Source organism: Procambarus clarkii, chromosome 55 (assembly GCF_040958095.1).
Source record: "Procambarus clarkii isolate CNS0578487 chromosome 55, FALCON_Pclarkii_2.0, whole genome shotgun sequence".
Classification (NCBI taxonomy): domain Eukaryota; kingdom Metazoa; phylum Arthropoda; class Malacostraca; order Decapoda; family Cambaridae; genus Procambarus; species Procambarus clarkii.
Window position 1 is genome coordinate 8,889,144 of NC_091204.1, and position 288,358 is coordinate 9,177,501.

Genomic DNA, 288,358 nt, shown 5'->3' on the forward strand with positions numbered 1-288,358 from the left:
TATATTCGTTTTTACCAATATTTTGATACTACTTCATGTTATCTCAGGATATGTGATTTGGCCGTCATATCTCAGAATTTCGCAAATTTTGCATTTTAAGCAAGTTTTCTTGCATTTTGTTTCGTACTAAAAATCATCGAATTTAGCAATATTTTGACGTTGATCAACCCCTTTTCCTTTATGTGATTTAAACAAAATATCATCGAATTAGGTAATACTTTGCCGTTTTTCCACGTTTTTGTGAATTTTCAGTTTATTGGTATTAATTCATTAAATGTACGATAAAAATGATGCAAACACATAATTGATTAGATAATATCCTTAACTACTTCATTTTCAATCATCTATTTGTTTCTCATTAAAATACTGAGTAAGATATTGTAAAGGGAAGAAGTTCGGTTTTTATTGCATATATCGACGTTTCAGCCGGAATAGAGCAGTTTTACGTGTACATCTTCCATCTGTATTATAAACGGAAAATCAGGAACATTTTAGTTAATTCTAATGAAAACGCATTGGTTTTTATCATTTGTATTCGAAACAACATTGTCATATGTCTTTTCTTGGATCTAAATAATACGAAACCTCGCACTATGATTTGATGTTAAAATCCTCATATATAGTAAAATAGTGACTTTTTTCCCGTTTTTCATGTAGTGTGATTTTACGTAAATATATTCGTTTTTACCAATATTTCGATACTACTTCATGTTATCTCAGGATATGTGATTTGGCCGTCATATCTCAGAATTTTGCAAATTTTGCATTTTTAAGCCAGTTTCTTGCATTTTGTTTTATACTAAAAATCATCGAATTTAGCAATATTTTGACTTTTATCATCCCCCTTTTCCTCTATGTGATTTAAACAAAATTTCATCGAATTAGGCAATATTTTGCCGTTTTTCCACGTTTTTGTGAATTTTCAGTTTATTGGTATTAATTCATTAAATATACGATAAAAATGATGCAAACACATAATTGATTAGATAATATCCCTAAATACTTCATTTTCAATCATCTATTTGTTTCTCGTTAAAATACTGAGTAAGATATTGTAAAGGGAAGAAGTTCGGTTTTTATTGCATATATCGACGTTTCAGGCGCAATAGAGCGGTTTTACATGTACATCTTCCATCGGTAATATAAACGGAAAATCAGGAACATTTTAGTTAATTCTAATAAAAACACATTGATTTTTATCATCTGTATCGGGAACAACATGGACATATGTCTTTTCTTGGATCTAAATAATACGAAACCTCGCTTTATGATTTATAGTTAAAATCCTCAAATTTGGTATAATAGTGACTTTTTTCACGCTTTTCATATTGTTTGATATTACGTATATATTTTCATTTTTACCAATATTTCGATACTATTTCATTTAATATCACGATATGTGATTTGGCCTTCAAATCTCAGAATTTCGCATAATATTGCATTTTAAGGAAGTTTTCTTGCATTTTGTTTCGTACTAAAAATCATCGAATTTAGCAATATTTTGTCGTTTATCATCCCCTTTTCCTTTATGTGATTTAAGCAAAATATCATCGAATTAGGCAATTTTTTGCCGTTTCTCACGTTTTTGTGAATTTTCAGTTTATTGTTATTAATTCATTATATATACGATAAAAATGATGCAAACCCATAATTGATTAGAAATTAACCTTAAATACTTCATTTTCAATCATCTATTAGTTTCTCGTTAAAATACTGAGTAAGATATTGTAAAGGGGAGAAGTTCTGTTTTTATTGCATATATCGACGTTTCAGCCGGAATAGAGCGGTTTTACGTGTTTTTGAGCGGGTTTTCCATCGGTAATATAAACGGAAAATCAGGAACATTTTAGTTAATTCTAATGAAAACACATTGATTTTTATCATTTGTGTCGGGAACAACATTTTCATATGTCTTTTCTTGGATCTAAATAATACGAAACCTCGCTTTATGATTTGAAGTTAAAATCCTCAAATATGGTAAAATAGTGACTTTTTTCACGTTTTTCATGTAGTGTGATTTTACGTAAATATATTCGTTTTTACCAATATTTTGATACTACTTCATGTTATCTCAGGATATGTGATTTGGCCGTCATATCTCAGAATTTCGCAAATTTTGCATTTTAAGCAAGTTTTCTTGCATTTTGTTTCGTACTAAAAATCATCGAATTTAGCAATATTTTGACGTTGATCAACCCCTTTTCCTTTATGTGATTTAAACAAAATATCATCGAATTAGGTAATACTTTGCCGTTTTTCCACGTTTTTGTGAATTTTCAGTTTATTGGTATTAATTCATTAAATGTACGATAAAAATGATGCAAACACATAATTGATTAGATAATATCCTTAACTACTTCATTTTCAATCATCTATTTGTTTCTCATTAAAATACTGAGTAAGATATTGTAAAGGGAAGAAGTTCGGTTTTTATTGCATATATCGACGTTTCAGCCGGAATAGAGCAGTTTTACGTGTACATCTTCCATCTGTATTATAAACGGAAAATCAGGAACATTTTAGTTAATTCTAATGAAAACGCATTGGTTTTTATCATTTGTATTCGAAACAACATTGTCATATGTCTTTTCTTGGATCTAAATAATACGAAACCTCGCACTATGATTTGATGTTAAAATCCTCATATATAGTAAAATAGTGACTTTTTTCCCGTTTTTCATGTAGTGTGATTTTACGTAAATATATTCGTTTTTACCAATATTTCGATACTACTTCATGTTATCTCAGGATATGTGATTTGGCCGTCATATCTCAGAATTTTGCAAATTTTGCATTTTTAAGCCAGTTTCTTGCATTTTGTTTTATACTAAAAATCATCGAATTTAGCAATATTTTGACTTTTATCATCCCCCTTTTCCTCTATGTGATTTAAACAAAATTTCATCGAATTAGGCAATATTTTGCCGTTTTTCCACGTTTTTGTGAATTTTCAGTTTATTGGTATTAATTCATTAAATATACGATAAAAATGATGCAAACACATAATTGATTAGATAATATCCCTAAATACTTCATTTTCAATCATCTATTTGTTTCTCGTTAAAATACTGAGTAAGATATTGTAAAGGGAAGAAGTTCGGTTTTTATTGCATATATCGACGTTTCAGGCGCAATAGAGCGGTTTTACATGTACATCTTCCATCGGTAATATAAACGGAAAATCAGGAACATTTTAGTTAATTCTAATAAAAACACATTGATTTTTATCATCTGTATCGGGAACAACATGGACATATGTCTTTTCTTGGATCTAAATAATACGAAACCTCGCTTTATGATTTATAGTTAAAATCCTCAAATTTGGTATAATAGTGACTTTTTTCACGCTTTTCATATTGTTTGATATTACGTATATATATTCATTTTTACCAATATTTCAATACGTTTTCATGTTTTCTCACGATATGTGATTTAGCCATCATATCTCAGAGTTTCGCATAATATTGCATTTTAAGCAAGTTTTCTTGCATTTTGTTTCGTACTAAAAATCATCGAATTTAGCAATATTTTGACGTTTATCATCCCCTTTTCCTTTATGTGATTTAAACAAAATATCATCGAATTAGGCAATATTTTGCCGTTTTTCCACGTTTTTGTGAATTTTCAGTTTATTGGTATTAATTCATTAAATATACGATAAAAATGATGCAAACACATAATTGATTAGATAATATCCTTAAATACTTCATTTTCAATCATCTATTTGTTTCTCGTTAAAATACTGAGTAAGATATTGTAAAGGGAAGAAGTTCGGTTTTTATTGCATATATCGACGTTTCAGCCGGAATAGAGCGGTTTTACGAGTACATCTTCCATCGGTAATATAAACGGAAAATCAGGAACATTTTAGTAAATTCTAATGAAAACACATTGGTTTTTTATCATTTGTATTGGAAACAACATTTTCAAATGTCTTTTCTTGGATCTAAATAATACGAAACCTCGCTCTATGATTTGAAGTTAAAATCCTCAAATATGGTAAAATAGTGACTTTTTCACGTTTTTCATGTAGTGTTATTTTACGTAAATATATTCGTTTTTACCAATATTTCGATACAACTCCATGTTTTCTCACGATATGTGATTTGGCCGTGATATCTCAGAATTTCGTAAATTTTGCATTTTTAAGCAAGTTTCTTTCATTTTGTTTTATACTAAAAATCATCGAATTTAGCAATATTTTGACGTTTATCATCCGCTTTTCCCTTATGTGATTTAAACAAAATATCATGGAATTAGGCAATTTTTTGCCGTTTTTCCACGTTTTTGTGAATTTTCAGTTTATTGTTATTAATTCATTAAATATACAATAAAAATGATGCAAACATATAATTGATTAGAAATTAACCTTAAATACTTTATTTCCAATCATCGTTTTGTTTCTCGTTAAAATAAAGAGTAAGATATTGAAAAGGGGAGAAGTTCTGTTTTTATTGCATATATGGACGTTTCAGCCGGAATTGAGCGGTTTTACGTGTACATCTTCCATCGGTAATATAAACGAAAAATCAGGAACATTTTAGTTAATTCTAATGAAAACACATTGGTTTTTTTCATTTGTATTAGAAACAACTTTGTCATATGTCTTTTCTTGGATCTAAATAATACGTAACCTCGCTCTATGATTTGAAGTTAAAATCCTCAAATATGGGAAAATAGTGATTTTTTTCACGTTTTTCATGTAGTGTGATTTTACGTAAATATATTCGTTTTTACCAATATTTCGATACTACTTCATGTTTCTCACGATTTGTGATTTGGCCGTCATATCTCAGAATTTAGCAAATTTTGCATTTTTAAGCAAGTTTCTTGCATTTTGTTTTATACTAAAAATCATCGAATTTAGCAATATTTTGACGTTTATCATCCCCTTTTCCTTTATGTGATTTAAACAAAATTTAATCGAATTAGGCAATATTTTGCCGTTTTTCCACGTTCTTGGGAATTTTCAGTTTATTGGTATTAATTCATTAAATATACGATAAGAATGATTCAAACACATAATTGATTAGATAATATCCTTAAATACTTCATTTTCAATCATCTATTTGTTTCTCATTCAAATACTGAGTAAGATATTGTAAAGGGAAGAAGTTCGGTTTTTATTGCATATATCGACGTTTCAGCCGGAATAGAGCGGTTTTACGTATACATCTTCCATCGGTATTATAAACGGAAAATCAGGAACATTTTAGTTAATTCTAATGAAAACACATTGATTTTTATCATTTGTATCAGGAACAACATTGTCATATGTCTTTTCTTGGATCTAAATAATACGAAACCTCGCTTTATGATTTATAGTTAAAATCCTTAAATATGGTAAAATAGTGACTTTTTTCACGTTTTTCATGTAGTGTGATTTTACGTAAATATATTCGTTTTTACCAATATTTCGATACTACTTCATGTTTTCTCACGATATGTGATTTGGCCGTCATATCTCAGAATTTCGCAAATTTTGCATTTTAAGCAAGTTTCTTGCATTTTGTTTTATACTAAAAATCATCGAATTTAGCAATATTTTGACGTTTATCATCCCCTTTTCCTTTATGTGATTTAAACAAAATATCATCGAATTAGGCAATATTTTGCCGTTTTTCCACGTTTTTGTGAATTTTCAGTTTATTGGCATTAATTCATTAAATATACGATAAAAATGATGCAAACACATAATTGATTTGAAATTAAACTTAAATATTTCATTTTCAATCAACTATTTGTTTCGTTAAAATACGGTATTTCTTTTATTTATTATTTAAAATTTATTTATTAAAATTTACTTTATTTTATATTTTTATTTTACTTCTATATATTTTACTTTACATTATATTTACATTATACATTATTATATTTACATTATATTTTACTTTCATTTATTATTTAAAATTTCGTTAAAATCGTTAAAATACAGAGTAAGACATTGAAAAGGGGAGAAGTTCTGTTTTTATTGCATATATCGACGTTTCAGCCGGATTAGAGCGGTTTTACGTTTACATCTTCCATCGGTAATATAAACGAAAAATCAGGAACATTTTAGTTAATTCTAATGAAAACACATTGGTTTTTATCATTTGTATTAGAAACAACATTGTCATATGTCTTTTCTTGGATCTAAATAATACGTAACCTCGCTCTATGATTTGAAGTTAAAATCCTCAAATATGGTAAAATAGTGACTTTTTTCACGTTTTTCATGTAGTGTGATTTTACGTAAATATATTCGTGTTTACCAATATTTCGATACTACTTCATGTTTTCTCACGATATGTGATTTGGCCGTCATATCTCAGAATTTCGCAAATTTTGCATTTTAAGCAAGTTTCTTGCATTTTGTTTTATACTAAAAATCATCGAATTTAGCAATATTTTGACGTTTATCATCCCCTTTTCCTCTATGTGATTTAAACAAAATTTCATCGAATTAGGCAATATTTTGCCGTTTTTCCACGTTTTTGTGAATTTTCAGTTTATTGGTATTAATTCATTAAATATACGATAAAAATGATGCAAACACATAATTGATTAGATAATATCCTTAAATACTTCATTTTCAATCATCTATTTGTTTCTCGTTAAAATACTGAGTAAGATATTGTAAAGGGAAGAAGTTCGGTTTTTATTGCATATATCGACGTTTCAGCCGGAATAGAGCGGTTTTACGTGTACATCTTCCATCGGTAATATAAACGGAAAATCAGGAACATTTTAGTAAATTCTAATGAAAACACATTGGTTTTTTATCATTTGTATTGGAAACAACATTTTCAAATGTCTTTTCTTGGATCTAAATAATACGAAACCTCGCTCTATGATTTGAAGTTAAAATCCTCAAATATGGTAAAATAGTGACTTTATCACGTTTTTCATGTAGTGTTATTTTACGTAAATATATTCGTTTTTACCAATATTTCGATACAACTCCATGTTTTCTCACGATATGTGATTTGGCCGTGATATCTCAGAATTTCGTAAATTTTGCATTTTTAAGCAAGTTTCTTTCATTTTGTTTTATACTAAAAATCATCGAATTTAGCAATATTTTGACGTTTATCATCCGTTTTTCCCTTATGTGATTTAAACAAAATATCATGGAATTAGGCAATTTTTTGCCGTTTTTCCACGTTTTTGTGAATTTTCAGTTTATTGTTATTAATTCATTAAATATACAATAAAAATGATGCAAACATATAATTGATTAGAAATTAACCTTAAATACTTTATTTCCAATCATCGTTTTGTTTCTCGTTAAAATAAAGAGTAAGATATTGAAAAGGGGAGAAGTTCTGTTTTTATTGCATATATGGACGTTTCAGCCGGAATTGAGCGGTTTTACGTGTACATCTTCCATCGGTAATATAAACGAAAAATCAGGAACATTTTAGTTAATTCTAATGAAAACACATTGGTTTTTTTCATTTGTATTAGAAACAACATTGTCATATGTCTTTTCTTGGATCTAAATAATACGTAACCTCGCTCTATGATTTGAAGTTAAAATCCTCAAATATGGGAAAATAGTGATTTTTTTCACGTTTTTCATGTAGTGTGATTTTACGTAAATATATTCGTTTTTACCAATATTTCGATACTACTTCATGTTTCTCACGATTTGTGATTTGGCCGTCATATCTCAGAATTTCGCAAATTTTGCATTTTTAAGCAAGTTTCTTGCATTTTGTTTTATACTAAAAATCATCGAATTTAGCAATATTTTGACGTTTATCATCCCCTTTTCCTTTATGTGATTTAAACAAAATTTAATCGAATTAGGCAATATTTTGCCGTTTTTCCACGTTCTTGGGAATTTTCAGTTTATTGGTATTAATTCATTAAATATACGATAAGAATGATTCAAACACATAATTGATTAGATAATATCCTTAAATACTTCATTTTCAATCATCTATTTGTTTCTCATTCAAATACTGAGTAAGATATTGTAAAGGGAAGAAGTTCGGTTTTTATTGCATATATCGACGTTTCAGCCGGAATAGAGCGGTTTTACGTATACATCTTCCATCGGTATTATAAACGGAAAATCAGGAACATTTTAGTTAATTCTAATGAAAACACATTGATTTTTATCATTTGTATCGGGAACAACATTGTCATATGTCTTTTCTTGGATCTAAATAATACGAAACCTCGCTTTATGATTTATAGTTAAAATCCTTAAATATGGTAAAATAGTGAATTTTTTCATGTTTTTCATGTAGTGTGATTTTACGTAAATATATTCGTTTTTACCAATATTTCGATACTACTTCATGTTTTCTCACGATATGTGATTTGGCCGTCATATCTCAGAATTTCGCAAATTTTGCATTTTAAGCAAGTTTCTTGCATTTTGTTTTATACTAAAAATCATCGAATTTAGCAATATTTTGACGTTTATCATCCCCTTTTCCTCTATGTGATTTAAACAAAATTTCATCGAATTAGGCAATATTTTGCCGTTTTTCCACGTTTTTGTGAATTTTCAGTTTATTGGTATTAATTCATTAAATATACGATAAAAATGAAGCAAACACATAATTGATTAGATAATATCCTTAAATACTTCATTTTCAATCATCTATTTGTTTCTCGTTAAAATACTGAGTAAGATATTGTAAAGAGAAGAAGTTCGGTTTTTATTGCATATATCGACGTTTCAGCCGGAATAGAGCGATTTTACGTGTACATCTTCCATCGGTAATATAAACGGAAAATCAGGAACATTTTAGTAAATTCTAATGAAAACACATTGGTTTTTTATCATTTGTATTGGAAACAACATTGTCAAATGTCTTTTCTTGGATCTAAATAATACGAAACCTCGCTCTATGATTTGAAGTTAAAATCCTCAAATATGGTAAAATAGTGACTTTTTCACGTTTTTCATGTAGTGTTATTTTACGTAAATATATTCGTTTTTACCAATATTTCGATACAACTCCATGTTTTCTCACGATATGTGATTTGGCCGTGATATCTCAGAATTTCGTAAATTTTGCATTTTTAAGCAAGTTTCTTGCATTTTGTTTTATACTAAAAATCATCGAATTTAGCAATATTTTGACGTTTATCATTCCCTTTTCCCTTATGTGATTTAAACAAAATATTATCGAATTAGGCAATTTTTTGCCGTTTTTCCACGTTTTTGTGAATTTTCAGTTTATTGTTATTAATTCATTAAATATACAATAAAAATGATGCAAACATATAATTGATTAGAAATTAACCTTAAATACTTCATTTTCAATCATCGTTTTGTTTCTCGTTAAAATAAAGAGTAAGATATTGAAAATGGGAGAAGTTCTGTTTTTATTGCATATATGGATGTTTCAGCCGGAATTGAGCGGTTTTACGTGTACATCTTCCATCGGTATTATAAACGGAAAATCAGGAACATTTTAGTTAATTCTAATGAAAACACATTGATTTTTATCATTTGTATCGGGAACAACATTGTCATATGTCTTTTCTTGGATCTAAATAATACGTAACCTCGCTCTATGATTTGAAGTTAAAATCCTCAAATATGGGAAAATAGTGATTTTTTCACGTTTTTCATGTAGTGTGATTTATTTAAATATATTCGTTTTTACCAATATTTCGATTCTACTTCATGTTTTCTCACGATATGTGATTTGGCCGTCATATCTCAGAATTTCGCAAATTTTGCATTTTTAAGCAAGTTTCTTGCATTTTGTTTTATACTAAAAATCATCGAATTTAGCAATATTTTGACGTTTATCATCCCCTTTTCCTTTATGTGATTTAAACAAAATTTAATCGAATTAGGCAATATTTTGCCGTTTTTCCACGTTCTTGGGAATTTTCAGTTTATTGGTATTAATTCATTAAATATACGATAAGAATGATTCAAACACATAATTGATTAGAAAATATCCTTAAATACTTCATTTTCAATCATCTATTTGTTTCTCATTAAAATACTGAGTAAGATATTGTAAAGGGAAGAAGTTCGGTTTTTATTGCATATATCGACGTTTCAGCCGGAATAGAGCGGTTTTACGTATACATCTTCCATCGGTATTATAAACGGAAAATCAGGAACATTTTAGTTAATTCTAATGAAAACACATTGATTTTTATCATTTGTATCGGGAACAACATTGTCATATGTCTTTTCTTGGATCTAAATAATACGAAACCTCGCTTTATGATTTATAGTTAAAATCCTCAAATATGGTAAAATAGTGACTTTTTTCACGTTTTTCATGTAGTGTGATTTTACGTAAATATATTCGTTTTTACCAATATTTCGATACTACTTCATGTTTTCTCACGATATGTGATTTGGCCGTCATATCTCAGAATTTCGCAAATTTTGCATTTTAAGCAAGTTTCTTGCATTTTGTTTTATACAAAAAATCATCGAATTTAGCAATATTTTGACGTTTATCATCCCCTTTTCCTCTATGTGATTTAAACAAAATTTCATCGAATTAGGCAATATTTTGCCGTTTTTCCACGTTTTTGTGAATTTTCAGTTTATTGGTATTAATTCATTAAATATACGATAAAAATGATGCAAACACATAATTGATTAGATAATATCCTTAAATACTTCATTTTCAATCATCTATTTGTTTCTCGTTAAAATACTGAGTAAGATATTGTAAAGAGAAGAAGTTCGGTTTTTATTGCATATATCGACGTTTCAGCCGGAATAGAGCGGTTTTACGTGTACATCTTCCATCGGTAATATAAACGGAAAATCAGGAACATTTTAGTAAATTCTAATGAAAACACATTGGTTTTTTATCATTTGTATTGGAAACAACATTGTCAAATGTCTTTTCTTGGATCTAAATAATACGAAACCTCGCTCTATGATTTGAAGTTAAAATCCTCAAATATGGTAAAATAGTGACTTTTTCACGTTTTTCATGTAGTGTTATTTTACGTAAATATATTCGTTTTTTCCAATATTTCGATACAACTCCATGTTTTCTCACGATATGTGATTTGGCCGTGATATCTCAGAATTTCGTAAATTTTGCATTTTTAAGCAAGTTTCTTGCATTTTGTTTTATACTAAAAATCATCGAATTTAGCAATATTTTGACGTTTATCATTCCCTTTTCCCTTATGTGATTTAAACAAAATATTATCGAATTAGGCAATTTTTTGCCGTTTTTCCACGTTTTTGTGAATTTTCAGTTTATTGTTATTAATTCATTAAATATACAATAAAAATGATGCAAACATTTAATTGATTAGAAATTAACCTTAAATACTTCATTTTCAATCATCGTTTTGTTTCTCGTTAAAATAAAGAGTAAGATATTGAAAATGGGAGAAGTTCTGTTTTTATTGCATATATGGACGTTTCAGCCGGAATTGAGCGGTTTTACGTGTACATCTTCCATCGGTAATATAAACGAAAAATCAGGAACATTTTAGTTAATTCTAATGAAAACACATTGTTTTTTTTTCATTTGTATTAGAAACAACATTGTCATATGTCTTTTCTTGGATCTAAATAATACGTAACCTCGCTCTATGATTTGAAGTTAAAATCCTCAAATATGGGAAAATAGTGATTTTTTTCACGTTTTTCATGTAGTGTGATTTATTTAAATATATTCGTTTTTACCAATATTTCGATTCTACTTCATGTTTTCTCACGATATGTGATTTGGCCGTCATATCTCAGAATTTCGCAAATTTTGCATTTTTAAGCAAGTTTCTTGCATTTTGTTTTATACTAAAAATCATCGAATTTAGCAATATTTTGACGTTTATCATCCCCTTTTCCTTTATGTGATTTAAACAAAATTTAATCGAATTAGGCAATATTTTGGCGTTTTTCCACGTTCTTGGGAATTTTCAGTTTATTGGTATTAATTCATTAAATATACGATAAAAATGATACAAACACATAATTGATTAGATAATATCCTTAAATACTTCATTTTCAATCATCTATTTTTTCTCGTTAAAATACTGAGTAAGATATTGTAAAGGGAAGAAGTTCGTTTTTTATTGCATATATCGACGTTTCAGCCGGAATAGAGCGGTTTTACGTGTACATCTTCCATCGGTATTATAAACGGAAAATCAGGAACATTTTAGTTAATTCTAATGAAAACACATTGATTTTTATCATTTGTATCGGGAACAACATTGTCATATGTCTTTTCTTGGATCTAAATAATACGAAACCTCGCTTTATGATTCGAAGTTAAAATCCTCAATTTTGGTATAATAGTGACTTTTATCACGTTTTTCATGTTGTTTGATATTACGTATATATTTTCATTTTACCAATATTTCGATACTATTTCATATAATATCACGATATGTGATTTGGCCTTCAAATCTCAGAATTTCGCATAATATTGCATTTTAAGCAAGTTTTCTTGCATTTTGTTTCGTACTAAAAATCATCGAATTTAGCAATATTTTGTCGTTCATCATCCCCTTTTCCTTTATGTGATTTAAACAAAATATAATCGAATTAGGCAATTTTTTGCCGTTTCTCACGTTTTTGTGAATTTTCAGTTTATTGTTATTAATTCATTATATATACCATAAAAATGATGCAAACCCATAATTGATTAGAAATTAACCTTAAATACTTCATTTTCAATCATCTATTAGTTTCTCGTTAAAATACTGAGTAAGATATTGTAAAGGGGAGAAGTTCTGTTTTTATTGTATATATCGACGTTTCAGCCGGAATAGAGCGGTTTTACGTGTTTTTGAGCGGGTTTTCCATCGGTAATATAAACGGAAAATCAGGAACATTTTAGTTAATTCTAATGAAAACACATTGATTTTTATCATTTGTGTCGGGAACAATATTTTCATATGTCTTTTCTTGGATCTAAATAATACGAATTCTCGCTTTATGATTTGAAGTTAAAATCCTCAAATATGGTAAAATAGTGACTTTTTTCACGTTTTTCATGTAGTGTGATTTTACATAAATATATTCGTTTTTACCAATATTTCGATACTACTTCATGTTATCACAGGATATGTGATTTGGCCGTCATATCTCAGAATTTCGCAAATTTTGCATTTTTAAGCAAGTTTCTTGCATTTTGTTTTATACTAAAAATCATCGAATTTAGCAATATTTTGACGTTTATCATCCCCTTTTCATTTATGTGATTTAAACAAAATTTCATCGAATTAGGCAATATTTTGCCGTTTTTCCACTTTTTTGTGAATTTTCAGTTTATTGGTATTAATTCATTAAATATACGATAAAAATGATGCAAACACATAATTGATTAGATAATATCCCTAAATACTTCATTTTCAATCATCTATTTGTTTCTCGTTAAAATACTGAGTAAGATATTGTAAAGGGAAGAAGTTCGGTTTTTATTGCATATATCGACGTTTCAGCCGGAATAGAGCGGTTTTACATGTACATCTTCCATCGGTAATATAAACGGAAAATCAGGAACATTTTTGTTAATTCTAATGAAAACACATTGATTTTTATCATCTGTATCTGGAACAACATGGTCATACGTCTTTTCTTGGATCTAAATAATACGAAATCTCGCTTTATGATTCATAGTTAAAATCCTCAAATTTGGTATAATAGTGACTTTTTTCACGCTTTTCATGTTGTTTGATATTACGTATATATATTCATTTTTACCAATATTTCAATATGTTTTCATGTTTTCTCACGATATGTGATTTGGCCGTCATATCTCAGAATTTTGCATAATATTGCATTTTAAGCAAGTTTTCTTGCATTTTGTTTCGTAATAAAAATCATCGAATTTAGCAATATTTTGACGTTGATCATTCCCTTTTCCTTTATGTGATTTAAAAAAAATATCATCGAATTAGGTAATATTTTCCGTTTTCCACGTTTTTGTGAATTTTCAGTTTATTGGTATTAATTCATTAAATGTACGATAAAAATGATGCAAACACATAATTGATTAGAAATTAACCTTAAATATTTCATTTTCAATCAACTATTTGTTTCGTTAAAATACGGTATTTCTTTTATTTATTATTTAAAATTTATTTATTAAAATTTATTTTATTTCATATTTTTATTTTACTTCTATATATTTTACTTTATATTATATTTACATTATACATTATTATATTTACATTATATTTTACTTTTATTTATTATTTAAAATTTCGTTAAAATCGTTAAAATACAGAGTAAGATATTGAAAAGGGGAGAAGTTCTGTTTTTATTGCATATATCGACGTTTCAGCCGGAATAGAGCGGTTTTACGTGTACATCTTCCATCGGTAATATAAACCGAAAATCAGGAACATTTTAGTAAAATTCTAATGAAAACACATTGATTTTTATCATTTGTATCGTGAACAACATGGTCATATGTCTTTTCTTGGATCTAAATAATACGAAACCTCGCTTTATGATTCATAGTTAAAATCCTCAAATTTGGTATAATAGTGACTTTTTTCACGTTTTTCATGTTGTTTATATTACGTATATATATTCATTTTTACCAATATTTCTATACTATTTCATGTAGTATCACGATATGTGATTTGGCCTTCAAATATCAGAATTTCGCATAATATTGCATTTTTAAGCAAGTTTTATTGCATTTTGTTTCGTACTAAAAATCATCGAATTTAGCAATATTTTGACGTTTATCATCCCCTTTTCCTTTAAGTGATTTAAACAAAATATCATCGAATTAGGCAATTTTATGCCGTTTTTCCACGATTTTGTGAATTTTCAGTATATTGTTATTAATTCATTAAATATACGATAAAAATGATGCAAACACATAATTGATTAGAAATTAACCTTAAATACTTCATTTTCAATCAACTATTTGTTTCTCGTTAAAATACCGAGTAAGATATTGTAAAGGGAAGAAGTTCGGTTTTTATTGCATATATCGACGTTTCAGCCGGAATAGAGCGGTTTTACGTGTACATCTTCCATCGGTAATATAAACGGAAAATCAGGAACATTTTAGTTAATTCTAATGAAAACACATTGGTTTTTTATCATTTGTATTGGAAACAACATTGTCAAATGTCTTTTCTTGGATCTAAATAATACGAAACCTCGCTCTATGATTTGAAGTTAAAATCCTCAAATATGGTAAAATAGTGATTTTTTTAACGTTTTTCATGTAGTGTGATTTTACGTAAATATATTCGTTTTTACCAATATTTCGAAACTACTTCATGTTTTCTCCCGATATGTGATTTGGCCGTCATATCTCAGAATTTCGCAAATTTTGCATTTTTAAGCAAGTTTCTTGCATTTTATTTTATACTAAAAATCATCGAATTTAGCAATATTTTGACGTTATCATCCCCTTTTCCTCTATGTGATTTAAACAAAATTTCATCGAATTAGGCAATATTTTGCCGTTTCTCCACGTTTTTGTGAATTTTCAGTTTATTGGTATTAATTCATTAAATATACGATAAAAATGATGCAAACACATAATTGATTAGATAATATCCTTAAATACTTCATTTTGAATCATCTATTTGTTTCTCGTTAAAATACTGAGTAAGATATTGTAAAGGGAAGAAGTTCGGTTTTTATTGCATATATCGACGTTTCAGCCGGAATAACCGGTTTTACGTGTACATGTTCCATCGGTATTATAAACGGAAAATCAGGAACATTTTAGTTAATTCTAATGAAAACACATTGGTTTTTATCATTTGTATTCGAAACAACATTGTCATATGTCTTTTCTTGGATCTAAATAATACGAAACCTCGCACTATGATTTGAAGTTAAAATCCTCAAATATAGTAAAATAGTGACTTTTTTCACGTTTTTCATGTAGTGTGATTTTACGTAAATATATTCGTTTTTACCAATATTTCGATACTACTTCATGTTTTCTCACGATATGTGATTTGGCCGTCATATCTCAGAATTTCGCAAATTTTGCATTTTTAAGCAAGTTTCTTGCATTTTGTTTTATACTAAAAAACATCGAATTTAACAATATTTTGACGTTTATCATCCCCTTTTCCTGTATATGATTTAAACAAAATTTCATCGAATTAGACAATATTTTGCCGTTTTTTCGCGTTTTTGTGAATTTTCAGTTTATTGTTATTAATTCATTAAATATATGATAAAAATGATGCAAACACATAATTAATTAGATAATAACCTTAAATACTTCATTTTCAATCATCTATTTGTTTCTCGTTAAAATACTGAGTAAGATATTGTAAAGGGAAGAAGTTCGGTTTTTATTGCATATATCGACGTTTCAGCCGCAATAGAGCGGTTATACATGTACATCTTCCATCGGTAATATAAACGGAAAATCAGGAACATTTTAGTTAATTCTAATGAAAACACATTGATTTTTATCATCTGTATCGGGAACAACATGGTTATATGTCTTTTCTTGGATCTAAATAATACGAAACCTCGATTTATGATTCATAGTTAAAATCCTCAAATTTGGTATAATAGTGACTTTTTTCACGCTTTTTATGTTTGATATTACGTATATATATTCATTTTTACCAATATTTAAATACGTTTTCATGTTTTCTCACGATATGTGATTTGGCCGTCATATCTCAGAATTTCGCATAATATTGCATTTTAAGCAAGTTTTCTTGCATTTTGTTTCGTACTAAAAATCATCGAATTTAGCAATATTTTGACGTTTATCATCCCCTTTTCCTTTATGGGATTTAAACAAAATATCATCGAATTAGGCAATATTTTGCCGTTTTTCCACGTTTTTGTGAATTTTCAGTTTATTGGTATTAATTCATTAAATATACGCTAAAAATGATGCAAACACATAATTGATTTGAAATTTACCTTAAATATTTCATTTTCAATCAACTATTTGTTTCGTTAAAATACGTTATTTCTTTTATTTATTATTTAAAATTTATTTATTAAAATTTATTTTATTTTATATTTTTATTTTACTTTTATATTTTTTACTTAATATTATATTTACATTATACATTATTATATTTACATTATATTTTACTTTTACTTATTATTTAAAATTTCGTTAAAATCGTTAAAATACAGAGTAAGACATTGAAAAGGGGAGAAGTTCTGTTTTTATTGCATATATCGACGTTTCAGCCGGATTAGAGCGGTTTTACATGTACATCTTCCATCGGTAATATAAACGAAAAATCAGGAACATTTTAGTTAATTCTAATGAAAACACATTGGTTTTTATCATTTGTATTAGAAACAACATTGTCATATGTCTTTTCTTGGATATAAATAATACGTAACCTCGCTCTATGATTTGAAGTTAAAATCCTCAAATATGGTAAAATAGTGACTTTTTTCACGTTTTTCATATAGTGTGATTTTACGTAAATATATTCGTTTTTACCAATATTTCGATACTACTTCATGTTTTCTCACGATATGTGATTTGGCCGTCATATCTCAGAATTTCGCAAATTTTGTATTTTTAAGCAAGTTTCTTGCATTTTGTTTTATACTAAAAATCATCGAATTTAGCAATATTTTGACGTTTATCATCCCCTTTTCCTGTATGTGATTTAAACAAAATTTCATCGAATTAGACAATATTTTGCCGTTTTTCCGCGTTTTTGTGAATTTTCAGTTTATTGTTATTAATTCATTAATCATATGATAAAAATGATGCAAACACATAATTAATTAGATAATAACCTTAAATACTTCATTTTCAATCATCTATTTGTTTCTCGTTAAAATACTGAGTAAGATATTGTAAAGGGAAGAAGTTCGGTTTTTATTGCATATATCGACGTTTCAGCCGCAATAGATCGGTTATACATGTACATCTTCCATCGGTAATATAAACGGAAAATCAGGAACATTTTAGTTAATTCCAATGAAAACACATTGATTTTTATCATCTGTATCGGGAACAACATGGTTATATGTCTTTTCTTGGATCTAAATAATACGAAACCTCGATTTATGATTCATAGTTAAAATCCTCAAATTTGGTATAATAGTGACTTTTTCACGCTTTTCATGTTTGATATTACGTATATATATTCATTTTTACCAATATTTAAATACGTTTTCATGTTTTCTCACGATATGTGATTTGGCCGTCATATCTCAGAATTTCGCATAATATTGCATTTTAAGCAAGTTTTCTTGCATTTTGTTTCGTACTAAAAATCATCGAATTTAGCAATATTTTGACGTTTATCATCCCCTTTTCCTTTATGGGATTTAAACAAAATATCATCGAATTAGGCAATATTTTGCCGTTTTTCCACGTTTTTGTGAATTTTCAGTTTATTGGTATTAATTCATTAAATATACGATAAAAATGATGCAAACACATAATTGATTAGATAATATCCCTAAATACTTCATTTTCAATCATCTATTTGTTTCTCGTTAAAATACTGAGTAAGATATTGTAAAGGGAAGAAGTTCGGTTTTTATTGCATATATCGACGTTTCAGCCGGAATAGAGCGGTTTTACGTGTACATCTTCCATCGGTAATATAAACGGAAAATCAGGAACATTTTTGTTAATTCTGATGAAAACACATTGATTTTTATCATCTGTATCTGGAACAACATGGTCATACGTCTTTTCTTGGATCTAAATAATACGAAATCTCGCTTTATGATTCATAGTTAAAATCCTCAAATTTGGTATAATAGTGACTTTTTTCACGCTTTTCATGTTGTTTGATATTACGTATATATATTCATTTTTACCAATATTTCAATATGTTTTCATGTTTTCTAAAGATATGTGATTTGGCCGTCATATCTCAGAATTTTGCATAATATTGCATTTTAAGCAAGTTTTCTTGCATTTTGTTTCGTAATAAAAATCATCGAATTTAGCAATATTTTGACGTTGATCATTCCCTTTTCTTTATGTGATTTAAAAAAAATATCATCGAATTAGGTAATATTTTCCGTTTTCCACGTTTTTGTGAATTTTCAGTTTATTGGTATTAATTCATTAAATGTACGATAAAAATGATGCAAACACATAATTGATTAGAAATTAACCTTTAATATTTCATTTTCAATCAACTATTTGTTTCGTTAAAATACGGTATTTCTTTTATTTATTATTTAAAATTTATTTATTAAAATTTATTTTATTTCATATTTTTATTTTACTTCTATATATTTTACTTTATATTATATTTACATTATACATTATTATATTTACATTATATTTTACTTTTATTTATTATTTAAAATTTCGTTAAAATCGTTAAAATACAGAGTAAGATATTGAAAAGGGGAGAAGTTCTGTTTTTATTGCATATATCGACGTTTCAGCCGGAATAGAGCGGTTTTACGTGTACATCTTCCATCGGTAATATAAACCGAAAATCAGGAACATTTTAGTAAAATTCTAATGAAAACACATTGATTTTTATCATTTGTATCGTGAACAACATGGTCATATGTCTTTTCTTGGATCTAAATAATACGAAACCTCGCTTTATGATTCATAGTTAAAATCCTCAAATTTGGTATAATAGTGACTTTTTTCACGTTTTTCATGTTGTTTATATTACGTATATATATTCATTTTTACCAATATTTCTATACTATTTCATGTAGTATCACGATATGTGATTTGGCCTTCAAATATCAGAATTTCGCATAATATTGCATTTTTAAGCAAGTTTTATTGCATTTTGTTTCGTACTAAAAATCATCGAATTTAGCAATATTTTGACGTTTATCATCCCCTTTTCCTTTAAGTGATTTAAACAAAATATCATCGAATTAGGCAATTTTATGCCGTTTTTCCACGATTTTGTGAATTTTCAGTATATTGTTATTAATTCATTAAATATACGATAAAAATGATGCAAACACATAATTGATTAGAAATTAACCTTAAATACTTCATTTTCAATCAACTATTTGTTTCTCGTTAAAATACCGAGTAAGATATTGTAAAGGGAAGAAGTTCGGTTTTTATTGCATATATCGACGTTTCAGCCGGAATAGAGCGGTTTTACGTGTACATCTTCCATCGGTAATATAAACGGAAAATCAGGAACATTTTAGTTAATTCTAATGAAAACACATTGGTTTTTTATCATTTGTATTGGAAACAACATTGTCAAATGTCTTTTCTTGGATCTAAATAATACGAAATCTCGCTCTATGATTTGAAGTTAAAATCCTCAAATATGGTAAAATAGTGATTTTTTTCACGTTTTTCATGTAGTGTGATTTTACGTAAATATATTCGTTTTTACCAATATTTCGAAACTACTTCATGTTTTCTCCCGATATGTGATTTGGCCGTCATATCTCAGAATTTCGCAAATTTTGCATTTTTAAGCAAGTTTCTTGCATTTTATTTTATACTAAAAATCATCGAATTTAGCAATATTTTGACGTTATCATCCCCTTTTCCTCTATGTGATTTAAACAAAATTTCATCGAATTAGGCAATATTTTGCCGTTTCTCCACGTTTTTGTGAATTTTCAGTTTATTGGTATTAATTCATTAAATATACGATAAAAATGATGCAAACACATAATTGATTAGATAATATCCTTAAATACTTCATTTTGAATCATCTATTTGTTTCTCGTTAAAATACTGAGTAAGATATTGTAAAGGGAAGAAGTTCGGTTTTTATTGCATATATCGACGTTTCAGCCGGAATAACCGGTTTTACGTGTACATGTTCCATCGGTATTATAAACGGAAAATCAGGAACATTTTAGTTAATTCTAATGAAAACACATTGGTTTTTATCATTTGTATTCGAAACAACATTGTCATATGTCTTTTCTTGGATCTAAATAATACGAAACCTCGCACTATGATTTGAAGTTAAAATCCTCAAATATAGTAAAATAGTGACTTTTTTCACGTTTTTCATGTAGTGTGATTTTACGTAAATATATTCGTTTTTACCAATATTTCGATACTACTTCATGTTTTCTCACGATATGTGATTTGGCCGTCATATCTGAGAATTTCGCAAATTTTGCATTTTTAAGCAAGTTTCTTGCATTTTGTTTTATACTAAAAAACATCGAATTTAGCAATATTTTGACGTTTATCATCCCCTTTTCCTGTATATGATTTAAACAAAATTTCATCGAATTAGACAATATTTTGCCGTTTTTTCGCGTTTTTGTGAATTTTCAGTTTATTGTTATTAATTCATTAAATATATGATAAAAATGATGCAAACACATAATTAATTAGATAATAACCTTAAATACTTCATTTTCAATCATCTATTTGTTTCTCGTTAAAATACTGAGTAAGATATTGTAAAGGGAAGAAGTTCGGTTTTTATTGCATATATCGACGTTTCAGCCGCAATAGGGCGGTTATACATGTACATCTTCCATCGGTAATATAAACGGAAAATCAGGAACATTTTAGTTAATTCTAATGAAAACACATTGATTTTTATCATCTGTATCGGGAACAACATGGTTATATGTCTTTTCTTGGATCTAAATAATACGAAACCTCGATTTATGATTCATAGTTAAAATCCTCAAATTTGGTATAATAGTGACTTTTTTCACGCTTTTTATGTTTGATATTACGTATATATATTCATTTTTACCAATATTTAAATACGTTTTCATGTTTTCTCACGATATGTGATTTGGCCGTCATATCTCAGAATTTCGCATAATATTGCATTTTAAGCAAGTTTTCTTGCATTTTGTTTCGTACTAAAAATCATCGAATTTAGCAATATTTTGACGTTTATCATCCCCTTTTCCTTTATGGGATTTAAACAAAATATCATCGAATTAGGCAATATTTTGCCGTTTTTCCACGTTTTTGTGAATTTTCAGTTTATTGGTATTAATTCATTAAATATACGCTAAAAATGATGCAAACACATAATTGATTTGAAATTTACCTTAAATATTTAATTTTCAATCAACTATTTGTTTCGTTAAAATACGTTATTTCTTTTATTTTTTATTTAAAATTTATTTATTAAAATTTATTTTATTTTATATTTTTATTTTACTTTTATATTTTTTACTTAATATTATATTTACATTATACATTATTATATTTACATTATATTTAACTTTTACTTATTATTTAAAATTTCGTTAAAATCGTTAAAATACAGAGTAAGACATTGAAAAGGGGAGAAGTTCTGTTTTTATTGCATATATCGACGTTTCAGCCGGATTAGAGCGGTTTTACATGTACATCTTCCATCGGTAATATAAACGAAAAATCAGGAACATTTTAGTTAATTCTAATGAAAACACATTGGTTTTTATCATTTGTATTAGAAACAACATTGTCATATGTCTTTTCTTGGATATAAATAATACGTAACCTCGCTCTATGATTTGAAGTTAAAATCCTCAAATATGGTAAAATAGTGACTTTTTTCACGTTTTTCATATAGTGTGATTTTACGTAAATATATTCGTTTTTACCAATATTTCGATACTACTTCATGTTTTCTCACGATATGTGATTTGGCCGTCATATCTCAGAATTTCGCAAATTTTGTATTTTTAAGCAAGTTTCTTGCATTTTGTTTTATACTAAAAATCATCGAATTTAGCAATATTTTGACGTTTATCATCCCCTTTTCCTGTATGTGATTTAAACAAAATTTCATCGAATTAGACAATATTTTGCCGTTTTTCCGCGTTTTTGTGAATTTTCAGTTTATTGTTATTAATTCATTAATCATATGATAAAAATGATGCAAACACATAATTAATTAGATAATAACCTTAAATACTTCATTTTCAATCATCTATTTGTTTCTCGTTAAAATACTGAGTAAGATATTGTAAAGGGAAGAAGTTCGGTTTTTATTGCATATATCGACGTTTCAGCCGCAATAGATCGGTTATACATGTACATCTTCCATCGGTAATATAAACGGAAAATCAGGAACATTTTAGTTAATTCCAATGAAAACACATTGATTTTTATCATCTGTATCGGGAACAACATGGTTATATGTCTTTTCTTGGATCTAAATAATACGAAACCTCGATTTATGATTCATAGTTAAAATCCTCAAATTTGGTATAATAGTGACTTTTTCACGCTTTTCATGTTTGATATTACGTATATATATTCATTTTTACCAATATTTAAATACGTTTTCATGTTTTCTCACGATATGTGATTTGGCCGTCATATCTCAGAATTTCGCATAATATTGCATTTTAAGCAAGTTTTCTTGCATTTTGTTTCGTACTAAAAATCATCGAATTTAGCAATATTTTGACGTTTATCATCCCCTTTTCCTTTATGGGATTTAAACAAAATATCATCGAATTAGGCAATATTTTGCCGTTTTTCCACGTTTTTGTGAATTTTCAGTTTATTGGTATTAATTCATTAAATATACGATAAAAATGATGCAAACACATAATTGATTAGATAATATCCTTAAATACTTCATTTTCAATCATCTATTTGTTTCTCGTTAAAATACTGAGTAAGATATTGTAAAGGGAAGAAGTTCGGTTTTTATTGCATATATCGACGTTTCAGCCGGAATAGAGCGGTTTTACGTGTACATCTTCCATCGGTAATATAAACGGAAAATCAGGAACATTTTAGTAAATTCTAATGAAAACACATTGGTTTTTTATCATTTGTATTGGAAACAACATTTTCAAATGTCTTTTCTTGGATCTAAATAATACGAAACCTCGCTCTATGATTTGAAGTTAAAATCCTCAAATATGGTAAAATAGTGACTTTTTCACGTTTTTCATGTAGTGTTATTTTACGTAAATATATTCGTTTTACCAATATTTCGATACAACTCCATGTTTTCTCACGATATGTGATTTGGCCGTCATATCTCAGAATTTCGTAAATTTTGCAGTTTTAAGCAAGTTTCTTGCATTTTGTTTTATACTAAAAATCATCGAATTTAGCAATATTTTGACGTTTATCATCCCCTTTTCCCTTATGTGATTTAAACAAAATATCATCGAATTAGGCAATTTTTTGCCGTTTTTCCACGTTTTGTGAATTTTCAGTTTATTGTTATTAATCATTAATATACAATAAAAATGATGCAAACAATATAATTGATTAGAAATTAACCTTAAATACTTTATTTCCAATCATCGTTTGTTTCTCGTTAAAATAAAGAGTAAGATATTGAAAAGGGTGAGAAGTTCTGTTTTTATGCATATATGGACGTTTCAGCCGGAATTGAGCGGTTTCGTGTACATCTTCCATCGGTAATATAAACGAAAAATCAGGAACATTTAGTTAATTCTAATGAAAACACATTGTTTTTTTTCATTTGTATTAGAAACAACATTGTCATATGTCTTTTCTTGGATCTAAATAATACGTAACCTCGCTCCATGATTTGAAGTTAAAATCCTCAAATATGGAAAATAGTGATTTTTTTTCACGTTTTTTCATGTAGTGTGATTTTACGTAAATATATTCGTTTTTACCAATATTTCGATACTACTTCATGTTCTCACGATTTGTGATTTGGCCGTCAATATCTCAGAATTTCGCAAATTTTGCATTTTTAAGCAAGTTTCTTGCATTTTGTTTTATACTAAAAATCATCGAATTTTAGCAATATTTTGACGTTTATCATCCCCTTTTCCTTTATGTGATTTAAACAAATTTAATCTGAATTAGGCAATATTTTGCCGTTTTTCCACGTTCTTGGGAATTTTCAGTTTATTGGTATTAATTCATTAAATATACGATAAAATGATTCAAACACATAATTGATTAGATAATATCCTTAAATACTTCATTTTCAATCATCTATTTGTTTCTCATTAAATACTGAGTAAGATATTGTAAAGGGAAGAAGTTCGGTTTTTATTGCATATATCGACGTTTCAGCCGGAATAGAGCGGTTTACGTGTACATCTTCCATCGGTATATAAACGGAAAATCAGGAACATTTTAGTTAATTCTAATGAAAACACATTGATTTTTATCATTTGTATCGGGAACAACATTGTCATATGTCTTTTCTTGGATCTAAATAATACGAAACCTCGCTTTATGATTTATAGTTAAAATCCTCAAATATGGTAAAATAGTGACTTTTTTTACGTTTTTCATGTAGTGTGATTTTACGTAAATATATTCGTTTTTACCATATATTTCGAACTACTTCATGTTTTCTCCCAGATATGTGATTGGCCGTCATATCTCAGAATTTCGCAAATTTTGCATTTTTAAGCAAGTTTCTTGCATTTTATTTTATACTAAAAATCATCGAATTTAGCAATATTTTTGACGTTTATCTATCCCCTTTTCCTCTATGTGATTTAAACAAATTTCATCGAATTAGGCATATTTTGCCGTTTCTCCACGTTTTTTGTGAATTTTCAGTTTATTGGTATTAATTCATTAAATATACGATAAAAATGATGCAAACACATAATTGATTAGATAATATCCTTAAATACTTAATTTTGAATCATCTATTTGTTTCTCGTTAAAATACTGAGTAAGATATTGTAAAGGGAAGAAGTTCGGTTTTTATTGCATATATCGACGTTTCAGCCGGAATAACCGGTTTTACGTGTACATGTTCCATCGGTATTATAAACGGAAAATCAGGAACATTTTAGTTAATTCTAATGAAAACACATTGGTTTTTATCATTTGTATTCGAAACAACATTGTCATATGTCTTTTCTTGGATCTAAATAATACGAAACCTCGCACTATGATTTGAAGTTAAAATCCTCAAATATAGTAAAATAGTGACTTTTTTCACGTTTTTCATGTAGTGTGATTTTACGTAAATATATTCGTTTTTACCAATATTTCGATACTACTTCATGTTTTCTCACGATATGTGATTTGGCCGTCATATCTCAGAATTTCGCAAATTTTGCATTTTTAAGCAAGTTTCTTTGCATTTTGTTTTTATTACTAAATAAACATCGAATTTAGCAATATTTTGACGTTTATCATCCCTGTTTCCTGTATGATGATTTAAACAAAATTTCATCGATTAGGACAATATTTTGCCGTTTTTCGCGTTTTTGTGAATTTTCAGTTTATTGTTATTAAGTCATTAAATATATGATAAAAAATGATGCAAACACATAATTAATTTAGATAATAACCTTAAATACTTCCATTTTCAATCATCTATTTGTTTCTCGTTAAAATACTGAGTAAGATATTGAAAGGGAAGAAGTTCGGTTTTTATTGCATATATCGACGTTTCAGCCGCATAGAGCGGTTATACATTGTACATCTTCCATCGTTAATATAAACGGAAAATCAGAACATTTAGTTAATTCTAATGAAAACACATTGATTTTTTATCATCTGTATCGGGAACAACAGTGGTTATATGTCTTTTCTTGGATCTAAATAATACGAAACCTCGATTTATGATTCATAGTTAAAATCCTCAAATTTGGTATAATAGTGACTTTTTTCACGCTTTTTATGTTTGATATTACGTATATATTCATTTTTACCAATATTTAAATACGTTTTCATGTTTTCTCACGATATGTGATTTGGCCGTCATATCTCAGAATTTCGCATAATATTGCATTTTAAGCAAGTTTTCTTGCATTTTGTTTCGTACTAAAAATCATCGAATTTAGCAATATTTTGACGTTTATCATCCCCTTTTCCTTTATGGGATTTAAACAAAATATCATCGAATTAGGCAATATTTTGCCGTTTTTCCACGTTTTTGTGAATTTTCAGTTTATTGGTATTAATTCATTAAATATACGCTAAAAATGATGCAAACACATAATTGATTTGAAATTTACCTTAAATATTTCATTTTCAATCAACTATTTGTTTCGTTAAAATACGTTTTTTTTTTTTATTTAAAATTTATTTATTAAAATTTATTTTATTTTATATTTTTTATTTACTATTATATTTTTTAGCTTAATATTATATTTACATTATACATTATTATATTTACATTATATTTTAACTTTTACTTATTATTTTAAAATTTCGTTAAAATCGTTAAATAACAGAGTAAGACATTGAAAAGGGGAGAAGTTCTGTTTTTATTGCATATTATCGAACGTTTCAGCCGGATTAGAGCGGTTTTACATGTACATCTTCCATCGGTAATATAAACGAAAAATCAGGAACATTTTAGTTAATTCTATGAAAACACATTGGTTTTTATCATTTGTATTAGAAACAACATTGTCATATGTCTTTTCTTGGATATAAATAATACGTAACCTCGCTCTATGATTTGAAGTTAAAATCCTCAAATATGGTAAAATAGTGACTTTTTTCACGTTTTTCTATAGTGTGATTTTACGTAAATATATTCGTTTTTACCAATATTTCGATACTACTTCATGGTTTTCTCACGAATATGTGATTTGGCCGTCATATCTCAGAATTTCGCAAATTTTGTATTTTTAAGCAAGTTTCTTGCATTTTGTTTTATACTAAAAATCATCGAATTTAGCAATATTTTGACGTTTATCATCCCCTTTTCCTGTATGTGATTTAAACAAAATTTCATCGAATTAGACAATATTTTGCCGTTTTTCCGCGTTTTTGTGAATTTTCAGTTTATTGTTATTAATTCATTAATCATATGATAAAAATGATGCAAACACATAATTAATTAGATAATAACCTTAAATACTTCATTTTCAATCATCTATTTGTTTCTCGTTAAAATACTGAGTAAGATATTGTAAAGGGAAGAAGTTCGGTTTTTATTGCATATATCGACGTTTCAGCCGCAATAGATCGGTTATACATGTACATCTTCCATCGGTAATATAAACGGAAAATCAGGAACATTTTAGTTAATTCCAATGAAAACACATTGATTTTTATCATCTGTATCGGGAACAACATGGTTATATGTCTTTCTTGGATCTAAATAATACGAAACCTTCGATTTATGATTCATAGTTAAAATCCTCAAATTTGGTATAATAGTGACTTTTTCACGCTTTTCATGTTTGATATTACGTATATATATTCATTTTACCAATATTTAAATACGTTTTCATGTTTTCTCACGATATGTGATTTGCCGTCATATCTCAGAATTTCGCATAATATTGCATTTTAAGCAAGTTTTCTTGCATTTTGTTTCGTACTAAAAATCATCGAATTTTTAGCAATATTTTGACGTTTATCATCCCCTTTTCCTTTATGGGATTTAAACAAAATATCATCGAATTAGGCAATATTTTGCCGTTTTTTCCACGTTTTGTGAATTTCAGTTTATTGGTATTAATTCATTAAATATACGATAAAAATGATGCAAACACATAATTGATTAGATAATATCCTTAAATACTTCACATTTTCCAAGTCATCTATTTTGTTTCTCGTTAAATACTGAGTAAGATATTGTAAAGGGAAGAAGTTCGGTTTTTATGCATATATCGACGTTTCAGCCGGAATAGAGCGGTTTTACGTGTACAATCTTCCATCGGTAATATAAACGGAAAATCAGGAACATTTAGTAAATTCTAATGAAAACACATGGTTTTTTATCATTTGTATTGGAAACAACATTTTCAAATGTCTTTTCTTGGATCTAAATAATACGAAACCTCGCTCTATGATTTGAAGTTAAAATCCTCAAATATGGTCAAATAGTGACTTTTTCACGTTTTCATGTAGTGTTATTTACGTAAATATATTCGTTTTTACCAATATTTCGATACAACTCCATGTTTTCTCACGATATGTGATTTGGCCGTCATATCTCAGAATTTCGTAAATTTGCAGTTTTAAGCAAGTTTCTTGCATTTGTTTTATACTAAAAATCATCGAATTTAGCAATATTTTGACGTTTTATCATCTCCCTTTTCCCTTATGTGATTTAAACAAAATATCATCGAATTAGGCAATTTTTTGCCGTTTTTCCACGTTTTTGTGAATTTTCAGTTTATTGTTATTAATTCATTAATATACAATAAAAATGATGCAAACATATAATTGATTAGAAATTAACCTTAAATACTTTATTTCCAATCATCGTTTTGTTTCTCGTTAAATAAAGAGTAAGATATTGAAAAGGGGAGAAGTTCTGTTTTTATTGCATATATGGACGTTTCAGCCGGAATTGAGCGGTTTCGTGTTCATCTTCCATCGGTAATATAAACGAAAAATCAGGAACATTTTAGTTAATTCTAATGAAAACACTATTGTTTTTTTTTCATTTGTATTAGAAACAACATTGTCATATGTCTTTTCTTGGATCTAAATAATACGTAACCTCGCTCATGATTTGAAGTTAAAATCCTCAAATATGGGAAAATAGTGATTTTTTTCACGTTTTTCATGTAGTGTGATTTTACGTAAATATATCGTTTTTACCAATATTTCGATACTACTTCATGTTTCTCACGATTTGTGATTTGGCCGTCATATCTCAGAATTTCGCAAAATTTTGCATTTTTAAGCAAGTTTCTTGCATTTTGTTTATACTAAAAATCATCGAATTTAGCAATATTTTGACGTTTATCATCCCCTTTTTCCTTTATGTGATTTAAACAAAATTTAATCGAATTAGGCAATATTTTGCCGTTTTCCACGTTCTTGGGAATTTTCAGTTTATTGGTATTAATTCATTAAATATACGATAAAAATGATTCAAACACATAATTGATTAGATAATATCCTTAAATACTTCATTTTCAATCATCTATTTGTTTCTCATTAAAATACTGAGTAAGATATTGTAAAGGGAAGAAGTTCGGTTTTTTATTGCATATATCGACGTTTCAGCCGGAATAGAGCGGTTTTACGTTGTACATCTTCCATCGGTATTATAAACGGAAAATCAGGAACATTTTAGTTAATTCTAATGAAAACAACATTGATTTTTATCATTTGTATCGGGAACAACATTGTCATATGTCTTTTCTTGGATCTAAATAATACGAATACCTCGCTTTATGATTTATAGTTTAAAATCCTCAAATATGGTAAAATAGTGACTTTTTTTACGTTTTTCATGTAGTGTGATTTTACGTAAATATATTCGTTTTTACCATTATTTCGATACTACTTCATGTTTTCTCACGATATGTGATTTGGCCGTCATATCTCAGAATTTCGCAAATTTTGCATTTTAAGCAAGTTCTTGCATTTTGTTTTATACTAAAAATCATCGAATTTAGCAATATTTTGACGTTTATCATCCCCTTTTCCTCTATGTGATTTAAACAAAATTTCATCGAATTAGGCAATATTTTGCCGTTTTTTCCACGTTTTTGTGAATTTTCAGTTTATTGGTATTAATTCATTAAATATTCGATAAAAATGATGCAAACACATAATTGATTAGATAATATCCTTAAATACTTCATTTTCAATCATCTATTTGTTTCTCGTTAAAATACTGAGTAAGATATTGTAAAGGGAAGAAGTTCGGTTTTTATTGCATATATCGACGTTTCAGCCGGAATAGAGCGGTTTTACGTGTACATCTTCCATCGGTAATATAAACGGAAATCAGGAACATTTTAGTAAATTCTAATGAAAACACATTGGTTTTTTATCATTTGTATTGGAAACAACATTGTCAAATGTCTTTTCTTGGAATCTAAATAATACGAAACCTCGCTCTATGATTTGAAGTTAAAATCCTCAAATATGGTAAAATAGTGACTTTTTCACGTTTTTTCATGTAGTGTTATTTTACGTAAATATATTCGTTTTACCAATATTTCGATACAACTCCATGTTTTCTCACGATATGTGATTTGGCCGTGATATCTCAGAATTTCGTAAATTTTGCATTTTTAAGCAAGTTTCTTGCATTTTGTTTTATACTAAAAATCATCGAATTTAGCAATATTTTGACGTTTATCATTCCCTTTTCCCTTATGTGATTTAAACAAAATATTATCGAATTAAGCAATTTTTTGCCGTTTTTTCCACGTTTTTGTGAATTTTCAGTTTATTGTTATTAATTCATTAAATATACAATAAAAATGATGCAAACATATAATTGATTAGAAATTAACCTTAAATACTTCATTTTCAATCATCGTTTTGTTTCTCGTTAAAATAAAGAGTAAGATATTGAAAATGGGAGAAGTTCTGTTTTTATTGCATATATGGACGTTTCAGCCGGAATTGAGCGGTTTTACGTGTACATCTTCCATCGGTAATATAAACGAAAAATCAGGAACATTTTAGTTAATTCTAATGAAAACACATTGGTTTTTTTCATTTGTATTAGAAACAACATTGTCATATATCTTTTCTTGGATCTAAATAATACGTAACCTCGCTCTATGATTTGAAGTTAAAATCCTCAAATATGGGAAAATAGTGATTTTTTTCACGTTTTTCATGTAGTGTGATTTTACGTAAATATATTCGTTTATACCAATATTTCGATTCTACTTCATGTTTTCTCACGATATGTGATTTGGCCGTCATATCTCAGAATTTCGCAAATTTTGCATTTTTAAGCAAGTTTCTTGCATTTTGTTTTATACTAAAAATCATCGAATTTAGCAATATTTTGACGTTTATCATCCCCTTTTCCTTTATGTGATTTAAACAAAATTTAATCGAATTAGGCAATATTTTACCGTTTTTCAACGTTCTTGGGAATTTTCAGTTTATTGGTATTAATTCATTAAATATACGATAAAAATGATACAAACACATAATTGATTAGATAATATCCTTAAATACTTCATTTTCAATCATCTATTTGTTTCTCGTTAAAATACTGAGTAAGATATTGTAAAGGAAGAAGTTCGGTTTTTATTGCATATATCGACGTTTCAGCCGGAATAGAGCGGTTTTACGTGTACATCTTCCATCGGTATTATAAACGGAAAATCAGGAACATTTTAGTTAATTCTAATGAAAACACATTGATTTTTATCATTTGTATCGGGAACAACATTGTCATATGTTTTTTCTTGGATCTAAATAATACGAAACCTCGCTTTATGATTCGAAGTTAAAATCCTCAATTTTGGTATAATAGTGACTTTTTTCACGTTTTTCATGTTGTTTGATATTACGTATATATTTTCATTTTTACCAATATTTCGATACTATTTCATATAATATCACGATATGTGATTTGGCCTTCAAATCTCAGAATTTCGCATAATATTGCATTTTAAGCAAGTTTTCTTGCATTTTGTTTCGTACTAAAAATCATCGAATTTAGCAATATTTTGTCGTTTATCATCCCCTTTTCCTTTACGTGATTTAAGCAAAATATCATCGAATTAGGCAATTTTTTGCCGTTTCTCACGTTTTTGTGAATTTTCAGTTTATTGTTATTAATTCATTATATATACGATAAAAATGATGCAAACCCATAATTGATTAGAAATTAACCTTAAATACTTCATTTTCAATCATCTATTAGTTTCTCGTTAAAATACTGAGTAAGATATTGTAAAGGGGAGAAGTTCTGTTTTTATTGCATATATCGACGTTTCAGCCGGAATAGAGCTATTTTACGTGTTTTTGAGCGGGTTTTCCATCGGTAATATAAACGGAAAATCAGGAACATTTTAGTTAATTCTAATGAAAACACATTGATTTTTATCATTTGTGTCGGGAACAACATTTTCATATGTCTTTTCTTGGATCTAAATAATACGAAACCTCGCTTTATGATTTGAAGTTAAAATCCTCAAATATGGTAAAATAGTGACTTTTTTCACGTTTTTCATGTAGTGTGATTTTACGTAAATATATTCGTTTTTACCAATATTTTGATACTACTTCATGTTATCTCAGGATATGTGATTTGGCCGTCATATCTCAGAATTTCGCAAATTTTGCATTTTAAGCAAGTTTTCTTGCATTTTGTTTCGTACTAAAAATCATCGAATTTAGCAATATTTTGACGTTGATCAACCCCTTTTCCTTTATGTGATTTAAACAAAATATCATCGAATTAGGTAATACTTTGCCGTTTTTCCACGTTTTTGTGAATTTTCAGTTTATTGGTATTAATTCATTAAATGTACGATAAAAATGATGCAAACACATAATTGATTAGATAATATCCTTAACTACTTCATTTTCAATCATCTATTTGTTTCTCATTAAAATACTGAGTAAGATATTGTAAAGGGAAGAAGTTCGGTTTTTATTGCATATATCGACGTTTCAGCCGGAATAGAGCAGTTTTACGTGTACATCTTCCATCTGTATTATAAACGGAAAATCAGGAACATTTTAGTTAATTCTAATGAAAACGCATTGGTTTTTTATCATTTGTATTCGAAACAACATTGTCATATGTCTTTTCTTGGATCTAAATAATACGAAACCTCGCACTATGATTTGAAGTTAAAATCCTCATATATAGTAAAATAGTGACTTTTTTCCCGTTTTTCATGTAGTGTGATTTTACGTAAATATATTCGTTTTTACCAATATTTCGATACTACTTCATGTTATCTCAGGATATGTGATTTGGCCGTCATATCTCAGAATTTTGCAAATTTTGCATTTTTAAGCCAGTTTCTTGCATTTTGTTTTATACTAAAAATCATCGAATTTAGCAATATTTTGACTTTTATCATCCCCCTTTTCCTCTATGTGATTTAAACAAAATTTCATCGAATTAGGCAATATTTTGCCGTTTTTCCACGTTTTTGTGAATTTTCAGTTTATTGGTATTAATTCATTAAATATACGATAAAAATGATGCAAACACATAATTGATTAGATAATATCCCTAAATACTTCATTTTCAATCATCTATTTGTTTCTCGTTAAAATACTGAGTAAGATATTGTAAAGGGAAGAAGTTCGGTTTTTATTGCATATATCGATGTTTCAGGCGCAATAGAGCGGTTTTACATGTACATCTTCCATCGGTAATATAAACGGAAAATCAGGAACATTTTAGTTAATTCTAATAAAAACACATTGATTTTTATCATCTGTATCGGGAACAACATGGACATATGTCTTTTCTTGGATCTAAATAATACGAAACCTCGCTTTATGATTTATAGTTAAAATCCTTAAATTTGGTATAATAGTGACTTTTTTCACGCTTTTCATATTGTTTGATATTACGTATATATATTCATTTTTACCAATATTTCAATACGTTTTCATGTTTTCTCACGATATGTGATTTAGCCATCATATCTCAGAGTTTCGCATAATATTGCATTTTAAGCAAGTTTTCTTGCATTTTGTTTCGTACTAAAAATCATCGAATTTAGCAATATTTTGACGTTTATCATCCCCTTTTCCTTTATGTGATTTAAACAAAATATCATCGAATTAGGCAATATTTTGCCGTTTTTCCACGTTTTTGTGAATTTTCAGTTTATTGGCATTAATTCATTAAATATACGATAAAAATGATGCAAACACATAATTGATTTGAAATTAAACTTAAATATTTCATTTTCAATCAACTATTTGTTTCGTTAAAATACGGTATTTCTTTTATTTATTATTTAAAATTTATTTATTAAAATTTACTTTATTTTATATTTTTATTTTACTTCTATATATTTTACTTTACATTATATTTACATTATACATTATTATATTTACATTATATTTTACTTTCATTTATTATTTAAAATTTCGTTAAAATCGTTAAAATACAGAGTAAGACATTGAAAAGGGGAGAAGTTCTGTTTTTATTGCATATATCGACGTTTCAGCCGGATTAGAGCGGTTTTACGTTTACATCTTCCATCGGTAATATAAACGAGAAATCAGGAACATTTTAGTTAATTCTAATGAAAACACATTGGTTTTTATCATTTGTATTAGAAACAACATTGTCATATGTCTTTTCTTGGATCTAAATAATACGTAACCTCGCTCTATGATTTGAAGTTAAAATCCTCAAATATGGTAAAATAGTGACTTTTTTCACGTTTTTCATGTAGTGTGATTTTACGTAAATATATTCGTGTTTACCAATATTTCGATACTACTTCATGTTTTCTCACGATATGTGATTTGGCCGTCATATCTCAGAATTTCGCAAATTTTGCATTTTAAGCAAGTTTCTTGCATTTTGTTTTATACTAAAAATCATCGAATTTAGCAATATTTTGACGTTTATCATTCCCTTTTCCCTTATGTGATTTAAACAAAATATTATCGAATTAGGCAATTTTTTGCCGTTTTTCCACGTTTTTGTGAATTTTCAGTTTATTGTTATTAATTCATTAAATATACAATAAAAATGATGCAAACATATAATTGATTAGAAATTAACCTTAAATACTTCATTTTCAATCATCGTTTTGTTTCTCGTTAAAATAAAGAGTAAGATATTGAAAATGGGAGAAGTTCTGTTTTTATTGCATATATGGATGTTTCAGCCGGAATTGAGCGGTTTTACGTGTACATCTTCCATCGGTAATATAAACGAAAAATCAGGAACATTTTAGTTAATTCTAATGAAAACACATTGTTTTTTTTTCATTTGTATTAGAAACAACATTGTCATATGTCTTTTCTTGGATCTAAATAATACGTAACCTCGCTCTATGATTTGAAGTTAAAATCCTCAAATATGGGAAAATAGTGATTTTTTCACGTTTTTCATGTAGTGTGATTTATTTAAATATATTCGTTTTTACCAATATTTCGATTCTACTTCATGTTTTCTCACGATATGTGATTTGGCCGTCATATCTCAGAATTTCGTAAATTTTGCATTTTAAGCAAGTTTTCTTGCATTTTGTTTCGTACTAAAAATCATCGAATTTAGCAATATTTTGACGTTTATCATCCCCTTTTCCTTTATGTGATTTAAACAAAATATCATCGAATTAGGCAATATTTTGCCGTTTTTCCACGTTTTTGTGAATTTTCAGTTTATTGGCATTAATTCATTAAATATACGATAAAAATGATGCAAACACATAATTGATTTGAAATTAAACTTAAATATTTCATTTTCAATCAACTATTTGTTTCGTTAAAATACGGTATTTCTTTTATTTATTATTTAAAATTTATTTATTAAAATTTACTTTATTTTATATTTTTATTTTACTTCTATATATTTTACTTTACATCATATTTACATTATACATTATTATATTTACATTATATTTTACTTTCATTTATTATTTAAAATTTCGTTAAAATCGTTAAAATACAGAGTAAGACATTGAAAAGGGGAGAAGTTCTGTTTTTATTGCATATATCGACGTTTCAGCCGGATTAGAGCGGTTTTACGTTTACATCTTCCATCGGTAATATAAACGAAAAATCAGGAACATTTTAGTTAATTCTAATGAAAACACATTGGTTTTTATCATTTGTATTAGAAACAACATTGTCATATGTCTTTTCTTTGATCTAAATAATACGTAACCTCGCTCTATGATTTGAAGTTAAAATCCTCAAATATGGTAAAATAGTGACTTTTTTCACGTTTTTCATGTAGTGTGATTTTACGTAAATATATTCGTGTTTACCAATATTTCGATACTACTTCATGTTTTCTCACGATATGTGATTTGGCCGTCATATCTCAGAATTTCGCAAATTTTGCATTTTAAGCAAGTTTCTTGCATTTTGTTTTATACTAAAAATCATCGAATTTAGCAATATTTTGACGTTTATCATTCCCTTTTCCCTTATGTGATTTAAACAAAATATTATCGAATTAGGCAATTTTTTGCCGTTTTTCCACGTTTTTGTGAATTTTCAGTTTATTGTTATTAATTCATTAAATATACAATAAAAATGATGCAAACATATAATTGATTAGAAATTAACCTTAAATACTTCATTTTCAATCATCGTTTTGTTTCTCGTTAAAATAAAGAGTAAGATATTGAAAATGGGAGAAGTTCTGTTTTTATTGCATATATGGATGTTTCAGCCGGAATTGAGCGGTTTTACGTGTACATCTTCCATCGGTAATATAAACGAAAAATCAGGAACATTTTAGTTAATTCTAATGAAAACACATTGTTTTTTTTTTCATTTGTATTAGAAACAACATTGTCATATGTCTTTTCTTGGATCTAAATAATACGTAACCTCGCTCTATGATTTGAAGTTAAAATCCTCAAATATGGGAAAATAGTGATTTTTTCACGTTTTTCATGTAGTGTGATTTATTTAAATATATTCGTTTTTACCAATATTTCGATTCTACTTCATGTTTTCTCACGATATGTGATTTGGCCGTCATATCTCAGAATTTCGCAAATTTTGCATTTTTAAGCAAGTTTCTTGCATTTTGTTTTATACTAAAAATCATCGAATTTAGCAATATTTTGACGTTTATCATCCCCTTTTCCTTTATGTGATTTAAACAAAATTTAATCGAATTAGGCAATATTTTGCCGTTTTTCCACTTCTTGGGAATTTTCAGTTTATTGGTATTAATTCATTAAATATACGATAAGAATGATTCAAACACATAATTGATTAGATAATATCCTTAAATACTTCATTTTCAATCATCTATTTGTTTCTCATTAAAATACTGAGTAAGATATTGTAAAGGGAAGAAGTTCGGTTTTTATTGCATATATCGACGTTTCAGCCGGAATAGAGCGGTTTTACGTATACATCTTCCATCGGTATTATAAACGGAAAATCAGGAACATTTTAGTTAATTCTAATGAAAACACATTGATTTTTATCATTTGTATCGGGAACAACATTGTCATATGTCTTTTCTTGGATCTAAATAATACGAAACCTCGCTTTATGATTTATAGTTAAAATCCTCAAATATGGTAAAATAGTGACTTTTTTCACGTTTTTCATGTAGTGTGATTTTACGTAAATATATTCGTTTTTACCAATATTTCGATACTACTTCATGTTTTCTCACGATATGTGATTTGGCCGTCATATCTCAGAATTTCGCAAATTTTGCATTTTAAGCAAGTTTCTTGCATTTTGTTTTATACTAAAAATCATCGAATTTAGCAATATTTTGACGTTTATCATCCCCTTTTCCTCTATGTGATTTAAACAAAATTTCATCGAATTAGGCAATATTTTGCCGTTTTTCCACGTTTTTGTGAATTTTCAGTTTATTGGTATTAATTCATTAAATATACGATAAAAATGATGCAAACACATAATTGATTAGATAATATCCTTAAATACTTCATTTTCAATCATCTATTTGTTTCTCGTTAAAATACTGAGTAAGATATTGTAAAGAGAAGAAGTTCGGTTTTTATTGCATATATCGACGTTTCAGCCGGAATAGAGCGGTTTTACGTGTACATCTTCCATCGGTAATATAAACGGAAAATCAGGAACATTTTAGTAAATTCTAATGAAAACACATTGGTTTTTTATCATTTGTATTGGAAACAACATTGTCAAATGTCTTTTCTTGGATCTAAATAATACGAAACCTCGCTCTATGATTTGAAGTTAAAATCCTCAAATATGGTAAAATAGTGACTTTTTCACGTTTTTCATGTAGTGTTATTTTACGTAAATATATTCGTTTTTACCAATATTTCGATACAACTCCATGTTTTCTCACGATATGTGATTTGGCCGTGATATCTCAGAATTTCGTAAATTTTGCATTTTTAAGCAAGTTTCTTGCATTTTGTTTTATACTAAAAATCATCGAATTTAGCAATATTTTGACGTTTATCATTCCCTTTTCCCTTATGTGATTTAAACAAAATATTATCGAATTAGGCAATTTTTTGCCGTTTTTCCACGTTTTTGTGAATTTTCAGTTTATTGTTATTAAGTCATTAAATATACAATAAAAATGATGCAAACATATAATTGATTAGAAATTAACCTTAAATACTTCATTTTCAATCATCGTTTTGTTTCTCGTTAAAATAAAGAGTAAGATATTGAAAATGGGAGAAGTTCTGTTTTTATTGCATATATGGACGTTTCAGCCGGAATTGAGCGGTTTTACGTGTACATCTTCCATCGGTAATATAAACGAAAAATCAGGAACATTTTAGTTAATTCTAATGAAAACACATTGTTTTTTTTTCATTTGTATTAGAAACAACATTGTCATATGTCTTTTCTTGGATCTAAATAATACGTAACCTCGCTCTATGATTTGAAGTTAAAATCCTCAAATATGGGAAAATAGTGATTTTTTTCACGTTTTTCATGTAGTGTGATTTATTTAAATATATTCGTTTTTACCAATATTTCGATTCTACTTCATGTTTTCTCACGATATGTGATTTGGCCGTCATATCTCAGAATTTCGCAAATTTTGCATTTTTAAGCAAGTTTCTTGCATTTTGTTTTATACTAAAAATCATCGAATTTAGCAATATTTTGACGTTTATCATCTCCTTTTCCTTTATGTGATTTAAACAAAATTTAATCGAATTAGGCAATATTTTGGCGTTTTTCCACGTTCTTGGGAATTTTCAGTTTATTGGTATTAATTCATTAAATATACGATAAAAATGATACAAACACATAATTGATTAGATAATATCCTTAAATACTTCATTTTCAATCATCTATTTTTTCTCGTTAAAATACTGAGTAAGATATTGTAAAGGGAAGAAGTTCGGTTTTTATTGCATATATCGACGTTTCAGCCGGAATAGAGCGGTTTTACGTGTACATCTTCCATCGGTATTATAAACGGAAAATCAGGAACATTTTAGTTAATTCTAATGAAAACACATTGATTTTTATCATTTGTATCGGGAACAACATTGTCATATGTCTTTTCTTGGATCTAAATAATACGAAACCTCGCTTTATGATTCGAAGTTAAAATCCTCAATTTTGGTATAATAGTGACTTTATCACGTTTTTCATGTTGTTTGATATTACGTATATATTTTCATTTTACCAATATTTCGATACTATTTCATATAATATCACGATATGTGATTTGGCCTTCAAATCTCAGAATTTCGCATAATATTGCATTTTAAGCAAGTTTTCTTGCATTTTGTTTCGTACTAAAAATCATCGAATTTAGCAATATTTTGACGTTTATCATCCCCTTTTCCTTTATGTGATTTAAACAAAATATCATCGAATTAGGCAATATTTTGCCGTTTTTCCACGTTTTTGTGAATTTTCAGTTTATTGGCATTAATTCATTAAATATACGATAAAAATGATGCAAACACATAATTGATTTGAAATTAAACTTAAATATTTCATTTTCAATCAACTATTTGTTTCGTTAAAATACGGTATTTCTTTTATTTATTATTTAAAATTTATTTATTAAAATTTACTTTATTTTATATTTTTATTTTACTTCTATATATTTTACTTTACATTATATTTACATTATACATTATTATATTTACATTATATTTTACTTTCATTTATTATTTAAAATTTCGTTAAAATCGTTAAAATACAGAGTAAGACATTGAAAAGGGGAGAAGTTCTGTTTTTATTGCATATATCGACGTTTCAGCCGGATTAGAGCGGTTTTACGTTTACATCTTCCATCGGTAATATAAACGAAAAATCAGGAACATTTTAGTTAATTCTAATGAAAACACATTGGTTTTTATCATTTGTATTAGAAACAACATTGTCATATGTCTTTTCTTGGATCTAAATAATACGTAACCTCGCTCTATGATTTGAAGTTAAAATCCTCAAATATGGTAAAATAGTGACTTTTTTCACGTTTTTCATGTAGTGTGATTTTACGTAAATATATTCGTGTTTACCAATATTTCGATACTACTTCATGTTTTCTCACGATATGTGATTTGGCCGTCATATCTCAGAATTTCGCAAATTTTGCATTTTAAGCAAGTTTCTTGCATTTTGTTTTATACTAAAAATCATCGAATTTAGCAATATTTTGACGTTTATCATTCCCTTTTCCCTTATGTGATTTAAACAAAATATTATCGAATTAGGCAATTTTTTGCCGTTTTTCCACGTTTTTGTGAATTTTCAGTTTATTGTTATTAATTCATTAAATATACAATAAAAATGATGCAAACATATAATTGATTAGAAATTAACCTTAAATACTTCATTTTCAATCATCGTTTTGTTTCTCGTTAAAATAAAGAGTAAGATATTGAAAATGGGAGAAGTTCTGTTTTTATTGCATATATGGATGTTTCAGCCGGAATTGAGCGGTTTTACGTGTACATCTTCCATCGGTAATATAAACGAAAAATCAGGAACATTTTAGTTAATTCTAATGAAAACACATTGTTTTTTTTTCATTTGTATTAGAAACAACATTGTCATATGTCTTTTCTTGGATCTAAATAATACGTAACCTCGCTCTATGATTTGAAGTTAAAATCCTCAAATATGGGAAAATAGTGATTTTTTCACGTTTTTCATGTAGTGTGATTTATTTAAATATATTCGTTTTTACCAATATTTCGATTCTACTTCATGTTTTCTCACGATATGTGATTTGGCCGTCATATCTCAGAATTTCGCAAATTTTGCATTTTTAAGCAAGTTTCTTGCATTTTGTTTTATACTAAAAATCATCGAATTTAGCAATATTTTGACGTTTATCATCCCCTTTTCCTTTATGTGATTTAAACAAAATTTAATCGAATTAGGCAATATTTTGCCGTTTTTCCACGTTCTTGGGAATTTTCAGTTTATTGGTATTAATTCATTAAATATACGATAAGAATGATTCAAACACATAATTGATTAGATAATATCCTTAAATACTTCATTTTCAATCATCTATTTGTTTCTCATTAAAATACTGAGTAAGATATTGTAAAGGGAAGAAGTTCGGTTTTTATTGCATATATCGACGTTTCAGCCGGAATAGAGCGGTTTTACGTATACATCTTCCATCGGTATTATAAACGGAAAATCAGGAACATTTTAGTTAATTCTAATGAAAACACATTGATTTTTATCATTTGTATCGGGAACAACATTGTCATATGTCTTTTCTTGGATCTAAATAATACGAAACCTCGCTTTATGATTTATAGTTAAAATCCTCAAATATGGTAAAATAGTGACTTTTTTCACGTTTTTCATGTAGTGTGATTTTACGTAAATATATTCGTTTTTACCAATATTTCGATACTACTTCATGTTTTCTCACGATATGTGATTTGGCCGTCATATCTCAGAATTTCGCAAATTTTGCATTTTAAGCAAGTTTCTTGCATTTTGTTTTATACTAAAAATCATCGAATTTAGCAATATTTTGACGTTTATCATCCCCTTTTCCTCTATGTGATTTAAACAAAATTTCATCGAATTAGGCAATATTTTGCCGTTTTTCCACGTTTTTGTGAATTTTCAGTTTATTGGTATTAATTCATTAAATATACGATAAAAATGATGCAAACACATAATTGATTAGATAATATCCTTAAATACTTCATTTTCAATCATCTATTTGTTTCTCGTTAAAATACTGAGTAAGATATTGTAAAGAGAAGAAGTTCGGTTTTTATTGCATATATCGACGTTTCAGCCGGAATAGAGCGGTTTTACGTGTACATCTTCCATCGGTAATATAAACGGAAAATCAGGAACATTTTAGTAAATTCTAATGAAAACACATTGGTTTTTTATCATTTGTATTGGAAACAACATTGTCAAATGTCTTTTCTTGGATCTAAATAATACGAAACCTCGCTCTATGATTTGAAGTTAAAATCCTCAAATATGGTAAAATAGTGACTTTTTCACGTTTTTCATGTAGTGTTATTTTACGTAAATATATTCGTTTTTACCAATATTTCGATACAACTCCATGTTTTCTCACGATATGTGATTTGGCCGTGATATCTCAGAATTTCGTAAATTTTGCATTTTTAAGCAAGTTTCTTGCATTATGTTTTATACTAAAAATCATCGAATTTAGCAATATTTTGACGTTTATCATTCCCTTTTCCCTTATGTGATTTAAACAAAATATTATCGAATTAGGCAATTTTTTGCCGTTTTTCCACGTTTTTGTGAATTTTCAGTTTATTGTTATTAATTCATTAAATATACAATAAAAATGATGCAAACATATAATTGATTAGAAATTAACCTTAAATACTTCATTTTCAATCATCGTTTTGTTTCTCGTTAAAATAAAGAGTAAGATATTGAAAATGGGAGAAGTTCTGTTTTTATTGCATATATGGACGTTTCAGCCGGAATTGAGCGGTTTTACGTGTACATCTTCCATCGGTAATATAAACGAAAAATCAGGAACATTTTAGTTAATTCTAATGAAAACACATTGTTTTTTTTTCATTTGTATTAGAAACAACATTGTCATATGTCTTTTCTTGGATCTAAATAATACGTAACCTCGCTCTATGATTTGAAGTTAAAATCCTCAAATATGGGAAAATAGTGATTTTTTTCACGTTTTTCATGTAGTGTGATTTATTTAAATATATTCGTTTTTACCAATATTTCGATTCTACTTCATGTTTTCTCACGATATGTGATTTGGCCGTCATATCTCAGAATTTCGCAAATTTTGCATTTTTAAGCAAGTTTCTTGCATTTTGTTTTATACTAAAAATCATCGAATTTAGCAATATTTTGACGTTTATCATCTCCTTTTCCTTTATGTGATTTAAACAAAATTTAATCGAATTAGGCAATATTTTGGCGTTTTTCCACGTTCTTGGGAATTTTCAGTTTATTGGTATTAATTCATTAAATATACGATAAAAATGATACAAACACATAATTGATTAGATAATATCCTTAAATACTTCATTTTCAATCATCTATTTTTTCTCGTTAAAATACTGAGTAAGATATTGTAAAGGGAAGAAGTTCGGTTTTTATTGCATATATCGACGTTTCAGCCGGAATAGAGCGGTTTTACGTGTACATCTTCCATCGGTATTATAAACGGAAAATCAGGAACATTTTAGTTAATTCTAATGAAAACACATTGATTTTTATCATTTGTATCGGGAACAACATTGTCATATGTCTTTTCTTGGATCTAAATAATACGAAACCTCGCTTTATGATTCGAAGTTAAAATCCTCAATTTTGGTATAATAGTGACTTTTATCACGTTTTTCATGTTGTTTGATATTACGTATATATTTTCATTTTACCAATATTTCGATACTATTTCATATAATATCACGATATGTGATTTGGCCTTCAAATCTCAGAATTTCGCATAATATTGCATTTTAAGCAAGTTTTCTTGCATTTTGTTTCGTACTAAAAATCATCGAATTTAGCAATATTTTGACGTTTATCATCCCCTTTTCCTTTATGTGATTTAAACAAAATATCATCGAATTAGGCAATATTTTGCCGTTTTTCCACGTTTTTGTGAATTTTCAGTTTATTGGCATTAATTCATTAAATATACGATAAAAATGATGCAAACACATAATTGATTTGAAATTAAACTTAAATATTTCATTTTCAATCAACTATTTGTTTCGTTAAAATACGGTATTTCTTTTATTTATTATTTAAAATTTATTTATTAAAATTTACTTTATTTTATATTTTTATTTTACTTCTATATATTTTACTTTACATTATATTTACATTATACATTATTATATTTACATTATATTTTACTTTCATTTATTATTTAAAATTTCGTTAAAATCGTTAAAATACAGAGTAAGACATTGAAAAGGGGAGAAGTTCTGTTTTTATTGCATATATCGACGTTTCAGCCGGATTAGAGCGGTTTTACGTTTACATCTTCCATCGGTAATATAAACGAAAAATCAGGAACATTTTAGTTAATTCTAATGAAAACACATTGGTTTTTATCATTTGTATTAGAAACAACATTGTCATATGTCTTTTCTTGGATCTAAATAATACGTAACCTCGCTCTATGATTTGAAGTTAAAATCCTCAAATATGGTAAAATAGTGACTTTTTTCACGTTTTTCATGTAGTGTGATTTTACGTAAATATATTCGTGTTTACCAATATTTCGATACTACTTCATGTTTTCTCACGATATGTGATTTGGCCGTCATATCTCAGAATTTCGCAAATTTTGCATTTTAAGCAAGTTTCTTGCATTTTGTTTTATACTAAAAATCATCGAATTTAGCAATATTTTGACGTTTATCATTCCCTTTTCCCTTATGTGATTTAAACAAAATATTATCGAATTAGGCAATTTTTTGCCGTTTTTCCACGTTTTTGTGAATTTTCAGTTTATTGTTATTAATTCATTAAATATACAATAAAAATGATGCAAACATATAATTGATTAGAAATTAACCTTAAATACTTCATTTTCAATCATCGTTTTGTTTCTCGTTAAAATAAAGAGTAAGATATTGAAAATGGGAGAAGTTCTGTTTTTATTGCATATATGGATGTTTCAGCCGGAATTGAGCGGTTTTACGTGTACATCTTCCATCGGTAATATAAACGAAAAATCAGGAACATTTTAGTTAATTCTAATGAAAACACATTGTTTTTTTTTCATTTGTATTAGAAACAACATTGTCATATGTCTTTTCTTGGATCTAAATAATACGTAACCTCGCTCTATGATTTGAAGTTAAAATCCTCAAATATGGGAAAATAGTGATTTTTTCACGTTTTTCATGTAGTGTGATTTATTTAAATATATTCGTTTTTACCAATATTTCGATTCTACTTCATGTTTTCTCACGATATGTGATTTGGCCGTCATATCTCAGAATTTCGCAAATTTTGCATTTTTAAGCAAGTTTCTTGCATTTTGTTTTATACTAAAAATCATCGAATTTAGCAATATTTTGACGTTTATCATCCCCTTTTCCTTTATGTGATTTAAACAAAATTTAATCGAATTAGGCAATATTTTGGCGTTTTTCCACGTTCTTGGGAATTTTCAGTTTATTGGTATTAATTCATTAAATATACGATAAGAATGATTCAAACACATAATTGATTAGATAATATCCTTAAATACTTCATTTTCAATCATCTATTTGTTTCTCATTAAAATACTGAGTAAGATATTGTAAAGGGAAGAAGTTCGGTTTTTATTGCATATATCGACGTTTCAGCCGGAATAGAGCGGTTTTACGTATACATCTTCCATCGGTATTATAAACGGAAAATCAGGAACATTTTAGTTAATTCTAATGAAAACACATTGATTTTTATCATTTGTATCGGGAACAACATTGTCATATGTCTTTTCTTGGATCTAAATAATACGAAACCTCGCTTTATGATTTTTAGTTAAAATCCTCAAATATGGTAAAATAGTGACTTTTTTCACGTTTTTCATGTAGTGTGATTTACGTAAATATATTCGTTTTTACCAATATTTCGATACTACTTCATGTTTTCTCACGATATGTGATTTGGCCGTCATATCTCAGAATTTCGCAAATTTTGCATTTTAAGCAAGTTTCTTGCATTTTGTTTTATACTAAAAATCATCGAATTTAGCAATATTTTGACGTTTATCATCCCCTTTTCCTCTATGTGATTTAAACAAAATTTCATCGAATTAGGCAATATTTTGCCGTTTTTCCACGTTTTTGTGAATTTTCAGTTTATTGGTATTAATTCATTAAATATACGATAAAAATGATGCAAACACATAATTGATTAGATAATATCCTTAAATACTTCATTTTCAATCATCTATTTGTTTCTCGTTAAAATACTGAGTAAGATATTGTAAAGAGAAGAAGTTCGGTTTTTATTGCATATATCGACGTTTCAGCCGGAATAGAGCGGTTTTACGTGTACATCTTCCATCGGTAATATAAACGGAAAATCAGGAACATTTTAGTAAATTCTAATGAAAACACATTGGTTTTTTATCATTTGTATTGGAAACAACATTGTCAAATGTCTTTTCTTGGATCTAAATAATACGAAACCTCGCTCTATGATTTGAAGTTAAAATCCTCAAATATGGTAAAATAGTGACTTTTTCACGTTTTTCATGTAGTGTTATTTTACGTAAATATATTCGTTTTTACCAATATTTCGATACAACTCCATGTTTTCTCACGATATGTGATTTGGCCGTGATATCTCAGAATTTCGTAAATTTTGCATTTTTAAGCAAGTTTCTTGCATTTTGTTTTATACTAAAAATCATCGAATTTAGCAATATTTTGACGTTTATCATTCCCTTTTCCCTTATGTGATTTAAACAAAATATTATCGAATTAGGCAATTTTTTGCCGTTTTTCCACGTTTTTGTGAATTTTCAGTTTATTGTTATTAATTCATTAAATATACAATAAAAATGATGCAAACATATAATTGATTAGAAATTAACCTTAAATACTTCATTTTCAATCATCGTTTTGTTTCTCGTTAAAATAAAGAGTAAGATATTGAAAATGGGAGAAGTTCTGTTTTTATTGCATATATGGACGTTTCAGCCGGAATTGAGCGGTTTTACGTGTACATCTTCCATCGGTAATATAAACGAAAAATCAGGAACATTTTAGTTAATTCTAATGAAAACACATTGTTTTTTTTCATTTGTATTAGAAACAACATTGTCATATGTCTTTTCTTGGATCTAAATAATACGTAACCTCGCTCTATGATTTGAAGTTAAAATCCTCAAATATGGGAAAATAGTGATTTTTTTCACGTTTTTCATGTAGTGTGATTTATTTAAATATATTCGTTTTTACCAATATTTCGATTCTACTTCATGTTTCTCACGATATGTGATTTGGCCGTCATATCTCAGAATTTCGCAAATTTTGCATTTTTAAGCAAGTTTCTTGCATTTTGTTTTATACTAAAAATCATCGAATTTAGCAATATTTTGACGTTTATCATCTCCTTTTCCTTTATGTGATTTAAACAAAATTTAATCGAATTAGGCAATATTTTGGCGTTTTTCCACGTTCTTGGGAATTTTCAGTTTATTGGTATTAATTCATTAAATATACGATAAAAATGATACAAACACATAATTGATTAGATAATATCCTTAAATACTTCATTTTCAATCATCTATTTTTTCTCGTTAAAATACTGAGTAAGATATTGTAAAGGGAAGAAGTTCGGTTTTTATTGCATATATCGACGTTTCAGCCGGAATAGAGCGGTTTTACGTGTACATCTTCCATCGGTATTATAAACGGAAAATCAGGAACATTTTAGTTAATTCTAATGAAAACACATTGATTTTTATCATTTGTATCGGGAACAACATTGTCATATGTCTTTTCTTGGATCTAAATAATACGAAACCTCGCTTTATGATTCGAAGTTAAAATCCTCAATTTTGGTATAATAGTGACTTTTATCACGTTTTTCATGTGTTTGATATTACGTATATATTTTCATTTTACCAATATTTCGATACTTAATCATATAATATCACGATATGTGATTTGGCCTTCAAATCTCAGAATTTCGCATAATATTGCATTTTAAGCAAGTTTTCTTGCATTTTGTTTCGCACTAAAAATCATCGAATTTAGCAATATTTTGTCGTTTATCATCCCCTTTTCCTTTATGTGATTTAAACAAAATATAATCGAATTAGGCAATTTTTTGCCGTTTCTCACGTTTTTTGTGAATTTTCAGTTTATTGTTATTAATTCATTATATATACCATAAAAATGATGCAAACCCATAATTGATTAGAAACTAACCTTAAATACTTCATTTTCAATCATCTATTAGTTTCTCGTTAAAATACTGAGTAAGATATTGTAAAGGGGAGAAGTTCTGTTTTTATTGCATATATCGACGTTTCAGCCGGAATAGAGCGGTTTTACGTGTTTTTGAGCGGGTTTTCCATCGGTAATATAAACGGAAAATCAGGAACATTTTAGTTAATTCTAATGAAAACACATTGATTTTTATCATTTGTGTCGGGAACAACATTTTCATATGTCTTTTCTTGGATCTAAATAATACGAATTCTCGCTTTATGATTTGAAGTTAAAATCCTCAAATATGGTAAAATAGTGACTTTTTTCACGTTTTTCATGTAGTGTGATTTTACATAAATATATTCGTTTTTACCAATATTTCGATACTACTTCATGTTATCTCTGGATATGTGATTTGGCCGTCATATCTCAGAATTTCGCAAATTTTGCATTTTTAAGCAAGTTTCTTGCATTTTGTTTTATACTAAAAATCATCGAATTTAGCAATATTTTGACGTTTATCATCCCCTTTTCCTCTATGTGCTTTAAACAAAATTTCATCGAATTAGGCAATATTTTGCCGTTTTTCCACGTTTTTGTGAATTTTCAGTTTATTGGTATTAATTCATTAAATATACGATAAAAATGATGCAAACACATAATTGATTAGATAATATCCTTAAATACTTCATTTTCAATCATCTATTTGTTTCTCGTTAAAATACTGAGTAAGATATTGTAAAGGGAAGAAGTTCGGTTTTTATTGCATATATCGACGTTTCAGCCGGAATAGAGCGGTTTTACGTGTACATGTTCCATCGGTATTATCAACGGAAAATCAGGAACATTTTAGTTAATTCTAATGAAAACACATTGATTTTTATCATTTGTATTCGAAACAACATTGTCATATGTCTTTTCTTGGATCTAAATAATACGAAACCTCGCACTATGATTTGAAGTTAAAATCCTCAAATATAGTAAAATAGTGACTTTTTCACGTTTTTCATGTAGTGTGATTTTACGTAAATATATTCGTTTTTACCAATATTTCCATACTACTTCATGTTTTCTCACGATATGTGATTTGGCCGTCATATCTCAGAATTTCGCAAATTTTGCATTTTTAAGCAAGTTTCTTGCATTTTGTTTTATACTAAAAAACATCGAATTTAGCAATATTTTGACGTTTATCATCCCCTTTTCCTGTATGTGATTTAAACAAAATTTCATCGAATTAGACAATATTTTGCCGTTTTTCCGCGTTTTTGTGAATTTTCAGTTTATTGTTATTAATTCATTAAATATATGATAAAAATGATGCAAACACATAATTAATTAGATAATAACCTTAATACTTCATTTTCAATCATCTATTTGTTTCGTTAAAATACGGTATTTCTTTTATTTATTATTTAAAATTTATTTATTAAAATTTATTTTATTTCATATTTTTATTTTACTTCTATATATTTTACTTATATTATATTTACATTATACATTATTATATTTACATTATATTTTACTTTTATTTATTATTTAAAATTTCGTTAAAATCGTTAAAATACAGAGTAAGATATTGAAAAGGGGAGAAGTTCTGTTTTTATTGCATATATCGACGTTTCAGCCGGAATAGAGCGGTTTTACGTGTACATCTTCCATCGGTAATATAAACCGAAAATCAGGAACATTTTAGTAAAATTCTAATGAAAACACATTGATTTTTATCATTTGTATCGTGAACAACATGGTCATATGTCTTTTCTTGGATCTAAATAATACGAAACCTCGCTTTATGATTCATAGTTAAAATCCTCAAATTTGGTATAATAGTGACTTTTTTCACGTTTTTCATGTTGTTTATATTACGTATATATATTCATTTTTACCAATATTTCTATACTATTTCATGTAGTATCACGATATGTGATTTGGCCTTCAAATATCAGAATTTCGCATAATATTGCATTTTTAAGCAAGTTTTATTGCATTTTGTTTCGTACTAAAAAATCATCGAATTTAGCAATATTTTGACGTTTATCATCCCCTTTTCCTTTAAGTGATTTAAACAAAATATCATCGAATTAGGCAATTTTATGCCGTTTTTCCACGATTTTGTGAATTTTCAGTATATTGTTATTAATTCATTAAATATACGATAAAAATGATGCAAACACATAATTGATTAGAAATTAACCTTAAATACTTCATTTTCAATCAACTATTTGTTTCTCGTTAAAATACCGAGTAAGATATTGTAAAGGGAAGAAGTTCGGTTTTATTGCATATATCGACGTTTCAGCCGGAATAGAGCGGTTTTACGTGTACATCTTCCATCGGTAATATAAACGGAAAATCAGGAACATTTTAGTTACTTCTAATGAAAACACATTGGTTTTTATCATTTGTATTAGAAACAACATTGTCAATATGTCTTTTCTTGGATCTAAATAATACGTAACCTCGCTCTATGATTTGAAGTTAAAATCCTCAAATATGGTAAAATAGTGACTTTTTTTCACGTTTTTCATATAGTGTGATTTTACGTAAATATATTCGTTTTTACCAATATTTCGAATGCTACTTCATGTTTTCTCACGATATGTGATTTGGCCGTCATATCTCAGAATTTCGCAAATTTTGTATTTTTAAGCAAGTTTCTTGCATTGTAGTTTTATACTAAAAATCATCGAATTTAGCAATATTTTGACGTTTATCATCCCCTTTTCCTCTATGTGCTTTAAACAAAATTTCATCGAATTAGGCAATATTTTGCCGTTTTTCCACGTTTTTGTGAATTTTCAGTTTATTGGTATTAATTCATTAAATATACGATAAAAATGATGCAAACACATAATTGATTAGATAATATCCTTAAATACTTCATTTTGAATCATCTATTTGTTTCTCGTTAAAATACTGAGTAAGATATTGTAAAGGGAAGAAGTTCGGTTTTTATTGCATATATCGACGTTTCAGCCGGAATAACCGGTTTTACGTGTACATGTTCCATCGGTATTATCAACGGAAAATCAGGAACATTTTAGTTAATTCTAATGAAAACACATTGGTTTTTATCATTTGTATTCGAAACAACATTGTCATATGTCTTTTCTTGGATCTAAATAATACGAAACCTCGCACTATGATTTGAAGTTAAAATCCTCAATATATGGTAAAATAGTGACTTTTTTCACGTTTTTCATGTAGTGTGATTTTACGTAAATATATTCGTTTTTACCAATATTTCGATACTACTTCATGTTTTCTCACGATATGTGATTTGGCCGTCATATCTCAGAATTTCGCAAATTTTGCATTTTTAAGCAAGTTTCTTGCATTTTGTTTTATACTAAAAAACATCGAATTTAGCAATATTTTGACGTTTATCATCCCCTTTTCCTGTATATGATTTAAACAAAATTTCATCGAATTAGACAATATTTTGCCGTTTTTTCGCGTTTTTGTGAATTTTCAGTTTATTGTTATTAATTCATTAAATATATGATAAAAATGATGCAAACACATAATTAATTAGGTAATAACCTTAAATACTTCATTTTCAATCATCTATTTGTTTCTCGTTAAAATACTGAGTAAGATATTGTAAAGGGAAGAAGTTCGGTTTTTATTGCATATATCGACGTTTCAGCCGCAATAGAGCGGTTATACATGTACATCTTCCATCGGTAATATAAACGGAAAATCAGGAACATTTTAGTTAATTCTAATGAAAACACATTGATTTTTATCATCTGTATCGGGAACAACATGGTTATATGTCTTTTCTTGGATCTAAATAATACGAAACCTCGATTTATGATTCATAGTTAAAATCCTCAAATTTGGTATAATAGTGACTTTTTTCACGCTTTTTATGTTTGATATTACGTATATATATTCATTTTTACCAATATTTAAATACGTTTTCATGTTTTCTCACGATATGTGATTTGGCCGTCATATCTCAGAATTTCGCATAATATTGCATTTTAAGCAAGTTTTCTTGCATTTTGTTTCGTACTAAAAATCATCGAATTTAGCAATATTTTGACGTTTATCATCCCCTTTTCCTTTATGGGATTTAAAAAAAATATCATCGAATTAGGCAATATTTTGCCGTTTTTTCCACGTTTTTGTGAATTTTCAGTTTATTGGTATTAATTCATTAAATATACGCTAAAAATGATGCAAACACATAATTGATTTGAAATTTACCTTAAATATTTCATTTTCAAACAACTATTTGTTTCGTTAAAATACGTTATTTCTTTTATTTATTATTTAAAATTTATTTATTAAAATTTATTTTATTTTATATTTTTATTTTACTTTTATATTTTTTACTTAATATTATATTTACATTATACATTATTATATTTACATTATATTTTACTTTTACTTATTATTTAAAATTTCGTTAAAATCGTTAAAATACAGAGTAAGACATTGAAAAGGGGAGAAGTTCTGTTTTTATTGCATATATCGACGTTTCAGCTGGATTAGAGCGGTTTTACATGTACATCTTCCATCGGTAATATAAACGAAAAATCAGGAACATTTTAGTTAATTCTAATGAAAACACATTGGTTTTTATCATTTGTATTAGAAACAACATTGTCATATGTCTTTTCTTGGATATAAATAATACGTAACCTCGCTCTATGATTTGAAGTTAAAATCCTCAAATATGGTAAAATAGTGACTTTTTTCACGTTTTTCATATAGTGTGATTTTACGTAAATATATTCGTTTATACCAATATTTCGATACTACTTCATGTTTTCTCACGATATGTGATTTGGCCGTCATATCTCAGAATTTCGCAAATTTTGTATTTTTAAGCAAGTTTCTTGCATTTTGTTTTATACTAAAAATCATCGAATTTAGCAATATTTTGACGTTTATCATCCCCTTTTCCTCTATGTGCTTTAAACAAAATTTCATCGAATTAGGCAATATTTTGCCGTTTTTCCACGTTTTTGTGAATTTTCAGTTTATTGGTATTAATTCATTAAATATACGATAAAAATGATGCAAACACATAATTGATTAGATAATATCCTTAAATACTTCATTTTGAATCATCTATTTGTTTCTCGTTAAAATACTGAGTAAGATATTGTAAAGGGAAGAAGTTCGGTTTTTATTGCATATATCGACGTTTCAGCCGGAATAACCGGTTTTACGTGTACATGTTCCATCGGTATTATCAACGGAAAATCAGGAACATTTTAGTTAATTCTAATGAAAACACATTGGTTTTTATCATTTGTATTCGAAACAACATTGTCATATGTCTTTTCTTGGATCTAAATAATACGAAACCTCGCACTATGATTTGAAGTTAAAATCCTCAAATATAGTAAAATAGTGACTTTTTTCACGTTTTTCATGTAGTGTGATTTTACGTAAATATATTCGTTTTTACCAATATTTCCATACTACTTCATGTTTTCTCACGATATGTGATTTGGCCGTCATATCTCAGAATTTCGCAAATTTTGCATTTTTAAGCAAGTTTCTTGCATTTTGTTTTATACTAAAAAACATCGAATTTAGCAATATTTTGACGTTTATCATCCCCTTTTCCTGTATGTGATTTAAACAAAATTTCATCGAATTAGACAATATTTTGCCGTTTTTCCGCGTTTTTGTGAATTTTCAGTTTATTGTTATTAATTCATTAAATATATGATAAAAATGATGCAAACACATAATTAATTAGATAATAACCTTAAATACTTCATTTTCAATCATCTATTTGTTTCTCGTTAAAATACTGAGTAAGATATTGTAAAGGGAAGAAGTTCGGTTTTTATTGCATATATCGACGTTTCAGCCGCAATAGATCGGTTATACATGTACATCTTCCATCGGTAATATAAACGGAAAATCAGGAACATTTTAGTTAATTCTAATGAAAACACATTGATTTTTATCATCTGTATCGGGAACAACATGGTTATATGTCTTTTCTTGGATCTAAATAATACGAAACCTCGATTTATGATTCATAGTTAAAATCCTCAAATTTGGTATAATAGTGACTTTTTCACGCTTTTCATGTTTGATATTACGTATATATATTCATTTTTACCAATATTTAAATACGTTTTCATGTTTTCTCACGATATGTGATTTGGCCGTCATATCTCAGAATTTCGCATAATATTGCATTTTAAGCAAGTTTTCTTGCATTTTGTTTCGTACTAAAAATCATCGAATTTAGCAATATTTTGACGTTTATCATATCCTTTTCCTTTATGGGATTTAAACAAAATATCATCGAATTAGGCAATATTTTGCCGTTTTTCCACGTTTTTGTGAATTTTCAGTTTATTGGTATTAATTCATTAAATATACGCTAAAAATGATGCAAACACATAATTGATTTGAAATTTACCTTAAATATTTCATTTTCAATCAACTATTTGTTTCGTTAAAATACGTTATTTCTTTTATTTATTATTTAAAATTTATTTATTAAAATTTATTTTATTTTATATTTTTATTTTACTTTTATATTTTTTACTTAATATTATATTTACATTATACATTATTATATTTACATTATATTTTACTTTTACTTATTATTTAAAATTTCGTTAAAATCGTTAAAATACAGAGTAAGACATTGAAAAGGGGAGAAGTTCTGTTTTTATTGCATATATCGACGTTTCAGCCGGATTAGAGCGGTTTTACATGTACATCTTCCATCGGTAATATAAACGAAAAATCAGGAACATTTTAGTTAATTCTAATGAAAACACATTGGTTTTTATCATTTGTATTAGAAACAACATTGTCATATGTCTTTTCTTGGATATAAATAATACGTAACCTCGCTCTATGATTTGAAGTTAAAATCCTCAAATATGGTAAAATAGTGACTTTTTTCACGTTTTTCATATAGTGTGATTTTACGTAAATATATTCGTTTTTACCAATATTTCGATGCTACTTCATGTTTTCTCACGATATGTGATTTGGCCGTCATATCTCAGAATTTCGCAAATTTTGTATTTTTAAGCAAGTTTCTTGCATTGTGTTTTATACTAAAAATCATCGAATTTAGCAATATTTTGACGTTTATCATCCCCTTTTCCTCTATGTGCTTTAAACAAAATTTCATCGAATTAGGCAATATTTTGCCGTTTTTCCACGTTTTTGTGAATTTTCAGTTTATTGGTATTAATTCATTAAATATACGATAAAAATGATGCAAACACATAATTGATTAGATAATATCCTTAAATACTTCATTTTGAATCATCTATTTGTTTCTCGTTAAAATACTGAGTAAGATATTGTAAAGGGAAGAAGTTCGGTTTTTATTGCATATATCGACGTTTCAGCCGGAATAACCGGTTTTACGTGTACATGTTCCATCGGTATTATCAACGGAAAATCAGGAACATTTTAGTTAATTCTAATGAAAACACATTGGTTTTTATCATTTGTATTCGAAACAACATTGTCATATGTCTTTTCTTGGATCTAAATAATACGAAACCTCGCACTATGATTTGAAGTTAAAATCCTCATATATGGTAAAATAGTGACTTTTTTCACGTTTTTCATGTAGTGTGATTTTACGTAAATATATTCGTTTTTACCAATATTTCGATACTACTTCATGTTTTCTCACGATATGTGATTTGGCCGTCATATCTCAGAATTTCGCAAATTTTGCATTTTTAAGCAAGTTTCTTGCATTTTGTTTTATACTAAAAAAACATCGAATTTAGCAATATTTTGACGTTTATCATCCCCTTTTCCTGTATATGATTTAAACAAAATTTCATCGAATTAGACAATATTTTGCCGTTTTTTCGCGTTTTTGTGAATTTTCAGTTTATTGTTATTAATTCATTAAATATATGATAAAAATGATGCAAACACATAATTAATTAGGTAATAACCTTAAATACTTCATTTTCAATCATCTATTTGTTTCTCGTTAAAATACTGAGTAAGATATTGTAAAGGGAAGAAGTTCGGTTTTTATTGCATATATCGACGTTTCAGCCGCAATAGAGCGGTTATACATGTACATCTTCCATCGGTAATATAAACGGAAAATCAGGAACATTTTAGTTAATTCTAATGAAAACACATTGATTTTTATCATCTGTATCGGGAACAACATGGTTATATGTCTTTTCTTGGATCTAAATAATACGAAACCTCGATTTATGATTCATAGTTAAAATCCTCAAATTTGGTATAATAGTGACTTTTTTCACGCTTTTTATGTTTGATATTACGTATATATATTCATTTTTACCAATATTTAAATACGTTTTCATGTTTTCTCACGATATGTGATTTGGCCGTCATATCTCAGAATTTCGCATAATATTGCATTTTAAGCAAGTTTTCTTGCATTTTGTTTCGTACTAAAAATCATCGAATTTAGCAATATTTTGACGTTTATCATCCCCTTTTCCTTTATGGGATTTAAAAAAAATATCATCGAATTAGGCAATATTTTGCCGTTTTTCCACGTTTTTGTGAATTTTCAGTTTATTGGTATTAATTCATTAAATATACGCTAAAAATGATGCAAACACATAATTGATTTGAAATTTACCTTAAATATTTCATTTTCAAACAACTATTTGTTTCGTTAAAATACGTTATTTATTTTATTTATTATTTAAAATTTATTTATTAAAATTTATTTTATTTTATATTTTTATTTTACTTTTATATTTTTTACTTAATATTATATTTACATTATACATTATTATATTTACATTATATTTTACTTTTACTTATTATTTAAAATTTCGTTAAAATCGTTAAAATACAGAGTAAGACATTGAAAAGGGGAGAAGTTCTGTTTTTATTGCATATATCGACGTTTCAGCTGGATTAGAGCGGTTTTACATGTACATCTTCCATCGGTAATATAAACGAAAAATCAGGAACATTTTAGTTAATTCTAATGAAAACACATTGGTTTTTATCATTTGTATTAGAAACAACATTGTCATATGTCTTTTCTTGGATATAAATAATACGTAACCTCGCTCTATGATTTGAAGTTAAAATCCTCAAATATGGTAAAATAGTGACTTTTTTCTCGTTTTTCATGTAGTGTGATTTTACGTAAATATATTCGTTTTTAACCAATATTTCGATACTACTTCATGTTTTCTCACGATATGTGATTTGGCCGTCATATCTCAGAATTTCGCAAATTTTGTATTTTTAAGCAAGTTTCTTGCATTTTGTTTTATACTAAAAATCATCGAATTTAGCAATATTTTGACGTTTATCATCCCCTTTTCCTCTATGTGCTTTAAACAAAATTTCATCGAATTAGGCAATATTTTGCCTTTTCCACGTTTTTGTGAATTTTCAGTTTATTGGTATTAATTCATTAAATATACGATAAAAATGATGCAAACACATAATTGATTAGATAATATCCTTAAATACTTCATTTTCAATCATCTATTTGTTTCTCGTTAAAATACTGAGTAAGATATTGTAAAGGGAAGAAGTTCGGTTTTTATTGCATATATCGACGTTTCAGCCAGAATAGAGCGGTTTTACGTGTACATCTTCCATCGGTAATATAAACGGAAAATCAGGAACATTTTAGTAAATTCTAATGAAAACACATTGGTTTTTTATCATTTGTATTGGAAACAACATTGTCAAATGTCTTTTCTTGGATCTAAATAATACGAAACCTCCCTCTATGATTTGAAGTTAAAATCCTCAAATATGGTAAAATAGTGACTTTTTTCACGTTTTTCATGTAGTGTTATTTTACGTAAATATATTAGTTTTTACCAATATTTCGATACAACTCCATGTTTTCTCACGATATGTGATTTGGCCGTGATATCTCAGAATTTCGCAAATTTTACATTTTTAAGCAAGTTTCTTGCATTTTGTTTTATACTAAAAATCATCGAATTTAGCAATATTTTGACGTTTATCATCCCCTTTTCCCTTATGTGATTTAAACAAAATATCATCCAATTAGGCAATTTTTTGCCGTTTCTCACGTTTTTGTAAATTTTCAGTTTTTTGTTATTAATTCATCAAATATACGATAAAAATGATGCAAACACATTATTGATTAGAAATTAACCTTAAATACTTCATTTTCAATCATCTATTAGGTTCTCGTTTTAATACTGAGTAAGATATTGTAAAGGGGAGAAGTTCTGTTTTTATTGCATATATCGACGTTTCAGCCGGAATAGAGCGGTTTTACGTGTTTTTGAGCGGGTTTTCCATCGGTAATATAAACGGAAAATCAGGAACATTTTAGTTAATTCTAATGAAAACACATTGATTTTTATCATTTGTGTCGGGAACAACATTTTCATATGTCTTTTCTTGGATCTAAATAATACGAAACCTCGCTTTATGATTTGAAGTTAAAATCCTCAAATATGGTAAAATAGTGACTTTTTTCACGTTTTTCATGTAGTGTGATTTTACGTAAATATATTCGTTTTTACCAATATTTCGATACTACTTCATGTTATCTTAGGATATGTGATTTGGCCGTCATATCTCAGAATTTCGCAAATTTTGCATTTTTAAGCAAGTTTCTTGCATTTTGTTTTATACTAAAAATCATCGAATTTAGCAATATTTTGACGTTTATCATCCCCTTTTCATTTATGTGATTTAAACAAAATTTCATCGAATTAGGCAATATTTTGCCGTTTTTCCACTTTTTTGTGAATTTTCAGTCTATTGGTATTAATTCATTAAATATACGATAAAAATGATGCAAACACATAATTGATTAGATAATATCCCTAAATACTTCATTTTCAATCATCTATTTGTTTCTCGTTAAAATACTGAGTAAGATATTGTAAAGGGAAGAAGTTCGGTTTTTATTGCATATATCGACGTTTCAGCCGGAATAGAGCGGTTTTACGTGTACATCTTCCATCGGTAATATAAACGGAAAATCAGGAACATTTTTGTTAATTCTAATGAAAACACATTGATTTTTATCATCTGTATTGGGAACAACATGGTCATACGTCTTTTCTTGGATCTAAATAATACGAAACCTCGCTTTATGATTCATAGTTAAAATCCTCAAATTTGGTATAATAGTGACTTTTTTCACGCTTTTCATGTTGTTTGATATTACGTTGTGGGAACCGACCTGTGAGATTTATATTTATTTAATTTATATGAATTTATATTTACGTTAATTTATATACTTCGATAGCAATTTGTATAATGATAAGTGGACTGTATTTCTGCAATAATCTCTTAATCTAACAAATCGATCCTCTACTCATTAGGGGGGGTTTATATTTATATATATGCAGCCAATCAAACTACAGTATTAACTACATACATTGAAAAGGTTCCTTATCTTATAGTACAGCAGGTTAGTCCACCAGGTATAACTAGGGTGTAGACACCAAATTATCCTCTTTGAGGTAGCTTCCATCACCCAGTAACTGGTGCACAAAATCTTGCTTCCTCGTCTTGACCTGTCAAAAGGGCGCTAACTGTGAAGCCAGATACCTATATATGACAAGCTATATCAGAGAAAATACTGTACATGGAACATGAAGACCTGGCTTAATTACCTTTAGTTTGAGGCGGCCTCTCGTTCTAAGCGGATCACCCTACCCAATGACATTAATGGCCACTAATGATAGATATACGGGTTTCGGAAAGAACACTTAACTTGATTTGTAGACAGCGTGTTGAAGATGGTACACCCTTTGGTTTCCATAACACTTCGTCCAAGTAAAATTAACAGGAGCCGTATTTGCTCCTGTGAGCCTCTGGTCTAGTATAAACAATGGCTGTCTAACACTCCATACTATTGACGCTACTGGCCGACATTGTCCAGATATGATAGGAGCCGAATTTGCTCCACACGTCTCGGAGGTGACACAACAATGGCTGCCCCTCCTTCCTCACTGACGCCTGGCTTACATTGTCCAGATGACGGAAAGTGATAGAAGGGTCACATTTACTCTACTTTAATATTGATAATTAAGTTAATTTATATAAGATGTTTTTATGATGGTAAAGTCCAAAGACTAATGTATTTAAGAATAATTCCCACCATAATAGGTGGAGAATATAATAGTATGTGGTGATGATATCCCATTTTCTTTAGACGGTAATTCCACTACAAGTTACGTTTTCTATGGGTAACTTGTTTATACAACACAGCTATTATCTGTATGATATATTAAATGGTGTCGGATTTTCTGACATAATTCCCCAGGGGGCTGCTCACGGGTCGAAGTCCTATTTAGAACAGACGAACACCGATACTCCTCCTTCGAATTATTAGATTAATTTGATGTTAGTAGTTAGTAATCACACATTTGTGTGTCTGTTCGTACAGGACGGATGTCCCGTACTAGAGTAGCAGGGGTTAGAAGTCTAATGCGATTTCATTTCCCTGTCAACTCTTGAAAGGCTAATATTCAAGCCTTTTTACATATTATTTAACCCAGAAGACTGGATGTGATCAAGTATTACAGTCAAGTATGATTCAGGGACTGCAGTGAGATCAGTGACATTAGATATAACTTGAAGTTTCTTCAGGTAACTGGTCACTGATATATAAACACTGAGGCCCATGGAATACATCTTGATTAAATAATAAATGTATCAAATCAGTCATCAGATTTATTGGGGTTTAATTTAGTTAATTGATTCAGAAGATTGAATAGCTCATCATTAAAGTAAAGTATGGTTCTGAGACTGCAGTGGGATCAGTGACATTGGTCGCAGTGACTTGTAGCTGTTTTAGGCTACTGTTCACTGATTTGCCACTGAGGCCTCATGAACTCATCTCCAGCTTTAAATGATGATACTAACATCAACCTCTGTTGGTATAGTCAGCTGTAATCTCCTTAGTATAATGCTACTGGAGAAATATAATCAGCTGACAAATTTAGTTTCTATTGGTATTGTTTATCTGCAGGCATAGGTCTCCTCAGGCTTGATACTGGGCCTGAGAGTAATTTACCTCCTGCAGAGTTTAACATGGTTATACCCTGATATTTAGTAGGGCTACCGATGAATCGATGACAATAGTCTGTCCCTACAAGGAGACCGAAGTCAGTGAGGTGATCAGACTTAATATTATCTGCCAATTTTATTCCTCTATTTCTCAGGAATTTGGCTGTTGCTCTCAGACCTTGAACTTGTAGGTCTACTGGTATTTTGTCCACCACAATGGCTTGTACTCGACAGATGTACCTGCCTAAACGTACTGATGGTTGTACCACCTGGTAGACTTGAGGTCCTGCATCTGTTACAAACCCTGAGATGTTGAATGACATCTGGGCTACAGGCCTTAATTGTAGTTCATCTGCCAACTTTTTAGTGATATATGTTCTCTGGGATCCTTGGTCAAACAACCCACGGGTATGGACCTTGGCCCTCTTATTCAGGATGGTAATTTGGGCAGTAGGCAAAGTCGTATTACCTTTAGACTTTGCCGATTGGACACTCTTTGTTGGTTGCACCTTGCAGTACTGTACTGTGGTGGGAATGCTATCTTCCACCTTGGGGTTTGGAGACGTTGTTTTGGTGTCTCTGCACAATGCTGCATGGTGTTGACCTTTGTTACACCTATTACAGGTGTGTAATTGGGTATCACAGTCCTTGATGTTATGTTTCCTGAGGCACCTCGTGCAATGTTGCAAATCTTTGAGTGGCTCAACACGGGCGTCACTATCAGGAAAATTAGGGCAGTGGTACACTGAATGTTTCTCATTGCAGAACAAACATGTTCCATAGCTTCCAGTACCCTTTGGTGTCACGTTCTTGGGTGACACAGTAACTATAGGCTTGGAGGGTCCCACTGCATATACGCCCACACTGCCACTGTTCCACTTTGGTGTTGAATTATATTGTCTAGATTGATTTGGAGTACCTTTGGTACTCTGTGGTTTACTATTATTGGTTTCTGAGGGTTTACTTGGTGGTTTTAATTTGTCATGTGTTCGTAATTGATGAACTACTGACTTTAAACCTTCAGATATTTCATTCATGGATAAGATGCTTTTATTGTAATGAGCACTCATTTGTCTCAATATGTCCCTAGGTATTTTCTCCTGGACAATTATTTTCAAGACCCACTCAGCCCCGTTTGTATCTGCTGTCAGGCTGAGGGCATTGATCAGTGATTCTACCTCCAGCTTGAAGACTTGGAGTGAATCAGCTGAAGCCTCCGGTGGGGGTAAATGCAACAGCTCATGAACTAAATGTGATGTTCTTACTTCTGGATCAGCATAATTATCCTTGAGGAGTTTTACTGCCAGATCATAGCCGTCATTAGTTAATCTCAGATGGGATACTACTGTTTTAGCCTCACCTGATAATTGGCCTTGCAAATAAGAGAATTTACTACTCTTTGGTAAAGATTGTTTTGAGTCTACAAGGTCAACGAATTTGTTCCAAAATTCGTCCCAATCTTCCTCATCTTTTCCTGAGAAAGTGGGTAAATTAATTGGAGGGAGTCGAGATTCTGCTTGACTCGTATTAGATGCAACTGTTGTTGTTGTTGCTGTTGCCTTGTTCTGGGCAATTAATTTGACATAAGGCTGTAACGTGGCCTGAGTGTGATCTTCATAATTCGCAAGATCAACCATAATGTCGTCTATTTCTGTTTCTGATACATTGGTGTTGGCAAGTTCAGCCACATATGTTGCTATTTGACATTTGATTTGCTCAAATTTACCTGCAGCTGCTTGATAATAGCTTTCCAGGTCAGCATAATCAACTGTTGATTGTTGTGACAAATCTTCACATTTCTTGATCTGTCTTGTTAAGTGGCCTTTAAGACCTGCAAGGGTTCTTTTCATTCTCCCTGCATTATCCATACTGGCTAGTTGGTAAAGCCTTGTGGGACTTGTACTTGGGCTGCTCATAATACTGAACAAGCTCTAATGGTAGCCTAGGGTAAATTCTGCACTCACTAGGCAATAATCCTACCTCTACTAGAGGTTAGCACTTAAAATTAATACACATTATATATATACAATCATACACACTAATGATTTGAGTGATAAACCAGTGTCACTGGAAGTACCATTAGGTTAGCTCTTCTATATCACCCTAGGATGGTAGAGACACTAATTAATCACTCAAAGGTGTAATGATCATAAGTAAATTATTATATATACAACTCAACTCGAGTTGATAAAAATTACACCCAAAATAGGGTCTGCACCATTCATTAATGGTGTTAGGTTAATCAATATAGTACAACTGACTATGGTAATAATGGGACTAGGATGAGCAATAATAGTTCAACTAGTCAATGGTAATATCCTACCCTGTTGTGGGTTGGCAATTAGTAAATATTATACTGTGATCACTAGTGCAATATATATTAAATGATTCTCTATTTTGGAGAAATAATATACACAATTATTGATAATAGCCTCTTAATTAGCCTCTATGAAACTTCTAATATTATCTAGAAGTATTAAATATTATTAGTGACTTCGCGAAATAAAGGCCACAAAATTCGTAGATAATCTCTCGCGAAATGTAACATCACGAAATCCGTGAACAATCTTGCGAGGACACAGCCACTAATTTGGTTGGCTTCTATATTAGCGCTGTCATTTCACGAAATAACACGCCACCAAATATCTGTGGGTGTGCATGAAACCGCTGACGAAGCTGAACTCGGCTGAGGGAGGCTCCTGAGCTCCCTCGAGGCTACGCTGCCGTCTTGACTGCTGGCTTTGTTTAAATAACACTGCACTAGTATATTTAATGAATCCACTGGATAACTGGTTCATCCGGTACTAAGATGACCAAATGTGGGTTCAAAGGATCAAATAATCCGTCATCCGGTTCGAAGATGACCAAATAATGTGGGAACCGACCTGTGAGATTTATATTTATTTAATTTATATGAATTTATATTTACGTTAATTTATATACTTCGATAGCAATTTGTATAATGATAAGTGGACTGTATTTCTGCAATAATCTCTTAATCTCACAAATCGATCCTCTACACATTAGGGGGGGTTTATATTTATATATATGCAGCCAATCAAACTACAGTATTAACTACATACATTGAAAAGGTTCCTTATCTTATAGTACAGCAGGTTAGTCCACCAGGTATAACTAGGGTGTAGACACCAAATTATCCTCTTTGAGGTAGCTTCCATCACCCAGTAACTGGTGCACAAAATCTTGCTTCCTCGTCTTGACCTGTCAAAAGGGCGCTAACTGTGAAGCCAGATACCTATATATGACAAGCTATATCAGAGAAAATACTGTACATGGAACATGAAGACCTGGCTTTATTACCTTTAGTTTGAGGCTGCCTCGCGTTCTAACCGGCTCACCCTACCCAATGACATTAATGGCCACTAATGATAGATATACGGGTTTCGGAAAGAACACTTAACTTGATTTGTAGACAGCGTGTTAAAGATGGTACACCCTTTGGTTTCCATAACACTTCGTCCAAGTAAAATTAACAGGAGCCGTATTTGCTCCTGTGAGCCTCTGGTCTAGTATAAACAATGGCTGTCTAACACTCCATACTATTGACGCTACTGGCCGACATTGTCCAGATATGATAGGAGCCGAATTTGCTCCACACGTCTCGGAGGTGACACAACAATGGCTGCCCCTCCTTCCTCACTGACGCCTGGCTTACATTGTCCAGATGACGGAAAGTGATAGAAGGGTCACATTTACTCTACTTTAATATTGATAATTAAGTTAATTTATATAAGATGTTTTTATGATGGTAAAGTCCAAAGACTAATGTATTTAAGAATAATTCCCACCATAATAGGTGGAGAATATAATAGTATGTGGTGATGATATCCCGTTTTCTTTAGACGGTAATTCCACTACAAGTTACGTTTTCTATGGGTAACTTGTTTAAACAACACAGCTATTATCTGTATGATATATTAAATGGTGTCGGATTTTCCGACATACGTATATATATTCATTTTTACCAATATTTTAATGTTTTCATGTTTTCTCACGATATGTGATTTGGCCGTCATATCTCAGAATTTCGCATAATATTGCATTTTAAGCAAGTTTTCTTGCATTTTGTTTCGTAATAAAAATCATCGAATTTAGCAATATTTTGACGTTGATCATTCCCTTTTCCTTTATGTGATTTAAAAAAAAATATCATCGAATTAGGTAATATTTTCCGTTTTTCCACGTTTGTGTGAATTTTCAGTTTATTGATATTAATTCATTAAATGTACAATAAAAATGATGCAAACACATAATTGATTAGAAATTAACCTTAAATATTTCATTTTCAATCAACTATTTGTTTCGTTAAAATACGTTAATTCTTTTATTTATTATTTAAAATTTATTTATTAAAATTTATTTTATTTTATATTTTTATTTTACTTCTATATATTTTACTTTATATTATATTTACATTATACATTATTATATTTACATTATATTTTACTTTTATTTATTATTTAAAATTTCGTTAAAATCGTTAAAATACAGAGTAAGATATTGATAAGGGGAGAAGTTCTGTTTTTATTGCATATATCGACGTTTCAGCCGGATTAGAGCGGTTTTACGTGTACATCTTCCATCGGTAATATAAACCGAAAATCAGGAACATTTTAGTAAAATTCTAATGAAAACACTTTGATTTTTATCATTTGTATCGTGAACAACATGGTCATATGTCTTTTCTTGGATCTAAATAATACGAAACCTCGCTTTATGATTCATAGTTAAAATCCTCAAATTTGGTATAATAGTGACTTTTTTCACGTTTTTCATGTTGTTTATATTACGTATATATATTCATTTTTACCAATATTTCTATACTATTTCATGTAGTATCACGATATGTGATTTAGCCTTCAAATATTAGAATTTCGCATAATATTGTATTTTTAAGCAAGTTTTATTGCATTTTGTTTCGTACTAAAAATCATCGAATTTAGCAATATTTTGACGTTTATCATCCCCTTTTCCTTTATGTGATTTAAACAAAATATCATCGAATTAGGCAATTTTATGCCGTTTTTCCACGTTTTTGTGAATTTTCCGTATATTGTTATTAATTCATTAAATATACGATAAAAATGATGCAAACACATAATTGATTAGAAATTAACCTTAAATACTTCATTTTCAATCAACTATTTGTTTCTCCTTAAAATACCGAGTAAGATATTGTAAAGGGAAGAAGTTCGGTTTTTATTGCATATATCGACGTTTCATCCGGATTAGAGCGGTTTTACGTGTACATCTTCCATCGGTAATATAAACGAAAAATCAGGAACATTTTAGTTAATTCTAATGAAAACACATTGGTTTTTATCATTTGTATTAGAAACAACATTGTCATATGTCTTTTCTTGGATCTAAATAATATGTAACCTCGCTCTTTGATTTGAAGTTAAAAACCTCAAATATAGTAAAATAGTGACTTTTTTCACGTTTTTCATGTAGTGTGATTTTACGTATATATATTCGTTTTTACCAATATTTCGAAACTACTTCATGTTTTCTCCCGATATGTGATTTGGCCGTCATATCTCAGAATTTCGCAAATTTTGCATTTTTAAGCAAGTTTCTTGCATTTTGTTTTATACTAAAAATCATTGAATTTAGCAATATTTTGACGTTTATCATCCCCTTTTCCTCTATGTGATTTAAACAAAATTTCATCGAATAAGGCAATATTTTGCCGTTTCTCCACGTTTTTGTGAATTTTCAGTTTATTGGTATTAATTCATTAAATATACGATAAAAATGATGCAAACACATAATTGATTAGATTATATCCTTAAATACTTCGTTTTGAATCATCTATTTGTTTCTAGTTAAAATACTGAGTAAGATATTGTAAAGGGAAGAAGTTCGGTTTTTATTGCATATATCGACGTTTCAGCCGGAATAACCGGTTTTACGTGTAAATGTTCCATCGGTATTATAAACGGAAAATCAGGAACATTTTAGTTAATTCTAATGAAAACACATTGGTTTTTATCATTTGTATTCGAAACAACATTGTCATATGTCTTTTCTTGGATCTAAATAATACGAAACCTCGCACTATGATTTGAAGTTAAAATCCTCAAATATAGTAAAATAGTGACTTTTTTCACGTTTTTCATGTAGTGTGATTTTACGTAAATATATTCGTTTTTACCAATATTTCGATACTACTTCATGTTTTCTCACGATATGTGATTTGGCCGTCATATCTCAGAATTTCGCAAATTTTGCTTTTTTAAGCAAGTTTCTTGCATTTTGTTTTATACTAAAAAACATCGAATTTAGCAATATTTTGACGTTTATCATCCCCTTTTCCTGTATGTGATTTAAACAAAATTTCATCGAATTAGGCAATATTTTGCCGTTTTTCCGCGTTTTTGTGAATTTTCAGTTTATTGTTATTATTTCATTAAATATACGATAAAAATGATGCAAACACATAATTGATTAGATAATAACCTTAAATACTTCATTTTCAATCATCTATTTGTTTCTCGTTAAAATACTGAGTAAGATATTGTAAAGGGAAGAAGTTCGGTTTTTATTGCATATATCGACGTTTCAGCCGCAATAGAGCGGTTATACATGTACATCTTCCATCGGTAATATAAACGGAAAATCAGGAACATTTTAGTTAATTCTAATGAAAACACATTGATTTTTATCATCTGTATCGGGAACAACATGGTCATATGTCTTTTCTTGGATCTAAATAATACGAAACCTCGATTTATGATTCATAGATAAAATCCTCAAATTTGGTATAATAGTGACTTTTTTCACGCTTTTCATGTTCGATATTACGTATATATATTCATTTTTACCAATATTTCAATACGTTTTCATGTTTTCTCACGATATGTGATTTGGCCGTCATATCTCAGAATTTCGCATAATATTGCATTTTAAGCAAGTTTTCTTGCATTTTGTTTCGTACTAAAAAACATCGAATTTAGCAATATTTTGACGTTTATCATCCCCTTTTCCTCTATGTGATTTAAACAAAATTTCATCGAATAAGGCAATATTTTGCCGTTTCTCCACGTTTTTGTGAATTTTCAGTTTATTGGTATTAATTCATTAAATATACGATAAAAATCATGCAAACACATAATTGATTAGATTATATCCTTAAATACTTCGTTTTGAATCATCTATTTGTTTCTAGTTAAAATACTGAGTAAGATATTGTAAAGGGAAGAAGTTCGGTTTTTATTGCATATATCGACGTTTCAGCCGGAATAACCGGTTTTACGTGTAAATGTTCCATCGGTATTATAAACGGAAAATCAGGAACATTTTAGTTAATTCTAATGAAAACACATTGGTTTTTATCATTTGTATTAGAAACAACATTGTCATATGTCTTTTCTTGGATCTAAATAATACGTAACCTCGCTCTTTGATTTGAAGTTAAAAACCTCAAATATAGTAAAATAGTGACTTTTTTCACGTTTTTCATGTAGTGTGATTTTACGTAAATGTATTCGTTTTTACCAATATTTCGAAACTACTTCATGTTTTCTCCCGATATGTGATTTGGCCGTCATATCTCAGAATTTCGCAAATTTTGCTTTTTTAAGCAAGTTTCTTGCATTTTGTTTTATACTAAAAAACATCGAATTTAGCAATATTTTGACGTTTATCATCCCCTTTTCCTGTATGTGATTTAAACAAAATTTCATCGAATTAGGCAATATTTTGCCGTTTTTCCGCGTTTTTGTGAATTTTCAGTTTATTGTTATTATTTCATTAAATATACGATAAAAATGATGCAAACACATAATTGATTAGATAATAACCTTAAATACTTCATTTTCAATCAACTATTTGTTTCTCGTTAAAATACTGAGTAAGATATTGTAAAGGGAAGAAGTTCGGTTTTTATTGCATATATCGACGTTTCAGCCGCAATAGAGCGGTTATACATGTACATCTTCCATCGGTAATATAAACGGAAAATCAGGAACATTTTAGTTAATTCTAATGAAAACACATTGATTTTTATCATCTGTATCGGGAACAACATGGTCATATGTCTTTTCTTGGATCTAAATAATACGAAACCTCGATTTATGATTCATAGTTAAAATCCTCAAATTTGGTATAATAGTGACTTTTTTCACGCTTTTCATGTTTGATATTACGTATATATATTCATTTTTACCAATATTTCAATACGTTTTCATGTTTTCTCACGATATGTGATTTGGCCGTCATATCTCAGAATTTCGCATAATATTGCATTTTAAGCAAGTTTTCTTGCATTTTGTTTCGTACTAAAAATCATCGAATTTAGCAATATTTTGACGTTTATCATCCCCTTTTCCTTTATGTGATTTAAACAAAATATCATCGAATTAAGCAATATTTTGCCGTTTTTCCACGTTTTTGTGAATTTTCAGTTTATTGGTATTAATTCATTAAATATACGCTAAGAATGATGCAAACACATAATTGATTTGAAATTTACCTTAAATATTTCATTTTCAATCAACTATTTGTTTCGTTAAAATACTTTATTTCTTTTATTTATTATTTAAAATTTATTTATTAAAATTTATTTTATTTTATATTTTTATTTTACTTTTATATTTTTTACTTAATATTATATTTACATTATACATTATTATATTTACATTATATTTTACTTTTACTTATTATTTAAAATTTTGTTAAAATCGTTAAAATACAGAGTAAGACATTGAAAAGGGGAGAAGTTCTGTTTTTATTGCATATATCGACGTTTCAGCCGGATTAGAGCGGTTTTACATGTACATCTTCTATCGGTAATATAAACGAAAAATCAGGAACATTTTAGTTAATTCTAATGAAAACACATTGGTTTTTATCATTTGTATTAGAAACAACATTGTCATATGTCTTTTCTTGGATATAAATAATACGTAACCTCGCTCTATGATTTGAAGTTAAAATCCTCAAATATGGTAAAATAGTGACTTTTTTCACGTTTTTCATGTAGTGTGATTTTACGTAAATATATTCGTTTTTACCAATATTTCGATACTACTTCATGTTTTCTCACGATATGTGATTTGGCCGTGATATCTCAGAATTTCGCAAATTTTGCATTTTTAAGCAAGTTTCTTGCATTTTGTTTTATACTAAAAATCATCGAATTTAGCAATATTTTGACGTTTATCATCCCCTTTTCCCTTATGTGATTTAAACAAAATATCATCGAATTAGGCAATTTTTTGCCGTTTTTCCACGTTTTTGTGAATTTTCAGTTTATTGTTAATAATTCATTAAATATACAATAAAAATGATGCAAACACATAATTGATTAGAAATTACCCTTAAATACTTGATTTTCAATCAACTATTTGTTTCTCGTTAAAATACAGAGTAAGATATTGAAAAGGGGAGAAGTTCTGTTTTTATTGCATATATGGACGTTTCAGCCAGAATTGAGCGGTTTTACGTGTACATCTTCCATCGGTAATATAAACGAAAAATCAGGAACATTTTAGTTAATTCTAATGAAAACACATTTCTTTTTTTCATTTGTATTAGAAACAACATTGTCATATGTCTTTTCTTGGATCTAAATAATACGTAACCTCGCTCTATGATTTGAAGTTAAAATCCTCAAATATGGGAAAATAGTGACTTTTTTCACGTTTTTCATGTAGTGTGATTTTACGTAAATATATTCGTTTTTACCAATATTTCGATACTACTTCTTGTTTTCTCACGATATGTGATTTGGCCGTCATATCTCAGAATTTCGCAAATTTTGCATTTTTAAGCAAGTTTTTTGCATTTTGTTTTATACTAAAAATCATCGAATTTAGGAATATTTTGACGTTTATCATCCCCTTTTCCTTTATGTGATTTAAACAAAATTTAATCGAATTAGGCAATATTTTGCCGTTTTTCCACGTTCTTGGGAATTTTCAGTTTATTGGTATTAATTCATTAAATATACAATAAAAATGATGCAAACACATAATTGATTAGAAATTACCCTTAAATACTTGATTTTCAATCAACTATTTGTTTCTCGTTAAAATACAGAGTAAGATATTGAAAAGGGGAGAAGTTCTGTTTTTATTGCATATATGGACGTTTCAGCCAGAATTGAGCGGTTTTACGTGTACATCTTCCATCGGTATTATAAACGGAAAATCAGGAACATTTTAGTTAATTCTAATGAAAACACATTGATTTTTATCATTTGTATCGGGAACAACATTGTCATATGTCTTTTCTTCGATCTAAATAATACGAAACCTCGCTTTATGATTCGAAGTTAAAATCCTCAATTTTGGTATAATAGTGACTTTTTTCACGTTTTTCATGTTGTTTGATATTACGTATATATTTTCATTTTTACCAATATTTCGATACTATTTCATATAATATCACGATATGTGATTTGGCCTTCAAATCTCAGAATTTCGCATAATATTGCATTTTAAGCAAGTTTTCTTGTATTTTGTTTCGTACTAAAAATCAGCGAATTTAGCAATATTTTGACTTTATCATCCCCTTTTCCTTTATGTGATTTAAACAAAATATCATCGAATTAGGGAATTTTTTGCCGTTTCTCACGTTTTTGTGAATTTTCAGTTTGTTATTAATTCATTAAATATACGATAAAAATGATGCAAACACATAATTGATTAGAAATTAACCTTAAATACTTCATTTTCAATCATCTATTTGTTTCTCGTTAAAATACTGAGTAAGATATTGTAAAGGGGAGAAGTTCTGTTTTTATTGCATATATCGACGTTTCAGCCGGAATAGAGCGGTTTTACGTGTTTTTGAGCGGGTTTTCCATCGGTAATATAAACGGAAAATCAGGAACATTTTAGTTAATTCTATTGAAAACACATTGATTTTTATCATTTGTGTCGGGAACAACATTGTCATATGTCTTTTCTTGGATCTAAATAATACGTAACCTCGCTCTATGATTTGAAGTTAAAATCCTCAAATATGGTAAAATAGTGACTTTTTTCACGTTTTTCATGTAGTGTGATTTTACGTAAATATATTCGTTTTTACCAATATTTCGATACTACTTCATGTTTTCTCACGATATGTGATTTGGCCGTCATATCTCAGAATTTCGCAAATTTTGCATTTTAAGCAAGTTTCTTACATTTTGTTTTATACTAAAAATCATCGAATTTAGCAATATTTTGACGTTTATCATCCCCTTTTCCTTTATGTGATTTAAACAAAATTTAATCGAATTAGGCAATATTTTGCCGTTTTTCCACGTTCTTGGGAATTTTCAGTTTATTGGTATTAATTCATTAAATATACGATAAAAATGATACAAACTCATAATTGATTAGATAATATCCTTAAATACTTGATTTTCAATCATCTATTTGTTTCTCGTTAAAATACTGAGTAAGATATTGTAAAGGCAAGAAGTTCGGTTTTTATTGCATATATCAACGTTTCAGCCGGAATAGAGCGGTTTTACGTGTACATCTTCCATCGGTATTATAAACGGAAAATCAGGAACATTTTAGTTAATTCTAATGAAAACACATTGATTTTTATCATTTGTATCGGGAACAACATTGTCATATGTCTTTTCTTCGATCTAAATAATACGAAACCTCGCTTATGATTCGAAGTTAAAATCCTCAATTTTGGTATAATAGTGACTTTTTTCACGTTTTTCATGTTCTTTGATATTACGTATATATTTTCATTTTTACCAATATTTCGATACTATTTCATATAATATCACGATATGTGATTTGGCCTTCAAATCTCAGAATTTCGCATAATATTGCATTTTAAGCAAGTTTTCTTGTATTTTGTTTCATACTAAAAATCAGCGAATTTAGCAATATTTTGACTTTATCATCCCCTTTTCCTTTATGTGATTTAAACAAAATATCATCGAATTAGGCAATTTTTTGCCGTTTCTCACGTTTTTGTGAATTTTCAGTTTTTTGTTATTAATTCATTAAATATACGATAAAAATGATGCAAACACATAATTGATTAGAAATTAACCTTAAATACTTCATTTTCAATCATCTATTTGTTTCTCGTTAAAATACTGAGTAAGATATTTTAAAGGGGAGAAATTCTGTTTTTATTGCATATATCGACGTTTCAGCCGGAATAGAGCGGTTTTACGTGTTTTTGAGCGGGTTTTCCATCGGTAATATAAACGGAAAATCAGGAACATTTTAGTTAATTCTATTGAAAACACATTGATTTTTATCATTTGTGTCGGGAACAACATTGTCATATGTCTTTTCATGGATCTAAATAATACGAAACCTCGCTTTATGATTTGTAGTTAAAATCCTCAAATATGGTAAAATAGTGACTTTTTTCACGTTTTTCATGTAGTGTGATTTTACGTAAATATATTCGCTTTTACCAATATTTCGATACTACTTCATGTTATCTCAGGAGATGTGATTTGGCCGTCATATCTCAGAATTTCGCAAATTTTGCATTTTTAAGCAAGTTTCTTGCATTTTGTTTTATACTAAAAATCATCGAATTTAGCAATATTTTGACGTTTATCATCCCCTTTTCCTGTATGTGATTTAAACAAAATTTCATCGAATTAGACAATATTTTGCCGTTTTTCCGCGTTTTTGTGAATTTTCAGTTTATTGTTATTAATTCATTAAATATACGATAAAAATGATGCAAACACATAATTGATTAGATAATAACCTTAAATACTTCATTTTCAATCATCTATTTGTTTCTCGTTAAAATACTGAGTAAGATATTGTAAAGGGAAGAAGTTCGGTTTTTATTGCATATATCGACGTTTCAGCCGCAATAGAGCGGTTATACATGTACATCTTCCATCGGTAATATAAACGGAAAATCAGGAACATTTTAGTTAATTCTAATGAAAACACATTGATTTTTATCATCTGTATCGGGAACAACATGGTCATATGTCTTTTCTTGGATCTAAATAATACGAAACCTCGATTTATAATTCATAGTTAAAATCCTCAAATTTGGTATAATAGTGACTTTTTTCACGCTTTTCATGTTTGATATTACGTATATATATTCATTTTTACCAATATTTCAATACGTTTTCATGTTTTCTCACGATATGTGATTTGGCCGTCATATCTCAGAATTTCGCATAATATTGCATTTTAAGCAAGTTTTCTTGCATTTTGTTTCGTACTAAAAATCATCGAATTTAACAATATTTTGACGTTTATCATCCCCTTTTCCTTTATGTGATTTAAACAAAATATCATCGAATTAGGCAATATTTTGCCGTTTTTCCACGTTTTGGTGAATTTTCAGTTTATTGGTATTAATTCATTAAATATACGCTAAAAATGATGCAAACACATAATTGATTTGAAATTTACCTTAAATATTTAATTTTCAATCAACTATTTGTTTCGTTAAAATACGTTATTTCTTTTATCTATAATTTAAAATTTATTTATTAAAATTTATTTTATTTTATATTTTTTATTTTACTTTTATATTTTTTACTTAATATTATATTTACATTATACATTATTATATTTACATTATATTTTACTTTTACTTATTATTTAAAATTTCGTTAAAATCGTTAAAATACAGAGTAAGACATTGAAAAGGGGAGAAGTTCGGTTTTTATTGCATATATCGACGTTTCAGCCGGATTAGAGCGGTTTTACATGTACATCTTCCATCGGTAATATAAACGAAAAATCAGGAACATTTTAGTTAATTCTAATGAAAACACATTGGTTTTTATCATTTGTATTAGAAACAACATTGTCATATGTCTTTTCTTGGATATAAATAATACGTAACCTCGCTCTATGATTTGAAGTTAAAATCCTCAAATATGGTAAAATAGTGACTTTTTTCACGTTTTTCATGTAGTGTGATTTTACGTAAATATATTCGTTTTTACCAATATTTCGATACTACTTCATGTTTTCTCACGATATGTGATTTGGCCGTCATATCTCAGAATTTCGCAAATTTTGCATTTTAAGCAAGTTTCTTACATTTTGTTTTATACTAAAAATCATCGAATTTAGCAATATTTTGACGTTTATCATCCCCTTTTCCTTTATGTGATTTAAACAAAATTTAATCGAATTAGGCAATATTTTGCCGTTTTTCCACGTTCTTGGGAATTTTCAGTTTATTGGTATTAATTCATTAAATATACGATAAAAATGATACAAACTCATAATTGATTAGATAATATCCTTAAATACTTGATTTTCAATCATCTATTTGTTTCTCGTTAAAATACTGAGTAAGATATTGTAAAGGCAAGAAGTTCGGTTTTTATTGCATATATCAACGTTTCAGCCGGAATAGAGCGGTTTTACGTGTACATCTTCCATCGGTATTATAAACGGAAAATCAGGAACATTTTAGTTAATTCTAATGAAAACACATTGATTTTTATCATTTGTATCGGGAACAACATTGTCATATGTCTTTTCTTCGATCTAAATAATACGAAACCTCGCTTATGATTCGAAGTTAAAATCCTCAATTTTGGTATAATAGTGACTTTTTTCACGTTTTTCATGTTCTTTGATATTACGTATATATTTTCATTTATACCAATATTTCGATACTATTTCATATAATATCACGATATGTGATTTGGCCTTCAAATCTCAGAATTTCGCATAATATTGCATTTTAAGCAAGTTTTCTTGTATTTTGTTTCATACTAAAAATCAGCGAATTTAGCAATATTTTGACTTTATCATCCCCTTTTCCTTTATGTGATTTAAACAAAATATCATCGAATTAGGCAATTTTTTGCCGTTTCTCACGTTTTTGTGAATTTTCAGTTTATTGTTATTAATTCATTAAATATACGATAAAAATGATGCAAACACATAATTGATTAGAAATTAACCTTAAATACTTCATTTTCAATCATCTATTTGTTTCTCGTTAAAATACTGAGTAAGATATTGTAAAGGGGAGAAGTTCTGTTTTTATTGCATATATCGACGTTTCAGCCGGAATAGAGCGGTTTTACGTGTTTTTGAGCGGGTTTTCCATCGGTAATATAAACGGAAAATCAGGAACATTTTAGTTAATTCTATTGAAAACACATTGATTTTTATCATTTGTGTCGGGAACAACATTGTCATATGTCTTTTCATGGATCTAAATAATACGAAACCTCGCTTTATGATTTATAGTTAAAATCCTCAAATATGGTAAAATAGTGACTTTTTTCACGTTTTTCATGTAGTGTGATTTTACGTAAATATATTCGCTTTTACCAATATTTCGATACTACTTCATGTTATCTCAGGAGATGTGATTTGGCCGTCATATCTCAGAATTTCGCAAATTTTGCATTTTTAAGCAAGTTTCTTGCATTTTGTTTTATACTAAAAATCATCGAATTTAGCAATATTTTGACGTTTATCATCCCCTTTTCCTGTATGTGATTTAAACAAAATTTCATCGAATTAGACAATATTTTGCCGTTTTTCCGCGTTTTTGTGAATTTTCAGTTTATTGTTATTAATTCATTAAATATACGATAAAAATGATGCAAACACATAATTGATTAGATAATAACCTTAAATACTTCATTTTCAATCATCTATTTGTTTCTCGTTAAAATACTGAGTAAGATATTGTAAAGGGAAGAAGTTCGGTTTTTATTGCATATATCGACGTTTCAGCCGCAATAGAGCGGTTATACATGTACATCTTCCATCGGTAATATAAACGGAAAATCAGGAACATTTTAGTTAATTCTAATGAAAACACATTGATTTTTATCATCTGTATCGGGAACAACATGGTCATATGTCTTTTCTTGGATCTAAATAATACGAAACCTCGATTTATAATTCATAGTTAAAATCCTCAAATTTGGTATAATAGTGAATTTTTTCACGCTTTTCATGTTTGATATTACGTATATATATTCATTTTTACCAATATTTCAATACGTTTTCATGTTTTCTCACGATATGTGATTTGGCCGTCATATCTCAGAATTTCGCATAATATTGCATTTTAAGCAAGTTTTCTTGCATTTTGTTTCGTACTAAAAATCATCGAATTTAACAATATTTTGACGTTTATCATCCCCTTTTCCTTTATGTGATTTAAACAAAATATCATCGAATTAGGCAATATTTTGCCGTTTTTCCACGTTTTGGTGAATTTTCAGTTTATTGGTATTAATTCATTAAATATACGCTAAAAATGATGCAAACACATAATTGATTTGAAATTTACCTTAAATATTTAATTTTCAATCAACTATTTGTTTCGTTAAAATACGTTATTTCTTTTATCTATTATTTAAAATTTATTTATTAAAATTTATTTTATTTTATATTTTTTATTTTACTTTTATATTTTTTACTTAATATTATATTTACATTATACATTATTATATTTACATTATATTTTACTTTTACTTATTATTTAAAATTTCGTTAAAATCGTTAAAATACAGAGTAAGACATTGAAATGGGGAGAAGTTCGGTTTTTATTGCATATATCGACGTTTCAGCCGGATTAGAGCGGTTTTACATGTACATCTTCCATCGGTAATATAAACGAAAAATCAGGAACATTTTAGTTAATTCTAATGAAAACACATTGGTTTTTATCATTTGTATTAGAAACAACATTGTCATATGTCTTTTCTTGGATATAAATAATACGTAACCTCGCTCTATGATTTGAAGTTAAAATCCTCAAATATGGTAAAATAGTGACTTTTTTCACGTTTTTCATGTAGTGTGATTTTACGTAAATATATTCGTTTTTACCAATATTTCGATACTACTTCATGTTTTCTCACGATATGTGATTTGGCCGTCATATCTCAGAATTTCGCAAATTTTGCATTTTTAAGCAAGTTTCTTACATTTTGTTTTATACTAAAAATCATCGAATTTAGCAATATTTTGACGTTTATCATCCCCTTTTCCTTTATGTGATTTAAACAAAATTTAATCGAATTAGGCAATATTTTGCCGTTTTTCCACGTTCTTGGGAATTTTCAGTTTATTGGTATTAATTCATTAAATATACGATAAAAATGATACAAACACATAATTGATTAGATAATATCCTTAAATACTTGATTTTCAATCATCTATTTGTTTCTCGTTAAAATACTGAGTAAGATATTGTAAAGGCAAGAAGTTCGGTTTTTATTGCATATATCAACGTTTCAGCCGGAATAGAGCGGTTTTACGTGTACATCTTCCATCGGTATTATAAACGGAAAATCAGGAACATTTTAGTTAATTCTAATGAAAACACATTGATTGTTATCATTTGTATCGGGAACAACATTGTCATATGTCTTTTCTTCGATCTAAATAATACGAAACCTCGCTTTATGATTCGAAGTTAAAATCCTCAATTTTGGTATAATAGTGACTTTTTTCACGTTTTTCTTGTTCTTTGATATTACGTATATATTTTCATTTTTACCAATATTTCGATACTATTTCATATAATATCACGATATGTGATTTGGCCTTCAAATCTCAGAATTTCGCATAATATTGCATTTTAAGCAAGTTTTCTTGTATTTTGTTTCGTACTAAAAATCAGCGAATTTAGCAATATTTTGACTTTATCATCCCCTTTTCCTTTATGTGATTTAAACAAAATATCATCGAATTAGGCAATTTTTTGCCGTTTCTCACGTTTTTGTGAATTTTCAGTTTATTGTTATTAATTCATTAAATATACGATAAAAATGATGCAAACACATAATTGATTAGAAATTAACCTTAAATACTTCATTTTCAATCATCTATTTGTTTCTCGTTAAAATACTGAGTAAGATATTGTAAAGGGGAGAAGTTCTGTTTTTATTGCATATATCGACGTTTCAGCCGGAATAGAGCGGTTTTACGTGTTTTTGAGCGGGTTTTCCATCGGTAATATAAACGGAAAATCAGGAACATTTTAGTTAATTCTATTGAAAACACATTGATTTTTATCATTTGTGTCGGGAACAACATTGTCATATGTCTTTTCATGGATCTAAATAATACGAAACCTCGCTTTATGATTTGTAGTTAAAATCCTCAAATATGGTAAAATAGTGACTTTTTTCACGTTTTTCATGTAGTGTGATTTTACGTAAATATATTCGCTTTTACCAATATTTCGATACTACTTCATGTTATCTCAGGAGATGTGATTTGGCCGTCATATCTCAGAATTTCGCAAATTTTGCATTTTTAAGCAAGTTTCTTGCATTTTGTTTTATACTAAAAATCATCGAATTTAGCAATATTTTGACGTTTATCATCCCCTTTTCCTGTATGTGATTTAAACAAAATTTCATCGAATTAGACAATATTTTGCCGTTTTTCCGCGTTTTTGTGAATTTTCAGTTTATTGTTATTAATTCATTATATATACGATAAAAATGATGCAAACACATAATTGATTAGATAATAACCTTAAATACTTCATTTTCAATCATCTATTTGTTTCTCGTTAAAATACTGAGTAAGATATTGTAAAGGGAAGAAGTTCGGTTTTTATTGCATATATCGACGTTTCAGCCGCAATAGAGCGGTTATACATGTACATCTTCCATCGGTAATATAAACGGAAAATCAGGAACATTTTAGTTAATTCTAATGAAAACACATTGATTTTTATCATCTGTATCGGGAACAACATGGTCATATGTCTTTTCTTGGATCTAAATAATACGAAACCTCGATTTATAATTCATAGTTAAAATCCTCAAATTTGGTATAATAGTGACTTTTTTCACGCTTTTCATGTTTGATATTACGTATATATATTCATTTTTACCAATATTTCAATACGTTTTCATGTTTTCTCACGATATGTGATTTGGCCGTCATATCTCAGAATTTCGCATAATATTGCATTTTAAGCAAGTTTTCTTGCATTTTGTTTCGTACTAAAAATCATCGAATTTAACAATATTTTGACGTTTATCATCCCCTTTTCCTTTATGTGATTTAAACAAAATATCATCGAATTAGGCAATATTTTGCCGTTTTTCCACGTTTTGGTGAATTTTCAGTTTATTGGTATTAATTCATTAAATATACGCTAAAAATGATGCAAACACATAATTGATTTGAAATTTACCTTAAATATTTAATTTTCAATCAACTATTTGTTTCGTTAAAATACGTTATTTCTTTTATCTATTATTTAAAATTTATTTATTAAAATTTATTTTATTTTATATTTTTTATTTTACTTTTATATTTTTTACTTAATATTATATTTACATTATACATTATTATATTTACATTATATTTTACTTATACTTATTATTTAAAATTTCGTTAAAATCGTTAAAATACAGAGTAAGACATTGAAAAGGGGAGAAGTTCGGTTTTTATTGCATATATCGACGTTTCAGCCGGATTAGAGCGGTTTTACATGTACATCTTCCATCGGTAATATAAACGAAAAATCAGGAACATTTTAGTTAATTCTAATGAAAACACATTGGTTTTTATCATTTGTATTAGAAACAACATTGTCATATGTCTTTTCTTGGATATAAATAATACGTAACCTCGCTCTATGATTTGAAGTTAAAATCCTCAAATATGGTAAAATAGTGACTTTTTTCACGTTTTTCATGTAGTGTGATTTTACGTAAATATATTCCTTTTTACCAATATTTCGATACTACTTCATGTTTTCTCACGATATGTGATTTGGCCGTCATATCTCAGAATTTCGCAAATTTTGCATTTTTAAGCAAGTTTCTTACATTTTGTTTTATACTAAAAATCATCGAATTTAGCAATATTTTGACGTTTATCATCCCCTTTTCCTTTATGTGATTTAAACAAAATTTAATCGAATTAGGCAATATTTTGCCGTTTTTCCACGTTCTTGGGAATTTTCAGTTTATTGGTATTAATTCATTAAATATACGATAAAAATGATACAAACACATAATTGATTAGATAATATCCTTAAATACTTGATTTTCAATCATCTATTTGTTTCTCGTTAAAATACTGAGTAAGATATTGTAAAGGCAAGAAGTTCGGTTTTTATTGCATATATCAACGTTTCAGCCGGAATAGAGCGGTTTTACGTGTACATCTTCCATCGGTATTATAAACGGAAAATCAGGAACATTTTAGTTAATTCTAATGAAAACACATTGATTGTTATCATTTGTATCGGGAACAACATTGTCATATGTCTTTTCTTCGATCTAAATAATACGAAACCTCGCTTTATGATTCGAAGTTAAAATCCTCAATTTTGGTATAATAGTGACTTTTTTCACGTTTTTCATGTTCTTTGATATTACGTATATATTTTCATTTTTACCAATATTTCGATACTATTTCATATAATATCACGATATGTGATTTGGCCTTCAAATCTCAGAATTTCGCATAATATTGCATTTTAAGCAAGTTTTCTTGTATTTTGTTTCGTACTAAAAATCAGCGAATTTAGCAATATTTTGACTTTATCATCCCCTTTTCCTTTATGTGATTTAAACAAAATATCATCGAATTAGGCAATTTTTTGCCGTTTCTCACGTTTTTGTGAATTTTCAGTTTATTGTTATTAATTCATTAAATATACGATAAAAATGATGCAAACACATAATTGATTAGAAATTAACCTTAAATACTTCATTTTCAATCATCTATTTGTTTCTCGTTAAAATACTGAGTAAGATATTGTAAAGGGGAGAAGTTCTGTTTTTATTGCATATATCGACGTTTCAGCCAGAATAGAGCGGTTTTACGTGTTTTTGAGCGGGTTTTCCATCGGTAATATAAACGGAAAATCAGGAACATTTTAGTTAATTCTATTGAAAACACATTGATTTTTATCATTTGTGTCGGGAACAACATTGTCATATGTCTTTTCATGGATCTAAATAATACGAAACCTCGCTTTATGATTTGTAGTTAAAATCCTCAAATATGGTAAAATAGTGACTTTTTTCACGTTTTTCATGTAGTGTGATTTTACGTAAATATATTCGCTTTTACCAATATTTCGATACTACTTCATGTTATCTCAGGAGATGTGATTTGGCCGTCATATCTCAGAATTTCGCAAATTTTGCATTTTTAAGCAAGTTTCTTGCATTTTGTTTTATACTAAAAATCATCGAATTTAGCAATATTTTGACGTTTATCATCCCCTTTTCCTGTATGTGATTTAAACAAAATTTCATCGAATTAGACAATATTTTGCCGTTTTTCCGCGTTTTTGTGAATTTTCAGTTTATTGTTATTAATTCATTATATATACGATAAAAATGATGCAAACACATAATTGATTAGATAATAACCTTAAATACTTCATTTTCAATCATCTATTTGTTTCTCGTTAAAATACTGAGTAAGATATTGTAAAGGGAAGAAGTTCGGTTTTTATTGCATATATCGACGTTTCAGCCGCAATAGAGCGGTTATACATGTACATCTTCCATCGGTAATATAAACGGAAAATCAGGAACATTTTAGTTAATTCTAATGAAAACACATTGATTTTTATCATCTGTATCGGGAACAACATGGTCATATGTCTTTTCTTGGATCTAAATAATACGAAACCTCGATTTATAATTCATAGTTAAAATCCTCAAATTTGGTATAATAGTGACTTTTTTCACGCTTTTCATGTTTGATATTACGTATATATATTCATTTTTACCAATATTTCAATACGTTTTCATGTTTTCTCACGATATGTGATTTGGCCGTCATATCTCAGAATTTCGCATAATATTGCATTTTAAGCAAGTTTTCTTGCATTTTGTTTCGTACTAAAAATCATCGAATTTAACAATATTTTGACGTTTATCATCCCCTTTTCCTTTATGTGATTTAAACAAAATATCATCGAATTAGGCAATATTTTGCCGTTTTTCCACGTTTTGGTGAATTTTCAGTTTATTGGTATTAATTCATTAAATATACGCTAAAAATGATGCAAACACATAATTGATTTGAAATTTACCTTAAATATTTAATTTTCAATCAACTATTTGTTTCGTTAAAATACGTTATTTCTTTTATCTATTATTTAAAATTTATTTATTAAAATTTATTTTATTTTATATTTTTTATTTTACTTTTATATTTTTTACTTAATATTATATTTACATTATACATTATTATATTTACATTATATTTTACTTATACTTATTATTTAAAATTTCGTTAAAATCGTTAAAATACAGAGTAAGACATTGAAAAGGGGAGAAGTTCGGTTTTTATTGCATATATCGACGTTTCAGCCGGATTAGAGCGGTTTTACATGTACATCTTCCATCGGTAATATAAACGAAAAATCAGGAACATTTTAGTTAATTCTAATGAAAACACATTGGTTTTTATCATTTGTATTAGAAACAACATTGTCATATGTCTTTTCTTGGATATAAATAATACGTAACCTCGCTCTATGATTTGAAGTTAAAATCCTCAAATATGGTAAAATAGTGACTTTTTTCACGTTTTTCATGTAGTGTGATTTTACGTAAATATATTCCTTTTTACCAATATTTCGATACTACTTCATGTTTTCTCACGATATGTGATTTGGCCGTCATATCTCAGAATTTCGCAAATTTTGCATTTTTAAGCAAGTTTCTTACATTTTGTTTTATACTAAAAATCATCGAATTTAGCAATATTTTGACGTTTATCATCCCCTTTTCCTTTATGTGATTTAAACAAAATTTAATCGAATTAGGCAATATTTTGCCGTTTTTCCACGTTCTTGGGAATTTTCAGTTTATTGGTATTAATTCATTAAATATACGATAAAAATGATACAAACACATAATTGATTAGATAATATCCTTAAATACTTGATTTTCAATCATCTATTTGTTTCTCGTTAAAATACTGAGTAAGATATTGTAAAGGCAAGAAGTTCGGTTTTTATTGCATATATCAACGTTTCAGCCGGAATAGAGCGGTTTTACGTGTACATCTTCCATCGGTATTATAAACGGAAAATCAGGAACATTTTAGTTAATTCTAATGAAAACACATTGATTGTTATCATTTGTATCGGGAACAACATTGTCATATGTCTTTTCTTCGATCTAAATAATACGAAACCTCGCTTTATGATTCGAAGTTAAAATCCTCAATTTTGGTATAATAGTGACTTTTTTCACGTTTTTCATGTTCTTTGATATTACGTATATATTTTCATTTTTACCAATATTTCGATACTATTTCATATAATATCACGATATGTGATTTGGCCTTCAAATCTCAGAATTTCGCATAATATTGCATTTTAAGCAAGTTTTCTTGTATTTTGTTTCGTACTAAAAATCAGCGAATTTAGCAATATTTTGACTTTATCATCCCCTTTTCCTTTATGTGATTTAAACAAAATATCATCGAATTAGGCAATTTTTTGCCGTTTCTCACGTTTTTGTGAATTTTCAGTTTATTGTTATTAATTCATTAAATATACGATAAAAATGATGCAAACACATAATTGATTAGAAATTAACCTTAAATACTTCATTTTCAATCATCTATTTGTTTCTCGTTAAAATACTGAGTAAGATATTGTAAAGGGGAGAAGTTCTGTTTTTATTGCATATATCGACGTTTCAGCCGGAATAGAGCGGTTTTACGTGTTTTTGAGCGGGTTTTCCATCGGTAATATAAACGGAAAATCAGGAACATTTTAGTTAATTCTATTGAAAACACATTGATTTTTATCATTTGTGTCGGGAACAACATTGTCATATGTCTTTTCTTGGATCTAAATAATACGAAACCTCGCTTTATGATTTGTAGTTAAAATCCTCAAATATGGTAAAATAGTGACTTTTTTCACGTTTTTCATGCAGTGTGATTTTACGTAAATATATTCGCTTTTACCAATATTTCGATACTACTTCATGTTATCTCAGGAGATGTGATTTGGCCGTCATATCTCAGAATTTCGCAAATTTTGCATTTTTAAGCAAGTTTCTTGCATTTTGTTTTATACTAAAAATCATCGAATTTAGCAATATTTTGACGTTTATCATCCCCTTTTCCTGTATGTGATTTAAACAAAATTTCATCGAATTAGACAATATTTTGCCGTTTTTCCGCGTTTTTGTGAATTTTCAGTTTATTGTTATTAATTCATTAAATACACGATAAAAATGATGCAAACACATAATTGATTAGATAATAACCTTAAATACTTCATTTTCAATCATCTATTTGTTTCTCGTTAAAATACTGAGTAAGATATTGTAAAGGGAAGAAGTTCGGTTTTTATTGCATATATCGACGTTTCAGCCGCAATAGAGCGGTTATACATGTACATCTTCCATCGGTAATATAAACGGAAAATCAGGAACATTTTAGTTAATTCTAATGAAAACACATTGATTTTTATCATCTGTATCGGGAACAACATGGTCATATGTCTTTTCTTGGATCTAAATAATACGAAACCTCGATTTATAATTCATAGTTAAAATCCTCAAATTTGGTATAATAGTGACTTTTTTCACGCTTTTCATGTTTGATATTACGTATATATATTCATTTTTACCAATATTTCAATACGTTTTCATGTTTTCTCACGATATGTGATTTGGCCGTCATATCTCAGAATTTCGCATAATATTGCATTTTAAGCAAGTTTTCTTGCATTTTGTTTCGTACTAAAAATCATCGAATTTAACAATATTTTGACGTTTATCATCCCCTTTTCCTTTATGTGATTTAAACAAAATATCATCGAATTAGGCAATATTTTGCCGTTTTTCCACGTTTTGGTGAATTTTCAGTTTATTGGTATTAATTCATTAAATATACGCTAAAAATGATGCAAACACATAATTGATTTGAAATTTACCTTAAATATTTAATTTTCAATCAACTATTTGTTTCGTTAAAATACGTTATTTCTTTTATCTATTATTTAAAATTTATTTATTAAAATTTATTTTATTTTATATTTTTTATTTTACTTTTATATTTTTACTTAATATTATATTTACATTATACATTATTATATTTACATTATATTTTACTTATACTTATTATTTAAAATTTCGTTAAAATCGTTAAAATACAGAGTAAGACATTGAAAAGGGGAGAAGTTCGGTTTTTATTGCATATATCGACGTTTCAGCCGGATTAGAGCGGTTTTACATGTACATCTTCCATCGGTAATATAAACGAAAAATCAGGAACATTTTAGTTAATTCTAATGAAAACACATTGGTTTTTATCATTTGTATTAGAAACAACATTGTCATATGTCTTTTCTTGGATATAAATAATACGTAACCTCGCTCTATGATTTGAAGTTAAAATCCTCAAATATGGTAAAATAGTGACTTTTTTCACGTTTTTCATGTAGTGTGATTTTACGTAAATATATTCCTTTTTACCAATATTTCGATACTACTTCATGTTTTCTCACGATATGTGATTTGGCCGTCATATCTCAGAATTTCGCAAATTTTGCATTTTTAAGCAAGTTTCTTACATTTTGTTTTATACTAAAAATCATCGAATTTAGCAATATTTTGACGTTTATCATCCCCTTTTCCTTTATGTGATTTAAACAAAATTTAATCGAATTAGGCAATATTTTGCCGTTTTTCCACGTTCTTGGGAATTTTCAGTTTATTGGTATTAATTCATTAAATATACGATAAAAATGATACAAACACATAATTGATTAGATAATATCCTTAAATACTTGATTTTCAATCATCTATTTGTTTCTCGTTAAAATACTGAGTAAGATATTGTAAAGGCAAGAAGTTCGGTTTTTATTGCATATATCAACGTTTCAGCCGGAATAGAGCGGTTTTACGTGTACATCTTCCATCGGTATTATAAACGGAAAATCAGGAACATTTTAGTTAATTCTAATGAAAACACATTGATTGTTATCATTTGTATCGGGAACAACATTGTCATATGTCTTTTCTTCGATCTAAATAATACGAAACCTCGCTTTATGATTCGAAGTTAAAATCCTCAATTTTGGTATAATAGTGACTTTTTTCACGTTTTTCATGTTCTTTGATATTACGTATATATTTTCATTTTTACCAATATTTCGATACTATTTCATATAATATCACGATATGTGATTTGGCCTTCAAATCTCAGAATTTCGCATAATATTGCATTTTAAGCAAGTTTTCTTGTATTTTGTTTCGTACTTAAAATCAGCGAATTTAGCAATATTTTGACTTTATCATCCCCTTTTCCTTTATGTGATTTAAACAAAATATCATCGAATTAGGCAATTTTTTGCCGTTTCTCACGTTTTTGTGAATTTTCAGTTTATTGTTATTAATTCATTAAATATACGATAAAAATGATGCAAACACATAATTGATTAGAAATTAACCTTAAATACTTCATTTTCAATCATCTATTTGTTTCTCGTTAAAATACTGAGTAAGATATTGTAAAGGGGAGAAGTTCTGTTTTTATTGCATATATCGACGTTTCAGCCGGAATAGAGCGGTTTTACGTGTTTTTGAGCGGGTTTTCCATCGGTAATATAAACGGAAAATCAGGAACATTTTAGTTAATTCTATTGAAAACACATTGATTTTTATCATTTGTGTCGGGAACAACATTGTCATATGTCTTTTCTTGGATCTAAATAATACGAAACCTCGCTTTATGATTTGTAGTTAAAATCCTCAAATATGGTAAAATAGTGACTTTTTTCACGTTTTTCATGCAGTGTGATTTTACGTAAATATATTCGCTTTTACCAATATTTCGATACTACTTCATGTTATCTCAGGAGATGTGATTTGGCCGTCATATCTCAGAATTTCGCAAATTTTGCATTTTTAAGCAAGTTTCTTGCATTTTGTTTTATACTAAAAATCATCGAATTTAGCAATATTTTGACGTTTATCATCCCCTTTTCCTGTATGTGATTTAAACAAAATTTCATCGAATTAGACAATATTTTGCCGTTTTTCCGCGTTTTTGTGAATTTTCAGTTTATTGTTATTAATTCATTAAATACACGATAAAAATGATGCAAACACATAATTGATTAGATAATAACCTTAAATACTTCATTTTCAATCATCTATTTGTTTCTCGTTAAAATACTGAGTAAGATATTGTAAAGGGAAGAAGTTCGGTTTTTATTGCATATATCGACGTTTCAGCCGCAATAGAGCGGTTATACATGTACATCTTCCATCGGTAATATAAACGGAAAATCAGGAACATTTTAGTTAATTCTAATGAAAACACATTGATTTTTATCATCTGTATCGGGAACAACATGGTCATATGTCTTTTCTTGGATCTAAATAATACGAAACCTCGATTTATAATTCATAGTTAAAATCCTCAAATTTGGTATAATAGTGACTTTTTTCACGCTTTTCATGTTTGATATTACGTATATATATTCATTTTTACCAATATTTCAATACGTTTTCATGTTTTCTCACGATATGTGATTTGGCCGTCATATCTCAGAATTTCGCATAATATTGCATTTTAAGCAAGTTTTCTTGCATTTTGTTTCGTACTAAAAAACATCGAATTTAGCAATATTTTGACGTTTATCATCCCCTTTTCCTTTATGTGATTTAAACAAAATATCATCGAATTAGGCAATATTTTGCCGTTTTTCCACGTTTTGGTGAATTTTCAGTTTATTGGTATTAATTCATTAAATATACGCTAAAAATGATGCAAACACATAATTGATTTGAAATTTACCTTAAATATTTCATTTTCAATCAACTATTTGTTTCGTTAAAATACGTTATTTCTTTTATCTATTATTTAAAATTTATTTATTAAAATTTATTTTATTTTATATTTTTATTTTACTTTTATATTTTTTACTTAATATTATATTTACATTATACATTATTATATTTACATTATATTTTACTTTTACTTATTATTTAAAATTTCGTTAAAATCGTTAAAATACAGAGTAAGACATTGAAAAGGGGAGAAGTTCTGTTTTTATTGCATATATCGACGTTTCAGCCGGATTAGAGCGGTTTTACATGTACATCTTCCATCGGTAATATAAACGAAAAATCAGGAACATTTTAGTTAATTCTAATGAAAACACATTGGTTTTTATCATTTGTATTAGAAACAACATTGTCATATGTCTTTTCTTGGATATAAATAATACGTAACCTCGCTCTATGATTTGAAGTTAAAATCCTCAAATATGGTAAAATAGTGACTTTTTTCACGTTTTTCATGTAGTGTGATTTTACGTAAATATATTCGTTTTTACCAATATTTCGATACTACTTCATGTTTTCTCACGATATGTGATTTGGCCGTGATATCTCAGAATTTCGCAAATTTTGCATTTTTAAGCAAGTTTCTTGCATTTTGTTTTATACTAAAAATCATCGAATTTAGCAATATTTTGACGTTTATCATCCCCTTTTCATTTATGTGGTTTAAACAAAATTTCATCGAATTAGGCAATATTTTGCCGTTTTTCCACTTTTTTGTGAATTTTCAGTTTATTGATATTAATTCATTAAATATACGATAAAAATGATGCAAACACATAATTGATTAGATAATATCCCTAAATACTTCATTTCAATCATCTATTTGTTTCTCGTTAAAATATTGAGTAAGATATTGTAAAGGGAAGAATTTCGGTTTTTATTGCATATATCGACGTTTCAGCCGGAATAGAGCGGTTTTACGTGTATATCTTCCATCGGTAATATAAACCGAAATTCAGGAACATTTTAGTTAATTCTAATGAAAACACATTGATTTTTATCATTTGTATCGGGAACAACATTGTCATATGTCTTTTCTTGGATCTAAATAATACGAAACCTCGCTTAATGATTCGAAGTTAAAATCCTCAAATTTGGTATAATAGTGACTTTTTTCACGTTTTTCATGTTGTTTGATATTACGTATATATATTCATTTTTACCAATATTTCGATACTATTTCATGTAGTATCACGATATGTGATTTGGCCTTCAAATATCAGAATATCGCATAATATTGCATTTTTAAGCAAGTTTTATTGCATTTTGTTTCGAACTAAAAATCATCGAATTTAACAATATTTTGACGTTTATCATCCCCTTTTCCTTTATGTGATTTAAACAAAATTTCATCGATTTAGACAATATTTTGCCGTTTTTCCACGTTTTTGTGAATTTTCAGTTTATTGGTATTAATTCATAAAATATACGATAAAAATTATGCAAACACATAATTGATTAGATAATATCCCCAAATACTTCATTTTCAATCATCTATTTGTTTCTCGTTAAAATACTGAGTAAGATATTGTAAAGGGAAGAAGTTCTGTTTTTATTGCATATATCGACGTTTCAGCCGGAATAGAGCGGTTTTACGTGTACATCTTCAATCGGTAATATAAACGGAAAATCAGGAACATTTTAGTTATTTCTAATGAAAACACATTGATTTTTATCATATGTATCGGGAACAACATGATCATACGTCTTTTCTTGGATCTAAATAATACGAAACCTCGCTTTATGATTCATAGTTAAAATCCTCAAATTTGGTATAATAGTGACATTTTTCACGCTTTTCATGTTGTTTGATATTACGTATATATATGCATTTTTACCAATATTTCAATACGTTTTCATGTTTTCTCACGATATGTGATTTGGCCGTCATATCTCAGAATTTCGCATAATATTGCATTTTAAGCAAGTTTTCTTGCATTTTGTTTCGTACTAAAAATCATCGAATTTAGCAATATTTTGACGTTGATCATCCCCTTTTCCTTTATGTGATTTAAACAAAATATCATCGAATTAGGTAATATTTTACGTTTTTCCACGTTTTTGTGAATTTTCAGTTTATTGGTATTAATTCATTAAATGTACGATAAAAATGATGCAAACACATAATTGATTAGAAATTAACCTTAAATATTTAATTTTCAATCAACTATTTGTTTCGTTAAAATACGTTATTTCTTTTATTTATTATTTAAAATTTATTTATTAAAATTTATTTTATTTTATATTTTTATTTTACTTTCATATATTTTACTTTATATTATATTTACATTATACATTATTATATTTACATTATATTTTACTTTTATTTATTATTTAAAATTTCATTAAAATCGTTAAAATACAGAGTAAGATATTGAAAAGGGGAGAAGTTCGGTTTTTATTGCATATATCGACGTTTCAGCCGGATTAGAGCGGTTTTACATATACATCTTCCATCGGTAATATAAACCGAAAATCAGGAACATTTTAGTTAATTCTAATGAAAACACATTGATTTTTATCATTTGTATCGGGAACAACATTGTCATATGTCTTTTCTTGGATCTAAATAATACGAAACCTCGCTTTATGATTCGAAGTTAAAATCCTCAAATTTGGTATAATAGTGACTTTTTCACGTTTTTCATGTTTATATTACGTATATATATTCATTTTTACCAATATTTCGATACTATTTCATGTAGTATCACGATATGTGATTTGGCCTTCAAATATCAGAATTTCGCATAATATTGCATTTTTAAGCAACTTTTATTGCATTTTGTTTCGTACTAAAAATCATCGAATTTAGCAATATTTTGACGTTTATCATCCCCTTTTCCTTTATGTGATTTAAACAAAATATCATCGAATTTGGCAATTTTTTGCCGTTTTTCCACGTTTTGTGAATTTTCAGTATATTGTTATTAATTCATTATATATACGATAAAAATGATGCAAACACATAATTGATTAGAAATTAACCTTAAATACTTCATTTTCAATCAACTATTTGTTTCTCGTTAAAATAAAGATTAAGATATTGAAAAGGGAAAAAGTTCTGTTGTTATTGCATATATCGACGTTTCAGCCGGATTAGAGCGGTTTTACGTGTACATCTTCCATCGGTAAAATAAACGAAAAATCAGGAACATTTTAGTTAATTCTAATGAAAACACATTGGTTTTTATCATTTGTATTCGAAACAACATTGTCATGTCTTTTCTTGGATCTAAATAATACGAAACCTCGCACTATGATTTGAAGTTAAAATCCTCAAATATGGTAAAATAGTGACTTTTTTCACGTTTTTCATGTAGTGTGATTTTACGTAAATATATTCGTTTTTACCAATATTTCGATACTACTTCATGTTTTCTTACGATATGTGATTTGGCCGTCATATCTCCGAATTTCGCAAATTTTGCATTTTTAAGCAAGTTTCTTGCATTTTGTTTTATACTAAAAATCATCGAATTTAGCAATATTTTGACGTTTATCATCCCCTTTTCCTGTATGTGATTTAAACAAAATTTCATCGAATTAGACAATATTTTGCCGTTTTTCCGCGTTTTTGTGAATTTTCAATTTATTGGTATTAATTCATTAAATATACGATAAAAATGATGCAAACACATAATTGATTAGAAATTAACCTTAAATACTTCATTTTCAATCATCTATTTGTTTCTCGTTAAAATACTGAGTAAGATATTGTAAAGGGGAGAAGTTCTGTTTTTATTGCATATATCGACGTTTCAGCCGGAATAGAGCGGTTTTACGTGTTTTTGAGCGGGTTTTCCATCGGTAATATAAACGGAAAATCAGGAACATTTTAGTTAATTCTATTGAAAACACATTGATTTTTATCATTTGTGTCGGGAACAACATTGTCATATGTCTTTTCTTGGATCTAAATAATACGAAACCTCGCTTTATGATTTGTAGTTAAAATCCTCAAATATGGTAAAATAGTGACTTTTTTCACGTTTTTCATGCAGTGTGATTTTACGTAAATATATTCGCTTTTACCAATATTTCGATACTACTTCATGTTATCTCAGGAGATGTGATTTGGCCGTCATATCTCAGAATTTCGCAAATTTTGCATTTTTAAGCAAGTTTCTTGCATTTTGTTTTATACTAAAAATCATCGAATTTAGCAATATTTTGACGTTTATCATCCCCTTTTCCTGTATGTGATTTAAACAAAATTTCATCGAATTAGACAATATTTTGCCGTTTTTCCGCGTTTTTGTGAATTTTCAGTTTATTGTTATTAATTCATTAAATACACGATAAAAATGATGCAAACACATAATTGATTAGATAATAACCTTAAATACTTCATTTTCAATCATCTATTTGTTTCTCGTTAAAATACTGAGTAAGATATTGTAAAGGGAAGAAGTTCGGTTTTTATTGCATATATCGACGTTTCAGCCGCAATAGAGCGGTTATACATGTACATCTTCCATCGGTAATATAAACGGAAAATCAGGAACATTTTAGTTAATTCTAATGAAAACACATTGATTTTTATCATCTGTATCGGGAACAACATGGTCATATGTCTTTTCTTGGATCTAAATAATACGAAACCTCGATTTATAATTCATAGTTAAAATCCTCAAATTTGGTATAATAGTGACTTTTTTCACGCTTTTCATGTTTGATATTACGTATATATATTCATTTTTACCAATATTTCAATACGTTTTCATGTTTTCTCACGATATGTGATTTGGCCGTCATATCTCAGAATTTCGCATAATATTGCATTTTAAGCAAGTTTTCTTGCATTTTGTTTCGTACTAAAAAACATCGAATTTAGCAATATTTTGACGTTTATCATCCCCTTTTCCTTTATGTGATTTAAACAAAATATCATCGAATTAGGCAATATTTTGCCGTTTTTCCACGTTTTGGTGAATTTTCAGTTTATTGGTATTAATTCATTAAATATACGCTAAAAATGATGCAAACACATAATTGATTTGAAATTTACCTTAAATATTTCATTTTCAATCAACTATTTGTTTCGTTAAAATACGTTATTTCTTTTATCTATTATTTAAAATTTATTTATTAAAATTTATTTTATTTTATATTTTTATTTTACTTTTATATTTTTTACTTAATATTATATTTACATTATACATTATTATATTTACATTATATTTTACTTTTACTTATTATTTAAAATTTCGTTAAAATCGTTAAAATACAGAGTAAGACATTGAAAAGGGGAGAAGTTCTGTTTTTATTGCATATATCGACGTTTCAGCCGGATTAGAGCGGTTTTACATGTACATCTTCCATCGGTAATATAAACGAAAAATCAGGAACATTTTAGTTAATTCTAATGAAAACACATTGGTTTTTATCATTTGTATTAGAAACAACATTGTCATATGTCTTTTCTTGGATATAAATAATACGTAACCTCGCTCTATGATTTGAAGTTAAAATCCTCAAATATGGTAAAATAGTGACTTTTTTCACGTTTTTCATGTAGTGTGATTTTACGTAAATATATTCGTTTTTACCAATATTTCGATACTACTTCATGTTTTCTCACGATATGTGATTTGGCCGTGATATCTCAGAATTTCGCAAATTTTGCATTTTTAAGCAAGTTTCTTGCATTTTGTTTTATACTAAAAATCATCGAATTTAGCAATATTTTGACGTTTATCATCCCCTTTTCATTTATGTGGTTTAAACAAAATTTCATCGAATTAGGCAATATTTTGCCGTTTTTCCACTTTTTTGTGAATTTTCAGTTTATTGATATTAATTCATTAAATATACGATAAAAATGATGCAAACACATAATTGATTAGATAATATCCCTAAATACTTCATTTCAATCATCTATTTGTTTCTCGTTAAAATATTGAGTAAGATATTGTAAAGGGAAGAATTTCGGTTTTTATTGCATATATCGACGTTTCAGCCGGAATAGAGCGGTTTTACGTGTATATCTTCCATCGGTAATATAAACCGAAATTCAGGAACATTTTAGTTAATTCTAATGAAAACACATTGATTTTTATCATTTGTATCGGGAACAACATTGTCATATGTCTTTTCTTGGATCTAAATAATACGAAACCTCGCTTAATGATTCGAAGTTAAAATCCTCAAATTTGGTATAATAGTGACTTTTTTCACGTTTTTCATGTTGTTTGATATTACGTATATATATTCATTTTTACCAATATTTCGATACTATTTCATGTAGTATCACGATATGTGATTTGGCCTTCAAATATCAGAATATCGCATAATATTGCATTTTTAAGCAAGTTTTATTGCATTTTGTTTCGAACTAAAAATCATCGAATTTAACAATATTTTGACGTTTATCATCCCCTTTTCCTTTATGTGATTTAAACAAAATTTCATCGATTTAGACAATATTTTGCCGTTTTTCCACGTTTTTGTGAATTTTCAGTTTATTGGTATTAATTCATAAAATATACGATAAAAATTATGCAAACACATAATTGATTAGATAATATCCCCAAATACTTCATTTTCAATCATCTATTTGTTTCTCGTTAAAATACTGAGTAAGATATTGTAAAGGGAAGAAGTTCTGTTTTTATTGCATATATCGACGTTTCAGCCGGAATAGAGCGGTTTTACGTGTACATCTTCAATCGGTAATATAAACGGAAAATCAGGAACATTTTAGTTATTTCTAATGAAAACACATTGATTTTTATCATATGTATCGGGAACAACATGATCATACGTCTTTTCTTGGATCTAAATAATACGAAACCTCGCTTTATGATTCATAGTTAAAATCCTCAAATTTGGTATAATAGTGACATTTTTCACGCTTTTCATGTTGTTTGATATTACGTATATATATGCATTTTTACCAATATTTCAATACGTTTTCATGTTTTCTCACGATATGTGATTTGGCCGTCATATCTCAGAATTTCGCATAATATTGCATTTTAAGCAAGTTTTCTTGCATTTTGTTTCGTACTAAAAATCATCGAATTTAGCAATATTTTGACGTTGATCATCCCCTTTTCCTTTATGTGATTTAAACAAAATATCATCGAATTAGGTAATATTTTACGTTTTTCCACGTTTTTGTGAATTTTCAGTTTATTGGTATTAATTCATTAAATGTACGATAAAAATGATGCAAACACATAATTGATTAGAAATTAACCTTAAATATTTAATTTTCAATCAACTATTTGTTTCGTTAAAATACGTTATTTCTTTTATTTATTATTTAAAATTTATTTATTAAAATTTATTTTATTTTATATTTTTATTTTACTTTCATATATTTTACTTTATATTATATTTACATTATACATTATTATATTTACATTATATTTTACTTTTATTTATTATTTAAAATTTCATTAAAATCGTTAAAATACAGAGTAAGATATTGAAAAGGGGAGAAGTTCGGTTTTTATTGCATATATCGACGTTTCAGCCGGATTAGAGCGGTTTTACATATACATCTTCCATCGGTAATATAAACCGAAAATCAGGAACATTTTAGTTAATTCTAATGAAAACACATTGATTTTTATCATTTGTATCGGGAACAACATTGTCATATGTCTTTTCTTGGATCTAAATAATACGAAACCTCGCTTTATGATTCGAAGTTAAAATCCTCAAATTTGGTATAATAGTGACTTTTTCACGTTTTTCATGTTTATATTACGTATATATATTCATTTTTACCAATATTTCGATACTATTTCATGTAGTATCACGATATGTGATTTGGCCTTCAAATATCAGAATTTCGCATAATATTGCATTTTTAAGCAACTTTTATTGCATTTTGTTTCGTACTAAAAATCATCGAATTTAGCAATATTTTGACGTTTATCATCCCCTTTTCCTTTATGTGATTTAAACAAAATATCATCGAATTTGGCAATTTTTTGCCGTTTTTCCACGTTTTGTGAATTTTCAGTATATTGTTATTAATTCATTATATATACGATAAAAATGATGCAAACACATAATTGATTAGAAATTAACCTTAAATACTTCATTTTCAATCAACTATTTGTTTCTCGTTAAAATAAAGATTAAGATATTGAAAAGGGAAAAAGTTCTGTTGTTATTGCATATATCGACGTTTCAGCCGGATTAGAGCGGTTTTACGTGTACATCTTCCATCGGTAAAATAAACGAAAAATCAGGAACATTTTAGTTAATTCTAATGAAAACACATTGGTTTTTATCATTTGTATTCGAAACAACATTGTCATGTCTTTTCTTGGATCTAAATAATACGAAACCTCGCACTATGATTTGAAGTTAAAATCCTCAAATATGGTAAAATAGTGACTTTTTTCACGTTTTTCATGTAGTGTGATTTTACGTAAATATATTCGTTTTTACCAATATTTCGATACTACTTCATGTTTTCTTACGATATGTGATTTGGCCGTCATATCTCCGAATTTCGCAAATTTTGCATTTTTAAGCAAGTTTCTTGCATTTTGTTTTATACTAAAAATCATCGAATTTAGCAATATTTTGACGTTTATCATCCCCTTTTCCTGTATGTGATTTAAACAAAATTTCATCGAATTAGACAATATTTTGCCGTTTTTCCGCGTTTTTGTGAATTTTCAATTTATTGGTATTAATTCATTAAATATACGATAAAAATGATGCAAACACATAATTGATTAGAAATTAACCTTAAATACTTCATTTTCAATCATCTATTTGTTTCTCGTTAAAATACTGAGTAAGATATTGTAAAGGGGAGAAGTTCTGTTTTTATTGCATATATCGACGTTTCAGCCGGAATAGAGCGGTTTTACGTGTTTTTGAGCGGGTTTTCCATCGGTAATATAAACGGAAAATCAGGAACATTTTAGTTAATTCTATTGAAAACACATTGATTTTTATCATTTGTGTCGGGAACAACATTGTCATATGTCTTTTCTTGGATCTAAATAATACGAAACCTCGCTTTATGATTTGTAGTTAAAATCCTCAAATATGGTAAAATAGTGACTTTTTTCACGTTTTTCATGCAGTGTGATTTTACGTAAATATATTCGCTTTTACCAATATTTCGATACTACTTCATGTTATCTCAGGAGATGTGATTTGGCCGTCATATCTCAGAATTTCGCAAATTTTGCATTTTTAAGCAAGTTTCTTGCATTTTGTTTTATACTAAAAATCATCGAATTTAGCAATATTTTGACGTTTATCATCCCCTTTTCCTGTATGTGATTTAAACAAAATTTCATCGAATTAGACAATATTTTGCCGTTTTTCCGCGTTTTTGTGAATTTTCAGTTTATTGTTATTAATTCATTAAATACACGATAAAAATGATGCAAACACATAATTGATTAGATAATAACCTTAAATACTTCATTTTCAATCATCTATTTGTTTCTCGTTAAAATACTGAGTAAGATATTGTAAAGGGAAGAAGTTCGGTTTTTATTGCATATATCGACGTTTCAGCCGCAATAGAGCGGTTATACATGTACATCTTCCATCGGTAATATAAACGGAAAATCAGGAACATTTTAGTTAATTCTAATGAAAACACATTGATTTTTATCATCTGTATCGGGAACAACATGGTCATATGTCTTTTCTTGGATCTAAATAATACGAAACCTCGATTTATAATTCATAGTTAAAATCCTCAAATTTGGTATAATAGTGACTTTTTTCACGCTTTTCATGTTTGATATTACGTATATATATTCATTTTTACCAATATTTCAATACGTTTTCATGTTTTCTCACGATATGTGATTTGGCCGTCATATCTCAGAATTTCGCATAATATTGCATTTTAAGCAAGTTTTCTTGCATTTTGTTTCGTACTAAAAAACATCGAATTTAGCAATATTTTGACGTTTATCATCCCCTTTTCCTTTATGTGATTTAAACAAAATATCATCGAATTAGGCAATATTTTGCCGTTTTTCCACGTTTTGGTGAATTTTCAGTTTATTGGTATTAATTCATTAAATATACGCTAAAAATGATGCAAACACATAATTGATTTGAAATTTACCTTAAATATTTCATTTTCAATCAACTATTTGTTTCGTTAAAATACGTTATTTCTTTTATCTATTATTTAAAATTTATTTATTAAAATTTATTTTATTTTATATTTTTATTTTACTTTTATATTTTTTACTTAATATTATATTTACATTATACATTATTATATTTACATTATATTTTACTTTTACTTATTATTTAAAATTTCGTTAAAATCGTTAAAATACAGAGTAAGACATTGAAAAGGGGAGAAGTTCTGTTTTTATTGCATATATCGACGTTTCAGCCGGATTAGAGCGGTTTTACATGTACATCTTCCATCGGTAATATAAACGAAAAATCAGGAACATTTTAGTTAATTCTAATGAAAACACATTGGTTTTTATCATTTGTATTAGAAACAACATTGTCATATGTCTTTTCTTGGATATAAATAATACGTAACCTCGCTCTATGATTTGAAGTTAAAATCCTCAAATATGGTAAAATAGTGACTTTTTTCACGTTTTTCATGTAGTGTGATTTTACGTAAATATATTCGTTTTTACCAATATTTCGATACTACTTCATGTTTTCTCACGATATGTGATTTGGCCGTGATATCTCAGAATTTCGCAAATTTTGCATTTTTAAGCAAGTTTCTTGCATTTTGTTTTATACTAAAAATCATCGAATTTAGCAATATTTTGACGTTTATCATCCCCTTTTCATTTATGTGGTTTAAACAAAATTTCATCGAATTAGGCAATATTTTGCCGTTTTTCCACTTTTTTGTGAATTTTCAGTTTATTGATATTAATTCATTAAATATACGATAAAAATGATGCAAACACATAATTGATTAGATAATATCCCTAAATACTTCATTTCAATCATCTATTTGTTTCTCGTTAAAATATTGAGTAAGATATTGTAAAGGGAAGAATTTCGGTTTTTATTGCATATATCGACGTTTCAGCCGGAATAGAGCGGTTTTACGTGTATATCTTCCATCGGTAATATAAACCGAAATTCAGGAACATTTTAGTTAATTCTAATGAAAACACATTGATTTTTATCATTTGTATCGGGAACAACATTGTCATATGTCTTTTCTTGGATCTAAATAATACGAAACCTCGCTTAATGATTCGAAGTTAAAATCCTCAAATTTGGTATAATAGTGACTTTTTTCACGTTTTTCATGTTGTTTGATATTACGTATATATATTCATTTTTACCAATATTTCGATACTATTTCATGTAGTATCACGATATGTGATTTGGCCTTCAAATATCAGAATATCGCATAATATTGCATTTTTAAGCAAGTTTTATTGCATTTTGTTTCGAACTAAAAATCATCGAATTTAACAATATTTTGACGTTTATCATCCCCTTTTCCTTTATGTGATTTAAACAAAATTTCATCGATTTAGACAATATTTTGCCGTTTTTCCACGTTTTTGTGAATTTTCAGTTTATTGGTATTAATTCATAAAATATACGATAAAAATTATGCAAACACATAATTGATTAGATAATATCCCCAAATACTTCATTTTCAATCATCTATTTGTTTCTCGTTAAAATACTGAGTAAGATATTGTAAAGGGAAGAAGTTCTGTTTTTATTGCATATATCGACGTTTCAGCCGGAATAGAGCGGTTTTACGTGTACATCTTCAATCGGTAATATAAACGGAAAATCAGGAACATTTTAGTTATTTCTAATGAAAACACATTGATTTTTATCATATGTATCGGGAACAACATGATCATACGTCTTTTCTTGGATCTAAATAATACGAAACCTCGCTTTATGATTCATAGTTAAAATCCTCAAATTTGGTATAATAGTGACATTTTTCACGCTTTTCATGTTGTTTGATATTACGTATATATATGCATTTTTACCAATATTTCAATACGTTTTCATGTTTTCTCACGATATGTGATTTGGCCGTCATATCTCAGAATTTCGCATAATATTGCATTTTAAGCAAGTTTTCTTGCATTTTGTTTCGTACTAAAAATCATCGAATTTAGCAATATTTTGACGTTGATCATCCCCTTTTCCTTTATGTGATTTAAACAAAATATCATCGAATTAGGTAATATTTTACGTTTTTCCACGTTTTTGTGAATTTTCAGTTTATTGGTATTAATTCATTAAATGTACGATAAAAATGATGCAAACACATAATTGATTAGAAATTAACCTTAAATATTTAATTTTCAATCAACTATTTGTTTCGTTAAAATACGTTATTTCTTTTATTTATTATTTAAAATTTATTTATTAAAATTTATTTTATTTTATATTTTTATTTTACTTTCATATATTTTACTTTATATTATATTTACATTATACATTATTATATTTACATTATATTTTACTTTTATTTATTATTTAAAATTTCATTAAAATCGTTAAAATACAGAGTAAGATATTGAAAAGGGGAGAAGTTCGGTTTTTATTGCATATATCGACGTTTCAGCCGGATTAGAGCGGTTTTACATATACATCTTCCATCGGTAATATAAACCGAAAATCAGGAACATTTTAGTTAATTCTAATGAAAACACATTGATTTTTATCATTTGTATCGGGAACAACATTGTCATATGTCTTTTCTTGGATCTAAATAATACGAAACCTCGCTTTATGATTCGAAGTTAAAATCCTCAAATTTGGTATAATAGTGACTTTTTCACGTTTTTCATGTTTATATTACGTATATATATTCATTTTTACCAATATTTCGATACTATTTCATGTAGTATCACGATATGTGATTTGGCCTTCAAATATCAGAATTTCGCATAATATTGCATTTTTAAGCAACTTTTATTGCATTTTGTTTCGTACTAAAAATCATCGAATTTAGCAATATTTTGACGTTTATCATCCCCTTTTCCTTTATGTGATTTAAACAAAATATCATCGAATTTGGCAATTTTTTGCCGTTTTTCCACGTTTTGTGAATTTTCAGTATATTGTTATTAATTCATTATATATACGATAAAAATGATGCAAACACATAATTGATTAGAAATTAACCTTAAATACTTCATTTTCAATCAACTATTTGTTTCTCGTTAAAATAAAGATTAAGATATTGAAAAGGGAAAAAGTTCTGTTGTTATTGCATATATCGACGTTTCAGCCGGATTAGAGCGGTTTTACGTGTACATCTTCCATCGGTAAAATAAACGAAAAATCAGGAACATTTTAGTTAATTCTAATGAAAACACATTGGTTTTTATCATTTGTATTCGAAACAACATTGTCATGTCTTTTCTTGGATCTAAATAATACGAAACCTCGCACTATGATTTGAAGTTAAAATCCTCAAATATGGTAAAATAGTGACTTTTTTCACGTTTTTCATGTAGTGTGATTTTACGTAAATATATTCGTTTTTACCAATATTTCGATACTACTTCATGTTTTCTTACGATATGTGATTTGGCCGTCATATCTCCGAATTTCGCAAATTTTGCATTTTTAAGCAAGTTTCTTGCATTTTGTTTTATACTAAAAATCATCGAATTTAGCAATATTTTGACGTTTATCATCCCCTTTTCCTTTATGTGATTTAAACAAAATTTAATCGATTTAGACAATATTTTGCCGTTTTTCCACGTTTTTGTGAATTTTCAGTTTATTGGTATTAATTCATTAAATATACGATAAAAATGATGCAAACACATAATTGATTAGATAATAACCTTAAATACTTCATTTTCAATCATCTATTTGTTTCTCGTAAAATACCGAGTAAGATATTGTAAAGGGAAGAATTTCGGTTTTTATTGCATATATCGACGTTTCAGCCGGAATAGAGCGGTTTTACGTGTACATCTTCCATCAGTAATATAAACGGAAAATCAGGAACATTTTAGTTAATTCTAATGAAAACACATTGCTTTTTTATCATTTGTATTGGAAACAACATTGTCAAATGTCTTTTCTTGGATCTAAATAATACGAAATTTCGCTCTATGATTTGAAATTAAAATCATCAAATATTGTAAAATAGTGACTTTTTTCACGTTTTTCATGTAGTGTTATTTTACGTAAATATATTCGTTTTTACCAATATTTCGATACTACTCCATGTTTTCTCACGATATGTGATTTGGCCGTGATATCTCAGAATTTCGCAAATTTTGCATTTTTAAGCAAGTTTCTTGCATTTTGTTTTATACTAAAAATCATCGAATTTAGCAATATTTTGACGTTTATCATCCCCTTTTCCTTTATGTGATTTAAACAAAATTTCATCGAATTAGGCAATATTTTGCCGTTTTTCCACGTTTTTGTGAATTTTCAATTTATTGGTATTAATTCATTAAATATACGATAAAAATGATGCAAACACATAATTGATTAGATAATATCCTTAAATACTTCATTTTCAATCATCTATTTGTTTCTCGGTAAAATACTGAGTAAGATATTGTAAAGGGAAGAAGTTCTGTTTTCATTGCATATATTGACGTTTCAGCCGGAATAGAGCGGTTTTACGTGTACATTTTCCATCGGTAATATAAACGGAAAATCAGGAACATTTTAGTTAATTCTAATGAAAACACATTGCTTTTTTATCATATGTATTGGAAACAACATTGTCAAATGTTTTTTCTTTGATCTAAATAATACGAAATTTCGCTCTATGATTTGAAATTAAAATCATCAAATATTGTAAAATAGTGACTTTTTTCACGTTTTTCATGTTGTTTGATATTACGTATATATATTCATTTTTACCAATATTTCGATACTATTTCATGTAGTATCACGATATGTGATTTGGCCTTCAAATATCAGAATTTCGCATAATATTGCAATCTTAAGCAAGTTTTATTGCATTTTGTTTCGTACTAAAAATCATCAAATTTAGCAATATTTTGACGTTTATCATCCCCCTTTCCTTTATGTGATTTAAACAAAATATCATCGAATTAGGCAATTTTTTGCCGTTTTTCCACGTTTTTGTGAATTTTCCATATATTGTTATTAATTCATTAAATATATGATAAAAATGATGCAAACACATAATTAATTAGAAATTAACCTTAAATACTTCATTTTCAATCAACTATTTGTTTCTCGTTAAAATATAGACTAAGATATTGAAACGGGAAAAAGTTCTGTGTTTTATTGCATATATCGACGTTTCAGCCGGATTAGAGCGGTTTTACGTGTACATCTTCCATCGGTAATACAAACGAAAAATCATTAACATTTTAGTTAATTCTAATGAAAACACATTGGTTTTTATCATTTGTATTCGAAACAACATTGTCATACGTCTTTTTTTGGATCTAAATAATACGAAACCTCGCACTATGATTTGAAGTTAAAATCCTCAAATATGGTAAAATAGTGACTTTTTCACGTTTTTCATGTAGTGTGATTTTACGTAAATATATTCGTTTTTACCAATATTTCGATACTACTTCATGTTTTCTCACGATATGTAATTTGGCCGTCATATCTCAGAATTTCGCAAATTTTGCATTTTTAAGCAAGTTTCTTGCATTTAGTTTTATACTAAAAATCATTGAATTTAGCAATATTTTGATGTTTATCATCCCCTTTTCCTTTATGTGATTTAAACAAAATATCATCGAATTAGGCAATTTTTTGCCGTTTTTCCACGTTTTTGTGAATTTTCAGTATATTGTTATTAATTCATTAAATATACGATAAAAATGATGCAAACACATAATTGATTAGAAATTAACCTTAAAACTTCATTTTCAATCATCTATTTGTTTCTCGTTAAAATACAGACTAAGATATTGAAAAGGGAAAAAGTTCTGTTTTTATTGCATATATCGACGTTTCAGCCGGAATTGAGTGGTTTTACGTCTACATCTTCCATTGGTAACATCAGGAAAATCAGGAACGTTTTAGTTAGTTCTAATGAAAACACATTGATTTTTATCATTTGTATCGGGGACAACATTGTCATATGTCTTTTCTTGGATCTAAATAATACGAAACCTCGCTTTATGATTCGAAGTTAAAATCCTTTAATTTTGTATAATAGTGACTTTTTTCACTTTTTCATATTGTTTGATATTACGTATATATATTTATTTTTACCAATATTTCGATACTATTTCATGTAGTATCACGATATGTGATTTGGCCTTCATATATCAGAATTTCGCATAATATTGCATTTTAAGCAAGTTTTCTTGCATTTTGTTTCGTACTAAAAATCATCGAATTTAGCAATATTTTGACGTTTAAATTCCTTTTCCTTTATGTGATTTAAACAAAGTATCATCGAATTAGTCGATTTTTTGCCATTTTTCAACGTTTTTGTGAATTTTCAGTTTATTGTTATTAATTCATTATATATACGATAAAAATGATGCAAACACATAATTGATTAGAAATTAACCTTAAATATTTCATTTTCAATCAACTATTTGTTTCGTTAAAATACGTTATTTCTTTTATTTATTATTTAAAAAATAATTCATTAAAATTTATTTTATTTTATATTTTTATTTTACTTTTATATATTTCACTTTATATTATATTTACATTATACATTATTATATTTACCTTATATTTTACTTTTATTTATTATTTAAAATTTCGTTAAAATCGTTAAAATACAGAGTAAGATATTGAAAAGGGGAGAAGTTCTGTTTTTATTGCATATATCGACGTTTCAGCCGGATTAGAGCGGTTTTACGTGTACATCTTCCATCGGTAATATAAACGAAAAATCAGGAACATTTTAGGTAATTCTAATGAAAACACATTGGTTTTTATCATTTGTATTGGAAACAACATTGTCATATGTCTTTTCTTGGATCTAAATAATACGAAATTTCGCTCTATGATTTGAAATTAAAATCATCAAATATTGTAAAATAGTGACTTTTTTCACGTTTTTCATGTTGTTTGATATTACGTATATATATTCATTTTTACCAATATTTCGATACTATTTCATGTAGTATCACGATATGTGATTTGGCCTTCAAATATCAGAATTTCGCATAATATTGCAATCTTAAGCAAGTTTTATTGCATTTTGTTTCGTACTAAAAATCATCAAATTTAGCAATATTTTGACGTTTATCATCCCCCTTTCCTTTATGTGATTTAAACAAAATATCATCGAATTAGGCAATTTTTTGCCGTTTTTCCACGTTTTTGTGAATTTTCCATATATTGTTATTAATTCATTAAATATATGATAAAAATGATGCAAAAACATAATTAATTAGAAATTAACCTTAAATACTTCATTTTCAATCAACTATTTGTTTCTCGTTAAAATATAGACTAAGATATTGAAACGGGAAAAAGTTCTGTGTTTTATTGCATATATCGACGTTTCAGCCGGATTAGAGCGGTTTTACGTGTACATCTTCCATCGGTAATACAAACGAAAAATCATTAACATTTTAGTTAATTCTAATGAAAACACATTGGTTTTTATCATTTGTATTCGAAACAACATTGTCATACGTCTTTTTTTGGATCTAAATAATACGAAACCTCGCACTATGATTTGAAGTTAAAATCCTCAAATATGGTAAAATAGTGACTTTTTCACGTTTTTCATGTAGTGTGATTTTACGTAAATATATTCGTTTTTACCAATATTTCGATACTACTTCATGTTTTCTCACGATATGTAATTTGGCCGTCATATCTCAGAATTTCGCAAATTTTGCATTTTTAAGCAAGTTTCTTGCATTTAGTTTTATACTAAAAATCATTGAATTTAGCAATATTTTGATGTTTATCATCCCCTTTTCCTTTATGTGATTTAAACAAAATATCATCGAATTAGGCAATTTTTTGCCGTTTTTCCACGTTTTTGTGAATTTTCAGTATATTGTTATTAATTCATTAAATATACGATAAAAATGATGCAAACACATAATTGATTAGAAATTAACCTTAAAACTTCATTTTCAATCATCTATTTGTTTCTCGTTAAAATACAGACTAAGATATTGAAAAGGGAAAAAGTTCTGTTTTTATTGCATATATCGACGTTTCAGCCGGAATTGAGTGGTTTTACGTCTACATCTTCCATTGGTAACATCAGGAAAATCAGGAACGTTTTAGTTAGTTCTAATGAAAACACATTGATTTTTATCATTTGTATCGGGGACAACATTGTCATATGTCTTTTCTTGGATCTAAATAATACGAAACCTCGCTTTATGATTCGAAGTTAAAATCCTTTAATTTTGTATAATAGTGACTTTTTTCACTTTTTCATATTGTTTGATATTACGTATATATATTTATTTTTACCAATATTTCGATACTATTTCATGTAGTATCACGATATGTGATTTGGCCTTCATATATCAGAATTTCGCATAATATTGCATTTTAAGCAAGTTTTCTTGCATTTTGTTTCGTACTAAAAATCATCGAATTTAGCAATATTTTGACGTTTAAATTCCTTTTCCTTTATGTGATTTAAACAAAGTATCATCGAATTAGTCGATTTTTTGCCATTTTTCAACGTTTTTGTGAATTTTCAGTTTATTGTTATTAATTCATTATATATACGATAAAAATGATGCAAACACATAATTGATTAGAAATTAACCTTAAATATTTCATTTTCAATCAACTATTTGTTTCGTTAAAATACGTTATTTCTTTTATTTATTATTTAAAAAATAATTCATTAAAATTTATTTTATTTTATATTTTTATTTTACTTTTATATATTTCACTTTATATTATATTTACATTATACATTATTATATTTACCTTATATTTTACTTTTATTTATTATTTAAAATTTCGTTAAAATCGTTAAAATACAGAGTAAGATATTGAAAAGGGGAGAAGTTCTGTTTTTATTGCATATATCGACGTTTCAGCCGGATTAGAGCGGTTTTACGTGTACATCTTCCATCGGTAATATAAACGAAAAATCAGGAACATTTTAGGTAATTCTAATGAAAACACATTGGTTTTTATCATTTGTATTGGAAACAACATTGTCATATGTCTTTTCTTGGATCTAAATAATCCGAAACCTCGCTCTATGATTTGAAATTAAAATCATCAAATATTGTAAAATAGTGACTTTTTTCACGTTTTTCATGTAGTGTGATTTTACGTAAATATATTCGTTTTTACCAATATTTCGATACTACATGTTTTCTCACGATATGTGATTTAGCCGTCATATCTCAGAATTTCGCACATTTTGCATTTTTAGGCAAGTTTCTTGCATTTTGTTTTATACTAAAAATCATCGAATTTAGCAATATTTTGACGTTTATCATCCGCTTTTCCTTTATGTGATTTAAACAAAATATCATCGAATTAGGCAATATTTTGCCGTTTTTCCACGTTTTTGTGAATTTTCAGTTTATTGGTATTAATTCATTAAATATACGATAAAAATGATGCAAACTCATAATTGATTAGATAATAACCTTAAATACTTCATTTTCAATCATCTATTTGTTTCTCGTTAAAAAAACTGAGAAAGATATTGTAAAAAGAAGAAGTTCGGTTTTTATTGCATATATCGACGTTTCAGCCGGAATAGAGCGGTTTTACATGAACATCTTCCATAGGTAATATAAACGGAAAATCAGGAACATTTTAGTTAATTCTAATGAAAATACATTGATTTTTACCATTTGTATTGGGAACAACATTGTCATATGTCTTTTCTTGGATCTAAATAATACGAAACCTCGCTTTATGATTCGAAGTTAAAATCCTCCAATTTTGTATAATAGTGACTTTTTTCACGTTTTTCATGTTGTTTGATATTACGTATATATTTTCATTTTTACCAATATTTCGATACTATTTCATGTAATATCACGATATGTGATTTGGCCTTCAAATCTCAGAATTTCGCATAATATTGCATTTTAAGCAAGTTTTCTTGCATTTTGTTTCGTACTAAAAATCATCGAATTTAGCAATATTTTGACGTTTATCATCCCCTTTTCCTTTATGTGATTTAAACAAAATATCATCGAATTAGGCAATTTTTTGCCGTTTTTCCACGTTTTTGTGAATTTTCAGTTTATTGTTATTAATTCATGAAATAAACGATAAAAATGATGCAAACACATAATTGATTATAAATTAACCTTAAATACTTCATTTTCAATCATCTATTTGTTTCTCGTTAAAATACTGAGTAAGATATTGTATAGGGGAGAAGTTCGGTTTTTATTGCATATATCGACGTTTCAGCCGGATTATAGCGGTTTTACGTGTACATCTTCAATCGGTAATATAAACGAAAAATCAGGAACATTTTAGTTAATTCTAATGAAAACACATTGGTTTTTATCATCTTATGTATTGGAAACCACATTGTCATATGTCTTTTCTTGGATCTAAATAATACGAAACCTCGCTCTATGATTTGAAGTTAAAATCCTCAAATATGGTAAAATAGTGACTTTTTTCACGTTTTTCATGTAGTGTGATTTTACGTATATATTTTCATTTTTACCAATATTTCGATACTATTTCATGTAATATCACGATATGTGATTTGGCCTTCAAATCTCAGAATTTCGCATAATATTGCATTTTAAGCAAGTTTTCTTGCATTTTGTTTCGTACTAAAAATCATCGAATTTAGCAATATTTTGACGTTTATCATCCCCTTTTCCTTTATGTGATTTAAACAAAATATCATCGAATTAGGCAATTTTTTGCCGTTTTTCCACGTTTTTGTGAATTTTCAGTTTATTGTTATTAATTCATGAAATAAACGATAAAAATGATGCAAACACATAATTGATTAAAAATTAACCTTAAATACTTCATTTTCAATCATCTATTTGTTTCTCGTTAAAATACTGAGTAAGATATTGTATAGGGGAGAAGTTCGGTTTTTATTGCATATATCGACGTTTCAGCTGGAATAGAGCGGTTTTACGAGTTTTTGAGCGGGATTTCCATCGGTAATATAAACGGAAAATCAGGAACATTTTAGTTATTTCTAATGAAAACACATTGATTTTTATTATTTGTATCGGGAACAACATGGTCATATGTCTTTTCTTGGATCTAAATAATACGAAACCTCGCTTTATGATTCATAGATAAATCCTCAAATTTGGTATAATAGTGACTTTTTTCACGCTTTTCATGTTGTTTGATATTACGTATATATATTCATTTTTACCAATATTTCAATACTATTTCATGTTTTCTCACGATATGTGATTTGGCCGTCATATCTCAGAATTTCGCATAATATTGCATTTTAAGCAAGTTTTCTTGCATTTTGTTTCGTACTAAAAATCATCGAATTTAGCAATATTTTGACGTTTATCATCCCCTTTTCCTTTATGTGATTTAAACAAAATATCATCGAATTAGGCAATATTTTGCCGTTTTTCCACGTTTTTGTGAATTTTCAGTTTATTGGTATTAATTCATTAAATATACGATAAAAATGATGCAAACACATAATTGATTAGAAATTAACCTTAAATATTTCCTTTTCAATCAACTATTTGTTTCGTTAAAATACGTTATATCTTTTATTTATTATTTAAAATTTATTTATTAAAATTTATTTTATTTTATATTTTTATTTTTTTTTATATATTTTACTTTATATTATATTTACATTATACATTATTATATTTACATTATATTTTACTTTTATTTATTATTTAAAATATCGTTAAAATCGTTAAAATACAGATTAAGATATTGAAAAGGGGAGTAGTTCTGTTTTTATTGCATATATCGACGTTTCAGCCGGATTAGAGCGGTTTTACGTGTACATCTTCCATCGGTAATATAAACGAAAAATCAGGAACATTTTAGTAAAATTCTAATTAAAACACATTGATTTTAATCATTTGTATCGTGAACAACATGGTCATATGTCTTTTCTTGGATCTAAATAATACGAAACCTCGCTTTATGATTTGAAGTTAAAATCCTCAAATATGGTAAAATAGTGACTTTTTCACGTTTTTCATTTAGTGTGATTTTACGTAAATATATTCGTTTTACCAATATTTCGATACTACTTCATGTTTTCTCATGATATGTGATTTGGCTGTCATATCTCAGAATTTCGCAAATTTTGCTTTTTTAATCAAGTTTCTTGCATTTTGTTTTATACTAAAAATCATTGAATTTAGCAATATTTAGATGTTTATCATCCCCTTTTCCTTAATGTGATTTAAACAAAATTTCATCGAATTAGGCAATATTTTGCCGTTTTTCCACGTTTTTGTGAATTTTCAGTTTATTGGTATTAATTCATTAAATATACGATAAAAATGATGCAAACTCATAATTGATTAGATAATAACCTTAAATACTTCATTTTCAATCATCTATTTGTTTCTCGTTAAAAAAACTGAGAAAGATATTGTAAAAAGAAGAAGTTCGGTTTTTATTGCATATATCGACGTTTCAGCCGGAATAGAGCGGTTTTACATGAACATCTTCCATAGGTAATATAAACGGAAAATCAGGAACATTTTAGTTAATTCTAATGAAAATACATTGATTTTTACCATTTGTATTGGGAACAACATTGTCATATGTCTTTTCTTGGATCTAAATAATACGAAACCTCGCTTTATGATTCGAAGTTAAAATCCTCCAATTTTGTATAATAGTGACTTTTTTCACGTTTTTCATGTTGTTTGATATTACGTATATATTTTCATTTTTACCAATATTTCGATACTATTTCATGTAATATCACGATATGTGATTTGGCCTTCAAATCTCAGAATTTCGCATAATATTGCATTTTAAGCAAGTTTTCTTGCATTTTGTTTCGTACTAAAAATCATCGAATTTAGCAATATTTTGACGTTTATCATCCCCTTTTCCTTTATGTGATTTAAACAAAATATCATCGAATTAGGCAATTTTTTGCCGTTTTTCCACGTTTTTGTGAATTTTCAGTTTATTGTTATTAATTCATGAAATAAACGATAAAAATGATGCAAACACATAATTGATTATAAATTAACCTTAAATACTTCATTTTCAATCATCTATTTGTTTCTCGTTAAAATACTGAGTAAGATATTGTATAGGGGAGAAGTTCGGTTTTTATTGCATATATCGACGTTTCAGCCGGATTATAGCGGTTTTACGTGTACATCTTCAATCGGTAATATAAACGAAAAATCAGGAACATTTTAGTTAATTCTAATGAAAACACATTGGTTTTTATCATCTTATGTATTGGAAACCACATTGTCATATGTCTTTTCTTGGATCTAAATAATACGAAACCTCGCTCTATGATTTGAAGTTAAAATCCTCAAATATGGTAAAATAGTGACTTTTTTCACGTTTTTCATGTAGTGTGATTTTACGTATATATTTTCATTTTTACCAATATTTCGATACTATTTCATGTAATATCACGATATGTGATTTGGCCTTCAAATCTCAGAATTTCGCATAATATTGCATTTTAAGCAAGTTTTCTTGCATTTTGTTTCGTACTAAAAATCATCGAATTTAGCAATATTTTGACGTTTATCATCCCCTTTTCCTTTATGTGATTTAAACAAAATATCATCGAATTAGGCAATTTTTTGCCGTTTTTCCACGTTTTTGTGAATTTTCAGTTTATTGTTATTAATTCATGAAATAAACGATAAAAATGATGCAAACACATAATTGATTAAAAATTAACCTTAAATACTTCATTTTCAATCATCTATTTGTTTCTCGTTAAAATACTGAGTAAGATATTGTATAGGGGAGAAGTTCGGTTTTTATTGCATATATCGACGTTTCAGCTGGAATAGAGCGGTTTTACGAGTTTTTGAGCGGGATTTCCATCGGTAATATAAACGGAAAATCAGGAACATTTTAGTTATTTCTAATGAAAACACATTGATTTTTATTATTTGTATCGGGAACAACATGGTCATATGTCTTTTCTTGGATCTAAATAATACGAAACCTCGCTTTATGATTCATAGATAAATCCTCAAATTTGGTATAATAGTGACTTTTTTCACGCTTTTCATGTTGTTTGATATTACGTATATATATTCATTTTTACCAATATTTCAATACTATTTCATGTTTTCTCACGATATGTGATTTGGCCGTCATATCTCAGAATTTCGCATAATATTGCATTTTAAGCAAGTTTTCTTGCATTTTGTTTCGTACTAAAAATCATCGAATTTAGCAATATTTTGACGTTTATCATCCCCTTTTCCTTTATGTGATTTAAACAAAATATCATCGAATTAGGCAATATTTTGCCGTTTTTCCACGTTTTTGTGAATTTTCAGTTTATTGGTATTAATTCATTAAATATACGATAAAAATGATGCAAACACATAATTGATTAGAAATTAACCTTAAATATTTCCTTTTCAATCAACTATTTGTTTCGTTAAAATACGTTATATCTTTTATTTATTATTTAAAATTTATTTATTAAAATTTATTTTATTTTATATTTTTATTTTTTTTTATATATTTTACTTTATATTATATTTACATTATACATTATTATATTTACATTATATTTTACTTTTATTTATTATTTAAAATATCGTTAAAATCGTTAAAATACAGATTAAGATATTGAAAAGGGGAGAAGTTCTGTTTTTATTGCATATATCGACGTTTCAGCCGGATTAGAGCGGTTTTACGTGTACATCTTCCATCGGTAATATAAACGAAAAATCAGGAACATTTTAGTAAAATTCTAATTAAAACACATTGATTTTAATCATTTGTATCGTGAACAACATGGTCATATGTCTTTTCTTGGATCTAAATAATACGAAACCTCGCTTTATGATTTGAAGTTAAAATCCTCAAATATGGTAAAATAGTGACTTTTTCACGTTTTTCATTTAGTGTGATTTTACGTAAATATATTCGTTTTACCAATATTTCGATACTACTTCATGTTTTCTCATGATATGTGATTTGGCTGTCATATCTCAGAATTTCGCAAATTTTGCTTTTTTAATCAAGTTTCTTGCATTTTGTTTTATACTAAAAATCATTGAATTTAGCAATATTTAGATGTTTATCATCCCCTTTTCCTTAATGTGATTTAAACAAAATTTCATCGAATTAGGCAATATTTTGCCGTTTTTCCACGTTTTTGTGAATTTTCAGTTTATTGGTATTAATTCATTAAATATACGATAAAAATTATGAAAACACATAATTGATTAGATTATGATTAGATTAGATTAGATTATGATTGATTAGATTAGGTTATTAGATTATAATTGATTAGATTACCTTAAATACTTCATTTTCAATCATCTCTTTGTTTCTCGTTAAAATACTGAGTAAGATATTGTATAGGGGAGAAGCTCGGTTTTTTTGCATATATCGACTTTTCAGCCGGAATAGAGCGGTTTTACGTGTACATCTTCCATCGGTAATATAAACGGAAAATCAGGAACATTTTAGTTAATTCTAATGAAAACACATTGATTTTTATCATTTTTATCGGGAACAACATTGTCATATGTCTTTTCTTGGATCTAAATAATACGAAACCTCGCTCTATGATTCGGAGTTAAAATCCTCAAATTTCGGATGATAGTGACTTTTTTCACGTTTTTCATGTTGTTTGATATTACGTATATATATTCATTTTTACCAAAATTTCGATACTATTTCATGCAGTATCACGATATGTGATTTGGCCTTCAAATATCAGAATTTCGCATAATATTGCATTTTAAGCAAGTTTTCTTGCATTTTGTTTCGTACGAAAAATCATCGAATTAAGCAATATTTTGACGGTCATCATCCCCTTTTCCTTTATGTGATTATACAAAATATCATCGAATTAGGCAATTTTTTGCCGTTTTTCCACGTTTTTGTGAATTTTCAGTTTATTGTTATTAATTCATTAAATATACGATACAAATGATGCAAACACATAATTGATTAGAAATTAACCTTAAATACTTCATTCTCAATCAACTATTTGTTTCTCGTTAAAATACAGATTAAGATATTGAAAAGGGGAGAAGTACTGTTTTTATTGCATATATCGACGTTTCAGCCGGATTTGAGCGGTTTTACGTGTACATCTTCCATCGGTAATATAAACGGAAAATCAGGAACATTTAAGTTAATTCTAATGAAAACTCATTGATTTTTATCATTTGTATTGGAAACAACATTGTCATATGTCTTTTCTTGTATCTTCTTAATACGAAACCTCGCTCTATGATTTGAAGTTAAAATCCTCAAATATGGTAAAATAGTGACTTTTTTCACGTTTTTCATGTAGTGTGATTTTACGTAAATATATTCATTTTACCAATATTTCGATACTACTTCATGTTTTCTCGCGATATGTGATTTGGCCGTCATATCTCAGAATTTCGCAAATTTTGCATTTTTAAGCAAGATTCTTGCATTTTGATTTGTACTAAAAATCATCGAATTTAGCAATATTTTGACGTTTATCATCCCCTTTTCCTTTACGTGATTTAAACAAAATATCATCGAATTAGGCAATATTTTGCCGTTTTTCCACGTATTTGTGAATTTTCAGTTTATTGGTATTAATTCATTAAATATACAATAAAAATGATGCAAACACATAATTGATTAGATAATACCCTTAAATACTTCATTTTCAATCATCTATTTGTTTCTCGTTAAAATACTGAGTAAAATATTGAAAAGGGGAGAAGTTCGGTTTTTATTGCATATATTGACGTTTCAACCGGAATAGAGCGGTTTTACGTGTACATCTTCCATCGGTAATATAAACGGAAAATCAGGAACATTTTAGTTAATTCTAATGAAAACACATTGATTTTTATCATTTGTATCGGGAACAACATTGTCATATGTCTTTTCTTGGATCTAAATAATACGAAACCTCGCTTTATGATTCGAAGTTAAAATCCTCAAATTTGGTATAATAGTGACTTTTTTCACGTTTTTCATGTTGTTTGATATTACGTATATATATTCATTTTTATCAACATTTCGATACTATTTCATGTAGTATCACGATATGTGATTTGGCCTTCAAATCTCAGAATTTCGCATAATATTGCATTTTAAACAAGTTTTCTTGCATTTTGTTTCGTACTAAAAATCATCGAATTTAGCAATATTTTGACGTTTATCATCCCCTTTTCCTTTATGTGATTTAAACAAAATATCATCGAATTAGGCAATTTTTTGCCGTTTTTCCACGTTTTTGTGAATTTTCAGTTTATTGGTATTAATTCATTAAATATACGATAAAAATGATGCAAACACATAATTGATAAGATAATAACCTTAAATACTTCATTTCCAATCATCTATTTGTTTCTCGTTAAAATACTGAGTAAGATATTAAAAAGGGGAGAAGTTCTGTTTTTATTGCATATATCGATGTTTCAGCCGGTATAGAGCGGTTTTACGTGTACATCTTCCATCGGTAATGTAAACGGAAAATCAGGAACATCTTAGTTAATTCTAATGAAAACACATTGATTTTTATCATTTGTATCGGGAACAACATTGTCATATGTCTTTTCTTGGATCTAAATAATACGAAACCTCGCTTTATGATTCGAAGTTAAAATCCTCAAATTTGGTATAATAGTGACTTTTTTCACGTTTTTCATGTCTTTTGATATTACGTATATATATTCATTTTAACCAATATTTCGATACTATTTCAGGTAGTATCACGATATGTGATTTGGCCTTCAAATCTCAGAATCTCGCATAATATTGCATTTTAAGCAAGTTTTCTTGCATTTTGTTTCGTACTAAAAATCATCGAATTTAGCAATATTTTGACGTTTATCATCCCCTTTTCCTTCATGTGATTAAAACAAAATATAATCGAATTAGTCAATATTTTGCCATTTTTCCACGTTTTTGTGAATTTTCAGTTTATTGGTATTAATTCATTAAATATACGATAAAATTGATGCAAACACATAATTGATTAGAAATTAACCTTAAATCCTTCATTTTCAATCAACTATTTGTTTCTCGTTAAAATACAGAGTAAGATATTAAAAAGATTAAAAGGGGAGAAGTACTGTTTTTATTGCATATATCGACGTTTCAGCCGGATTTGAGCGGTTTTACGTGTACATCTTCCATCGGTAATATAAACGGAAAATCAGGAACATTTAAGTTAATTCTAATGAAAACTCATTGATTTTTATCATTTGTATTGGAAACAACATTGTCATATGTCTTTTCTTGTATCTTCCTAATACGAAACCTCGCTCTATGATTTGAAGTTAAAATCCTCAAATATGGTAAAATAGTGACTTTTTTCACGTTTTTCATGTAGTGTGATTTTACGTAAATATATTCATTTTACCAATATTTCGATACTACTTCATTTTTTCTCGCGATATGTGATTTGGCCGTCATATCTCAGAATTTCGCAAATTTTGCATTTTTAAGCAAGATTCTTGCATTTTGATTTGTACTAAAAATCATCGAATTTAGCAATATTTTGACGTTTATCATCCCCTTTTCCTTTACGTGATTTAAACAAAATATCATCGAATTAGGCAATATTTTGCCGTTTTTCCACGTATTTGTGAATTTTCAGTTTATTGGTATTAATTCATTAAATATACAATAAAAATGATGCAAACACATAATTGATTAGATAATACCCTTAAATACTTCATTTTCAATCATCTATTTGTTTCTCGTTAAAATACTGAGTAAAATATTGAAAAGGGGAGAAGTTCGGTTTTTATTGCATATATTGACGTTTCAACCGGTATAGAGCGGTTTTACGTGTACATCTTCCATCGGTAATATAAACGGAAAATCAGGAACATTTAAGTTAATTCTAATGAAAACTCATTGATTTTTATCATTTGTATTGGAAACAACATTGTCATATGTCTTTTCTTGTATCTTCCTAATACGAAACCTCACTCTATGATTTGAAGTTAAAATCCTCAAATATGGTAAAATAGTGACTTTTTTCACGTTTTTCATGTAGTGTGATTTTACGTAAATATATTCATTTTACCAATATTTCGATACTACTTCATTTTTTCTCGCGATATGTGATTTGGCCGTCATATCTCAGAATTTCGCAAATTTTGCATTTTTAAGCAAGATTCTTGCATTTTGATTTGTACTAAAAATCATCGAATTTAGCAATATTTTGACGTTTATCATCCCCTTTTCCTTTACGTGATTTAAACAAAATATCATCGAATTAGGCAATATTTTGCCGTTTTTCCACGTATTTGTGAATTTTCAGTTTATTGGTATTAATTCATTAAATATACAATAAAAATGATGCAAACACAAAATTGATTAGATAATACCCTTAAATACTTCATTTTCAATCATCTATTTGTTTCTCGTTAAAATACTGAGTAAAATATTGAAAAGGGGAGAAGTTCGGTTTTTATTGCATATATTGACGTTTCAACCGGTATAGAGCGGTTTTACGTGTACATCTTCCATCGGTAATATAAACGGAAAATCAGGAACATTTAAGTTAATTCTAATGAAAACTCATTGATTTTTATCATTTGTATTGGAAACAACATTGTCATATGTCTTTTCTTGTATCTTCCTAATACGAAACCTCGCTCTATGATTTGAAGTTAAAATCCTCAAATATGGTAAAATAGTGACTTTTTTCACGTTTTTCATGTAGTGTGATTTTACGTAAATATATTCATTTTACCAATATTTCGATACTACTTCATTTTTTCTCGCGATATGTGATTTGGCCGTCATATCTCAGAATTTCGCAAATTTTGCATTTTTAAGCAAGATTCTTGCATTTTGATTTGTACTAAAAATCATCGAATTTAGCAATATTTTGACGTTTATCATCCCCTTTTCCTTTACGTGATTTAAACAAAATATCATCGAATTAGGCAATATTTTGCCGTTTTTCCACGTATTTGTGAATTTTCAGTTTATTGGTATTAATTCACTTAAATATACAATAAAAATGATGCAAACACATAATTGATTAGATAATACCCTTAAATACTTCATTTTCAATCATCTATTTGTTTCTCGTTAAAATACTGAGTAAAATATTGAAAAGGGGAGAAGTTCGGTTTTTATTGCATATATTGACGTTTCAACCGGAATAGAGCGGTTTTACGTGTACATCTTCCATCGGTAATATAAACGGAAAATCAGGAACATTTTAGTTAATTCTAATGAAAACACATTGATTTTTATCATTTGTATCGGGAACAACATTGTCATATGTCTTTTCTTGGATCTAAATAATACGAAACCTCGCTTTATGATTCGAAGTTAAAATCCTCAAATTTGGTATAATAGTGACTTTTTTCAAGTTTTTCATGTTGTTTGATATTACGTATATATATTCATATTTACCAACATTTCGATACTATTTCATGTAGTATCACGATATGTGATTTGGCCTTCAAATCTCAGAATTTCGCATAATATTGCATTTTAAGCAAGTTTTCTTGCATTTTGTTTCGTACTAAAAATCATCGAATTTAGCAATATTTTGACGTTTATCATCCCCTTTTCCTTTATGTGATTTAAACAAAATATCATCGAATTAGGCAATTTTTTGCCGTTTTTCCACGTTTTTGTGAATTTTCAGTTTATTGGTAATAATTCATTAAATATACGATAAAAATGATGCAAAAACATAATTGATAAGATAATAACCTTAAATACTTCATTTCCAATCATCTATTTGTTTCTCGTTAAAATACTGAGTAAGATATTAAAAAGGGGAGAAGTTCTGTTTTTATTGCATATATCGACGTTTCAGCCGGAATAGAGCGGTTTTACGTGTACATCTTCCATCGGTAATATAAACGGAAAATCAGGAACATCTTAGTTAATTCTAATGAAAACACATTGATTTTTATCATTTGTATCGGGAACAACATTGTCATATGTCTTTTCTTGGATCTAAATAATACGAAACCTCGCTTTATGATTCGAAGTTAAAATCCTCAAATTTGGTATAATATTTACTTTTTTCACGTTTTTCATGTCTTTTGATATTACGTATATATATTCATTTTAACCAATATTTTGATATTATTTCAGGTAGTATCACGATATGTGATTTGGCCTTCAAATCTCAGAATCTCGCATAATATTGCATTTTAAGCAAGTTTTCTTGCATTTTGTTTCGTACTAAAAATCATCGAATTTAGCAATATTTTGACGTTTATCATCCCCTTTTCCTTCATGTGATTAAAACAAAATATAATCGAATTAGTCAATATTTTGCCATTTTTCCACGTTTTTGTGAATTTTCAGTTTATTGGTATTAATTCATTAAATATACGATAAAAATGATGCAAACACATAATTGATTAGAAATTAACCTTAAATCCTTCATTTTCAATCAACTATTTGTTTCTCGTTAAAATATAGAGTAAGATATTGAAAAGATTGAAAAGGGGAGAAGTACTGTTTTTATTGCATATATCGACGTTTCAGCCGGATTTGAGCGGTTTTACGTGTACATCTTCCATCGGTAATATAAACGGAAAATCAGGAACATTTAAGTTAATTCTAATGAAAACTCATTGATTTTTATCATTTGTATTGGAAACAACATTGTCATATGTCTTTTCTTGTATCTTCTTAATACGAAACCTCGCTCTATGATTTGAAGTTAAAATCCTCAAATATGGTAAAATAGTGACTTTTTTCACGTTTTTCATGTAGTGTGATTTTACGTAAATATATTCATTTTACCAATATTTCGATACTACTTCATGTTTTCTCGCGATATGTGATTTGGCCGTCATATCTCAGAATTTCGCAAATTTTGCATTTTTAAGCAAGATTCTTGCATTTTGATTTGTACTAAAAATCATCGAATTTAGCAATATTTTGACGTTTATCATCCCCTTTTCCTTTATGTGATTTAAACAAAATACATCGAATTAGGCAATATTTTGCCGTTTTTCCACGTATTTGTGAATTTTCAGTTTATTGGTATTAATTCATTAAATATACAATAAAAATGATGCAAACACATAATTGATTAGATAATACCCTTAAATACTTCATTTTCAATCATCTATTTGTTTCTCGTTAAAATACTGAGGAAAATATTGAAAAGGGGAGAAGTTCGGTTTTTATTCCATATATTGACGTTTCAACCGGAATAGAGCGGTTTTACGTGTACATCTTCCATCGGTAATATAAACGAAAAATCAGGAACATTTTAGGTAATTCTAATGAAAACACATTAATTTTTATCATTTGTATTGGAAACAACATTGTCATATGTCTTTTCTTGGATCTAAAAATACGAAACCTCGCTTTATAATTGGTAGTTAAAATCCTCAAGTTTGGTATAATAGTAACTTTTTCACGTTTTTCATGTAGTTTGATATTACGTATATATATTAATTTTTACCAATATTTCGATACTATTTTATGTAGTATCACGATATGTGATTTGGCCTTCAAATCTCAGAATTTTGCATAATATTGCATTTTTAAGCAAGTTTCTTGCATTTTGTTTTGTACTAAAAATCATCGAATTAAGCAATATTTTGACGTTTATCATCCCTTTTTCCTTTATGTGATTTAAACAAAATATCATCGAATTAGGCAATATTTTGCCGTTTTTCCACGTATTTGTGAATTTTCAGTTTATTGGTATTAATTCATTAAATATACGATAAAACTGATGCAAACACATAATTGATTAGATAATACCCTTAAATACTTCATTTTCAATCATCTAATTTTTTCTCGTTAAAATACTGAGTAAAATATTGAAAAGGGGAAAACCTCTGTTCTTATTGCATATATCGACGTTTCAGCCGGATTAGAGCAGTTTTACGTGTACATCTTCCATCGGTAATATAAACGGAAAATCAGGAACATTTTAGTTAATTCTAATGAAAACTCATTGATTTTTATCATTTGTATTGGAAACAACATTGTCATATGTCTTTTCTTGTATCTTCCTAATACGAAACCTCGCTCTATGATTTGAAGTTAAAATCCTCAAATATGGTAAAATAGTGACTTTTTTCACGTTTTTCATGTAGTGTGATTTTACGTAAATATATTCATTTTACCAATATTTCGATACTACTTCATGTTTTCTCGCGATATGTGATTTGGCCGTCATATCTCAGAATTTCGCAAATTTTGCATTTTTAAGCAAGATTCTTGCATTTTGATTTGTACTAAAAATCATCGAATTTAGCAATATTTTGACGTTTATCATCCCCTTTTCCTTTACGTGATTTAAACAAAATATCATCGAATTAGGCAATATTTTGCCGTTTTTCCACGTATTTGTGAATTTTCAGTTTATTGGTATTAATTCATTAAATATACAATAAAAATGATGCAAACACATAATTGATTAGATAATACCCTTAAATACCTCATTTTCAATCATCTATTTGTTTCTCGTTAAAATACTGAGTAAAATATTGAAAAGGGGAGAAGTTCGGTTTTTATTGCATATATTGACGTTTCAACCGGAATAGAGCGGTTTTACGTGTACATCTTCCATCGGTAATATAAACGAAAAATCAGGAACATTTTAGGTAATTCTAATGAAAACACATTGATTTTTATCATTTGTATTGGAAACAACATTGTCATATGTCTTTTCTTGGATCTAAAAATACGAAACCTCGCTTTATGATTGGTAGTTAAAATCCTCAAGTTTGGTATAATAGTGACTTTTTCACGTTTTTCATGTAGTTTGATATAACGTATATATATTCATTTTTACCAATATTTCGATACTATTTTATGTAGTATCACGATATGTGATTTGGCCTTCAAATCTCAGAATTTTGCATAATATTGCATTTTTAAGCAAGTTTCTTGCATTTTGTTTTGTACTAAAAATCATCGAATTAAGCAATATTTTGACGTTTATCATCCCTTTTTCCTTTATGTGATTTAAACAAAATATCATCGAATTAGGCAATATTTTGCCGTTTTTCCACGTATTTGTGAATTTTCAGTTTATTGGTATTAATTCATTAAATATACGATAAAAATGATGCAAACACATAATTGATTAGATAATACCCTTAAATGCTTCATTTCCAATCATCTATTTGTTTCTCGTTAAAATACTGAGTAAGATATTAACAAGGGGAGAAGTTCTGTTTTTATTGCATATATCGACGTTTCAGCCGGAATAGAACGGTTTTACGTGTACATCTTCCATCGGTAATATAAACGAAAAATCAGGAACATTTTAGGTAATTCTAATGAAAACACATTGATTTTTATCATTTGTATTGGAAACAACATTGTCATATGTCTTTTCTTGGATCTAAAAATACGAAACCTCGCTTTATGATTGGTAGTTAAAATCCTCAAATTTGGTATAATAGTGACTTTTTCACGTTTTTCATGTAGTTTGATATTACGTATATATATTCATTTTTACCAATATTTCGATACTATTTCATGTAGTATCTCGATATGTGATTTGGCCATCAATTCTCAGAATTTTGCATAATATTGCATTTTTAAGCAAGTTTCTTGCATTTTGTTTTGTACTAAAAATCATCGAATTAAGCAATATTTTGACGTTTATCATCCCTTTTTCCTTTGTGTGATTTAAACAAAATATCATCGAATTAGGCAATATTTTGCCGTTTTTCCACGTATTTGTGAATTTTCAGTTTATTGGTATTAATTCATTAAATATACGATAAAAATGATGCAAACACATAATTGATTAGATAATACCCTTAAATGCTTCATTTCCAATCATCTATTTGTTTCTCGTTAAAATACTGAGTAAGATATTAACAAGGGGAGAAGTTCTGTTTTTATTGCATATATCGACGTTTCAGCCGGAATAGAACGGTTTTACGTGTACATCTTCCATCGGTAATATAAACGGAAAATCAGGAACATTTTAGTTAATTCTAATGAAAACACATTGATTTTTATCATTTGTATCGGGAACAACATTGTCATATGTCTTTTCTTGGATCTAAATAATACGAAACCTCGCTTTATGATTCGACGTTAAAATCCTCAAATTTGGTATAATAGTGACTTTTTCACGTTTTTCATGTTGTTTGATATTACGTATATATATTCATTTTTACCAATATTTCGGTACTATTTCATGTAGTATCACGATATGGGATTTGGCCTTCAAATCTCAGAATTTCGCATAATATTGCATTTTAAGCAAGTTTTCTTGCATTTTGTTTCGTACTAAAAATCATCGAATTTAGCAATATTTTGACGTTTATCATCCCCTTTTCCTTTATGTGATTTAAACAAAATATCATCGAATTAGGCAATTTTTTGCCGTTTTCCACGTTTTTGTGAATTTTCAGTTTATTGGTATTAATTCATTAAATATACGATAAAAATGATGAAAACACATAAGTGATAAGATAATAACCTTAAATACTTCATTTCCAATCATCTATTTGTTTCTCGTTAAAATACTGAGTAAGATATTAAAAAGGGGAGAAGTTCTGTTTTTATTGCATATAACGACGTTTCAGCCGGATTAGAGCGGTTTTACGTGTACATCTTCCATCGGTAATATAAACGGAAAATCAGGAACATTTTAGTTAATTCTAATGAAAACACATTGATTTTTATCATTTGCATCGGGAACAACATTGTCATATGTCTTTTCTTGGATCTAAATAATACGAAACCTCGCTCTATGATTTGAAGTTAAAATCCTCAAATATGGTAATATAGTGAGTTTTTTCACGTTTTTCATGTAGTGTGATTTTACGTAAATATATTCGTTTTTACCAATATTTCGATACTACTTCATATTTTCTCACAATATGTGATTTGGCCTTCAATTCTCAGAATTTTGCATAATATTGCATTTTTAAGCAAGTTTCTTGCATTTTGTTTTATACTAAAAATCATCGAATTTAGCAATATTTTGACGTTTATTATCCCCTTTTCCTTTATGTGTTTCAAACAAAATATCATTGAATTAGGCAATATTTTGCCGGTTTTCCACGTTTTTGTGAATTTTCAGTTTATTGGTATTAATTCATTAAATATTCGATAAAAATGATGCAAACACATAATTGATTAGATAATAACCTTAAATACTTCATTTTCAATCATCTATTTGTTTCTCGTTAAAATACCGAGAAAGATATTGTAAAGGGAAGAAGTTCGGTTTTTATTGCATATATCGACGTTTCAGCCGGAATAGAGCGGTTTTACGTGTACATCTTCCATCGGTAATATAAACGGAAAATCAGGAACATTTTAGTTAATTCTAATGAAAACACATTGATTTTTATCATTTGCATCGGGAACAACATTGTCATATGTCTTTTCTTGGATCTAAATAATACGAAACCTCGCTCTATGATTTGAAGTTAAAATCCTCAAATATGGTAATATAGTGAGTTTTTTCACGTTTTTCATGTAGTGTGATTTTACGTAAATATATTCGTTTTTACCAATATTTCGATACTACTTCATATTTTCTCACAATATGTGATTTGGCCTTCAATTCTCAGAATTTTGCATAATATTGCATTTTTAAGCAAGTTTCTTGCATTTTGTTTTATACTAAAAATCATCGAATTTAGCAATATTTTGACGTTTATTATCCCCTTTTCCTTTATGTGTTTCAAACAAAATATCATTGAATTAGGCAATATTTTGCCGGTTTTCCACGTTTTTGTGAATTTTCAGTTTATTGGTATTAATTCATTAAATATTCGATAAAAATGATGCAAACACATAATTGATTAGATAATAACCTTAAATACTTCATTTTCAATCATCTATTTGTTTCTCGTTAAAATACCGAGAAAGATATTGTAAAGGGAAGAAGTTCGGTTTTTATTGCATATATCGACGTTTCAGCCGGAATAGAGCGGTTTTACGTGTACATCTTCCATCGGTAATATAAACGGAAAATCAGGAACATTTTAGTTAATTTTAATGAAAACACATTGATTTTTATCATTTGTATCGGGAACAACATTGTCATATGTCTTTTCTTGGATCTAAATAATACGAAACCTCGCTTTATGATTCGAAGTTAAAATCCTCAAATTTGGTATAATAGTGACTTTTTTCACGTTTTTCATGTTTTTTAATATTACGTATATATTTTAATTTTACCAATATTTCGATACTATTTCATGTAGTATCACGATATGTGATTTGGCCTTCAAATCTCAGAATTTCGCATAATATTGCATTTTAAGGAAGTTTTCTTGCATTTTGTTTCGTATTAAAAATCATCGAATTAAGCAATATTTTGACGTTTATCATCCCCTCTTCCTTTATGTGATTATACAAAATATCATCGAATTAGGCAATTTTTTGCCGTTTTTCCACGTTTTTGTGAATTTTCAGTTTATTGTTATTAATTCATTATATATACGATAAAAATGATGCAAACACATAATTGATTAGAAATTAACCTTAAATGCTTCATTTTCAATCAACTATTTGTTTCTCGTTAAAATACAGAGTAAGATATTGAAAAGGGGAGAAGTTCTGTGTTTATTGCATATATCGACGTTTCAGCCGGATTAGAGCGGTTATACGTGTACATCTTCCATCGGTAATATAAACGAAAAATCAGGAACATTTTAGTTAATTCTAATGAAAACACATTGGTTTTTATCATTTGTATTGGAAACAACATTGTCATATGTCTTTTCTTGGATCTAAATAATACGAAACCTCGCTCAATGATTTAAAGGTAAAATCGTCAAATGTGGTAAAATAGTGACTTTTTTCACGTTTTTCATTTAGTGTGATTTTACGTAAATATATTCGTTTTACCAATATTTCGATACTACTTCATGTTTTCTCACAATATGTGATTTGGCCGTCATATCTCAGAATTTCGCAAATTTTGCATTTTAAGCAAGTTTCTTGCATTTTGTTTTATACTAAAAATCATCGAATTTAGCAATATTTTGACGTTTATCATCCCCTTTTCCTTTATGTGATTTAAACAAAATTTCATCGAATTAGGCAATATTTTGCCGTTTTTCCATGTTTTTGTGAATTTTCAGTTTATTGTTATTAATTCATTAAATATACGATAAAAATGTTGCAAACACACAATTGATTAGATAATAACCTTAAATACTTCATTTTCAATCATCTGTTTGTTTCTCGTTAAAATATTAAGTAAGATATTGTAAAGGGAAGAAGTTCGGTTTTTATTGCATATATCGACGTTTCAGCCGGAATAGAGCGGTTTTATGTGTACATCTTCCATCGGTAATATAAACGGAAAATCAGGAACATTTTAGTTAATTCTAATGAAAACACATTGGTTTTGTATCATTTGTATTGGAAACAACATTGTCATATGTCATTTCTTGGAGCTAAATAATACGAAACCTCGCTCTATGATTTGAAGTTAAAATCCTCATATATGGTAATATAGTGACTTTTTTCAAGTTTTTCATGTAGTGTGATTTTACGTAAATATATTCGTTTTTACCAATATTTCGATACTACTTCATGTTTTATCACAATATGTGATTTGGCCGTCATATCTCAGAATTTCGCAAATTTTGCATTTTTAAGCAAGTTTCTTGCATTTTGTTTTATACTAAAAATCATCGAATTTAGCAATATTTTGACGTTTATTATCCCCTTTTCCTTTATGTGATTTAAACAAAATATCATCGAATTAGACAATATTTTGCCGTTTTTCCACGTTTTTGTGATTTTTCAGTTTATTGGTATTAATTCATTAAATATACGATACAAATGTTGCAAACACACAATTGATTAGATAATAACCTTAAATACTTCATTTTCAATCATCTCTTTGTTTCTCGTTAAAATACTGAGTAAGATATTGTAAAGGGAAGAAGTTCGGTTTTTATTGCATATATCGACGTTTCAGCCGGAATAGAGCGGTTTTATGTGTACATCTTCCATCGGTAATTTCAACGGAAAATCAGGAACATTTTAGTTAATTCTAATGAAAACACATTGATTTTTATCATTTGTATCAGGAACAACATTTTCATATATCTTTTCTTGGATCTAAATAATACGAAACTTCGCTTTATGATTCGAAGTTGAAATCCTCAAATTTGGTATAATAGTGACTTTTTTCACGTTTTTCATGTTGTTTGATATTCCGTATATATATTCATTTTACCAATATTTCAATACTATTTCATGTTTTCTCACGATATGTGATTTGGCAGTCATATCTCAGAATTTTGCATAATATTGCATTTTAAGCAAGTTTTCTTGCATTTTGTTTAGTACTAAAAATCATCGAATTTAGCAATATTTTGACGTTTATCATCCCCTTTTCCTTTCTGTGATTATACAAAATATCATCGAATTAGGCAATTTTTTGCCGTTTTTCCACGTTTTTGTGAATTTTCAGTTTATTGTTATTAATTCATTAAATATACGATAAAAACGATGCAAACACATAATTGATTAGAAATTAACCTTAAATACTTCATTTTCAATCAACTATTTGTTTCTCGTTAAAATACAGAGTAAGATTTTCTGTTTTTATTGCATATATCGACGTTTCAGCGGATTAGAGCGGTTTTACGTGTACATCTTCCATCGGTAATATAAACGAAAAATCAGGAACATTTTAGTTAATTCTAATAAAAATACAATGGTTTTTATCATTTGTATTGGAAACAACATTGTCATATGTCTTTTCTTGGATCTAAATAATACGAAACCTCGCTCTATGATTTGAAGTTAAAATCGTCAAATGTGGTAAAATAGTGACTTTTTTCACGTTTTTCATGTAGTGTGATTTTACGTAAATATATTCGTTTTTACCAATATTTCGATACTATTTCATGTTTTCTCACGATATGTGATTTCGCTGTCATATCTCAGAATTTCGCAAATTTTGCACTTTTAAGCAAGTTTCTTGCATTTTGTTTTATACTAAAAATCATCGAATTTGGCAATATTTTGACGTTTATCATCCCTTTTTCCTTTATGTGATTAAAACAAAATATCATCGAATTAGGCAATATTTTGCCGTTTTTCCACGTTTTTGTGAATTTTCAGTTTATTGTTATTAATTCATTAAATATACGATAAAAATGATGCAAACACATAATTGATTAGAAATTAACCTTAAATACTTCATTTTCAATCAACTATTTGTTTCTCGTTAAAATACAGAGTAAGATATTAAAAAGGGGAGATGTTCTGTTTTTATTGCATATATCGACGTTTCAGCCGGATTGGAGCGGTTTTACGTGTACATCTTCCATCGGTAATATAAACGAAAAATCAGGAACATTTTAGTTAATTCTAATGAAAACACATTTGTTTTTATCATTTGTATTAGAAACAACATTGCCATATGTCTTTTCTTGGATCTAAATAATACGAAACCTCGCTCTATGATTTGAAGTTAAAATCCTCAAATATGGTAAAATAGTGACTTTTTTCACGTTTTTCATGTAGTGTGATTTTACGTAAATATATTCGTTTTTACCAATATTTCGATACTACTTCATGTTTTCTCACGATATGTAATTTCGCCGTCATATCTCAGAATTTCGCAAATTTTGCATTTTTAAGCAAGTTTCTTGCATTTTGTTTTGAACTAAAAATCATCAAATTTAGCAATATTTTGGAGTTTATCATCCCCCTTTCCCTTTATGTGATTTAAACAAAATATCATCGAATTAGGCAATATTTTGTCGTTTTTCCACGTTTTGGTGAATTTTCAGTTTATTGGTATTAATTCATTAAATATGCGATAAAAATGATGCAAACACATAGTTGATTAGATAATACCTTAAATACTTCATTTTCAATCATCTATTTTTTTCTCGTTAAAATACTGAGTAAGATATTGTAAAGGGGAGAAGTTCTGTTTTTATTGCATATATCGACGTTTCAGCCGGAATAGAGCGGTTTTACGTGTACATCTTCCATCGGTAATATAAACGGAAAATCAGGAACATTTTAGTTAATTATGATGAAAACACATTGATTTTTATCTTTTGTATCAGGAACAACATTGTCAGATGTCTTTTCTTGGATCTAAATAATACGAAACCTCGCTCTATGATTTGAAGTTAAAATCCTCAAATATGGTAAAATAGTGACTTTTTTCACGTTTTTCATGTAGTGTGATTTTACGTAAATATATTCGTTTTTCCCATATTTCAAAACTACTTCATGTTTTCTCACGATATGTGATTTGGCCGTCATATCTCAGAATTTCGCAAATTTTGCATTTTTAAGCAAGTTTCTTGCATTTTGTTTTGAACTAAAAATCATCGAATTTAGCAATATTTTGACGTTTATCATCCCTTTCTCCTTTATGTGATTTAAACAAAATATCATCGAATTAGGCAATATTTTGCCGTTTTTCCACGTTTTGGTGAATTTTCAGTTTATTGTTGTTAATTCATTAAATATACGATAAAAATGATGCAAACACATAATTGATTAGATAAAAACCTTAAATACTTCATTTTCAATCATCTATTTGTTTCTCGGTAAAATACTGAGTAAGATATTGTAAACGGGGAGAAGTTCGGTTTTTATTGCATATATCCACGTTTCAGCCGGAATTGAGCGGTTTTACGTGTACATCTTCCATCGGTAATATAAACGGAAAATCAGGAACATTTTAGTTAACTTCTAATGAAAACACATTGTTTTTTATCTTTTGTATCAGGAACAACATTGTCATATGTCTTTTCTTGGATCTAAATAATACGAAACCTCGCTTTATGATTCGAAGTAAAAATCCTCAAATTTGGTATGATAGTGACATTTTTCACGTTTTTCATGTTGTTTGATATTACGTATATATTTTCCTTTTTTCCAATATTTCGATACTATTTCATGTAGTATCACGATATGTGATTTGGCCTTGAAATCTCAGAATTTCGCATAATATTGCATTTTAAGCAAGTTTTCTTGCATTTTGTTTCGTACTAAAAATCATCGAATTTAGCAATATTTTAACGTTTTTCATCCCCTTTTCCTTTATGTGATTTAAAAAAATATCATCGAATTAGGCAATATTTTGCCGTTTTTCCACGTTTTTGTGAATTTTCAGTTTATTGGTATTAATTCATTAAATATACAATAAAAATGATGCAAACACATAATTGATTAGAAATTAACCTTAAATACTTCATTTTCAATCAACTATTTGTTTCTCGTTAAAATACAGAGTAAGATATTGAAAAGGGGAGATGTTCTGTTTTTATTGCATATATCGACGTTTCAGCCGGATTAGAGCGGTTTTACGTGTACATCTTCCATCGGTAATATAAACGAAAAATCAGGAACATTTTAGTTAATTCTTATGAAAACACATTGGTTTTTATCATTTGTATTGGAAACAACATTGTCATATGTCTTTTCTTGGATCTAAATAATACTCTATGATTTGAAGTTAAAATCCTCAAATATGGTAAAATAGTGACTTTTTCACGTTTTTCATGTAGTGTGATTTGACGTAAATATATTCGTTTTTACCAATATTTCGATACTACTTCATGTTTTCTCACGATATGTGATTTGGCCGTCATATCTCAGAATTTCGCAAATTTTGCATTTTTAAGCAACTTTCTTGCATTTTGTTTTATACTAAAAATCATCGAATTTAGCAATATTTTGACGTTTATCATACCCTTTTCCTTTATGTGATTTAAACAAAATATCATCTAATTAGGCAATATTTTGCCGTTTTTCCACGTTTTTGTGAATTTTCAGTTTATTGTTATTAATTCATTAAATATACGATAAAAATGATGCAAACACATAATTGATTAGATAAAAACATTAAATACTTCATTTTCAATCATCTATTTGTTTCTCGGTAAAATACTGAGTAAGATATTGTAAAAGGGGAGAAGTTCGGTTTTTATTGCATATATCCACGTTTCAGCCGGAATTGAGCGGTTTTACGTGTACATCTTCCATCGGTAATATAAACGGAAAATCAGGAACATTTTAGTTAATTATGATGAAAACACATTGATTTTTATCTTTTGTATCAGGAACAACATTGTCATATGTCTTTTCTTGGATCTAAATAATACGAAACCTCGCTTTATGATTCGAAGTTAAAATCCTCAAATTTGGTATGATAGTTACTTTTATCACGTTTTTCATGTTTGATATTACATATATATTTTCCTTTTTACCAATATTTCGATTCTATGTCATGTAGTATCACGATATGTGATTTGGCCTTCAAATCTCAGAATTTCGCATAATATTGCATTTTAAGCAAGTTTTCTTGCATTTTGTTTCCTACTAAAAATCATCGAATTTAGCAATATTTTGACGTTTATCATCCCCTTTTATTACATGATTATGCAAAATGATTATGCAAATTCTGAGATGATTATTCAAAATATCATCGAATTAGGCAATTTTTTGCCGTTTTTCCACGTTTATGTGATTTTTCAGTTTATTGTTATTAATTCATTATATATACGATAAAAATGATGCAAACACATAATTGATTAGAAATTAACCTTAAATACTTCATTTTCATTCAACTATTTGTTTCTTGTTAAAATACAGAGTAAGATATTCAAAAGGGGAGAAGTTCTGTTTTTATTGCATATATCGACGTTTCAGCCGGATTAGAGCGGTTTTACGTGTACATCTTCCATCGGTAATATAAACGAAAAATCAGGAACATTTTAGTTAATTCTAATGAAAACACATTGGTTTTTATCATTTGTATTGGAAACAACATTGTCATATGTCTTTTCTTGGATCTAAATAATACGAAACATCGCTCTATGATTTGAATTTAAAATCCTCAAATATGGTAAAATAGTGACTTTTTTCGCGTTTTTCATGTAGTGTGATTTTACGTAAATATATTTGTTTATACCAATATTTCGATACTACTTCATGTTTTCTCACGAAATGTGATTTGGCCATCATATCTCAGAATTTCGCAAATATTGCATTTTTAAGCAAGTTTCTTGCATTTTGTTTTGAACAAAAATCATCGAATATAGCAATATTTTGACGTTTATCATCCCCTTTTCCTTTATGTGATTTAAACAAAATATCATCGAATTATGCAATATTTTACCGTTTTTCCACGTTTTGTTGAATTTTCAGTTTATTGGTATTAATTCATTAAATATACGATAAAAATGATGCAAACACATAGTTGATTAGATAATAACCTTAAATACTTCATTTTCAATCATCTATTTGTTTCTCGTTAAAATACTGAGTAAGATATTGTAAAGGGAAGAAGTTCTGTTTTTATTGCATATATCGACGTTTCAGCCGGAATAGAGCGGTTTTACGTGTACATCTTCCATCGGTAATATAAACGGAAAATCAGGAACATTTTAGTTAATTCTAATGAAAATACATTGATTTTTACCGTTTTTCCACGTTTTGTTGAATTTTCAGTTTATTGGTATTAATTCATTAAATATACGATAAAAATGATGCAAACACATAGTTGATTAGATAATAACCTTAAATACTTCATTTTCAATCATCTATTTGTTTCTCGTTAAAATACTGAGTAAGATATTGTAAAGGGAAGAAGTTCTGTTTTTATTGCATATATCGACGTTTCAGCCGGAATAGAGCGGTTTTACGTGTACATCTTCCATCGGTAATATAAACGGAAAATCAGGAACATTTTAGTTAATTCTAATGAAAATACATTGATTTTTATCATTTGTATCGGGAAGAACATTGTCCTATGTCTTTTCTTGGATCTAAATAATACGAAACCTCGCTCTATGATTCGAAGTTAAAATCCTCAAATTTGGTATGATAGTGACTTTTTTCACGTTTTTCATGTTGTTTGATATTACGTATATATATAAATTTTACCAATATTTCGATACTATTTCATGTAGTATCACGATATGTGATTTGGCCTTCAAATCTCAGAATTTCGCATAACATTGCATTTTAAGCAAGTTTTCTTGCATTTTGTTTCGTACTAAAAATCATCGAATTTAGCAATATTTTTTGACGTTTTTCATCCCCTTTTCCTTTATGTGATATAAACAAAATATCATCGAATTAGGCAATATTTTGCCGTGTTTCCACGTTTTTGTGAATTTTCAGTTTATTGTTATTAATTCATTAAATATACGATAAAAATGATGCAAACACATAATTGATTAGATAAAAACCTTAAATACTTCATTTTCAATCATCTATTTGTTTCTCGTTAAAATACTGAGTAAGATATTGTAAAAGGGGAGACGTTCAATTTTTATTGCATATATCGACGTTTCAGCCGGAATTGAGCAGTTTTACGTGTACATCTTCCATCGGTAATATAAACGGAAAATCAGGAACATTTTAGTTAATTCTGATGAAAACACATTGATTTTTATCTTTTGCATCAGGAACAACATTGTCATATGTCTTTTCTTGGATCTAAATAATACGAAACCTCGCTCTATGATTTGAAGTTAAAATCCTCATATATGGTAAAATAGTGACTTTTTTCACCTTTTTCATGTAGTGTGATTTTTCGTAAATATATTCATTTTTACCAATATTTCAAAACTACTTCATGTATTCTCACGATATGTGATTTGGCCGTCATATCTCAGAATTTCGCAAATTTTGCATTTTTAAGCAAGTTTCTTGCATTTTGTTTTGAACTAAAAATCATCGAATTTAGCAAAATTTGACGTTCATCATCCCTTTCTCCTTTATGTGATTTAAACAAAATATCATCGAATTAGGCAATATTTTGCCGTTTTTCCACGTTTTTGTGAATTTTCAGTTTATTGTTATTAATTCATTAAACATACGATAAAAATGATGCAAACACATAATTGATTAGAAATTAACCTTAAATACTTCGTTTTCAATCAACTATTTGTTTCTCGTTAAAATACAGAGTAAGATATTGAAAAGGGGAGATGTTCTATTTTTATTGCATATATCGACGTTTCAGCCGGATTAGAGCGGTTTTACGTGTACATCTTCCATCGGTAATATAAACGAAAAATCAGGAACATTTTAGTTAATTCTAATGAAAACACATTGGTTTTTATCATTTGTATTGGAAACAACATTGTCATATGTCTTTTCTTGGATCTAAATAATACGAAACATCGCTCTATGATTTGAAGTTAAAATCCTCAAATATGGTAAAATAGTGACTTTTTTCACGTTTTTCATGTAGTGTGATTTTACGTAAATATATTCGTTTTTACCAATATTTCGATACTACTTCATATTTTCTCACGATATGTGATTTGGCCGTCATATCTCAGAATTTCGCAAATGTTGCATTTTTAAGCAAGTTTCTTACATTTTGTTTTGAACTAAAAATCATCGAATTTAGCAATATTTTGACGTTTATCATCCCCTTTTCACTTATGTGATTTAAACAAAATATCATCGACTTAGGCAATATTTTCCCGTTTTTCCACGTTTTGGTGAATTTTCAGTTTATTGTTATTAATTCATTAAATATACGATAAAAATGACGCAAACACATAATTGATAAGATAAAAACCTTAAATACTTCATTTTCAATCATCTATTTGTTTCTCGTTAAAATACTGAGTAAGATATTGTAAAGGGGGAGACGTTCAATTTTAATTGCATATATCGACGTTTCAGCCGGAATTGAGCGGTTTTACGTGTACATCTTCCATCGGTAATATAAACGGAAAATCAGGAACATTTTAGTTAATTCTGATGAAAACACATTGATTTTTATCTTTTGCATCAGGAACAACATTGTCATATGTCTTTTCTTGGATCTAAATAATACGAAACCTCGCTCTATGATTTGAAGTTAAAATCCTCAAATATGGTAAAATAGTGACTTTTTTCACGTTTTTCATGTACTGTGATTTTACGTAAATATATTCGTTTTTACCAATATTTCGATACTACTTCATGTTTTCTCACGATATGTAATTTGGCCGTCATATCTCAGAATTTCGCAAATTTTGCATTTTTAAGCAAGTTTCTTACATTTTGTTTTGAACTAAAAATCATCGAATTTAGCAATATTTTGATGTTTATCATCCCCCTTTCCCTTTATGTGATTTAAACAAAATATCATCGAATTAGGCAATATTTTGCCGTTTTTCCACGTTTTGGTGAATTTTCAGTTTATTGTTATTAATTCATTAAATATACGATAAAAATGATGCAAACACATAATTGATTAGATAAAAACATTAAATACTTCATTTTCAATCATCTATTTGTTTCTCGTTAAAATACTGAGTAAGATATTGTAAAGGGGGAGACGTTCGGTTTTTATTGCAGATATCGACGTTTCAGCCGGAATTGAGGTGTTTTACGTGTACATCTTCCATCGGTAATATAAACGGAAAATCAGGAACATTTTAGTTAATTATGATGAAAACACATTGATTTTTATCTTTTGTATCAGGAACAACATTGTCAGATGTCTTTTCTTGGATCTAAATAATACGAAACCTCGCTCTATGATTTGAAGTTAAAATCCTCAAATATGGTAAAATAGTGACTTTTTTCACGTTTTTCATGTAGTGTGATTTTACGTAAATATATTCGTTTTTACCCATATTTCAAAACTACTTCATGTTTTCTCACGATATGTGATTTGGCCGTCATATCTCAGAATTTCGCAAATTTTGCATTTTTAAGCAAGTTTCTTGCATTTTGTTTTGAACTAAAAATCATCGAATTTAGCAATATTTTGACGTTTATCATCCCTTTCTCCTTTATGTGATTTAAACAAAATATCATCGAATTTGGCAATATTTTGCCGTTTTTCCACGTTTTTGTGAATTTTCCGTTTATTGTTAATAATTCATTAAATATACGATAAAAATGATTCAAACACATAATTGATTTGAAATTAACCTTAAATACTTCGTTTTCAATCAACTATTTGTTTCTCGTTAAAATACAGAGTAAGATATTGAAAAGGGGAGATGTTCTGTTTTTATTGCATATATCGACGTTTCAGCCGGATGAGAGCGGTTTTACGTGTACATCTTCCATCGGTAATATAAACGGAAAATCAGGAACATTTTAGTTAATTCTGATGAAAACACATTGATTTTTATCTTTTGTATCAGGAACAACATTGTCATATGTCTTTTCTTGGATCTAAATAATACGAAACCTCGCTCTATGATTTGAAGTTAAAATCCTCAAATATGGTAAAATAGTGACTTTTTTCACGTTTTTCATGAAGTGTGATTTTACGTAAATATATTCGTTTTTACCAATATTTCGATACTACTTCATTTTTTATCACGATATGTGATTTGGCCGTCATATCTCAGAATTTCGCAAATATTGCATTTTTAAGCAAGTTTCTTGCATTTTGTTTTATACTAAAAATCATCGAGTTTAGCAATATTTTGACGTTTATCATCCCCTTTCCCTTTATGTTATTTAAACAAAATATCATCGAATTAGGCAATATTTTGCCGTTTTTCCACGTTTTGGTGAATTTTCAGTTTATTGTTGTTAATTCATTAAATATACGATAAAAATGATGCAAACACATAATTGATTAGATAAAAACCTTAAATACTTCATTTTCAATCATCTATTTGTTTCTCGGTAAAATACTGAGTAAGATATTGTAAAGGGGGAGAAGTTCGGTTTTTATTGCATATATCCACGTTTCAGCCGGAATTGAGCGGTTTTACGTGTACATCTTCCATCGGTAATATAAACGGAAAATCAGGAACATTTTAGTTAACTTCTAATGAAAACACATTGATTTTTATCTTTTGTATCAGGAACAACATTGTCATATGTCTTTTCTTGGATCTAAATAATACGAAACCTCGCTCTATGATTCGAAGTTAAAATCCTCAAATTTGGTATAATAGTGACTTTTTTCACGTTTTTCATGTTTTTTAATATTACGTATATATTTTAATTTTACCAATATTTCGATACTATTTCATGTAGTATCACGATATGTGATTTGGCCTTCAAATCTCAGAATTTCGCATAATATTGCATTTTAAGGAAGTTTTCTTGCATTTTGTTTCGTATTAAAAATCATTTAATTAAGCAATATTTTGACGTTTATCATCCCCTCTTCCTTTATGTGATTATACAAAATATCATCGAATTAGGCAATTTTTTGCCGTTTTTCCACGTTTTTGTGAATTTTCAGTTTATTGTTATTAATTCATTATATATACGATAAAAATGATGCAAACACATAATTGATTAGAAATTAACCTTAAATGCTTCATTTTCAATCAACTATTTGTTTCTCGTTAAAATACAGAGTAAGATATTGAAAAGGGGACAAGTTCTGTGTTTATTGCATATATCGACGTTTCAGCCGGATTAGAGCGGTTATACGTGTACATCTTCCATCGGTAATATAAACGAAAAATCAGGAACATTTTAGTTAATTCTAATGAAAACACATTTGTTTTTATCATTTGTATTAGAAACAACATTGCCATATGTCTTTTCTTGGATCTAAATAATACGAAACCTCGCTCTATGATTTGAAGTTAAAATCCTCAAATATGGTAAAATAGTGACTTTTTTCACGTTTTTCATGTAGTGTGATTTTACGTAAATATATTCGTTTTTACCAATATTTCGATACTACTTCATGTTTTCTCACGATATGTAATTTGGCCGTCATATCTCAGAATTTCGCAAATTTTGCATTTTTAAGCAAGTTTCTTGCATTTTGTTTTGAACTAAAAATCATCAAATTTAGCAATATTTTGGAGTTTATCATCCCCCTTTCCCTTTATGTGATTTAAACAAAATATCATCGAATTAGGCAATATTTTGCCGTTTTTCCACGTTTTGGTGAATTTTCAGTTTATTGGTATTAATTCATTAAATATACGATAAAAATGATGCAAACACATAGTTGATTAGATAATACCTTAAATACTTCATTTTCAATCATCTATTTTTTTCTCGTTAAAATACTGAGTAAGATATTGTAAAGGGGAGAAGTTCTGTTTATATTGCATATATCGACGTTTCAGCCGGAATAGAGCGGTTTTACGTGTACATCTTCCATCGGTAATATAAACGGAAAATCAGGAACATTTTAGTTAATTCTAATGAAAACACATTGATTTTTATCTTTTGTATCAGGAACAACATTGTCATATGTCTTTTCTTGGATCTAAATAATACGAAACCTCGCTTTATGATTCGAAGTTAAAATCCTCAAATTTGGTATGATAGTGACTTTTTTCACGTTTTTCATGTTGTTTGATATTACGTATATATTTTCCTTTTTTCCAATATTTCGATACTATTTCATGTAGTATCACGATATGTGATTTGGCCTTCAAATCTCAGAATTTCGCATAATATTTCATTTTAAGCAAGTTTTCTTGCATTTTGTTTCGTACTAAAAATCATCGAATTTAGCAATATTTTGACATTTTTCATCCCCTTTTCCTTTATGTGATTTCAACAAAATATCATCGAATTAGGCAATATTTTGCCGTTTTTCCACGTTTTTGTGAATTTTCAGTTTATTGGTATTAATTCATTAAATATACAATAAAAATGATGCAAACACATAATTGATTAGAAATTAACCTTAAATACTTCATTTTCAATCAACTATTTGTTTCTCGTTAAAATACAGAGTAAGATATTGAAAAGGGGAGATGTTCTGTTTTTATTGCATATATCGACGTTTCAGCCGGATTAGAGCGGTTTTACGTGTACATCTTCCATCGGTAATATGAACGAAAAATCAGGAACATTTTAGTTAATTCTTATGAAAACACATTGGTTTTTATCATTTGTATTGGAAACAACATTGTCATATGTCTTTTCTTGGATCTAAATAATACTCTATGATTTGAAGTTAAAATCCTCAAATATAGTAAAATAGTGACTTTTCACGTTTTTCATGTAGTGTGATTTGACGTAAATATATTCGTTTTTACCAATATTTCGATACTACTTCATGTTTTCTCACGATATGTGATTTGGCCGTCATATCTCAGAATTTCGCAAATTTTGCATTTTTAAGCAAGTTTCTTGCATTTTGTTTTATACTAAAAATCATCGAATTTAGCAATATTTTGACGTTTATCATCCCCTTTTCCTTTATGTGATTTAAACAAAATATCATCTAATTAGGCAATATTTTGCCGTTTTTCCACGTTTTGGTGAATTTTCAGTTTATTGTTATTAATTCATTAAATATACGATAAAAATGATGCAAACACATAATTGATTAGATAAAAACATTAAATACTTAATTTTCAATCATCTATTTGTTTCTCGTTAAAATACTGAGTAAGATATTGTAAAGGGGGAGACGTTCGGTTTTTATTGCAGATATCGACGTTTCAGCCGGAATTGAGGTGTTTTACGTGTACATCTTCCATCGGTAATATAAACGGAAAATCAGGAACATTTTAGTTAATTATGATGAAAACACATTGATTTTTATCTTTTGTATCAGGAACAACATTGTCAGATGTCTTTTCTTGGATCTAAATAATACGAAACCTCGCTCTATGATTTGAAGTTAAAATCCTCAAATATGGTAAAATAGTGACTTTTTTCACGTTTTTCATGTAGTGTGATTTTACGTAAATATATTCGTTTTTACCCATATTTCAAAACTACTTCATGTTTTCTCACGATATGTGATTTGGCCGTCATATCTCAGAATTTCGCAAATTTTGCATTTTTAAGCAAGTTTCTTGCATTTTGTTTTGAACTAAAAATCATCGAATTTAGCAATATTTTGACGTTTATCATCCCTTTCTCCTTTATGTGATTTAAACAAAATATCATCGAATTTGGCAATATTTTGCCGTTTTTCCACGTTTTTGTGAATTTTCCGTTTATTGTTAATAATTCATTAAATATACGATAAAAATGATGCAAACACATAATTGATTTGAAATTATCCTTAAATACTTCGTTTTCAATCAACTATTTGTTTCTCGTTAAAATACAGAGTAAGATATTGAAAAGGGGAGATGTTCTGTTTTTATTGCATATATCGACGTTTCAGCCGGATGAGAGCGGTTTTACGTGTACATCTTCCATCGGTAATATAAACGGAAAATCAGGAACATTTTAGTTAATTCTGATGAAAACACATTGATTTTTATCTTTTGTATCAGGAACAACATTGTCATATGTCTTTTCTTGGATCTAAATAATACGAAACCTCGCTCTATGATTTGAAGTTAAAATCCTCAAATATGGTAAAATAGTGACTTTTTTCACGTTTTTCATGAAGTGTGATTTTACGTAAATATATTCGTTTTTACCAATATTTCGATACTACTTCATTTTTTATCACGATATGTGATTTGGCCGTCATATCTCAGAATTTCGCAAATATTGCATTTTTAAGCAAGTTTCTTGCATTTTGTTTTATACTAAAAATCATCGAGTTTAGCAATATTTTGACGTTTATCATCCCCTTTCCCTTTATGTTATTTAAACAAAATATCATCGAATTAGGCAATATTTTGCCGTTTTTCCACGTTTTGGTGAATTTTCAGTTTATTGTTGTTAATTCATTAAATATACGATAAAAATGATGCAAACACATAATTGATTAGATAAAAACCTTAAATACTTCATTTTCAATCATCTATTTGTTTCTCGGTAAAATACTGAGTAAGATATTGTAAACGGGGAGAAGTTCGGTTTTTATTGCATATATCCACGTTTCAGCCGGAATTGAGCGGTTTTACGTGTACATCTTCCATCGGTAATATAAACGGAAAATCAGGAACATTTTAGTTAACTTCTAATGAAAACACATTGTTTTTTATCTTTTGTATCAGGAACAACATTGTCATATGTCTTTTCTTGGATCTAAATAATACGAAACCTCGCTTTATGATTCGAAGTAAAAATCCTCAAATTTGGTATGATAGTGACATTTTTCACGTTTTTCATGTTGTTTGATATTACGTATATATTTTCCTTTTTTCCAATATTTCGATACTATTTCATGTAGTATCACGATATGTGATTTGGCCTTGAAATCTCAGAATTTCGCATAATATTGCATTTTAAGCAAGTTTTCTTGCATTTTGTTTCGTACTAAAAATCATCGAATTTAGCAATATTTTAACGTTTTTCATCCCCTTTTCCTTTATGTGATTTAAAAAAATATCATCGAATTAGGCAATATTTTGCCGTTTTTCCACGTTTTTGTGAATTTTCAGTTTATTGGTATTAATTCATTAAATATACAATAAAAATGATGCAAACACATAATTGATTAGAAATTAACCTTAAATACTTCATTTTCAATCAACTATTTGTTTCTCGTTAAAATACAGAGTAAGATATTGAAAAGGGGAGATGTTCTGTTTTTATTGCATATATCGACGTTTCAGCCGGATTAGAGCGGTTTTACGTGTACATCTTCCATCGGTAATATAAACGAAAAATCAGGAACATTTTAGTTAATTCTTATGAAAACACATTGGTTTTTATCATTTGTATTGGAAACAACATTGTCATATGTCTTTTCTTGGATCTAAATAATACTCTATGATTTGAAGTTAAAATCCTCAAATATGGTAAAATAGTGACTTTTTCACGTTTTTCATGTAGTGTGATTTGACGTAAATATATTCGTTTTTACCAATATTTCGATACTACTTCATGTTTTCTCACGATATGTGATTTGGCCGTCATATCTCAGAATTTCGCAAATTTTGCATTTTTAAGCAACTTTCTTGCATTTTGTTTTATACTAAAAATCATCGAATTTAGCAATATTTTGACGTTTATCATACCCTTTTCCTTTATGTGATTTAAACAAAATATCATCTAATTAGGCAATATTTTGCCGTTTTTCCACGTTTTTGTGAATTTTCAGTTTATTGTTATTAATTCATTAAATATACGATAAAAATGATGCAAACACATAATTGATTAGATAAAAACATTAAATACTTCATTTTCAATCATCTATTTGTTTCTCGGTAAAATACTGAGTAAGATATTGTAAAAGGGGAGAAGTTCGGTTTTTATTGCATATATCCACGTTTCAGCCGGAATTGAGCGGTTTTACGTGTACATCTTCCATCGGTAATATAAACGGAAAATCAGGAACATTTTAGTTAATTATGATGAAAACACATTGATTTTTATCTTTTGTATCAGGAACAACATTGTCATATGTCTTTTCTTGGATCTAAATAATACGAAACCTCGCTTTATGATTCGAAGTTAAAATCCTCAAATTTGGTATGATAGTTACTTTTTTCACGTTTTTCATGTTTGATATTACATATATATTTTCCTTTTTACCAATATTTCGATTCTATGTCATGTAGTATCACGATATGTGATTTGGCCTTCAAATCTCAGAATTTCGCATAATATTGCATTTTAAGCAAGTTTTCTTGCATTTTGTTTCCTACTAAAAATCATCGAATTTAGCAATATTTTGACGTTTATCATCCCCTTTTATTACATGATTATGCAAAATGATTATGCAAATTCTGAGATGATTATACAAAATATCATCGAATTAGGCAATTTTTTGCCGTTTTTCCACGTTTATGTGATTTTTCAGTTTATTGTTATTAATTCATTATATATACGATAAAAATGATGCAAACACATAATTGATTAGAAATTAACCTTAAATACTTCATTTTCATTCAACTATTTGTTTCTTGTTAAAATACAGAGTAAGATATTCAAAAGGGGAGAAGTTCTGTTTTTATTGCATATATCGACGTTTCAGCCGGATTAGAGCGGTTTTACGTGTACATCTTCCATCGGTAATATAAACGAAAAATCAGGAACATTTTAGTTAATTCTAATGAAAACACATTGGTTTTTATCATTTGTATTGGAAACAACATTGTCATATGTCTTTTCTTGGATCTAAATAATACGAAACATCGCTCTATGATTTGAATTTAAAATCCTCAAATATGGTAAAATAGTGACTTTTTTCGCGTTTTTCATGTAGTGTGATTTTACGTAAATATATTTGTTTATACCAATATTTCGATACTACTTCATGTTTTCTCACGAAATGTGATTTGGCCATCATATCTCAGAATTTCGCAAATATTGCATTTTTAAGCAAGTTTCTTGCATTTTGTTTTGAACAAAAATCATCGAATTTAGCAATATTTTGACGTTTATCATCCCCTTTTCCTTTATGTGACTTTAAACAAAATATCATCGAATTATGCAATATTTTACCGTTTTTCCACGTTTTGTTGAATTTTCAGTTTATTGGTATTAATTCATTAAATATACGATAAAAATGATGCAAACACATAGTTGATTAGATAATAACCTTAAATACTTCATTTTCAATCATCTATTTGTTTCTCGTTAAAATACTGAGTAAGATATTGTAAAGGGAAGAAGTTCTGTTTTTATTGCATATATCGACGTTTCAGCCGGAATAGAGCGGTTTTACGTGTACATCTTCCATCGGTAATATAAACGGAAAATCAGGAACATTTTAGTTAATTCTAATGAAAATACATTGATTTTTATCATTTGTATCGGGAAGAACATTGTCCTATGTCTTTTCTTGGATCTAAATAATACGAAACCTCGCTCTATGATTCGAAGTTAAAATCCTCAAATTTGGTATGATAGTGACTTTTTTCACGTTTTTCATGTTGTTTGATATTACGTATATATATAAATTTTACCAATATTTCGATACTATTTCATGTAGTATCACGATATGTGATTTGGCCTTCAAATCTCAGAATTTCGCATAACATTGCATTTTAAGCAAGTTTTCTTGCATTTTGTTTCGTACTAAAAATCATCGAATTTAGCAATATTTTTTGACGTTTTTCATCCCCTTTTCCTTTATGTGATATAAACAAAATATCATCGAATTAGGCAATATTTTGCCGTGTTTCCACGTTTTTGTGAATTTTCAGTTTATTGTTATTAATTCATTAAATATACGATAAAAATGATGCAAACACATAATTGATTAGATAAAAACCTTAAATACTTCATTTTCAATCATCTATTTGTTTCTCGTTAAAATACTGAGTAAGATATTGTAAAAGGGGAGACGTTCAATTTTTATTGCATATATCGACGTTTCAGCCGGAATTGAGCAGTTTTACGTGTACATCTTCCATCGGTAATATAAACGGAAAATCAGGAACATTTTAGTTAATTCTGATGAAAACACATTGATTTTTATCTTTTGCATCAGGAACAACATTGTCATATGTCTTTTCTTGGATCTAAATAATACGAAACCTCGCTCTATGATTTGAAGTTAAAATCCTCATATATGGTAAAATAGTGACTTTTTTCACCTTTTTCATGTAGTGTGATTTTACGTAAATATATTCGTTTTTACCAATATTTCAAAACTACTTCATGTTTTCTCACGATATGTGATTTGGCCGTCATATCTCAGAATTTCGCAAATTTTGCATTTTTAAGCAAGTTTCTTGCATTTTGTTTTGAACTAAAAATCATCGAATTTAGCAAAATTTGACGTTCATCATCCCTTTCTCCTTTATGTGATTTAAACAAAATATCATCGAATTAGGCAATATTTTGCCGTTTTTCCACGTTTTTGTGAATTTTCAGTTTATTGTTATTAATTCATTAAATATACGATAAAAATGATGCAAACACATAATTGATTAGAAATTAACCTTAAATACTTCGTTTTCAATCAACTATTTGTTTCTCGTTAAAACACAGAGTAAGATATTGAAAAGGGGAGATGTTCTGTTTTTATTGCATATATCGACGTTTCAGCCGGATTAGAGCGGTTTTACGTGTACATCTTCCATCGGTAATATAAACGAAAAATCAGGAACGTTTTAGTTAATTCTAATGAAAACACATTGGTTTTTATGATTTGTATTGGAAACAACATTGTCATATGTCTTTTCTTGGATCTAAATAATACGAAACATCGCTCTATGATTTGAAGTTAAAATCTTCAAATATGGTAAAATAGTGACTTTTTTCACGTTTTTCATGTAGTGTGATTTTACGTAAATATATTCGTTTTTACCAATATTTCGATACTACTTCATATTTTCTCACGATATGTGATTTGGCCGTCATATCTCAGAATTTCGCAAATGTTGCATTTTTAAGCAAGTTTCTTGCATTTTGTTTTGAACTAAAAATCATCGAATTTAGCAATATTTTGACGTTTATCATCCCCTTTTCACTTATGTGATTTAAACAAAATATCATCGACTTAGGCAATATTTTGCCGTTTTTCCACGTTTTGGTGAATTTTCAGTTTATTGTTCTTAATTCATTAAATATACGATAAAAATGATGCAAACACATAATTGATTAGATAAAAACCTTAAATACTTCATTTTCAATCATCTATTTAGTTTCTCGTTAAAATACTGAGTAAGATATTGTAAAGGGGGAGACGTTCAATTTTTATTGCATATATCGACGTTTCAGCCGGAATTGAGCGGTTTTACGTGTACATCTTCCATCGGTAATATAAACGGAAAATCAGGAACATTTTAGTTAATTCTGATGAAAACACATTGATTTTTATCTTTTGCATCAGGAACAACATTGTCATATGTCTTTTCTTGGATCTAAATAATACGAATCCTCGCTCTATGATTTGAAGTTAAAATCCTCAAATATGGTAAAATAGTGACTTTTTTCACCATTTTTCATGTAGTGTGATTTTACGTAAATATATTCGTTTTTACCAATATTTCGAATACTACTTCATGTTTTCTCACGATATGTGATTTGGCCGTCATATCTCAGAATTTCGCAAATTTTGCATTTTTAAGCAAGTTTCTTGCATTTTGTTTTGAACTAAAAATCATCGAATTTAGCAATATTTTGACGTTTATCATCCCCTTTCTCCTTTATGTGATTTAAACAAAATATCATCGAATTAGGCAATATTTTGCCGTTTTTCCACGTTTTTGTGAATTTTCAGTTTATTGTTATTAATTCATTAAATATACGATAAAAATGATGCAAACACATAATTGATTAGAAATTAACCTTAAATACTTCGTTTTCAATCAACTATTTGTTTCTCGTTAAAATACAGAGTAAGATATTGAAAAGGGGAGATGTTCTGTTTTTATTGCATATATCGACGTTTCAGCCGGATTAGAGCGGTTTTACGTGTACATCTTCCATCGGTAATATAAACGAAAAATCAGGAACATTTTAGTTAATTCTAATGAAAACACATTGATTTTTATCATTTGTATTAGGAAACAACATTGTCATATGTCTTTTCTTGGATCTAAATAATACGAAACCTCGCTCTATGATTTGAAGTTAAAATCCTCAAATATGGTAAAATAGTGACTTTTTTCACGTTTTTCATGTAGTGTGATTTTACGTAAATATATTCGTTTTTACCAATATTTCGATACTACTTCATTTTTTCTCACGATATGTGATTTGGCCGTCATATCTCAGAATTTCGCAAATATTGCATTTTTAAGCAAGTTTCTTGCATTTTGTTTTGAACTAAAAATCATCGAATTTAGCAATATTTTGACGTTTATCATCCCCTTTCCCTTTATGTGATTTAAACAAAATATCATCGAATTAGGCAATATTTTGCCGTTTTTCCACGTTTTGGTGAATTTTCAGTTTATTGTTATTAATTCATTAAATATACGATAAAAATGATGCAAACACATAATTGATTAGATAAAACCTTAAATACTTCATTTTCAATCATCTATTTGTTTCTCGTTAAAATACTGAGTAAGATATTGTAAAGGGGAGAAGTTCTGTTTTTATTGCATATATCGACGTTTCAGCCGGAATTGAGCGGTTTTACGTGTACATCTTCCATCGGTAATATAAACGGAAAATCAGGAACATTTTAGTTAACTTCTAATGAAAACACATTGATTTTTATCTTTTGTATCAGGAACAACATTGTCATATGTCTTTTCTTGGATCTAAATAATACGAAACCTCGCTTTATGATTCGAAGTTAAAATCCTCAAATTTGGTATGATAGTGACATTTTTTCACGTTTTTCATGTTGTTTGATATTACGTATATATTTTCCTTTTTTCCAATATTTCGATACTATTTCATGTAGTATCACGATATGTGATTTGGCCTTCAAATCTCAGAATTTCGCATAATATTGCATTTTAAGCAAGTTTTCTTGCATTTTGTTTCGTACTAAAAATCATCGAATTTAGCAATATTTTGACGTTTTTCATCCCCTTTTCCTTTATGTGATTTAAACAAAATATCATCGAATTAGGCAATATTTTGCCGTTTTTCCACGTTTTTGTGAATTTTCAGTTTATTGGTATTAGTTCATTAAATATACGATAAAAATGATGCAAACACATAATTGATTAGAAATTAACCTTAAATACCTCATTTTCAATCAACTATTTGTTTCTCGTTAAAATACAGAGTAAGATATTGAAAAGGGGAGATGTTCTGTTTTTATTGCATATATCGACGTTTCAGCCGGATTAGAGCGGTTTTACGTGTACATCTTCCATCGGTAATATAAACGAAAAATCAGGAACATTTTAGTTAATTCTTATGAAAACACATTGGTTTTTATCATTTGTATTGGAAACAACATTGTCATATGTCTTTTCTTGGATCTAAATAATACTCTATGATTTGAAGTTAAAATCCTCAAATATGGTAAAATAGTGACTTTTTCACGTTTTTCATGTAGTGTGATTTGACGTAAATATATTCGTTTTTACCAATATTTCGATACTACTTCATGTTTTCTCACGATATGTGATTTGGCCGTCATATCTCAGAATTTCGCAAATTTTGCATTTTTAAGCAAGTTTCTTGCATTTTGTTTTATACTAAAAATCATCGAATTTAGCAGTATTTTGACGTTTATCATCCCCTTTTCCTTTATGTGATTTAAACAAAATATCATCTAATTAGGCAATATTTTGCCGTTTTTCCACGTTTTGGTGAATTTTCAGTTTATTGTTATTAATTCATTAAATATACGATAAAAATGATGCAAACACATAATTGATTAGATAAAAACATTAAATACTTCATTTTCAATCATCTATTTGTTTCTCGTTAAAATACTGAGTAAGATATTGTAAAGGGGGAGACGTTCGGTTTTTATTGCAGATATCGACGTTTCAGCCGGAATTGAGGTGTTTTACGTGTACATCTTCCATCGGTAATATAAACGGAAAATCAGGAACATTTTAGTTAATTATGATGAAAACACATTGATTTTTATCTTTTGTATCAGGAACAACATTGTCAGATGTCTTTTCTTGGATCTAAATAATACGAAACCTCGCTCTATGATTTGAAGTTAAAATCCTCAAATATGGTAAAATAGTGACTTTTTTCACGTTTTTCATGTAGTGTGATTTTACGTAAATATATTCGTTTTTCCCATATTTCAAAACTACTTCATGTTTTCTCACGATATGTGATTTGGCCGTCATATCTCAGAATTTCGCAAATTTTGCATTTTTAAGCAAGTTTCTTGCATTTTGTTTTGAACTAAAAATCATCGAATTTAGCAATATTTTGACGTTTATCATCCCTTTCTCCTTTATGTGATTTAAACAAAATATCATCGAATTTGGCAATATTTTGCCGTTTTTCCACGTTTTTGTGAATTTTCCGTTTATTGTTAATAATTCATTAAATATACGATAAAAATGATGCAAACACATAATTGATTTGAAATTAACCTTAAATACTTCGTTTTCAATCAACTATTTGTTTCTCGTTAAAATACAGAGTAAGATATTGAAAAGGGGAGATGTTCTGTTTTTATTGCATATATCGACGTTTCAGCCGGATTAGAGCGGTTTTACGTGTACATCTTCCATCGGTAATATAAACGGAAAATCAGGAACATTTTAGTTAATTCTGATGAAAACACATTGATTTTTATCTTTTGTATCAGGAACAACATTGTCATATGTCTTTTCTTGGATCTAAATAATACGAAACCTCGCTCTATGATTTGAAGTTAAAATCCTCAAATATGGTAAAATAGTGACTTTTTTCACGTTTTTCATGTAGTGTGATTTTACGTAAATATATTCGTTTTACCAATATTTCGATACTACTTCATTTTTTATCACGATATGTGATTTGGCCGTCATATCTCAGAATTTCGCAAATATTGCATTTTTAAGCAAGTTTCTTGCATTTTGTTTTATACTAAAAATCATCGAGTTTAGCAATATTTTGACGTTTATCATCCCCTTTCCCTTTATGTTATTTAAACAAAATATCATCGAATTAGGCAATATTTTGCCGTTTTTCCACGTTTTGGTGAATTTTCAGTTTATTGTTGTTAATTCATTAAATATACGATAAAAATGATGCAAACACATAATTGATTAGATAAAAACCTTAAATACTTCATTTTCAATCATCTATTTGTTTCTCGGTAAAATACTGAGTAAGATATTGTAAACGGGGAGAAGTTCGGTTTTTATTGCATATATCCACGTTTCAGCCGGAATTGAGCGGTTTTACGTGTACATCTTCCATCGGTAATATAAACGGAAAATCAGGAACATTTTAGTTAACTTCTAATGAAAACACATTGATTTTTTATCTTTTGTATCAGGAACAACATTGTCATATGTCTTTTCTTGGATCTAAATAATACGAAACCTCGCTTTATGATTCGAAGTTAAAATCCTCAAATTTGGTATGATAGTGACATTTTTCACGTTTTTCATGTTGTTTGATATTACGTATATATTTTCCTTTTTTCCAATATTTCGATACTATTTCATGTAGTATCACGATATGTGATTTGGCCTTGAAATCTCAGAATTTCGCATAATATTGCATTTTAAGCAAGTTTTCTTGCATTTTGTTTCGTACTAAAAATCATCGAATTTAGCAATATTTTAACGTTTTTCATCCCCTTTTCCTTTATGTGATTTAAAAAAATATCATCGAATTAGGCAATATTTTGCCGTTTTTCCACGTTTTTGTGAATTTTCAGTTTATTGGTATTAATTCATTAAATATACAATAAAAATGATGCAAACACATAATTGATTAGAAATTAACCTTAAATACTTCATTTTCAATCAACTATTTGTTTCTCGTTAAAATACAGAGTAAGATATTGAAAAGGGGAGATGTTCTGTTTTTATTGCATATATCGACGTTTCAGCCGGATTAGAGCGGTTTTACGTGTACATCTTCCATCGGTAATATAAACGAAAAATCAGGAACATTTTAGTTAATTCTTATGAAAACACATTGGTTTTTATCATTTGTATTGGAAACAACATTGTCATATGTCTTTTCTTGGATCTAAATAATACTCTATGATTTGAAGTTAAAATCCTCAAATATGGTAAAATAGTGACTTTTTCACGTTTTTCATGTAGTGTGATTTGACGTAAATATATTCGTTTTTACCAATATTTCGATACTACTTCATGTTTTCTCACGATATGTGATTTGGCCGTCATATCTCAGAATTTCGCAAATTTTGCATTTTTAAGCAACTTTCTTGCATTTTGTTTTATACTAAAAATCATCGAATTTAGCAATATTTTGACGTTTATCATCCCCTTTTCCTTTATGTGATTTAAACAAAATATCATCTAATTAGGCAATATTTTGCCGTTTTTCCACGTTTTTGTGAATTTTCAGTTTATTGTTATTAATTCATTAAATATACGATAAAAATGATGCAAACACATAATTGATTAGATAAAAACATTAAATACTTCATTTTCAATCATCTATTTGTTTCTCGGTAAAATACTGAGTAAGATATTGTAAAGGGGAGAAGTTCGGTTTTTATTGCATATATCCACGTTTCAGCCGGAATTGAGCGGTTTTACGTGTACATCTTCCATCGGTAATATAAACGGAAAATCAGGAACATTTTAGTTAATTATGATGAAAACACATTGATTTTTATCTTTTGTATCAGGAACAACATTGTCATATGTCTTTTCTTGGATCTAAATAATACGAAACCTCGCTTTATGATTCGAAGTTAAAATCCTCAAATTTGGTATGATAGTTACTTTTTTCACGTTTTTCATGTTTGATATTACATATATATTTTCCTTTTTACCAATATTTCGATTCTATGTCATGTAGTATCACGATATGTGATTTGGCCTTCAAATCTCAGAATTTCGCATAATATTGCATTTTAAGCAAGTTTTCTTGCATTTTGTTTCCTACTAAAAATCATCGAATTTAGCAATATTTTGACGTTTATCATCCCCTTTTATTACATGATTATGCAAAATGATTATGCAAATTCTGAGATGATTATACAAAATATCATCGAATTAGGCAATTTTTTGCCGTTTTTCCACGTTTATGTGATTTTTCAGTTTATTGTTATTAATTCATTATATATACGATAAAAATGATGCAAACACATAATTGATTAGAAATTAACCTTAAATACTTCATTTTCATTCAACTATTTGTTTCTTGTTAAAATACAGAGTAAGATATTCAAAAGGGGAGAAGTTCTGTTTTTATTGCATATATCGACGTTTCAGCCGGATTAGAGCGGTTTTACGTGTACATCTTCCATCGGTAATATAAACGAAAAATCAGGAACATTTTAGTTAATTCTAATGAAAACACATTGGTTTTTATCATTTGTATTGGAAACAACATTGTCATATGTCTTTTCTTGGATCTAAATAATACGAAACATCGCTCTATGATTTGAATTTAAAATCCTCAAATATGGTAAAATAGTGACTTTTTTCGCGTTTTTCATGTAGTGTGATTTTACGTAAATATATTTGTTTATACCAATATTTCGATACTACTTCATGTTTTCTCACGAAATGTGATTTGGCCATCATATCTCAGAATTTCGCAAATATTGCATTTTTAAGCAAGTTTCTTGCATTTTGTTTTGAACAAAAATCATCGAATTTAGCAATATTTTGACGTTTATCATCCCCTTTTCCTTTATGTGATTTAAACAAAATATCATCGAATTATGCAATATTTTACCGTTTTTCCACGTTTTGTTGAATTTTCAGTTTATTGGTATTAATTCATTAAATATACGATAAAAATGATGCAAACACATAGTTGATTAGATAATAACCTTAAATACTTCATTTTCAATCATCTATTTGTTTCTCGTTAAAATACTGAGTAAGATATTGTAAAGGGAAGAAGTTCTGTTTTTATTGCATATATCGACGTTTCAGCCGGAATAGAGCGGTTTTACGTGTACATCTTCCATCGGTAATATAAACGGAAAATCAGGAACATTTTAGTTAATTCTAATGAAAATACATTGATTTTTATCATTTGTATCGGGAAGAACATTGTCCTATGTCTTTTCTTGGATCTAAATAATACGAAACCTCGCTCTATGATTCGAAGTTAAAATCCTCAAATTTGGTATGATAGTGACTTTTTTCACGTTTTTCATGTTGTTTGATATTACGTATATATATAAATTTTACCAATATTTCGATACTATTTCATGTAGTATCACGATATGTGATTTGGCCTTCAAATCTCAGAATTTCGCATAACATTGCATTTTAAGCAAGTTTTCTTGCATTTTGTTTCGTACTAAAAATCATCGAATTTAGCAATATTTTTTGACGTTTTTCATCCCCTTTTCCTTTATGTGATATAAACAAAATATCATCGAATTAGGCAATATTTTGCCGTGTTTCCACGTTTTTGTGAATTTTCAGTTTATTGTTATTAATTCATTAAATATACGATAAAAATGATGCAAACACATAATTGATTAGATAAAAACCTTAAATACTTCATTTTCAATCATCTATTTGTTTCTCGTTAAAATACTGAGTAAGATATTGTAAAAGGGGAGACGTTCAATTTTTATTGCATATATCGACGTTTCAGCCGGAATTGAGCAGTTTTACGTGTACATCTTCCATCGGTAATATAAACGGAAAATCAGGAACATTTTAGTTAATTCTGATGAAAACACATTGATTTTTATCTTTTGCATCAGGAACAACATTGTCATATGTCTTTTCTTGGATCTAAATAATACGAAACCTCGCTCTATGATTTGAAGTTAAAATCCTCATATATGGTAAAATAGTGACTTTTTTCACCTTTTTCATGTAGTGTGATTTTACGTAAATATATTCGTTTTTACCAATATTTCAAAACTACTTCATGTTTTCTCACGATATGTGATTTGGCCGTCATATCTCAGAATTTCGCAAATTTTGCATTTTTAAGCAAGTTTCTTGCATTTTGTTTTGAACTAAAAATCATCGAATTTAGCAAAATTTGACGTTCATCATCCCTTTCTCCTTTATGTGATTTAAACAAAATATCATCGAATTAGGCAATATTTTGCCGTTTTTCCACGTTTTTGTGAATTTTCAGTTTATTGTTATTAATTCATTAAATATACGATAAAAATGATGCAAACACATAATTGATTAGAAATTAACCTTAAATACTTCGTTTTCAATCAACTATTTGTTTCTCGTTAAAACACAGAGTAAGATATTGAAAAGGGGAGATGTTCTGTTTTTATTGCATATATCGACGTTTCAGCCGGATTAGAGCGGTTTTACGTGTACATCTTCCATCAGGTAATATAAACGAAAAATCAGGAACGTTTTAGTTAATTCTAATGAAAACACATTGGTTTTTATGATTTGTATTGGAAACAACATTGTCATATGTCTTTTCTTGGATCTAAATAATACGAAACATCGCTCTATGATTTGAAGTTAAAATCTTCAAATATGGTAAAATAGTGACTTTTTTCACGTTTTTCATGTAGTGTGATTTTACGTAAATATATTCGTTTTTACCAATATTTCGATACTACTTCATATTTTCTCACGATATGTGATTTGGCCGTCATATCTCAGAATTTCGCAAATGTTGCATTTTTAAGCAAGTTTCTTGCATTTTGTTTTGAACTAAAAATCATCGAATTTAGCAATATTTTGACGTTTATCATCCCCTTTTCACTTATGTGATTTAAACAAAATATCATCGACTTAGGCAATATTTTGCCCGTTTTTCCACGTTTTGGTGAATTTTCAGTTTATTGTTCTTAATTCATTAAATATACGATAAAAATGATGCAAACACATAATTGATTAGATAAAAACCTTAAATACTTCATTTTCAATCATCTATTTGTTTCTCGTTAAAATACTGAGTAAGATATTGTAAAGGGGGAGACGTTCAATTTTTAATTGCATATATCGACGTTTCAGCCGGAATTGAGCGGTTTTACGTGTACATCTTCCATCGGTAATATAAACGGAAAATCAGGAACATTTTAGTTAATTCTGATGAAAACACATTGATTTTTATCTTTTGCATCAGGAACAACATTGTCATATGTCTTTTCTTGGATCTAAATAATACGAAACCTCGCTCTATGATTTGAAGTTAAAATCCTCAAATATGGTAAAATAGTGACTTTTTTCACGTTTTTCATGTAGTGTGATTTTACGTAAATATATTCGTTTTTACCAATATTTCGATACTACTTCATGTTTTCTCACGATATGTGATTTGGCCGTCATATCTCAGAATTTCGCAAATTTTGCATTTTTAAGCAAGTTTCTTGCATTTTGTTTTGAACTAAAAATCATCGAATTTAGCAATATTTGACGTTTATCATCCCCTTTCTCCTTTATGTGATTTAAACAAAATATCATCGAATTAGGCAATATTTTGCCGTTTTTCCACGTTTTGGTGAATTTTCAGTTTATTGTTATTAATTCATTAAATATACGATAAAAATGATGCAAACACATAATTGATTAGATAAAACCTTAAATACTTCGTTTTCAATCAACTATTTGTTTCTCGTTAAAATACAGAGTAAGATATTGAAAAGGGGAGATGTTCTGTTTTTATTGCATATATCGACGTTTCAGCCGGATGAGAGCGGTTTTACGTGTACATCTTCCATCGGTAATATAAACGGAAAATCAGGAACATTTTAGTTAATTCTGATGAAAACACATTGATTTTTATCTTTTGTATCAGGAACAACATTGTCATATGTCTTTTCTTGGATCTAAATAATACGAAACCTCGCTCTATGATTTGAAGTTAAAATCCTCAAATATGGTAAAATAGTGACTTTTTTCACGTTTTTCATGTAGTGTGATTTTACGTAAATATATTCGTTTTACCAATATTTCGATACTACTTCATTTTTTATCACGATATGTGATTTGGCCGTCATATCTCAGAATTTCGCAAATATTGCATTTTTAAGCAAGTTTCTTGCATTTTGTTTTGATACTAAAAATCATCGAAGTTTAGCAATATTTTGACGTTTATCATCCCCTTTCCCTTTATGTGATTTAAACAAAATATCATCGAATTAGGCAATATTTTGCCGTTTTTCCACGTTTTGGTGAATTTTCAGTTTATTGTTGTTAATTCATTAAATATACGATAAAAATGATGCAAACACATAATTGATTAGATAAAAACCTTAAATACTTCATTTTCAATCATCTATTTGTTTCTCGTTAAAATACTGAGTAAGATATTGTAAACGGGGAGAAGTTCGATTTTTATTGCATATATCGACGTTTCAGCCGGAATTGAGCGGTTTTACGTGTACATCTTCCATCGGTAATATAAACGGAAAATCAGGAACATTTTAGTTAACTTCTAATGAAAACACATTGATTTTTATCTTTTGTATCAGGAACAACATTGTCATATGTCTTTTCTTGGATCTAAATAATACGAAACCTCGCTCTATGATTCGAAGTTAAAATCCTCAAATATGGTATAATAGTGACATTTTTCACGTTTTTCATGTAGTGTGATATTACGTAATATATTCGTTTTTACCAATATTTCGATACTACTTCATGTATTCTCACGATATGTGATTTGGCCGTCATATCTCAGAATTTCGCATAATATTGCATTTTTAAGCAAGTTTCTTGCATTTTGTTTCGTACTAAAAATCATCGAATTTAGCAATATTTTGACGTTTATCATCCCCTTTTCCTTTATGTGATTTAAACAAAATATCATCGAATTAGGCAATATTTTGCCGTTTTTCCACGTTTTTGTGAATTTTCAGTTTATTGGTATTAATTCATTAAATATACGAATAAAAATGATGCAAACACATAATTGATTAGAAATTAACCTTAAATACTTCATTTTCAATCAACTATTTGTTTCTCGTTAAAATACAGAGTAAGATATTGAAAAGGGGAGATGTTCTAGTTTTTATTGCATATATCGACGTTTCAGCCGGATTAGAGCGGTTTTACGTGTACATCTTCCATCGGTAATATAAACGAAAAATCAGGAACATTTTAGTTAATTCTTATGAAAACACATTGGTTTTTATCATTTGTATTGGAAACAACATTGTCATATGTCTTTTCTTGGATCTAAATAATACGAAACCTCGCTCTATGATTTGAAGTTAAAATCCTCAAATATGGTAAAATAGTGACTTTTTCACGTTTTTCATGTAGTGTGATTTTACGTAAATATATTCGTTTTTACCAATATTTCGATACTACTTCATGTTTTCTCACGATATGTGATTTGGCCGTCATATCTCAGAATTTCGCAAATTTTGCATTTTTAAGCAACTTTCTTGCATTTTGTTTTATACTAAAAATCATCGAATTTAGCAATATTTTGACGTTTATCATCCCCTTTTCCTTTATGTGATTTAAACCAAATATCATCTAATTAGGCAATATTTTGCCGTTTTTCCACGTTTTTGGTGAATTTTCAGTTTATTGTTATTAATTCATTAAATATACGATAAAAATGATGCAAACACATAATTGATTAGATAAAAACATTAAATACTTCATTTTCAATCATCTATTTGTTTCTCGTTAAAATACTGAGTAAGATATTGTAAAGGGGGAGACGTTCGGTTTTTATTGCAGATATCGACGTTTCAGCCGGAATTGAGGTGTTTTACGTGTACATCTTCCATCGGTAATATAAACGGAAAATCAGGAACATTTTAGTTAATTATGATGAAAACACATTGATTTTTATCTTTTGTATCAGGAACAACATTGTCAGATGTCTTTTCTTGGATCTAAATAATACGAAACCTCGCTCTATGATTTGAAGTTAAAATCCTCAAATATGGTAAAATAGTGACTTTTTTCACGTTTTTCATGTAGTGTGATTTTACGTAAATATATTCGTTTTTACCCATATTTCAAAACTACTTCATGTTTTCTCACGATATGTGATTTGGCCGTCATATCTCAGAATTTCGCAAATTTTGCATTTTTAAGCAAGTTTCTTGCATTTTGTTTTGAACTAAAAATCATCGAATTTAGCAATATTTTGACGTTTATCATCCCTTTCTCCTTTATGTGATTTAAACAAAATATCATCGAATTTGGCAATATTTTGCCGTTTTTCCACGTTTTTGTGAATTTTCCGTTTATTGTTAATAATTCATTAAATATACGATAAAAATGATTCAAACACATAATTGATTTGAAATTAACCTTAAATACTTCGTTTTCAATCAACTATTTGTTTCTCGTTAAAATACAGAGTAAGATATTGAAAAGGGGAGATGTTCTGTTTTTATTGCATATATCGACGTTTCAGCCGGATGAGAGCGGTTTTACGTGTACATCTTCCATCGGTAATATAAACGGAAAATCAGGAACATTTTAGTTAATTCTGATGAAAACACATTGATTTTTATCTTTTGTATCAGGAACAACATTGTCATATGTCTTTTCTTGGATCTAAATAATACGAAACCTCGCTCTATGATTTGAAGTTAAAATCCTCAAATATGGTAAAATAGTGACTTTTTTCACGTTTTTCATGAAGTGTGATTTTACGTAAATATATTCGTTTTTACCAATATTTCGATACTACTTCATTTTTTATCACGATATGTGATTTGGCCGTCATATCTCAGAATTTCGCAAATATTGCATTTTTAAGCAAGTTTCTTGCATTTTGTTTTATACTAAAAATCATCGAGTTTAGCAATATTTTGACGTTTATCATCCCCTTTCCCTTTATGTTATTTAAACAAAATATCATCGAATTAGGCAATATTTTGCCGTTTTTCCACGTTTTGGTGAATTTTCAGTTTATTGTTGTTAATTCATTAAATATACGATAAAAATGATGCAAACACATAATTGATTAGATAAAAACCTTAAATACTTCATTTTCAATCATCTATTTGTTTCTCGGTAAAATACTGAGTAAGATATTGTAAACGGGGAGAAGTTCGGTTTTTATTGCATATATCCACGTTTCAGCCGGAATTGAGCGGTTTTACGTGTACATCTTCCATCGGTAATATAAACGGAAAATCAGGAACATTTTAGTTAACTTCTAATGAAAACACATTGATTTTTATCTTTTGTATCAGGAACAACATTGTCATATGTCTTTTCTTGGATCTAAATAATACGAAACCTCGCTTTATGATTCGAAGTTAAAATCCTCAAATTTGGTATGATAGTGACATTTTTCACGTTTTTCATGTTGTTTGATATTACGTATATATTTTCCTTTTTTCCAATATTTCGATACTATTTCATGTAGTATCACGATATGTGATTTGGCCTTGAAATCTCAGAATTTCGCATAATATTGCATTTTAAGCAAGTTTTCTTGCATTTTGTTTCGTACTAAAAATCATCGAATTTAGCAATATTTTAACGTTTTTCATCCCCTTTTCCTTTATGTGATTTAAAAAAATATCATCGAATTAGGCAATATTTTGCCGTTTTTCCACGTTTTTGTGAATTTTCAGTTTATTGGTATTAATTCATTAAATATACAATAAAAATGATGCAAACACATAATTGATTAGAAATTAACCTTAAATACTTCATTTTCAATCAACTATTTGTTTCTCGTTAAAATACAGAGTAAGATATTGAAAAGGGGAGATGTTCTGTTTTATTGCATATATCGACGTTTCAGCCGGATTAGAGCGGTTTTACGTGTACATCTTCCATCGGTAATATAAACGAAAAATCAGGAACATTTTAGTTAATTCTTATGAAAACACATTGGTTTTTATCATTTGTATTGGAAACAACATTGTCATATGTCTTTTCTTGGATCTAAATAATACTCTATGATTTGAAGTTAAAATCCTCAAATATGGTAAAATAGTGACTTTTTCACGTTTTTCATGTAGTGTGATTTGACGTAAATATATTCGTTTTTACCAATATTTCGATACTACTTCATGTTTTCTCACGATATGTGATTTGGCCGTCATATCTCAGAATTTCGCAAATTTTGCATTTTTAAGCAACTTTCTTGCATTTTGTTTTATACTAAAAATCATCGAATTTAGCAATATTTTGACGTTTATCATCCCCTTTTCCTTTATGTGATTTAAACAAAATATCATCTAATTAGGCAATATTTTGCCGTTTTTCCACGTTTTTGTGAATTTTCAGTTTATTGTTATTAATTCATTAAATATACGATAAAAATGATGCAAACACATAATTGATTAGATAAAAACATTAAATACTTCATTTTCAATCATCTATTTGTTTCTCGTTAAAATACTGAGTAAGATATTGTAAAGGGGAAGACGTTCGGTTTTTATTGCAGATATCGACGTTTCAGCCGGAATTGAGGTGTTTTACGTGTACATCTTCCATCGGTAATATAAACGGAAAATCAGGAACATTTTAGTTAATTATGATGAAAACACATTGATTTTTATCTTTTGTATCAGGAACAACATTGTCAGATGTCTTTTCTTGGATCTAAATAATACGAAACCTCGCTCTATGATTTGAAGTTAAAATCCTCAAATATGGTAAAATAGTGACTTTTTTCACGTTTTTCATGTAGTGTGATTTTACGTAAATATATTCGTTTTTACCCATATTTCAAAACTACTTCATGTTTTCTCACGATATGTGATTTGGCCGTCATATCTCAGAATTTCGCAAATTTTGCATTTTTAAGCAAGTTTCTTGCATTTTGTTTTGAACTAAAAATCATCGAATTTAGCAATATTTTGACGTTTATCATCCCTTTCTCCTTTATGTGATTTAAACAAAATATCATCGAATTAGGCAATATTTTGCCGTTTTTCCACGTTTTGGTGAATTTTCAGTTTATTGTTGTTAATTCATTAAATATACGATAAAAATGATGCAAACACATAATTGATTAGATAAAAACCTTAAATACTTCATTTTCAATCATCTATTTGTTTCTCGGTAAAATACTGAGTAAGATATTGTAAACGGGGAGAAGTTCGGTTTTTATTGCATATATCCACGTTTCAGCCGGAATTGAGCGGTTTTACGTGTACATCTTCCATCGGTAATATAAACGGAAAATCAGGAACATTTTAGTTAACTTCTAATGAAAACACATTGATTTTTATCTTTTGTATCAGGAACAACATTGTCATATGTCTTTTCTTGGATCTAAATAATACGAAACCTCGCTTTATGATTCGAAGTTAAAATCCTCAAATTTGGTATGATAGTGACATTTTTCACGTTTTTCATGTTGTTTGATATTACGTATATATTTTCCTTTTTTCCAATATTTCGATACTATTTCATGTAGTATCACGATATGTGATTTGGCCTTGAAATCTCAGAATTTCGCATAATATTGCATTTTAAGCAAGTTTTCTTGCATTTTGTTTCGTACTAAAAATCATCGAATTTAGCAATATTTTAACGTTTTTCATCCCCTTTTCCTTTATGTGATTTAAAAAAATATCATCGAATTAGGCAATATTTTGCCGTTTTTCCACGTTTTTGTGAATTTTCAGTTTATTGGTATTAATTCATTAAATATACAATAAAAATGATGCAAACACATAATTGATTAGAAATTAACCTTAAATACTTCATTTTCAATCAACTATTTGTTTCTCGTTAAAATACAGAGTAAGATATTGAAAAGGGGAGATGTTCTGTTTTTATTGCATATATCGACGTTTCAGCCGGATTAGAGCGGTTTTACGTGTACATCTTCCATCGGTAATATAAACGAAAAATCAGGAACATTTTAGTTAATTCTTATGAAAACACATTGGTTTTTATCATTTGTATTGGAAACAACATTGTCATATGTCTTTTCTTGGATCTAAATAATACTCTATGATTTGAAGTTAAAATCCTCAAATATGGTAAAATAGTGACTTTTTCACGTTTTTCATGTAGTGTGATTTGACGTAAATATATTCGTTTTTACCAATATTTCGATACTACTTCATGTTTTCTCAAGATATGTGATTTGGCCGTCATATCTCAGAATTTCGCAAATTTTGCATTTTTAAGCAACTTTCTTGCATTTTGTTTTATACTAAAAATCATCGAATTTAGCAATATTTTGACGTTTATCATCCCCTTTTCCTTTATGTGATTTAAACAAAATATCATCTAATTAGGCAATATTTTGCCGTTTTTCCACGTTTTTGTGAATTTTCAGTTTATTGTTATTAATTCATTAAATATACGATAAAAATGATGCAAACACATAATTGATTAGATAAAAACATTAAATACTTCATTTTCAATCATCTATTTGTTTCTCGGTAAAATACTGAGTAAGATATTGTAAAAGGGGAGAAGTTCGGTTTTTATTGCATATATCCACGTTTCAGCCGGAATTGAGCGGTTTTACGTGTACATCTTCCATCGGTAATATAAACGGAAAATCAGGAACATTTTAGTTAATTATGATGAAAACACATTGATTTTTATCTTTTGTATCAGGAACAACATTGTCATATGTCTTTTCTTGGATCTAAATAATACGAAACCTCGCTTTATGATTCGAAGTTAAAATCCTCAAATTTGGTATGATAGTTACTTTTTTCACGTTTTTCATGTTTGATATTACATATATATTTTCCTTTTTACCAATATTTCGATTCTATGTCATGTAGTATCACGATATGTGATTTGGCCTTCAAATCTCAGAATTTCGCATAATATTGCATTTTAAGCAAGCTTTCTTGCATTTTGTTTCCTACTAAAAATCATCGAATTTAGCAATATTTTGACGTTTATCATCCCCTTTTATTACATGATTATGCAAAATGATTATGCAAATTCTGAGATGATTATACAAAATATCATCGAATTAGGCAATTTTTTGCCGTTTTTCCACGTTTATGTGATTTTTCAGTTTATTGTTATTAATTCATTATATATACGATAAAAATGATGCAAACACATAATTGATTAGAAATTAACCTTAAATACTTCATTTTCATTCAACTATTTGTTTCTTGTTAAAATACAGAGTAAGATATTCAAAAGGGGAGAAGTTCTGTTTTATTGCATATATCGACGTTTCAGCCGGATTAGAGCGGTTTTACGTGTACATCTTCCATCGGTAATATAAACGAAAAATCAGGAACATTTTAGTTAATTCTAATGAAAACACATTGGTTTTTATCATTTGTATTGGAAACAACATTGTCATATGTCTTTTCTTGGATCTAAATAATACGAAACATCGCTCTATGATTTGAATTTAAAATCCTCAAATATGGTAAAATAGTGACTTTTTTCGCGTTTTTCATGTAGTGTGATTTTACGTAAATATATTTGTTTATACCAATATTTCGATACTACTTCATGTTTTCTCACGAAATGTGATTTGGCCATCATATCTCAGAATTTCGCAAATATTGCATTTTTAAGCAAGTTTCTTGCATTTTGTTTTGAACAAAAATCATCGAATTTAGCAATATTTTGACGTTTATCATCCCCTTTTCCTTTATGTGATTTAAACAAAATATCATCGAATTATGCAATATTTTACCGTTTTTCCACGTTTTGTTGAATTTTCAGTTTATTGGTATTAATTCATTAAATATACGATAAAAATGATGCAAACACATAGTTGATTAGATAATAACCTTAAATACTTCATTTTCAATCATCTATTTGTTTCTCGTTTAAATACTGAGTAAGATATTGTAAAGGGGAGAAGTTCGGTTTTTATTGCATATATCGACGTTTCAGCCGGAATAGAGCGGTTTTACGTGTACATCTTCCATCGGTAATATAAACGGAAAATCAGGAACATTTTAGCTAATTCTAATGAAAATACATTGATTTTTATCATTTGTATCGGGAAGAACATTGTCCTATGTCTTTTCTTGGATCTAAATAATACGAAACCTCGCTCTATGATTCGAAGTTAAAATCCTCAAATTTGGTATGATAGTGACTTTTTTCACGTTTTTCATGTTGTTTGATATTACGTATATATATAAATTTTACCAATATTTCGATACTATTTCATGTAGTATCACGATATGTGATTTGGCCTTCAAATCTCAGAATTTCGCATAACATTGCATTTTAAGCAAGTTTTCTTGCATTTTGTTTCGTACTAAAAATCATCGAATTTAGCAATATTTTTTGACGTTTTTCATCCCCTTTTCCTTTATGTGATATAAACAAAATATCATCGAATTAGGCAATATTTTGCCGTTTTTCCACGTTTTTGTGAATTTTCAGTTTATTGTTATTAATTCATTAAATATACAATAAAAATGATGCAAACACATAATTGATTAGAAATTAACCTTAAATACTTCATTTTCAATCAACTTTTTGTTTCTCGTTAAAATACAGAGTAAGATATTGAAAAGGGGAGATGTTCTGTTTTTATTGCATATATCGACGTTTCTGCCGGATTAGAGCGGTTTTACGTGTACATCTTCCATCGGTAATATAAACGAAAAATCAGGAACATTTTAGTTAATTCTAATGAAAACACATTGGTTTTTATCATTTGTATTGGAAACAACATTGTCATATGTCTTTTCTTGGATCTAAATAATACGAAACATCGCTCTATGATTTGAAGTTAAAATCCTCAAATATGGTAGAATAGTGACTTTTTTCACGTTTTTCATGTAGTGTGATTTTACGTAAATATATTCGTTTTTACCAATATTTCGATACTACTTCATATTTTCTCACGATATGTGATTTGGCCGTCATATCTCAGAATTTCGCAAATGTTGCATTTTTAAGCAAGTTTCTTGCATTTTGTTTTGAACTAAAAATCATCGAATTTAGCAATATTTTGACGTTTATCATCCCCTTTTCACTTATGTGATTTAAACAAAATATCATCGACTTAGGCAATAATTTGCCGTTTTTCCACGTTTTGGTGAATTTTCAGTTTATTGTTATTAATTCATTAAATATACGATAAAAATGATGCAAACACATAATTGATTAGATAAAAACCTTAAATACTTCATTTTCAATCATCTATTTGTTTCTCGTTAAAATACTGAGTAAGATATTGTAAAAGGGGAGACGTTCAATTTTTATTGCATATATCGACGTTTCAGCCGGAATTGAGCAGTTTTACGTGTACATCTTCCATCGGTAATATAAACGGAAAATCAGGAACATTTTAGTTAATTCTGATGAAAACACATTGATTTTTATCTTTTGCATCAGGAACAACATTGTCATATGTCTTTTCTTGGATCTAAATAATACGAAACCTCGCTCTATGATTTGAAGTTAAAATCCTCATATATGGTAAAATAGTGACTTTTTTCACTTTTTTCATGTAGTGTGATTTTACGTAAATATATTCGTTTTTACCAATATTTCAAAACTACTTCATGTTTTCTCACGATATGTGATTTGGCCGTCATATCTCAGAATTTCGCAAATTTTGCATTTTTAAGCAAGTTTCTTGCATTTTGTTTTGAACTAAAAATCATCGAATTTAGCAAAATTTGACGTTCATCATCCCTTTCTCCTTTATGTGATTTAAACAAAATATCATCGAATTAGGCAATATTTTGCCGTTTTTCCACGTTTTTGTGAATTTTCAGTTTATTGTTATTAATTCATTAAATATACGATAAAAATGATGCAAACACATAATTGATTAGAAATTAACCTTAAATACTTCGTTTTCAATCAACTATTTGTTTCTCGTTAAAACACAGAGTAAGATATTGAAAAGGGGAGATGTTCTGTTTTTATTGCATATATCGACGTTTCAGCCGGATTAGAGCGGTTTTACGTGTACATCTTCCATCGGTAATATAAACGAAAAATCAGGAACGTTTTAGTTAATTCTAATGAAAACACATTGGTTTTTATGATTTGTATTGGAAACAACATTGTCATATGTCTTTTCTTGGATCTAAATAATACGAAATATCGCTCTATGATTTGAAGTTAAAATCTTCAAATATGGTAAAATAGTGACTTTTTTCACGTTTTTCATGTAGTGTGATTTTACGTAAATATATTCGTTTTTACCAATATTTCGATACTACTTCATATTTTCTCACGATATGTGATTTGGCCGTCATATCTCAGAATTTCGCAAATGTTGCATTTTTAAGCAAGTTTCTTGCATTTTGTTTTGAACTAAAAATCATCGAATTTAGCAATATTTTGACGTTTATCATCCCCTTTTCACTTATGTGATTTAAACAAAATATCATCGACTTAGGCAATATTTTGCCGTTTTTCCACGTTTTGGTGAATTTTCAGTTTATTGTTCTTAATTCATTAAATATACGATAAAAATGATGCAAACACATAATTGATTAGATAAAAACCTTAAATACTTCATTTTCAATCATCTATTTATTTCTCGTTAAAATACTGAGTAAGATATTGTAAAGGGGGAGACGTTCAATTTTTATTGCATATATCGACGTTTCAGCCGGAATTGAGCGGTTTTACGTGTACATCTTCCATCGGTAATATAAACAGAAAATCAGGAACATTTTAGTTAATTCTGATGAAAACACATTGATTTTTATCTTTTGCATCAGGAACAACATTGTCATATGTCTTTTCTTGGATCTAAATAATACGAATCCTCGCTCTATGATTTGAAGTTAAAATCCTCAAATATGGTAAAATAGTGACTTTTTTCACCTTTTTCATGTAGTGTGATTTTACGTAAATATATTCGTTTTTACCAATATTTCAAAACTACTTCATGTTTTCTCACGATATGTGATTTGGCCGTCATATCTCAGAATTTCGCAAATTTTGCATTTTTAAGCAAGTTTCTTGCATTTTGTTTTGAACTAAAAATCATCGAATTTAGCAAAATTTGACGTTCATCATCCCTTTCTCCTTTATGTGATTTAAACAAAATATCATCGAATTAGGCAATATTTTGCCGTTTTTCCACGTTTTTGTGAATTTTCAGTTTATTGTTATTAATTCATTAAACATACGATAAAAATGATGCAAACACATAATTGATTAGAAATTAACCTTAAATACTTCGTTTTCAATCAACTATTTGTTTCTCGTTAAAATACAGAGTAAGATATTGAAAAGGGGAGATGTTCTATTTTTATTGCATATATCGACGTTTCAGCCGGATTAGAGCGGTTTTACGTGTACATCTTCCAGCGGTAATATAAACGAAAAATCAGGAACATTTTAGTTAATTCTAATGAAAACACATTGGTTTTTATCATTTGTATTGGAAACAACATTGTCATATGTCTTTTCTTGGATCTAAATAATACGAAACATCGCTCTATGATTTGAAGTTAAAATCTTCAAATATGGTAAAATAGTGACTTTTTTCACGTTTTTCATGTAGTGTGATTTTACGTAAATATATTCGTTTTTACCAATATTTCGATACTACTTCATATTTTCTCACGATATGTGATTTGGCCGTCATATCTCAGAATTTCGCAAATGTTGCATTTTTAAGCAAGTTTCTTGCATTTTGTTTTGAACTAAAAATCATCGAATTTAGCAATATTTTGACGTTTATCATCCCCTTTTCACTTATGTGATTTAAACAAAATATCATCGACTTAGGCAATATTTTGCCGTTTTTCCACGTTTTGGTGAATTTTCAGTTTATTGTTCTTAATTCATTAAATATACGATAAAAATGATGCAAACACATAATTGATTAGATAAAAACCTTAAATACTTCATTTTCAATCATCTATTTATTTCTCGTTAAAATACTGAGTAAGATATTGTAAAGGGGGAGACGTTCAATTTTTATTGCATATATCGACGTTTCAGCCGGAATTGAGCGGTTTTACGTGTACATCTTCCATCGGAAATATAAACGGAAAATCAGGAACATTTTAGTTAATTCTGATGAAAACACATTGATTTTTATCTTTTGCATCAGGAACAACATTGTCATATGTCTTTTCTTGGATCTAAATAATACGAATCCTCGCTCTATGATTTGAAGTTAAAATCCTCAAATATGGTAAAATAGTGACTTTTTTCACCTTTTTCATGTAGTGTGATTTTACGTAAATATATTCGTTTTTTACCAATATTTCAAAACTACTTCATGTTTTCTCACGATATGTGATTTGGCCGTCATATCTCAGAATTTCGCAAATTTTGCATTTTTAAGCAAGTTTCTTGCATTTTGTTTTGAACTAAAAATCATCGAATTTAGCAAAATTTGACGTACATCATCCCTTTCTCCTTTATGTGATTTAAACAAAATATCATCGAATTAGGCAATATTTTGCCGTTTTTCCACGTTTTTGTGAATTTTCAGTTTATTGTTATTAATTCATTAAACATACGATAAAAATGATGCAAACACATAATTGATTAGAAATTAACCTTAAATACTTCGTTTTCAATCAACTATTTGTTTCTCGTTAAAATACAGAGTAAGATATTGAAAAGGGGAGATGTTCTATTTTTATTGCATATATCGACGTTTCAGCCGGATTAGAGCGGTTTTACGTGTACATCTTCCATCGGTAATATAAACGAAAAATCAGGAACATTTTAGTTAATTCTAATGAAAACACATTGGTTTTTATCATTTGTATTGGAAACAACATTGTCATATGTCTTTTCTTGGATCTAAATAATACGAAACATCGCTCTATGATTTGAAGTTAAAATCCTCAAATATGGTAAAATAGTGACTTTTTTCACGTTTTTCATGTAGTGTGATTTTACGTAAATATATTCGTTTTTACCAATATTTCGATACTACTTCATATTTTCTCACGATATGTGATTTGGCCGTCATATCTCAGAATTTCGCAAATGTTGCATTTTTAAGCAAGTTTCTTACATTTTGTTTTGAACTAAAAATCATCGAATTTAGCAATATTTTGACGTTTATCATCCCCTTTTCACTTATGTGATTTAAACAAAATATCATCGAATTAGGCAATATTTTGCCGTTTTTCCACGTTTTGGTGAATTTTCAGTTTATTGTTATTAATTCATTAAATATACGATAAAAATGACGCAAACACATAATTGATTAGATAAAAACCTTAAATACTTCATTTTCAATCATCTATTTGTTTCTCGTTAAAATACTGAGTAAGATATTGTAAAGGGGGAGACGTTCAATTTTTATTGCATATATCGACGTTTCAGCCGGAATTGAGCGGTTTTACGTGTACATCTTCCATCGGTAATATAAACGGAAAATCAGGAACATTTTAGTTAATTCTGATGGAAACACATTGATTTTTATCTTTTGCATCAGGAACAACATTGTCATATGTCTTTTCTTGGATCTAAATAATACGAAACCTCGCTCTATGATTTGAAGTTAAAATCCTCAAATATGGTAAAATAGTGACTTTTTTCACGTTTTTCATGTACTGTGATTTTACGTAAATATATTCGTTTTTACCAATATTTCGATACTACTTCATGTTTTCTCACGATATGTAATTTGGCCGTCATATCTCAGAATTTCGCAAATTTTGCATTTTTAAGCAAGTTTCTTACATTTTGTTTTGAACTAAAAATCATCGAATTTAGCAAAATTTGACGTTCATCATCCCTTTCTCCTTTATGTGATTTAAACAAAATATCATCGAATTAATATAATATAAACGGAAAATCAGGAACATTTTAGTTAATTCTACTGAAAACACATTGATTTTTATCATTTGTATCGCGAACCACATTGTTATATGTCTTTTCTTGGATCTAAAAAATACGAAACCTCGCTTTATGATTCGAAGTTAAAATCCTCAAATATGGTAAAATAGTGACTTTTTTCACGTTTTTCATGTAGTGTGATTTTACGTAAATATATTCGTTTTTACCAATATTTCGATACTACTTCATATTTTCTCACGATATGTGATTTGGCCGTCATATCTCAGAATTTCGCAAATGTTGCATTTTTAAGCAAGTTTCTTACATTTTGTTTTGAACTAAAAATCATCGAATTTAGCAATATTTTGACGTTTATCATCCCCTTTTCACTTATGTGATTTAAACAAAATATCATCGACTTAGGCAATATTTTGCCGTTTTTCCACGTTTTGGTGAATTTTCAGTTTATTGTTATTAATTCATTAAATATACGATAAAAATGACGCAAACACATAATTGATTAGATAAAAACCTTAAATACTTCATTTTCAATCATCTATTTGTTTCTCGTTAAAATACTGAGTAAGATATTGTAAAGGGGGAGACGTTCAATTTTTATTGCATATATCGACGTTTCAGCCGGAATTGAGCGGTTTTACGTGTACATCTTCCATCGGTAATATAAACGGAAAATCAGGAACATTTTAGTTAATTCTGATGGAAACACATTGATTTTTATCTTTTGCATCAGGAACAACATTGTCATATGTCTTTTCTTGGATCTAAATAATACGAAACCTCGCTCTATGATTTGAAGTTAAAATCCTCAAATATGGTAAAATAGTGACTTTTTTCACGTTTTTCATGTACTGTGATTTTACGTAAATATATTCGTTTTTACCAATATTTCGATACTACTTCATGTTTTCTCACGATATGTAATTTGGCCGTCATATCTCAGAATTTCGCAAATTTTGCATTTTTAAGCAAGTTTCTTACATTTTGTTTTGAACTAAAAATCATCGAATTTAGCAAAATTTGACGTTCATCATCCCTTTCTCCTTTATGTGATTTAAACAAAATATCATCGAATTAATATAATATAAACGGAAAATCAGGAACATTTTAGTTAATTCTACTGAAAACACATTGATTTTTATCATTTGTATCGCGAACCACATTGTTATATGTCTTTTCTTGGATCTAAAAAGTACGAAACCTCGCTTTATGATTCGAAGTTAAAATCCTCAAATTTGGTATGATAGTGACTTTTTTCACGTTTTTCATGTTGTCTGATATTTCGTATATATATTCATTTATACCAATATTTCGATACTATTTCATGTAGTATCACGATATGTGATTTTGCCTTCAAATCTCAGAATTTCGAATAATATTGCATTTTAAGCAAGTTTTCTTGCATTTTGTTTCGTACTGAAAATCATCGAATTTAGCAATATTTTGACGTTTATAATCCCCTATTTCTTCATGTGATTTAAACAAAATATCATCGAATTAGGCAATTTTTTTCCGTTTTTCCACGTTTTTGTGAATTTTCAGTTTATTGTTATTAATTCATTAAATATACGATAAAAATGATGCAAACACTTAATTAATTAGAAATTACCTTAAATACTTCATTTTCAATCAACTATTTGTTTCTCGTCAAAATACAGAGTAAGATATTGAAAACGGGAGAAGTTCTGTTTTTATTGCATATATCGACGTTTCAGCCGGAATTGAGCGGTTTTACGTGTACATCTTCCATCGATAATATAAACGGAAAATCAGGAACATTTTAGTTAATTCTAATGAAAACACATTGAGTTTTATCATTTGTATTGGAAACAACATTTTCATATGTCTTTTCTTGGATCTAAATAATACGAAACCTCGCTCTATGATTTGAAGTTAAAATCCTCAAATATAGTAAAACAGTGACTTTTTTCACGTTTTTCATGTAGTGTGTTTTTACGTAAATATATTCGTTTTTACCAATATTTCGATACTACTTCATGTTTTCTCACGATATGTGATTTGGCCGTCATATCTCAGAATTTCGCAAATTTTGCATTTTTAAGCAATTTTCTTGCATTTTGTTTCGTACTGAAAATCATCGAATTTAGCAATATTTTGACGTTTATAATCCCCTATTCCTTCATGTGATTTAAACAAAATATCATCGAATTAGGTAATATTTTGCCGTTTTTCCACGTTTTTGTGAATTTTCAGTTTATTGGTATTAATTCATTATATATACGATAAAAATGATGCAAACACATAATTGATTAGAAAATAACCTTAAATACTTCATTTTCAATCATCTATTTGTTTCTCGTTAAAATACTGAGAAAGATATTGTGAAGGGAAGAAGTTCGGTTTTTATTGCATATATCGACGTTTAAGCCGGAATAGAGCGGTTTTACATCTTCCATCGGTAATATAAACAGAAAATCAGGAACATTTTAGTTAATTCTAATAAAAACACATTGATTTTTATCATTTGCATCGGGAACCACATTGTCATATGTCTTTTCTTGGATCCAAATAATACGAAACCTCGCTCGATGATTTGAAGTTAAAATCCTCCAGTTTGGTATAATAGTGACTTTTTTCACGTTTTTCATGTAGTTTGATATTACGTAGATATATTAATTTTTACCAACATTTCGATACTATTTCATGTAGTATCACGATATGTGATTTGGCCTTCATATATCAGAATTTCGCATAATATTGCATTTTAAGCAAGTTTTCTTGCATATGGTTTCGTACTAAAAATCATCGAATTTAGCAATATTTTGACGTTTAACATCCCCTTTTCCTTTATGTGATTTAAACAAAATATCATCGAATTAGGCAATATTTTGCCGTTTTTCCACATTTTTGTGAATTTTCAGTTATTGGTATTAATTCATTAAATATACGATAAAAATGATGCAAACACATAATTGATTAGATAATAACCTTAAATACTTCATTTTCAATCATCTGTTTGTTTTTCGTAAAATACTGAGTAAGATATTGTTAAGGGGGAGAAGTTCGGTTTTTATTGCATATATCGACGTTTCAGCCGGAATTGAGCGGTTTTACGAGTGCATCTTCCATCGGTAATATAAACGGAAAATCAGGAACATTTTTTGTTAATTTTAATGAAAACACATATATTTTTATCTTTTGTATCAGGAACAACATTGTCATATGTCTTTTCTTGGATCTAAATAATACGAAACCTCGCTCTATGATTTGAAGTTAAAATCCTCAAATATGGTAAAATAGTGACTTTTTCACGTTTTTCATGTAGTGTGATTTTACGTAAATATATTCGTTTTTACCAATATTTCGATACTACTTCATGTTTTCTCACGATATGTGATTTGGCCGTCATATCTCAGAATTTCGCAAATTTTGCATTGTTAAGCAAGTTTCTTGCATTTTGTTTTGAACTAAAAATCATCGAATTTAGCAATATTTTGACGTTTATCATCCCCTTTTCCTTTATGTGATTTAAACAAAATATCATCGAATTAGGCAATATTTTGCCGTTTTTCCACGTTTTTGTGAATTTTCAGTTCATTGGTATTAATTCATTATATATACGATAAAAATGATGCAAACACATAATTGATTAGATAATAACCTTAAATACTTCATATTCAATCATCTATTTGTTTCTCGTTAAAATACTGAGAAAGATATTGTAAAGGGAAGAAGTTCGGTTTTTATTGCATATATCGACGTTTCAGCTGGAATTGAGCGGTTTTACGTGTACATCTTCCATCGGTAATATAAACGGAAAATCAGGAACATTTTAGTTAATTCTAATGAAAACACATTGTTTTTTATCATTTGTATTGGAAACAACATTGTCATATGTCTTTTCTTGGATCTAAATAATACGAAACCTCGCTCTATGATTTGAAGTTAAAATCCTCAAATATGAGAAAATAGCGATTTTTTTCACGTTTTTCATGTAGTGTGATTTTACGTGTATATATTCGTTTTTACCAATATTTCGATACTACTTCATGTTTTCTCACGATATGTGATTTGGCCGTCATATCTCAGATTTTCGCAAATTTTGCATTTTTAAGCAAGTTTCTTGCATTTTGTTTTATACTAAAAATCATCGAATTTAGCAATATTTTGACGTTTATCATCCCCTTTTCCTTTATGTGATTTAAACAAAATATCATCGAATTAGGCAATATTTTGCCGTTTTTACACGTTTTTGTGAATTTTCTGTTTATTGTTATTAAATCATTAATACGATAAAAATGATGCAAACACATAATTGATTAGATACAAACCTTAAATACTTCATTTTCAATCATCTATTTGTTTCTCGTTAAAATACTGAGTAATATATTGTAAAGGGGGAGAAGTTCGGTTTTTATTGCATATATCGATGTTTCAGCCGGAATTGAGCGGTTTTACGTGTACATCTTCCATCGGTAATATAAACGGAAAATCAGGAACATTTTAGTTAGTTCTAATGAAAACACATTGATTTTATCTTATGTATCAGGAACAACATTGTCATATGTCTTTTCTTGGATCTAAATAATACGAAACCTCGCTTTATGATTTGAAGTTAAAATCCTCAAATTTGGTATGATAGTGATTTTTTTCACGTTTTTCATGTTGTTTGATATTACGTATATATTTTCCTATTTACCAATATTTCGATACTATTTCATGTAGTATCACAATATGTGATTTGGCCTTCAAATCTCAGAATTTCGCATAATATTGCATTTTAAGCAAATTTTCTTGCATTTTGTTGCGTACTAAAAATCATCGAATTTAGCAATATCTCGACGTTTATCATCCCCTTTTCCTTTATGTGATTTAAACAAAATATCATCGAATTAGGCAATATTTTGCCGTTTTTCCACGTTTTTGTTAATTTTCAGTTTATTGGTATTAATTCATTAAATATACGATAAAAATGATGCAAACACATAATTGATTAGATAATAACCTTAAATACTTCATTTTCAATCAACTATTTGTTTCTCGTTAAAATACTGAGTAAGATATTGTAAACGGGAGAAGTTCGATTTTTATTGCATATATCGACGTTTCAGCCGGAATAGAGCGGTTTTACGTGTACATCTTCCATCGGTAATATAAACGGAAAATCAGGAACATTTTAGTTAATTCTAATGAAAACACATTGATTTTCATCATTTGTATCGCGAACCACATTGTCATATGTCTTTTCTTTGATCTAAATAATACGAAACCTCGCTTTATGATTCGAAGTTAAAATCCTCAAATTTGGTATGATAGTGACTTTTTTCACGTTTTTCATGTTGTTTGATATTACGTATATATATTCATTTTTACCAATATTTCGATACTATTTCATGTAGTATCACGATATGTGATTTGGCCTTCAAATCTCAGAATTTCGCATAATATTTCATTTTAAGCAAGTTTTCTTGCATTTTGTTTCGTACTAAAAATCATCGAATTTAGCAATATTTTGACGTTTATCATCCCCAAATCCTTCATGTGATTTAAACAAAATATCATCGAATTAGGCAATTTTTTGCCGTTTTTCCACGTTATTGTGAATTTTCAGTTTATTGTTATTAATTCATTTAATATACGATAAAAATGATGCAAACACATAATTTATTAGAAATTAACCTTAAATACTTAGTTTTCAATCAACTATTTGTTTCTCGTTAAAATACAGAGTAAGATATTGAAAACGGGAGATGTTCTGTTTTTATTGCATATATCGACGTTTCAGCCGGATTAGAGCGGTTTTACGTGTACATCTTCCATCGGTAATATAAACGAAAAATCAGGAACATTTTAGTTAATTCAAATGAAAACACATTGGTTTTTATCATTTGTATTGGAAACAACATTGTCATATGTCTTTTCTTGGATCTAAATAATACGAAACCTCGCTCTATGATTTGAAGTTAAAATCCTCAAATATGGTAAAATAGTGACTTTTTTCACGTTTTTCATGTAGTGTGATTTTACGTAAATATATTCGTTTTTACCAATATTTCGATACTACTTCATGTTTTCTCACGATATGTGATTTGCCAGTCATATCTCAGAATTTCGCAAATTTTGCATTTTTAAGCAAGTTTCTTGCATTTTGTTTTATACTAAAAATCATCGAATTTAGCAATATTTCGACGTTTATGATCCCCTTTTCCTTTATGTGATTTAAACAAAATATCATCGAATTAGGCAATATTTTGCCGTTTTTCAACGTTTTTGTGAATTTTCAGTTCATTGGTATTAATTCATTATATATACGATAAAAATGATGCAAACACATAATTGATTAGATAATAACCTTAAATACTTCATATTCAATCATCTATTTGTTTCTCGTTAAAATACTGAGAAAGATATTGTAAAGGGAAGAAGTTCGGTTTTTATTGCATATATCGACGTTTCAGCTGGAATTGAGCGGTTTTACGTGTACATCTTCCATCGGTAATATAAACGGAAAATCAGGAACATTTTACTTAATTCTAATGAAAACACATTGCTTTTTATCATTTGTATTGGAAACAACATTGTCATATGTCTTTTCTTGGATCTAAATAATACGAAACCTCGCTTTATGATTCGAAGTTAAAATCCTCAAATTTGGTATGATAGTGACTTTTTTCACGTTTTTCATGTTGTCTGATATTTCGTATATATATATTCATTTTTATCAATATTTCGATACTATTTCATGTAGTATCACGATATGTGATTTTGCCTTCAAATCTCAGAATTTCGCATAATATTGCATTTTAAACAAGATTTCTTGCATTTTGTTTCGTACTGAAAATCATCGAATTTAGCAATATTTTGACGTTTATAATCCCCTATTCCTTCATGTGATTTAAACAAAATATCATCGAATTAGGTAATATTTTGCCGTTTTTCCACGTTTTTGTGAATTTTCAGTTTATTGGTATTAATTCATTATATATACGATAAAAATGATGCAAACACATAATTGATTAGATAATAACCTTAAATACTTCATTTTCAATCATCTATTTGTTTCTCGTTAAAATACTGAGAAAGATATTGTGAAGGGAAGAAGTTCGGTTTTTATTGCATATATCGACGTTTAAGCCGGAATAGAGCGGTTTTACATCTTCCATCGGTAATATAAACAGAAAATCAGGAACATTTTAGTTAATTCTAATGAAAACACATTGATTTTTATCATTTGCATCGGGAACAACATTGTCATATGTCTTTTCTTGGATCCAAATAATACGAAACCTCGCTCGATGATTTGAAGTTAAAATCCTCAAATTTGGTATGATAGTGACTTTTTTCACGTTTTTCATGTTGTTTGATATTACGTATATATATTCATTTTTACCAATATTTCGATACTATTTCATGTAGTATTACGATATGTGATTTGGCCTTCAAATCTCAGAATTTCGCATAATATTGCATTTTAAGCAAGTTTTCTTGCATTTTGTTTCGTACTAAAAATCATCGAATTTAGCAATGTTTTGACGTTTATCATCCCCTATTCCTTCATGTGATTTAAACAAAATATCATCGAATTCGGCAATTTTTTGCCGTTTTTCCACGTTATTGTGAATTTTCAGTTTATTGTTATTAATTCATTAAATATACGATAAAAATGATGCAAACACATAATTGATTAGAAATTAACCTTAAATACTTAGTTTTCAATCAACTATTTGTTTCTCGTTAAAATACAGAGTAAGATATTGAAAACGGGAGAAGTTCTGTTTTTATTGCATATATCGACGTTTCAGCCGGATTAGAGCGGTTTTACGTGTACATCTTCCATCGGTAATATAAACGAAAAATAAGGAACATTTTAGTTAATTCTAATGAAAACACATTGGTTTTTATCATTTGTATTGGAAACAACATTGTCATATGTCTTTTCTTGGATCTAAATAATACGAAACCTCGCTCTATGATTTGAAGTTAAAATCCTCAAATATGGTAAAATAGTGACTTTTTTCACGTTTTTCATGTAGTGTGATTTTACGTAAATATATTCGTTTTTACCAATATTTCGATACTGCTTCATGTTTTCTCACGATATGTGATTTGGCAGTCATATCTCAGAATTTCGCAAATTTTGCATTTTTAAGCAAGTTTCTTGCATTTTGTTTTATACTAAAAATCATCGAATTTAGCAATATTTCGACGTTTATCATCCCCTTTTCCTTTATGTGATTTAAACAAAATATCATCGAATTAGGCAATATTTTGCCGTTTTTCCACGTTTTTGTGAATTTTCAGTTCATTGGTATTAATTCATTATATATACGATAAAAATGATGCAAACACATAATTGATTAGATAATAACCTTAAATACTTCATATTCAATCATCTATTTGTTTCTCGTTAAAATACTGAGAAAGATATTGTAAAGGGAAGAAGTTCGGTTTTTATTGCATATATCGACGTTTCAGCTGGAATTGAGCGGTTTTACGTGTACATCTTCCATCGGTAATATAAACGGAAAATCAGGAACATTTTAGTTAATTCTAATAAAAACACATTGATTTTTATCATTTGTATTGGAAACAACATTGTCATATGTCTTTTCTTGGATCTAAATAATACGAAACCTCGCTCTATGATTCGAAGTTAAAATCCTCAAATTTGGTAAAATAGTGACTTTTTTCACGTTTTTCATGTAGTGTGATTTTACGTAAATATATTCGTTTTTACCAATATTTCGATACTACTTCACGTTTTCTCACGATATGTGATTTGGCAGTCATATCTCAGAATTTCGCAAATTTTGCATTTTTAAGCAAGTTTCTTGCATTTTGTTTTATACTAAAAATCATCGAATTTAGCAATATTTCGACGTTTATCATCCCCTTTTCCTTTATGTGATTTAAACAAAATATCATCGAATTAGGCAATATTTTGCCGTTTTTCCACGTTTTTGTGAATTTTCTGTTTATTGTTATTAAATCATTAATACGATAAAAATGATGCAAACACATAATTGATTAGATACAAACCTTAAATACTTCATTTTCAATCATCTATTTGTTTCTCGTTAATATACTGAGTAAGATATTGTAAAGGGGGAGAAGTTCGGTTTTTATTGCATATATCGATGTTTCAGCCGGAATTGAGCGGTTTTACGTGTACATCTTCCATCGGTAATATAAACGGAAAATCAGGAACATTTTAGTTAGTTCTAATGAAAACACATTGATTTTATCTTATGTATCAGGAACAACATTGTCATATGTCTTTTCTTGGATCTAAATAATACGAAACCTCGCTTTATGATTCGAAGTTAAAATCCTCAAATTTGGTATGATAGTGATTTTTTTCATGTTTTTCATGTTGTTTGATATTACGTATATATTTTCCTATTTACCAATATTTCGATACTATTTCATGTAGTATCACAATATGTGATTTGGCCTTCAAATCTCAGAATTTCGCATAATATTGCATTTTAAGCAAATTTTCTTGCATTTTGTTGCGTACTAAAAATCATCGAATTTAGCAATATCTCGACGTTTATCATCCCCTTTTCCTTTATGTGATTTAAACAAAATATCATCGAATTAGGCAATATTTTGCCGTTTTTCCACGTTTTTGTTAATTTTCAGTTTATTGGTATTAATTCATTAAATATACGATAAAAATGATGCAAACACATAATTGATTAGATAATAACCTTAAATACTTCATTTTCAATCAACTATTTGTTTCTCGTTAAAATACAGAGTAAGATATTGAAAACGGGAGAAGTTCTGTTTTTATTGCATATATCGACGTTTCAGCCGGATTAGAGCGGTTTTACGTGTACATCTTCCATCGGTAATATAAACGAAAAATAAGGAACATTTTAGTTAATTCTAATGAAAACACATTGGTTTTTATCATTTGTATTGGAAACAACATTGTCATATGTCTTTTCTTGGATCTAAATAATACGAAACCTCGCTCTATGATTTGAAGTTAAAATCCTCAAATATGGTAAAATAGTGACTTTTTTCACGTTTTTCATGTAGTGTGATTTTACGTAAATATATTCGTTTTTACCAATATTTCGATACTGCTTCATGTTTTCTCACGATATGTGATTTGGCAGTCATATCTCAGAATTTCGCAAATTTTGCATTTTTAAGCAAGTTTCTTGCATTTTGTTTTATACTAAAAATCATCGAATTTAGCAATATTTCGACGTTTATCATCCCCTTTTCCTTTATGTGATTTAAACAAAATATCATCGAATTAGGCAATATTTTGCCGTTTTTCCACGTTTTTGTGAATTTTCAGTTCATTGGTATTAATTCATTATATATACGATAAAAATGATGCAAACACATAATTGATTAGATAATAACCTTAAATACTTCATATTCAATCATCTATTTGTTTCTCGTTAAAATACTGAGAAAGATATTGTAAAGGGAAGAAGTTCGGTTTTTATTGCATATATCGACGTTTCAGCTGGAATTGAGCGGTTTTACGTGTACATCTTCCATCGGTAATATAAACGGAAAATCAGGAACATTTTAGTTAATTCTAATAAAAACACATTGATTTTTATCATTTGTATTGGAAACAACATTGTCATATGTCTTTTCTTGGATCTAAATAATACGAAACCTCGCTCTATGATTCGAAGTTAAAATCCTCAAATTTGGTAAAATAGTGACTTTTTTCACGTTTTTCATGTAGTGTGATTTTACGTAAATATATTCGTTTTTACCAATATTTCGATACTACTTCACGTTTTCTCACGATATGTGATTTGGCAGTCATATCTCAGAATTTCGCAAATTTTGCATTTTTAAGCAAGTTTCTTGCATTTTGTTTTATACTAAAAATCATCGAATTTAGCAATATTTCGACGTTTATCATCCCCTTTTCCTTTATGTGATTTAAACAAAATATCATCGAATTAGGCAATATTTTGCCGTTTTTCCACGTTTTTGTGAATTTTCTGTTTATTGTTATTAAATCATTAATACGATAAAAATGATGCAAACACATAATTGATTAGATACAAACCTTAAATACTTCATTTTCAATCATCTATTTGTTTCTCGTTAATATACTGAGTAAGATATTGTAAAGGGGGAGAAGTTCGGTTTTTATTGCATATATCGATGTTTCAGCCGGAATTGAGCGGTTTTACGTGTACATCTTCCATCGGTAATATAAACGGAAAATCAGGAACATTTTAGTTAGTTCTAATGAAAACACATTGATTTTATCTTATGTATCAGGAACAACATTGTCATATGTCTTTTCTTGGATCTAAATAATACGAAACCTCGCTTTATGATTCGAAGTTAAAATCCTCAAATTTGGTATGATAGTGATTTTTTTCATGTTTTTCATGTTGTTTGATATTACGTATATATTTTCCTATTTACCAATATTTCGATACTATTTCATGTAGTATCACAATATGTGATTTGGCCTTCAAATCTCAGAATTTCGCATAATATTGCATTTTAAGCAAATTTTCTTGCATTTTGTTGCGTACTAAAAATCATCGAATTTAGCAATATCTCGACGTTTATCCTCCCCTTTTCCTTTATGTGATTTAAACAAAATATCATCGAATTAGGCAATATTTTGCCGTTTTTCCACGTTTTTGTTAATTTTCAGTTTATTGGTATTAATTCATTAAATATACGATAAAAATGATGCAAACACATAATTGATTAGATAATAACCTTAAATACTTCATTTTCAATCAACTATTTGTTTCTCGTCAAAATACTGAGTAAGATATTGTAAACGGGAGAAGTTCGATTTTTATTGCATATATCGACGTTTCAGCCGGAATAGAGCGGTTTTACGTGTACATCTTCCATCGGTAATATAAACGGAAAATCAGGAACATTTTAGTTAATTCTAATGAAAACACATTGATTTTCATCATTTGTATCGCGAACCACATTGTCGTATGTCTTTTCTTTGATCTAAATAATACGAAACCTCGCTTTATGATTCGAAGTTAAAATCCTCAAATTTGGTATGAATAGTGACTTTTTTCACGTTTTTCATGTTGTTTGATATTACGTATATATATTCATTTTTACCAATATTTCGATACTATTTCATGTAGTATCACGATATGTGATTTGGCCTTCATATCTCAGAATTTCGCATAATATTTCATTTTAAGCAAGTTTTCTTGCATTTTGTTTCGTACTAAAAATCATCGAATTTAGCAATATTTTGACGTTTATCATCCTCAAATCCTTCATGTGATTTAAACAAAATATCATCGAATTAGGCAATTTTTTGCCGTTTTTTCACGTTATTGTGAATTTTCAGTTTATTGTTATTAATTCATTTAATATACGATAAAAATGATGCAAACACATAATTGATTAGAAATTAACCTTAAATACTTAGTTTTCAATCAACTATTTGTTTCTCGTTAAAATACAGAGTAAGATATTGAAAACGGGAGATGTTCTGTTTTTATTGCATATATCGACGTTTCAGCCGGATTAGAGCGGTTTTACGTGTACATCTTCCATCGGTAATATAAACGAAAAATCAGGAACATTTTAGTTAATTCAAGTGAAAACACATTGGTTTTTATCATTTGTATTGGAAACAACATTGTCATATGTCTTTTCTTGGATCTAAATAATACGAAACCTCGCTCTATGATTTGAAGTTAAAATCTTCAAATATGGTAAAATAGTGACTTTTTTCTCGTTTTTCATTTAGTGTGATTTTACGTAAATATATTCGTTTTTACCAATATTTCGATACTACTTCATGTTTTCTCACGATATGTGATTTGGCAGTCATATCTCAGAATTTCGCAAATTTCGCATTTTTAAGCAAGTTTCTTGCATTTTGTTTTATACCAAAAATCATCGAATTTAGCAATATTTCGACGTTTATCATCCCCTTTTCCTTTATGTGATTTAAACAAAATATCATCGAATTAGGCAATATTTTGCCGTTTTTCAACGTTTTTGTGAATTTTCAGTTCATTGGTATTAATTCATTATATATACGATAAAAATGATGCAAACACATAATTGATTAGATAATAACCTTAAATACTTCATATTCAATCATCTATTTGTTTCTCGTTAAAATACTGAGAAAGATATTGTAAAGGGAAGAAGTTCGGTTTTTATTGCATATATCGACGTTTCAGCTGGAATTGAGCGGTTTTACGTGTACATCTTCCATCGGTAATATAAACGGAAAATCAGGAACATTTTACTTAATTCTAATGAAAACACATTGATTTTTATCATTTGTATTGGAAACAACATTGTCATATGTCTTTTCTTGGATCTAAATAATACGAAACCTCGCTTTATGATTCGAAGTTAAAATCCTCAAATTTGGTATGATAGTGACTTTTTTCACGTTTTTCATGTTGTCTGATATTTCGTATATATATTCATTTTTATCAATATTTCGATACTATTTCATGTAGTATCACGATATGTGATTTTGCCTTCAAATCTCAGAATTTCGCATAATATTGCATTTTAAACAAGATTTCTTGCATTTTGTTTCGTACTGAAAATCATCGAATTTAGCAATATTTTGATGTTTATAATCCCCTATTCCTTCATGTGATTTAAACAAAATATCATCGAATTAGGTAATATTTTGCCGTTTTTCCACGTTTTTGTGAATTTTCAGTTTATTGGTATTAATTCATTATATATACGATAAAAATGATGCAAACACATAATTGATTAGATAATAACCTTAAATACTTCATTTTCAATCATCTATTTGTTTCTCGTTAAAATACTGAGAAAGATATTGTGAAGGGAAGAAGTTCGGTTTTTATTACATATATCGACGTTTAAGCCGGAATAGAGCGGTTTTACATCTTCCATCGGTAATATAAACAGAAAATCAGGAACATTTTAGTTAATTCTAATGAAAACACATTGATTTTTATCATTTGCATCGGGAACAACATTGTCATATGTCTTTTCTTGGATCCAAATAATACGAAACCTCGCTCGATGATTTGAAGTTAAAATCCTCCAGTTTGGTATAACAGTGACTTTTTTCACGTTTTTCATGTAGTTTGATATTACGTAGATATATTAATTTTTACCAACATTTCGATACTATTTCATGTAGTATCACGATATGTGATTTGGCCTTCATATATCAGAATTTCGCATAATATTGCATTTTAAGCAAGTTTTCTTGCATATGGTTTCGTACTAAAAATCATCGAATTTAGCAATATTTTGACGTTTAACATCCCCTTTTCCTTTATGTGATTTAAACAAAATATCATCGAATTAGGCAATATTTTGCCGTTTTTCCACGTTTTTGTGAATTTTCAGTTTATTGGTATTAATTCATTAAATATACGATAAAAATGATGCAAACACATAATTGATTAGATAATAACCTTAAATACTTCATTTTCAATCATCTGTTTGTTTCTCGTTAAAATACTGAGTAAGATATTGTAAAGGGGGAGAAGTTCGGTTTTTATTGCATATATCGACGTTTCAGCCGGAATTGAGCGGTTTTACGAGTGCATCTTCCATCGGTAATATAAACGGAAAATCAGGAACATTTTTAGTTAATTTTAATGAAAACACATATATTTTTATCTTTTGTATCAGGAACAACATTGTCATATGTCTTTTCTTGGATCTAAATAATACGAAACCTCGCTCTATGATTTGAAGTTAAAATCCTCAAATATGGTAAAATAGTGACTTTTTCACGTTTTTCATGTAGTGTGATTTTACGTAATATATTCGTTTTTACCAATATTTCGATACTACTTCATGTTTTCTCACGATATGTGATTTGGCCGTCATATCTCAGAATTTCGCAAATTTTGCATTTTTAAGCAAGTTTCTTGCATTTTGTTTTATACTAAAAATCATCGAATTTAGCAATATTTTGACGTTTATCATCCCCTTTTCCTTTATGTGATTTAAACAAAATATCATCGAATTAGGCAATATTTTGCCGTTTTTCCACGTTTTTGTGAATTTTCTGTTTATTGTTATTAATTCATTAATACGATAAAAATGATGCAAACACATAATTGATTAGATAAAACCTTAAATACTTCATTTTCAATCATCTATTTGTTTCTCGTTAAAATACTGAGTAAGATATTGTAAAGGGGGAGAAGTTCGGTTTTTATTGCATATATCGATGTTTCAGCCGGAATTGAGCGGTTTTACGTGTACATCTTCCATCGGTAATATAAACGGAAAATCAGGAACATTTTAGTTAGTTCTAATGAAAACACATTGATTTTATCTTATGTATCAGGAACAACATTGTCATATGTCTTTTCTTGGATCTAAATAATACGAAACCTCGCTCTATGATTCGAAGTAAAAATCCTCAAATTTGGTATGATAGTGATTTGTTTCACGTTTTTCATGTTGTTTGATATTACGTATATATTTTCCTATTTACCAATATTTCGATACTATTTCATGTAGTATCACAATATGTGATTTGGCCTTCAAATCTCAGAATTTCGCATAATATTGCATTTTAAGCAAATTTTCTTGCATTTTGTTGCGTACTAAAAATCATCGAATTTAGCAATATCTCGACGTTTATCATCCCCTTTTCCTTTATGTGATTTAAACAAAATATCATCGAATTAGGCAATATTTTGCCGTTTTTCCACGTTTTTGTTAATTTTCAGTTTATTGGTATTAATTCATTAAATATACGATAAAAATGATGCAAACACATAATTGATTAGATAATAACCTTAAATACTTCATTTTCAATCAACTATTTGTTTCTCGTTAAAATACTGAGTAAGATATTGTAAACGGGAGAAGTTCGATTTTTATTGCATATATCGACGTTTCAGCCGGAATAGAGCGGTTTTACGTGTACATCTTCCATCGGTAATATAACGGAAAATCAGGAACATTTTAGTTAATTCTAATGAAAACACATTGATTTTCATCATTTGTATCGCGAACCACATTGTCATATGTCTTTTCTTTGATCTAAATAATACGAAACCTCGCTTTATGATTCGAAGTTAAAATCCTCAAATTTGGTATGATAGTGACTTTTTTCACGTTTTTCATGTTGTTTGATATTACGTATATATATTCATTTTTACCAATATTTCGATACTATTTCATGTAGTATCACGATATGTGATTTGGCCTTCAAATCTCAGAATTTCGCATAATATTTCATTTTAAGCAAGTTTTCTTGCATTTTGTTTCGTACTAAAAATCATCGAATTTAGCAATATTTTGACGTTTATCATCCCCAAATCCTTCATGTGATTTAAACAAAATATCATCGAATTAGGCAATTTTTTGCCGTTTTTCCACGTTATTGTGAATTTTCAGTTTATTGTTATTAATTCATTTAATATACGATAAAAATGATGCAAACACATAATTGATTAGAAATTAACCTTAAATACTTAGTTTTCAATCAACTATTTGTTTCTCGTTAAAATACAGAGTAAGATATTGAAAACGGGAGAATGTTCTGTTTTTATTGCATATATCGACGTTTCAGCCGGATTAGAGCGGTTTTACGTGTACATCTTCCATCGGTAATATAAACGAAAAATCAGGAACATTTTAGTTAATTCAATGAAAACACATTGGTTTTTATCATTTGTATTGGAAACAACATTGTCATATGTCTTTTCTTGGATCTAAATAATACGAAACCTCGCTCTATGATTTGAAGTTAAAATCCTCAAATATGGTAAAATAGTGACTTTTTTCACGTTTTTCATGTAGTGTGATTTACGTAAATATATTCGTTTTTACCAATATTTCGATACTACTTCATGTTTTCTCACGATATGTGATTTGGCCAGTCATATCTCAGAATTTCGCAAATTTTGCATTTTTAAGCAAGTTTCTTGCATTTTGTTTTATACTAAAAATCATCGAATTTAGCAATATTTCGACGTTTATGATCCCCTTTTCCTTTATGTGATTTAAACAAAATATCATCGAATTAGGCAATATTTTGCCGTTTTTCAACGTTTTTGTGAATTTTCAGTTCATTGGTATTAATTCATTATATATACGATAAAAATGATGCAAACACATAATTGATTAGATAATAACCTTAAATACTTCATATTCAATCATCTATTTGTTTCTCGTTAAAATACTGAGAAAGATATTGTAAAGGGAAGAAGTTCGGTTTTTATTGCATATATCGACGTTTCAGCTGGAATTGAGCGGTTTTACGTGTACATCTTCCATCGGTAATATAAACGGAAAATCAGGAACATTTTACTTAATTCTAATGAAAACACATTGCTTTTTATCATTTGTATTGGAAACAACATTGTCATATGTCTTTTCTTGGATCTAAATAATACGAAACCTCGCTTTATGATTCGAAGTTAAAATCCTCAAATTTGGTATGATAGTGACTTTTTTCACGTTTTTCATGTTGTCTGATATTTCGTATATATATATTCATTTTTATCAATATTTCGATACTATTTCATGTAGTATCACGATATGTGATTTTGCCTTCAAATCTCAGAATTTCGCATAATATTGCATTTTAAACAAGATTTCTTGCATTTTGTTTCGTACTGAAAATCATCGAATTTAGCAATATTTTGACGTTTATAATCCCCTATTCCTTCATGTGATTTAAACAAAATATCATCGAATTAGGTAATATTTTGCCGTTTTTCCACGTTTTTGTGAATTTTCAGTTTATTGGTATTAATTCATTATATATACGATAAAAATGATGCAAACACATAATTGATTAGATAATAACCTTAAATACTTCATTTTCAATCATCTATTTGTTTCTCGTTAAAATACTGAGAAAGATATTGTGAAGGGAAGAAGTTCGGTTTTTATTGCATATATCGACGTTTAAGCCGGAATAGAGCGGTTTTACATCTTCCATCGGTAATATAAACAGAAAATCAGGAACATTTTAGTTAATTCTAATGAAAACACATTGATTTTTATCATTTGCATCGGGAACAACATTGTCATATGTCTTTTCTTGGATCCAAATAATACGAAACCTCGCTCGATGATTTGAAGTTAAAATCCTCAAATTTGGTATGATAGTGACTTTTTTCACGTTTTTCATGTTGTTTGATATTACGTATATATATTCATTTTTACCAATATTTCGATACTATTTCATGTAGTATTACGATATGTGATTTGGCCTTCAAATCTCAGAATTTCGCATAATATTGCATTTTAAGCAAGTTTTCTTGCATTTTGTTTCGTACTAAAAATCATCGAATTTAGCAATGTTTTGACGTTTATCATCCCCTATTCCTTCATGTGATTTAAACAAAATATCATCGAATTCGGCAATTTTTTGCCGTTTTTCCACGTTATTGTGAATTTTCAGTTTATTGTTATTAATTCATTAAATATACGATAAAAATGATGCAAACACATAATTGATTAGAAATTAACCTTAAATACTTAGTTTTCAATCAACTATTTGTTTCTCGTTAAAATACAGAGTAAGATATTGAAAACGGGAGAAGTTCTGTTTTTATTGCATATATCGACGTTTCAGCCGGATTAGAGCGGTTTTACGTGTACATCTTCCATCGGTAATATAAACGAAAAATAAGGAACATTTTAGTTAATTCTAATGAAAACACATTGGTTTTTATCATTTGTATTGGAAACAACATTGTCATATGTCTTTTCTTGGATCTAAATAATACGAAACCTCGCTCTATGATTTGAAGTTAAAATCCTCAAATATGGTAAAATAGTGACTTTTTTCACGTTTTTCATGTAGTGTGATTTTACGTAAATATATTCGTTTTTACCAATATTTCGATACTGCTTCATGTTTTCTCACGATATGTGATTTGGCAGTCATATCTCAGAATTTCGCAAATTTTGCATTTTTAAGCAAGTTTCTTGCATTTTGTTTTATACTAAAAATCATCGAATTTAGCAATATTTCGACGTTTATCATCCCCTTTTCCTTTATGTGATTTAAACAAAATATCATCGAATTAGGCAATATTTTGCCGTTTTTCCACGTTTTTGTGAATTTTCAGTTCATTGGTATTAATTCATTATATATACGATAAAAATGATGCAAACACATAATTGATTAGATAATAACCTTAAATACTTCATATTCAATCATCTATTTGTTTCTCGTTAAAATACTGAGAAAGATATTGTAAAGGGAAGAAGTTCGGTTTTTATTGCATATATCGACGTTTCAGCTGGAATTGAGCGGTTTTACGTGTACATCTTCCATCGGTAATATAAACGGAAAATCAGGAACATTTTAGTTAATTCTAATAAAAACACATTGATTTTTATCATTTGTATTGGAAACAACATTGTCATATGTCTTTTCTTGGATCTAAATAATACGAAACCTCGCTCTATGATTCGAAGTTAAAATCCTCAAATTTGGTAAAATAGTGACTTTTTTCACGTTTTTCATGTAGTGTGATTTTACGTAAATATATTCGTTTTTACCAATATTTCGATACTACTTCACGTTTTCTCACGATATGTGATTTGGCAGTCATATCTCAGAATTTCGCAAATTTTGCATTTTTAAGCAAGTTTCTTGCATTTTGTTTTATACTAAAAATCATCGAATTTAGCAATATTTCGACGTTTATCATCCCCTTTTCCTTTATGTGATTTAAACAAAATATCATCGAATTAGGCAATATTTTGCCGTTTTTCCACGTTTTTGTGAATTTTCTGTTTATTGTTATTAAATCATTAATACGATAAAAATGATGCAAACACATAATTGATTAGATACAAACCTTAAATACTTCATTTTCAATCATCTATTTGTTTCTCGTTAATATACTGAGTAAGATATTGTAAAGGGGGAGAAGTTCGGTTTTTATTGCATATATCGATGTTTCAGCCGGAATTGAGCGGTTTTACGTGTACATCTTCCATCGGTAATATAAACGGAAAATCAGGAACATTTTAGTTAGTTCTAATGAAAACACATTGATTTTATCTTATGTATCAGGAACAACATTGTCATATGTCTTTTCTTGGATCTAAATAATACGAAACCTCGCTTTATGATTCGAAGTTAAAATCCTCAAATTTGGTATGATAGTGATTTTTTTCATGTTTTTCATGTTGTTTGATATTACGTATATATTTTCCTATTTACCAATATTTCGATACTATTTCATGTAGTATCACAATATGTGATTTGGCCTTCAAATCTCAGAATTTCGCATAATATTGCATTTTAAGCAAATTTTCTTGCATTTTGTTGCGTACTAAAAATCATCGAATTTAGCAATATCTCGACGTTTATCATCCCCTTTTCCTTTATGTGATTTAAACAAAATATCATCGAATTAGGCAATATTTTGCCGTTTTTCCACGTTTTTGTTAATTTTCAGTTTATTGGTATTAATTCATTAAATATACGATAAAAATGATGCAAACACATAATTGATTAGATAATAACCTTAAATACTTCATTTTCAATCAACTATTTGTTTCTCGTTAAAATACAGAGTAAGATATTGAAAACGGGAGAAGTTCTGTTTTTATTGCATATATCGACGTTTCAGCCGGATTAGAGCGGTTTTACGTGTACATCTTCCATCGGTAATATAAACGAAAAATAAGGAACATTTTAGTTAATTCTAATGAAAACACATTGGTTTTTATCATTTGTATTGGAAACAACATTGTCATATGTCTTTTCTTGGATCTAAATAATACGAAACCTCGCTCTATGATTTGAAGTTAAAATCCTCAAATATGGTAAAATAGTGACTTTTTTCACGTTTTTCATGTAGTGTGATTTTACGTAAATATATTCGTTTTTACCAATATTTCGATACTGCTTCATGTTTTCTCACGATATGTGATTTGGCAGTCATATCTCAGAATTTCGCAAATTTTGCATTTTTAAGCAAGTTTCTTGCATTTTGTTTTATACTAAAAATCATCGAATTTAGCAATATTTCGACGTTTATCATCCCCTTTTCCTTTATGTGATTTAAACAAAATATCATCGAATTAGGCAATATTTTGCCGTTTTTCCACGTTTTTGTGAATTTTCAGTTCATTGGTATTAATTCATTATATATACGATAAAAATGATGCAAACACATAATTGATTAGATAATAACCTTAAATACTTCATATTCAATCATCTATTTGTTTCTCGTTAAAATACTGAGAAAGATATTGTAAAGGGAAGAAGTTCGGTTTTTATTGCATATATCGACGTTTCAGCTGGAATTGAGCGGTTTTACGTGTACATCTTCCATCGGTAATATAAACGGAAAATCAGGAACATTTTAGTTAATTCTAATAAAAACACATTGATTTTTATCATTTGTATTGGAAACAACATTGTCATATGTCTTTTCTTGGATCTAAATAATACGAAACCTCGCTCTATGATTCGAAGTTAAAATCCTCAAATTTGGTAAAATAGTGACTTTTTTCACGTTTTTCATGTAGTGTGATTTTACGTAAATATATTCGTTTTTACCAATATTTCGATACTACTTCACGTTTTCTCACGATATGTGATTTGGCAGTCATATCTCAGAATTTCGCAAATTTTGCATTTTTAAGCAAGTTTCTTGCATTTTGTTTTATACTAAAAATCATCGAATTTAGCAATATTTCGACGTTTATCATCCCCTTTTCCTTTATGTGATTTAAACAAAATATCATCGAATTAGGCAATATTTTGCCGTTTTTCCACGTTTTTGTGAATTTTCTGTTTATTGTTATTAAATCATTAATACGATAAAAATGATGCAAACACATAATTGATTAGATACAAACCTTAAATACTTCATTTTCAATCATCTATTTGTTTCTCGTTAATATACTGAGTAAGATATTGTAAAGGGGGAGAAGTTCGGTTTTTATTGCATATATCGATGTTTCAGCCGGAATTGAGCGGTTTTACGTGTACATCTTCCATCGGTAATATAAACGGAAAATCAGGAACATTTTAGTTAGTTCTAATGAAAACACATTGATTTTATCTTATGTATCAGGAACAACATTGTCATATGTCTTTTCTTGGATCTAAATAATACGAAACCTCGCTTTATGATTCGAAGTTAAAATCCTCAAATTTGGTATGATAGTGATTTTTTTCATGTTTTTCATGTTGTTTGATATTACGTATATATTTTCCTATTTACCAATATTTCGATACTATTTCATGTAGTATCACAATATGTGATTTGGCCTTCAAATCTCAGAATTTCGCATAATATTGCATTTTAAGCAAATTTTCTTGCATTTTGTTGCGTACTAAAAATCATCGAATTTAGCAATATCTCGACGTTTATCCTCCCCTTTTCCTTTATGTGATTTAAACAAAATATCATCGAATTAGGCAATATTTTGCCGTTTTTCCACGTTTTTGTTAATTTTCAGTTTATTGGTATTAATTCATTAAATATACGATAAAAATGATGCAAACACATAATTGATTAGATAATAACCTTAAATACTTCATTTTCAATCAACTATTTGTTTCTCGTCAAAATACTGAGTAAGATATTGTAAACGGGAGAAGTTCGATTTTTATTGCATATATCGACGTTTCAGCCGGAATAGAGCGGTTTTACGTGTACATCTTCCATCGGTAATATAAACGGAAAATCAGGAACATTTTAGTTAATTCTAATGAAAACACATTGATTTTCATCATTTGTATCGCGAACCACATTGTCGTATGTCTTTTCTTTGATCTAAATAATACGAAACCTCGCTTTATGATTCGAAGTTAAAATCCTCAAATTTGGTATGAATGTGACTTTTTTCACGTTTTTCATGTTGTTTGATATTACGTATATATATTCATTTTTACCAATATTTCGATACTATTTCATGTAGTATCACGATATGTGATTTGGCCTTCATATCTCAGAATTTCGCATAATATTTCATTTTAAGCAAGTTTTCTTGCATTTTGTTTCGTACTAAAAATCATCGAATTTAGCAATATTTTGACGTTTATCATCCTCAAATCCTTCATGTGATTTAAACAAAATATCATCGAATTAGGCAATTTTTTGCCGTTTTTTCACGTTATTGTGAATTTTCAGTTTATTGTTATTAATTCATTTAATATACGATAAAAATGATGCAAACACATAATTGATTAGAAATTAACCTTAAATACTTAGTTTTCAATCAACTATTTGTTTCTCGTTAAAATACAGAGTAAGATATTGAAAACGGGAGATGTTCTGTTTTTATTGCATATATCGACGTTTCAGCCGGATTAGAGCGGTTTTACGTGTACATCTTCCATCGGTAATATAAACGAAAAATCAGGAACATTTTAGTTAATTCAAGTGAAAACACATTGGTTTTTATCATTTGTATTGGAAACAACATTGTCATATGTCTTTTCTTGGATCTAAATAATACGAAACCTCGCTCTATGATTTGAAGTTAAAATCTTCAAATATGGTAAAATAGTGACTTTTTTCTCGTTTTTCATTTAGTGTGATTTTACGTAAATATATTCGTTTTTACCAATATTTCGATACTACTTCATGTTTTCTCACGATATGTGATTTGGCAGTCATATCTCAGAATTTCGCAAATTTCGCATTTTTAAGCAAGTTTCTTGCATTTTGTTTTATACCAAAAATCATCGAATTTAGCAATATTTCGACGTTTATCATCCCCTTTTCCTTTATGTGATTTAAACAAAATATCATCGAATTAGGCAATATTTTGCCGTTTTTCAACGTTTTTGTGAATTTTCAGTTCATTGGTATTAATTCATTATATATACGATAAAAATGATGCAAACACATAATTGATTAGATAATAACCTTAAATACTTCATATTCAATCATCTATTTGTTTCTCGTTAAAATACTGAGAAAGATATTGTAAAGGGAAGAAGTTCGGTTTTTATTGCATATATCGACGTTTCAGCTGGAATTGAGCGGTTTTACGTGTACATCTTCCATCGGTAATATAAACGGAAAATCAGGAACATTTTACTTAATTCTAATGAAAACACATTGATTTTTATAATTTGTATTGGAAACAACATTGTCATATGTCTTTTCTTGGATCTAAATAATACGAAACCTCGCTTTATGATTCGAAGTTAAAATCCTCAAATTTGGTATGATAGTGACTTTTTTCACGTTTTTCATGTTGTCTGATATTTCGTATATATATATTCATTTTTATCAATATTTCGATACTATTTCATGTAGTATCACGATATGTGATTTTGCCTTCAAATCTCAGAATTTCGCATAATATTGCATTTTAAACAAGATTTCTTGCATTTTGTTTCGTACTGAAAATCATCGAATTTAGCAATATTTTGATGTTTATAATCCCCTATTCCTTCATGTGATTTAAACAAAATATCATCGAATTAGGTAATATTTTGCCGTTTTTCCACGTTTTTGTGAATTTTCAGTTTATTGGTATTAATTCATTATATATACGATAAAAATGATGCAAACACATAATTGATTAGATAATAACCTTAAATACTTCATTTTCAATCATCTATTTGTTTCTCGTTAAAATACTGAGAAAGATATTGTGAAGGGAAGAAGTTCGGTTTTTATTACATATATCGACGTTTAAGCCGGAATAGAGCGGTTTTACATCTTCCATCGGTAATATAAACAGAAAATCAGGAACATTTTAGTTAATTCTAATGAAAACACATTGATTTTTATCATTTGCATCGGGAACAACATTGTCATATGTCTTTTCTTGGATCCAAATAATACGAAACCTCGCTCGATGATTTGAAGTTAAAATCCTCCAGTTTGGTATAACAGTGACTTTTTTCACGTTTTTCATGTAGTTTGATATTACGTAGATATATTAATTTTTACCAACATTTCGATACTATTTCATGTAGTATCACGATATGTGATTTGGCCTTCATATATCAGAATTTCGCATAATATTGCATTTTAAGCAAGTTTTCTTGCATATGGTTTCGTACTAAAAATCATCGAATTTAGCAATATTTTGACGTTTAAATATTTTCCTTTATGTGATTTAAACAAAATATCATCGAATTAGGCAATATTTTGCCGTTTTTCCAGGTTTTTGTGAATTTTCAGTTTATTGGTATTAATTCATTAAATATACGATAAAAATGATGCAAACACATAATTGATTAGATAATAATATCCTTAAATACTTCATTTTCAATCATCTGTTTGTTTCTCGTAAAATACTGAGTAAGATATTGTAAAGGGGGAGAAGTTCGGTTTTTATTGCATATATCGACGTTTCAGCCGGAATTGAGTGGTTTTACGTGTACATCTTCCATCGGTAATATAAACGGAAAATCAGGAACATTTTTAGTTACTTCTAATGAAAACACATATGATTTTTATCATTTGTATCAGGAACAACATTGTCATATGTCTTTTCTTGGATCTAAATAATACGAAACCTCGCTCTATGATTTGAAGTTAAAATCCTCAAATATGGTAAAATAGTGACTTTTTCACGTTTTTCATGTAGTGTGATTTTACGTAATATATTCGTTTTTACCAATATTTCGATACTACTTCATGTTTTCTCACGATATGTGATTTGGCCGTCATATTTCAGAATTTCGCAAATTTTGCATTTTTAAGCAAGTTTCTTGCATTTTGTTTTATACTAAAAATCATCGAATTTAGCAATATTTTGACGTTTATCATCCCCTTTTCCTTTATGTGATTTAAACAAAATATCATCGAATTAGGCAATATTTTGCCGTTTTTCTACGTTTTTGTGAATTTTCTGTTTATTGTTATTAATTCAATTAATACGATAAAAATGATGCAAACACATAATTGATTAGATAAAAACCTTAAATACTTCAGTTTTCAATCATCTATTTGTTTCTCGTTAAAATACTGAGTAATATATTGTAAAGGGGGAGAAGTTCGGTTTTTATTGCATATATCGATGTTTCAGGCGGAATTGAGCGGTTTTACGTGTACATCTTCCATCGGTAATATAAACGGAAAATCAGGAACATTTTAGTTAGTTCTAATGAAAACACATTGATTTTATCTTATGTATCAGGAACAACATTGTCATATGTCTTTTCTTGGATCTAAATAATACGAAACCTCGCTCTATGATTCGAAGTAAAAATCCTCAAATTTGGTATGATAGTGACTTTGTTTCACGTTTTTCATGTTGTTTGATATTACGTATATATTTTCCTATTTACCAATATTTCGATACTATTTCATGTAGTATCACTAATATGTGATTTGGCCTTCAAATCTCAGAATTTCGCATAATATTGCATTTTAAGCAAATTTTCTTGCATTTTGTTGCGTACTAAAAATCATCGAATTTAGCAATATTTCGACGTTTATCATCCCCTTTTCCTTTATGTGATTTAAACAAAATATCATCGAATTAGGCAATATTTTGCCGTTTTTCCACGTTTTTGTTAATTTTCAGTTTATTGGTATTAATTCATTAAATATACGATAAAAATGATGCAAACACATAATTGATTAGATAATAACCTTAAATACTTCATTTTCAATCAACTATTTGTTTCTCGTTAAAATACTGAGTAAGATATTGTAAACGGGAGAAGTTCGATTTTTATTGCATATATCGACGTTTCAGCCGGAATAGAGCGGTTTTACGTGTACATCTTCCATCGGTAATATAAACGGAAAATCAGGAACATTTTAGTTAATTCTAATGAAAACACATTGATTTTCATCATTTGTATCGCGAACCACATTGTCATATGTCTTTTCTTTGATCTAAATAATACGAAACCTCGCTATATGATTCGAAGTTAAAATCCTCAAATTTGGTATGATAGTGACTTTTTTCACGTTTTTCATGTTGTTTGATATTACGTATATATATTCATTTTTACCAATATTTCGATACTATTTCATGTAGTATCACGATATGTGATTTGGCCTTCATATCTCAGAATTTCGCATAATATTTCATTTTAAGCAAGTTTTCTTGCATTTTGTTTCGTACTAAAAATCATCGAATTTAGCAATATTTTGACGTTTATCATCCTCAAATCCTTCATGTGATTTAAACAAAATATCATCGAATTAGGCAATTTTTTGCCGTTTTTTCACGTTATTGTGAATTTTCAGTTTATTGTTATTAATTCATTTAATATACGATAAAAATGATGCAAACACATAATTGATTAGAAATTAACCTTAAATACTTAGTTTTCAATCAACTATTTGTTTCTCGTTAAAATACAGAGTAAGATATTGAAAACGGGAGAATGTTCTGTTTTTATTGCATATATCGACGTTTCAGCCGGATTAGAGCGGTTTTACGTGTACATCTTCCATCGGTAATATAAACGAAAAATCAGGAACATTTTAGTTAATTCAAGTGAAAACACATTGGTTTTTATCATTTGTATTGGAAAAAACATTGTCATATGTCTTTTCTTGGATCTAAATAATACGAAACCTCGCTCTATGATTTGAAGTTAAAATCTTCAAATATGGTAAAATAGTGACTTTTTTCATCGTTTTTCATGTAGTGTGATTTTACGTAAATATATTCGTTTTTACCAATATTTCGATACTACTTCATGTTTTCTCACGATATGTGATTTGGCAGTCATATCTCAGAATTTCGCAAATTTCGCATTTTTAAGCAAGTTTCTTGCATTTTGTTTTATACTAAAAATCATCGAATTTAGCAATATTTCGACGTTTATCATCCCCTTTTCCTTTATGTGATTTAAACAAAATATCATCGAATTAGGCAATATTTTGCCGTTTTTCAACGTTTTTGTGAATTTTCAGTTCATTGGTATTAATTCATTATATATACGATAAAAATGATGCAAACACATAATTGATTAGATAATAACCTTAAATACTTCATATTCAATCATCTATTTGTTTCTCGTTAAAATACTGAGAAAGATATTGTAAAGGGAAGAAGTTCGGTTTTTATTGCATATATCGACGTTTCAGCTGGAATTGAGCGGTTTTACGTGTACATCTTCCATCGGTAATATAAACGGAAAATCAGGAACATTTTACTTAATTCTAATGAAAACACATTGATTTTTATCATTTGTATTGGAAACAACATTGTCATATGTCTTTTCTTGGATCTAAATAATACGAAACCTCGCTTTATGATTCGAAGTTAAAATCCTCAAATATGGTATGATAGTGACTTTTTTCACGTTTTTCATGTTGTCTGATATTTCGTATATATATTCATTTTTATCAATATTTCGATACTATTTCATGTAGTATCACGATATGTGATTTTGCCTTCAAATCTCAGAATTTCGCATAATATTGCATTTTAAACAAGATTTCTTGCATTTTGTTTCGTACTGAAAATCATCGAATTTAGCAATATTTTGATGTTTATAATCCCCTATTCCTTCATGTGATTTAAACAAAATATCATCGAATTAGGTAATATTTTGCCGTTTTTCCACGTTTTTGTGAATTTTCAGTTTATTGGTATTAATTCATTATATATACGGTAAAAATGATGCAAACACATAATTGATTAGATAATAACCTTAAATACTTCATTTTCAATCATCTATTTGTTTCTCGTTAAAATACTGAGAAAGATATTGTGAAGGGAAGAAGTTCGGTTTTTATTACATATATCGACGTTTAAGCCGGAATAGAGCGGTTTTACATCTTCCATCGGTAATATAAACAGAAAATCAGGAACATTTTAGTTAATTCTAATGAAAACACATTGATTTTTATCATTTGCATCGGGAACAACATTGTCATATGTCTTTTCTTGGATCCAAATAATACGAAACCTCGCTCGATGATTTGAAGTTAAAATCCTCCAGTTTGGTATAATAGTGACTTTTTCACGTTTTTCATGTAGTTTGATATTACGTAGATATATTAATTTTTACCAACATTTCGATACTATTTCATGTAGTATCACGATATGTGATTTGGCCTTCATATATCAGAATTTCGCATAATATTGCATTTTAAGCAAGTTTTCTTGCATATGGTTTCGTACTAAAAATCATCGAATTTAGCAATATTTTGACGTTTAACATCCCCTTTTCCTTTATGTGATTTAAACAAAATATCATCGAATTAGGCAATATTTTGCCGTTTTTCCACGTTTTTGTGAATTTTCAGTTTATTGGTATTAATTCATTAAATATACGATAAAAATGATGCAAACACATAATTGATTAGATAATAACCTTAAATACTTCATTTTCAATCATCTGTTTGTTTCTCGTTAAAATACTGAGTAAGATATTGTAAAGGGGGAGAAGTTCGGTTTTTATTGCATATATCGACGTTTCAGCCGGAATTGAGCGGTTTTACGAGTGCATCTTCCATCGGTAATATAAACGGAAAATCAGGAACATTTTTTGTTAATTTTAATGAAAACACATATATTTTTATCTTTTGTATCAGGAACAACATTGTCATATGTCTTTTCTTGGATCTAAATAATACGAAACCTCGCTCTATGATTTGAAGTTAAAATCCTCAAATATGGTAAAATAGTGACTTTTTCACGTTTTTCATGTAGTGTGATTTTACGTAAATATATTCGTTTTTACCAATATTTCGATACTACTTCATGTTTTCTCACGATATGTGATTTGGCCGTCATATTTCAGAATTTCGCAAATTTTGCATTTTTAGGCAAGTTTCTTGCATTTTGTTTTATACTAAAAATCATCGAATTTAGCAATATTTTGACGTTTATCATCCCCTTTTTCCTTTATGTGATTTAAACAAAATATCATCGAATTAGGCAATATTTTGCCGTTTTTCCACGTTTTTGTGAATTTTCTGTTTATTGTTATTAATTCAATAATACGATAAAAATGATGCAAACACAAAATTGATTTGATAAAAACCTTAAATACTTCGTTTTCAATCATCTATTTGTTTCTCGTTAAAATACTGAGTAAGATATTGTAAAGGGGGAGAAGTTCTGTTTTTATTGCATATATCGACGTTTCAGCCGGAATTGAGCGGTTTTACGTGTACATCTTCCATCGGTAATATAAACGGAAAATCAGGAACGTTTTAGTTAGTTCTAATGAAAACTCATTGATTTTATCTTTTGTATCAGGAACAACATTGTCACATGTCTTTTCTTGGATCTAAATAATACGAAACCTCGCTTTATGATTCGAAGTTAAAATCCTCAAATTTGGTATGATAGTGACTTTTTTCACGTTTTTCATGTTGTTTGATATTACGTATATATTTTCCTATTTACCAATATTTCGATACTATTTCATGTAGTATCACTATATGTGATTTGGCCTTTAAATCTCAGAATTTCGCATAATATTGCATTTTAAGCAAATTTTCTTGCATTTTGTTGCGTACTAAAAATCATCGAATTTAGCAATATTTCGACGTTTATCATCCCCTTTTCCTTTATGTGATTTAAACAAAATATCATCGAATTAGGCAATATTTTGCCGTTTTTCCACGTTTTTGTGAATTTTCAGTTTATTGGTATTAATTCATTATATATACGATAAAAATTATGCAAACACATAATTGATTAGATAATAACCTTAAATACTTCATTTTCAATCATCTATTTGTTTCTCGTTAAAGTATTGAGAAAGATATTGTAAAGGGAAGAAGTTCGGCTTTTATTGCATATATCGACGTTTCAGCTGGAATAGAGGGGTTGTACGTGTACATCTTCCATAGGAAATATTAACGGAAAATCAGGAACATTTTAGTTAATTCTATTGAAAACACATTGATTTTTATCATTTGTATCGCGAACCACATTGTCATATGTCTTTTCTTGGATCTAAATAATACGAAACCTCGCTTTATGATTCGAAGTTAAAATCCTCAAATTTGGTATGATAGTGACTTTTTTCACGTTTTTCATGATGTCTGATATTTCGTATATATATTCATTTTTACCAATATTTCGATACTATTTCATGTAGTATCACGATATGTGATTTTGCCTTCAAATCTCAGAATTTCGCATAATATTGCATTTTAAGCAAGTTTTCTTGCATTTTGTTTCGTACTGAAAATCATCGAATTTAGCAATATTTTGAGGTTTATAATCCCCTATTCCTTCATGTGATTTAAACAAAATATCATCGAATTAGGTAATATTTTGCCGTTTTTCCACGTTTTTGTGAATTTTCAGTCTATGGGTATTAATTCATTATATATACGATAAAAATGATGCAAACACATAATTGATTAGACAATAACCTTAAATACTTCAATTTCAATCATCTATTTGTTTCTCGTTAAAATAGTGAATAAGATATTGAAAAGGGGAGAAGTTCGGTTTTATTGCATATTTCGACGTTTCAGCCGGATTAGAGCGGTTTTACGTGTACATCTTCCATCGGTAATATAAACAGAAAATCAGAAACATTTTAGTTAATTCTAATGAAAACACATTGTTTTTTATCATATGTATTGGAAACAACATTGTCATATGTCTTTTCTTGGAACTAAATAATACGAAACCTCGCTCTATGATTTGATGTTAAAATCCTCAAATATGGTAAAATAGTGACTTTTTCACGTTTTTCAAGTAGTTTGATACTACGTATATATATTCATTTTACCAATATTTCGATACTATTTCATGTAGTATCACGATATGTGGTTTGGCCTTCAAATCTCAGAATGTCGCAAAATATTGCAGTTTTAAGCAAGTTTTCTTGCATTTTGTTTCGTACGAAAGATCATCGAATTTAGCAATATTTTGACGTTTATCATCTCCTTTTCCTTTATGTGATTTAAACAAAATATCATCGAATTAGGCAATATTTTGCCGTTTTTCCACGTTTTTGTGAATTTTCAGTCTATGGGAATTAATTCATTATATATACGATAAAAATGATGCAAACACATAATTGATTAGATAATAACCTTAAATACTTCATTTTCAATCATCTATTTGTTTCTCGTAAAATAGTGAATAAGATATTGAAAAGGGGAGAAGTTCGGTTTTTATTGCATATTTCGACGTTTCAGCCGGATTAGAGCGGTTTTACGTGTACATCTTCCATCGGTAATATAAACAGAAAATCAGAAACATTTTAGTTAATTCTAATGAAAACACATTGTTTTTTATCATATGTATTGGAAACAACATTGTCACATGTCTTTTCTTGGAACTAAATAATACGAAACCTCGCCCTATGATTTGATGTTAAAATCCTCAAATATGGTAAAATAGTGACTTTTTCACGTTTTTCAAGTAGTTTGATACTACGTATATATATTCATTTTACCAATATTTTGATACTATTTCATGTAGTATCACGATATGTGGTTTAGCCTTCAAATCTCAGAATGTCGCAAAATATTGCATTTTAAGCAAGTTTTCTTGCATTTTGTTTCGTACGAAAGATCATCGAATTTACCAATATTTTGACGTTTATCATCTCCTTTTCCTTTATGTGATTTAAAGAAAATATCATCGAATTAGGCAATATTTTGCCGTTTTTCCACGTTTTTGTGAATTTTCAGTCTATGGGTATTAATTCATTATATATACGATACAAATGATGCAAACACATAATTGATTAGATAATAACCTTAAATACTTCATTTTCAATCATCTATTTGTTTCTCGTTAAAATACTGAGTAAGATATTGAAAAAGGGAGAAGTTCTGTTTTAATTGCATATATCGACGTTTCAGCCGGATTAGAGCGTTTTTCGTGGACATCTTCCATCGGTAATATAAACGGAAAATCAGGAACATTTTAGTTAATTCTAATGAAAACACATTGATTTTTTCATTTGTATTGGAAACAACATTGTCATATGTCTTTTCTTGGATCTAAATAATACGAAACCTCGCTCTATTATTTGAAGTTAAAATCCTCATATATGGTAAAATAGTGCCTTTTTTTTACGTTTTTCATGTAGTGTGATTTTATGTAAATATATTCGTTTTTACCAGTATTTCGATACTATATCATGTCGTATCACGATATGTGATTTTGCCTTCAAATCTCCGAATTTCGCATAATATTGCATTTAAGCAAGTTTTCTTGCATTTTGTTTCGTACGAAAAATCATCGGATTTAGCAATATTTTGACGTTTATCATCCCATTTTCCTTTATGTGATTTAAACAAAATATCATCGAATTAGGAAATATTTAGCCGTTTTTCCACGTTTTTGTGAATTTTCAGTTTATTGTTTATTCATTAAATATACGATAAAAATGATGCAAACACATAATTGATTAGAAATTAACTTTAAATACTTCATTTTCAATCAACCATTTGTTTCTCGTTAAAATACTGAGAAGGATATTGAAAAGGGGAGAAGTTCGGTTTTTATTGCATATATCGACGTTTCAGCCGGATTAGAGCGGTTTTACGTGCACATCTTCAATCGGTAATATAAACGGAAAATCAGGAACATTTTAGTTAATTCTAATGACAACACATTGGTTTTTATCATTTGTATTGGAAACAACATTGTCATATGTCTTTTCTTGGATCTAAATAATACGAAACCTCTCTCTATGATTTGAAGTTAAAATCCTCAAATATGGTAAAATAGTGACTTTTTTCACGTTTTTCATGTAGTTTGATATTACGTAAATATATTAATTTTTACCAATATTTCGATACTATTTCATGTAGCATCACGATATGTGATTTGGCCTTCAAATCTAGGAATTTCGCATAATATTGCATTTTAAGCAAGTTTTCTTGCATTTTGTTTCATACGAAAAATCATCGGATTTAGCAATTTTCTGACGTTTATCATCTCCTTTTCCTTTGTGATTTAAACAAAATATCATCGAATTAGGCAATATTTTGCCGTTTTTCCACGTTTTTGTGAATTTTCAGTCTATGGGTATTGTGGGATATTTGGGCTTGATTCTGATTAATTAATAATTAAAGTAGTAAATTAAATTACGAAGGACCACCCGCTTTTAAAGTAAAGAGGGAAACTGAGAATTTCAGATCATTAGATAAATTTCTAGAGAAAACCAGTGACTATGGATATGACTAGAAAGTATGATCATAAGAATAATTAATGGGCTGTATTATTAAAGAAACCAAACCTCAAACACCTACATTGGGGGATTATTACTGGAGGTCAGTACGTCCAGGAATCAGTGTGGTTCGTTCACTAATTCAATTAATAATAATCTAATCCTATAAATAATGCTGAATATAATATTATTCATATAAAGAAGAACATGAATATGAGCATAGCAATGAGTTACAGTAAATCACACATTATGTTGAACATTCTGAATGTATCAAATTGCTAGAATATGGAAAAAAGAAATAAGCCTTAGCTTGTAGTAGGTTCCTTTAGATAACCCTGGAAGTCCTCTTAATCTCCAAGTCTGGTACACTGACGAATGGTACGGTTAACATGGAGAAGACAGCATGAGGAATTCGTCTCTCGAGCTGCAAGATAAATAAATACCAGTAGCAATTGATTTAACTACTTAATTCATATTCAAGATTATTGATATCTACAGATGGAATTCTAATCACCTGTTATTAGGTGTTATCTCGCCGCGTGACGCGCAATCACCCTGCTATTATTAAACCTGTAAATGATGCATCAAATAAAAGGTACTTAGCTGTGGGCACTGTATAAGTATTAAGATGAATGGTGATAATTTTACCTATGGGCCATTCTGACCTTGGTCCATCACTGTCGACTAGTACTAGGTCTCCTGGCTTTAATTGCACCTTATTGTAAGGACTCGAAGCTCCGTAGTGGTACTCTCGTAGAGCTGTGAGGTACTCTCGAGTCCACACCTCATTCCACCTGTTAATAACTCTAGAAAGATTTCGCATCCCAGGCTCCGGTGAACCTATCCTGGATTGATGCGTTTCAAGCTGGCTGATCACGTGTCGTCAGGAACCAAGTCTAGGGGTCCCTTATTTAACACCAGCACTAGTTGAAGATATTATCTGCAAGGTCGTTCACGCCTCACAGTGGCGGCTTTCATCTGTGGAAGGACACACTTGTCCTATTTGCTGGACAATGGCGTATTCTTATGAGTACGGTGAGCGCAAGTTTGCTTCCTTTCAACTCTGCACGTGTCCACGCACCGACTGAGGATGGCGTCCCCCAACCCACGCCGAGTCGACGTTCATAACACAAATTATTGGCATGAACATTAATATTTCTCGCATTCGCGCTTGAAACTCTAAAGACTGGACGGGTTTATTATTTAGAGGAACGAAATATTATTATTTAACTATTTAAGAATAGTAAATATATAAGGGAGAGGAATTAATGTCTCCCCATGGCATTCATTGATGACGTTAACACTATCGCGAGGTAGACGGTATAATTCTAACGCTCTATTCAGCTTTTAGTTAGAGAACAATTCGTCTGCAATCAGTTGTCATACAGAATGCTTTAATTATGGAGAATCGTATTTAATTCTCACACAAATTGAATATAATGTGTTTTACTGTAAAGAAATCTGACGCAATACTGGCGTCAGGTGACGTGAGAATTCTAGCCTAATGCACAGATGAATTATTAGTACAGGAGAATTCTACGAGTTGTTAATTTTACTTACTACAATATTAATATGGTTAGTAATAAGTAGTGAGAATATAACAATGCTGTATTCGATGTTGGAAATATCCAACATAACTCCGGGGGGGGATTCTCAGGGTCGCAGTGTACTGTGATGTACTGACCTATCCCGAAGTGATATTAAGATTAATACATTAGTATGTTAGTATGTTAGTATGTTAGTACACACATAACGAACGTCCCGGATTTATCAAGGACTTACAAGAACTTGAGTCTTGCTATTTACATGTCAACTGAAACATGTTGTTTGTAGCCTACACAATATTTATAGAATTCAACTCTCCCAATTTAAACTAACAGAATCTACGGTGATGCGATATCCTGGGTCACAGTGACGTGTAATATTTCGTTACGTGATATCACATCGTAGCATCATAGTTATCTAAGTGGAAGGTAAAGGAAATTACTCTTGATCAGAGTTGTAATAGGCTTGCAGTTTCCCTTAGTGGAAACATGCATGAAATAATGAAACATTAAATGATTAAGTTATCGGTAATCAGGAACGCTCTAAAGCTCACAATAAACTCAACAACTAGGGTCGCAGTGACATGTAATGGTGTATTACGTAGCTGTTGAATCGTAGGTAAACTCAGAATAAGTTCCTAAGAACTGATAACACTATTGTATAATTATACAGTAAAGTATTATTAGTCATTCAAGATCAAGGAGACTATGACACTACAGTGAGGTCACTGTCTAGGGTCGCTGTGACTTGTAACTATTGAGTTACTAGACAATAACATCACGCAGCATCACGATCACCTCAAATTCAAATGAGGAAATTGAATTTAATGTGCACTGCCGTGCAGTAGTCATGCTGACTGATGGTACAAATAATTTGCTAACTAGCTAAAATAATAGAAGTAGAGAACTGAAAGGTTCATTCATCAAAATCAGGGAAAATTCTGAGTCGACAGTGAGATTAGTAGCCTAGTCATTCTGACTTATGAGCTAATTAAATGGCACCTCATAGGCTTGACACTGTAAACTGGTTAGTACGAAATCACCTTTACATGAATTTGGGTTTATTAAATCAGTCTCTATAAGTATAGTCAACTGTTATTAATGGTGAGTACAGATTAGGCTAGTACTCAGTTGACACTACTAAAGTCCCTAAACCTACCTAAATAAATGGTTTGAATTTCTAACCTACCTAAGTAAGGGACTAAGCTAATTGTGAGCAAAAATGTACTCAAATTAACATTGTGAGCAGTATTGAGCTCATTAACAGGTCGAGTTATATTAAACTCGTGAACATGGTGAGCTACAGTGAGCTCGTCAGCAGTGCTGACAGGGTGAGCTACAGTGAGCTCGTCAACAGTGTTGACAAGGTGAGCTACATTGAGCTCGTAAGCTAGTGCTAACAGGTGAGCTACATGGAGCTCGTTAGCTAGTGCTAACAGGGTTGCTACATGGAGCTCGTTAGCTAGTGCTAACAGGGTGAGTTGCAGTGAACTCGTCAACAGTGTTGACAGGGTGAGCTACAGTGAGCTCGTTAGCAGTGCTGACAGGGTGAGCTGCATGGAGCTCGTTAACCGTTAACAGGGTGAGTTACATGGAACTCTTTGACAGGGTGAGCTGCATTGAGCTCGTTAGCTGGTGCTAACAGGGTGAGCTGCATGGAGCTCGTTAACAGTTAACAGGGTGAGTTACATGGAACTCGTCAACAGTGTTGACAGGGTGAGCTACATTGAGCTCGTTAGCTGGTGCTAACAGGGTGAGCTGCATGGAGCTCGTTAACCGTTAACAGGGTGAGTTACATGGAACTCGTTGACAGGGTGAGCTGCATTGAGCTCGTTAACAGTTAACAGGGTGAGTTCAGTGAACTCGAATTAACGAGGTGGAGTTTTGTCATTCATTTATCATGGCGAGCAATATTAAGCTCGTGCGCATGGTGAACGAGCACTCATATTATTACGTTAATTCTAAGGGGAGCTATGTTAAGCTCATGAAGCATGTTAATTAACAATGCTAATGTTTAACGGTAATGCATTAAACATATTAGTTCTCTGAAAATTCACTTACATGTTAGTAAGTTTGGAAGTTTGTTCGTGTTGCGCTCCTACACTAAATAAGCAGAAACGAAAAAAAAACAACTCAAACAATTAATGCAAGTATTTATCACTAATTCTTAGTGCAGAAAACATGGTATTAAGAAGGTTTTCTTGGCAAACCTTTAAGCGCAAGTATAGTGGACCAGTGGTCCTAGTGAATGTTATCACTAAATTCAGGAAATGCCAGTGGCATTAAGTGCTAGATTCTCTAGCCTAACATCATTAATTCCTAGGGAGTACTAGATTCTCTAGCCTAACATTACAATTTAACTAGGAAGACTGAGTGTGGTCAATTACTACTTGTCGAGAATAATTCTAGGTCGGCAGTGAATTCAATGGCTTGGTCGCTGTGACTTGTACTTGTTTGAGTACGGACCATTGGTTTTCACTGAGAGCTATGAAACATCTCGGCGAGTATCAATTGCACTACATTCAATCTGAGTTTATTACTCAGCTGTGTTTCTCCCTTTAGCTTGTTGCTGGAGAATTAATTTACTGCTGACTAATTTATTATTGTTGGCAGGTTTAGGCTTGTTCACATTCAGAACTTTACCAGTAAGTAAGTAGCCTCCTGCAGATTGGAGCATATTCATTCCCAATCGTTTAACATGTCCAGTTATGAACTGGTAATAGTAATCGGCTCCTACTAGTACATCTACATTGTTAAGGCGGTCAGACTTTAACTTGTTGTCAGCCAAATTAATTTCACGTTCCTGTAGGAAGTGGGCTGTGTACCCCAGACCCTTAATGTTTAAGTCTAAAGGTATTTGATCTACAACAATGGCTTGGACAGCCTTGGCTTGACTACCTAGTCGTACAAGCGGTTGAACTACTGAGTATTCATGGGTTCCTCGATTTATCATGAACCCTGACAAGTTTAATTTTACCTGTCTTATTGGTTGTAAATTAATTGCCTCTGCTGCCCTTTGAGTAATGAAAGTTCTCTGGGAACCTTGATCAAATAGTCCACGTATGGTGATCTTGGCACCCCTGTTCTTCACTTGAAGTTGGGCAGTAGGCAAGGTAGCATCCACTTGAGATGCTTGTGTAGTTACGCTGTACACATCTCGCACCTTGCAGCACTGTACTGGTGTAGATTCTCTACGTCCTATTCTAGGATTGACATAATTAGTCCTAACTAATTTGCACAGTGCAGCATGATGCTTGCCCCTTCTACACCTATTGCAGGTGTTCAATGGGGTGTCACAGCTGTTAACATTATGTGGTTTGAGACACCTAGTACATTTGTGTAACTGTTTGAGTCGTCTGACTCTTGTGTCTCTATTAGGATAATTAGTACATTTGTACAGAGAATGTTTTTGATTGCAAAACAAGCACATTCCCCATCCTACAGATCGTTTAGGTGTTACCGGTTTAGGTAAAACAGTATTAGCAGGTGGTGATGGTTTTGCTGTTTGCATTTGCTTGTTATTTATTTTCTTGTGAGTACTTGGTGTACTCTGGGGAACCATTAACAGGCTCTTGGGAGTGCTCTTTGGACTATTAGGTCTCTTAGGAGCACCTTTGGAGTCATTGGGGGTGCTCTTTGGAATATTAGGTCTCTTAGGAGCACCTGTGAAATCATTGGGGGTGCTCTTTGGACTATTAGGCCTCTTAGGAGCACCTGTGAAGTTATTAGCAGTGCTCTTTGGACCATTAGGTCTCTTAGGAGCACCTGTGGGACTCTTAGGTCTCACCGATGAATCAGTGTTTGACTGATTTTGGTTACATGGATTATTAGCAGTGCTCTTTGGACTATTAAGTCTCTTAGGAGCACCTGTGGGACTCTTAGGCCTCACTGATGAATCAGTATTTGACTGATTGTTGTCACATTGAGTATTAGCACCTTGGTTACCTAGTGACAGTGTCACTTTAGGAGTTTCAGGCAAGGAAACTGATGTAGGTACAGTTTTGGTGCATCCAGATTTAGCATTAATTGCTTGGCCTGCTGTATGATTGCTCATATTACGCAAACCTGTAAATATATCCTGCATTGACAGGGTATTACCATTCTGGCATACATATAATTTATTAAGTCTGTCACCAGACAATTTTCTTTGGATGATAATTTTAGTCATCCACTCAGTAGTTGGGTGATCCACCTCTTTACTGAAAGAATTTATCAGTGACTCAAGCTGAAAACTAAAGGCTTGTAAAGAGTCAACTGATTGTTCTGGTGAAGATAAATTTAATAATTGGTGTACAAGGTTTATAATAGTCTTCTCATTGTTAGCACTTACTTTAGAAGGCTGTTGTGAGCAATTGTGACCATTACTTGTGTTGCTCAAGGCTTCTTGCTTAGCCTCAGCTTTAATTATAGTTTCGACTGCTACTGCAGCATTAGCTTTATCATTTTCTGGATCAGATTCACTGATCATTGCAGCTTCACTTGTTTCATCTGCAGCTTCACTTGTTTCTCTGGGTTCTGGTGATAAGCTAGTTAATTCAGTAGCATTATGTATTGAACTTATAGAATCCAGGGAACATTGAGAAGAGTGGTCTGAAATTTGATCAGACTCTGTAAACAAATCATCGCATGAAGCGGTATTAGATGAGAGGTTAGAAAATGAAAGTTGATCTTCAGTTGTTGATCTTATATAGTGATCAGCATTGATTAGAGGATTCTCCTCGTCTTGATGTAGCTCATGTATTTCATCTCAGCTGTGTGCTTGCTCGGTTGTAGTTTTTTCTACAAAAACGTTCTATCCAATCAGGATCATTTTGTTTCGCAAGCACTCTTTTATAGTGATCTAACTTGTCTTGAATGGTATCTTCATATTCATCAAGATCATATTCGATCTGACTTAATTCGTCTGGGTCAGTATTACTGCTAAAGAGTTTGTCTTTATAAGCCTCGATGGTCTCCTTCACCTGGACGTATTTTTCGTTAGCTGCCTCTGTGTAGAGGTTGAACTCAAAGAAGTCAATTGGATTGTTTTCTAAACAGATGTCGCAGTCGTTAAGTCGTCTTGATAGGTACCTTTGGAGACTTCTCAAGATAATACTGATTCTCTTTAATATTTCAGGAGTATCCATTCTGGATGTAAATTTGAGCCTTATAAGGCTTATATAGCTAGCGGTATAGCTAGGGTGTCTGCTCCCTGATGCAGAGCAGGTATAATGATTTACAGCCTGATAGGGCTTATGTAGCTAGTGGTATAGCTATAGTCTGTTTCTTGATGTAGAGCAGGTATAAGTATGGACAGCCTAATATTTCTTGAGGCTGGCTGTAATTTACCTCATTTAGAGGTTAGCTACCTACCTAATAATAAGCAACTAAGATTTGAGTGGTACCTTGGTCTCACTACAGGTGTTCCTCAGCTTAGCTCATCAAAATCAGCTTCGGATGGGTAGCGGACTTACAGTAACACTCAAAGACATACATAGAAATATGCAATAAAATAATTACACAATAAATGGTTAATCCCACCCTTGATAGGGTCAGCACAAAGAATAATATATGTGTCACTAACTAGCTCAAGCCTAGTCGTGAGAATTTCTACTTGAGAAACTACAACTATATTTAGTCTGTGCTTGTGCCAAATTCAACACAATCACAGCCTAAATTGATACCTACCTAAGGTTGGCAAAGATTATATATGGTGCAGTAATGTGCAAATAATTGTGCTGTGTTTTTGGGTTTTTGTATTTTATATAATATACACTTGTGTAATTATGTGTATAAGAAATTAAATGAACACAAAAGAATTAATTGTGTTTGGCAAGTATTCTACTGCCGTAAATATTACCTAACTCCTGAATGTACTCCTAATTGTGGAATAAAATGTTATCAGGATTAGTAATGATTAACTAGTATGAGATCAGTAATTTATATTAGTATACTGGATCCCTAAATGTTAATGATCCACTGACTTGAGTGAATCAGTAACTTTAACATGGATTCAGGCTATAATGGACAGTCTGCTGACAGCCATACATTAAAACATTTATATAGCCTAAATGGTTAACACTTAATTGGTGTTAGTGATTAATATAAGGTTATGAGCTGTTGCTCTTGGTGACCTAAAGATTCTACTTCAGTATGAAGTGTAGGTCTAAATGTTGTGGGTAATTAGCTATGACCCACTAAAGCTATGTATAAGGTAGCTGTTATTGTGATCTAGGCTAACTGGTGTGTTACACTGTTAGTTGACACAATTAATTAAATAGTTAATCTAGCTACTATCACACAAGGATTAGTTATTAATGGTAATATTTTAATTATAAATTTAATGCCTATCCGGTTCGTTAAGGACCATAATATGGGATATTTGGGCTTGATTCTGATTAATTAATAATTAAAGTAGTAAATTAAATTACGAAGGACCACCCGCCTTTAAAGTAAAGAGGGAAACTGAGAATTTCAGATCATTAGATAAAATTCTAGAGAAAACCAGTGACTATGGATATGACTAGAAAGTATGATCATAAGAATAATTAATGGGCTGTATTATTAAAGAAAACAAACCTCAAACACCTACATTGGGGGGTTATTACTGGAGGTAAGTACGTCCAGGAATCAGTGTGGTTCGTTCACTAATTCAATTAATAATAATACAATCCTATAAATAATGCTGAATATAATATCATTCATATAAAGAAAAACATGAATATGAGCATAGTAATGAGTTACAATAAATCACACATTAACATCAAACATTCTGAATGTATCAAATTGCAAGAAATGGATAAAAAGAAATAAGCCTTAGCTTGTAGTAGATTCCTTTAGATAACCATGGAAGTTCTCTTAATCTCCAAGTCTGGTACACTGACGAATGGCACGGTTAACATGGAGAAGACAGCATGAGGAATTCGTCTCTCGAGCTGCAAGATAAATAACTACCAGTAGCAATTGATTTAACTACTCAATTCATATTCAAGATTATTAATATCTTGGATCTAAATAATACGAAACCTCGCTCTATGATTTGAAGTTAAAATCCTCAAATATGGTAAAATAGTGACTCTTTCACGTTAATCATGTAGTTTGATATTACGTAAATATATTAATTTTTACCAATATTTCGATACTATTTCATGTAGTATCACGATATGTGATTTGGCCTTCAAATCTCAGAATTTCGCATAATATTGCATTTTAGGCAAGTTTTCTTGCATTTTGTTTCGTACGAAAAATCATAGAATTTAGCAATATTTTGACGTTTATCATCTCCTTTTCCTTTATGTGATTTAAACAAAATATCATCGAATTAAGCAATATTTTGTCGTTTTTCCACGTTTTTGTGAATTTTCAGTTTATTGTTAATAATTCATTAAATATACGATATAAATGATGCAAACACATTATTGATTAGATAATAACCTTAAATACTTCATTTTCAGTCATCTATTTGTTTCTCGTTGAAATACTGAGTAAGATATTGAAAAGGGGAGAAGTTCTGTTTTTATTGCATATATCGACGTTTCAGCCGGATTAGAGCGGTTTTACGTGTACATCTTCCATCGGTAATATAAACGGAAAATCAGGAACATTTTAGTTAATTCTAATGAAAACACATTGGTTTTTATCATTTGTATTGGAAACAACATTGTCATATGTCTTTTCTTGGATCTAAATAATACGAAACCTCACTCTATGATTTGAAGTTAAAATCCTTACATATGGCAAAATAGTGACTTTTTTCACGTTTTTCATATAGTTTGATATTACGTAAATATATTCATTTTTACCAATATTTCGATACTATTACATGTAGTATCACGATATGTGATTTGGCCTTCAAATCTCAGAATTTCGCATAATATTGCATTTTAAGCAAGTTATCTTGCATTTTGATTCGTACGAAAAATCGTCGAATTTAGCAATATGTTCACGTTCATCATTCCCTTTTCCATTATGTGATTTAAACAGAATATCATCGAATTCGGCAATATTTTGCCGTTTTTCCACGTTTTTGTGAATTTTCAGTTTTATGTTATTAATTCATTAAATATACGATAAAAATGATGGACACACATAATTGATTAGAAATTAACCTTAAATACTTCATTTTCAATCAACCATTTGTTTCTCGTTAAAATACTGAGTAAGATATTGAAAAGGGGAGAAGTTCGGTTTTATTGCATATATCGACGTTTCAGCCGGATTAGAGCGGTTTTACGTGTACATCTTCCATCGGTAATATAAACGGAAAATCAAGAATATTTTAGTTAATTCCAATGAAAACACATTGTTTTTTATCATTTGTATTGGAAACAACATTGTCATATGTCTTTTCTTGGATCTAAATAATACGAAACCTCGCTCTATGCTTTGAAGTTAAAATCCTCAAATATGGTAAAATAGTGACTTTTTCAAGTTTTTCAAGTAGTTTCATATTACGTAAATATATTCATTTTTACCAATATTTCGATACTATTTCATGTAGTATCACAATATGTGATTTGCCCTTCAAATCTAAGAATTTCGCATAATATTGCATTTTAAGCAAGTTTTCTTGCATTTTGTTTCGTACGAAAAATCATCGAATTTAGCAATATGTTGACGTTTATCATCTCCTTTTCCTTTATGTGATTTAAACAAAATATCATCGAATTAGGCAATATTTTGCCGTTTTTCCACGTTTTTGTGAATTTTCAGTTTATTGTTAATAATTCATTAAATATACGATATAAAAGATGCAAACACATAATTGATTAGATAATAACCTTAAATACTTCATTTTCAATCATCTATTTGTTTCTCTTTAAAATACAGAGTAAGATATTGAAAAGGGGAGAAGTTCTGTTTTTATTGCATATATCGACGTTTCAGCCGGATTAGAGCGTTTTTCGTGCACATCTTCCATCGGTAATATAAACGGAAAATCAGGAACATTTTAGTTAATTCTAATGAAAACACATTGAGTTTTATCATTTGTATTGGAAACAACATTGTCATATGTCTTTTCTTGGATCTAAATAATACGAAACCTCGCTCTATGATTTGAAGTTAAAATCCTCAAATATGGTAAAATAGTGACTTTTTTCACGTTTCTCATGTAGTGTGATTTAAGTAAATATATTCGTTTTTACCAACATTTCGATACTATTTCATGTATTATCACGATATGTTATTTGGCCTTCAAATCTCAGAGTTTCGCATAATATTGCATTTTAAACAAGTTTTCTTGCATTTTGTTTCGTACGAAAAATCATCGAATTTAGCAATATTTTCACGTTCATCATCCCCTTTTCCTTTATGTGATTTAAACAAAATATCATCGAATTAGGCAATATTTTGCCGTTTTTCCACGTTTTTGTGAATTTTCAATTTATTGTTAATAATTCATTAAATATACGATAAAAATTATGCAAACACATAATTGATTAGAAATTAACCTTAAATACTTTATTTTCAATCAACCATTTTTTTCTCGTTAAAATACTGAGTAGGATATTAAAAAGGGGAGAAGTTCGGTTTTTATTGCATATGTCGACGTTTCAGCCGGATTAGAGCGTTTTTCGTGTACATCTTCCATCGGTAATATAAACGGAAAATCAGGAACATTTTAGGTTTCTAATGAAAACACATTGAGTTTTATCTGTATTCGATGTTGGAAATATCCAACATAACTCCGGGGGGGGGTGATTCTCAGGGTCGCAGTGTACTGTGTTGTACTGACCTATCTCGAAGTGATATTAAGATTAATACATTAGTATGTTAGTATGTTAGTACACACATAACGAACGTCCCGGATTTATCAAGGACTTACAAGAACTTGAGTCTTGCTATTTACATGTCAACTGAAGCATGTTGTTTGTAGCCTACAAAATATTTATAGAATTCAACTCTCCCAATTTAAACTAACAGAATCTACGGTGATGCGATATCCTGGGTCACAGTGACGTGTAATATTTCGTTACGTGATATCACATCGTAGTATCATAGTTATCTAAGTGGAAGGTAAAGGAAATTACTCTTGATCAGAGTTGTAATAGGCTTGCAGTTTCCCTTAGTGGAAACATGCATGAAATAATGAAACATTAAATGATTAAGTTATCGGTAATCAGGAACGCTCTAAAGCTCACAATAAACTCAACAACTAGGGTCGCAGTGACATGTAATGGTGTATTACGTAGCTGTTGAATCGTAGGTAAACTCAGAATAAGTTCCTAAGAACTGATAACACTATTGTATAATTATACAGTAAAGTATTATTAGTCATTCAAGATCAAGGAGACTATGACACTACAGTGAGGTCACTGTCTAGGGTCGCTGTGACTTGTAACTATTGAGTTACTAGACAATAACATCACGCAGCATCACGATCACCTCAAATTCAAATGAGGAAATTGAATTTAATGTGCACTGCCGTGCAGTAGTCATGCTGACTGATGGTACAAATAATTTGCTAACTAGCTAAAATAATAGAAGTAGAGAACTGAAAGGTTCATTCATCAAAATCAGGGAAAATTCTGAGTCGACAGTGAGATTAGTAGCCTAGTCATTCTGACTTATGAGCTAATTAAATGGCAGCTCATAGGCTTGACACTGTAAACTGGTTAGTACGAAATCACCTTTACATGAATTTGGGTTTATTAAATCAGTCTCTATAAGTATAGTCAACTGTTATTAATGGTGAGTACAGATTAGGCTAGTACTCAGTTGACACTACTAAAGTCCCTAAACCTACCTAAATAAATGGTTTGAATTTCTAACCTACCTAAGTAAGGGACTAAGCTAATTGTGAGCAAAAATGTATTCAAATTAACATTGTGAGCAGTATTGAGCTCATTAACAGGTCGAGTTATATTAAACTCGTGAACATGGTGAGCTACAGTGAGCTCGTCAGCAGTGCTGACAGGGTGAGCTACAGTGAGCTCGTCAACAGTGTTGACAAGGTGAGCTACATTGAGCTCGTTAGCTAGTGCTAACAGGTGAGCTACATGGAGTTCGTTAGCTAGTGCTAACAGGGTGAGCTACATGGAGCTCGTTAGCTAGTGCTAACAGGGTGAGTTGCAGTGAACTCGTCAACAGTGTTGACAGGGTGAGCTACAGTGAGCTCGTTAGCTGGTGCTAACAGGGTGAGCTGCATGGAGCTCGTTAACAGTTAACAGGGTGAGTTACATGGAACTCGTCAACAGTGTTGACAGGGTGAGCTACATTGAGCTCGTTAGCTGGTGCTAACAGGGTGAGCTGCATGGAGCTCGTTAACCGTTAACAGGGTGAGTTACATGGAACTCGTTGACAGGGTGAGCTGCATTGAGCTCGTTAGCTGGTGCTAACAGGGTGAGCTACATGGAGCTCGTTAACAGTTAACAGGGTGAGTTCAGTGAACTCGAATTAACGAGGTGGAGTTTTGTCATTCATTTATCATGGCGAGCAATATTAAGCTCGTGCGCATGGTGAACGAGCACTCATATTATTACGTTAATTCTAAGGGGAGCTATGTTAAGCTCATGAAGCATGTTAATTAACAATGCTAATGTTTAACGGTAATGCATTAAACATATTAGTTCTCTGAAAATTCACTTACATGTTAGTAAGTTTGGAAGTTTGTTCGTGTTGCGCTCCTACACTAAATAAGCAGAAACGAAAAAAAAACAACTCAAACAATTAATGCAAGTATTTATCACTAATTCTTAGTGCAGAAAACATGGTATTAAGAAGGTTTTCTTGGCAAACCTTTAAGCGCAAGTATAGTGGACCAGTGGTCCTAGTGAATGTTATCACTAAATTCAGGAAATGCCAGTGGCATTAAGTGCTAGATTCTCTAGCCTAACATCATTAATTCCTAGGGAGTACTAGATTCTCTAGCCTAACATTACAATTTAACTAGGAAGACTGAGTGTGGTCAATTACTACTTGTCGAGAATAATTCTAGGTCGGCAGTGAATTCAATGGCTTGGTCGCTGTGACTTGTACTTGTTTGAGTACGGACCATTGGTTTTCACTGAGAGCTATGAAACATGTCGGCGAGTATCAATTGCACTACATTCAATCTGAGTTTATTACTCAGCTGTGTTTCTCCCTTTAGCTTGTTGCTGGAGAATTAATTTACTGCTGACTAATTTATTATTGTTGGCAGGTTTAGGCTTGTTCACATTCAGAACTTTACCAGTAAGTAAGTAGCCTCCTGCAGATTGGAGCATATTCATTCCCAATCGTTTAACATGTCCAGTTATGAACTGGTAATAGTAGTCGGCTCCTACTAGTACATCTACATTGTTAAGGCGGTCAGACTTTAACTTGTTGTCAGCCAAATTAATTTCACGTTCCTGTAGGAAGTGGGCTGTGTACCCCAGACCCTTAATGTTTAAGTCTAAAGGTATTTGATCTACAACAATGGCTTGGACAGCCTTGGCTTGACTACCTAGTCGTACAAGCGGTTGAACTACTTAGTATTCATGGGTTCCTCGATTTATCATGAACCCTGACAAGTTTAATTTTACCTGTCCTATTGGTTGTAAATTAAGTGCCTCTGCTGCCCTTTGAGTAATGAAAGTTCTCTGGGAACCTTGATCAAATAGTCCACGTATGGTGATCTTGGCACCCCTGTTCTTCACTTGAAGTTGGGCAGTAGGCAAGGTAGCATCCACTTGAGATGCTTGTGTAGTTACGCTGTACACATCTCGCACCTTGCAGCACTGTACTGGTGTAGATTCTCTACGTCCTATTCTAGGATTGACATAATTAGTCCTAACTAATTTGCACAGTGCAGCATGATGCTTGCCCCTTCTACACCTATTGCAGGTGTTCAATGGGGTGTCACAGCTGTTAACATTATGTGGTTTGAGACACCTAGTACATTTGTGTAACTGTTTGAGTCGTCTGACTCTTGTGTCTCTATTAGGATAATTAGTACATTTGTACAGAGAATGTTTTTGATTGCAAAACAAGCATATTCCCCATCCTACAGATCGTTTAGGTGTTACCGGTTTAGGTAAAACAGTATTTGCAGGTTGGGATGGTTTTGCTGTTTGCATTTGCTTGTTATTTATACTCTTGTGAGTACTTGGTGTACTCTGGGGAACCATTAACAGGCTCTTGGGAGTGCTCTTTGGACTTTTAGGTCTCATAGGAGCACCTGTGAAATCATTGGGGGTGCTCTTTGGACTATTAGGTCTCTTAGGAGCACCTGTGAAGTTATTAGCAGTGCTCTTTGGACCATTAGGTCTCTTAGGAGCACCTGTGGGACTCTTAGGTCTCACCGATGAATCAGTGTTTGACTGATTTTGGTTACATGGATTATTAGCAGTGCTCTTTGGACTATTAAGTCTCTTAGGAGCACCTGTGGGACTCTTAGGCCTCACTGATGAATCAGTATTTGACTGATTGTTGTCACATTGAGTATTAGCACCTTGGTTACCTAGTGACAGTGTCACTTTAGGAGTTTCAGGCAAGGAAACTGATGTAGGTACAGTTTTGGTGCATTCAGATTTAGCATTAATTGCTTGGCCTGCTGTATGATTGCTCATATTACGCAAACCTGTAAATATATCCTGCATTGACAGGGTATTACCATTCTGGCATACATATAATTTATTAAGTCTGTCACCAGACAATTTTCTTTGGATGATAATTTTAGTCATCCACTCAGTAGTTGGGTGATCCACCTCTTTACTGAAAGAATTTATCAGTGACTCAAGCTGAAAACTAAAGGCTTGTAAAGAGTCAACTGATTGTTCTGGTGAAGATAAATTTAATAATTGGTGTACAAGGTTTATAATAGTCTTCTCATTGTTAGCACTTACTTTAGAAGGCTGTTGTGAGCAATTGTGACCATTACTTGTGTTGCTCAAGGCTTCTTGCTTAGCCTCAGCTTTAATTATAGTTTCGACTGCTACTGCAGCATTAGCTTTATCATTTTCTGGTTCAGATTCACTGATCATTGCAGCTTCACTTGTTTCATCTGCAGCTTCACTTGTTTCTCTGGGTTCTGGTGATAAGCTAGTTAATTCAGTAGCATTATGTATTGAACTTATAGAATCCAGGGAACATTGAGAAGAGTGGTCTGAAATTTGATCAGACTCTGTAAACAAATCATCGCATGAAGCGGTATTAGATGAGAGGTTAGAAAATGAAAGTTGATCTTCAGTTGTTGATCTTATATAGTGATCAGCATTGATTAGAGGATTCTCCTCGTCTTGATGTAGCTCATGTATTTCATCTCAGCTGTGTGCTTGCTCGGTTGTAGTTTTTCTACAAAAACGTTCTATCCAATCAGGATCATTTTGTTTCGCAAGCACTCTTTTATAGTGATCTAACTTGTCTTGAATGGTATCTTCATATTCATCAAGATCATATTCGATCTGACTTAATTCGTCTGGGTCAGTATTACTGCTAAAGAGTTTGTCTTTATAAGCCTCGATGGTCTCCTTCACCTGAACGTATTTTTCGTTAGCTGCCTCTGTGTAGAGGTTGAACTCAAAGAAGTCAATTGGATTGTTTTCTAAACAGATGTCGCAGTCGTTAAGTCGTCTTCATAGGTACCTTTGGAGACTTCTCAAGATAATACTGATTCTCTTTAATATTTCAGGAGTATCCATTCTGGATGTAAATTTGAGCCTTATAAGGCTTATATAGCTAGCGGTATAGCTAGGGTGTCTGCTCCCTGATGCAGAGCAGGTATAATGATTTACAGCCTGATAGGGCTTATGTAGCAAGTGGTATAGCTATAGTCTGTTTCTTGATGTAGAGCAGGTATAAGTATGGACAGCCTAATATTTCTTGAGGCTGGCTGTAATTTACCTCATTTAGAGGTTAGCTACCTACCTAATAATAAGCAACTAAGATTTGAGTGGTACCTTGGTCTCACTACAGGTGTTCCTCAGCTTAGCTCATCAAAATCAGCTTCGGATGGGTAGCGGACTTACAGTAACACTCAAAGACATACATAGAAATATGCAATAAAATAATTACACAATAAATGGTTAATCCCACCCTTGATAGGGTCAGCACAAAGAATAATATATGTGTCACTAACTAGCTCAAGCCTAGTCGTGAGAATTTCTACTTGAGAAACTACAACTATATTTAGTCTGTGCTTGTGCCAAATTCAACACAATCACAGCCTAAATTGATACCTACCTAAGGTTGGCAAAGATTATATATGGTGCAGTAATGTGCAAATAATTGTGCTGTGTTTTTGGGTTTTTGTATTTTATATAATATACACTTGTGTAATTATGTGTATAAGAATTTAAATGAACACAAAAGAATTAATTGTGTTTGGCAAGTATTCTACTGCCGTAAATATTACCTAACTCCTGAATGTACTCCTAATTGTGGAATAAAATGTTATCAGGATTAGTAATGATTAACTAGTATGAGATCAGTAATTTATATTAGTATACTGGATCCCTAAATGTTAATGATCCACTGACTTGAGTGAATCAGTATCTTTAACATGGATTCAGGCTATAATGGACAGTCTGCTGACAGCCATACATTGAAACATTTATATAGCCTAAATGGTTAACACTTAATTGGTGTTAGTGATTAATATAAGGTTATGAGCTGTTGCTCTTGGTGACCTAAAGATTCTACTTCAGTATGAAGTGTAGGTCTAAATGTTGTGGGTAATTGGCTATGACCCACTAAAGCTATGTATAAGGTAGCTGTTATTGTGATCTAGGCTAACTGGTGTGTTACACTTTTAGTTGACACAATTAATTAAATAGTTAATCTAGCTACTATCACACAAGGATTAGTTATTAATGGTTAATATTTTAATTATAAATTTAATGCCTATCCGGTTCGTTAAGGACCATAATATGGGATATTTGGGCTTGATTCTGATTAATTAATAATTAAAGTAGTAAATTAAATTACGAAGGACCACCCGCTTTTATAGTAAAGAGGGAAACTGAGAATTTCTGATCACTAGATAATTCCTAGATGAAACCAGTAACTATGGATAAAATACTAGAAAATATGATCATAGAAATAATTAATGGGCTGTATTATTAAATGAATCAAACCCTCAAGCACCTACATTGGGGGGTTATTACTGGAGGTAAGTACCTCCAGGAATTAGTGTGGTTCGTTCACTAATTCAATTAATAATAATCTAATCCTATAAAAATTATATTGAAACTGATATCATTACCATAAATGGGAACATAGATTATGAGTATAGTAATGAGAGTTACAGTAAACCACATATTAATCCTGAGGAATTCTGCACATAAGAAATTTCAATAGAATCATGAAAGAAAATAAAATCTTAGCTTAATGACGATTCCTTTAGACAAGCCATGGAAGTTCCTCTTATTCTCTGGACTCGGTCGGCTGACGAATGAGACGGATTAACATGGGAGAAGGCGGCATGGAGAATTCTTCTCTCGTGCTGCAAGACAAATATTTACAGTAGCAACTAATTTAACTACGGAATCTATATATTCAAGAAATTGAGAGTTACAGGTGACAAAATTTAATCACCTGTTATTAGATGTTATCGTGCGTCATAACGGTCAATCACCCAGCTACTACAAAAAACTCTTTACCAGATGCATCAAAATAAAGGGAATATACTTAGCTATAGGGCACTGTATAAGTTTTAAGATTGCCGTGCTTCGCGTCCCCAGGCTCCGGCTAAGCCTATCCTGGATAGTGGCGCGCTTCGCTGGCTGGTCACGTGTCGTGAAGAACCAGGTTAAAAGGTTCCTTATTTGACACCAGCACTAGCTGAAGATATTATCTGCAAGGTTATTCACGCCTCACAGTGGCGACTTTCATCTGAGGATGGATAACGTCAGCCCTAGTGGCTGGGCAATGGCGTCTCCTTGTGAGTACGGTATGCGCAAGTCTGCCTCTGAGCGGCTCTCCACGTGTACTGAGTTGGTCCTCCTCCACCCACGCCGCGTCGCGCGTTCATAAAACAAATTATGTCACGAACATTAATATTTCTCGCATTTATGCTTGAAACGTTGAAGACTAGACGGGTTTATTATTTAGAGGAGGAAATTATTATTATTTACCACTTTAAGAATAGTAAATATATAAGGGAGAGGAATTAATGTCTCCCCATGGCATTCACTGGTGACGTTAGCTTTATTACGAGATAAACGCTATGACTCTAACGCTCTATTCGGCTTTTAGTTGGAGGTCAATTCATCTGCAATTAGTTATCATACAGAATGCCCTAGTTATAGAGAATCGAATTTAATTCTCACATACATTGGATATAATGTGTTTACTGTAAGGAAATCTGACGCAATACTGGCGTCAGGTGGCGTGAGAATTCTAGCCTACTGTACAGATGGAATTATTAGTACATGAGAATTCTACGTGTTGTTAATTTAACTTACTACAATAATTAGTATAGTTAGTAATAAGTAATGAGAATACAACAGTGTTGTATTCGGTGTTGGAAATATCCAACATAACTCCGGGGGGAGGATTCTAGGGTCGTAGTGTACTGTGTTGTACTGACCTATCCCGAAGTGATATTAAGATTAGTACATTAGTATGTTAATATGTTAGTATGTTAGTGCACACATAACGAACGTCCCGGATTTATCAAGGACTTACAAGAACTTGAGTCTTGCTATTTACATGTCAAATGAAACATGTTGCTTGTAGCCTACACAATATTCATAGAATTCAACTTTCCCAATTTAAACTAACAGAATCTACGGTGATGCGATATCCTGGGTCATAGTGACATGTAATGTTTTGTTACGTGATATCACATCGTAGCATCATCATAGTTATCTCAGTGGGAAGTGAAGGAAATTACTCTTCTTCAGAGTTGTAATAGGCTTGCAAATTCCGCCTACATTGTTGAGCTGCAGCTCTAGTGGGGCGGTTGCTTGGAGGAACAAATTCATTGTCCTCTGAAATTACTGGGGAAACTGGATCTGGCTGATATTCTTGTTCAGTCAGTTCAAGGGGAACCAGCTTCTCTAAAGTTTTTAGAGTAGTGTTGCCTCTGCATAAGACTTTAACCACTCTTAGGATACCTTGTCGATCTGGATGAATGGTGATAATTTTACCTATGGGCCATTCTGACCTTGGTCCATCACTGTCGACTAGTACTAGGTCTCCTGGCTTTAATTGCACCTTATTGTAAGGACTCGAAGCTCCGTAGTGGTACTCTCGTAGAGCTGTGAGGTACTCTCGAGTCCACACCTCATTCCACCTGTTAATAACTCTAGAAAGATTTCGCATCCCAGGCTCCGGTGAACCTATCCTGGATTGATGCGTTTCAAGCTGGCTGATCACGTGTCGTCAGAAACCAAGTCTAGGGGTCCCTCATTTAACACCAGCACTAGTTGAAAATATTATCTGCAAGGTCGTTCACGCCTCACAGTGGCGGCTTTCATCTGAGGATGAATAACACCTGCCCGATTTGCTGGGCAATGGCGTCCTTTATGAGTACGGTAAGCACAGTTCTGCCTCCTTTCGGCTCTGCACGTGTCCGCGTACCGACTGAAGGGAATGGCGTCCCTCCAACCCACACCGAGTCGACGTTCATAACACAATTTATTGTCACGAACATTAATATTTCTCGCATTCGCGCTTGAAACTCTTAAGACTGGACGGGTTTATTATTTAGAGGAACGAAATATTATTATTTACCGATTTTGGAATCGTAAATATATAAGGGAGAGGAATTAATGTCTCCCCATGGCATTAATTGATGACGTTAACCCTATCGCGAGGTAGACGCTATGATTCTAACGCTCTATTCGGCTTTTAGTTAGAGAACAATTCGTCTGCAATCAGTTGTCATACAGAATGCTTTAATTATGGAGAATCGTATTTAATTCTCACACAAATTGAATATAATGTGTTTTACTGTAAAGAAATCTGACGCAATACTGGCGTCAGGTGACATGAGAATTCTAGCCTAATGCACTAGATGAATTATTAGTACATGAGAATTCTACGAGTTGTTAATTTTACTTACTACAATATTAAGTATGGTTAGCAATAAGTAATGAGAATACAAGAATGCTGTATTCGATGTTGGAAATATCCAACAAGAAGTTCTGTTTTTATTGCATATATCGACGTTTCAGCCGGATTAGAGCGTTTTTCGTGTACATCTTCCATCGGTAATATAAACGGAAAATCAGGAACATTTTAGGTAATTCTAATGAAAATACATTGAGTTTTATCATTTGTATTGGAAACAACATTGTCATATGTCTTTTCTTGGATCTAAATAATACGAAACCTCGCTCTATGATTTGAAGTTAAAATCCTCATACATGGTAAAATAGTGACTTTTTCACGTTTTTCATGTAGTTTGATATTACGTAAATATATTCGTTTTTACCAATATTTCGATACTATTTCATGTAGTATCACGATATGTTATTTGGCCTTCATATCTCAGAATTTCGCATAAAATTGCATTTTAAGCAAGTTTTCTTGCAAGTTTTCTTTTTCGTACGAAAAATCATCGAATTTAGCAATATTTTCACGTTCATCATCCCCTTCTCCTTTATGTGATTTAAACAAAATATCATCGAATTAGGCATTATTTTGCCGTTTTTCCACGTTTTTGTCAATTTACAGTTTATTGTTAATAATTCATTATATATACGATATATATGATGCAAAAACATAATTGATCAGATAATAACCTTAAATACTTCATTTTCAATCATCTATTTGTATCTCGTTAAAATACTGATTAAGATATTGAAAAGGGGAGAAGTTCGGTTTTTATTGCATATATCGACGTTTCAGCCGGATTAGAGCGGTTTTACGTGAACATCTTCTATCGGTAATATAAACGGAAAATCAAGAACATTTTAGTCAATTCTAATGAAAACATTGTTTTTTTATCATTTGTATTGGAAATAACATTGTCATATGTCTTTTCTTGGATCTAAATAATACGAAACCTCGCTCTATGATTTGAAGTTAAAATCCTCAAATATGGTAAAATAGTGACTCTTTCACGTTAATCATGTAGTTTGATATTACGTAAATATATTAATTTTTACCAATATTTCGATAGTATTTCATGTAGTATCACGATATGTGATTTGGCCTTCAAATCTCAGAATTTTGCATAATATTGCATTTTAAGCAAGTTATCTTGCATTTTGATTCGTACGAAAAATCGTCGAATTTAGCAATATGTTCACGTTCATCATTACCTTTTCCATTATGTGATTTAAACAGAATATCATCGAATTCGGCAATATTTTGCCGTTTTTCCACGTTTTTGTGAATTTTCAGTTTTATGTTATTAATTCATTAAATATACGATAAAAATGATGGACACACATAATTGATTAGAAATTAACCTTAAATACTTCATTTTCAATCAACCATTTGTTTCTCGTTAAAATACTAAGTAAGATATTGAAAAGGGGAGAAGTTCGGTTTTATTGCATATATCGACGTTTCAGCCGGATTAGAGCGGTTTTACGTGTACATCTTCCATCGGTAATATAAACGGAAAATCAAGAATATTTTAGTTAATTCCAATGAAAACACGTTGTTTTTTATCATTTGTATTGGAAACAACATTGTCATATGTCTTTTCTTGGATCTAAATAATACGAAACCTCGCTCTATGCTTTGAAGTTAAAATCCTTACATATGGTAAAATAGTGACTTTTTTCACGTTTTTCATATAGTTTGATATTACGTAAATATATTCATTTTTACCAATATTTCGATACTATTACATGTAGTATCACGATATGTGATTTGGCCTTCAAATCTCAGAATTTCGCATAATATTGCATTTTAAGCAAGTTATCTTGCATTTTGATTCGTACGAAAAATCGTCGAATTTAACAATATGTTCACGTTTATCATTCCCTTTTCCATTATGTGATTTAAACAGAATATCATCGAATTCGGCAATATTTTGCCGTTTTTCCACGTTTTTGTGAATTTTCAGTTTTATGTTATTAATTCATTAAATATACGATAAAAATGATGGACACACATAATTGATTAGAAATTAACCTTAAATACTTCATTTTCAATCAACCATTGTTTCTCGTTGAAATACTGAGTAAGATATTGAAAAGGGGAGAAGTTCTGTTTTTATTGCATATATCGACGTTTCAGCCGGATTAGAGCGGTTTTACGTGTACATCTTCCATCGGTAATATAAACGGAAAATCAAGAATATTTTAGTTAATTCCAATGAAAACACATTGTTTTTTATCATTTGTATTGGAAACAACATTGTCATATGTCTTTTCTTGGATCTAAATAATACGAAACCTCGCTCTATACTTTGAAGTTAAATCCTCAAATATGGTAAAATAGTGACTTTTTCACGTTTTTCAAGTAGTTTGATATTACGTAAATATATTCATTTTTATCAATATTTCGATACTATTTCATGTAGTATCACAATATGTGATTTGCCCTTCAAATCTAAGAATTTCGCATAATATTGCATTTTAAGCAAGTTTTCTTGCATTTTGTTTCGTACGAAAAATCATCGAATTTAGCAATATTTTGACGTTTATCATCTCCTTTTCCTTTATGTGATTTAAACAAAATATCATCGAATTAGGCAATATTTTGCCGTTTTTCCACGTTTTTGTGAATTTTCAGTTTATTGTTAATAATTCATTAAATATACGATATAAAAGATGCAAACACATAATTGATTAGATAATAACCTTAAATACTTCATTTTCAATCATCTATTTGTTTCTCGTTGAAATACTGAGTAAGATATTGAAAAGGGGAGAAGTTCTGTTTTTATTGCATATATCGACGTTTCAGCCGGATTAGAGCGGTTTTACGTGTACATCTTCCATCGGTAATATAAACGGAAAATCAGGAACATTTTAGTTAATTCTAATGAAAACACATTGGTTTTTATCATTTGTATTGGAAACAACATTGTCATATGTCTTTTCTTGGATCTAAATAATACGAAACCTCACTCTATGATTTGAAGTTAAAATCCTTACATATGGTAAAATAGTGACTTTTTTCACGTTTTTCATATAGTTTGATATTACGTAAATATATTCATTTTTACCAATATTTCGATACTATTACATGTAGTATCACGATATGTGATTTGGCCTTCAAATCTCAGAATTTCGCATAATATTGCATTTTAAGCAATTTATCTTGCATTTTGATTCGTACGAAAAATCGTCGAATTTAGCAATATGTTCACGTTCATCATTCCCTTTTCCATTATGTGATTTAAACAGAATATCATCGAATTCGGCAATATTTTGCCGTTTTTCCACGTTTTTGTGAATTTTCAGTTTTATGTTATTAATTCATTAAATATACGATAAAAATGATGGACACACATAATTGATTAGAAATTAACCTTAAATACTTCATTTTCAATCAACCATTTGTTTCTCGTTAAAATACTGAGTAAGATATTGAAAAGGGGAGAAGTTCGGTTTTATTGCATATATCGACGTTTCAGCCGGATTAGAGCGGTTTTACGTGTACATCTTCCTTCGGTAATATAAACGGAAAATCAAGAATATTTTAGTTAATTCCAATGAAAACACATTGTTTTTTATCATTTGTATTGGAAACAACATTGTCATATGTCTTTTCTTGGATCTAAATAATACGAAACCTCGCTCTATGCTTTGAAGTTAAAATCCTCAAATATGGTAAAATAGTGACTTTTTCACGTTTTTCAAGTAGTTTGATATTACGTAAATATATTCATTTTTACCAATATTTCGATACTATTTCATGTAGTATCACAATATGTGATTTGCCCTTCAAATCTAAGAATTTCGCATAATATTGCATTTTAAGCAAGTTTTCTTGCATTTTGTTTCGTACGAAAAATCATCGAATTTAGCAATATTTTGACGTTTATCATCTCCTTTTCCTTTATGTGATTTAAACAAAATATCATCGAATTAGGCAATATTTTGCCGTTTTTCCACGTTTTTGTGAATTTTCAGTTTATTTTTAATAATTCATTATATATACGATATAAAAGATGCAAACACATAATTGATTAGATAATAACCTTAAATACTTCATTTTCAATCATCTATTTGTTTCTCTTTAAAATACTGAGTAAGATATTGAAAAGGGGAGAAGTTCTGTTTTTATTGTGTGACGGTAACGCGTTGGTGTTCGGCTGTTTAAGGCTAGGGGTATGGCCTCGTCACATAGTTATATAAAAAAAAAATAGAAAAAACTGGAACTTCGTCTGTGGTAAGGTAAGGAGAAGACACACAAAACACAAGTAAACTTTAACAATGAAATTTTAATTACGTTAAATAAATCAAAACATGAATAAAAGGGACAAACAAATTCGTATAATAAAATCAATCAATCAAAATAATAAGAATAATTAAATGACACAATGAAAAGTTACGTTAAGACAAAATAACAAGTGCAATACAAAAATAAAGGAAGGTGCTGGAATATTGGCTTTAAGCTACCACCTCTCTCAGTATACGCTAACGTCTAGCCGGGAGAAGTGTTAACTGTGGAAGCACTGAATATTCTGAGGTCTGAGGTCGTGGCGACCCCAGACATCAAGTAGTATGGGGGGGCGAGTGCAGTTGCAGCCAGACCGGCGACCAATCAGCGGAGCCGGTAGTAAGACAGGTAGTTTGGCGGTTTGAGTCCGAGCAGGTGTCCCTGGCTGCATACGTTTTGCTCTCTGGCAAACCTTGCTGGTGTTGTTGTCGTTGTTGGACATTTCTTCCATAGTAGTTATATATATTTGTTGCGACGTATTTGTGGAGGGAAGAGCAGGCTCAATCTCTTGAAGGAGATTATCATCACAACTCTCCCCGAAGCCTGCGGTTCTGGAAGAAGTACGTCGTTATGTGGTGGAGTATTAGATGGAGTTGCTTCTACTTCATAAACTCTGGAGAGATCATGGGCTAAGATGTTGTCAGACTCCTGGTATAGTGTGTCTCCAGGTTGAATTTCTGCAGTTAGCAAGCCCATAGTAGAAGACGTCGAGATGAGAAGTGGGCGTGCTGCAGGAGGTGTAGGGTGGTGTGGTCCGTATTGATGGTGGACCGAGCACTTTTCAGGTGTGGAGTGAAGTGCTGAAGCTTCAGGATGAGGAAGAGTAGCTCCTTGCCAATTGTTCCGTAGTTCCTTGTAGCAGTAGTCGCTGACAGGTGTATTCTTCTCGCCTCGTTGCTGCATCACGACACCACCAACGTCGGTACCACTGGCGTCGACATGGAGGATGAAGGGCTTATCTGACGAGGTGAGAGTGGAATTAGAAGAGGGTAAAGGAGCACGATTATTATCCTGAAAGCATTTGGGAAGATCATTAAGGATTTCGGAATTAAAAAGCGCTGACTCCTTGTCAGTGCTTTCGGGAGGAGAAGCTGGGATGGTCTCACTGTGGATGTAGGGTTCTGTGAAGGTGGAATAGTTAATTAGGACAGTGGGAGGAGTACCATTATATTGCTTCAGGAGGTTGACGTGGCACAGCTGGGTCTTCCGCCGCCTATCTGGAGTCTCTATTACGTAGTTGTTATTATTTCTGCACTCTTTGACGCAGTAGGGTCCTGAAAACCTGTTTTGTAAAGGTGAACCTGGGATAGGGAAATAGGCAAGGACGAAGTCTCCCGGCTTGAATTTTCGTACTTTGCTGGTCTGGTTGTAATGAGTTTTCATTCTCTCCTGGGCTTTCAATAGATTATTATGGGCAAAACGGTGGACTCTCTCGAGAATGTGTTGAAGGTTTTGAAGAAACTGGGGCACATTCTGATGCTCACTGAAGGTGGCATCTCGGAGAGAGTCTTTGAAAGCCTTAAGGGGAGTACGGCACTTACGGCCGTAGAGCATCTCATAAGGAGATACTCCTAGGGACTCATTGGGGAGACTTCTGAAAATACACATTATAAGGTCAATCTGCTTATCCCAATCCTTTGAGGTTTCACTACAAAACTTTTTCAAGAGTGCTTTGATGGTCTGATGACTACGTTCAAGAGAACCCTGTGAAGCAGGATGATAGGGGCTGGACAATACCTGTTTGATGTTGAACTCCTCCAGTGTCCTTTTGAAGAGATCACTGGTGAAGTTGGTACCACAGTCACTTTGAATCTCCCTGGGAAATCCGTTTTGAGTGAAGAGCTTCAATAGATGTTTTATAACCGTAGCAGCCGTGATGTTCTTCACTGGAACTGCTATGGGAAATCTGGTGGTAGGACACAGGATGGTTAGGATGTAGGCGTTACCCGAACTGGTCCGAGGTAAAGGACCAACACAGTCTATTATGAGTCTGTGGAAAGGTTCCGCAGGCACCTGTATGGGAATCAGTGGCGCTCTGGGAATGGAGATGTTCGGTTTGCCTGCCATCTGACATGTATGACACTGTTTTACGTACTGTTTGACGTTATTTACCATACCTGGCCAGTAGTAGTCTTGACGAATCCCATGGTAAGTCTTGTTGAAGCCGTAGTGGGAGAATGCTCCGTGGGCCAGGTGTAGAATAGTGGGCCGCAGGCTGGTGGGAATCACAAGTTGTTCGATGTTGGCCCAATCGTCCTCCTCCTTCAGTTTACTGGGTCTATATCTGCGGTAGAGCAAGTCGTTCTCTAGGAAGAACCCAGGAATACTGTCGGGTTGAGTCTCAGCCTGGAAAAACAATGGTGTTAAAGTAAGATCTTCCCTCTGCAACTTACGGAACTCCAACTTGGTCAGATGCGGGGGGAGTTTCTGAGGGTCTTGAGGGACAGCGGTAGCAGTAGAGTCAGCTGGCTGTGGACGTGCGGCTTGTGCACGGGTGGTCACGAGAACCGGAGGAGAAACTTCATCACTCTCTTGAACCTCTGCTGGAACATACTCTAGAATAGGGTTTATTGGCACAGAGTTAGACACCTGGGGTTTGTCCATGACGATGAGGTTGGTCGGTTGCAGGTCTTCTGCCAAGTCGTTGCCTAGGAGAAGTTGCACTCCAGGCATGGGAAAAGGCTTTTCCCTGACGGCGACTTGGACTTCCCCGTTCACGTAGGGACAATCCAGGTGGACTCTGGCGAGAGGGTATGGAGTGGTAGCAGTGAGGTCAGTGATGAAGACAGTTTCTCCGGTGTAGGTGATGTTGGGCACAGCCGACTTCAAGATGATCGATTGAAGAGCCGCTGTGTCCCTCAAGATCTTCAATTTGAAACGTCCCTCCGGATTTGAACCGTTGGCAGAGACAGTTCCAGTATACAGGTGGTTACTGAAAAGAGAAAGATCATTAACCTTAACACCAACATTCATCACAGGCTTACCGGACTTAGGAGGAGTTGGTTTGGGTTTTTGTTGGTCAGTGATTCCCTTATATTGAGACTTACCACACTTGTCTATGGTATGTCCATAGAGTCTACAATACTTGCAGTACAGTTGTGAACCAGCTTGATCGGGGCTCACCTTCTCGTAACTGTACCACGACTTCTTTCTGGAGGATGGTTCGGGTGTCAGCCGGTGGATGAGGCTGTAAGTGTCAGCCGACTTAGCACACTTCAGGTAGTCGGTTTCTTCTTTATCTGCTAAGTAGAGGCGGACAGGAGGCGGCACACGCCTCAAGAATTCTTCAACAAGCATCAGGTTGACGAGTTCTGTAAAAGTAGAGACATGTGCTGCTTCCAGCCATTTCATGAAATACCTCCGTTTCGTGTTAGCAAACTCGAGGAAGGTAGTGGTACTTGCCTTCAGGTGGTCACGGAATTTCCTTCTATAACTTTCGGTGGAAAGTAGGTAGGCGTCCAACACTGCTTGTTTCAGAGTCGGGAAGTCATTCTCAGACGCCAGAGTACTGAGTGTGACTGCAGCTCTACCTGTAAGATGGACTCTGAGAAGTGTGGCCCATTGGTCGACAGGCCAACTGAGTTGATTAGCAAGAGTTTCAAAGGTGGTGAAAAACACATCAACTTCTGCTTCTACAAAGGATGGCATTAACTTACTTGCATGTGATATATTAAAACTGACGGGAAGATTGGCAGTAGCTTGCTGGCGTTGAGTGAAGTGTGAAGTTTCCAAGGCGATTTCGCGTTGACGACACTCTAGAGCCAGAGTCGCTTGTTGCTTGTCATGCTCGCGTTGCATCTCCAACTCGCGTTGTTTGGTTTCAAGCTGTACGCGTTCCCGCTCCTGGAGTGTTTCAAGCTGTACTCGTTCACGTTCACGGAGTAATGCGACCTTACGTTCGTGGAGGGCGAGTCCACGTTCGTGTTCTTCTCTTCTCAAGGCAGCTTCGCGTTCTCTGAGGGTGATTTCTCGTTCTTGTTCTCCTCTCCTCAAAGCAGCCTCGCGTTCTTGTTCGTCTCTCTTCAAGGCAGCTTCGCGTTCTCTGAGGGTGATTTCTCGTTCTTGTTCTTCCCTTCGTATTGCAGCTGTTCGTTCTTCAATCTTGGCCAGCTCTAGTTTGAGTTTAAGCGTTGCCAAATCAGTTTTATCTGCAATATAGTAAGTTTCATGAGTTTCAGAGTCTATCTTACCTTGCTCTAAATAGTAATCCAGCAACAGGTTGTGTAGGTCATTTTTGTTGGCTTGGTAGGGAACTTCTAATTGATACTCATGTGCAAGAGTTTGTAATTCAGTCTTCTTGGCATGACTTAAAGTCCCTATTTCACCTGCTGGATTTGTACGGAAAGCTTGGAGACGAAACATGGTGAAATTAGCAAATAAAGGTACACGAATATTCAATAGTGAATGTCAGAAACAGGACAACGTGGCAACTGGTACCTATCCTGTGAGATCTTTAACAATTAAAGTTAAGTAAAAGATGTTAAATGATTAAATTAAATCAAGGGCGCAGGAAATCTTGTACCCGGTACTCATGTAAGAGGATAAGGGCAAGAAAATCCTACTAACAAATGAAACAGAGTTTCGAAAACAAATGAAACAGTTAAATGCTTCAAAAGTAAAATTGGTAGTCCAAGGATGTAGGCATACCTTGCCAAGTCTCTTTAGGACATAAAGCAAGTTTTTCCTACTGAATTTAATATGATACTTACAGAATTAGCGAACTTTTGTGCTCTGAAAAGTAAGCTAATTCCCTACCGTTGTATGTATCATCATCTCTGACTGACGTGTAGGGGTGCGAGGTGTCAACTGGTGACGAGAACTGCTGCTGAGATCCCAAGTCAGCAACTAAAGTTCGAGCTAGAGGAACTATGGCCCTCTTTGTCCTCCTACAGTCAGATTGCAGAAGATTGGGTACTCTTGACCCGGGGCAGACCACAGTACCAGGGTACCAATATGATGATCTGTCAAAATGAGAAATATTCAAGGGACATAGATGGTAAACACGAGTAATAACAAGGAGGGAGAGATGACCAATTAAGAGTATGACTGCGGCCTACAGTCACCACGTAATCCAAAGTTGTCTCACCTTCACTATATGTTACTCTCGTAATGCACAATACACCGCACCTTATAAAAAATGAAATTGAATGAAAAATAGTAAAGCTACGTTAACAAAGTTAAATACGCTTACCATAAATTACCACTTGGCACCAGTACCTGAGTGAAGCTCCTAGGACAGGCCCCCATATAACTTGTGACGGTAACGCGTTGGTGTTCGGCTGTTTAAGGCTAGGGGTATGGCCTCGTCACATAGTTATATAAAAAAAATAGAAAAAACTGGAACTTCGTCTGTGGTAAGGTAAGGAGAAGACACACAAAACACAAGTAAACTTTAACAATGAAATTTTAATTACGTTAAATAAATCAAAACATGAATAAAAGGGACAAACAAATTCGTATAATAAAATCAATCATTCAAAATAATAAGAATAATTAAATGACACAATGAAAAGTTACGTTAAGACAAAATAACAAGAAGTGCAATACAAAAATAAATGTGAGGTGCTGGAATATTGGCTTTAAGCTACCACCTCTCTCAGTACACGCTAACGTCTAGCCGGGAGAAGTGTTAACTGTGGAAGCACTGAATATTCTGAGGTCTGAGGTCGTGGCGACCCCAGACATCAAGTAGTATGGGGGGGGGGGCGAGTGCAGTTGCAGCCAGACCGGCGACCAATCAGCGGAGCCGGTAGTAAGAAAGGTAGTTTGGCGGTTTGAGTCCGAGCAGGTGTCCCTGGCTGCATACGTTTTGCTCTCTGGCAAACCTTGCTGGTGTTGTTGTCGTTGTTGGACATTTCTTCCATAGTAGTTATATATATTTGTTGCGACATATTTGTGGAGGGAAGAGCAGGCTCAATCTCTTGAAGGAGATTATCGTCACAATTGCATATATCGACGTTTCAGCCGGATTAGAGCGTTTTTCGTGCACATCTTCCATCGGTAATATAAACGGAAAATCAGGAACATTTTAGTTAATTCTAATGAAAACACATTGAGTTTTATCATTTGTATTGGAAACAACATTGTCATATGTCTTTTCTTGGATCTAAATAATACGAAACCTCGCTCTATGATTTGAAGTTAAAATCCTCATATATGGTAAAATAGTGACTTTTTTCACGTTTCTCATGTAGTGTGATTTTACGTAAATATATTCGTTTTTACCAATATTTCGATACTATTTCATGTATTATCACAATATGTTATTTGGCCTTCAAATCTCAGAGTTTCGCATAATATTGCATTTTAAACAAGTTTTCTTGCATTTTGTTTCGTACGAAAAATCATCGAATTTAGCAATATTTTCACGTTCATCATCCCCTTTTCCTTTATGTGATTTAAACAAAATATCATCGAATTAGGCAATATATTGCCGTTTTTCCACGTTTTTGTGAATTCTCAATTTATTGTTAATAATTCATTAAATATACGATAAAAATTATGCAAACACATAATTGATTAGAAATTAACCTTAAATACTTTATTTTCAATCAACCATTTGTTTCTCGTTAAAATACTGAGTAGGATATTAAAAAGGGGAGAAGTTCGGTTTTTATTGCATATGTCGACGTTTCAGCCGGATTAGAGCGTTTTTCGTGTACATCTTCCATCGGTAATATAAACGGAAAATCAGGAACATTTTAGGTTTCTAATGAAAACACATTGAGTTTTATCATTTGTATTAGAAACAACATTGTCATATGTCTTTTCTTGGATCTAAATAATACGAAACCTCGCTCTATGATTTGAAGTTAAAATCCTCATACATGGTAAAATAGTGACTTTTTTCACGTTTTTCATGTAGTTTGATATTACGTAAATATATTCGTTTTACCAATATTTCGATACTATTTCATGTAGTATCACGATATGTTATTTGGCCTTCATATCTCAGAATTTCGCATAAAATTGCATTTTAAGCAAGTTTTCTTGCAAGTTTTCTTTTTCGTACGAAAAATCATCGAATTTAGCAATATTTTCACGTTCATCATCCCCTTCTCCTTTATGTGATTTAAACAAAATATCATCGAATTAGGCATTATTTTGCCGTTTGTCCACGTTTTTGTCAATTTACAGTTTATTGTTAATAATTCATTATATATACGATATATATGATGCAAAAACAAAATTGATCAGATAATAACCTTAAATACTTCATTTTCAATCATCTATTTGTATCTCGTTAAAATACTGAGTAAGATATTGAAAAGGGGAGAAGTTCGGTTTTTATTGCATATATCGACGTTTCAGCCGGATTAGAGCGGTTTTACGTGAACATCTTCTATCGGTAATATAAACGGAAAATCAAGAACATTTTAGTTAATTCTAATGAAAAAATTGTTTTTTTATCATTTGTATTGGAAATAACATTGTCATATGTCTTTTCTTGGATCTAAATAATACGAAATCTCGCTCTATGATTTGAAGTTAAAATCCTCAAATATGGTAAAATAGTGACTCTTTCACGTTAATCATGTAGTTTGATAATACGTGAATATATTAATTTTTACCAATATTTCGATACTATTTCATGTAGTATCACGATATGTGATTTGGCCTTCAAATCTCAGAATTTCGCATAATATTGCATTTTAGGCAAGTTTTCTTGCATTTTGTTTCGTACGAAAAATCATCGAATTTAGCAGTATTTTGACGTTTATCATCTCCTTTTCCTTTATGTGATTTAAACAAAATATCATCGAATTAAGCAATATTTTGTCGTTTTTCCACGTTTTTGTGAATTTTCAGTTTATTGTTAAAAATTCATTAAATATACGATATAAATGATGCAAACACATTATTGATTAGATAATAACCTTAAATAGTTCATTTTCAATCATCTATTTGTTTCCCATTAAAATACTGAGTAAGATATTGAAAAGGGGAGAAGTTCTGTTTTTATTGCATATATCGACGTTTCAGCCGGATTAGAGCGTTTTTCGTGTACATCTTCCATCGGTAATATAAACAGAAAATTAGGAACATTTTAGTTAATTCTAATGAAAACACATTGAGTTTTATCATTTGTATTGGAAACAACATTGTCATATGTCTTTTCTTGGATCTAAATAATACGAAACCTCACTCTATGATTTGAAGTTAAAATCCTTACATATGGTAAAATAGTGACTTTTTTCACGTTTTTCATATAGTTTGATATTACGTAAATATATTCATTTTTTTCAATATTTCGATACTATTACATGTAGTATCACGATATGTGATTTGGCCTTCAAATCTCAGAATTTCGCATAATATTGCATTTTAAGCAAGTTATCTTGCATTTTGATTCGTACGAAAAATCGTCGAATTTAGCAATATGTTCACGTTGATCATTACCTTTTCCATTATGTGATTTAAACAGAATATCATCGAATTCGGCAATATTTTGCCGTTTTTCCACGTTTTTGTGAATTTTCAGTTTTATGTTATTAATTCATTAAATATACGATAAAAATGATGGACACACATAATTGATTAGAAATTAACCTTAAATACTTCATTTTCAATCAACCATTTGTTTCTCGTTGAAATACTGAGTAAGATATTGAAAAGGGGAGAAGTTCTGTTTTTATTGCATATATCGACGTTTCAGCCGGATTAGAGCGGTTTTACGTGTACATCTTCCATCGGTAATATAAACGGAAAATCAGGAACATTTTAGTTAATTCTAATGAAAACACATTGGTTTTTATCATTTGTATTGGAAACAACATTGTCATATGTCTTTTCTTGGATCTAAATAATACGAAACCTCACTCTATGATTTGAAGTTAAAATCCTTACATATGGTAAAATAGTGACTTTTTTCACGTTTTTCATATAGTTTGATATTACGTAAATATATTCATTTTTACCAATATTTCGATACTATTACATGTAGTATCACGATATGTGATTTGGCCTTCAAATCTCAGAATTTCGCATAATATTGCATTTTAAGCAAGTTATCTTGCATTTTGATTCGTACGAAAAATCGTCGAATTTAGCAATATGTTCACGTTCATCATTACCTTTTCCATTATGTGATTTAAACAGAATATCATCGAATTCGGCAATATTTTGCCGTTTTTCCACGTTTTTGTGAATTTTCAGTTTTATGTTATTAATTCATTAAATATACGATAAAAATGATGGACACACATAATTGATTAGAAATTAACCTTAAATACTTCATTTTCAATCAACCATTTGTTTCTCGTTAAAATACTGAGTAAGATATTGAAAAGGGGAGAAGTTCGGTTTTATTGCATATATCGACGTTTCAGCCGGATTAGAGCGGTTTTACGTGTACATCTTCCATCGGTAATATAAACGGAAAATCAAGAATATTTTAGTTAATTCCAATGAAAACACATTGTTTTTTATCATTTGTATTGGAAACAACATTGTCATATGTCTTTTCTTGGATCTAAATAATACGAAACCTCGCTCTATGCTTTGAAGTTAAAATCCTCAAATATGGTAAAATAGTGACTTTTTCACGTTTTTCAAGTAGTTTGATATTACGTAAATATATTCATTTTTACCAATATTTCGATACTATTTCATGTAGTATCACAATATGTGATTTGCCCTTCAAATCTAAGAATTTCGCATAATATTGCATTTTAAGCAAGTTTTCTTGCATTTTGTTTCGTACGAAAAATCGTCGAATTTAGCAAAATTTTGACGTTTATCATCTCCTTTTCCTTTATGTGATTTAAACAAAATATCATCGAATTAGGCAATATTTTCCCGTTTTTCCACGTTTTTGTGAATTTTCAGTTTATTGTTAATAACTCATTAAATATACGATATAAAAGATGCAAACACATAATTGATTAGATAATAACCTTAAATACTTCATTTTCAATCATCTATTTGTTTCTCTTTAAAATACTGAGTAAGATATTGAAAAGGGGAGAAGTTCTGTTTTTATTGTGTGACGGTAACGCGTTGGTGTTCGGCTGTTTAAGGCTAGGGGTATGGCCTCGTCACATAGTTATATAAAAAAAAATAGAAAAAAACTGGAACTTCGTCTGTGGTAAGGTAAGGAGAAGACACACAAAACACAAGTAAACTTTAACAATGAAATTTTAATTACGTTAAATAAATCAAAACATGAATAAAAGGGACAAACAAATTCGTATAATAAAATCAATCAATCAAAATAATAAGAATAATTAAATGACACAATGAAAAGTTACGTTAAGACAAAATAACAAGTGCAATACAAAAATAAAGGAAGGTGCTGGAATATTGGCTTTAAGCTACCACCTCTCTCAGTATACGCTAACGTCTAGCCGGGAGAAGTGTTAACTGTGGAAGCACTGAATATTCTGAGGTCTGAGGTCGTGGCGACCCCAGACATCAAGTAGTATGGGGGGGGCGAGTGCAGTTGCAGCCAGACCGGCGACCAATCAGCGGAGCCGGTAGTAAGACAGGTAGTTTGGCGGTTTGAGTCCGAGCAGGTGTCCCTGGCTGCATACGTTTTGCTCTCTAGCAAACCTTGCTGGTGTTGTTGTCGTTGTTGGACATTTCTTCCATAGTAGTTATATATATTTGTTGCGACGTATTTGTGGAGGGAAGAGCAGGCTCAATCTCTTGAAGGAGATTATCGTCACAACTCTCCCCCGAAGCCTGCGGTTCTGGAAGAAGTACGTCGTTATGTGGTGGAGTATTAGATGGAGTTGCTTCTACTGTTATGATCTCAGCCTACAGGAGAAACGAGTCTCCCTCCTTGAGAGTTATTCAGCAAGCCTGACCTAACTAGAAGGTCTAGCAAATATTGAGGTGATAACCCATATGAAAAATGGCTGGTTGGATATGTAAAACAATTTAAGATTATGGGCAGTAAGTAAGGAAATAGATAAATGACTGGCTAGGAGATGTGGACATTTTGCTGGAGGCGTGAGGCTCGCTTCCGGAGGACCTTGACCTCACTTGAGTGCCAGACATCGCAGGGGGAAGCCGCGCTCCGTTTGAGCTCCCGCCAGAAGGGAACCCCTAGTGATATATCTCTAAGAGAAGAGAAGTGTGCAGACGTGCCAGCTGTGGAATTGAGCTGAGAACGTTGTGGTGTCAAGTCTTGGACGGCGAGGAGAGTTTAATAAGCTGCTCAGAGGCATTTTCGTGGGCTGTGTGGAGCGCCCTGACCAGACGCCGTCAGAGGGAAAGCGCCCTCGATCAGTTAATCTGTGGTAAGCACGATATACGCCAGTTCATAGTGATTGCTTATAGTTGGTCGTGTGCCCAGCGACAGTAGCGATGTTTATTTATAAGTTAGACATGTTTTAATAAGGCAGAAGGCCTGAAATAAGAGAGTGGAGAGGGAGGAACACGGAGCGACGTCCGCCCCCTCTGAGCGCTGGCAGACGACTGAGGGAGCCTGGCTCCGGATGGAGGAAGACCCTCCCAGCGAGTGAGGACCGCCGTCAGGCGAGGTGGAGTATGGACCCGCCCAAAACGGGGGAGTCCACTCTCACTGTATGTAGAGAACAGATAGAGGTTTGAGGCAAACATATTGTGTGAATATTTTTTGTTTATGTGTTAAAGGGGAACATTTTATTGGAGTGTCGATGGGTTGCAGGTTTGTCTTTGGGGAAGAAGTTGCTGAGCACTTCGAAGCCAGCAGACGAAGTAGCTGATGAGACTCCAAGGTAGTGGAGCAGAGGACCTCGAGCTGTGAGGAGAAGCAGCAGTGAAGAGGAGTGTCACGTGCTTCTGTAAAGGTGGAGAAGCACCACAGTTGCTCGGGGAAACTTCATGGTGTAGCAGCCAAGAGAGCTGTGGAGGACCCTAGCAGAAGGGTGAAGCACCGTAGTTACTCAAGGAAACTTCATGATAGCAGCCTGGAGGAGCTGCAGAGGATCCTGGTAGTGAAGCCCGGAAGAACCTAAGGATATTAGGGTTGTGAACTTCCAGAGGTGGAAGGGGAAGTTCTGGTGGATTACTTATAGGGAGTTGATAGTGTTTGGTTGTCATTAGCGTGCAAGACGCAGTGAGAGGTGAGTGACTGTTTGCATTCTTATGTCAAGGAGTGATTTATTCTGAAGCTTAGAGTTGCAGTCGTAGGCTTGATTACCTACAGATGTATGTGCTCGAGGACTGACAGTGATCGATTAATCATTGTTGTGTATCAATGAACATTTATACTGATATATGTTATTGCATTCAAATGCTGGTTTTCTATATATACATTATCTTGCTGATAGTGCAACAGTGTATGTAGGCTTGACCAACTTGAGGAGGTTAATAGTATCAGGTGGTGAACCAGGAGATAGGATACCACTTGATAAGCTGATAATAGAGTTCTGATGGTGTTGGAGTGCAACCTGATTGTGACATTATAGAGTATAGGATTCATTATTATTATATGTGTGTATGTATCGTGTATGTGCTTTGTCCAGTAAATGTGTCACAATTTGCTGGTGTTTGCCCTTGTCCTAGTGAGGCTTCCCAGGAAGTAGTGAAGAAGGAGAGAGAGAGAGAAAGAACCAAGAACCACTGCTGTGGACAGGGTAAGAGGTAATACTAGTAAGTCATAGGGGATTGAGGAGATCATATCTCATAAGGAGAGAGTAAGGAGTCACAGCGGCTCGAGTGGGTGTGTGCACGTGACAACGAGGCTAAGTGTTGGAGCCGCATCCCCTAAACGTGTGCCGTTGAGCCCCTCTCCAAGAGCCAGAAGCGCCAAGGGTGATCTCCTAGTATAAGCACTCTGCCGAGTTGTGGGTTGGGTTGTCCATAGAGAAGGATCGACGACGACAACACCAACCAACCCACGAGTCTATAATAAATTGGGGGCCTGTCCGGGATAGTGAACTGACACACCCACACCCTGTCCAAGAGTGGATTTGTACACCCCTGCTGAGATAAACTGTGTGACCGCAGGTGTATACTCTCTCTCTTGGGAAGACTCACAGGACAAAGATGGATAAGGTGCAAGCGTTTGTGGAGTCAGGCAAGCCTGAGGACTTGGAAGGTTGCACGAGGGATCAATTGAAACAAATAGCAGAAAAATGTGGCATCAGGTTGAAAGCATCTAAAGTAGCTGGGATGAAGGATGAGATCCTGAGGCAGTTAAGAGCCAAAAATGAAGCGGCAGAACAAGGAGCCCAGAAAGGAGCTGAAAGTGGAAAGGAGGATGATGGGCAGGATGAAGTGAGATCCCAGGGATCGAGTAGGAGCAGCAAGAGTAGCCGCAGTAGTAGGAGTAGCCGAAATAGGAGCTTGGAGAGATTCCAGTTAGAGCTCCAGATCCAACAACAGCGTGAGGAGAGACAGTTCCAGCTGGAAAAGATGAAATTGGAACTCCAGATGAAAAATGAAGCCGAGAAGGAAAAAGAGAAAACCAGACTGGAAATAGAAAAAGAGAAAACCAGAGTAAGAGAACTGGAGTTGGAACAGGAGAAAGAAAAAGAAAGAGCCCAGGTCGAAAAAGAAAAAGAGAGAACAAAACAAATGCAGATAGAAGCGAATAGAACCTTGGCTGAGCAAAGGATTGAACATGGGTTGCCAGAGAGCACCACCCAGGTATCACACCCACCAGATGTTAGGGTTAGGGAGAAGGACATTCCCTTGTTTGTTCCCGAAGAGGCGGAGAGCTTCTTCGAGCATTTTGAAAAAGTAGCCAGCATCAAGGAGTGGCCACAGGAGGAATGGGCCCAGCTGGTCCAGTTAAGATTGACCGGTGCAGCCAGGGAGGCATACACCCAATTGTCACTGGAAGAGTGCCAGGATTATGCCACAGTAAAGAGCAGCATATTGCGCTCGTTTCAGTTAACCCCAGAAGCTTATAGAAAGCGCTTCAGAGAGATGAGCAAAGTTGGAGCATGTACGTTTGCTGAGACAGCAAGAGATCTGGAAAGACGATTCCAGAAGTGGATTGAGGCTGCTGGAGTTGGATCTTACGCTGACCTGAAGCAACTGATGGTCATGGAGAAGTTCTTGGAGATGATGCATCCCGAAACAAAGTTCAAGATCCAAGAAGCAGGGATAAAGGAGGTGAAAGATGCCGCAGATAGGGCAGACATGATTACTGAAGCGTACAAGAGCTTGAGGGAGAACAGAGTGAGAAGCGAGGTGAGACGCAGCAATGGCAGATCCAATGGAGTCTGGGGAGGAAGAAGTTTTGGGGGGCAGACAAGCAGACCAGCTAGTTTTAAGCCCCAGGAAGGAAAGTTGCCGAGTCCGCCTGCTGGAGGTAAGCAGGAAAATAAAAGTGTGCAGAGGAGACAAGAGTCCAATGAAGCTCCACAGAGTATGAGTAGTACATCTGGCCCGAGGAACTCCAATACGAGTGGGCAGAGTCAGAGCTACTCGGGGGCGTATAGGAGAGATTTCTCCCAAATGAGATGCTACAAGTGCAACAGATCAGGTCACATGATGCGAGATTGTCGGCAGGGCAAGAGAGTCGTGACCCTGACGACATGTGATCCCCGGAAGAAGTACGTTGGTGTACAACAAGACAAACCACAGAAGGTAGATTTGATGAACGAGCGGTATAGGCCGTTCATTAGTAAAGGTTGGGTCGGCATAGAAGGTCAACCCGAGGTGGAGGTTAGTATCCTCAGGGATACTGGAGCCAATCAGAGCTTGATTCTGAGAGGCCTAATAAGAAATGATCGACTGTTAGCTGGCAGTAGGAGGATAAAGGTTCATGGGTTGTTGTCTAAGAGTGACATGCCCGTGTGTGCTGTCCAGTTGAAGTCAGATTATTTGTCGGCGGAGGTGATGTTGGGAGTGTGCCCCAACATACCTGTTCCAGGAGTCCAAGTGATCCTGGGGAACGACTTGTGTGGGTCCAAGGTGCTGCCAGAGCTGATAGTAAAAGCTGTGCCGGAGGTGAACCAGAAGGACCGCGGTACAAGTGGAACGCCGGACAAGATAGATCTAGCCAGCATCCTTGAAGATGAGGCAGAGGACAGTCAAGTCATCGTATACCCGGCCTGTGTAGTGACAGAGTCGGACGTAGACGCCGAGGAAGACATTGGAGATGATATGGCAGTGTCGACTCCACCAAGGGAGGAGGTCAACATGGACATGTCTGGGCTGTTCGACGAAGATCGAGCTCAGAAGAATGAGGATTCGAGGAGACAGGAAGTGAAAATGACCCTACCTGAAAAGTTCAGCGTGAACCGAGCGGACCTGATTAGGGCTCAGAAAGAGGAGTTTATAGATCTAATCAGGGAGGCAAAAGGGGGAAATTCATGTCCGGAGTCCCCCGTGTATTACTACTTGGACGATGATGTACTAATGAGGAAATGGCGACCGGACAAAGCCGGCGCAGATAAGGTATGGTTGGAGAAGCACCAAGTGTTAGTGCCGAAGGAGTTTAGGGCGGCTGTGTTAGAACTAGCCCACTCCGTAGATATGGCAGGGCACTTGGGGGTGAAGAAGACCTTAAATAAGGTGCAGGAGCACTTCTACTGGCCGAACGTGTGGAAGGAGGTAAAGAAATATTGTAGGACATGTTTGGCGTGCCAACGTGCAGGTAAGCCGGCTCCAGCTATACCAAAGGCACCCTTAAAGCCCATACCGGCATTTGGCGAGCCTTTTGAGAGAGTCTTGATAGACTGTGTAGGTCCGTTGCCGAGGACCAGAAAAGGCCACGAGTACTTACTGACCATAATGTGCACGGCCACCCGTTTCCCTGAAGCAATCCCTCTGAGAAGAGTGACGTCGAGAGCCGTTCTGGATAGACTACAGAACTACATTGCGTGGGTAGGAATGCCCAAGGTTATCCAGACGGACCAGGGGGAGTGTCTTCCAGTCGAAGTTGTTTAGGGAAACTGTGAAAGGATGGAGAGTAGAGCAAGTGCGCTCGTCACCGTATCACCCTCAGTCGCAGGGAGCATTGGAGCGTTTCCATGGAACGCTAAAGAGCTTGTTGAGGATATACTGCGCTGAGGAAGGGAGTAGTTGGGACGAGGCATTACCATCCGTGTTGTTCGCCATCAGGGATGCGGTAGTAGAATCACTCGGATTCACCCCATTTCAACTGGTGTACGGACACTCCGTGAGGAGCCCAGTGGGCGCGCTGAAGGAGCAGCTCACCGTGGATAGGCCTAAGGTGGACGTGGGAAAATATGTGGAGACTTTTAGAGAGCGACTCTCTAGGGCCAGAGATTTGGCCAAGGAAAATTTGAGGACATCCCAGGCAGAGATGGTAAGGTACCACGACAGGAAGGCGAAGGGCAGGAAATTTCAAGAAGGAGATCAGGTGTTAGTCCTGCTACCGGTAAAAGGAAGTATATACAAGTCGAGATTTTGTGGACCATATACCATCCAGAAGGCATTAGGGGAGGTGAATTATGTAATCCACATGCCAGATCGTCCGAGGAAGTCACAGGTTTGCCACGTGAACATGATGAAGAGGTACTATGACAGAGATAAGCCTCTAGGCGATGAAGAACCGAGGGAAACCCCATTGCAGGCGACGGTGCTGTGTGGAGGAGACGACAAAGGGATAGAAGAGGAGAACTGTAAGTTAGAGAGGGCCGATGGCGCGAAGATATCAAATACAGAAAGCCTGGCCAAGATAGGTGAGCGTCTGGGTCATTTGGAGGATGACCAACGCCAGGAGCTAGTGGAGATCCTACGGAGGAATAAGTCGTTATTCACGGACGTGCCTAGAAGACACCGCGGAACGGTGCACGAAGTGAATGTAGGGAGTGCTGAGCCCATCAAGCAGCACCCTTACAGAGTTAACCCGGAGAAAGCAGCGGCAATGAGAGCAGAAGTAAAGTATCTGCTAGATAACGACTTGGCAGAGGTTAGCGACAGTGACTAGAGTTCGCCGTGCCTCCTCGTGAAGAAGAGTGACGGCACGTACCGGTTCTGTACCGATTATAGGAAAGTGAATGCACTCACGGTCGCTGACTCGTTTCCGATACCGCGCATTGACGATTGCATAGATCGGATTGGGAGTGCACGGTATGTCTCGAAGATAGACCTGTTGAAGGGATACTACCAGATTCCCCTGTCTGAGGAGGCCAAGAGGATCTCAGCGTTCGTGACACCCGACGGCTTGTACCAATATAAAGTGGTGCCGTTCGGAATGAAGAATAGTGGTAGTTGTTTTCAACGAGTAATGAATCAGGTATTACAAGGCGCGACTGGATGTGCAGTGTACATCGATGATATTGTGGTGTTCGCTGATTCCTGGAAGGATCACGTGGATCGACTTTTAGATTTGTTCGATCGGTTGGAGAAGGCCAACATGACGATCAACTTGGCAAAAAGCGAGTTCGGGAGAGCCCGCCTGGAGTACCTTGGATATATAGTAGGGCAAGGCGAGGTTGCTCCGGTAAGAACAAAGGTGGAGGCCATTGACAACTTCCCGGTGCCCAGGAGTAAGAAAGAATTGTTGAGATACCTCGGTATGATTGGGTATTACCGGAAGTTCTGTGAAAATTTCTCCACCATAGCCGCTCCTATGACGAGTTTGCTATCAAAGAGCAAGAAGTGGGAGTGGAATGGAACGGCACAAGAAGCGTTTGAGAAGACCAAAAGACTGTTGACTGAGGCACCTGTACTAGTGTCGCCAGATTTTGAAGCGCCGTTTACGTTATTTGTAGATGCCAGTGATATAGGGGCCGGAGCTGTACTGACGCAGCAGAATGATGGAATTTACCGCCCCGTGTCCTTCTTCTCGAAGAAGTTCGTTAAGCACCAGAGGTCGTACAGTACAGTCGAGAAAGAGACTTTGGCCCTGGTGACGGCATTGAAACATTTTGAAGTGTATGTGAGTGGGGGAGGACACCCAGTAACGGTGTATACAGACCATAATCCCCTAGTTTTCCTGAAGAAAATGAAGCATGCAAACCAGAGATTAACCAGATGGTTTTTATCGCTCCAAGAGTATGACCTGGTGATAACGCACATAAGAGGGCGAGACAATGTAGTGGCTGATGCGTTATCTCGAGCGTAGCCACTAGAATAACTCTCAAAAATAAGGGGGGGGGGAGTGTTATGATCTCAGCCTACAGGAGAAACGAGTCTCCCTCCTTGAGAGTTATTCAGCAAGCCTGACCTAACTAGAAGGTCTAGCAAATATTGAGGTGATAACCCATATGAAAAATGGCTGGTTGGATATGTAAAACAATTTAAGATTATGGGCAGTAAGTAAGGAAATAGATAAATGACTGGCTAGGAGATGTGGACATTTTGCTGGAGGCGTGAGGCTCGCTTCCGGAGGACCTTGACCTCACTTGAGTGCCAGACATCGCAGGGGGAAGCCGCGCTCCGTTTGAGCTCCCGCCAGAAGGGAACCCCTAGTGATATATCTCTAAGAGAAGAGAAGTGTGCAGACGTGCCAGCTGTGGAATTGAGCTGAGAACGTTGTGGTGTCAAGTCTTGGACGGCGAGGAGAGTTTAATAAGCTGCTCAGAGGCATTTTCGTGGGCTGTGTGGAGCGCCCTGACCAGACGCCGTCAGAGGGAAAGCGCCCTCGATCAGTTAATCTGTGGTAAGCACGATATACGCCAGTTCATAGTGATTGCTTATAGTTGGTCGTGTGCCCAGCGACAGTAGCGATGTTTATTTATAAGTTAGACATGTTTTAATAAGGCAGAAGGCCTGAAATAAGAGAGTGGAGAGGGAGGAACACGGAGCGACGTCCGCCCCCTCTGAGCGCTGGCAGACGACTGAGGGAGCCTGGCTCCGGATGGAGGAAGACCCTCCCAGCGAGTGAGGACCGCCGTCAGGCGAGGTGGAGTATGGACCCGCCCAAAACGAGGGAGTCCACTCTCACTGTATGTAGAGAACAGATAGAGGTTTGAGGCAAACATATTGTGTGAATATTTTTTGTTTATGTGTTAAAGGGGAACATTTTATTGGAGTGTCGATGGGTTGCAGGTTTGTCTTTGGGGAAGAAGTTGCTGAGCACTTCGAAGCCAGCAGACGAAGTAGCTGATGAGACTCCAAGGTAGTGGAGCAGAGGACCTCGAGCTGTGAGGAGAAGCAGCAGTGAAGAGGAGTGTCACGTGCTTCTGTAGAGGTGGAGAAGCACCACAGTTGCTCGGGGAAACTTCATGGTGTAGCAGCCAAGAGAGCTGTGGAGGACCCTAGCAGAAGGGTGAAGCACCGTAGTTACTCAAGGAAACTTCATGATAGCAGCCTGGAGGAGCTGCAGAGGATCCTGGTAGTGAAGCCCGGAAGAACCTAAGGATATTAGGGTTGTGAACTTCCAGAGGTGGAAGGGGAAGTTCTGGTGGATTACTTATAGGGAGTTGATAGTGTTTGGTTGTCATTAGCGTGCAAGACGCAGTGAGAGGTGAGTGACTGTTTGCATTCTTATGTCAAGGAGTGATTTATTCTGAAGCTTAGAGTTGCAGTCGTAGGCTTGATTACCTACAGATGTATGTGCTCGAGGACTGACAGTGATCGATTAATCATTGTTGTGTATCAATGAACATTTATACTGATATATGTTATTGCATTCAAATGCTGGTTTTCTATATATACATTATCTTGCTGATAGTGCAACAGTGTATGTAGGCTTGACCAACTTGAGGAGGTTAATAGTATCAGGTGGTGAACCAGGAGATAGGATACCACTTGATAAGCTGATAATAGAGTTCTGATGGTGTTGGAGTGCAACCTGATTGTGACATTATAGAGTATAGGATTCATTATTATTATATGTGTGTATGTATCGTGTATGTGCTTTGTCCAGTAAATGTGTCACAATTTGCTGGTGTTTGCCCTTGTCCTAGTGAGGCTTCCCAGGAAGTAGTGAAGAAGGAGAGAGAGAGAGAAAGAACCAAGAACCACTGCTGTGGACAGGGTAAGAGGTAATACCAGTAAGTCATAGGGGATTGAGGAGATCATATCTCATAAGGAGAGAGTGAGGAGTCACAGCGGCTCGAGTGGGTGTGTGCACGTGACAACGAGGCTAAGTGTTGGAGCCGCATCCCCTAAACGTGTGCCGTTGAGCCCCTCTCCAAGAGCCAGAAGCGCCAAGGGTGATCTCCTAGTATAAGCACTCTGCCGAGTTGTGGGTTGGGTTGTCCATAGAGAAGGATCGACGACGACAACACCAACCAACCCACGAGTCTATAATACTACTTCATAAACTCTGGAGAGATCATGGGCTAAGATGTTGTCAGACTCTTGGTATAGTGTGTCTCCAGGTTGAATTTCTGCAGTTAGCAAGCCCATAGTAGAAGACGTCGAGATGAGAAGTGGGCGTGCTGCAGGAGGTGTAGGGTGGTGTGGTCCGTATTGATGGTGGACCGAGCACTTTTCAGGTGTGGAGTGAAGTGCTGAAGCTTCAGGATGAGGAAGAGTAGCTCCTTGCCAATTGTTCCGTAGTTCCTTGTAGCAGTAGTCGCTGACAGGTGTATTCTTCTCGCCTCGTTGCTGCATCACGACACCACCAACGTCGGTACCACTGGCGTCGACATGGAGGATGAAGGGCTTATCTGACGAGGTGAGAGTGGAATTAGAAGAGGGTAAAGGAGCACGATTATTATCCTGAAAGCATTTGGGAAGATCATTAAGGATTTCGGAATTAAAAAGCGCTGACTCCTTGTCAGTGCTTTCGGGAGGAGAAGCTGGGATGGTCTCACTGTGGATGTAGGGTTCTGTGAAGGTGGAATAGTTAATTAGGACAGTGGGAGGAGTACCATTATATTGCTTCAGGAGGTTGACGTGGCACAGCTGGGTCTTCCGCCGCCTATCTGGAGTCTCTATTACGTAGTTGTTATTATTTCTGCACTCTTTGACGCAGTAGGGTCCTGAAAACCTGTTTTGTAAAGGTGAACCTGGGATAGGGAAATAGGCAAGGACGAAGTCTCCCGGCTTGAATTTTCGTACTTTGCTGGTCTGGTTGTAATGAGTTTTCATTCTCTCCTGGGCTTTCAATAGATTATTATGGGCAAAACGGTGGACTCTCTCGAGAATGTGTTGAAGGTTTTGAAGAAACTGGGGCACATTCTGATGCTCACTGAAGGTGGCATCTCGGAGAGAGTCTTTGAAAGCCTTAAGGGGAGTACGGCACTTACGGCCGTAGAGCATCTCATAAGGAGATACTCCTAGGGACTCATTGGGGAGACTTCTGAAAATACACATTATAAGGTCAATCTGCTTATCCCAATCCTTTGAGGTTTCACTACAAAACTTTTTCAAGAGTGCTTTGATGGTCTGATGACTACGTTCAAGAGAACCCTGTGAAGCAGGATGATAGGGGCTGGACAATACCTGTTTGATGTTGAACTCCTCCAGTGTTCCTTTTGAAGAGATCACTGGTGAAGTTGGTACCACAGTCACTTTGAATCTCCCTGGGAAATCCGTATTGAGTGAAGATCTTCAATAGATGTTTTATAACCGTAGCAGCCGTGATGTTCTTCACTGGAACTGCTATGGGAAATCTGGTGGTAGGACACAGGATGGTTAGGATGTAGGCGTTACCCGAACTGGTCCGAGGTAAAGGACCAACACAGTCTATTATGAGTCTGTGGAAAGGTTCCGCAGGCACCTGTATGGGAATCAGTGGCGCTCTGGGAATGGAGATGTTCGGTTTGCCTGCCATCTGACATGTATGACACTGTTTTACGTACTGTTTGACGTTATTTACCATACCTGGCCAGTAGTAGTCTTGACGAATCCCATGGTAAGTCTTGTTGAAGCCGTAGTGGGAGAATGCTCCGTGGGCCAGGTGTAGAATAGTGGGCCGCAGGCTGGTGGGAATCACAAGTTGTTCGATGTTGGCCCAATCGTCCTCCTCCTTCAGTTTACTGGGTCTATATCTGCGGTAGAGCAAGTCGTTCTCTAGGAAGAACCCAGGAATACTGTCGGGTTGAGTCTCAGCCTGGAAAAACAATGGTGTTAAAGTAAGATCTTCCCTCTGCAACTTACGGAACTCCAACTTGGTCAGATGCGGGGGGAGTTTCTGAGGGTCTTGAGGGACAGCGGTAGCAGTAGAGTCAGCTGGCTGTGGACGTGCGGCTTGTGCACGGGTGGTCACGAGAACCGGAGGAGAAACTTCATCACTCTCTTGAACCTCTGCTGGAACATACTCTAGAATAGGGTTTATTGGCACAGAGTTAGACACCTGGGGTTTGTCCATGACGATGAGGTTGGTCGGTTGCAGGTCTTCTGCCAAGTCGTTGCCTAGGAGAAGTTGCACTCCAGGCATGGGAAAAGGCTTTTCCCTGACGGCGACTTGGACTTCCCCGTTCACGTAGGGACAATCCAGGTGGACTCTGGCGAGAGGGTATGGAGTGGTAGCAGTGAGGTCAGTGATGAAGACAGTTTCTCCGGTGTAGGTGATGTTGGGCACAGCCGACTTCAAGATGATCGATTGAAGAGCCGCTGTGTCCCTCAAGATCTTCAATTTGAAACGTCCCTCCGGATTTGAACCGTTGGCAGAGACAGTTCCAGTATACAGGTGGTTACTGAAAAGAGAAAGATCATTAACCTTAACACCAACATTCATCACAGGCTTACCGGACTTAGGAGGAGTTGGTTTGGGTTTTTGTTGGTCAGTGATTCCCTTATATTGAGACTTACCACACTTGTCTATGGTATGTCCATAGAGTCTACAATACTTGCAGTACAGTTGTGAACCAGCTTGATCGGGGCTCACCTTCTCGTAACTGTACCACGACTTCTTTCTGGAGGATGGTTCGGGTGTCAGCCGGTGGATGAGGCTGTAAGTGTCAGCCGACTTAGCACACTTCAGGTAGTCGGTTTCTTCTTTATCTGCTAAGTAGAGGCGGACAGGAGGCGGCACACGCCTCAAGAATTCTTCAACAAGCATCAGGTTGACGAGTTCTGTAAAAGTAGAGACATGTGCTGCTTCCAGCCATTTCATGAAATACCTCCGTTTCGTGTTAGCAAACTCGAGGAAGGTAGTGGTACTTGCCTTCAGGTGGTCACGGAATTTCCTTCTATAACTTTCGGTGGAAAGTAGGTAGGCGTCCAACACTGCTTGTTTCAGAGTCGGGAAGTCATTCTCAGACGCCAGAGTACTGAGTGTGACTGCAGCTCTACCTGTAAGATGGACTCTGAGAAGTGTGGCCCATTGGTCGACAGGCCAACTGAGTTGATTAGCAAGAGTTTCAAAGGTGGTGAAAAACACATCAACTTCTGCTTCTACAAAGGATGGCATTAACTTACTTGCATGTGATATATTAAAACTGACGGGAAGATTGGCAGTAGCTTGCTGGCGTTGAGTGAAGTGTGAAGTTTCCAAGGCGATTTCGCGTTGACGACACTCTAGAGCCAGAGTCGCTTGTTGCTTGTCATGCTCGCGTTGCATCTCCAACTCGCGTTGTTTGGTTTCAAGCTGTACGCGTTCCCGCTCCTGGAGTGTTTCAAGCTGTACTCGTTCACGTTCACGGAGTAATGCGACCTTACGTTCGTGGAGGGCGAGTCCACGTTCGTGTTCTTCTCTTCTCAAGGCAGCTTCGCGTTCTCTGAGGGTGATTTCTCGTTCTTGTTCTCCTCTCCTCAAAGCAGCCTCGCGTTCTTGTTCGTCTCTCTTCAAGGCAGCTTCGCGTTCTCTGAGGGTGATTTCTCGTTCTTGTTCTTCCCTTCGTATTGCAGCTGTTCGTTCTTCAATCTTGGCCAGCTCTAGTTTGAGTTTAAGCGTTGCCAAATCAGTTTTATCTGCAATATAGTAAGTTTCATGAGTTTCAGAGTCTATCTTACCTTGCTCTAAATAGTAATCCAGCAACAGGTTGTGTAGGTCATTTTTGTTGGCTTGGTAGGGAACTTCTAATTGATACTCATGTGCAAGAGTTTGTAATTCAGTCTTCTTGGCATGACTTAAAGTCCCTATTTCACCTGCTGGATTTGTACGGAAAGCTTGGAGACGAAACATGGTGAAATTAGCAAATAAAGGTACACGAATATTCAATAGTGAATGTCAGAAACAGGACAACGTGGCAACTGGTACCTATCCTGTGAGATCTTTAACAATTAAAGTTAAGTAAAAGATGTTAAATGATTAAATTAAATCAAGGGCGCAGGAAATCTTGTACCCGGTACTCATGTAAGAGGATAAGGGCAAGAAAATCCTACTAACAAATGAAACAGAGTTTCGAAAACAAATGAAACAGTTAAATGCTTCAAAAGTAAAATTGGTAGTCCAAGGATGTAGGCATACCTTGCCAAGTCTCTTTAGGACATAAAGCAAGTTTTTCCTACTGAATTTAATATGATACTTACAGAATTAGCGAACTTTTGTGCTCTGAAAAGTAAGCTAATTCCCTACCGTTGTATGTATCATCATCTCTGACTGACGTGTAGGGGTGCGAGGTGTCAACTGGTGACGAGAACTGCTGCTGAGATCCCAAGTCAGCAACTAAAGTTCGAGCTAGAGGAACTATGGCCCTCTTTGTCCTCCTACAGTCAGATTGCAGAAGATTGGGTACTCTTGACCTGGGGCAGACCACAGTACCAGGGTACCAATATGATGATCTGTCAAAATGAGAAATATTCAAGGGACATAGATGGTAAACACGAGTAATAACAAGGAGGGAGAGATGACCAATTAAGAGTATGACTGCGGCCTACAGTCACCACGTAATCCAAAGTTGTCTCACCTTCACTATATGTTACTCTCGTAATGCACAATACACCGCACCTTATAAAAAATGAAATTGAATGAAAAATAGTAAAGCTACGTTAACAAAGTTAAATACGCTTACCATAAATTACCACTTGGCACCAGTACCTGAGTGAAGCTCCTAGGACAGGCCCCCATATAACTTGTGACGGTAACGCGTTGGTGTTCGGCTGTTTAAGGCTAGGGGTATGGCCTCGTCACATAGTTATATAAAAAAAATAGAAAAAACTGGAACTTCGTCTGTGGTAAGGTAAGGAGAAGACACACAAAACACAAGTAAACTTTAACAATGAAATTTTAATTACGTTAAATAAATCAAAACATGAATAAAAGGGACAAACAAATTCGTATAATAAAATCAATCATTCAAAATAATAAGAATAATTAAATGACACAATGAAAAGTTACGTTAAGACAAAATAACAAGAAGTGCAATACAAAAATAAATGTGAGGTGCTGGAATATTGGCTTTAAGCTACCACCTCTCTCAGTACACGCTAACGTCTTAGCCGGGAGAAGTGTTAACTGTGGAAGCACTGAATATTCTGAGGTCTGAGGTCGTGGCGACCCCAGACATCAAGTAGTATGGGGGGGGGGGGGCGAGTGCAGTTGCAGCCAGACCGGCGACCAATCAGCGGAGCCGGTAGTAAGAAAGGTAGTTTGGCGGTTTGAGTCCGAGCAGGTGTCCCTGGCTGCATACGTTTTGCTCTCTGGCAAACCTTGCTGGTGTTGTTGTCGTTGTTGGACATTTCTTCCATAGTAGTTATATATATTTGTTGCGACGTATTTGTGGAGGGAAGAGCAGGCTCAATCTCTTGAAGGAGATTATCGTCACAATTGCATATATCGACGTTTCAGCCGGATTAGAGCGTTTTTCGTGCACATCTTCCATCGGTAATATAAACGGAAAATCAGGAACATTTTAGTTAATTCTAATGAAAACACATTGAGTTTTATCATTTGTATTGGAAACAACATTGTCATATGTCTTTTCTTGGATCTAAATAATACGAAACCTCGCTCTATGATTTGAAGTTAAAATCCTCATATATGGTAAAATAGTGACTTTTTTCACGTTTCTCATGTAGTGTGATTTTACGTAAATATATTCGTTTTTACCAATATTTCAATACTATTTCATGTATTATCACAATATGTTATTTGGCCTTCAAATCTCAGAGTTTCGCATAATATTGCATTTTAAACAAGTTTTCTTGCATTTTGTTTCGTACGAAAAATCATCGAATTTAGCAATATTTTCACGTTCATCATCCCCTTTTCCTTTATGTGATTTAAACAAAATATCATCGAATTAGGCTATATATTGCCGTTTTTCCACGTTTTTGTGAATTCTCAATTTATTGTTAATAATTCATTAAATATACGATAAAAATTATGCAAACACATAATTGATTAGAAATTAACCTTAAATACTTTATTTTCAATCAACCATTTGTTTCTCGTTAAAATACTGAGTAGGATATTAAAAAGGGGAGAAGTTCGGTTTTTATTGCATATGTCGACGTTTCAGCCGGATTAGAGCGTTTTTCGTGTACATCTTCCATCGGTAATATAAACGGAAAATCAGGAACATTTTAGGTTTCTAATGAAAACACATTGAGTTTTATCATTTGTATTGGAAACAACATTGTCATATGTCTTTTCTTGGATCTAAATAATACGAAACCTCGCTCTAGGATTTGAAGTTAAAATCCTCATACAAGGTAAAATAGTGACTTTTTTCACGTTTTTCATGTAGTTTGATATTACGTAAATATATTCGTTTTACCAATATTTCTATACTATTTCATGTAGTATCACGATATGTTATTTGGCCTTCATATCTCAGAATTTCTCATAAAATTGCATTTTAAGCAAGTTTTCTTGCAAGTTTTCTTTTTCGTACGAAAAATCATCGAATTTAGCAATATTTTCACGTTCATCATCCCCTTCTCCTTTATGTGATTTAAACAAAATATCATCGAATTAGGCATTATTTTGCCGTTTTTCCACGTTTTTGTCAATTTACAGTTTATTGTTAATAATTCATTATATATATGATATATATGATGCAAAAACATAATTGATCAGATAATAACCTTAAATACTTCATTTTCAATCATCTATTTGTTTCTCGTTGAAATACTGAGTAAGATATTGAAAAGGGGAGAAGTTCTGTTTTTATTGCATATATCGACGTTTTAGCCGGATTAGAGCGGTTTTACGTGAACATCTTCCATCGGTAATATAAACGGAAAATCAGGAACATTTTAGTTAATTCTAATGAAAACACATTGGTTTTTATCATTTGCATTGGAAACAACATTGCCATATGTCTTTTCTTGGATCTAAATAATACGAAACCTCACTCTATGATTTGAAGTTAAAATCCTTACATATGGTAAAATAGTGACTTTTTCTCGTTTTTCATATAGTTTGATATTACGTAAATATATTCATTTTTACCAATATTTCGATACTATTTCATGTAGTATCACGATATGTGATTTTGCCTTCAAATCTCAGAATTTCGCATAATATTGCATTTTAATCAAGTTATCTTGCATTTTGATTCATACGAAAAATCGTCGAATTTAGCAATATGTTCACGTTCATCATTCCCTTTTCCATTATGTGATTTAAACAGAATATCATCGAATTCGGCAATATTTTGCGGTTTTTCCACGTTTTTGTGAATTTTCAGTTTATTGTTAATAATTCATTAAATATACGATATAAAAGATGCAAACACATAATTGATTAGATAATAACCTTACGGGGCCATGTCACCGAAAATCCGATGAAAAATGGAATATTTACGAAAAATTACGAAAAATACTACAACGTTCTGGCAACACTGTGGTCCAAACCGTTTAATGATATCTTGAAAAATAACGTAATTAGAGTCAAATTTCCCGCTGCAACTTTCGTGAATCTGGTCCTCGTGCCGTGAGTACGCCGCGGGGTATTGTATCTTACGTTGTAGATGTCTTATTTTTCGTAATAGCGTTGAAAATAACATGTTATGCATAAAATGAATATAAACTAACCATATGGCAACACAACATATGGTCTGACACGAGGGTGGTGCAGTCAGTGACTGCGTGTCTCTCATGGAGAGAGGATGTATGCTGACGCGCTCACACAATATCTCCCAGAACATGCTATTTTTGGATTTTTAGCTATTTGTACTGCAATATGACTTACCAAACGAACAAGAGAGAAGCATTGACAGCTAGATGCATGCGAGCTCTCCATACGAGCTGGCCGCAATGCGTAAATCACCACTCACGAGTGACCTCAGGTTCAGTAGACTTTGAGAGCGCGCTACGCAACTCCAACTTTTAAAACTAGATAAAATTTCACAGCCTTTATTTATTATTCTATTTACATGAAACTTGCACATTATATGTAGAAAATTCACCTCTATAAACGCATGTCATTATTCTTATCTACGTAGATTTATTGATTTTATAAATAATGATACACCTCATTTTGTTGCATACATTTTAGTTAAGTACAAATAGCTAAAAATCCAAAAAAAGCATGTTCTGGGAGATATTGTGTGAGCGCGTCAGCATACATCCTCTCTCCATGAGAGACACGCAGTCACTGACTGCACCACCCTCGTGTCAGACCATATGTTGTGTTGCCATATGGTTAGTTTATATTCATTTTATGCATAACATGTTATTTTCAACGCTATTACGAAAAATAAGACATCTACAACGTAAGATACAATACCCCGCGGCGTACTCACGGCGCGAGGACCAGATTCACGAAAGTTGCAGCGGGAAATTTGACTCTAATTACGTTATTTTTCAAGATATCATTAAACGGTTTGGACCACAGTGTTGCCAGAACGTTGTAGTATTTTTCGTAATTTTTCGTAAATATTCCATTTTTCATCGGATTTTCGGTGACATTGCCCCTTAAAAGAGGAGAAGTTCTGTTTTTATTGCATATATCGACGTTTCAGGCGGATTAGAGCGGTTTTACGTGTACATCTTCCATCGGTAATATAAACGAAAAATCAGGAACATTTTAGTTAATTCTAATGAAAACACATTGGTTTTTATCATTTGTATTATAAAAACGTTGTCATATGTCTTTTCTTGGATCTAAATAATACGAAACCTCGCTCTATGATTTGAAGTTAAAATCCTCAAATATGGTAAAATAGCGACTTTTTTCACGTTTTTCATGTAGTGTGATTTTACGTAAATATATTCGTTTTTACCAATATTTCGATACTACTTCATGTTTTCTCACGATATTTGATTTGGCCGTCATATCTCAGAATTTCGCAAATTTTGTATTTTTAAGCAAGTTTCTTGCATTTTGTTTTATACTAAAAATCATCGAATTTAGCAATATTTTGACGTTTATCATCCCCTTTTCCTTTATGTGATTTAAACAAAATATCATCGAATTAAGCAATATTTTGCCGTTTTTCCACGTTTTGGTGAATTTTCAGTTTATTGTTATTAATTCATTAAATATACGATAAAAATGATGCGAACACATAATTGATTAGAAATTAACCTTAAATACTTAATTTTCAATCAACTATTTGTTTCTCGTTATAATACAGAGTAAGACATTGAAAAGGGGAGAAGTTCTGTTTTTATTGCATATATCGAAGTTTCAGCCGGAATAGAGCGGTTTTACGTGTACATCTTCCATCGGTAAAATAAACGGAAAATCAGGAACATTTTAGTTAATTCTAATGAAAACACATTGATTTTTATCTTTTGTATCGGGAACAACATTGTCATATATCTTTTCTTGGATCTAAATAATAAGAAACCTCGCTCAATTATTCGAAGTTAAAATCTCAAATTTGGTAAAATAGTGACTTTTTTAACGTTTTTCATGTTGTTTTATATTCCGTATATATATTCATTTTTACCAATATTTCGATACTATTTCATGTTTTCTCACGATATGTGATTAGGCCTTCATATCTCAGAATTTCGCATAATATTGCATTTTAAGCAAGTTTTCTTGCATTTTGTTTCGTACTAAAAATCATCGAATTTAGCAATATTTTGACGTTTATCATTCCCTTTTCCTTTATGTGATTTAAACAATATATCAACGAATTAGGCAATATTTTGCCGTTTTTCCACGTTTTTGTGAATTTTCAGTTTATTGTTATTAATTCAATAAATATACAATAAAAATGATGCAAACACATAATTGATTAGAAATTAACCTTAAATACTTCATTTTCAATCAACTTTTTGTTTCTCGTTAAAATATAGAGTAAGATATTGGAAAGGGGAGAAGTTCTGTTTTTATTGCATATATCGACGTTTCAGCCGGAATAGAGCGGTTTTACGTGTACATCTTCCATCGGTAATATAAACAAAAAATCAGGAACATTTTAGTTAATTCTAATGAGAACACATTGATTTTTATCATTTGTATTGGGAACAACATTGTCATATGTCTTTTCTTGGATCTAAATAAAACGAAACCTCGCTCTATGATTTGACGTTAAAATCCAAAAATTGGGTAAAATAGTGACTTTTTTCACGTTTTTCATGTAGTGTGATTTTACGTAAATATATTCGTTTTTACCAATATTTCGATACTACTTCATGTTTTCTCACGATATGTGATTTGGCCGTCATATCTCAGAATTTCGCAAATTTTGCATTTTTAAGCAAGTTTCTTGCATTTTGTTTTATACTAAAAATCGTCGAATTTAGCAATATTTTGACGTTTATCATCCCCTTTTCCTCTATGTGATTTAAACAAAATATCACCGAATTAGGCAATATATTGCCGTTTTCCACGTTTTTGTGAATTTTCAGTTTATTGGTATTAATTCATTAAATATACGATAAAAATGATGCAAACACATAATTGATTAGATAATAACCTTAAATACTTCATTTCAATCATCTATTTGTTTCTCGTTAAAACACTGAGTAAGATATTGTAAAGGGGAGAAGTTCGGTTTTTATTGCATATATCGACGTTTCAGCCGAAATAGAGCGGTTTTACGTGTACATCTTCCATTGGTAATTTAAACAGAAAATCAGGAACATTTTAGGTAATTCTAATGAAAACACATTGATTTTTATCATTTGTATCGGGAACAACATTGTCATATGGCTTTTCTTGGATCTAAATAATACGAAACCTCGCTTTATGATTCGAAGTTAAAATCCTCAAATATGGTATAATAGTGACTTTTTTCACGTTTTTCATGTTGTTTGATATTACGTATATATATTCATTTTTACCAATATTACGATACTATTTCATGTAGTATCACGATATGTGATTTGGCCTTCAAATATCAGAATTTCGCATAATATTGCATTTTAAGCAAGTTTTCTTGCATATTGTTTCGTACTAAAAATCATCGAATTTAGCAATATTTTGACGTTTATCATTCCCTTTTCCTTTATGAGATTTAAACAAAATGTCATCGAATTAGGGAAATTTTTGCCGTTTTTCCACGTTTATGTGAATTTTCAGTTTATTGTTATTAATTCAATAAATATACAATAAAAATGATCAAACACATAATTGATTAGAAATTAACCTTAAATACTTCATTTTCAATCAACTATTTGTTTTTCGGTAAAATACAGAGTAAGATATTGAAAAGGGGAGAAGTTCTGTTTTTATTGCATATATCGAAGTTTCAGCCGGATTAGAGCGGTTTTACAAGTACATCTTCCATCGGTAATATAAACGAAAAATCAGGAACATTTTAGTTAATTCTAATGAGAACACATTGGTTTTTATCATTTGTATTGGAAACAACATTGTCATATGTCTTTTCTTGGATCTAAATAATACGAAACCTCGTTCTATGATTTGAAGTTAAAATCCAAAAAAATATGGTAAATAGTGACTTTTTTCACGTTTTTCATTTAGTGTAATTTTACGTAAATATATTCGCTTTTACCAATATTTCAATACTACTTCATGTTTTCTCACGATTTGTGATTTGGCCGTCATATCTCAGAATTTCGCAAATTTTGCATTTTTAAGCAAGTTTCTTGCATTTTGTTTTATACTAAAAATCATCGAATTAAGCAATATTTTGACGTTTATCATCCCCTTTTCCTCTATGTGATTTAAACAAAATATCACCGAATTAGGCAATATATTGCCGTTTTCCACGTTTTTGTTAATTTTCAGTTTATCGGTATTAATTCATTAAATATACGATAAAAAAGAAGCAAACACATAATTGATTAGATAATAACCTTAAATACTTCATTTCAATCATCTATTTGTTTCTCGTTAAAATACTGGGTAAGATATTGTAAAAGGGAGAAGTTCGGTTATTATTGCATATATCGAAGTTTCAGCCGGAATAGAGCGGTTTTACATGTACATCTTCCATCGGTAATATAAACGGAAAATCAGGAACATTTTAGTTAATTCTAATGAAAACATTAATTTTTATCATTTGTATCGGGAACAACATTGACATATGGCTTTTCTTGGATCTAAATAATACGAAACCTCGCTTTATGATTCGAAGTTAAAATCCTCAAATATGGTATAATAGTGACTTTTTCACGTTTTTCATGTTGTTTGATATTACGTATATATATTCATTTTTACCAATATTACGATACTATTTCATGTAGTATCACGATATGTGATTTATCCTTCAAATATCAGAATTTCGCATAATATTGCATTTTAAGCAAGTTTTCTTGCATTTTGTTTCGTACTAAAAATCATCGAATTTAGCAATATTTTGACGTTTATCATTCCCCTTTCCTTTATGAGATTTAAACAAAATATCATCGAATTAGGCAATTTTTTGCCGTTTTTCCACGTTTATGTGAATTTTCATTTTATTGTTATTAATTCAATAAATATACAATAAAAATGATGCAAACACATAATTGATTAGAAATTAATCTTAAATACTTCATTTTCAATCAACTTTTTGTTTCTCGTTAAAATATAGAGTAAGATATTGAAAAGGGGAGAAGTTCTGTTTTTATTGCATATATCGACGTTTCAGCTGGATTAGAGCGGTTTTACAAGTACATCTTCCATCGGTAATATAAACGAAAAATCAAGAACATTTTAGTTAATTCTAATGAGAACACATTGGTTTTTATCATTTGTATTGGGAACAACATTGTCATATGTCTTTTCTTGGATCTAAATAAAACGAAACCTCGCTCTTTGATTTGACGTTAAAATCCAAAAATTTGGTAAAATAGTGACTTTTTCACGTTTTTCATGTAGTGTGATTTTACGTAAATATATTCGTTTTTACCAATATTTCGATACTACTTCATGTTTTCTCACGATATGTGATTTGGCCGTCATATCTCAGAATTTCGCAAATTTTGCATTTTAAAGCAAGTTTCTTGCATTTTGTTTTATACTAAAAATCGTCGAATTTAGCAATATTTTGACGTTTATCATCCCCTTTTCCTCTATGTGATTTAAACAAAATATCACCGAATTAGGCAATATATTGCCGTTTTCCACGTTTTTGTGAATTTTCAGTTTATTGGTATTAATTCATTAAATATACGATAAAAATGATGCAAACACATAATTGATTAGATAATAACCTTAAATACTTCATTTCAATCATCTATTTGTTTCTCGTTAAAACACTGAGTAAGATATTGTAAAGAGGAGAAGTTCGGTTTTTATTGCATATATCGACGTTTCAGCCGGAATAGAGCGGTTTTACGTGTACATCTTCCATCGGTAATTTAAACAGAAAATCAGGAACATTTTAGGTAATTCTAATGAAAACACATTGATTTTTATCATTTGTATCGGGAACAACATTGTCATATGGCTTTTCTTGGATCTAAATAATACGAAACCTCGCTTTATGATTCGAAGTTAAAATCCTCAAATATGGTATAATAGTGACTTTTTTCACGTTTTTCATGTTGTTTGATATTACGTATATATATTCATTTTTACCAATATTTCGATACTATTTCATGTTTTCTCACGATATGTGATTTGGCCGTCATATCTCAGAATTTCGCATAATATTGCATTTTAAGCAAGTTTTCTTGCATTCTGTTTCGTATTAAAAATCATCGAATTTAGCAATATTTTGACGTTTATCATCCCCTTTTCCTTTATGTGATTTAAACATAATATCATAGAATTAGGCAATATTTTGCCGTTTTTCCACGTTTTTGTGAATTTTCAGTTTATTGTTATTAATTCATTAAATATACGATAAAAATGATGCAAACACATAATTGATGAGATAATAACCTTAAATACTTCATTTCAATCATTTATTTGTTTCTCGTTAAAATACTGAGTAAGATATTGTAAAGGGGAGAAGTTCTGTTTTTATTGCATATATCGACGTTTCAGCCGGAATAGAGCGGTTTTACGTGTACATCTTCCATCGGTAATTTAAACAGAAAATCAGGAACATTTTAGTTAATTTTAATGAAAACACATTGATTTTTATCATTTGTATCGGGAACAACATTGTCATATGGCTTTTCTTGGATCTAAATAATACGAAACCTCGCTTTATGATTCGAAGTTAAAATCCTCAAATATGGTATAATAGTGACTTTTTTCACGTTTTTCATGTTGTTTGATATTACGTATATATATTCATTTTTACCAATATTACGATACTATTTCATGTAGTATCACGATATGTGATTTGGCCTTCAAATATCAGAATTTCGCATAATATTGCATTTTAAGCAAGTTTTCTTGCATATTGTTTCGTACTAAAAATCATCGAATTTAGCAATATTTTGACGTTTATCATTCCCTTTTCCTTTATGAGATTTAAACAAAATGTCATCGAATTAGGGAAATTTTTGCCGTTTTTCCACGTTTATGTGAATTTTCAGTTTATTGTTATTAATTCAATAATATACAATAAAAATGATCAAACACATAATTGATTAGAAATTAACCTTAAATACTTCATTTTCAATCAACTATTTGTTTTTCGGTAAAATACAGAGTAAGATATTGAAAAGGGGAGAAGTTCTGTTTTTATTGCATATATCGAAGTTTCAGCCGGATTAGAGCGGTTTTACAAGTACATCTTCCATCGGTAATATAAACGAAAATCAAGAACATTTTAGTTAATTCTAATGAGAACACATTGGTTTTTATCATTTGTATTGGAAACAACATTGTCATATGTCTTTTCTTGGATCTAAATAATACGAAACCTCGTTCTATGATTTGAAGTTAAAATCCAAAAAATATGGTAAATAGTGACTTTTTTCACGTTTTTCATTTAGTGTAATTTTACGTAAATATATTCGCTTTTACCAATATTTCAATACTACTTCATGTTTTCTCACGATTTGTGATTTGGCCGTCATATCTCAGAATTTCGCATAATTTTGCATTTTTAAGCAAGTTTCTTGCATTTTGTTTTATACTAAAAATCATCGAATTAAGCAATATTTTGACGTTTATCATCCCCTTTTCCTCTATGTGATTTAAACAAAATATCACCGAATTAGGCAATATATTGCCGTTTTTCCACGTTTTTGTTAATTTTCAGTTTATCGGTATTAATTCATTAAATATACGATAAAAAGAAGCAAACACATAATTGATTAGATAATAACCTTAAATACTTCATTTCAATCATCTATTTGTTTCTCGTTAAAATACTGGGTAAGATATTGTAAAGGGAGAAGTTCGGTTATTATTGCATATATCGAAGTTTCAGCCGGAATAGAGCGGTTTTACATGTACATCTTCCATCGGTAATATAAACGGAAAATCAGGAACATTTTAGTTAATTCTAATGAAAACATTAATTTTTATCATTTGTATCGGGAACAACATTGACATATGGCTTTTCTTGGATCTAAATAATACGAAACCTCGCTTTATGATTCGAAGTTAAAATCCTCAAATATGGTATAATAGTGACTTTTTTCACGTTTTTCATGTTGTTTGATATTACGTATATATATTCATTTTTACCAATATTACGATACTATTTCATGTAGTATCACGATATGTGATTTATCCTTCAAATATCAGAATTTCGCATAATATTGCATTTTAAGCAAGTTTTCTTGCATTTTGTTTCGTACTAAAAATCATCGAATTTAGCAATATTTTGACGTTTATCATTCCCTTTTCCTTTATGAGATTTAAACAAAATATCATCGAATTAGGCAATTTTTTGCCGTTTTTCCACGGTTTATGTGAATTTTCAGTTTATTGTTATTAATTCAATAAATATACAATAAAAATGATGCAAACACATAATTGATTAGAAATTAACCTTAAATACTTCATTTTCAATCAACTTTTTGTTTCTCGTTAAAATACAGAGTAAGATATTGAAAAGGGGAGAAGTTCTGTTTTTATTGCATATATCGACGTTTCAGCCGGATTAGAGCGGTTTTACAAGTACATCTTCCATCGGTAATATAAACGAAAAATCAAGAACATTTTAGTTAATTCTAATGAGAACACATTGGTTTTTATCATTTGTATTGGAACAACATTGTCATATGTCTTTTCTTGGATCTAAATAATACGAAACCTCGCTCTATGATTTGACGTTAAAATCCAAAAATATGGTAAATAGTGACTTTTTTCACGTTTTTCATGTAGTGTGATTTTACGTAAATATATTCGCTTTTTACCAATATTTCGATACTACTTCATGTTTTCTCACGATTATGTGATTTGGGCCGTCATATCTCAGAATTTCGCAAATTTTGCATTTTAAGCAAGTTTCTTGCATTTTGTTTTTATACTAAAAATCATCGAATTTAGCAATATTTTGACGTTTATCATCCCCTTTTCCTCTATGTGATTTAAACAAAATATCACCGAATTAGGCAATATATTGCCGTTTTCCACGTTTTTGTGAATTTTCAGTTTATTGGTATTAATTCATTAAATATACGATAAAAATGATGCAAACACATAATTGATTAGATAATAACCTTAAATACTTCATTTCAATCATCTATTTGTTTCTCGTTAAAACTACTGAGTAAGATATTGTAAAGGGAGAAGTTCGGTTTTTATTGCATATATCGACGTTTCAGCCGGAATAGAGCGGTTTTACGTGTACATCTTCATCGGTAATATAAACAGAAAATCAGAACATTTTAGGTAATTCTAATGAAACACATTGATTTTTATCATTTGTATCGGGAACAACATTGTCATATGGCTTTTCTTGGATCTAAATAATACGAAACCTCGCTTTATGATTCGAAGTTAAAATCCTCAAATATGGTATAATAGTGACTTTTTTCACGTTTTTCATGTTTGTTTGATATTACGTATATATATTCATTTTTACCAATATTACGATACTATTTCATGTAGTATCACGATATGTGATTTGGCCTTCAAATATCAGAATTTCGCATAATATTGCATTTTAAGCAAGTTTTCTTGCATTTTGTTTCGTACTAAAAATCATCGAATTTAGCAATATTTTGACGTTTATCATTCCCCTTTTCCTTTATGAGATTTAAACAAAATATCATCGAATTAGGCAATTTTTGCCGTTTTTCCACGTTTATGTGAATTTTCAGTTTATTGTTATTAATTCAATAAATATACAATAAAACTGATGCAAACACATAATTGATTAGAAATTAACCTTAAATACTTCATTTTCAATCACTTATTTGTTTCTCGTTAAAATACTAGAGTAAGATATTGAAAAGGGGAGAAGTTCTGTTTTTATTGCATATATCGACGTTTCAGCTGGATTAGAGCGGTTTTACAAGTACATCTTCCATCGGTAATATAAACGAAAAATCAAGAACATTTTAGTTAATTCTAATGAGAACACATTGTTTTTTTATCATTTGTATTGGGAACAACATTGTCATATGTCTTTTCTTGGATCTAAATAAAACGAAACCTCGCTTCTATGATTTGACGTTAAAATCCAAAAATTTGGTAAATAGTGACTTTTTCACGTTTTTCATGTAGTGTGATATTTACGTAAATATATTCGTTTTTACCAATATTTCGATACTACTTCATGTTTTCTCACGATATGTGATTTGGCCGTCATATCTCAGAATTTCGCAAATTTTGCATTTTAAGCAAGTTTCTTGCATTTTGTTTTATACTAAAAATCATCGAATTTAGCAATATTTTGACGTTTATCATCCCCTTTTCCTCTATGTGATTTAAACAAAATATCACCGAATTAGGCAATATATTGCCGTTTTCCACGTTTTTGTGAATTTTCAGTTATTGGTATTTAATTCATTAAATATACGATAAAAATGATGCAAACACATAATTGATTAGATAATAACCTTAAATACTTCATTTTCAATCATCTATTGTTTCTCGTTAAAATACTGAGTAAGATATTGTAAAGGGGAGAAGTTCGGTTTTTATTGCATATATCGACGTTTCAGCCGGAATAGAGCGGTTTTACGTGTACATCTTCCATCGGTAATATAAACAGAAAATCAGGAACATTTTAGGTAATTCTAATGAAAACACATTGATTTTTATCATTTGTATCGGGAAACAACATTGTCATATGGCTTTTCTTGGATCTAAATAATACGAAACCTCGCTTCTATGATTTCGAAGTTAAAATCCTCAAATATGGTTATAATAGTGACTTTTTTCACGTTTTTCATGTTGTTTGATATTACGTATAATATATTCATTTTTACCAATATTTCGATACTATTTCATGTTTTCTCACGATATGTGATTTGGCCGTCATAATCTCAGAATTTCGCATAATATTGCATTTTAAGCAAGTTTTCTTGCATTTTGTTTTCGTACTAAAAATCATCGAATTTAGCAATATTTTGACGTTTATCATCCCCTTTTCCTTATGTGATTTAAACATAAATATCATCAGAATTAGGCAATATTTTGCCGTTTTTCCACGTTTTTGTGAATTTTCAGTTTATTGGTTATTAATTCATTAAATATACGATAAAAATGATGCAAACACATAATTGATTAGATAATAACCTTAAATACTTCATTTTCAATCATCTATTTGTTTCTCGTTAAAATACTGAGTAAGATATTGTAAAGGGGAGAAGTTCGGTTTTTATTGCATATATCGACGTTTCAGCCGGAATAGAGCGGTTTTACGTGTACATCTTCCATCGGTAATTATAAACAGAAAATCAGGAACATTTAGTTAATTCTAATGAAAACACATTGATTTTTTATCATTTGTATCGGGAAACAACATTGTCATATGGCTTTTCTTGGATCTAAATAATACGAAACCTCGCTTTATGATTCGAAGTTAAAATCCTCAAATATGGTATAATAGTGACTTTTTTCACGTTTTTCATGTTGTTTGATATTACGTATATATATTCATTTTTACCAATATTACGATACTATTTCATGTAGTATCACGATATGTGATTTGCCTTCAAATATCAGAATTTCGCATAATATTGCATTTTAAGCAAGTTTTCTTGCATATTGTTTCGTACTAAAAATCATCGAATTTAGCAATATTTTGACGTTTATCATTCCCTTTTCCTTTATGAGATTTAAACAAAATATCATCGAATTAGGCAATATTTTTGCCGTTTTTCCACGTTTATGTGAATTTTCAGTTTATTGTTATTAATTCAATAAATATACAATAAAAATGATGCAAACACATAATTGATTAGAAATTAACCTTAAATACTTCATTTTCAATCAACTATTTGTTTCTCGTTAAAATACAGAGTAAGATATTGAAAAGGGGAGAAGTTCTGTTTTTATTGCATATATCGACGTTTCAGCCGGATTAGAGCGGTTTTACAAGTACATCTTCCATCGGTAATATAAACGAAAAATCAAGAACATTTTAGTTAATTCTAATGAGAACACATTGGTTTTTTATCATTTGTATTGGAAACAACATTGTCATATGTCTTTTCTGGATCTAAATAATACGAAACCTCGCTCTATGATTTGAAGTTAAAATCCAAAATATGGTAAATAGTGACTTTTTTCACGTTTTTCATGTAGTGTGATATTTACGTAAATATATTCCTTTTTACCAATATTTCGATACTACTTCATGTTTTCTCACGATATGTGATTTGGCCGTCATATCTCAGAATTTCGCAAATTTTGCATTTTTAAGCAAGTTTCTTGCATTTTGTTTTATACTAAAAATCATCGAATTAGCAATATTTTGACGTTTATCATCCCCTTTTCCTCTATGTGATTTAAACAAAATATCACCGAATTAGGCAATATATTGCCGTTTTCCACGTTTTTGTGAATTTTCAGTTTATTGGTATTAATTCATTAAATATACGATAAAAATGATGCAAACACATAATTGATTAGATAATAACCTTAAATACTTCATTTCAATCATCTATTTGTTTCTCGTTAAAATACTGAGTAAGATATTGTAAAAGGGAGAAGTTCGGTTTTTATTGCATATATCGAAGTTTCAGCCGGAATAGAGCGGTTTTACGTGTACATCTTCCATCGGTAATATAAACAGGAAAATCAGGAACATTTTAGTTAATTCTAATGAAAACACATTGATTTTTATCATTTGTATCGGAAACAACATTGTCATATGGCTTTTCTTGGATCTAAATAATACGAAACCTCGCTTTATGATTCGAAGTTAAAATCCTCAAATATGGTATAATAGTGACTTTTTTCACGTTTTTCATGTTGTTTGATATTACGTATATATATTCATTTTTACCAATATTACGATACTATTTCATGTAGTATCACGATATGTGATTTGGCCTTCAAATATCAGAATTTCGCATAATATTGCATTTTAAGCAAGTTTTCTTGCATTTTGCTTTCGTACTAAAAATCATCGAATTTAGCAATATTTTGACGTTTATCATTCCCTTTTCCTTTATGTGATTTAAACAAAATATCATCGAATTAGGCAATATTTTGCCGTTTTTCCACGTTTATGTGAATTTTCAGTTTATTGGTATTAATTCATATAAATATACAATAAAATGATGCAAACACATAATTGATTAGATAATTAACCTTAAATACTTCATTTTCAATCACTATTTGTTTCTCGTTAAAATACTAGAGTAAGATATTGAAAAGGGGAGAAGTTCTGTTTTTATTGCATATATCGACGTTTCAGCCGGATTAGAGCGGTTTTACAGGTACATCTTCCATCGGTAATATAAACGAAAATCAAGAACATTTTAGTTAATTCTAATGAAAACACATTGGTTTTTATCATTTGTATGGGAACAACATTGTCATATGTCTTTTCTTGGATCTAAATAATACGAAACCTCGCTCTATGATTTGAAGTTAAAATCCTCAAAATATGGTATAATAGTGACTTTTTTCACGTTTTTCATGTAGTTTGATATTTACGTAAATATATTCATTTTTACCAATATTTCGATACTATTTCATGTATTCTCACGATATGTGATTTGGCCTTCAATATCTCAGAATTTCGCATAATATTTGCATTTTAAGCAAGTTTTCTTGCATTTTGTTTTAGTACTAAAAATCATCGAATTTAGCAATATTTTGACGTTTATCATCCCTTTTCCTCTATGTGATTTAAACAAAATATCATCCGAATTAGGCAATATTTTGCCGTTTTCCACGTTTTTGTGAATTTTCAGTTTATTGGTATTAATTCATATAAATATACGATAAAAATGATGCAAACACATAATTGATTAGATAATAACCTTAAATACTTCATTTTCAATCATCTATTTGTTTCTCGTTAAAATACTGAGTAAGATATTGTAAAGGGAGAAGTTCGGTTTTTATTGCATATATCGACGTTTCAGCCGGATTAGAGCGGTTTTACATGTACATCTTCCATCGGTAATATAAACGGAAAATCAAGAACATTTTAGTTAATTCTAATGAAAACACATTGTTTTTTATCATTTGTATTGGAACAACATTGTCATATGTCTTTTCTTGGATCTAAATAATACGAAACCTCGCTCTATGATTTGAAGTTAAAATCCTCAAATATTGGTATAATAGTGACTTTTTTCACGTTTTTCATGTTAGTTTGATATTTACGTAAATATATTCATTTTTTACCAATATTTCGATACTATTTCATGTAGTCTCACGATATGTGATTGGCCTTCAATCTCAGAATTTCGCATAATATTGCATTTTAAGCAAGTTTTCTTGCATTTGTTTCGTACTAAAAATCATCGAATTTAGCAATATTTTGACGTTTATCATCCCCTTTTCCTTCTATGTGATTTAAACAAAATATCATCGAATTAGGCAATATTTTGCCGTTTTCCACGTTTTTGTGAATTTTCCGTCCTATTGGTATTAATTCATTAATATACGATAAAAATGATGCAAACACATAATTGATAGATAATAACCTTAAATACTCATTTTCAATCATCTATTGTTTCTCGTTAAATACTGAGTAAGATATTGTAAAGGGGAGAAGTTCGGTTTTTATTGCATATATCGACGTTTCAGCCGGAATTAGAGCGGTTTTACGTGTACATCTTCCATCGGTAATATAAACGGAAAAATCAGAACATTATAGTTAATTCTAATGAAAACACATTGTATTTTTATCATTTGTATCTGGAAACAACATTGTCATATGTCTTTTCTTGGATCTAAATAATACGAAACCTCGCTCTATGATTCGAAGTTAAAATCCTCAAATTATGGTTATATAGTGACTTTTTTCACGTTTTTCATGTAGTTTTGATATTACGTATAATATATTCATTTTTACCAATATTTCGATACTATTTCATGTAGTATCACGATATGTGATTTGGCCTTCAAATCTCAGAATTTCGCATAATATTGCATTTTAAGCAAGTTTTCTTGCATTTGTTTCGTACTAAAAATCATCGAATTTAGCAATATTTTGACGTTTATCATTCCCCTTTTCCTTTATGTGATTTAAACAAATATCATCGAATTAGGCAATATTTGCCGTTTTTCCACGTTTTTGTGAATTTTCAGTTCATGGTTATTAATTCATATAATATACGATAAAAATGATGCAAACACATAATTGATTAGATAATAACCTTAAATACTTCATTTCAATCATCTATTTGTTTCTCGTTAAAATACTGAGTAAGATATTGTAAAGGGGAGAAGTTCGGTTTTTATTGCATATATCGACGTTTCAGCCGGATTAGAGCGGTTTTACGTGTACATCTTCCATCGGTAATATAAACAGAAAATCAAGGAACATTTAGTTAATTCTAATGAAAACACATTGATTTTTTATCATTTGTATCGGGAACAACATTGTCATATGTCTTTTCTTGGATCTAAATAATACGAAACCTCGCTCTATGATTCGAAGTTAAAATCCTCAAATATGGTTATAATAGTGACTTTTTTCACGTTTTTCATGTTAGTTTGATATTACGTATAATATATTCATTTTTACCAATATTACGATACTATTTCATGTAGTATCACGATATGTGATTTGGCCTTCAAATATCAGAATTTCGCATAATATTGCATTTTAAGCAAGTTTTCTTGCATATTGTTTCGTACTAAAAATCATCGAATTTAGCAATATTTTGACGTTTATCATTCCCTTTTCCTTATGGATTTAAACAAAATATCATCGAATTAGGCAATATTTTGCCGTTTTCCACGTTTATGTGAATTTTCAGTTTATTGGTTATTAATTCATATAATATACAATAAAAATGATGCAAACACATAATTGATTAGAAATTAACCTTAAATACTTCATTTTCAATCAATCTTTTTGTTTCTCGTTAAAATACTAGAGTAAGATATTGAAAAGGGGAGAAGTTCTGTTTTTATTGCATATATCGACGTTTCAGCCGGATTAGAGCGGTTTTACAGTGTACATCTCCATCGGTAATATAAACGGAAAATCAAGAACATTATAGTTAATTCTAATGAAAACACATTGTTTTTTATCATTTGTATTGGGAACAACATTGTCATATGTCTTTTCTTGGATCTAAATAATACGAAACCTCGCTCTATGATTTGAAGTTAAAATCCTAAAATATGGTAATATAGTGACTTTTTTTCACGTTTTTCATGTAGTGTGATATTACGTAAATATATTCATTTTTACCAATATTTCGATACTACTTTCATGTTTTATCACGATATGTGATTTGGCCGTCATATCTCAGAATTTCGCATAATATTGCATTTTAAGCAAGTTTTCTTGCATTTTGCTTTCGTACTAAAAATCATCGAATTTAGCAATATTTTGACGTTTATCATCTCCTTTTCCTTCTATGTGATTTAAACAAAATATCACCGAATTAGGCAATATATTGCCGTTTTCCACGTTTTTGTGAATTTTCAGTTCATTGGTATTAATTCATTAAATATACGATAAAAATGATGCAAACACATAATTGATTAGATAATAACCTTAAATACTTCATTTTCAATCATCTATTGTTTCTCGTTAAAATACTGAGTAAGATATTGTAAAGGGAGAAGTTCGGTTTTATTGCATATATCGACGTTTCAGCCGGAATAGAGCGGTTTTACGTGTACATCTTCCATCGGTTAATATAAACGGAAAATCAGGAACATTATAGTTAATTCTAATGAAAACATTAATTTTTATCATTTGTATGGAAACAAACATTGTCATATGTCTTTTCTTGGATCTAAATAATACGAAACCTCGCTCTATGATTCGAAGTTAAAATCCTCAAATTGGTATATAGTGACTTTTTTCACTGTTTTTCATGTGTTTGATATTACGTATATATATTCATTTTTACCAATATTTCGATACTATTTCATGTATTCTCACGATATGTGATTTGGCCTTCATATCTCAGAATTTCGCATAATATTGCATTTTAAGCAAGTTTTCTTGCATTTTGTTTCGTACTAAAAATCATCGAATTTAGCAATATTTTGACGTTTATCATCCCCTTTTCCTTCATGTGATTTAAACAAAATATCATCGAATTAGGCAATATTTTGCCGTTTTCCACGTTTATGTGAATTTTCAGTCTATGGTTATTAATTCATTAATATATACGATAAAAATGATGCAAACACATAATTGATTAGATAATAACCTTAAATACTTCATTTCAATCATCTATTTGTTTCTCGTTAAAATACTGAGTAAGATATTGTAAAGGGGAGAAGTTCGGTTTTTATTGCATATATCGACGTTTCAGCCGGATTAGAGCGGTTTTACGTGTACATCTTCCATCGGTAATATTAAACAGAAAATCAGAACATTATAGTTAATTCTAATGAAAACACATTGATTTTTATCATTTGTATCGGGAAACAACATTGTCATATGTCTTTTCTTGGATCTAAATAATACGAAACCTCGCTCTATGATTTGAAGTTAAAATCCTCAAATTTGGTTATAATAGTGACTTTTTTCACGTTTTTCATGTAGTTTGATATTACGTATATATATTCATTTTTACCAATATTTCGATACTATTCATGTAGTATCACGATATGTGATTTGGCCTTCAATCTCAGAATTTCGCATAATATTGCATTTTAAGCAAGTTTTCTTGCATTTTGCTTCGTACTAAAAATCATCGAATTTAGCAATATTTTGACGTTTATCATCTCCTTTTCCTTCATGTGATTTAAACAAAATATCATCGAATTAGGCAATATTTTGCCGTTTTCCACGTTTTATGTGAATTTTCAGTCCTATGGTTATTAATTCAATATAATATACGATAAAAATGATGCAAACACATAATTGATTAGATAATAACCTTAAATACTTCATTTTCAATCATCTATTTGTTTCTCGTTAAAATACTGAGTAAGATATTGAAAAGGGGAGAAGTTCGGTTTTTATTGCATATATCGACGTTTCAGCCGGAATAGAGCGGTTTTACGTGTACATCTTCCATCGGTAATTTAAACAGAAAATCAGGAACATTTTAGTTAATTTAATGAAAACACATTGATTTTTATCATTTGTATCGGGAACAACATTGTCATATGGCTTTTCTTGGATCTAAATAAACGAAACCTCGCTTTATGATTCGAAGTTAAAATCCTCAAATTTGGTATAATGACTTTTTTCACGTTTTTCATGTTGTTTGATATTACGTAATATATTCATTTTTACCAATATTTCGATACTATTTCATGTTTCACGATATGTGATTTGGCCGTCATATCAGAATTTCGCATAATATTGCATTTTAAGCAAGTTTTCTTGCATTTGTTTCGTACTAAAAATCATCGAATTTAGCAATATTTTGACGTTTATCATCCCTTTTCCTTTATGAGATTTAAACAAATATCACGAATTAGGCAATTTTTGCCGTTTTTCCACGTTTTGTGAATTTTCAGTTTATTGTTATTAATTCATTAAATATACATAAAAATGATGCAAACACATAATTGATTAGATAATAACCTTAAATACTTCATTTCAATCATCTTTTGTTTCTCGTTAAAATACTGAGTAAGATATTGTAAAGGGGAGAAGTTCTGTTTTTATTGCATATATCGACGTTTCAGCCGGATAGAGCGGTTTTACGTACATCTTCCATCGGTAATTTAAACGAAAATCAGAACATTTTAGTTAATTTAATGAAACACATTGATTTTTATCATTTGTATCGGGAACAACATTGTCATATGGCTTTTCTTGGATCTAAATAAACGAAACCTCGCTTATGATTCGAAGTTAAAATCCAAATTTGGTATAATAGTGACTTTTTTCACGTTTTTCATGTTGTGATTTACGTATATATATTCATTTTTACCAATATTTCGATACTATTTCATGTTTTCTCACGATATGTGATTTGGCCGTCATATCTCAGAATTTCGCATAATTTGCATTTTAAGCAAGTTTCGTGCATTTTGTTTTCGTACGAAAAATCATCGATATAGCAATATTTGACGTTATCATCCTCCTTTTCCTTCATGTGATTTTAACAAAATATCATCGAATTAGGCAAATTATTGCCGTTTTCCACGTTTTTGTGAATTTTCAGTCCAGTGGTTTTAATTCATTATATATACGATTAAAAATGATGCAAACACATAATTGATTAGATAATAACCTTAAATACTTCATTTTCAATCATCTATTTGTTTCTCGTTAAAATACTGAGTAAGATATTGAAAAGGGGAGAAGTTTAGGTTTTGTATTGCATATATCGACGTTTCAGCCGATTAGAGCGGTTTACGTGTACATCTTCCATCGTTAGTATAAACGGAAATCAGAACATTATAGTTATTCTAATGAAAACACATTGTTTTTATCATTTGTATGGAAACAACAATTGTCATATGTCTTTCTTGGATCTAAATAATACGAAACCTCGCTCTATGATTTGAAGTTAAAATCCTCAAATATGGTATATAGTGACTTTTTTCACGTTTTTCATGTAGTTGATATTTACGTAAATATATTCATTTTTACCAATATTTCGATACTATTTCATGTAGTATCACGATATGTGATTTGGCCTTCAAATCTCAGAATTTCGCATAATATTGCATTTTAAGCAAGGTTTTCTTGCATTTTGTTCGTACGAAAATCATCGAATATTAGCAATATTTTGACGTTTATCATCTCCTTTTCCTTCATGTGATTTAAACAAAATATCACCGAATTAGGCAATATTTTGCCGTTTCCACGTTTTTGTGAATTTTTCAGTTCCATGGGTTTTAATTCATTATATACGATAAAAATGATGCAAACACATAATTGATTAGATAATAACCTTAAATACTTCATTTCAATCATCTATTTGTTTTCTCGTTAAAATACTGAGTAAGATATTGAAAAGGGAGAAGTTCGGTTTTTATTGCATATATCGACGTTTCAGCCGGAATTAGAGCGGTTTACGTGTACATCTTCCATCGGTAATATAAACGGAAAATCAGGAACATTTTAGTTAATTCTAATGAAAACACATTGATTTTTATCATTTGTATCTGGAACAACATTGTCATATGTCTTTTCTTGGATCTAAATAATACGAAAACCTCGCTCTTATGATTTCGAAGTTAAAATCCTCAAATTATGGTATATAGTGACTTTTTTCACGTTTTTCATGTTAGTTGATATACGTAATATATATTCATTTTTACCAATATTCTCGATACTATTTCATGTAGTTCTCACGATATGTGATTTGGCCGTCATAATCTCAGAATTTCGCATAATATTGCATTTTAAGCAAGTTTTCTTGCATTTTGTTTCGTACTAAAAATCATCGAATTTAGGCAATATTTTGACGTTTATCATCTCCTTTTCCTTCATGTGATTTAAACATAAATATCATCAGAATAGGCAATATTTTGCCGTTTTTCCACGTTTTTGTGAATTTTCAGTTCATTGGTTTTAATTCATATAATATACGATAAAAATGATGCAAACACATAATTGATTAGATAATAACCTTAAATACTTCATTTCAATCATCTATTTGTTCTCGTTAAAATACTGAGTAAGATATTGTAAAGGGGAGAAGTTCGGTTTTTTATTGCATATATCGACGTTTCAGCCGGAATAGAGCGGTTTTTACGTGTACATCTTCCATCGGTAATTTAAACAGAAAATCAGGAACATTTTAGTTAATTCTAATGAAAACACATTGATTTTTATCATTTGTATCGGGAACAACATTGTCATATGTCTGTTCTTGGATCTAAATAATACGAAACCTCGCTATATGATTCGAAGTTAAATCCTCAAATTTGGTATAATAGTGACTTTTTTTCACGTTTTTCATGTTGTTTGATATTACGTATATATATTCATTTTTACCAATATTTACGATACTATTTCATGTAGTTATCACGATATGTGATTTGGCCTTCAAATATCCAGAATTTCGCATAATATTGCATTTTAAGCAAGTTTTCTTGCATATTGTTTCGTACTAAAAATCATCGAATTTAGCAATATTTTGACGTTTATCATCTCCTTTTCCTTTATGAGATTTAAACAAAATATCATCGAATTAGGCAATTTTTTGCCGTTTTTCCACGTTTATGTGAATTTTCAGTTTATTGGTTATTAATTCATAAATATACAATAAAAATGATGCAAACACATAATTGATTAGATAATTAACCTTAAATACTTCATTTTCAATCAATCTTTTTGTTTCTCGTTAAAATACAGAGTAAGATATTGAAAAGGGGAGAAGTTCTGTTTTTATTGCATATATCGACGTTTCAGCCGGATTAGAGCGGTTTTACAAGTACATCTTCCATCGGTAATATAAACGGAAAATCAAGAAACATTTAGTTAATTCTAATGAAACACATTGTTTTTATCATTTGTATTGGGAACAACATTGTCATACTGTCTTTTCTTGGATCTAAATAATACGAAACCTCGCTCTATGATTTGACGTTAAAATCCAAAAATTTGGTAAATAGTGACTTTTTTCACGTTTTTCATGTAGTGTGATTTTACGTAAATATATTCAGTTTTTACCAATATTTCGATACTACTTCATGTATTCTCACGATATGTGATTTGGCCGTCATATCTCAGAATTTCGCATAATTTGCATTTTAAGCAAGTTTCTTGCATTTGTTTTATACTAAAAATCATCGAATTTAGCAATATTTTGACGTTTATCATCCCCTTTTCCTCTATGTGATTTAAACAAAATATCACCGAATTAGGCAATATATTGCCGTTTTCCACGTTTTTGTGAATTTTCAGTTTATTGGTATTAATTCATATAATATACGATAAAAATGATGCAAACACATAATTGATTAGATAATAACCTTAAATACTTCATTTCAATCATCTATTTGTTTCTCGTTAAAATACTGAGTAAGATATTGTAAAGGGGAGAAGTTTGGTTTTTATTGCATATATCGACGTTTCAGCCGGATAGAGCGGTTTTACGTGTACATCTTCCATCGGTAATATAAACGGAAAATCAGGAACATTTTAGTTAATTTCTAATGAAAACACATTGATTTTTATCATTTGTATCGGGAACAACATTGTCATATGTCTTTTCTTGGATCTAAATAATACGAAACCTCGCTTTATGATTCGAAGTTAAAATCCTCAAATATGTGGTATATAGTGACTTTTTTCACGTTTTTCATGTTGTTTGATATTACGTATATATATTCATTTTTACCAATATTTCGATACTATTTCATGTTTTCTCACGATATGTGATTTGGCCGTCATATCTCAGAATTTCGCATAATATTGCATTTTAAGCAAGTTTTCTTGCATTTTGTTTCGTACTAAAAATCATCGAATTTAGCAATATTTTGACGTTTATCATCCCCTTTTCCTTTATGTGATTTAAAGATAATATCACAGAATTAGGCAATATTTTGCCGTTTTTCCACGTTTTTGTGAATTTTCAGTTTATTGTTATTAATTCATTAAATATACGATAAAAATGATTCAAACACATAATTGATTAGATAATAACCTTAAATACTTCATTTCACTCATCTATTTGTTTCTCGTTAAAATACTGAGTAAGATATTGTAAAGGGGAGAAGTTCGGTTTTTATTGCATATATCGACGTTTCAGCCGGAATAGAGCGGTTTTACGTGTACATCTTCCATCGGTAATTTAAACAGAAAATCAGGAACATTTTAGTTAATTTTAATGAAAACACATTGATTTTTATCATTTGTATCGGGAACAACATTGTCATATGGCTTTTCTTGGATCTAAATAATACGAAACCTCGCTTTATGATTCGAAGTTAAAATCCTCAAATTTGGTATAATATTGACTTTTTTCACGTTTTTCATGTTGTTTGATATTACGTATATATATTCATTTTTACCAATATTACGATACTATTTCATGTAGTATCACGATATGTGATTTGGCCTTCAAATATCAGAATTTCGCATAATATTGCATTTTAAGCAAGTTTTCTTGCATATTGTTTCGTACTAAAAAATCATCGAATTTAGCAATATTTTGACGTTTATCATTCCCTTTTCCTTTATGAGATTTAAACAAAAATATCATCGAATTAGGCAATTTTTTGCCGTTTTTTCCACGTTTATGTGAATTTTCAGTTATTGTTATTAATTCAATAAATATACAATAAAAATGATGCAAACACATAATTGATTAGAAATTAACCTTAAATACTTCATTTTCAATCAACTTTTTGTTTCTCGTTAAAATACAGAGTAAGATATTGAAAAGGGGAGAAGTTCTGTTTTGATTGCATATATCGACGTTTTAGCCGGATTAGAGCGGTTTTACAAGTACATCTTCCAATCGGTAATATAAACGAAAAATCAAGAACATTTTAGTTAATTCTAATGAGAACACATTGTTTTTTATCATTTGTATTGGGAACAACATTGTCATATGTCTTTTCTTGGATCTAAATAAAACGAAACCTCGCTCTATGATTTGACGTTAAAATCCAAAAATTTGGTAAAAATAGTGACTTTTTTCACGTTTTTCATGTAGTGTGATTTTACGTAAATATATTCGTTTTTACCAATATTTCGATACTACTTCATGTTTTCTCACGATATGTGATTTGGCCGTCATATCTCAGAATTTCGCAAATTTTGCATTTTAAGCAAGTTTCTTGCATTTTGTTTTATACTAAAAATCATCGAATTTAGCAATATTTTGACGTTTATCATCCCCTTTTCCTCTATGTGATTTAAACAAAATATCACCGAATTAGGCAATATATTGCCGTTTTCCCACGTTTTTGTGAATTTTCAGTTTATTGGTATTAATTCATTAATATACGATAAAAATGATGCAAACACATAATTGATTAGATAATAACCTTAAATACTTCATTTCAATCATCTATTTGTTTTTCGTTAAAATACTGAGTAAGATATTGTAAAGGGGAGAAGTTTGGTTTTTATTGCATATATCTACGTTTCAGCCGGAATAGAGCGGTTTTACGTGTACATCTTCCATCGGTAATTTAAACAGAACATCAGGAACATTTTAGGTAATTTTAATGAAAACACTATGATTTTTATCATTTGTATCGGGAACAACATTGTCATATGGCTTTTCTTGGATCTAAATAATTCGAAACCTCGCTTTATGATTCGAAGTTAAAATCCTCAAATTTGGTATAATAGTGACTTTTTTCACGTTTTTCATGTTGTTTGATATTAAGTATATATATTCATTTTTACCAATATTTCGATACTATTTCATGTTTTCTCACGATATGTGATTTGGCCTTCATATCTCAGAATTTCGCATAATATTGCATTTTAAGCAAGTTTTCTTGCATTTTGTTTCGTACTAAAAATCATCGAATTTAGCAATATTTTGACGTTTATCATCCTCTTTTCCTTTATGTGATTTAAAGATAATATCACAGAATTAGGCAATATTTTGCCGTTTTTTCCACGTTTTTGTGAATTTTCAGTTTATTGTTATTAATTCATTAAATATACGATAAAAATGATTCAAACACATAATTGATTAGATAATAACCTTAAATACTTCATTTCAATCATCTATTTGTTTCTCGTTAAAATACTGAGTAAGATATTGTAAAGGGGAGAAGTTCGGTTTTTATTGCATATATCGACGTTTCAGCCGGAATAGAGCGGTTTTACGTGTACATCTTCCATCGGTAATTTAAACAGAAAATCAAGGAACATTTTAGTTAATTTTAATGAAAACACATTGATTTTTATCATTTGTATCGGGAACAACATTGTCATATGGCTTTTCTTGGATCTAAATAATACGAAACCTCGCTTTATGATTCGAAGTTAAAATCCTCAAATTTGGTATAATATTGACTTTTTTCACGTTTTTCATGTTGTTTGATATTACGTATATATATTCATTTTTACCAATATTACGATACTATTTCATGTAGTATCACGATATGTGATTTGGCCTTCAAATATCAGAATTTCGCATAATATTGCATTTTAAGCAAGTTTTCTTGCATATTGTTTCGTACTAAAAATCATCGAATTTAGCAATATTTTGACGTTTATCATTCCCTTTTCCTTATGAGATTTAAACAAAATATCATCGAATTAGGCAATATTTTTGCCGTTTTTTCCACGTTTTATGTGAATTTTCAGTTTATTGTTATTAATTCAATAAATATACAATAAAAATGATGCAAACACATAATTGATTAGAAATTAACCTTAAATACTTCATTTTCAATCAACTTTTTGTTTCTCGTTAAAATACAGAGTAAGATATTGAAAAGGGGAGAAGTTCTGTTTTGATTGCATATATCGACGTTTCAGCCGGATTAGAGCGGTTTTACAAGTACATCTTCCATCGGTAATATAAACGAAAAATCAAGAACATTTTTAGTTAATTCTAATGAGAACACATTGTTTTTTATCATTTGTATTGGGAACAACATTGTCATATGTCTTTTCTTGGATCTAAATAAACGAAACCTCGCTCTATGATTTGACGTTAAAATCCAAAAATTTGGTAAATAGTGACTTTTTTCACGTTTTTCATGTAGTGTGATTTTACGTAAATATATTCGTTTTTACCAATATTTCGATACTACTTCATTTTTTCTCACGATATGTGATTTGGCCGTCATATCTCAGAATTTCGCAAATTTTGCATTTTTAAGCAAGTTTCTTGCATTTTGTTTTATACTAAAAATCATCGAATTTAGCAATATTTTGACGTTTATCATCCCCTTTTCCTCTATGTGATTTAAAACAAAATATCACCGAATTAGGCAATATATTGCCGTTTTCCACGTTTTTTTTAATTTTCAGTTTATTGGTATTAATTCATTAAATATACGATAAAAATGATGCAAACACATAATTGATTAGATAATAACCTTAAATACTTCATTTCAATCATCTATTTGTTTCTCGTTAAAATACTGAGTAAGATATTGTAAAGGGGAGAAGTTCGGTTTTTATTGCATATATCGACGTTTCAGCCGGAATAGAGCGGTTTTACGTGTACATCTTCCATCGGTAATTTAAACAGAAAATCAGGAACATTTTAGTTAATTCTAATGAAAACACATTGATTTTTATCATTTGTATCGGGAACAACATTGTCATATGGCTTTTCTTGGATCTAAATAATACGAAACCTCGCTTTATGATTCGAAGTTAAAATCCTCAAATTTGGTATAATAGTGACTTTTTTCACGTTTTTCATGTTGTTTGATATTACGTATATATATTCATTTTTACCAATATTACGATACTATTTCATGTAGTATCACGATATGTGATTTTCCTTCAAATATCAGAATTTCGCATAATATTGCATTTTAAGCAAGTTTTCTTGCATATTGTTTCGTACTAAAAATCATCGAATTTAGCAATATTTTGACGTTTATCATTCCCTTTTCCTTTATGAGATTTAAACAAAATATCATCGAATTAGGCAATTTTTTGCCGTTTTTCCACGTTTATGTGAATTTTCAGTTTATTGTTATTAATTCAATAAATATACAATAAAAATGATGCAAACACATAATTGATTAGAAATTAACCTTAAATACTTCATTTTCAATCAACTTTTTGTTTCTCGTTAAAATACAGAGTAAGATATTGAACAGGGGAGAAGTTCTGTTTTTATTGCATATATCGACGTTTCAGCCGGATTAGAGCGGTTTTACAAGTACATCTTCCATCGGTAATATAAACGAAAAATCAAGAACATTTTAGTTAATTCTAATGAGAACACATTGGTTTTTATCATTTGTATTGGGAACAACATTGTCATATGTCTTTTCTTGGATCTAAATAAAACGAAACCTCGCTCTATGATTTGACGTTAAAATACAAAAATTTGGTAAAATAGTGACTTTTTCACGTTTTTTCATGTAGTGTGATTTTACGTAAATATATTCGTTTTTACCAATATTTCGATACTACTTCATGTTTTCTCACGATATGTGATTTGGCCGTCATATCTCAGAATTTCGCAAATTTTGCATTTTTAAGCAAGTTTCTTGCATTTTGTTTTATACTAAAAATCATCGAATTTAGCAATATTTTGACGTTTATCATCCCCTTTTCCTCTATGTGATTTAAACAAAATATCACCGAATTAGGCAATATATTGCCGTTTTCCCACGTTTTTGTGAATTTTCAGTTTATTGGTATTAATTCATTAAATATACGATAAAAATGATGCAAACACATAATTGATTAGATAATAACCTTAAATACTTCATTTCAATCATCTATTTGTTTTTCGTTAAAATACTGAGTAAGATATTGTAAAGGGGAGAAGTTTGGTTTTTATTGCATATATCGACGTTTCAGCCGGAATAGAGCGGTTTTACGCGTACATCTTCCATCGGTAATATAAACGGAAAATCAGGAACATTTTAGTTATTTCTAATGAAAACATTAATTTTCATCATTTGTATCGGGAACAACATTGTCATTTGTCTTTTCTTGGATCTAAATAATACGAAACCTCGCTTTATGATTCGAAGTTAAAATCCTCAAATTTGGTATAATAGTGACTTTTCTCACGTTTTTCATGTTGTTTGATATTACGTAAATATATTCATTTTTACCAATATTTCGATACTATTTCATGTTTTCTCACGATATGTGATTTGGCCGTCATATCTCAGAATTTCGCATAATATTGCATTTTAAGCAAGTTTTCTTGCATTTTGTTTCGTACTAAAAATCATCGAATTTAGCAATATTTTGACGTTTATCATCCCCTTTTCCTTTATGAGATTTAAAAGATAATATCACAGAATTAGGCAATATTTTGCCGTTTTTTCCACGTTTTTGTGAATTTTCAGTTTATTGTTATTAATTCATTAAATATACGATAAAAATTATTCAAACACATAATTGATTAGATAATAACCTTAAATACTTCATTTCAATCATCTATTTGTTTCTCGTTAAAATACTGAGTAAGATATTGTAAAGGGGAGAAGTTCGGTTTTTATTGCATATATCGACGTTTCAGCCGGAATAGAGCGGTTTTAACGTGTACATCTTCCATCGGTAATTTAAACAGAAAATCAGGAACATTTTAGTTTATTCTAATGAAAACACATTGATTTTTATCATTTGTATCGGGAACAACATTGTCATATGGCTTTTCTTGGATCTAAATAATACGAAACCTCGCTTTATGATTCGAAGTTAAAATCCTCAAATTTGGTATAATAGTGACTTTTTTCACGTTTTTCATGTTGTTTGATATTACGTATATATATTCATTTTTACCAATATTTCGATACTATTTCATGTTTTCTCACGATATGTGATTTGGCCGTCATATCTCAGAATTTCGCATAATATTGCATTTTAAGCAAGTTTTCTTGCATTTTGTTTCGTACTAAAAATCATCGAATTTAGCAATATTTTGACGTTTATCATCCCCTTTTCCTTTATGTGATTTAAAGATAATATCACAGAATTAGGTAATATTTTGCCGTTTTTCCACGTTTTTGTGAATTTTCAGTTTATTGTTATTAATTCATTAAATATACGATAAAAATGATTCAAACACATAATTGATTAGATAATAACCTTAAATACTTCATTTCAATCATCTATTTGTTTCTCGTTAAAATACTGAGTAAGATATTGTAAAGGGGAGAAGTTCGGTTTTATTGCATATATCGACGTTTCAGCCGGAATAGAGCGGTTTTACGTGTACATCTTCCATCGGTAATTTAAACAGAAAATCAGGAACATTTTAGTTAATTCTAATGAAAACACATTGATTTTTATCATTTGTATCGGGAACAACATTGTCATATGGCTTTTCTTGGATCTAAATAATATGAAACCTCGCTTTATGATTTGAAGTTAAAATCCTCAAATTGGTATAATAGTGACTTTTTTCACGTTTTTCATGTTGTTTTGATATTACGTATATATATTCATTTTTACCAATATTACGATACTATTTCATGTAGTATCACGATATGTGATTTTCCTTCAAATATCAGAATTTCGCATAATATTGCATTTTAAGCAAGTTTTCTTGCATATTGTTTCGTACTAAAAATCATCGAATTTAGCAATATTTTGACGTTTATCATTCCCTTTTCCTTTATGAGATTTAAACAAAATATCATCGAATTAGGCAATTTTTTGCCGTTTTTCCACGTTTATGTGAATTTTCAGTTTATTGTTATTAATTCAATAAATATACAATAAAAATGATGCAAACACATAATTGATTAGAAATTAACCTTAAATACTTCATTTTCAATCAACTTTTTGTTTCTCGTTAAAATACAGAGTAAGATATTGAAAAGGGGAGAAGTTCTGTTTTTATTGCATATATCGACGTTTCAGCCGGATTAGAGCGGTTTTACAGTACATCTTCCATCGGTAATATAAACGAAAAATCAAGAACATTTTAGTTAATTCTAATGAGAACACATTGGTTTTTATCATTTGTATTGGGAAACAACATTGTCATATGTCTTTTCTTGGATCTAAATAAAACGAAACCTCGCTCTATGATTTGACGTTAAAATACAAAAATTTGGTAAAATAGTGACTTTTTTCACGTTTTTCATGTAGTGTGATTTTACGTAAATATATTCGTTTTACCAATATTTCGATACTACTTCATGTTTTCTCACGATATGTGATTTGGCCGTCATATCTCAGAATTTCGCAAATTTTGCATTTTTAAGCAAGTTTCTTGCATTTTGTTTTATACTAAAAATCATCGAATTTAGCAATATTTTGACGTTTATCATCCCCTTTTCCTCTATGTGATTTAAACAAAATATCACGAATTAGGCAATATATTGCCGTTTTCCACGTTTTTGTGAATTTTCAGTTATTGGTATTAATTCATTAAATATACGATAAAAATGATGCAAACACATAATTGATTAGATAATAACCTTAAATACTTCATTTCAATCATCTATTCGTTTCTCGTTGAAATACTGAGTAAGATATTGTAAAGGGGAGAAGTTTGGTTTTTATTGCATATATCGACGCTTCAGCCGGAATAGAGCGGTTTTACGCGTACATCTTCCATCGGTAATATAAACGGAAAATCAGGAACATTTTAGTTATTTCTAATGAAAACATTAATTTTCATCATTTGTATCGGGAAACAACATTGTCATTTGTCTTTTCTTGGATCTAAATAATACGAAACCTCGCTTTATGATTCGAAGTTAAAATCCTCAAATTTGGTATAATAGTGACTTTTCTCACGTTTTTCATGTTGTTTGATATTACGTATATATATTCATTTTTACCAATATTTCATGTTTTCTCACGATATGTGATTTGGCCGTCATATCTCAGAATTTCGCATAATATTGCATTTTAAGCAAGTTTTCTTGCATTTTGTTTCGTACTAAAAATCATCGAATTTAGCAATATTTTGACGTTTATCATCCCCTTTTCCTTTATGTGATTTAAAGATAATATCACAGAATTAGGCAATATTTTGCCGTTTTTCCACGTTTTTGTGAATTTTCAGTTATTGTTATTAATTCATTAAATATACGATAAAAATGATTCAAACACATAATTGATTAGATAATAACCTTAAATATTTCATTTCAATCATCTATTTGTTTCTCGTTAAAATACTGAGTAAGATATTGTAAAGGGGAGAAGTTCGGTTTTTATTGCATATATCGACGTTTCAGCCGGATAGAGCGGTTTTACGTGTACATCTTCCATCGGTAATTTAAACAGAAAATCAGGAACATTTAGTTAATTCTAATGAAAACACATTGATTTTTATCATTTGTATCGGGAACAACATTGTCATATGGCTTTTCTTGGATCTAAATAATACGAAACCTCGCTTTATGATTCGAAGTTAAAATCCTCAAATTTGGTATAATAGTGACTTTTTTCACGTTTTTCATGTTGTTTGATATTACGTATATATATTCATTTTTACCAATATTTCGATACTATTTCATGTTTTCTCACGATATGTGATTTGGCCGTCATATCTCAGAATTTCGCATAATATTGCATTTTAAGCAAGTTTTCTTGCATTTTGTTTCGTACTAAAAATCATCGAATTTAGCAATATTTTGACGTTTATCATCCCCTTTTCCTTTATGTGATTTAAAGATAATATCACAGAATTAGGCAATATTTTGCCGTTTTTCCACGTTTTTGTGAATTTTCAGTTTATTGTTATTAATTCATTAAATATACGATAAAAATGATTCAAACACATAATTGATTAGATAATAACCTTAAATACTTCATTTCAATCATCTATTTGTTTCTCGTTAAAATACTGAGTAAGATATTGTAAAGGGGAGAAGTTCGGTTTTATTGCATATATCGACGTTTCAGCCGGAATAGAGCGGTTTTACGTGTACATCTTCCATCGGTAATTTAAACAGAAAATCAGGAACATTTTAGTTAATTCTAATGAAAACACATTGATTTTTATCATTTGTATCGGGAACAACATTGTCATATGGCTTTTCTTGGATCTAAATAATATGAAACCTCGCTTTATGATTTGAAGTTAAAATCCTCAAATTTGGTATAATAGTGACTTTTTTCCACGTTTTTCATGTTGTTTGATATTACGTATATATATTCATTTTTACAATATTACGATACTATTTCATGTAGTATCACGATATGTGATTTTCCTTCAAATATCAGAATTTCGCATAATATTGCATTTTAAGCAAGTTTTCTTGCATATTGTTTCGTACTAAAAATCATCGAATTTAGCAATATTTTGACGTTTATCATTCCCTTTTCCTTTATGAGATTTAAACAAAAATATCATCGAATTAGGCAATTTTTTGCCGTTTTTCCACGTTTATGTGAATTTTCAGTTTATTGTTATTAATTCAATAAATATACAATAAAAATGATGCAAACACATAATTGATTAGAAATTAACCTTAAATACTTCATTTTCAATCAACTTTTTGTTTCTCGTTAAAATACAGAGTAAGATATTGAAAAGGGGAGAAGTTCTGTTTTATTGCATATATCGACGTTTCAGCCGGATTAGAGCGGTTTTACAAGTACATCTTCCATCGGTAATATAAACGAAAAATCAAGAACATTTTAGTTAATTCTA